Source organism: Ranitomeya imitator, chromosome 2 (genome assembly GCF_032444005.1).
Source record: "Ranitomeya imitator isolate aRanImi1 chromosome 2, aRanImi1.pri, whole genome shotgun sequence".
Lineage (NCBI taxonomy): Eukaryota > Metazoa > Chordata > Amphibia > Anura > Dendrobatidae > Ranitomeya > Ranitomeya imitator.
This window is the reverse complement of record NC_091283.1, coordinates 261,950,754-262,239,111: the sequence shown is the minus strand read 5'-3', so window position 1 is coordinate 262,239,111 and position 288,358 is coordinate 261,950,754. Positions and strand designations below refer to the sequence as shown.

Sequence of the window (288,358 nt, the reverse complement as noted above, 5' to 3'; positions counted from 1 at the left end):
AAAAAGGTACAAGAGACAAGAATGTCTACAGAAAGGAATGCAGTGAAGTACACAGTGCCAAGTCTCACAAATCACAATTACAGCTCCTGGAAATTCAAGGTAAAGATGTTACTTATAAGAGAGGGTACATGGAAATGTATTGAACAGCCTGTGCCTGACCCAGTACCGGGTGATTGGCTAGAGACTGATCAGAAAGCACAAAGCACTATTTCCCTCAGCATAGATGATAACCAGATTGTACATGTATGCAAATGTGATACTGCAAAGAAAATGTGGGAAGAATTACAGAAAGTGCATGAAAGGTCAAATCTCAGCAATAAGCTATATCTTATGAGAAAGCTGTATCAGTCTAAATTAAGTGATGGCCAGCATATGCAGGACTATATCAGAAACACCCTAGAGATTGTGGAGCGCCTAAGGGGTATTGGTGAAGAAATTAAAGATTTTCATGTTGCTGCATTACTATTAAGTGGTCTTCCAGAAAGTTATGACACGCTTGTGACTGCATTAGATGCCAGACCAGATGATGAACTCACACTAGAATATGTGAAAGGGAAACTTGCAGATGAATACAAGAGAAAGTCAGAGACTATTAGCAATAATATATGCAAAGCAGAAGCAGCATTAAAGACACAGTACTTTTCTAAAGCTCAGAGTCATTTAAAGGAAACTCGTGAATGTTTTGTCTGTAAAAAGCCTGGTCACCTTAAAGCAGACTGCAGAGTGTGGAAAGCAAGAATGAATCAGTTTAAAAAGCAGGACAGTCATCAAAAGGTTAAAACAGCTGTAAAGAAGGAAGATGCATGTATTGCGACTGCATTTGGGGTCAGCACAAGCCCATATGCAAACCATGTTTGGTGTATTGACTCTGGAGCGACTGCTCACATGACACGTGATAAAGATTTCTTCATTAATCTAGATGAAAGCAAGTCTGAAAAGGTAATTTTAGCTAATGGTCACTATATGACATCAGAAGGAATAGGAGATGGTTATCTCCATTGTCAAGTTCAATCCTCAGCACAAGTCAGAAAAATCCCAGTTAAAGACGTGCTGTATGTTCCCAAACTTGAAAGTAACCTTTTATCTGTAAAGAAGCTTGCACAACAGGGAAATATAGTTACATTTAAGGATGACAGATGCATCATTTCAAAGAAGGGTCATACCCTTGCCGAAGGAAAAATCAAAGATGAACTTTATCAGCTGAAATGCAATGAAACTGTTTACAGTGCTAGACAAGATTTTCATAAGGACTGTATTCATGTGTGGCACAGACGCCTAGGCCACAGAGATCCAGAAGCAGTAAAGAAACTAGCTCAACTTGCAAATGGTATTGCAATCAACCAGTGTAATCAAACAATGAAGTGCACAAGTTGCCTAAAAGGGAAAATGTCCAGAAAATCGTTTCCTAAAGTAAGCACTACTAAATCTGCACAGATACTGGATTTGATACATACAGATGTGTGTGGTCCAATGAGTGTTCTTACTCCCAGCAAGAAGAGATATTTTCTCACATTCATTGATGATTATTCCAGATATACTGTTACTTACCTACTTCAAAGTAAAGATGAAGTTCCACAGAAACTTGAAGAATATCTTGCTGCAGTTCTTAACAAATTTGGAAGAATACCAAAGGTACTGCGAGCAGATAATGGAACTGAATATACAAGTGGTAAAGTGCAAACCATCCTGAAAAAGAATGGAATCGTGTTCCAGACAACCGTTCCATACAACCCAGAGCAGAATGGCACAGCAGAGAGAAAGAACCGAACTCTTTGTGAAAGTGGAAGAAGTATGCTATTTGATGGAAACCTACCTACAACATATTGGGGAGAAGCCATCATGACTGCTACCTATCTTCAAAATCGACTGCCAAGTAAAGCTACAAGTAAAACTCCATATGAGCTATGGAACTGTGAGAAGCCCAACCTGAAGCATCTCAGGATATTCGGAAGCAAAACTTTTGTGCATGTTCCCAAAGAAAAACGTTCTAAGTGGGAATCTCATGCAAAGGAAGGAGTTCTTGTGGGGTACAGTGAAACTCAGAAAGGATACAGAATCCTGCACCCACAGACCAACACAGTAACAATCAGCAGAGATGTAGTGATTGATGAAAACTCAGTATCGCTCAAATTTCATGAGGTTACGCAAATAATTCAACCTAAGGAACAAGAATTTCAGTCAGTGATTCCAGACATTGAAGAGAATCTCAAAGAAAATACTGAAGTCTGGATATGCTCTGAAAGTACTGAAAAAGAAACAGAAGAACCAAGCCAACCTCAGGAGATCAGAAGATCAGGAAGATCAAATAAAGGAATTCCAGCTAAACGCCTTTCTTATATGGTCAGATCAATTCCAGAAGAAGAGCCACAGTCATGGCAGGAAATGCAAAAACTGCCTATTCATAAGAAGCAAAAATGGATAAAAGCTGCTGATGAAGAAATGGAATCCCTTCATAAGCTCAAAACATGGGAGCTCACAGAGCTACCTCAAGGCAAGAAAGCAATTGGATGTAAGTGGGTCTTTAAGAACAAATATGACTCCGAAGGTAATGTTCACCGTTTTAAAGCAAGATTGGTCGCAAAAGGATATTCACAAAAATATGGTGAAGATTATGATGCTACTTTTGCTCCAGTTGCCAAGCAAACTACATTCAGAACTTTATTATCCATAGCTGCTGTTCAGCAGATGAAAGTAAGACATTTTGACATCAAAACAGCCTTTCTACATGGAGACATTGAAGAAGAGCTGTACATGACTCAACCAGAAGGCTATGTTAAAAGGGGTAAAGAGAACCTTGTTTGCAGAATGCAAAAATCTCTCTACGGCCTTAAGCAATCAGCAAGAGCATGGAACACTAAGATGAACAAAGTGTTAATCGACGAAGGATTTAAAAGGTCTCAAGCGGATCCATGTTTGTATACAAAAGGTGTATCACAAGATTGGATGTATGTTATTCTATATGTGGATGATGTAATAATAGCGCATCAAGAAGAGAGAGAAATTTCAAAACTAGGTCAAATTCTGAACAAGCATTTCGAGACCAAGGACCTTGGAGATGTGACATACTATTTGGGAATCCAAATCCAGAGAGAGGAAGATGGAAGTTTTCTTCTTAATCAAAATTCTAAAATCTCCACAGTTCTAAACCAGTTTGGAATGTCAGAAGCCAAAGGCATATCAACTCCAATGGATCCATCTTACCTAAAATTGGAAGGAGAAGAAGATCTGCTACCCACAAATGACAGTTACAGACAAGCAGTGGGGGCACTTCTATACATAGCAACCACAACCCGTCCAGATATCTCAGCCACAGTGGGAATTCTCTGCCGACGTGTAAGCAAGCCACGCCAAAGAGATTGGAATGCAATTAAGAGACTTCTTCAGTATCTTAAGGCAACCCAAGAGTTAAGTCTAAAGATTTCTGCATCAGGAGATCTAATTCTCAGAGGATATGTAGATGCAGATTGGGCTGGAGACTCAAGTGATCGAAGATCAACAAGTGGTTACTTGTTCAAGTTAGGACACACTTCAATCTCATGGTCCAGTAGAAAACAAGTGTCAGTTGCATTGTCTTCTACAGAAGCAGAATATACATCAGCTGCTCATGCAAGTCAAGAGTTAATTTGGTTGAAGCAACTTTTGGAAGAATTCGGCAAACCACTAGCTGAACCAACTGTTATCTATGAGGACAACCAAGGATGTATCAAGCTCGCCAGCAGTGAAAGGATAAGTGCAAGAACAAAGCACATTGATGTTAAACATCATCACTTGCGTGACTTAGTAGAGCGTGAAGTTCTAAAGTTTGTTTACTGTGAATCTGACAAGATGTTAGCAGATGTTTTGACAAAGCCATTGTCAAGAGCCAAGTTTGAAGAATTCAGAACTGCAATGGGACTAACAGGATAAGCAGTTGTTGAGTGGGGGTGTTGGAATAAGTTTAAATGCAACAACTCCATTCCTGTTGTAGTCTGCATTGAATGTCTATGAGTGTTCATTTGTCAGCTATGCTGTGATTGTTAAAGTTTGTACAAAAAGGTCAGAGGACTCTCACTGATTGCATCATTCTGCTGCTGTTTCCTTCACAGAGAGACATGTGTTACATGGACTAGATTATATCGGTAGTTACTGTCAAAGCTTTCTTATTTTGTTCCAGTTCAAGCTGCATATATTAAACACAGTTTGCCTTACGTTGGATTCTGCTGCTTATATGAAGTAACACGCGCTGCTGTGGTAATACTCCGGCTAACACAACAGGAAATTAAGAACCCTCCTCAGAAATTCACTGGGGCTATGGAGAACAATATTGGAAGTCAACTCGACATCTAGCACAAGTGACCATCAAATGCGGCATATAACAAGGTGGTGCACTGTCCCCATTGCTGTTCTGCATAGGCTTGAACCCCCTAATTCAGATAATTACAGAGTCTGGATATGGATACAAGTTCAAGAGTGGAAGCACCATCAGCCACCTCCTCTACATAGATGACATCAAGCTGTATGCGAAAAACTAACGAGACATCAATTACTGATCCTCATGTCAAGGATCTACAGTGAAGACATCGGGATGTCCTTCAGACTGGAGAAGTGTGGCTAGTTGGTAATAAAGAGAGGCAAGGTAGTCAAGACTGATGGAGTGGAATTACCAGCAGGGCATATAGCAGATGTACAGACATGATACAGGAACTTTGCTATCCCATAGGAATATGGTAACCACGATGAGGAGGCAAGGAAAGCAGCAACATCCAAATACTGTCTGTAACCGGGTCTACTAAGCTGGGGTACCTCTTTCAGTACCACCCCGTGTTTCAGGAGGTCCACTCTGCTTTTGCTGGATTCTGAATGAAGGACGCTGGCTGGAATTTCTTGATTACATGAGAGCATATAAAAGCTGACTGCTACTTCACGTATTTCCAGTCTAAAAAGAACACACTTTATTCACAGAACACAGAATATATAACATATACACAGGGCAGGCCAATAGGAAAACAGCCGGCCAGACATACATTACAATAGCCGCAGGGGGCCGGAGCCTGCTGATATTTACTGTAGAGATTACAAAGGTGAGGGAGGTTAGAAGCAGAATATCTTGTCCCCTCTGCCCAGGGGCGCAGCCTGTGGACTGATGCATGAAACCTATTATACATAATATATACTGCATGACATATTCTTGGTGCTGGGGGTCCTGTAACACGGCTCCCCTTTTCAGCGACGCGATCGGCATACACAGTCTGATCCTTAACGGATCGGTTTGGGGATGACCGAAGTTTATGGGGTTGGTACAAGTTCCGTTTGTCGACTTAGTCCATCGGCATTACTGTTTTGTTTGCCGGGTCTGTAGTGGATGGTGAAGTCCAGAGGTTGTAGGGCTAAACTCCACCGCAGTAATCTGGCGTTGTCTCCGGAGACCCGATTAAGCCAGACTAGGGGATTATGGTCTGTTAGGAGGGAAAACTGTCGTCCATACAAATATGGTTGTAACTTTTTGAGTGCCCATACTATTGCCAGGCACTCCTTCTCGATGGCCGCATAGCTCACTTCACGGGGCAGTAGTTTCTGACTCAGGTAAGCTACCGGGTGTTCTTGGCCGTCCGGCCCGACTTGGCTTATTACTGCCCCCAATCCAAACATAGAAGCGTCTGTGTGAACAAGGAACCGTTTAGTTGGATCGGGTGCGGCCAATACAGAGGTACTGGTGAGGGCGTCCTTTAGCTGGCGGAAGGCTTCCTCACACTCTGAGGTCCAGGTTACCTGGCGGGGTTGGTTTTTACGGGTCAGATCAGTGAGGGGCTTGGCCACGCTGCTGTAATTAGGAACAAATTTCCTGTAATACCCCACTGTCCCTAGAAACGCCATGACCTGGGTTTTACATAGTAACATAGTTAGTAAGGCCGAAAAAAGACATTTGTCCATGCAGTTCAGCCTATATTCCATCATAATTAATCCCCAGATCTACGTCCTTCTACAGAACCTAATAATTGTATGATACAATATTGTTCTGCTCCAGGAAGACATCCAGTCCTCTCTTGAACCCCTCTACTGAGTTCGCCATCACCACCTCCTCAGGCAAGCAATTCCAGATTCTCACTGCCCTAACAGTAAAGAATCCTCTTCTATGTTGGTGGAAAAACCTTCTCTCCTCCAGACGCAAAGAATGTCCCCTTGTGCCCGTCACTTTCCTTGGTATAAACAGATCCTCAGAGAGATATTTGTATTGTCCCCTAATATACTTATACATGGTTATTAGATCGCCCCTCAGACATCTTTTTTCTAGACTAAATAATCCTAATTTCGCTAATCTATCTGGGTATTGTAGTTCTCCCATCCCCTTTATTAATTTTGTTGCCCTCCTTTGTACTCTCTCTAGTTCCATTATATCCTTCCTGAGCACCGGTGCCCAAAACTGGACACAGTACTCCATGTGCGGTCTAACTAGGGATTTGTACAGAGGCAGTATAATGCTCTCATCATGTGTATCCAGACCTCTTTTAATGCACCCCATGATCCTGTTTGCCTTGGCAGCTGCTGCCTGGCACTGGCTGCTCCAGGTAAGTTTATCATTAACTAGGATCCCCAAGTCCTTCTCCCTGTCAGATTTACCCAGTGGTTTCCCGTTCAGTGTGTAATGGTGATATTGATTCCTTCTTCCCATGTGTATAACCTTACATTTATCATTGTTAAACCTCATCTGCCACCTTTCAGCCCAAGTTTCCAACTTATCCAGATCCATCTGTAGCAGAATACTATCTTCTCTTGTATTAACTGCTTTACATAGTTTTGTATCCTCTGCAAATATCAATATTTTACTGTGTAAACCGTCTACCAGATCATTAATGAATATGTTGAAGAGAACAGGTCCCAATATCGACCCCTGCGGTACCCCACTGGTCACAGCGACCCAGTTAGAGACTATACCATTTATAACCACCCTCTGCTTTCTATCACTAAGCCAGTTACTAACCCATTTACACACATTTTCCCTCAGACCAAGCATTCTCATTTTGTGTACCAACCTCTTGTGCGGCACGGTATCAAACGCTTTGGAAAAATCGAGATATACCACGTCCAATGACTCACCGTGGTCCAGCCTATAGCTTACCTCTTCATAAAAACTGATTAGATTGGTTTGACAGGAGCGATTTCTCATAAACCCATGCTGATATGGAGTTAAACAGTTATTCTCATTGAGATAATCCAGAATAACATCCTTCAGAAACCCTTCAAATATTTTACCAACAATAGAGGTTAGACTTACTGGCCTATAATTTCCAGGTTCACTTTTAGAGCTCTTTTTGAATATTGGCACCACATTTGCTATGCACCAGTCCTGCGGAACAGACCCCGTTTTAGTGCGTGGGGTGGGCCATTTGGCTGTTGCCTCAATCTTGGCTGGTTCTGGTCTGTTTCCCACTTCCCACCCAATGCCCTAAATACTGAACCTCTGCTTTGCCCACGTGACACTTGTTTGGGTTCAGGGTGAGTCCGGCCTTGTGGATCCTGTCTAATACTGCCTCTAGGTGATTTAGATGCTCTTCCCATGTCGCGCTGTAGATGGCGATGTCATCCAGGTAGGCACACGCATAGTCCTGGAGACCATCCAGAAGCCGATCAGCCAGCCTCTGGAAGGTCGCTGGGGCAGTCTTCATCCCGAATAGCATAACTCGAAACTGGAATAAGCCAAACGGGGTGACAAATGCCGACTTGGGAATAGCATCAGGACTAAGGGGAATCTGCCAGTAGCCTTTGCCTAGATCGATGGTGGTCAAATACTTTGCCCCTGCCAGCCGGTCTAACAAGTCATCCACCCACGGCATGGGATACGTATCCGTCACTGTTTTTTCATTGAGCTTACGATAGTCTACACAAAACCGTGTAGTCCCATCCTTCTTGGGCACTAACACTATGGGGGATGCCCAGGGACTATCTGACTCTTCAATGACCCCTAAACGCAACATCTCTTGTATCTCTTGTCGCATCCCTTTTCGTACAGACTCAGGGACGAGGAAGGGGGGTTGTCGCAGGGGGGTCTGATCCTGGGTCTCAACCTTGTGTTGTGCCAGGTGAGTGTACCCGGGTTTCCCCGAAAACATCCTCTGTCGCTGTCTCAAAAACTCCTCGGCCTGCTGTCTCTCCCGGGGACCTAAGACTTCACCCCAGTGTACCTGGTCCCATGTTTTAGACTGAGTCCTCTCACCTAAGACATCAGGCAAGGGAAGTCCGGCTAAATCCTCTGCTTCAGGTGCACAGATGGCCACTACCTCTTCAGGGCGCTCCCGATAGGGCTTCAGCATATTCAAGTGGAACATGCGGATAACCCTGGGGTCGTCACAATCGGTGACATTATAGGTGGTGCCGGCTATTTTCCCCACTACCTGGTAGGGCCCCTGCCATGCAGCTTGGAACTTGTTCTGCCTAGTGGGCTCTAACACCAGGACCTTCTGCCCTATTTCCAAGGTGCGCTCTCTGGCCCTCCGATCGTACCATACGCGCTGGCGCCGCTGGGCCACCTGCATGTTCCCACGTACAGCCTGGATCAGCTCCTGTAGGCGGTCCCGGAATTCCAGCACATAGGGTACAATAGGTACCCCTTCTATGATGCCCTCCCCTTCCCAGTGTTCTAGCACTAAGTCTAGAGGTCCCCTTACCCGTCTCCCGTATACCAGTTCGAATGGGGAGAACCCCGTGGATTCTTGGGGCACCTCTCGATAGGCAAACAGGAGGTGAGGCAAGAATATCTCCCAGTCCCTGTAGGTCCTGGTAAAAGTCCCAATGAGTTGTTTTAACGTCCCGTTAAAGCGTTCACACAACCCATTGGTTTGCGGGTGGTACGGGGCGCTTCTAATGGACTTTACGCCGCACAGGTTCCACAGTTGGTTGGTCACCTCTGCTGTAAACTGGGTACCCTGGTCTGAGATAATCTCCCGGGGAAATCCAACCAGTGAGAAAACCTGGAGCAGGGCAGCCGCCACCGTCTCTGCCAGTATGTTAGGTAACGCAACCGCATCTGGATACCGTGTGGCATAATCTACCACTGTCAATATATACCTTTTCCCTGATGGACTGGGTTTGGCTAACTGCCCTATCAGATCGACCGCTACTCGGCTAAATGGTTCCTCCACAATGGGGAGGGGGCGTAATTTGGCCTTGCATCGATCTGCCCTCTTGCCAATGCACTGGCAACTGTCACAGGTCTGGCAGTATTGACGAACATCATAGGTTACCCCCGGCCAAAAGAAGTTTTGTGTCAGACAATGCCTGGGGCGACTGACGCCGAAGTGCCCGGCCAAGGGTATGTCATGAGAGATTTGCAGTAACTCCTGCCTATACTTCTTGGGAACTACCAGCTGTCGTTTTATTTTGGGGCTCGTCCCTGTGTGGTGCTGCTCTGTCATCCGGTAGAGGAGTCCCTGCTTCCATATAAACTGTTCCCCTTCCAGTACCCCTCTCCCCTCCTGTGCCTTCCCACGATATCTGTTATGATTAGGTGGCCTTGGAGCAGCATGAAAACCTTCACTGGAGTAGGTGGTGACTATACTGACCGCAAACCCTGATCTTATCACCGCAACTAGAAGTAGCCGTGGGGTGTGCCTAACAAAACCTAGACACCTCGACACGGCCGGAGGACTAAATACCCCTAAAGATGGAAATAGGAAAACTATCTTGCCTCAGAGTAGACCCCCAAAGGATAGGCAGCCCCCCCACAAATAATGACTGTGAGTAGGAGAGGAAAAGACACACGCAGGCAGAAAACAGGCTTTAGCAAAGGAGGCCACTTCTAGCTAAATAGAAAAGGACAGGACAGGATACTAAGCGGTCAGCATAAAAAATACTACAAAAATATCCACAGCAGAAAATACAAAACTCCACCACCTAACTAAAGATGTGGAGAGTATATCTGCAACTCCAGAGAATCCAACCAGACTGAGAAAAACAACTGACACAGTCTAAGCTGGACAAATAGAAACAAAAGATCAGCACTGAAAATAAGCACACAGCATGTGTGCCTCAGAAAAAGAAACAGACGCTTATCTTTGCTGAATTGGCAGCTAAGCAGGAGAGGCCAGGCAGAGATTCAACACTTCCAAAGAAACATTGACTACTGGCATGGACTAATGAGTCCTGCAAAGCTAAATAGCCCAGTCAGAATTGCAATTAGCAGATACACATGTCCAAGACTGCAGCCCAGGGACAACTGCATTACCATCTACAACCACCGGAGGGAGCCCAAAAGCAGAATTCACAACAGATATCCCTCCAATGAAGGATCCTCAAGTAACTCCCTCTTAAATTCATCTGGGGCGGCCCAAGAAATGTGTCTGGCTATGGGAATACGTGTAGGGCTGGGATGTCTTACCAGGGCCTCCTCTGAGTGTGATTCTGCCTCCGCAGCTCGAGTTTGTCTCCGGGTGGTCACAGGATATGTCTCAGCCAGAGGGGCAACCGAGAAGGCAGACAACATGGGCCCCAAGTCATTTCCCAGCAAAACGTCTGCAGGCAAATCCTCCATCAAGCCGACCTCCACAAGGCCATCCCCAACTCCCCAGTTCAGGTGAATCCTGGCAGTGAGCAGTCGATGTATGGCTCCCCGTGCTACACGGACTGCCACTGTCCGGTCTGTCTTCTCTTGGTCCCGGACGAGATGAGGCTTCACAAGGGTCAAAGTTGCTTCGGAATCTCTTAGTCCCTGCATGCGTTTCCCATTAACCCACACGACCTGTCAATGCTGTTGTCGATTATCTGCCCGGGCTGCCTGCACGCGGTCTACTTCTTGCAGCACTTCCTCCATGTCTTCCACCCCTTGGTTAGTTGTAGCCCCACATGCCGGGTCAGCTTCGCCTTGGTAGCAGTGTACAGCGGCCCGGCGGAAGGTAGCTGTTCCCGCCTTTGGCCACTGGGTATGCAGAGTCCGGTTGGGACATTGTCTTTGCAGGTGGCCCAGCTGACGGCAGGTGTGGCATCGCTCCCCAGGGGAAATGTGGTAGGCCGGGTTTCTAGCTGGTCCCCCTACAATCTTCGGTGGTTTGGGGCCCTCCAGGTCCATGGGCGGACCCCTAGTGACCATGTTTGATCCGGACAACTGAGGCCTCCTGGCGTCATGATGTTCAGCGGCCAGACGAGCGGCTTCCTCAAGAGTCATTGGCCGCCTGTCCCGAAGCCATTCCTGTGTCTCAGGGTTTAGTCCATTAAAGAATCGTTCTAACAAGAAGAGCTGGAGGACGTCCTCCTTAGTGGTCGCTTAGCTACCTTGTACCCACTGTAGCAGTGACCGCCGTAATTTACAGGCCCATTCAGCGTGGGTATCGGTTACTCGTTTTATAAGTCCGCGGAACTTTTGGCGGTATGCCTCTGGTGTCAGCGCATACCGGGCCAAGATCACTTCTTTGATCCGCTCATAGTCCATACAGTCCTCATCAGGTACCGTGCGGTAGGCGTCCGCTGCCCGGCCTGTCAGCTTGCTGGCCAGAATCTGAACCCGTTCCTCCGGCTTCACTTGATGAAGGGCACACTGCCGCTCAAAGTCCTGCAGAAAGCCATCAATGTCTTCCTCTGCCTCCCCCAACTGTCGGAAGGCATTACACTGGATCTTTTTGTGGCTTACTGTTGAAGGTACCTGGGCGGAGGCCAGAGCTCCCCTTGCTCGCTGACTCTCCTCTCTCCGCTCTGCCATCTCCATCTTTGCCAGCTCCACTTTGGTCCGCTCTGCCATCTCCATCTTGGTTAGCTCTATCCTGGTCCGCTCGGCCATCTCCTCCTGCAGATCGGTACGCACAGCAGCCATCACCTCTCGTATGATCTCTACTGCAGGGTTTGGGCCATAGAACGCCAGTCTGTTCTTTACCTCCCTCTGGAATTCAGTCTCCTTCACGTTCACATTGGGGGGCGCTGCACTGTCGTGTTCCATGATGGCTGCTATCAAATCCGCTTTTGTTTTGTTGCTGGCGATCAACCCTCGGGCTTCCACCAGATCTTTTAATGCAGTCCTCTTTAACTTCTGGTAGTTGTCTTCCATTCATTCCTTTCCTCCTGTAGAAGGGGTATCAGATCCCGCTGTCTGCCACCAGTGTAACGGGGTCTACCAAGCTGAGGTACCTCTTTCAGTACCACCCCGTGTTTCAGGAGGTCCACTCTGCTTTTCCTGGATTCTGAATGAAGGACGCTGGCTGGAATTTCTTGATTACATGAGTGCATATAAAAGCTGACTGCTACTTCACGTATTTCCAGTCTAAAAAGAACACACTTTATTCACAGAACACAGAATATATAACACAGATACACAGGGCAGGCCAATAGGAAAACAGCCGGCCAGACATACATTACAATAGCCACAGGGGGCCGGAGCTGTTGTGAATTCTGTGGCAGAGCTCCCTCCTGTGGTCACAAGTGGTACTTCGGCTGACTCTCTCTGGGGGCTTCCGTTTGTGGAGGAAACTGGTACTGCTGCTTCTGAGTTTCCTCCCTCAGGTGATCTGGTGAGGTCGTTAGGTGCTTCTCTACTTAACCCCTCCTAATGCTTTGATTCATGCTTCCTGTCAATGTTCCAGTGTTGGACTTGTGTTTCTCTGGATCATTCCTGTGGCCTGCTGCTCTGCATAGCTAAGTGCTTCTTTGCTATTTGTTGCTATTTTTTCTGTCCAGCTTGTCTATTTGTTTTGCTGGAAGCTCTGGGACGCAAAGGGTGTACCTCCGTGCCGTTAGTTCGGTCCGGAGGGTCTTTTTGCCCCTTTTGCGTGGTTTTCTTTAGGGTTTTGTGTAGACCGCAAAGTTATCTTTCCTATCCTCGTTCTGTCTAGAATATCGGGCCTCACTTTGCTGAATCTATTTCATCCCTACGTTTGTCTTTTCATCTTACTCACAGTCATTATATGTGGGGGGCTGCCTTTTCCTTTGGGGTATTTCTCTGAGGCAAGGTAGGCTTATTTTTCTATCTTCAGGCTAGTTAGTTTCTCAGGCTGTGCCGAGTTGCATAGGGAGCGTTAGGCGCAATCCACGGCTGCCTCTAGTTGTGTTTGGAGAGGATCAGGGATTGCGGTCTGCAGAGTTCCCACGTCTCAGAGCTCGTTCTGTTATTTTGGGTTATTGTCAGATCACTGTGTGTGCTCTGACCTCCATGTCCATTGTGATACTGAATTGCCTATCATAACACGGAGCCTGCTGATATTTACTGTGGAGATTACAAAGGTGGGGGAGGTTAGAAGCAGAATATCTTGTCCCCTCTGCCCAGGGGCGCAGCCTGTGGACTGATGCATTTCACATGGAACCTATTATACATAATATATACTGCATAACATATTCTTGGTGCTGGGGGTCCTGTAACACCATCAAAAGGTAAGACAGGTCCTGAAGAACCAGCTCAATGGGAAAAATAAAATCCACCACATCAATATATATATATATATATATGTATATATATATATATATACCCTGCCAGTTACCAGATACCCTGCTGGCATAGTGTGCTGGCCAAATGAAGAGATGGAAGCTGCAGATGTGAAAACATGAAAGCTCCTCACAATGCATGGAGGTCTCCACCCTAAGTCTAACACGCAAAGATTGTATACCAACAGAAAAGAGAGTGGTCGAGGCTTGATAAGCATCCAGGCCACCATCACGGATGAAACAAGGAGTATCCCGGAATACATCAGAAAAATGGCACCAAAAGATGAGATGCTGAGAGAAAGCCTAAGGCAGCAACAACAGATCTGGAAGGAAGAAAAGGAACATGAACCGCCATGAAAAGACAAGCCGCTGCATGGGATGTATCATCGACAGATAATGGAGCTGGCTGACATGGAGAAATTTTACCAATGACTGGATGTACAAAAACCAATTGTATTGTGGTACCGTGTTAGCCAGAAAAATCGTTGTGAATACTTTTCTGCCCAATGATAACAGAAGTATTCTAGGAGTGATACCTTTATTGGCTAACCAGAAAATGTTTGCAAGCTTTCAGAGCACAGTGGCTCCTTCTTCAGGCAAGATTACAAATCGATTTATAAGAAAAAAGCACAATATTTAAAGAAGAGTACTGCAGGACAGAATCCAACAAAGTATACCTACAATACCCATGTTTCACAGAAACTTTGCTACAGATCATCTGAGAGACTGCGGAATCATCTAATTGGATTTTTCTACCACAAGAAGAGGACCATCCATAAAGAGATAAATTACCTACAGGACCGACTACAAGGACTGGGTTCTTGTCTAATCAAAGAGACATTGCAGAATTTCTACAACAATTTACAACATCACCTCATTATCAATAAGAAATAGAAACTCGACAGACTCAGGAAGAAAGCAGGTCTCAATGTAGCTGAAGGTAAGCCCAATTTACAGAATCATTTTAATACATTGTCCTCTGTTGTAAACCTCTCACAATATGAGCCAAGCACAGGAGAAATGCATGTTCTATCAAAGGGACTAACCTTCTGTCCTACCAAACAGCTGGATAGGGCTCAGTTTTGTAGTGATATCGAGGAATTCTTCCGCAGATTGCGACTCTAAGAATTCTTTCATAACCATGCAGATATCACATCACAAGACAATGTAACCGACACAGCAAAAAAGAAAAACCGGACAAACTGGACCCCCCTGTCATGAAATCCACACCTCTGCCACAGAACATGTCATAGTCATAACAGACCCAGCATTCATCTCGTATTAACGTTGGCATTCTAATGAGACCAAATATGTCCTATTGGTGATACATAATTACAGAGAAATCCAAACTCTTTACCTGATGGAGTTAGAAGCCCGTGTTTAGAGTGATGGATAGATCCACCGAGGGAGATTAAGAATATATATTTTCCTGTTCCTATCTTACATGGTTGGCTAATATCTTACAATAATGGAACAAAAGACTTCCATGATTCTGGACGTTTCCATACCTGTTATAGCTGGACAAGAGTTAAGTCTTCCAAAGCGATCGTAAAAATTCCTTTGGGAGGGGTATGAGGGATTTGGGAGCTGAAAGTCAGGAATTTCCCCTCATTAACAAGACAAGCTAAACACAGAGTGAAGGGGAGTCAACGCCCACCCTATGTGTGCTGGCAAAGAAACTAAACTTATATGATATTTCATACCATATCGTGACACCCCCAACCTGGGCACAACCAAACGCTGGATCACTACATTGACTGTTTCCGTAAAAAAGTTAAATCTGACATTTTGGACAGACACCATAAAGTGCCACAAACTATCACTATGGAGGAAAGAAAAGCCATATAATCCTTAAGAGACAATAACAATATCATCATCAAACCAGGAGACAAAGGAGGAGCTGCAGTCATAATGAATATGACAGATTACATCCAGGAAGCAAACCGACAACTCTTGGATATAAAATACTATAATCCACTTCAGGGAGATCCGACCAAAAAATATACAGAGGAACTAACACATATCATCAATGGATTTGATTCCACTTCATCCTCACTGCTGTAACTAATACCAGACAATCCCCAAACAGGTACCTTCTACATGTTGCCTAAAATACATAAAGAAGGTAATCCTGGGAGGCCTATCATCTCTGGTATTGGGACGTTAACTGAGAATATCTCAGGTTGGGTGGAGAACATTCTGAAACCCTTGGTGAGGCGCACACCCAGCTATATCCAGGACACCACGGATATTCTTTGCAAATTGTCAGCGCTGGGCCCACTTCCAGAGGACACTCTACTAGCCACCATGGATGTAGAGTCTCTCTTTTCCAACATTCCTCATGAGGATGGAATTGCAGCATGTAAATATTTCCTTCAAAAGAACAATCTAGCAACAGAACAAACACTGCAATTTATCAGGTTTGTGCTCCATCACAACTATTTTTCTTTTGGGAACAATTTATACCAACAGTGTATGGGCAGCGCCATGGGAAGCAAAATGTCCCCACAACATGCTAAGCTATTTATGGCGAAACTAGAGGAAGATTTTTTGTCATCTTGTTCTGTTAAACCTTTTGCATACTTTCGCTACATTGATGATCTGCTAATAATATGGACAGGCTCAAAAGATGATCTACTCACCTTCCACAATAACTTCAACAAGTTCCACCCAACCATCAAGCTCACCCTCCAACTTTTCAAAGACCCAAATACATTTTCTGGACATGACCATATACATCAAGGACAATGCCATACAGACATCCATTTACCACAAGCCCACCGGACGTCCAGCTTATCTTAGATGGAACAGCTTTCATCCAAGACACAAAAACATCCATCATCTACAGTAAAGCTCTGAGGTATATTCGGACCTGTTCAGACAGCAAAGATCGGGAGCTACAGCTGCGTTCACTGAGGAACACATTCCTACTACAAGGATACCATCCACTGGTAATAGATGAGCAGATCCACAGGGCTACAAGGTTCCCAAGAAACAGCCTCCTGGATTGCGAACTGAGAGAGGATAACAACAGGGCACCTCCACATACAACCCCCACATGAGCATCCTAAGGAAAATTGGTGCGGATCTCCAACCCATATTCCACAGAGACCACAAATTGAAAGACATATTCCCAGAACTACCAAGAACTACCACTTCTCTCCTATAAACAGCCCCCTAACTTAAGGAATCTGCTTGTCAGAAGTGTCCTCTCATCACCATCAGTGACTGGCACATTCCCCTGTAACAATAAAAAATGCAAAACTTGTCCCCACATATTATCAACAAATAGTCTGTGTACCAAACACAAATCAGGACTATAAGGTCATGGGTTCCTTTTCATGTCCATCCTCCAACGTGGTGTACATGATACAGTGTACGAGGTGCCTTGGAAGTATCTATATTGGGGAAACTATGGAAAGACTACAAACTAGGATGAATCTACACAGACACACAATCAGGAATGAAATGGACACACCGGTGGGAAAACATTTCTCTGGACCTGGACACAGTATGACAGATTTAAAAGTCTTAATACTAAAAGGTAATTTTAAGGACCACAGGGAAAGAAAAATTTGGGAATACAAACTAATGAAGATGTTTAATTCGTTGACACTAGGACTCAAATTAACACCTGGATTTATGAGTCAATACATGGACACAATTCACACCTCCACCAGATGGACTCCAGAAAACTAAGAACATTATTCCCACTGCCTCTCCATTTGTAAGAAAATGCCTAATTTGATTACCTTATGTATGGACTCATCACACTTCCCACCCCCTCACAAATGTCCTGCTGTACTATTCTTTAAATATTGTGCTTTTTTCTTATTAATCTACTTGTAATCTTGCCTGAAGAAGGAGCCACTGTGCTCTGAAAGCTGCAAACATACTATTTTCTGGTTAGCCAATAAAGGTATCACTCCTAGAATACTTCTGTCATCATTGGGCAGAAAAGTATTCACATCGATTTTTCTGGCTAACACAGTACCACAATACAATTTGTTATTGTACATCGTGTCATGATGTACCACCGTGTCATGAAGTAGTTATTTCTCATGTCGCGTGGACCCGTTGAAGCACACTCCGTGCGAAACGGCCGTCGTCCACTCTCCACTACCGCACCCTCCCGTGAACCTGATATCCTGATGGATATATGAACTTTCATAAAGCTTTGTTCCAATAAAGAGCACGATTACACAGCAATACAAGGGTGAGTGCCGCAGACTTCTTTCTTATTGATGATTATTCAGCTACACGCTTGAACTGCAGAGCACCATAGACCCACAGTTTTCGTGACAACTGCATATCAGTCCACATTGAGTACAAGTCCTAAGGAGAACGTATTCCTCTTGTGCTGTTCATTTCTTGCTCTCTTTTATACCTAGAATACTTCTGTCATCATTGGGCAGAAAAGTATTCACACAAATGACTGGAGAAAGCTGGACTCCGAGACAGCACAGAGGCACTAATCATAGCGGCACAAGAGCAAGCACTAAGTACCAGATCCATAGAAGCAGGAATCTACTACACAACACAAGACCCAAGGTGCAGACTATGCAAAGAAACCTCAGAAACCATCTATCGCATAGTGGCAGGATGCAAAATGCAAGCAGGAACAGCGTATACAGAACGCCACAACCAAGTAGCGGGAGTTGTATACAGGAACATCTGCACAGCATATGGGCTAATTCCCCCTAAGTCCAGGTGGGAGACCCCAGAAAAAGTGGTGGAGAATGAAAGTGCTAAAATCCTGGGGGACTTCAAGATCCAGACGGATAAGCAGGTGTTGGCTAACTAACCAGACATTGTGATAGTAGACAAGGATCAGAAGACAGCAGTGATAATAGATGTGGCAGGGCCAAGTGACAGCAACATCAGAAAGAAGGAATATGAGAAGCTGGAGAAATACCAGGACCTCAAAGGAGAACTGGAGAAGATGTGGAAGGTGAAGGCAACAGTGATTCCAGTGGTGATAGGAGCACTTGGAGCAGTGAGCCCTAAGTTGGAAGAATGGCTACAACAGATCCCAGGAGCAACATCTGAGATCTGAGGTCTCTGTCCAGAAAAGCACAATGCTGGGAACAACTAAGTTCCTGCGCAGAACCCTCAAACTCCCAGGCCTCTGGGACCCGAGAATGAGAAAGGACAACAAAGACCACCCCCATTGGAGGTGAGAAGGAAGTTGTTTTTTTTTGTTTTTTTTTAGATGTCAGTGACACAGTGTGTGTGTGTGTATATGTATGTATATGTGTATATATATATATATATATATATTTTTTTTTTACCTAGATAGATAGAAGAAAAGCCGGTAATTCAGCAGCCGCGGTAGTGTAAAATCACTGCTGGATAGAAGACATGGATTACATACAGTAAATACAAATAGAATAGGTAGATTTATAGATATCTGTGACATATACAATTAGCACAGTGTGTGTGCGGCTTACTGTACATGTATTTAATAAAAGATAATTTTTCTGAAAAACATGGCATGGGCTCTGTTAGATCCCCGCTAGCATCATGAAGAAGTCACACGGTGCAGAGGCGAGTTCACCGGATTTCACTGCGGTGGATTTCAACTCGTCTCTGCACTATGCGACTTTCTCATGGTGCTAGCGGGGATCTCACTGAGGTCACCGCAGTTCAGCCCGGCTGGGAACGCAGCCTCAGTGACGTCACCGCGAGTCACTGATGCGTTCCCAGCAGCTCATTCACCGGTGGTTCTCAGCGTGCACGGTCACATCTTGGCACCATCCAGGTTGAAAATTATTTCTCCCCCAGACATGGATTACAGCGTGGGACAGAATGACAGGCAGGTATGGTATATTGTTGATTTTTTATTTTAGTCTTAGTACAGGAGATCGAGGGCTTTGGTGGAATTAGGCGAGGTCGTAAGTATGGTTTAATTGAGATTATTAAAGGAGTCTGTCATTTTTTTCAATTCACTTTATTCTTGCTGTGTCTTTATTTACCATATAATTATAGGATTAGTAATGGATCGGTGTCTTACTCTCTATTACTGAGCCGTGGGCTTGATGTCACCTGACAATACAAAGGTAACATCAACTGCACAAATTTGAACCCCACTTGCCACCGCTATAGGGCAAGTGGGAAGAGCTGGGCAAAGCACCAGATTTGGCTCATCTAATAGATGTGCCTTTTCTGGGCAGCTGCGGTCTGCTATTGTTAGGCTGAGGGGTCAATATCCATGGCCCCTTAGCAGCCTGAGAATACCAGCCCCAGCTGTCAGCTTTAGAAAGGCTGGTTGTTAAAAAAAATGAGGTGGACCCCACGCCATTTTTTAAAAATGATTTATTTAAATAATTAAACAAAGAGCGAGGGGACCCCTTTATTCTTGATAACTAGCCTTGCTGAAGCTGACAGCTGAGGGTTGCAGCCCCCAGCTGTGAGTTTTGCCTGGCTTATTATCAAAATTAGGGGGGAAGCCACGCCTTTTTTTAATTATTTATTTACAGCACAAGGGCAGCTTATGATTAACTCCCATCATCTACTCCTTCTCTCACGGGTATGTTCACACTGGGCGTTTTTGCTGCGTTTTTATATGCTTATTTTCAGCTGCTTTTTCCATTACCAGCAAAGTCTATGAGATTTCTGAAATCTCATACACACACATTGGTTTTTTTGTCATCAGGATTTTGTGCTTTGCAGCGTGCTTTTGACGTAGAGCATGTCACTTCTTTCAGCGATTTTGCAGTGTTTTTAACCCATTGACTTGAATGGTTGTAAAAATATGCGGCAAATACGCAGGTTGACCTTTTTTTGCAGCGTATTTGCAGCAGAAAAGTCAAGGACAGCCGGATGTGACCTCACACTCGGCTCTGCTACCTCTACATGGCAGGCTGCATGATGCATCTATACAGCCTGTCATTGAGCAGAGTGGACCCGAACCTCATTCACTTGAATGAGGGACCCGGCAATACAGTGTTGGACATTCTGTCATATGCATGACAGCGCAGCACACACCGCTTCTAAAAGGAGGTGAAATCATCCCTGCCGGTCAGAGAGCCGTAGTTCCCCCACTGTCAAAATACAACGGGGAGCGCTCAGCTGTGATCGGAGGTGTATAGGTTACTTCCAGTCACTGGTGTCAGCTGATGGGACAACTGCTCCCATCATCCGACACCTGCTAATAACAGTGAGAGCAGGAGCGGATGATAGGAGTATTCATCAGCTGCTTCTGTGCTGTAAATATATAATTAAAACAAAAACCTGCTTGGGTTCCCCCTAGTTTGGATAACAAGCCAGGCAAAACTCAGTGCTGGGGGCTGCAACCTTCAACTGTCAGCTTCAGCAAGGCTAGTTATCAAGAATAGAGGGGTCCCCACACTGTATTTTAGAATAATTCTCCCAGTGAACTCGCCTCTGTACCGTGCGACTTTCTTACGGTGCTAGCGGGGTTTCTCACCGAGGTCACCGCAGTTCAGCCCGGCTGGGAACGGAGCATCAGTGATGTCACCGCCAGACACTGAGGCTGCGCTCGCAGCAGCTCATTCACCAGTGGTTCTCAGCCTGTACGGTCACATCTTGGCATCGTCCAGTTTGGAAACTATTTCTCGCCCATACATGGATTACGGCGTGGGGCTGATTGATGGAGAGGTGAGGGATATTGTTGTTTTATTAATTTTGGTTTATTACAGGAGATTGAGGCCTTCGGTAGAATTAGGCAAAGTCATAAGTATGGTATAATTGAGATTATTAAAGGAGTCTGTGTCATTCTTTCAATTAAAGGACTTTTTTCTGGATGTCTTATGTTTTCTTACAAATTGACTATGGGGTTAGCAATGGAAGCTTCTTATTGATGCCTCTCCATTACTAACCTCGGGGCTTGATGTCACTGGACAATACAAAGGTGACAACAATCCTCCCAACCTTTACCCCACTTGCCACCGCTAAAGGGCAAGTGGGAAGAGAGAGGCTAAGTGCCAGAATTGGTCATCTTAGAGATGTGCCTTTTCCGGGGTGGCTGAGAGCTGCTGTTTTTAGCCTGGGGGGGGCAGTATCCATGGCCTCTTCCTAGGCTATTAATATCATCCTGCAGCTGTCTGCATAGTCTTTGCTGGTTATTAAATACAGGGGGACCCTACGTCACTTTTTTGGGGGGTCCCCAATTTTAATAGCCACTAAAGGCTAAGTATACAATTGTGAGGTGGTATTAATAGCCTCGGAAGCTCCATGGGTATTACCCCCTTCCTAGGCTATAAACAAACTTCTGTGAGCGAATCAGACCTGAGATCTAACGTGATAGAAGATTACAGTGCGGGGAAGACAGGAAACCTTCATATAGACGGCCGGTGGTGATGGAGTCAGTGACCGACTCTGGCCAAATATGTTTCTAGAGCCGTAGTAGAAGATGAAGATGTCGTCCTCATCATGAAGTAGTTATTTGTCATGTCGTGTGTAATGAATATCTCCTGCAGTATTGCTAATGCCGATTCCAAGGTCGGTAAATGAGACGAGAATTAGCGTTATGGAAGATGAGTCTATGAGAAACTTATTCAACTGCCGATTCCGAGGAACAAACTGCTTGTTGTCTGTGGCCTAAATATACAGTATAGGTTTTATTAGTAGATGTAAAGAAATAAATAAATACTGTAAAATAATAAATCTCCTCATATGTTTCCCTTATTATCTCCAGTAATTGTATTATTACACAGGATTCTTATGATGTTACATCGGCTCATCTTCTCATTCAGGTCTCTACAATATCGGATCCTCTCAGTGAAGATCTTCTACAAAAGAGAATTTTCCTGATTTACCCATCAAAGATGGATATGGACAGAGACAAGATGGCGGAGAGGATATTACACCTCACCCTAGAGATCCTCTTCCGGCTTACTGGAGAGGTGAGAGATTCTGATGATGTCACATTACATCATTCTTATCTATGGGAATAACAGATGGACAGAACTGGAGAGGTGAGGACCCTGGAAATGTCTGTAGTGAGATTTATTAATGTGTCTCTCCATTACCAGGATTACACAGTGGTGAAGAAGACCTCTAGTGATCGCTGTCAGGACCCTGTGTCTGAGGGATGGGGAAGACCCCTGAGCCCAATCACGGGGCCTCCACCTCACCCCCTGATCCATGAGGACATCAATGACCAGAAGATCCTTGAACTCATCTACAAAATGATTGAGCTGCTGACTGGAGAGGTGACACTGCTGGGAATGCTGGGACATTATACAGTAACACTATGAAGGGATCGGGGGATGACGGTATCATTGTATGTGTCAGGTTCCTATAAGGTGTCAGGATATCGCTGTTTATTTCTCCATGGAGGAGTGGGAGTATTTAGAAGGACACAGAGATCTGTACAAGAACGTCATAATGGAGGTTCCCCGGCCCCTCACATCTCCAGGTAATAGACAGGACTAAATACACACGGCCTATAATTATCTGTATGTAAAGAATGAATTCACTCCCTGTATGTGTTTCCTCCAGATCTATCCAGTAAGAGGACAACACCAGAGAGATGTCCCCGTCCTCTTCTTCCACAACACTGTAACCAAGAAGATCCCAATGCTCCTCAGGACCATCAGGTAGATGGAGAGAAGGTGTCAGGAGATCTCCCCTATGATGTGTAGACACCGGTGAAGGTCTTGTGCTCAGTCTTGTTTTATCCACCAGTATTATATGTTTTATACTTGTGTAATGAGAACGGTGGAGATGGCAGGATTAGAGCTGATCATAGATGTGACTTCTCTATCTGTCGGTGACTTTTACAATATTTGTTTCAGGGTGAAGATCTGACCCATATTAATACTACAGAGACATATGTGAGGGGGGATGAGTGGTGTAAAGAGGAGATTCCTACATATGGCTTCCCAGGTGAGTAGTAATATACGGGCTCTTGTATTTTTTTAATTCATTCTTAGTTTTCCACTGTGTCCCACTATAGGACAATCATTTTGTGCAGGCTGATCGCTTCTATACACTGACCTGAGAGACTTCCTGATCATCACTGCGCATGACAGGAAGCTTCTCAGGTCTGGAGAGCTGGATGTCATCATGATGACATCGGCTTTCCATGGCAGCGATCTGGACCCTACGTCATGCCACAGGGTCTCTTATCCAAAGGCAGAGGGGCTGTCAGCCCCTGTACTGAGGGATCAGTGACCTGTCATAAGCCAATACAGATGGATATGTAATCAGAGCACCACATAAAGCCCCGCCCACAGCCCCGCCCAGAGCACCACATAAAGCCCCGCCCACAGCCCCACCCCAGAGCACGAGAATCTCATTAACTGAAAACTGCAAATACAGATTAAACAACAACCACAAGACGTATTTCATCACCAGGTATCGGTGTAATCAGTATAACGGCACCGACCTGACAGTGTCTGTAGTCACTGAGCACAATCGTGCTGACAGGTTCCCTTTAAGACATCTCCGCTCTGCACTATTATACACAGTTCTCTTTAAATGTGTAATATTTCTTCTTGAAACTCATCTGACAGAAAATATTGGAGCTTCCGATAGTTTAGATTGTGAAGTCACCGAGCCCCGTGCTCTAATTACCCCAGAGAGGTTTCACCACTAGCTGCTCATTTATTACTGATGGAGACTGTTCAGTTTGAGCATTTCAGTAGATGTTATTGTCTATAGTCAGGTTTTGATTACAGTAGTGTCCAGAATCCTCTGATTTAACCCCTTCCTGCAGCCAGTTTTGTGTTCTTAATCAGACCCCATTTTTACAATCTGACGTGTGTCACTTTATGTGGTGATAACTTTGGAATTATTCACAAAGTATAATAGAAAACAAATGGATCTTACAAATTATTTTCCAGCTTCTCACAATACCCTACATACGATTGTACACTACTCTCTGGGCACATGGCCGTGTTCAGAAGGGAAGGAGCGCCATTTAGCTGTTTGACTGCAGATCTAGCTGGAATAGTTTGCAGACACAATGTATTGGGAGCAATGTTCGTGGTCAACTGGCAGCTCAAAAGATCTCCACCATGAACATGCTTGGCACTATCTTCTCTGCTTTCCATATCCCAAGGATTGCCTTGCTCATCGCCCTTTATCACCATTACATGGATCTGGACTTACACTGGGACCCCTAGGCTTGGACCATGGTGTTACCTGCTATTCTGTGGTATTAGATGGCAAGAAGAATAGTCAGGTAGCTGGGTCAGAACCAGAAGGGCAGAATACAGAAGACACGAGAGTAGTCAGTAAACGGGCCACGGTCACAACAGGAAACAAATACACAAGCCACAAGCTGAGCACAGAGGACAGAACCAGAGGAGAACAACGCTGTTTCTGGTAGATTCCGGCCATGTTCTTTGAGCTTTAGTAGGGTGTGGTACTTTCCAATTGGCTGAAGTAGGGAGCAGATTACTCCAGCTGGACAGCATGAACAGATCCCAGATGAGATTGGACACACCATATGCAGAAGCCCTAATATGACTAAATGACAGAAAACCAGAATAGTCGAAATCGCCATAAAGTGATTCCATATTATAAATTCACTGAGGGTTATAATCTATACATATGTGGTCAAAATTGTTGGTACCCCTCGTGTAATGACAGAAAAAACCACAATGGTCACAGAAATAACTTGAATCTGACAAAAGTAATAATAAATAAAAGATGTATGAAAATGAACAAATGAAAGTCAGACATTGCTTTTCAACCAAGCTTCCACAGAATCTAAAAAGATAAAACTCATGAAATTGGCCTGGAAAGAAATGATGTTACCCCTGAAAATAATGTGACAAATGGACATGTTAAATCGCGGTGTTTCCAGTAACTAGGGGTCTACAATCTTGGAATCAGTGAGTGGCCTGTACATAGGGCTATGGATACTCACTGTGCTGTTTGGTGACATGTTGTGTATCACACTCAACATGGACCAGAGGAAGCGAAGGAAAGAGTTGTCTCAGGAGATCAGAAAGAAAATTATAGACAAACATGTTAAAGGTCAAAGTTATACGACATCTCCAAGCAGCTTGATGTTCCTGTCACTACAGTTGCACATATTATTCAGAAATGTAAGATCCATGGGACTCTAGCCAACCTCCCTGGACGTGGCCGCAGGAGGAAAATTGATGGCAAATCAAAGAGATGGTTAATACAAACGGTAACAAAAGAGACCAGAAAAACATCTTAACAGATTAAACGTGAACTTCAAGCTCAGTGGCAGATCGCACCATCCGTCCTTGTATGAGCCAAAGTGGACTTCATGGGAGATGACCAAGGAGGACACCATTGTTGAAAAAAAATCATAAAAAAAGCCAGACTGGAATTTGCCAAACTATATGTTGACAAGCCACAAAGCTTCTGGGAGAATGTCCTATGGACATATGGTACAAAAATTAAACTTTTTGGCAAGGCACATCAGCTCTATGTTCACGGAGGGAAAAATGAAGCAAGAAAAGAAAAGAACACTGTCCTACTGTAAAACATGGAGGAGGCTCTGTTATGTTCTGGGGCTGCTTTGCTGCATCTGGCACAAGATGTCTAGAATCTGTGCAGGGTACAATGAAATGTCAAGACTATCAAGGGATTCTAGAGAGAAATTTGCTGCTCAGTGTCAGAAAGCTTGGTCTCAGTCGCAGGTCATGGGTCTTGCAACAGGATAATGACTAAAGACTCCCAAGAATGGCTAAGAGGGAAACTTTGGACTATTCTGAAGTGGCCTTCTATGAGCCCTTGCCTAAATCCTATTGACTATTGAGCATCTTTGGAAAGAGCTGAAGCATGCTGTCTGGAAAAGGCAACCTCTAACCACGAGATAACTGGAGTAGTTTGCTCTTGAGGAGCGGCCAAAATACCTGTCAAGTGGTGCAGAAGTCTCATTGATAGTTACATGAATCGTTTGATTGCAGTAATTGCCTCAAAAGGTTGTGCAGCAAAATATTAACCTTTTGGCGCCAGAGTCCTGTTTTTGCCGTCGTGACCGGGCCAATTTTTTCAATTCTGACCAGTGTTTATTTATGAGGTCATAACTCTAACGCTTCAATGAATCCTTGTGATTCTGAGATTATTTTCTTGTGACACATTGTACTTTATGATAGTGGTAAAATTTCTTTGATATAACTTGCGTTTATTTGTTAAAAAAAAATGGAAATTTGGCGAAAATGTTTGCAATTTTCAAAATTTTAATTTTTATGCTCTTAAATCAGAGTCATATCACACAAAATAGTTAATAAATAACATTTCTCACATGTCTACTTTACATCAGCACAATATTGGAAACACATTTTTTTTTTTGTTAGGAAGCTATAAGGGTTAAAATTTGACTAGCAATTTCTCATTTTTACAACAAAATTTGCAAAACCATTTTTTAGGGACCACCTCATCACATTTGAGGTGAGTTTGGGGGGGTCGATATGATAGAAAACACCCAAAAGTGACACCATTCTAAAATCTGCACCTCTTGAATGTGGTTTTGAGCACCTTGAGAAGTTCATTAACCCTTCAGTGCTTCACAGGAATGAATGGAATGTGGAAGGAAAAAATGAACATTTTACTTTTCTTTTACAAATTTTCCTTTAGACCTAATTTTTTTTACTTTCGTAAGGGTAACAGGAGAAAATGGACAATACATTTTGTTTTGCAATTTCTCCTTAGCATGCCGATACCCCATATGTGGTGGAAATCTACTGTTTGGGCGCACGGCAGAGCACGGAAGGGAAGGAGCGGCATTTGACTTTTGAATGTAAAATATGTTGGAATAATTAGCGTTTGCCATGTCGCGTTTGGAGAGCCCCTGATGTGCCTAAACAGTGGAAACTCCCCACGAGTGACACTATTTTGGAAACTGTACCCGTTAGGGAACTTATCTGGATGTTTTGCGTATTGAGCACCTTGAACCCACAGGTGCTTCACAGAAGTTTATAATGTAGAGCCGTGGAAATAATAAAACATTTCCACAAATCATTTTAGGTCCATATTTTGCATTTTCATAATGGTAACAGGAGAAATTGCTGCATACAATTTGTTGTGCAATTTCTCCTTAGCACGCTGATACCCCATATGTGGGGGAATACTACTGTTTGGGCACATTGCAGGGCTCGGAAGGGAAGGAGCATCATATTGGAGAGCAGATTTTGCTTGAATTGTTTGTCACCTTGTTAGAGCCCCTGACGTGTCTAGACAGTGGAAACCCCCAACAAGTGACATCATTTTGGGAACTAGACCCTCATGGAACTTATCTAGATGTGTGATGGGCACTTTGAACCCCCAAGTCCTTCTCATAAGTTAATTACGTAAAGCTGTGAAAATAAAAAAAATCATATTTTTTCACAAAAAATGATCTTTTTTGCCCTTAATTTTTTTCCAAAGGATAACAGGAGAAATTGGATGCCAAAAGTTGTTGTGCAATTTGTCCTGAGTATGCTGACATCCCATATGTGGGGGTAAACCACTGTTTGGGCGCATGGCAGAGCTCAAAAGGGAAGGAGCCCATATTGGAGAGCAGATTTTGCTGGAATTGTTTTTGGATGATATGTGACATTGTGAGAGCCCCTGAGGTGCCAGAACAGCATAAGCCCCTAAAAGTGACTGCATTTTGCAAAATACTTCCCTGAATGAATTCTTCTAGTGGTGCAGTGAGCAAACTGACACCACAGCTATTCCATAGAAAATTAATAACATTTTTAAAATTAAAATGTTGTTTTAACCCCATAATTTACATTGGAAAATAGGTAGATGGGTAAATGGTCACTACACCCATAGGTGAATTCTCAGAGGGGTGTCATTTCTAATTCCCAGAGGGGTGTCGTTTCCAAAATGGGGTCACTTCAGGGGAATTCTGCTGTTATGGCACTTTGGAGAGCCGCTAAGTGCCAGAACAACAGAATCCCCCCTGAAGTGACCCCATTTTGGAAATGACACCCCTCTGGTTATTCATCTGTGGATATAGTGACCATTTTGACTATACGGATGATTTCCAGAAACAAGTAGCGGAAGTTTTAGAGCAAAAATTGCAAAAATGTTGTAATGCCCAATATACAAGCTGGCTGTGTCTCTGGGGCCATCCCCCACCTACCCCCGGAAATTGTAAGTCAGCTCTACTCAGATGTGTCTGTCACTAAATAAACCAAATGCTTGAATGTCAAAACAGTTTAAAAACGTGGTTCTGTGTGGAAGATTGTAAATCAGTCATGGAGGCATAAGGCCGGCAATGATGGGCTTTGTGGGCAATAATAACGGGTATCATGCCATTGTAGATTTTGCTTTATGTTTGGGATCCTTGTCTTGTTGGAAGACAAATCTCCGTCCCAGTCTCAGGTCTTTTGCAGACTCCCAACAGGTTTTCTTCAAGAATGGTCGTGTATTTGGCTCCATCCATCTTCCCATCAATTTTAACCATCTTCCCAGTCCTTGCTGAAGAACAGCAGGCCCAAACCATGATGCTGCCACCACCATGTTTGACAGTGGGGATGGTGTGTTCAGGGTGATGAGCTGTGTTGCCTTTATGCCGAACATATCGTTTGCGCTTTGTTGCCAAAAAGTTCGATTTTGGTTTCGTCTGACCAGAGCACCTTCTTCCACATGTTTGGTGTCTCCCTGATGGCTTGTTGCAAACTTTAAAAAACAATTTTAATGGATATATTTGAGAAATACCTTTATTCTTGCCACTCTTCTATAAAAGCCAGATTTGTGCAATGTACGACTGATTGTTGTCCTATGGACAGACTGTCCCACCTCAGCTGTAGATCTCTGCAGTTCATCCAGTGTGATCATGGGCCTCTTGACTGCATCTCTGATCAGTCTTCTCCTTGTTTGAGATGAAAGTTTAGATGGGCGGCCGGGTCTTGGTAGATTTGCAGTGGTATGATACTCCTTCCATTTTAATATGATCGCTTGCACAGTGCTCCTTGGGATGTTTAAAGTTTTGGAAATCATTTTGTATCCAAATCTGGCTTTAAACTTCTCCACAACAGTATCACGGACCTGCCTGTTGTGTTCCTTGGTCTTCATGATGCTCTTTGTGCTTCAAACAGAACCCTGAGACTATCACAGAGCAGGTGCATTTATACGGAGACTTGATTACACACAGGTGGATTTATATTTATCATCATTAGGCATTTAGGACAACATTGGATCATTCAGAGATCTACAATGAACTTCTGCACTGAAAATAAAGGGCCCGAATAATATTGCACACCCCACTTTTAAGATTTTGAATTTCCACAAAAATTTAAAATAACCAATACATTTTGTGTGACTTCACAATTGTGTTCCACTTGTTGTTGATTCTTCACAAAAAATTTACATTGGTATCTTTGTGTGAAGTATGATATGTGGGAAAAGGTTGAAAAGTTCCAAGGAGCCAAATACTTTCGCAAGACACAGTACATACAAAATACAACATACAGTATATACAACATATAACATATAGTACATACAACATATAACATACAGTACATACAACATACATATAGACATACAGTACAAACATATAGACATACAGTACATCCAACATAGAGTTCATACTCACCAATCACCTTGATCCCGAAGCCATTGCTCACCTGTAAAAAAAATATTAAAATAATAAACCAATAATATACTCCCTGATCCGCAGATATCCAATTAATACGAGTGTCCCACGATGATCTCCCTTGGAAAGCTGCCATATTAGCTGATATGACTGCTCTCCAGGGGCCCCGGTGATACAATGACGGAAGGTATCCCTCCGCTGCTGTGTGAAATAGTCTCTATTCTCACTTGCGGCACTGCTGTGTGGTAAAAATTCCCACGCAGCTTTGCCATAAAGTGAGAGCCTGAACTAAGGTAACCTCTTCAGTGATGCACTGCAGGAGCCATTGTCTCCTGTCAGTGTGTCACTGGAGGCCCTAAAGAGCGGTGACATCACCTTATGTCACGGTTCTATAGGGGAGATCGTCGTGGGACACTTGTTGTTAATTGGACTATGGTGGAAAGGGAGTATAAGGTTGGTTTATTAGTTTTAATTTTTTGCAGGCGATCGAGGGCGTCGCAGGAATTAGGCGTATTTGTAGGTATGGTAAAATAAATAATATTAAAATACTTTTTTCTGTCTTTTTTTTTTTTTTAACTCTTTCAGTACTGTAGGATTAGTAATGGATAGGCGTCTTATTGATGCCTCTCCATTATTAACCGGGCTTAATGTCCCCTTACAATAGCAAGGTGACATTAACCCCTTATTAGCCCATATCCCACCGCTACACGGAAGTGCCATACATATATATCCATCCATACATATATATCTATCCATACATATATCTATAGATCTATCTATATGTAGATCTATCTATATATCTATATCCTTCCTTCTGTCTAACTATAGATAGAAGGACTGGGATAGATAGAAATGGGATAGATATATGAATAGATATATCTATCTCATTCCTTCTATCTATAGATATATCTATGGATAGATGTAGATAGATATATGGATAGTTAGAGAGATATATGGATAGATACATAGATATATCTATCTCATTCCTTCTATCTATCCTTCTATCTAGATGATAGATTTAATAGATAGAAGGAATGAGATATATACCGTATATACTCGAGTATAAGCCGACCCGAGTATAAGCCAACCCCCCTAATTTTGGCACAAAAAACTGGGAAAACGTATTGACTCGAGTATAAGCCTAGGGTGGAAATGCAGCATTTACCGGTGAATTTCAAAAATAAAAATAGATCATTATTTCCCCATAGCTGTGCCATATAGTGCTCTGCACCGTTCATATTTCCCCATAGCTGTGCCATATAGTGCTCTGCACCGTTCATATTCCCCCATAGCTGTGCCATATAGTGCTCTGCACCATTCATATTTCCCCATAGCTGCCATATAGTGCTCTGCACCGTTCATATTTCCCCATAGCTGTGCCATATAGTGCTCTGCACCGTTCATATTTCCCCATAGCTGCCATATAGTGCTCTGCACCGTTCATATTGCCCCATAGCTGTGCCCCATATAGTGCTCTGCACCGTTCATATTTCCTCATAGCTGTGCCCCATATAGTGCTCTGCGCCATTCATATTGTCCCATAGCTGTGTCCCATATAGTGCTCTGCACCGTTCATATTGCCCCATAGCTGCCATGTAGTGCTCTGCACCGTTCATATTGCCCCATAGCTGTGCCCCATATAGTGCTCTGCACCGTTCATATTGCCCCATAGCTGTGCCCCATATAGTGCTCTGCACCGTTCATTTTGTCCCATAGTTGTGCCCCATACAGTGCTCTGCACCGTTCATTTTGTCCCATAGCTGTGCCCCATACAGTGCTCTGCACCGTTCATTTTGTCCCATAGTTGTGCCCCATACAGTGCTCTGCACTGTTCATTTTGTGCCATAGTTGTGCCCCATATAGTGCTCTGCACCGTTCATACTGCCCCATAGCTGCCATATAGTGCTCTGCACCGTTCATTTTGTCTCATAGCTGTGCCCCATACAGTGCTCTGCAGCGTTCATTTTGTCCCATAGCTGCCATATAGTGCTCTGCACCGTTCATTTTGTCCCATAGCTGTGCCCCATATAGTGCTCTGCACCGTTCATACTGCCCCATAGCTGCCATATAGTGCTCTGCACCGTTCATATTGCCCCATAGCTGTGCCCCATATAGTGCTCTGCACCGTTCATATTTCCCCATAGCTGTGCCCCATATAGTGCTCTGCGCCATTCATATTGTCCCATAGCTGTGCCCCATATAGTGCTCTGCACCGTTCATATTGCCCCACAGCTGCCATGTAGTGCTCTGCACCGTTCATATTGCCCCATAGCTGTGCCCCATATAGTGCTCTGCACCGTTCATATTGCCCCATAGCTGTGCCCCATATAGTGCTCTGCACCGTTCATTTTGTCCCATAGTTGTGCCCCATACAGTGCTCTGCACCGTTCATTTTGTCCCATAGCTGTGCCCCATACAGTGCTCTGCACCGTTCATTTTGTCCCATAGCTGCCATATAGTGCTGTGCACCGTTCATTTTGCCCCATAGTTGTGCCCCATACAGTGCTCTGCACCGTTCATTTTGTCCCATAGTTGTGCCCCATATAGTGCTCTGCACCGTTCATACTGCCCCATAGCTGCCATATAGTGCTCTGCACCGTTCATTTTGTCCCATAGCTGTGCCCCATACAGTGCTCTGCAGCGTTCATTTTGTCCCATAGCTGTGCCCCATATAGTGTTCTGCACCGTTCATTTTGTCCCATAGCTGTGCCCCATATAGTGCTCTGCACCGTTCATTTTGTCCCATAGCTGTGCCCCATATAGTGTTCTGCACCGTTCATTTTGTCCCATAGCTGTGCCCCATATAGTGCTCTGCACCGTTCATTTTGTCCCATAGTTGTGCCCCATACAGTGCTCTGCACCGTTCATTTTGTCCCATAGATGCTCTGTATAAATCTGTGCCGCTGCTGCTGCAATAAAAAAAAAAAAAGCCATACTCACCTCTCTTACTTGCAGCTTCCAGCGTCTTGTCCCGGCGTCTCTCCGCTCTGACTGATCAGGCAGAGGGCGCCGCGCACACTGTATGCGTCATCGCGCCCTCTGACCTGCACAGTCAGAGCGCAGACACCGGGAAGATGGAGCGGCGCCCGGCAGCTGGAATGCGGACAGGTGAATATTACATACTTACCTGGTCCCAGCGATCCTGACGCTCCCTCTGCCTGTCACAGCTGTCTTCGGTGCCGCAGCCTCTTTCTCTATCAGCGGTCACCGGCACCGCTGATTAGAGAAATGAATAGGCGGCTCCACCCCTATGGGAGGTGGAGCCACCTATTCATTTTTCTAATGAGCGGTCCCACGTGACCGCTGAAGAGGGGAAGAGCTGCAGCACCGAAGACAGCTGTGACATGCAGAGGGAGCGTCAGGATCGCTGGGACTAGGTAAGTATGCCTCAGCGCCCTCACCCCCTCACCTGCCGACCCTGCCACCCACCTTGACTCGAGTATAAGCCGAGAGGGGCACTTTCAGCCCAAAAAATTGGGCTGAAAATCTCGGCTTATACTCGAGTATATACGGTAGATATGATAGAATAGATAGAAGGAGTGAGATAGATCTATTGATAGATAATTTCTATCGATCTATGTATATTGATCTATGTGAATCCGATAAAAAAATGTACGCAAGAACAAAGTATAAAAAATACAAATTTTATTAAAGAAAAAACACAAAAAGCAATAACATAAAAAACAACAAAATACTAAACCTGGTAGGTGTCAAAGAGTGGGAAACCGAAAAACGGCGCAGGAACCCACCATACTAGATAAAGAGGCACTACGCAAAAATCTAAGTGGACCAATATGGTGCACATGGTAGGTCTATAAACATGGTACAAAAAGAATCACTAATCATAGAGGACCTCCAAGAGCAGTTACCTATGTCAATGTGTAAGTAGATACCTCCGGTGGGTGCCGACGCCTGCCCCTACGCACGTTTCGGCAATCAGCCTTCTTCTGGGGGTGGCATCACACCAGTAGGACCAAGGTTTTATAGTTTAAAACAGCCAATCATAAAAGCCATAACACACAAACTTGAAGAAAGGGGCTCTCTCTATGGCCAAAAGACCGCCGGAACTTAATACACAGGGGCACTATATCTATACGCACCAATCATGGAGCTGTATGGCTCCACATAGCCTATTGTGATCGGGTGTCCACCCATCTAATTTAAATATTTGTAATACAACTACAATAAAAAGGGTTACACCCAATATAACAAGTGACCAATCAAAAGGACTTAAGAAGGTGTGTCTTACGATGACAATCATCCAGAAAAAAAGTGCCCTGTGTAAAAAAGTACACATTGTGTTGCAGGAGAACTGGACATGGAAAAGCAAACTGCAGATCTTGACGGCGCACGTCGCCCCGCCCGATGGGGAGAGAGGCATCAGAGAGCGCGTCAGAATCGACGGTCCGGCCGCGCGCCAGACCCCGCCCACCGGGCCAGGGTCAGGTCACATGACCGGAGCGCCGAGTCGAAAAGACACGCCCAGCAATGCTCAAATACCACATCGGCAGAGGCGCGTGCGCACATCTGCACGCTGAAGACCAGGCACATCACTACAGGGGAAAGACAACATTTTTTCTGTTTGCTATATATTGATCTATGTATAGATCTATCATCTATCCGTCTCATTCCTTCTATCTATCTATTATCTATCATCTATCTGTCTATCTGTGTGTGTAATGGAGTGTGGGTTGGACAAATGTAAAAGAGGAGGTTGGACAAGAAATTACATCACAAATCTTTTTCTCTAGGAACCTTCCACGTCAGCATAGGAGGATGTCTCCTTTTCCTAACGAGAGGTTAAAAGCCCCTCCTCCCTCCAAATCGCCAGTGTCTTTCCTGTCCCCCATGGGGCATGGAGAGTTCCTGGTATGCTGCGTGGCCGGCGACTGTGGCGTACCGGTAGTTTTCTCAAAATATGCCGGGCAGTAGTGGTCGGGGCTCTGTCTTCCTTCGCTGTTACTGCTCCCGTCTCCCTTGGACTCGGGACCTTCCTGGCCCACCTGCGCCTCTGCGGAGGTAAAACGGCCCAGTGATCCCCCAGCGGTGGCCTCCATGAGCTCACCACTTTGTCCTCCTCTCCTGTGCGGCGTTCCGGAAGTGACGTCATGGTCGCGCGACGCGTCACTTCCGGTCCTGCGCTCTCTGCTGGAACGCACGCTGGAGCGCATCGATTTCCTGGTCTGGCCTCCTAGCGCCCCCAGGACTACCGACGCCGCACAGAGCACATCTTTCCTTGTGGAGGCCTGCTCCAGGACCCGGGGAGGAGGAGGGGAACTTGTTTCACCTGCGCTGGGGGCTGGGTTTATTTCTATATAAACCAGCCTGAATACACCTCCGGGTAAGACTGATCCCTGTCATAATGGATGGTACATCCTGCCCTGCATCTGCAGAGCCCAGCGCTACCCCTGCTCCAGTAAGTCCATTGCGGGGTGGGTCTGAGGCTAGGGTTAGTGGGGCTCTTGAGATCCTTACACCACTCTCCCTCTCTTTGCAGGGAGACAAGTCTGCGCAGAAAATCCCGGCCAAAAAATTGCCTAAATGTGCAATCTGCAATGCAAAGCTTCCCTCTCTATGGGAGAAGAAGCTGTGTCAGGGGTGCACACGGATAAAGTTGTCAGAGCCGAACAACCTTCCCTCCTTGATGAAATCCGGGCCCTAGTCAAGCATGAAGTCCAAACTTCTCTAGCTGCCTTCAATCCTCCTCCTCCACAGCCGCAGGGTCCTTCTCCTTCTAAAAAGAGAAAAATACAATTTGACGATTCGGCCTCTGAGTCCGATCACTATTTTTCATCCTTCTCTGAAAAATGGGGTGAATCTTCGTCTCCTAAATTTTCGGAGGCAAGAAAATATTTTTTTCTCCTCTGATTATACTGAGGAATTGGTTATGGCTGTACGTAACACGATGGGGTTACATGAGGAATCTATCCCGCAATACATACAGGATGAAATGTTTGGAGGATTGAGGGCAGAGACAAATAGGGTTTCCGGTTCATAAAAACGTCTTGGATTTAATTTCTCAGGAGTGGGAACTCCCCGAGAAACGCTTATCCACACCCTCTGAAATGAAGCACAGGTTTCCCTTAGAGGCAGGTTCCCCCTCATGGGACATACCCTAAGTGGACATGCAGGTGGCAAAGAAAACCTCTCTACCCTTCTTACAATTGAGAGATCCGCTAGACAGAAAGATGGAAAGTCTGTTAAAAAAGTATTGGGAAACATCTACCTCGGGGTTAAAATGTAACATTGCTGCCACCTGTGTTGCTAGAGCCCTGTCCCGTTGGATAGACGAGCTAGAGAAACACATTTCTCAAGGTACCTCCAGAGGGGAACTACTGGACTCCCTTCCCATGCTCCAAAAAGCCTCAGCTTTTTTAGCGGACGCATCCATGGAGTAAATCAGAATCGCGGAAAGATCCTTAGTTCAGTCTGATTCCGCCCGCAGGGCCCTCTGGCTTAAAATGTGGAGTGGTGACGTTACCTCCAAGATAAAACTGTGTTGAATTCCCTTTAAAGGTAATTATCTTTTCGGGCCTGCCCTGGATGAAATCCTGGAAAAGGCCACTGATAGAAAAAAGGCCCTTACAGAACAGAAGCCGGTCAGAAGACGTTTTTTTCGTGCCCCCCAGTCTAATACCCCTCAAACAAGAGGTAAACGGAAGACGGGACGATGTAGTTATGTTAAGGGCAAAGGGAAGAATATCCCCAGCAGCAGCACCAACAACAGCAGGATAAATGACTCTGTTCCGGTGGGGGGGAGGCTCGGAAATTTCATCCATCATTGGTGGGCCATTACCAACTGTCAGTGGGTTCTCAATGTTATTCAGGAGGGCCTTCTCATAGAATTCATATCTTCCCCCCCTCGGAATCTGAGGTTTACTTCCCCGACCTCTCAGGCGCATTCAGTGATGATGACAGGCCTTGGGGATCTCCTAACATCAAATGCGATCTCCCCAGTACCCCCTGAAGAATGGGGTTCAGGCCACTACTCTCGTCTCTTCCCGGTAAAAAAAACATCAGGCGAGGCGCGATTCATAATAAACTTAAAAGATCTCAACCGTCATATTCTATACCGCCATTTCAAGATGGAATCGGTAAAGTCAGCTATCCCCCTGATAGGTCAAAATTATTTCATGGTTACCATCGACCTAAAGTACGCCTACTTTCATGTGCCAATCCATCCCCGGCACAGAAAGTACCTCAGATTTGCAATACAGTTCAACCAACAAGTGAATCATTTTCAGTTCAATATACTCCCTTTCGGCATTTCCTCAGCGCCGAGAGTGTTCTCCAGGATAATGGCGGAGGCAGTGTCTCACATCCGGAGTCAGGGAGTCTGTATTGTCCCATACCTGGACGATCTGCTGCTTATAGCCCCCTTAGCTCAGTTCCTCAACAGTCATGTCGCAAAGACCCTCGACATCCTCAAAACCTTGGGGTGGCTCCCAAATCTGAGAAAGTCCCAGCTACAACCTTCCCAATCAAGGAGGTTTCTGGGAGTACTGTTGCACTCGGTAAAACAGAAATTGTTTCCCCCAGAAGATCATCGTCGAGTGTTAATAGACAAGATTGTGGATCTCAGAGAGGACAGGTCTCCGACTCTATGGAAGAGTATGTCGGTCCTAGGCTCTATGACGGCATCTATTGTCGGTTTCCTGGGCTCAGGCCCATTCAAGAACCCTTCAAGCTCACATCCTTGCAAACTGGGACGGAAATCCGGGTTCCCTGAATAAAAGGGTACATTCCCCAGGGCGTGTAAAAGCATCACTAGTTTGGTGGTTGAACCCCAAAAACATGTGTGTGAGCTGGTAATAATCCCCCTTGTAACCATTACAACCGACGCCAGCAAGCGGGGCTGGGGAGCAGTAGTCTCGCACACTACCTTCCAGGGATGCTGGAATCAAGCAACAAGCGCCAAATCCTCCAATTTCAGGGAGTTGAAAGCAGTGTCCTCCACTGCTCAGCCCTCCTAGCTGCAAGCGGCCTAATAGCGGGGAGTAATGTAAAAATTTACTCAGACAACACGACAGCTGTTGCTCACCTCCGACATCAGGGCAGCTCAAAGTTCAACAGTTTAAAAAACATCTCAAACCGAATATTCTAATAAGGCAGAAAAACACCTTCTCTCTCTTACAGCAGTCCACTTGAAGGGGTCCTCCAACCTGCAGGCGGATTTCCTGAGTCGCTAGGAGAGTGGAGCCTAAACAGAAGAATATTCAGGATGTTGATACACAGATGGGGTCTACCAGAGGTAGATGTATTTGCTTCACACCAAATTCACAGGTCAGAGCCTTTTTTTCCCTAGACCCCAGGGACAATTCCATAGGAGTGGATGCTCTGGTCCAGGCATGGAACTTCCGATTGGCTTATACCTTCCCGCCAATCCCAATACTGGCAAAAACCCTCCGAAAAATTCGAGAGGAACAGGTGTCAACCATCCTAGTTGCTCCGGTATGGCCAAAGAGGAGCTGGTAACATAGTAACATAGTAACATAGTTAGTAAGGCCGAAAAAAGACATTTGTCCATCCAGTTCAGCCTATATTCCATCATAATAAATCCCCAGATCTACGTCCTTCTACAGAACCTAATGGTACAATCTCATTATCGAGCTACAGACAGACTGTCCAGTTCACCTGCTGGTAGATGCCGATCTTCTCCTCCAGGGACCCTTCCAGCACCAGAATCCCCAAAGATTGAACTTAGCGGCTTGGTTACTGAGGCCCAGGTCCTAAAAGCTAGAGGGCTGTCGGATGCTGTGATCTCTACTTTGCAAAAGTCCAGGAAACCTGTCACTAATGCAATTTATGCCAAAGTATGGAAGACTTTCTCGACTTTCTGTCTGCCTAGTAAACCGGACCCAATCCATCCAAACGTGTCTCAAATTTTGGACTTCCTTCAGTGTGGGTTACAGTTGGGCCTTAGACCCAGCACTCTAAAGGTTCAGGTTTCCGCTATCAGTGTTGTCTGTGACCAGGATCTGGCCAATCACCGCTGGATCAGAAGATTTATGGTATCAGCCGTAAGATCGCAGTCTAGGAAACAACCCATGATACCCTCATAGGACTTGAATATAGTACTCAGAGGGCTCACACAACCTCCTTTTGAGCCTTTAACTTCCTGTTCTCCTCAACACCTATCATACAAGGCCAATTTCCTGGTAGAGTTTTCTCAGTCTGGTTGGATTCTCTGGAGTTGCAGATATACGCTGCATACCTTAGTTAGGTGGTGGAGTTTTTAATTTTTAATTCTGACCGCTTAGTATCCTGTCCTATCCTTTCCTATTTAGCTAGAATTGTCCTCTTTTGCTAATCCTGTTTTCTGCCTGCGTGTGTCTTTTCCTCCACAACTCACAGTCATTATTTGTGGGAGGGTGCCTATTCTTTGGGGTTCTGCTCTGAGGCAAGATAGTATTCCTATTTCCATCTTTAGGGGTATTTAGTCCTCCGGCTGTGTCGAGGTGTCTAGGTTTTGTTAGGCACACCTCACGGCTACTTCTAGTTGCGGTGATAAGATCAGGGTTTGCGGTCAGTATAGTTACCACCTACTCCAGTAGAAGTTTTCATGTTGCTCCAAGGTCATCTGATTATAACAGTACTACTGGCCAATAATGAGTTAAATGCATCTCAGAAGAAGGGAAGAAAGGTCTTGAGCCATTTTTTTTTCTTCAGTCTGCTTTGTCTTCTCCTCCCTCTTTATTTCTGGGTGGCTGAGGAGCCTTGTGCTAGCATGAATGTTCAGGAATTAGCTTCTCGTGTAGACCAGCTTGCTGCTAGGGTACAGGATATTTCTGATTATATTGTTCAGACTCCTGTTTTAGAACTGAAGATTCCTACTCCTGATTTGTTTTTTGGTGACAGGTCCAAATTTTTGAGTTTTAAAAACAACTGTAAACTGTTTTTTGCTTTGAGACCTCGATCCTCCAGTGATTCCATTCAGCAGGTTAAAATCGTCATCTCCCTGCTGCGTGGTGATCCACAGGGTTGGGCATTTTCCCTGGAATCTGGGAATCCGGCTTTGCTTAATGTGGAATCCTTTTTTCAGGCGTAAGGATTATTGTATGATGAGCCTAATTCTGTGGATCAAGCTGAGAAAACCTTGTTGGCCCTGTCTCGGGGTCAAGAGGCAACTGAATTGTATTGTCAGAAATTCAGAAAATGGTCTGTGTTGACTAAATGGAATAATGATGCTTTGGCGGCAATATTCAGAAAGGGTCTTTCTGAATCCGTTAAAGATGTTATGGTGGGGTGTCTCACGCCCTCCGGTCTGAGTGATTCTATGTCTCTGGCTATTCAGATTGACCGGCGCTTGCGGGAGCGCAGAACTGTGCGTGCTGTGGCGTTGTCCACAGAGCAAATTCCTGAGCCTATGCAGTGTGATAGGATTCTGTCTAAAACGGAACAACAAGGTTGTGTTATTATTGTGGCGACGCCTCTCATGTCATTTCTGTCTGCCCTAAGTGGACAAAGAGGATTGCCAGTTCATTTAACATCAGTACTGTACAACCTAAATTTCTGTTATCTGTGTCCTTGATCTGCTCATTGTCATCATTTTCTGTCATGGCATTTGAGGATTCAGGCGCCGCCTTGAATTTAATGGACTTTGAGTTTGCTAGGCGTTGTGGTTTTCCCTTGCAGCCTTTGCAGAACCCTATTCCTTTAAGGGGCATTGATGCTACACCTTTGGCTAAAAATAAGCCCCAGTTTTGGACACAGGTGACCATGCGCATGGCGCCAGCCCATCAGGAAGATTGTCGATTTCTGGTGTTGCATAATTTGCATGATGCTATCGTGCTGGGTTTTCCGTGGTTACAGGTACATAATCCTGTTTTGGATTGGAAGTCCATGTCTGTGACTAGTTGGGGTTGTCAGGGGGTTCATAATGATGTTCCTTTGATGTCAATTTCCTCCTCTTCTTCTTCTGAAATTCCTGAGTTTTTGTCTGATTTTCAGGATGTATTCGATGAGCCTAAGTCCAGTTCCCTTCCACCGCACAGGGACTGCGATTGTGCTGTTGACTTGATTCCAGGCTGTAAGTTTCCTAAGGGTCGACTTTTCAACCTGTCTGTACCTGAACATACCGCCATGCGGAGCTATATTAAGGAGCCTTTAGAGAAAGGACATATTCGGCCATCTTCTTCACCATTGGGAGCAGGGTTCTTTTTTGTTGCTAAAAAAGATGGTTCCTTAAGACCCTGTATTGATGATCGCCTCTTGAATAAGATCACGGTCAAGTTTCAATATCCTTTACCTTTGCTTTCCGATTTGTTTGCTAGGATTAAGGGAGCTAGTTGGTTTATGAAGATTGACCTTCGGGGGGCTTATAATCTTGTTCGTATTAAGCAGGGTGATGAATGGAAAACTGCGTTTAACACGCCCGAGGGCCATTTTGAATACCTTGTGATGCCATTCGGACTCTCTAATGCTCCATCTGTTTTTCAGTCCTTCATGCATGTTATCTTCCGGAATTATCTTGATAAATTCTTGATTGTATATTTGGACGATATTTAGATTTTTTCCAATGATTGGGAGTCTCATGTGCAGCAGGTCAGGATGGTATTTCAGATCCTTCGTGACAATGCCTTGTTTGTGAAAGGGTCTAAGTGTCTTTTTGGGGTGCAGAAGGTTTCCTTTTTGGGCTTTATTTTTTCTCCCTCGTCTATAGAGATGGATCCGGTTAAGGTTCAGGCCATTCATGATTGGAATCAGCCCACATCCGTGAAGAGCCTTCAGAAATTTGGGGGTTTTGCTAATTTTTATCGCCGTTTCATTGCTAATTTTTCCAGCGTGGTTAAACCCTTGACCGATTTGACGAAGAAAGGCGCTGATGTGGCGAATTGGTCCTCTGCGGCTGTCTCTGCCTTTCAGGAGCTTAAACGTTGATTTACTTCTGCTCCGGTGTTGCGCCAACCAGATGTTTCTCTTCCATTTCAGGTTGAGGTTGACGCTTCTGAGATCGGGGCAGGGGCCGTTTTGTCTCAGAGGGATCCGGTTGGTTCCTTGATGAAACCGTGTGCCTTCTTTTCCCGTAAGTTTTCGCTTGCTGAACGCAATTATGATGTCGGCAATCGGGAGTTGTTGGCTATGAAGTGGGCGTTTGAGGAGTGGCGACATTGGCTTGAGGGAGCTAAGCACCGTATTGTGGTCTTGACCGATCATAAGAATTTGATTTACCTCGAGTCTGCCAAACAGCTGAATCCTAGACAGGCTCAATCGTCCTTGTTTTTTTTCCGTTTTGATTTTGTGGTCTCGTACCTTCTGGGTTCTAAGAATATTAAGGCTGATGCCCTCTCTCGGAGTTTTTTGCCTGATTCTCCTGAGGTCTTGGAACCGGTCGGTATTCTGAAAGAAGGGGTGGTCCTTTCTGCCATTTCTCCTGATTTACGACAAGTTCTTCAGGAATTTCAGGCTGACAAACCTGACCGCTGTCCTGTGGGGAAACTGTTTGTTCCTGACAGATGGACTAGTAGAGTGATTTCTGAGGTTCACTGTTCCGTGTTGGCTGGTCATCCTGGCATTTTTGGTACCAGAGACTTGGTTGATAGGTCCTTTTGGTGGCCTTCTTTGTCACGTGATGTGCGTTCTTTTGTGCAGTCCTGTGGAACTTGTGCGCGGGCCAAGCTTTGTTGCTCCCGTGCTAGTGGGTTGCTTTTGCCATTGCCGGTCCCATGCCCTGGACGCATATTTCTATGAATTTTGTTTCCGAGCTTCCTGTTTCCCAGAGGATGTCAGTTATCTGGGTTGTTTGTGACCGATTCTCTAAGATGGTTCATTTGGTGCCTTTGACTAAATTACCTTCCTCTTCAGATTTGGTTCCGTTGTTTTTTCAGCATGTGGTCTGTTCACATGGTATTCCAGAGAATATTGTGTTCGACAGAGGTTCCCAGTTTGTTTCTAGGTTTTGGCAGGCCTTTTGTGCCAAGCTGGGCATTGATTTGTCTTTTTCTTCTGCATTTCATCCTCAGACAAATGGCCAGACAGAGCGAACTAATCAGACTTTGGAGACTTATTTGAGATGCTTTGTGTCTGCTGATCAGGATGATTGGGTGGCTTTTTTGCCATTGGCCGAGTTTGCCCTTAACACTAGGACTACTGGTATAGTCATTTTGACTACTTACTTGCAGTAGTTCTAGTCAGGGTTCACGAGTCCAGTAGTCCTAGTGTTAATAATCGGGCTAGTTCGGCTACTTTGGTTTCGCCTTTCTTTTGTAATTTTGGTTTTCATCCTCGTTTTTCTTCTGGGCAGGTTGAGCCGTCTGACTGTCCTGGTGTGGATTCTGTGGTTGACAGGTTGCAGCAGATTTGGGCTCATGTGGTGGACAAATTGGTGTTGTATCAGGAGGAGGCTCAACGTTTTGCTAACCGTCGTCGGTGTGTTGGTTCCCGGCTTCGGGTTGGGGATCTGGTCTGGTTGTCTTCCCGTTATGTTTCTATGAAAGATTCTTCTCCTAAGTTTAAGCCTCGGTTTATTGGTCCTTATAGGATTTCTGAGATTATTAATCCGGTGTCTTTTCGACTGGCGCTTCCGGCCTCTTTTGCGATCCATAATGTCTTCCATAGATCTTTATTGCGGAAATATGTGGAGCCCGTTGTTCCCTCTGTTGATCCTCCGGCCCCTGTGTTGGTTGATGGGGAGTTGGAATATGTTGTTGAGAAGATTTTGGATTCCCATTTTTCGAGGCAGAAGCTTCAGTACCTTGTCAAATGGAAGGGTTATAGCCAGGAGGATAATTCTTGGGTTTTTGCCTCTGATGTCCATGCCGCTGATTTGGTTCGTACCTTTCATCTGGCTCATCCTGATCGGCCTGGGGGCTCTGGTGAGGTTTCGGTGACCCCTCCTCAAGGGGGGGGGGTACTGTTGTGAATTCTGCTTTTGGGCTCCCTCCGGTGGTTGTAGATGGTAATGCAGTTGTCCCTGGGCTGCAGTCTTGGACAGGTATCTACTGATTGCAATTCTGACTGGGGTATTTAGGTTTGCTGAACTCATTAGTCCTTGCCAGTAGTCAATGTTTCTTTGGAAGTGTTGGATCTCTGCCTGGTCTCTCCTGCTTAGCTGCCAATTTAGCAAAGATAAGTGTCTGTTTCTTTTTCTGAGGCACACATGCTGTGTGCTTATATTTTGTGCTATTCATTTGTTTTCTTTTGCCCAGCTTAGACTGTGTCAGAGTTTTCTCAGTCTGGTTGGATTCTCTGGAGTTGCAGATATACGCTCCACACCTTAGTTAGGTGGTGGAGTTTTTGTATTTTCTGCGGTGGATATTTTTGGAAGGATTTTAATTCTGACCGCTTAGTATCCTGTCCTATCCTTTCCTATTTAGCAAGAATTGGCCTCTTTTGCTAGTCCTGTTTTCTGCCTGCGTGTTTCTTTTCCTCTACAACTCAGTCATTATTTGTGGGGGGCTGCCTATTTTTTTGGGTTCTGCTCTGAGGCAAGATAATATTCCTATTTCCATCTTTAGGGGTATTTAGTCCTCCGGCTGTGTCGAGGTGTCTAGGTTTTGTTAGGCACACCCCACGGCTACTTCTAGTTGCGGTGATAAGATCAGGGTTTGCGGTCAGTATAGTTACCACCTACTCCAGTAGAAGTTTTCATGTTGCTCCAAGGTCATCTGATTATAACAGATTTGACTCATTGGCTGGTGTGACGCTGACATCATCAGGAGCTGAACCAATCAGGTCTCGAGGTCGGGGGTCACAGTAAGTGTACGTGTCCACCTTCAGGATGGCCGGCGGTTTAGTCGGAGCGGCAAACCCGCTGTGTGCTAAGCTCCGCCCCCTTCTGGGACGCGATGATGCCGGATGTGTTCATAGCACACATCCGGGATCATCGCACCCCACGCATATGGCCCTGTGTTATATCTTGCGGTGTCGCAGCGTCGCCGCAAGATATATGGACATGCTGTGATCTGAAAAGACGTGCCGCATGTCCGGAGTTGCAGGGCCGCCGCGTGCGTGTTACCACGCATAGTGGAGACGGGATTTCATTAAATCCCCTCCACTGTGCTGTAACATCTGGACGCTGCGTGTTTGACGCTGCGTCTCTATGCAGCGTCAAACACGCAGCGTTTACTGCACGTGGACACATACCTTATGCGTTGTGCGCCAGGATCCCCTCGTTACAGGTAGCGCCAGGGCCAGACTGGCCATTGGGCAGTTCTGGCAAATGCCAGAAGGGCCAGTGGCAGTAGTGGGCCGCTTGAGTGTGCCGCTGTTGGCACACCCTCCCCGCTGTCGGCACACTCCCGGCCCCGCATTCAACTATACCGGCGTCATAGACGCCGGTACAGTTGAATGCAATGATGGAGGAGAGAGAGCGTCTGCTGTCGCTCCCTGTCCCATCATTCCCCGCTCTGCCTGCCGCTGACACTGCGGGTGCGCGATGACGTCATATCATCGCGCACCTGCTGTGTGACCAGGCGGGCAGACTGCAGCTGCTGAGACTGGAGCCAGGAGCAGTGTGGGGCAAGAGGAAAGGTAAGTAGAGTGTTTTTTTTAATTATTATTATATATCAATGAGTGGTAACTGGATTATGGGGCTATTGGGGGGGGAACTGCATTACATTCTATGGGGCTGGGCTGCATTACATTCTATGGGGGCTGTGCTGCATTACATTCTATGGAGGCTGTGCTGCATTACATCCTATGGGAACTGGCTGCATTACATTCTATGGGGGCTGTGCTGCATTACATCCTATGGGAACTGGCTGCATTACATTCTATGGGGGCTGTGCTGTATTACATTCTATGGGGGCTGTGCTGTATTACATCCTAAGGGAAGTGGCTGCATTACTTTCTATGGAGGCTGTGCTGCATTACATTCTATGGGGGCTGTGCTGTATTACATTCTATGGGGGCTGGCTGCATTACATTCTATGGGGGCTGGCTGCATTACATTCTATGGGGTCTGTGCTGCATTACATTCTATGGGGTCTGTGCTGCATTACATTCTATGGGGTCTGCTGCATTACATTCTATGGGGGCTGGCTGCATTACATTCTATGGGGGCTGGCTGCATTACATTCTATGGGGCTGTGCTGCATTACATTCTATGGGGCTGTGCTGCATTACATTCTATGGGGACTGGCTGCATTACATTCTATGGGGTCTGTGCTGCATTACATTCTATGGGGTCTGTGCTGCATTACATTCTATGGGGTCTGTGCTGTATTACATTCTATGGGGGCTGTGCTGCATTACATTCTATGGGGACTGGCTGCATTACATTCTATGGGGGCTGTGCTGCATTACATTCTATGGGGGCTGTGCTGCATTACATTCTATGGAGGCTGTGCTGCATTACATTCTATGGGGGCTGTGCTGCATTACATTCTATGGGGGCTGGCTGCATTACATTCTATGGGGCTGGCTGCATTACATTCTATGGGGCTGTGCTGCATTACATTCTATGGGGACTGGCTGCATTACTTTCTATGGGTCTTTTCTGCATTACATTCTATGGGGGCTGTGCTGTTTTACATTCTATGGGGGCTGTGCTGTATTACATTCTATGGGGGCTGTGCTGCATTACATTCTATGGGGACTGGCTGCATTACATTCTATGGGGCTGTGCTGCATTACATTCTATGGGGGCTGGCTGCATTACATTCTATGGGGGCTGGCTGCATTACATTCTATGGGGGCTGTGCTGTATTACATTCTATGGGGACTGTGCTGCATTACATTCTATGGGGGCTGTGCTGCATTACATTCTATGGGGGCTGTGCTGCATTACATTCTATGGGGGCTGGCTGCATTACATTCTATGGGGGCTGGCTGCATTACTTTCTATGGGTCTTTTCTGCATTACATTCTATGGGGGCTGTGCTGTATTACATTCTATGGGGGCTGTGCTGCATTACATTCTATGGGGACTGGCTGCATTACATTCTATGGGGCTGTGCTGCATTACATTCTATGGGGGCTGGCTGCATTACATTCTATGGGGGCTGGCTGCATTACATTCTATGGGGGCTGTGCTGTATTACATTCTATGGGGACTGTGCTGCATTACATTCTATGGGGGCTGTGCTGCATTACATTCTATGGGGGCTGGCTGCATTACATTCTATGGGGCTGGCTGCTGTTGTGAATTCTGTGGCAGAGCTCCCTCTTGTGGTCACAAGTGGTACTTCGGCTGATTCTCTCTGTGATCTTCCGTTGGTGGAGAAAAGTGGTACTGCGGCTTCTGAGTTTCCTTCCTCAGGTCATATGGTGAAGTCGTTAAGTGCTACCCTATTTAACTCCACCTGGTGCTTGGATCCTTGCTTCCAGTCAATGTTCTAGTGTTGGACCTGTTTCCTCCTGGAGTGTTCCTGTGGCCTGCTGATCTGCATAGCTAAGTTCCTCTTTGCTATTTGTTTGCTGTTTTTTCTATTCCAGCTTGTCAATTTGTTTTTTCTGCTAGCTGGAAGCTCTGGGACGCAGAGGGTGTACCTCCGTGCCGTTAGTTCGGTACGGAGGGTCTTTTTGCCCCCTTTGCGTGGATTTTGTAGGGTTATGTGTTGACCGCAAAGTTGCCTTTTCTATCCTCGCTCTGTTCAGGAAGTTGGGCCTCACTTTGCTAAATCTATTTCATCTCTACGTTTGTCTTTTCATCTTAACTCACAGTCATTATATGTGGAGGCTGCCTTTTCCTTTGGGGTATTTCTCTGAGGCAAGGTAGGCTTATTTTCCATCTTCAGGCTAGCTAGTTTCTCAGGCCGTGCCGAGTTGCATAGGCAGCGTTAGGCGCAATCCACGGCTGCCTCTAGTTGTGTTGGAGAGGATTAGGGATTGCGGTCAACAGAGTTCCCACATCTCAGAGCTCGTTCTTATTTTTTGGGTTATTGCCAGGTCACTGTATGTGCACTGACCTCTATGTCCATTGTGGTACTCAATTACCAGCCATAACAGTACTGGAAGCCAAAAGTACTAATGATTCTCAATAGAGGGAAAAAAGAAGTTCTGAGACCATTTTTTTTTCTTTGCACTGTGTTTTTTTTTTTTTTTCCCCTAGACATTTGGGTGGTTCAGGACACAGGTGTAGCAATGGACATTAAAGGTCTGTCATCATGTGTGGATCAGCTCACGGCAAGAGTACAAAGTATTCAAGACTTTGTGGTTCAGAATTCTATGTTAGAACCGAGAATTCCTATTCCTGATTTGTTTTTTGGAGATAGAACCAAATTTCTGAGTTTCAAAAATAATTGCAAACTATTTCTGGCTATGAAACCTCGTTCCTCTGGTGACCCAGGTCAACAAGTTAGGATCGTTATTTCTTTTTTGCGTGGCGACCCTCAGGACTGGGCATTTTCTCTTGCGTCAGGAGATCCTGCATTGGGTAATGTCGATGCGTTTTTCCTGGCGCTCGGATTGCTGTACGATGAGCCTAATTCTGTGGATCAGGCAGAGAAGAATTTGCTGGCTCTGTGTCAGGGTCAGGATGAAATAGAGGTATACTGTCAGAAATTTAGAAAGCGGTCCGTACTCACTCAGTGGAATGAAGGTGCGCTCGCAGCTATTTTCAGAAGAGGTCTCTCTGAAGTCCTTAAGGATGTCATGGTGGGATTTCCTATGCCTGCTGGTCTGAATGAGTCTATGTCTTTGGCCATTCAGATCGGTCGACGCTTGCGCGAGCGTAAATCTGTGCACCATTTGGCGGTAGTACCTGAGCTTAGACCTGAGCCTATGCAGTGCGACAGGACTTTGACCAGAGTTGAACGGCAAGAACACAGACGTCTGAATGGGCTGTGTTTCTACTGTGGTGATTCCACTCATGCTATCTCTGATTGTCCTAAGCGCACTAAGCGGTTCGCTAGGTCTGCCACCATTGGTACGTACAGTCAAAATTTCTTCTGTCCGTTACCTTGATCTGCTCTTTGTCATCGTATTCTGTCATGGCATTTGTGGACTCAGGCGCTGCTTTGAATTTGATGGACTTGGAGTATGCTAGGCGTTGTGGGTTTGTCTTGGAGCCCTTGCAGTGTCCTATTCCATTGAGAGGAATTGATGCTACGCCTTTGGCCAAGAATAAGCCTCAGTACTGGACCCAGCTGACCATGTGCATGGCTCCTGCACATCAGGAGGTTATTTGCTTTCTGGTGTTGCATAATCTGCATGATGTGGTCGTGTTGGGGTTGCCATGGCTACAAGTCCATAATCCAGTATTAGATTGGAAATCCATGTCTGTGTCCAGCTGGGGTTGTCAGGGGGTACATGGTGATGTCCCATTTCTGACTATTTCGTCATCCACCCCTTCCGAGGTTCCTGAGTTTTTGTCTGATTACCGGGATCTATTTGATGAGCCCAAGTCCGATACCCTACCTCCGCATAGGGATTGTGATTGTGCTATCGATTTGATTCCTGGTAGTAAATTCCCAAAAGGTCGACTGTTTAATTTATCTGTGCCTGAGCACGCCGCTATGCGGAGTTATGTGAAGGAGTCTTTGGAGAAGGGGCATATTCGCCCGTCATCGTCGCCATTGGGAGCAGGGTTCTTTTTTGTAGCCAAGAAGGATGGTTCACTGAGACCTTGTATAGATTACCGCCTTCTGAATAAGATCACGGTTAAATTTCAGTACCCCTTGCCATTGTTTTCTGATTTGTTTGCTCGGATTAAGGGGGCTAGTTGGTTCACCAAGATAGATCTTCGTTGTGCGTATAATCTTGTGCGTATTAAGCAAGGCGATGAGTGGAAAACTGCATTTAATACGCCCGAGGGCCATTTTGAGTATCTAGTAATGCCATTCGGACTTGCCAATGCTCCATCAGTGTTTCAGTCCTTTATGCATGACATCTTCCGAGAGTACCTGGATAAATTCCTGATCTTGTACTTAGATGACATTTTGATCTTCTCGGATGATTGGGAGTCTCATGTGATGCAGGTCAGAACGGTGTTTCAGGTCCTGCGTGCTAATTCTTTGTTTGTAAAGGGATCAAAGTGTCTCTTTGGTGTTCAGAAGGTTTCATTTTTGGGGTTCATTTTTTCCCCTTCTACTATCGAGATGGACCCTGTTAAGGTCCAAGCCATCCATAATTGGACTCAGCCGACATCTCTGAAAAGTCTGCAAAAGTTCCTGGGCTTTGCTAATTTTTATCGTCGCTTCATCTGCAATTTTTCTAGTATTGCTAAACCATTGACCGATTTGACCAAGAAAGGTGCTGATGTGGTCAATTGGTCTTCTGCTGCTGTGGAAGCTTTTCAAGAGTTGAAGCGTCGTTTTTCTTCTGCCCCTGTGTTGTGTCAGCCAGATGTTTCGCTTCCGTTCCAGGTCGAGGTTGATGCTTCTGAGATTGGAGCAGGGGCTGTTTTGTCGCAGAGAAGTTCTGATTGCTCGGTGATGAAACCATGTGCCTTCTTTTCCAGGAAGTTTTCGCCTGCTGAGCGAAATTATGATGTGGGCAATCGAGAGTTGCTGGCCATGAAGTGGGCATTCGAGGAGTGGCGTCATTGGCTTGAAGGAGCTAAGCATCGCATGGTGGTCTTGACTGATCATAAGAACTTGACTTATCTCGAGTCCGCCAAGCGGTTGAATCCTAGACAAGCTCGTTGGTCGTTGTTTTTTGCCCGTTTTGACTTTATTTCATACCTTCCGGGCTCTAAAAATGTGAAGGCGGATGCTCTGTCTAGGAGTTTTGTGCCCGACTCTCCGGGTGTATCTGAGCCGGCGGGTATCCTCAAAGAGGGAGTAATTGTGTCTGCCATCTCCACTGATTTGCGGCGGGTGCTGCAGAAATTTCAGGCTAATAAACCTGATCGTTGCCCAGCGGAGAGACTGTTTGTCCCTGATAGGTGGACGAATAAAGTCATCTCTGAGGTTCATTGTTCGGTGTTGGCTGGTCATCCTGGAATCTTTGGTACCAGAGAGTTAGTGGCTAGATTCTTTTGGTGGCCATCTCTGTCGCTGGATGTGCGTACTTTTGTGCAGTCCTGTGGGATTTGTGCTCGGGCTAAGCCCTGCTGTTCCCGTGCCAGTGGGTTGCTTTTACCCTTGCCGGTCCCGAAGAGGCCTTGGACACATATCTCTATGGATTTTATTTCAGATCTTCCCGTCTCTCAAAAGATGTCAGTCATTTGGGTGGTCTGTGATCGCTTCTCTAAGATGGTCCATTTGGTACCCTTGTCTAAATTGCCTTCCTCCTCTCATTTGGTGCCATTGTTTTTCCAGCATGTGGTTCGTTTACATGGCATTCCAGAGAATATCGTTTCTGACAGAGGTTCCCAGTTTGTTTCGAGGTTTTGGCGAGCCTTTTGTGGTAGGATGGGCATTGACTTGTCTTTTTCCTCGGCTTTCCATCCTCAGACTAATGGCCAGACCGAACGAACCAATCAGACCTTGGAGACATATCTGAGATGCTTTGTTTCTGCTGATCAGGATGACTGGGTGTCCTTTTTGCCTTTGGCTGAGTTCGCCCTTAATAATCGGGCCAGCTCGGCTACCTTGGTTTCACCATTTTTCTGCAACTCTGGGTTCCATCCTCGTTTCTCTTCAGGGCAGGTTGAGTCTTCAGACTGTCCTGGTGTGGATACTGTGGTGGACAGGTTGCAGCAGATTTGGACTCATGTAGTGGACAATTTGACCTTGTCCCAGGAGAAGGCTCAACGTTTCGCTAATCGCAGATGCTGTGTGGGTCCCCGACTTCGGGTTGGGGACTTGGTTTGGTTATCTTCTCATCATATTCCTATGAAGGTCTCCTCGTTTTATTGGTCCGTATAGGATTTCTGAGGTCCTTAATCCTGTGTCTTTTCGTCTGACCCTTCCAGATTCTTTTTCCATACATAACGTATTCCATAGGTCATTGTTGCGGAGATACGTGGCACCCGTGATTCCATCTGTTGATCCTCCTGCCCCGGTTTTGGTGGAGGGGGAGTTGGAGTATATTGTGGAGAAGATTTTGGATTCTCGTGTTTCTAGACGGAAACTCCAGTATCTGGTTAAGTGGAAGGGTTATGCTCAGGAAGATAATTCCTGGGTCTTTGCCTCTGATGTCCATGCTCCCGATCTTGTTCGTGCCTTTCATATGGCTCATCCTGGTCGTCCTGTTAGCTCTGGTGAGGGTTCGGTGACCCCTCCTCAAGGGGGGGTACTGTTGTGAATTCTGTGGTACTTCGGCTGATTCTCTCTGTGATCTTCCGTTGGTGGAGAAAAGTGGTACTGCGGCTTCTGAGTTTCCTTCCTCAGGTCATATGGTGAAGTCGTTAAGTGCTACCCTATTTAACTCCACCTGGTGCTTGGATCCTTGCTTCCAGTCAATGTTCTAGTGTTGGACCTGTTTCCTCCTGGAGTGTTCCTGTGGCCTGCTGATCTGCATAGCTAAGTTCCTCTTTGCTATTTGTTTGCTGTTTTTTCTATTCCAGCTTGTCAATTTGTTTTTTCTGCTAGCTGGAAGCTCTGGGACGCAGAGGGTGTACCTCCGTGCCGTTAGTTCGGTACGGAGGGTCTTTTTGCCCCCTTTGCGTGGATTTTGTAGGGTTTTGTGTTGACCGCAAAGTTGCCTTTTCTATCCTCGCTCTGTTCAGGAAGTTGGGCCTCACTTTGCTAAATCTATTTCATCTCTACGTTTGTCTTTTCATCTTAACTCACAGTCATTATATGTGGGGGCTGCCTTTTCCTTTGGGGTATTTCTCTGAGGCAAGGTAGGCTTATTTTCCATCTTCAGGCTAGCTAGTTTCTCAGGCCGTGCCGAGTTGCATAGGCAGCGTTAGGCGCAATCCACGGCTGCCTCTAGTTGTGTTGGAGAGGATTAGGGATTGCTGTCAACAGAGTTCCAACGTCTCAGAGCTCGTTCTTATTTTTTGGGTTATTGCCAGGTCACTGTATGTGCACTGACCTCTATGTCCATTGTGGTACTGAATTACCAGCCATAACAGGCTGCATTACATTCTATGGGGCTGTGCTGCATTACATTCTATGGGGACTGGCTGCATTACTTTCTATGGGTCTTTTCTGCTTTACATTCTATGGGGGCTGTGCTGTATTACATTCTATGGGGGCTGTGCTGTATTACATTCTATGGGGACTGGCTGCATTACATTCTATGGGGGCTGTGCTGCATTACATTCTATGGGGCCTGTGATGTATTACATTCTATGGGGGCTGGCTGCATTACATTTTATGGGGGCTGTGCTGCATTACATTCTATGGCGTCTGTGCTGCATTACATTCTATGGGGCTGTGCTGCATTACATTCCATGGGGGCTGTGCTGCATTACATTCCATGGGGGCTGGGCTGCATTACATTCCATGGGGGCTGGGCTGCATTACATTCTATGGGGGCTGTGCTGCATTACATTCTATGGGGGCTGTGCTGCATTACATTCTATGGGGACTGGCTGCATTCCATTCTATGGGGCCTGTGCTGTATTTCATTCTATGGGGACTGAGCTGCAATGCTGGATACAGCTGTAATTATATGTTATATAGTCGTGTTACACTCCCCTCACTTCTTGTAACCTACAAGTGTACAAAGATATTATACAGTCACCGTGTGACAAGTGGGCCTGTGTAACTTCAAATGCCAGGGCTGAATTTTAGTCGCAGTCCGGCCCTGGCTAGCGCTGATGTTTATCTACCTTTGGCGGCCACGAAGTGGTTAAATTAAGGGTACCATCATTTCTGTCCAGGTCTATTTCATGAGTTTGTTTTTTTTTTTGCTTTTTTTTAATTCTGTGGAAGCATGGTGGAAAAGCAATGTCTGACTTTCATTTGTTCATTCTCATAGATTTTTGATTTATTACTACTTTTGTCAGATTCAAGTTATTTCTGTGACCATTGTGGGTTTTTCTGTCATTAAATGAGGGGGACCAACAATTTAGACCACGTATATAGGAGGAATGAATAATTTGACTCCACAGCCACTTTCTGGAAATTAACACGCAGTGAATGTTGGAGAGTGAAAATTACACATTTGCCATTTTATTACCCAGCACATAATGCCCAGATTGTGCTCCAGGAGACACACACCGCAAATTAAGTGGATTCTTCTCACTATAATATGGCTAAATACAGGGATCCTAAATGTTGACTGAGCACACTGCAAGACCCAGAAGTGAGAGCGGATTTTCCAGGATTGGTTTATAGAAACTCTGTTGCTTTTCAACAGCCTTTGAGCCACAAATAGTGTGGGATCCTCTGTTTTTCCATTGATAGATGATGGACCTGAGTGGGGACTTGGCTTTTTTGTGAGATGAGAATTGGTATTATTTTCGCCTACATAACGTTGATTGGTTTCTTTTTATTCGATATTTGGGAGGCAGAATGAACAAACAGTTGAACACCACACACTACTGGTTCATGCAACAAGGTTTTCTGTTAGACTGTGAACTGTCATTGTCTTGGTAAATAAAGTTTTTTTACATAGCTTGCCATTTTTATGGACCGTTTAAGTAGAAATGTTCAAAAATATAAAACGCAAGGATATTTTATAAACAGAAAAAAAAAGGTTTTTTTATCTTAGCAGATGACTGTACCAGGAGATCAGAGGGACAGCTGACATCTTCAATTTTTAAATCTGATGATCTTGATATCGTACAAGATACAACTGAAGTGAATGCCATTACTCCAGATATATCATCATCCATTCACAGCAAAGATCTGTCATCTGATCCTATGAAACAGGTCCCATCTGCTGATTCATTACTGACTACTAAGGAAAATCAAAGTCACAAAAGACGCATTAAAAAACAAACTGCTCCTAAAGCAAAGAAGTCATTTTCATGTTCAGAATGTGGGAAATGTTTTAAATATAAATCAGATTTGGTTATTCACCAGAGAACTCACACAGGGGAGAAGCCTTTTTCATGTTCAGAATGTAGGAAATGTTTTAAATATAAATCAGATTTTGTTACACACCAAATAACTCACACAGGAGAGAAGCCTTTTTCATGTTCAGAATGTGGGAAATGTTTTATCCAAAAAGGGAGTCTTGTTACACACCAAAGAACTCACACAGGGGAGAAGCCTTTTTCCTGTTCAGAATGTGAGAAATGTTTTAACCAGAAAGGGAGTCTTGTTGCACACCAAATAACTCACACAGGGGAGAAGCCTTTTTCATGTTCAGAATGTTGGAAATGTTTTACCTACAAAGGGAGTCTTCATGAACACCAAAGAACTCACACAGGGGAGAAGCCTTTTTCCTGTTCAGAATGTGGGAAATGTTTTAAATGGAAAGTGCTTCTTGATAGACATCAGAGCAGTCACACAGGGGAGAAGCCTTTTTCCTGTTCAAATGTGGGAAATGTTTTAACCAGAAATCACATCTTGTTCAACACCAAATAACTCACACAGGGGAGAAGCCTTTTTCATGTTCAGAATGTGGGAAATGTTTTACCTGGAAAGGGAATCTTCATGAACACCAAAGAACTCACACAGGGGAGAAGCCTTTTTCCTGTTCAGATTGTGGGAAATGTTTTAAATGGAAAGTGCTTCTTATTAAACATCAGAGCAGTCACACAGGGAAGAAGCCTTTTTCCTGTTCAGAATGTGGGAAATGTTTTAGCAAGAAATCGCTTTTTGTTAGACATCAGAGCAGTCACACAGGGTAGAAGCCTTTTTCTTGTTCAGAATGTGGGAAATGTTTTAACCAGAAAGGGAATCTTGTTGGTCACCAGAGAAACCACACAGGAGAGAAGCCTTATTCCTGTTCAGAATGTGGGAAATGTTTTAACCGGAAAGTGCTTCTTGTTAGACATCAGAGCAGTCACACAGAAGAGGAGCCTTTTTCCTGTTCAGAATGTGGGAAATATGAAATAAAGACAAGAGTGGCGCTGAATACTATAGGGTTAATTAGAACTGCAGTGACTACAACAATCACCACCTTGGATTGTGTTACTTAAAACAGAACAATATATATATATATATATACATATATATATATATATATGCAAAATAGCATATGAAAGTAGTCGCGCTGATTCTAACCCTTATGTAGGGGGATAACTGTAATGTGCCAGTAAAATGAAATAAATCCCGAGGGTTTTTTGCTTCTTTACCCCCCTGAGTCCAATGAACTGCACAGCAAGAAGTAAGGAGACTCGTACTATATGTAAAAAAAAAAGTCTTACTTGTTTTCTGCCCTGAAGTCCATACAGGCAGATCTGCTGAAGGAAGATCCAGTATCCAAATGTCACCCAATAGCTGCCCCGGCCGGTGGCAGCATATCGCTCTCTGTACACTACTTGCAGCGGCGTTCCGGTCAGCCGGCGTCCCGCCCAATGTGTAAGTAATGAGAGCGGCGCTCGAAAAGGACCTGTGAGCCGGAGTGAGCAATGTGACCGCGCACGTGAGGCAGAGTCTGAATTACGGATGGCGATAGGGACCAAACTACCGACGCGTTTCGGAAAATGTCTGTCTCCTTCTTCAGGGTTGGCCCCTACCCCCAAATGGCAGTCCCTATATACGCCATCTGCAAATTATTTTCAATGCCTACAATTTCCAAATCTTGAATCTTTCCATTGTGTTGTTCAATGAAATGTTTGGACAGGGGTGACCAAGAAACTTTTTTTTGATATTTCGTATGTGCTCCCCAATTCTCATTCGTAGGGGTCTTTTGGTGCGCCCCACATACACCTTTTGGCATGGGCAGCTTATAGTATAGATCACCCCTGTCGTAGAACAAGTAATGAATTCTTTGATTGGAAACTCAGTGTCATCTTTCATGATCTTTGTTTCTTTACTGGTCTTAGCCTGTTGGCACATACTGCATTTCTGGCATGGAAAAAAACCTTTTAAAATATCCTGCGATAGTGTGGTTTGTATTGGGCAGGATTTATTTTGAACGGTAGGGGCAATTAAATTGCCCAAATTGCGGCTTTTTCTTTACACAAAACGGGGATTTTCCGGCATTATTTCCCCCAGAACCTTGTCATCCTTCGGTACATGTCAGTATTTTTTTACTATTATGCGTAGAATGTTTGCGTTAGCGTTATATTGTGTTATAATTGGAATAGAATCAAAATTATCCTTTACTTTAACTGGCGGATTGACAAGCTCCTGGTGGGATTTTGAGAAGGCAGTTCTCCTAGCTCCCCCCAAGAATTCTTCATCGTACCCTTTTTCCAAAATTTTTTTTGTTAGTATATCCGCCTCTCTATCTAAATCTTGGGGTCTAGAACAGTTTCTATGCAGTCTTGTGAATTGGCTTTTGGGGATATTTAATAACCAGTGAGGAAGATGGCAACTATCTAGAGGAATAAAACTGTTGGTGTCAGTGGGTTTATTAAAAGTACATGTTTGGATCGTCTCTTCAATAAAAAATTTTAAATCTAAAAAATGAATTTCACAGGTGCTGGTCGTGTCATTAAAATTTAAGAAGAATTCGTTTTTATTTAAATCATTTAAAAATTGGTTCAAAGATTCTTGGCCACCTGACCAGATAAAAACAACATCATCAATGAAGAGTTGCCAGAGGACCAGGTTCGCGCGTAGGGAGCCCTCAGGATATATGAAGGTTTCTTCCCATTTTCGCATGTAGGGAGCCCTCAGGATATATGAAGGTTTCTTCTCCAGCATAAGAAAGGATGTGAGGCGGCCAAATATTTTTTGAACAAATACTCCAGAGTTCCCAGTGAACAGATTGATTTTTGGGGGGAATGCATGCACTTCATTTTAACACACAACTATTTTATGTACAAGGAGGACTACTACTCCCAGCAGTGGGGCACCGCTATGGGGACCAGGTTCGCGCCGAGTTATGCAAATCTCTACGTAGAAAAATGGGAATTAACCTTCATATATCCTGAGGGCTCCCTACGCGCAAACCTGGTCCTCTGGCAACGCTTCATTGATGATGTTGTTTTTATCTGGTCAGGTGGCCAAGAATCTTTGAACCAATTTTTAAATGATTTAAATAAAAACTAATTTATTTTACATTTTAATGCCATGACCAGCACCTGTGAAATTAATTTTTTAGATTTAAAAATTTTTATTGAAGAAGAGACGATCCAAACATGTACTTTTAATAAACCCACTGACACCAACAGTTTTATTCCTCTAGATAGTTGCCATCTTCCTCACTGGTTATTAAATATCCCCAAAAGCCAATTCATAAGACTGCATAGAAACTGTTCTAGACCCCAAGATTTAGATAGAGAGGCAGATATACTAACAAAAAAATGTTTGGAAAAATGGTACGTTGAAGAATTCTTGGGGGGAGCTTGGAGAACTGCCTTCTCCAAATCCCGCCAGGAGCTTGTCAATCCGCCAGTTAAAGTAAAGGATAATTTTGATTCTATTCCAATTATAACACAACTAGATTGTGGCCCGATTCTAACGCATCGGGTATTCTAGAATATGCATGTCCCCGTAGTATATGGACAATGATGATTCCAGAATTCGCGGCAGACTGTGCCCGTCGCTGATTGGTCGAGGCAACCTTTATGACATCATCATCGCCATGGCAGCCATTATGACATCTACGTCGATACTGTGCCCGTCGCTGAATCAGAAACGTGAGATGTCTACGTCCTTTATGACATCATCGTCGCTGTGCCCGGCCTGGGGCCTCGACCAATCAGAGAGCCGGGATTTCCAGGACAGACAGACAGACGGAAAAACCCTTAGACAATTATATATATAGATATAACGCTAACGCGAACATTCTGCGCAAAATAATAAAAAAATACTGACATGTACCGAAGGATGACAAGGTTCTGGGGGAAATAATGCCGGAAAATCCCCGTTTTGTGTACAGAAAAAGCCTCAATTTGGGCAATTTAATTGCCCCTACCGTTCAAAATAAATCCTGCCCAATACAAACCACACTATCGCAGGATATTTTAAAAGGTTTTTTTCCATGCCAGAAATGCAGTATGTGCCAACAGGCTAAGACCAGTAAAGAAACAAAGATCATGAAAGATGACACTGAGTTTCCAATCAAAGAATTCATTACTTGTTCTACGACAGGGGTGATCTATACTATAAGCTGCACATGCCAAAAGGTGTATGTGGGGCGCACCAAAAGACCCCTACGAATGAGAATTGGAGAGCACATACAAAATATAAAAAAAAAGTTTCTTGGTCACCCTGTTATGATGCGGTGGTTTAGGAGCAACATGGAACGAGCTCTGAAGGAAGTGGTATCTGTACTGACCGCAGTCCCTAAGCTCAACACAACACTAGACGTAGCCGTGGGATGCTCCTAACTCTCCCTAGGCACCTCGTCACAGCCTAAGAGCTAACTACCCCTAAAGATAGAAGCAGGAAAACTATCTTGCCTCAGAGAAAATCCCCAAAGGATAGATTAGCCCCCACAAATAATGACTGTGAGTGGAGAGGGAAAAGACATGCACAGAATGAAACCAGGATGAGCACATGAGGCCAGTCTAGCTAGATAGGACAGGATGGAATACTGTGCGGTCAGTATAAAACACTACAAAAATCCACGCAGAGATTACAAAAATCTCCACACCTGACTAAAGGTGTGGAGGGTAAATCTGCTTCCCAGAGCTTCCAGCAAGACAGAATTAATTCATACTGATAAGCTGGACAAACATAGAAAGCACAGAACGGATAAGTCCACAATCTGAGGACAGAAAAGAGCAAGCAAGAACTTAGCTTTGCAGAACTGGTCAGGATAACAGGGAAATCCAAAGAGATGTGAATCCAACCAGAAACCATTTACAAGTGGCACTGGCTGAAGGACATAGCCAGACATAAATAGCCGAGAGAAAAGACAATCAGTGAAAGCAGCTGCCGACAGCTAAATCCAAGGAGCAACCATACCACTTGAAACCACAAGAGGGAGCCCAAGACCAGAACTCACAAAAGTGCCACTTACAACCACCGGAGGGAGCCCAAGAGCGGAATTCACAAAATCACCCCCTGTCCAAACATTTCATTGAACAACACAATGGAAAGATTCAAGATTTGGAAATTGTAGGCATTGAAAAGAAATATCCACATTGGAGAGGAGGCAATTTTATTAAATCAATGTCAAGGGCAGAGACTAAGTGGTTTTTTATGTTGGACACTGTTATACCCAGAGGACTTAATAGCGGTATTGAATTATTTGGTTTCCAATAATCTAATTATTCAATTTGCGGATGGCGTATATAGGGACTGCCATTTGGGGGTAGGGGCCAACCCTGAAGAAGGAGACAGACGTCTCCGAAACGCGTCGGTAGTTTGGTCCCTATCGCCATCCGTACTTCAGACTCTGCATCACGTGCGCGGTCACATTGCTCACTCCAGCTCACAGGTCCTTCACGAGCGCCGCTCTCATTACTTACACATTGGGCGGGACGCCGGCTGACCGGAACACCGCTGCAAGTGGTGTACAGAGAGCGATATGCTGCCACCGGCCGGGGCAGCTATCGCGTGACATTTGGATACTGGATCTTCCTTCAGCAGATCTGCCTGTATGGACTTCAGGGCAGAAAACAAGTAAGACTTTTTTTACATATAGTACGAGTTTCCTTACTTCTTGCTGTGCAGTTCATTGGACTCAGGGGGCTAAAGAAGAAAAAAACTGTTGGGATTTATTTCATTTTACTGGCACATTAGTTATCCCCCTACATAAGGGTTAGAATCAGCGCGACTACTTTCATATGCTATTTCGCATATATATAGAATGTGGGAAATGTTTTAACCGGAAATGGCATCTTGTTAGACATCAGAGCAGTCACACAGGAGAGAATCCATTTTCCTGTTCAGAATGTGGGAAATGTTTTAAATGTTAAGTGCTTCTTGTTAGACATCAGTGCAGTCACACAGAGGAGAAGCCTTTTTTGCATTTTGTTAATGCGGGAAATATTTTACTTGGAAATCAACTGTTAATAAACATCAGATACGTCACATAGGGGAGAAACCTTTTTTATGTTCATAATGTTGGAATGGTTTTAACCAAAATAGAATCTTCTTGTATGCATTGTCTCTTCTCATTCCTCATGTTTGCTGTTAAAAGGATAAAGCTAAACTTTATTAATTTCAAATGTAAAACTATACCCATACTTCACCCCCTGAAGGTTATTCAGTAGGTGACAAATACAAAAAAACATATTTCCCACAGTTCACTATATAGGGTGAGGTGATGTATACACGCTCACTCTCCAAGCCTCTCATTTATACGGGTTTCGTTGTCCTCACCAAAGGCGACTCATCAGGAGACTATTTAATATTGACCTATATTCAAGTGAGACTAGACAAAAAAAACCTAAACTCATGTATCATGTTATCCGAAACAGTCAGAAAACCAGCCACATATTGGCAGATCCCAGACCTCAAACTATATACTTCATAAGTTTATAAGCCACTCCAGTGTCAGGAATAGATAGTATGTGACAATAAAGTATAATTCTTGTGTTTTCCTACTATAGGGACTGCCCTAGTTTGGTATTGTAACAGCTGTTAATTAGTAGTGCAGACAAATTGTCCTAGACTAAACTCCGTTTTCAGACGGCCCAATATGTACCACTCAGGGAAAACTTACCTGCTCCAAAGATCAATAGCAGCTTCTAACTAATGGCCATGCTGCGGTCTGTCAAGGAATGAGTGCAATATCGTTATAAAGACTAGGGATGTGTGCAATCATAATGTCTGGAGGATCTGTGCCATTATTTAGTATGAATATGGAGATTATCTCTGAAAGTTAAGTGTTCCCTGAGCGGTATATACTGTATTTTTACATACTATCTATTCCTGACACTGGAGTGGCTTATAAACTTACAAAGTACAGTATATAGTTTGAGGTCTGGGATCTGCCAATATGTGGCTAGTTTTCTCTGTTTCGGGTAACATGATACATGATTTTAGGGTTTTCTTCGTCTAGTCTCGCTTGAATATAGTTCAATATTAAATAGTCTCCTGATGAATGAATCCAATGAATATTCATTTCTCTTAAGTATCGGCACACGTGACCGCCAGCAGCAGCAGGAAGCCGGTGGCTGACACTGCTCACTACTGGGCGCATAGTCCCGGCGAGTACTCCGGCAGCTGTTCTCTGCTTGTGACGTCCCTCCATGTGCTGCTTACAAGCATAAAGCAGTTGCTGGCATCAGAGCAGGACGCTGCGAGGGAGCGCCGGGTAGGTAAGTGTTTTCTGATGGGGCCATGCAGATCAGGATGGGGGCCAGTTATAGGACTGGACCATGCATACCAGGATCAGGATGGGAGTCAATCATACCAGAATAGGGATGGTGCCCTGCATACTGTGACGAGATGGGGCCCTGCATACTAGTATAGGGATGAGGGTGATCATTCCTGCTAGGATAGGGATGAGGGGGCCATGTGTATCAGGATGGGGATGATGGGGCCATGTGTATTGGGATAGAGATGAGGGGGCCATGTGTATCGGGATGGGGGTTGGGGCCATGGGTATCAGGATGGGGGTGAGGGGGCCATGGGTATCGGGATGGGGTGAGGGGGCCATGGGTATCGGGATAGGGGTGAGGGGGCCATGGGTGTCAGGATGGGGGTGAGGGAACCATGTGTATGATGATGATGGGGCCATGGGTATTAGGATGGGGGTGAGGGGACCATATATACCAGGATAGGGGATATTAAGTACAGAGTTGACCACATTTTTTGCTTCAATTTTTTTTCCTAATTTCCTCCTCTAAAACCTAGGTGCATCTTGTAGTCCAAAAAAAACGGTATATATATCTTTTCTTTTCCAGTGAACTGATTCCTCATGTTTGGCCTCATTAAAATAAAAGCACTCATACTCCTCTGGCGGCCGGCTCCACTTCAGCGGTGTCGAGACTCACTGTCCTGGGGTTTATGTGAGGTTGTTACATCACACGAGCCCTGCACCCGATCAGCGGCAGCTTCACTGCTCCTTCCTTCGGATGTATTGAACATGAACAGGAAACCAGGGCCGCGGCTGCTCTCTGCCTCATGATGCTTGATTTGTCCGAAGGTGGGGACAGTGACGTCAGCGCTGATTGGGCACAGGGCTCACATGATGTAACAACCTCAAAAGAGCCCCAAGAACGCAAGCGCCAACACCAGTGAAACGGCGCCACCATCGGAGGTTTGTATGAGGATTTTTATTTTAACAGGACCAAATATGAGGAATGAGAAGGGCTTGTCCAACTAGTTGTCAACCTTTATAAACTTCAAAAATCCCACACAGGGAAAAGCCATTACCTAGAGGGTGAGAAATCAATTACAGGAAAATCGTATTTTGTTGACCTTCACAAATAACTCAGAGGGGGAGAACCTCTATATATTATTGACAAATTGTACAAAAACATGATGCGTGCGGTGTGCGTTCAAGGTGAGAATATTATATGGGAGTTTTATAGGATAAACCAAATACCAACAGAAAATAAACGACCCAAAATAAACATTTATCAGTAAAAATAACTCCTCTTTATTAGGTAAGATAGGGGGCAACAGTACAAAAGGAAGACAAACAGGTAATCCACAGTGTTTCTTACACCAGCTGATTGTCAACTATCGCACGCAATGGCAACAACACAAAATAGTCAGAATTAGAGTTGAGCGACCTTGACCTTTTTAGAGTCGAGCCGGGTTTCGCGAAACCCGACTATCTCAAAAGTCGGGTCGAGTGAAATCGGCCGATTATGACGTAAAGTCGGGATCGACCGAAACACGAAACCCAATGCAAGTCAATGGGGCAGCATAGTCGGCAGTGAGTGGGGGCCAGGAAAACACCTAGAGTGCCCATTTTAATGTCAAAACCATCCATTCTTCTTAATGAAGCTTGTCAAGCGTAATTTACCTTATAATAATTGGAAGGCATTTGAAATTGGGGGTCATTTGGCTAAAGTTGTGGTGGGTAGGGCTGGTTCAAGTAATTAGTGGGCCCAGGAAAACTGGACCACGTCACGGCAGTGGAGCAGGGAGAGGTAAGTATTTCAACTTTGCAAGTGCTGTGAACCTGAGCAAGCAGGGGGGGCCCACTCGTTGGCATTGGCACTGGCACAGGGCCCCTCAAAGTACAGCGGTGTGTTTGCACGGCGGGGGCGCCTCCCACCGGCAGCAACACTTTTGCGTACCATGAGAGGCCCTGTGCCAGTGACGTCGCTAACTAGTATTCCTCCCCCCACCTGATGAAGGAACCTGCACTTTCATCTGCACCTTCCTGTTTGTCCCCGTGTAAGGTGGTATGGTATGCGGGAAGGGGGACCTGACTTTCAGCAGGGTCACAATCTTGCAGTGTAGCGTGCACGGGAAATGTTGCGTTATGGGTCAATGTACCAGCAGACTCATCTATCACTGGCTGGGCAATGGGCAGGATGAGGAGGAAACACAGATATAGGCCCAAAGAAGAAAGTGGGTTAAATGCAGTTCAAAATTGGTAACACAGGACTAATCAGGGGGCATTGCAGTGGAGGACAACTGGAATGAGAGGCTGACACAGAGAGTAGGCCCAAATCAGTAAGTAGTCGAAATGCAGTTCAAAATTGGCAACAGTAGTAAACAGGCGGCACAGCTTTGTTCAGTGGAGGAGAACAGCAAGGAGTGGCAGACACCGATAGTAGGCCCCAACCCAACTAGTAGGCCAAATGCAGTCTAACATTAACAACTACTTAACGAGCGCCTGAAAACGGAATTTCAGGACAGGAAACCAGGAGAACAGCAAGGAGCGGCAGACACCGATAGTAGGCCCCAAACCAACTAGTACGCCAAATGCAGTTGTTCCGTTTAACCACAATTTAATGAGAGCCTGAAGATAGAAGTTCAGGAAAGGCAACCTGGAGAACACCTTGGAGTGGAACACACCATCTCTCTGCACCCGATACCCAATTTGTAGGCCTAATGCAGCGTAGTTTCCAACAACTACTAAACGAGAGCATGATGATCGAAGCATTGGCGAGGAAACCTGGGGAACACCTTGGAGTGGAACACACCATCTCTCTACAGTGGAACACACCATCTCTCTACACCCCATACCCAATTTGTAGGCCTAATGCAGCGTAGTTTCCAACAACTACTAAACGAGAGCCGGAAGATCGAAGCAATGGAGAGGAAACCTGGGGAACACCTTGGAGTGTAACACACCATCTCTCTACACCCCATACCCAATTTGTAGGCCTAATGCAGCGTAGTTTCCAACAACTACTAAACGAGAGCCGGAAGATCGAAGCAATGGAGAGGAAACCTGGGGAACACCTTGGAGTGTAACACACCATCTCTCTACAGTGAAACACACCATCTCTCTACACCCCATACCCAATTTGTAGGCCTAATGCAGCGTAGTTTCCAACAACTACTAAACGAGAGCCGGAAGATCGAAGCAATGGAGAGGAAACCTGGGGAACACCTTGGAGTGGAACACACCATCTCTCTACAGTGGAACACACCATCTCTCTACACCCCATACCCAATTTGTAGGCCTAATGCAGCGTAGTTTCCAACAACTACTAAACGAGAGCCGGAAGATCGAAGCTCAGGAAAGGCAACCTGGGGAACACCTTGGAGTGGAACACACCATCTCTCTACACCCCATACCCAATTTGTAGGCCCAATGCAGCGTAGTTTCCAACAACTACTAAACGAGAGCCGGAAGATCGAAGCTCAGGAAAGGCAACCTGGGGAACACCTTGGAGTGTAACAAACCCTCTCTCTACACCACGGAAGGGCTGATTCTTAGGAAGGAAGGCTGTCGGAAAGAAGCAGGGCGCGTCCAAGGGTGATTATATTCTTATTAGGTATATACTCACCCTCGGACGCGCCCTGCTTCTTTATTTGTAATGAATGTTTATTTGCAAAGTGGTTTTGACTTACTCTATTTTTTTGGTAAATAATGATTTTATTATTTTCATTGTTTTGCATCTTCTTGGCAATAATATAAAGAAGACGCGACAGGACAACACTCGGTGGATGCCATATCTGTGTTTAAAATTGAAAAAACCTTTCAGTTAACTACTTGCAGGAGAAAGTTATTGTAGCTGGTGGCCATTTTTAGTACTGTACCAGATTTTTGTTGTATGTGTTTGTTTTTAATGTTAAAATGTCTGCATTTGATATCTCTCCAGTATTTTCTTTTTTATAAGCAAAATACTTATTTTTATATTTTCTGATGTTGGTTCCAGGGGTACATGGGCAGCAGTGGTGTGGTCAGTGGAGGCCTAGTGGAAGGAGTGACCGCAGACAGGCATCGAAGGCCTAAAATAATAACACATGGCTGTAGGCAATTTTAAATTGGTTCCAGGGGTACACGGGCAGCAGTGGTGTGGTCAGTGGAGGCCTAGTGGAAGGAGTGACCGCAGACAGGCATCGAAGGCCTAAAATAATAACACATGGCTGTAGGCAATTTTAAATTGGTTCCAGGGGTACACGGGCAGCAGTGGTGTGGTCAGTGGAGGCCTAGTGGAAGGAGTCACCGCAGACAGGCATCGAAGGCCTAAAATAATAACACATGGCTGTAGGCAATTTTAAATTGGTTACAGGGGTACACGGGCAGCAGTGGTGTGGTCAGTGGAGGCCTAGTGGAAGGAGTGACCGCAGACAGGCATCGAAGGCCTAAAATAATAACACATGGCTGTAGGCAATTTTAAATTGGTTACAGGGGTACACGGGCAGCAGTGGTGTGGTCAGTGGAGGCCTAGTGGAAGGAGTGACCGCAGACAGGCATCGAAGGCCTAAAATAATAACACATGGCTGTAGGCAATTTTAAATTGGTTCCAGGGGTACACGGGCAGCAGTGGTGTGGTCAGTGGAGGCCTAGTGGAAGGAGTGACCGCAGACAGGCATCGAAGGCCTAAAATAATAACACATGGCTGTAGGCAATTTTAAATTGGTTCCAGGGGTACACGGGCAGCAGTGGTGTGGTCAGTGGAGGCCTAGTGGAAGGAGTGACCGCAGACAGGCATCGAAGGCCTAAAATAATAACACATGGCTGTAGGCAATTTTCAATTGGTTCCAGGGGTACACGGGCAGCAGTGGTGTGGTCAGTGGAGGCCTAGTGGAAGGAGTGACCGCAGACAGGCATCGAAGGCCTAAAATAATAACAGATGGCTGTAGGCAATTTTAAATTGGTTCCAGGGGTACACGGGCAGCAGTGGTGTGGTCAGTGGAGGCCTAGTGGAAGGAGTCACCGCAGACAGGCATCGAAGGCCTAAAATAATAACACATGGCTGTAGGCAATTTTAAATTGGTTACAGGGGTACACGGGCAGCAGTGGTGTGGTCAGTGGAGGCCTAGTGGAAGGAGTGACCGCAGACAGGCATCGAAGGCCTAAAATAATAACACATGGCTGTAGGCAATTTTAAATTGGTTCCAGGGGTACACGGGCAGCAGTGGTGTGGTCAGTGGAGGCCTAGTGGAAGGAGTGACCGCAGACAGGCATCGAAGGCCTAAAATAATAACACATGGCTGTAGGCAATTTTCAATTGGTTCCAGGGGTACACGGGCAGCAGTGGTGTGGTCAGTGGAGGCCTAGTGGAAGGAGTGACCTCAGACAGGCATCGAAGGCCTAAAATAATAACACATGGCTGTAGGCAATTTTAAATTGGTTCCAGGGGTACACGGGCAGCAGTGGTGTGGTCAGTGGAGGCCTAGTGGAAGGAGTGACCGCAGACAGGCATCGAAGGCCTAAAATAATAACACATGGCTGTAGGCAATTTTAAATTGGTTACAGGGGTACACGGGCAGCAGTGGTGTGGTCAGTGGAGGCCTAGTGGAAGGAGTGACCGCAGACAGGCATCGAAGGCCTAAAATAATAACACATGGCTGTAGGCAATTTTAAATTGGTTACAGGGGTACACGGGCAGCAGTGGTGTGGTCAGTGGAGGCCTAGTGGAAGGAGTGACCGCAGACAGGCATCGAAGGCCTAAAATAATAACACATGGCTGTAGGCAATTTTAAATTGGTTACAGGGGTACACGGGCAGCAGTGGTGTGGTCAGTGGAGGCCTAGTGGAAGGAGTGACCGCAGACAGGCATCGAAGGCCTAAAATAATAACACATGGCTGTAGGCAATTTTAAATTGGTTCCAGGGGTACACGGGCAGCAGTGGTGTGGTCAGTGGAGGCCTAGTGGAAGGAGTGACCGCAGACAGGCATCGAAGGCCTAAAATAATAACACATGGCTGTAGGCAATTTTAAATTGGTTACAGGGGTACACGGGCAGCAGTGGTGTGGTCAGTGGAGGCCTAGTGGAAGGAGTGACCACAGACAGGCATCGAAGGCCTAACATAACAAAAATGTCAATACAATGGTATTGTCAGTGGCAGGCATTGAAGGATGTCAGCGCATAGACTAAACATTGGTGGAGCTGTGAGATAATTTTGCAAGTGGTAGAGCACTGTTTGAGCTGGGGTGGGGGGAAACTGTCTTGTGGCCGGCGGTACAGGCCCAGGGCCCCTCATATTACAATGGTGTGTCTGACGTTGGGTGCGCACCACCACCGCCAGAGACACTTTATTGTACTAGGAGGGACCCAGTGGCAGTGCCGTCGACCAAAAGCGGGCTCACCCACCTCTTCAGACAAACTGCACTCTCACGGGTGCTGTCGCCAAGTGTCGATACCACGGCCCCGTGTGGGGAGTTTGGCCATTTAGTGAGGTGTAAACATGTCGTATGCTGGACAATCAGGTGCAGAAAATTACGAGATTGGAAAAGGCATTCAGAATAGTCCACAGGCAAGACCTTTTCATAGGAAAGCTAGGTGTCAGCCGGGCAAGGTGGGGCAAAAGATTTCGAAATCCAGTTGTGGTTCATTTTAATGAAGGTTAGATCATCTACATTTTGGGTAGCCAGACGAGTCCTTTTTTCTGTTAGTATTGAACCTGCAGCACTGAATACTCTTTCTGATAGGACACTAGCTGCCGGGCAAGCAAGCTCCTGCAATGCATATTCTGCCAATTCTGGCCAGGTGTCTAATTTTGATGCCCAGTAATCAAATGGGAATGACGGTTGAGGGAGAACATCGATAAGGGATGAAAAATAGTTTGTAACGATACTGGACAAATGTTGTCTCCTGTCACTTTGAATTGATGCTGCAGTACCTGTCCTGTCTGCGGTCATAGCAAAATCACTCCACAACCTGGTCAGAAAACCCCTCTGGCCAACGCCACTTCTGATTTCTGCCCCTCTAACTCCTCTGGTCTGCTGGTCCCTGCAGCTCGTGTGAGAACGATCACGGGCGCTGTGTGCAGGGAATGCCAGAAGCAAACGGTCAACAAGAGTTGATTGTTTGGTTGCTAATATTAGTTCCCAGTTCTCATGTGGCATTATATTTTGCAATTTGCCTTTATAGCGAGGATCAAGGAGGCAGGCCAACCAGTAATCGTCATCATTCATCATTTTAGTTATGCGTGTGTCCCTTTTGAGGATACGTAAGGCATAATCCGCCATGTGGGCCAAAGTTCCAGTTCTCAAATCTGCGGTTGTGCTTGGTTGAGGGGCAGTTTCAGGCAAATCCACGTCACTTGTGTCCCTCAAAAAACCAGAACCCGGCCTTGCCGCGCCACCAATTTCCAGTGGCCCCGGAAAAGCTTCCTCATTAAAAATATAATCCCCATCATCCTCCTCGTCCTCCTCCTCCTCTTCGCCCGCTACCTCGTCCTGTACACTGCCCTGGCCAGACAATGGCTGACTGTCATCAAGGCTTTCCTCTTCCTCAGCTGCAGATGCCTGATCCTTTATGTGCGTCAAACTTTGCATCAGCAGACGCATTAGGGGGATGCTCATGCTTATTATGGCGTTGTCTGCACTAACCAGCCGTGTGCATTCCTCAAAACACTGAAGGACTTGACACATGTCTTGAATCTTCGACCACTGCACACCTGACAACTCCATGTCTGCCATCCTACTGCCTGCCCGTGTATGTGTATCCTCCCACAAAAACATAACAGCCCGCCTCTGTTCACACAGTCTCTGAAGCATGTGCAGTGTTGAGTTCCACCTTGTTGCAACGTCTATGATTAGGCGATGCTGGGGAAGGTTCAAAGAACGCTGATAGGTCTGCATACGGCTGGAGTGTACGGGCGAACGGCGGATATGTGAGCAAAGTCCACGCACTTTGAGGAGCAGGTCGGATAACCCCGGATAACTTTTCAGGAAGCACTGCACCACCAGGTTTAAGGTGTGAGCCAGGCAAGGAATGTGTTTCAGTTGGGAAAGGGAGATGGCAGCCATGAAATTCCTTCCGTTATCACTCACTACCTTGCCTGCCTCAAGATCTACAGTGCCCAGCCACGACTGCGTTTCTTTCTGCAAGAACTCGGACAGAACTTCCGCGGTGTGTCTGTTGTCGCCCAAACACTTCATAGCCAATACAGCCTGCTGACGTTTGCCAGTAGCTGCCCCATAATGGGAGACCTGGTGTGCAACAGTGGCAGCTGCGGATGGAGTGGTTGTGCGACTGCGGTCTGTGGACGAGCTCTCGCTTCTGCAGGAGGACGAAGAGGAGGAGGAGGGGGTGCGAACGGCTACAGCCAATTGTTTCCTAGACCGTGGGCTAGGCAGAACTGTCCCAAACTTGCTGTCCCCTGTGGACCCTGCATCCACCACATTTACCCAGTGTGCCGTGATGGACACGTAACGTCCCTGGCCATGCCTACTGGTCCATGCATCTGTTGTCAGGTGCACCTTTGTGCTCACAGATTGCCTGAGTGCATGGACGATGCGCTCTTTAACATGCTGGTGGAGGGCTGGGATGGCTTTTCTGGAAAAAAAGTGTCGACTGGGTAGCTCGTAGCGTGGTACAGCGTAGTCCATCAGGGCTTTGAAAGCTTCGCTTTCAACTAACCGGTAGGGCATCATCTCTAACGAGATTAGTCTAGCTATGTGTGCGTTCAAACCCTGTGTACGCGGATGCGAGGCTAAGTACTTCCTTTTTCTAACCATAGTCTCATGTAGGGTGAGCTGGACTGGAGAGCTGGAGATCGTGGAACTAGCGGGGGTGCCGGTGGACATGGCAGACTGAGAGACGGTGGGAGATGGTAATGTTGCCACCGGTGCCCTAGATGCAGTGTTTCCTACTACGAAACTGGTGATTCGCTGACCCTGACTGCTTTGGCTTGGCAAAGAAACCTGCACAGATACTGCAGGTGGTGCGGAAAATGGTGGCCCTACACTGCCGGAAGGGATGTTGCGTTGCTGACTAGCTTCATTGGCCGAGGGTGCTACAACCTTAAGGGACGTTTGGTAGTTAGTCCAGGCTTGCAAATGCATGGTGGTTAAATGTCTATGCATGCAACTTGTATTGAGACTTTTCAGATTCTGTCCTCTGCTTAAGGTAGTTGAACATTTTTGACAGATGACTTTGCGCTGATCAATTGGATGTTGTTTAAAAAAATGCCAGACTGCACTCTTTCTAGCATCGGATACCTTTTCAGGCATTGCAGACTGAGCTTTAACCGGATGGCCACGCTGTCCTCCAACAGGTTTTGGCTTTGCCACGCGTTTTGGGCAAGATACGGGCCCGGCAGATGGAACCTGTTGCGATGTTGATGCCTGTTGCGGCCCCTCCTCCTCCGCTTCAGAACTGCTGCCGCCTGCACCCTGTTCCCCCAATGGCTGCCAATCGGGGTCAAGAACTGGGTCATCTATTACCTCTTCTTGTAGCTCGTGTGCAACTTCGTCTGTGTCACCGTGTCGGTCGGTGGTATAGCGTTCGTGATGGGGCAACATAGTCTCATCAGGGTCTGATTCTTGATCAGCACCCTGCGAGGGCAATGTTGTGGTCTGAGTCAAAGGACCAGCATAGTAGTCTGGCTGTGGCTGTGCATCAGTGCACTCCATGTCAGATTCAACTTGTAATGGGCATGGACTTCACTTTCTAAGCCAGGGACGGTATGTGTAAAGAGCTCCATGGAGTAACCCGTTGTGTCGCCTGCTGCATTCTTCTCTGTTGTTGTTTTTGCTGAAGAGGACAAGGAAGCGACTTGTCCCTGACCGTGAACATCCACTAACGACGCGCTGCTTTGACATTTACCAGTTTCACGAGAGGAGGCAAAAGAGCTAGAGGCTGAGTCAGCAAGATAAGCCAAAACTTGCTCTTGCTGCTCCGGCTTTAAAAGCGGTTTTCCTACTCCCAGAAAAGGGAGCGTTCGAGGCCTTGAGTAGCCAGACGACGAACCTGGCTCCACAGCTCCAGACTTAGGTGCAATATTTTTTTTCCCACGACCAGCTGATGCTCCACCACTACCACTACCCTCATTACCAGCTGACAATGAACGCCCCCGGCCACGACCTCTTCCACCATACTTCCTCATTGTTTTAAAAACGTAAACAAACTAACGGTATTTGTTGCTGTCACACAAATTACACGGTGAGCTATAACTTCAGTATGATTTAGCTACCCCTTTACAGGTGAGTGAGACCACAACGAAAATCAGGCACAATGTTACACACTCTGTTGTTGGTGGCAACAAATGAGAGAGATGCCACACACGCAGGACTGTCACTGAAGCACAAATGTAAATATTAATCTCCCACTGATTTGATTTTTTTTTTTTTTTAAGGGAGACTTTAGGAAAAAAAAATAATAGAATAAAATGATTTTTTCAGGAAGAATTTAGAAACCAAATAAAATAAAATGATTTTTTCAGGGAGAATTTAGAAAACAAATAAAACAAAAAAAGGCTTTCTATGGCCCACTGAGTGAGAGATGACGCACACAGGAGTCAGGAGTGGCACACAAGCCCAGAGGCCAATATTTATCTCCCACTGATTGATGTAGTGATTTTTTCAGGTAGATTTTGGAACCCAAATCAAGCTAAAAAAATAATAGGCTTTCTATGGCCCACAATTGGAGAGAGAGAGAGAGATGGCACACCCAGGAGTCAAGACTGGCACACAAGCAGAAAGGGCAATATTAATCTCCCACTGATTTGTTTTTTTTTGTTTTTTTTTTCAGGGAGACTTTAGGAAAAAAAAAATAGAATAAAATGATTTTTTCAGGAAGAATTTAGAAACCAAAGAAAATAAAATGATTTTTTCAGGGAGAATTTAGAAAACAAATAAAACAAAAAAAGGCTTTCTATGGCCCACTGAGTGAGAGATGACGCACACAGGAGTCAGGAGTGGCACACAAGCCCAGAGGCCAATATTTATCTCCCACTTTTTTTTTTTTTGTTCCAGGGAAAATTTATAAACCCAATAAAAAAAATAATAAATAGGCTTTCTATGGCCCACTATCTGAGAGACAGAGAGAGATGGCACGCTTAGGACTGGCACACAAGCCCAAAGGCCAATATTAATCTCCCACTGATTGATTTATTGATTTTTTCAGGTAGAATTTAGAACCCAAATAAAGCAAAAAAAAAAAAATGGGCTTTCTATGGCCCACTGAGTGAGTGATGATGCACACAGGAGTCAGGAGTGGCACACAAGCCCTGAGGCCAATATTTTTCTCCCACTGATTGATGTAGTGATTTTTTCAGGTAGATTTTAGAACCAAAATCAAGCAAAAAAATAAATAGGCTTTCTATGGCCCACTGAGTGAGTGATGATGCACACAGGAGTCAAGAGTGGCACACAAGCCCTGAGGCCAATATTTTTCTCCCACTGATTGATGTAGTGATTTTTTCAGGTAGATTTTATAACCCAAATCAAGCAAAAAAATAAATAGGCTTTCTATGGCCCACTGAGTGAGAGATGACACAGACAGGGATGGCACTCTAGCAGAAATGTCAATCTTAATCTCCCACAAAAAAAAAAAAAACAGGGAGTGTCCTTCAATTACTATCTCCCTGCAGTAATCTCAGCCAGGTATGGCAGGCAGCAATAAGGAGTGGACTGATGCACAAATTAAATAAAAAGTGTGTACAAACCAAAAAGATAGCTGTGCAGAAAGGAAGGAACAAGAGGATTTGTGCTTTGAAAAAAGCAGTTGGTTTGCACAGCGGCGTACACACAGCAATGCAGCTATCAGGGAGCCTTCTAGGGCAGCCCAATGAGCTACAGCGCTGAGGGGGAAAAAAAAAATGTAGCTTCCACTGTCCCTGCACACCGAAGGTGGTGTTGGGCAGTGGAAATCGCTACAGCACAAGCGGTTTGGTGGTTAATGGACCCTGCCTAACGCTATCCCTGCTTCTGACGAAGCGGCAGCAACCTCTCCCTAAGCTCAGATCAGCAGCAGTAACATGGCGGTCGGCGGGAACTCCCCTTTATAGCCCCTGTGACGCCGCAGACAGCAAGCCAATCACTGCAATGCCCTTCTCTAAGATGGTGGGGACCAGGACCTATGTCATCACGCTGCCCTCACTCTGCCTTTACCTTCATTGGCTGAGAAATGGCGCTTTTCGCGTCATTGAAACGCGACTTTGGCGCGAAAGTCGCGTACCGCATGGCCGACCTTGCACAGGGGTCGGATCGGGTTTCATGAAACCCGACTTTGCCAAAAGTCGGCGACTTTTGAAAACGACCCGTTTCGCTCAACCCTAGTCAGAATTTCAGATTAAGTCATACAGGGGGTGTTAATTTAAGGTAGAGAATGAAAGAATATATATCTGCTTAAGCGCAGACATGTGATTAAACCCCTAATACTATGCTTGGACATCTTCCCCAAGTGCTTCATGCCCCGTCTCATCAGGGTGACAAACGCAAGGCCTGATTTAGTTGCGTGTTCGGATCTAGATCTATCCACGGGTTCCATATCTTAAAGAAGGAGTCCTACATGTCAGTTCTGGTGGCTTCAATACCCACATACAGCAGGATGATAGCATTCATCCTCTTACCAGAGATATAGAGTGAAGGGGACTTCCACTTCGCCACTATGTTGATTTTGGCAACCATAAATAGAAAATTTACCAATATGTGAAAGTCATTAGTGAATCTCGGAGGTTTTGCCCCAGGAGAAAGATAGAGGGGTCTATTTGGACTGTCCCACCAAACGTTTGTTCAACGAGAAGTTTCACTTCACTTCAGGTCTGATACCGCTGGGCAAGTCCACCAAATATGTTTCATATCTCCTAGTAAATTGCATCCCCTGAAACATTTGTCTGAATCATTTGGGTAAATGCTATGAAGTTTTGCTGTGACATGATACGTTCTGTGGACACCTTACAGAGAAGTCTCCACAAGAGACATCTCGTGGCTACCTCTTGATCGCAGCATCGCTTCCATCTATCCACAGACATAGCGAAGCCCAAATACTCCTCCCTTTGTACCATATATTTGTTTTTTCTTGTCATGTGGAGGATTGATGGTTGAGTAGACTAAAGATATTGTTCCCCTTCCCAGAAAAGTTTGTTTGGCAAAGTGAAGAATCTGGTTTACACGTATGGCTTCTCTGGTTAGGGGGTTATATTTCTGAATAAATTCTTGCCTATTAAGCAATGTGTTAAATGGAGAGCAAAGGTGTTTTAATATGGAGATCCCTTTTTGCTTCCACCATGAAAAGAGATGAGGTTCAAGGCCAGGCCGAAACATTGGGTTATTAAATAATGAGATTAGCGGGGAAGGGTTGAACTGGAGTTTAAATTTGAATCTTACTTTCCTCCAGAGTATTAGGGAGTGGGCTGTGAAAGGCGCTGTGATGGTCAAACCCTGTGGAAGCTTTTCTGTAGTCTATATGACACCTGGTAACGAGAATGGCTTTGTGAGAAATGACTCCAAGAGAACCCATCTAGGTTTGCTGGTAGGTGTACATGTGTTAGTTAGTTGAGCTATTTGGGCTGACTTGAAATATAGTGCGAAGTTGGGTAAAGATAATCCTCCCTCTCCGGTGGTGAAACAATTTTTTGTGAGATTCTAGGTCTCTTTCCTTGCCACACAAACTTAGAAATCATAGTATGTATATTGAGGAACGTTTTAGTTGGTACTGCAATCGGGAGGGATCGGAATACATATAGAAAGCGAGGTAATGATACAACTTTACCACATGTGGTCTACTAAGCCAGCAAAGTGTCGAGGGGGACCAACTAGCTGTCAGCCTGAAGGTTCTGTATAAGTGGGGTGTAGTTCCATTTAAACACTGTTAACTTATTTAAAACACGGCCAGGAGAACAGATGAAGAAGTGTGTGATCTAGTGCTGATGGCGGCCGTTTCACACTCAACAGTGCTTCTACGGGTCAACGTGTCAGAGGATGTGACGGTGGGAGAAATTTTCTGGCCCAAGTATACCCCTCCCCCGTGTGCTCCTCCCACCATGAAATAAAACGCATAAAAAGGTTGAAAACACTTATGTGTCACATATATACAAATCCCTCTTCTTCCTAATCTCCAAGGCATATAAGGGAATCCATTCTTATTAAAGAGATATTAGAAATACACTATTATAACACTGGTCTACAAAAAAAAAAAAAAATTTGGCATGGACTTTAAGAACAGTTTTAGACTAATTTGAGGGTGCTGAATTCAAATCTGATCTTATAATTTCTCTATCACATCACGTTTTTGCGGTATAGGTTTATAGCCCATTTTCATGAATTCCATGATAAATATAAGTAGTGTATGAAAAGTGCCGGTTTTTACGGTTCACTAAGGTAAGTTTAGTTTTCATTTAGTCTCCCAATAAATGTGAGAATATCTTTGTTTTCTTTGAACATGCATAATTCCCATTTGTGATAAGAAAGTAAACAATTTTCATCGTACACAATAGTGGTGTGCAGGTACTGTTTTATTTATTGACATTTTCAATGAATTTTGATATTTATTGTTTTTATCCTGCTGTTTTTCTGTTTTTTTGTTTGTGAACCAATACCTAAGGTGTGTGTGTGTGGGGGGGGGGGGACAGAAATTCAATGAACACTCGGGTAGCTAACAGCTTTTTATCTTGCATTTCTCTGCTGATCTAACAATGGCCTCTACATCTCGCAGAAGACAGTACTCAAATGATCCAAATATTTTTTGTTACATCTGTGGAAACTTTACTGTGAAGACTCAGAGGCGCAACATTACTGACTTTGCTAAGAGAGTGAATTTTGCGTACTTCAAAGTAAAACTTGGAGACCAAGACAAGCATTGCGCCCCTCACAAAGTGTGCAAAACCTGTATTGAGAGCTTGAGATCATGGTCTCAAGGAAAGAATGCTTGTTACAGAACCCCCAGCACCAAGAATATGTTATGCAGTATATGTATGTATAATAGTTTCCATGTGAAATGCATCAGTCCACAGGCTGCGCCCCTGGACAAGATATTCTCTTTCTGACCTCCCCCACCTTTGTAATTCCCAAAGTAAATATTGGCAGGCTCCGGCCCCCTGCGGCTATTGTAATGTAGGTCTGGCCTGCCTGTGTATCTATGTTATATATTCTGTGTGTTGTGAATAAAGGGTGTTCTTTTAGACTGGAAATACGTGGAGAAGCAGTCAGCTTTTATATGCTCTCATGTAATCAAGCAATTCCAGCCAGCATCCTTCATTCAGACTCCAGCCAAAGCAGAGTGGACCTCCTGAAACACGGGGTGGTACTGAAAGAGGTACCCCAGCTTGGTAGACCCCGTTAAACTGGTGGCAGACAGCGGGATGTGATATCCCTTCTACAGGAGGAAAGGAATGAATGGAAAGCAACTACCAGAAGTTAAAGAGGACTACATTAAAAGATCTGGTGGAAGCCCGAGGGTTGATCGCCAGCAACAAAACAAAAATGGATTTGATAGCAGCCATCATGGAACACGACAGTGCAGCGCCCCCCAATGTGAACGTGGAGGAGACTGAATTCCAGAGGGAGGTAAAGAACAGACTGGCGTTCTATGGCCCAAACCCTGCAGTAGAGATCATACGAGAGGTGATGGCTGATGTGCGTACTGATCTGAAGGAAAAGATGGCCGAGCGGACCAGGATAGAGCTAGCCAAGATGGAGATGGCAGAGCGGAGAGAGGAGAGTCAGCGAGCAAAGGGAGCTCTGGCCTCCGCCCAGGTACCTTCAACAGTAAGCCACAAAAAGATCCAGTATAATGCCTTCCGACAGTTGGGGGAGGCAGAGGAAGACATTGATGGCTTTCTGCAGGACTTTGAGCGGCAGTGTGCCCTTCATCAAGTGAAGCCGGAGGAACGGGTTCAGATTCTGGCCAGCAAGCTGACAGGCCGGGCAGCGGAAGCCTATCGCACGGTACTGGATGAGGACTGTATGGACTATGAGCGGATCAAAGAAGTGATCTTGGCCCGGTATGCGCTGACACCAGAGGCATACCGCCAAAAGTTCCGCGGACTTATAAAACGAGTAACCGATACCCACGCTGAATGGGCCTGTAAATTATGGCGGTCACTGCTACAGTGGGTACAAGGGAGCCAAGCAACCACTAAGGAGGACATCCTCCAGCTCTACTTGTTAGAATGATTCTTTAATGGACTAAACGCCGAGACACAGGAATGGCTTCGGGACAGGCGGCCAATGACTCTTGAGGAAGCCGCTCGTCAAGCCGATGAGCATCATGACGCCAGGAGGCCTCAATTGTCCAGATCAAAGATGGTCACTAGGGGTCCGCCCATGGACTTGGAGGGCCCCAAACCACCGAAGATTGTAGAGGGACCAGCTAGAAACCCGGCCTACCACAGTTCCCCTGGGGCGCGATGCCACACCTGCCGTCAGCTGGGCCACCTGCAAAGACAATGTCCCAACCGGACTCAGCATACCCAGTGGCCAAAGGCGGGAACAGCTACCTTCCGCCGGGCCGCTGTACACTGCTACCAAGGCGAAGCTGACCCGGCATTGGGGGCTACAACTAACCAAGGGGTGGAAGACATGGAGGAAGTGCTGCATGAAGTAGACCCCGTTCAGCCAGCCCGGGCAGATAATCGACAACAGCATCGACAGGTCGTGTGGGGTAATGGGAAACGCATGCAGGGACTAAGAGATTCCGGAGCAACTTTGACCCTTGTGAAGCCTCATCTCGTCCAGGACCAAGAGAAGACGGACCGGACAGTGGCAGTCCGTGTAGCAGGGGGAGCCATACATCGACTGCCCACTGCCAGGATTCACCTGAACTGGGGAGTTGGGGATGGCCGTGTTGAGGTCGGCTTGATGGAGGATTTGCCTGCAGACGTTTTGCTGGGAAATGACTTGGGGCCCATGTTGTCTGCCTTCTCGGTTGCCCCTCTGGCTGAGACATATCCTGTGACCACCCAGAGACAAGCTCGAGCTGCAGAGGCAGAATCACACTCAGAGGAGGCCCAGGTAAGACATCCCAGCCCTACACGTATTCCCATAGCCAGACACATTTCTTGGGCCACCCCAGATGAATTTAAGAGGGAGTTACTTGAGGATCCTTCATTGGAGGGATATCGTGGGAAGGCACAGGAGGGGAGAGGGGTACTGGAAGGGGAACAGTTTATATGGAAGCAGGGACTCCTCTACCGGATCACAGAGCAGCACCACACAGGGATGAGCCCCACTATAAAACGACAGCTGGTAGTTCCCAAGAAGTATAGGCAGGAGTTACTGCGAATCTCATGACATACCCTTGGCCGGGCACTTCGGCGTCAGTCGTACCAGGCATCGTCTGACACAAAACTTCTTTTGGCCGGGGGTAACCTATGATGTTCGTCAATACTGCCAGACCTGTGACAGTTGCCAGTGCATTGGCAAGAGGGGAGATCGATGCAAGGCCAAATTACGCCCCCTCCCCATTGTGGAGGAACCATTTAGCCGAGTAGCGGTCGATCTGATAGGGCCGTTAGCCAAACCCAGTCCATCAGGGAAAAGGTATATATTGACAGTGGTAGATTATGCCACACGGTATCCAGAGGCGGTTGCATTACCTAACATACTGGCAGAGACGGTGGCGGCTGCCCTGCTCCAGGTTTTCTCACGGGTTGGATTTCCCCGGGAGGTTATCTCAGACCAGGGTACCCAGTTTACAGCAGAGGTGACCAACCAACTGTGGAAGCTGTGCGGCATAAAGTCCATTAGAAGCACCCCGTACCACCCGCAAACCAATGGGTTGTGTGAACGCTTTAACGGGACGTTAAAACAACTAATTGGGACTTTTACCAGGACCTACAGGGACTGGGAGAAATTCTTGCCTCACCTCCTGTTTGCCTATCGAGAGGTGCCCCAAGAATCCACGGGGTTCTCCCCATTCGAACTGGTATACGGGAGACGGGTAAGGGGACCCCTAGACTTAGTGCTAGAACACTGGGAAGGGGAGGGCATCATAGAAGGGGTACCTATTGTACCCTATGTGCTGGAATTCCGGGACCGCCTACAGGAGCTGACCCAGGCTGTACGTGGGAACATGCAGGTGGCCCAGTGGCGCCAGCGCGTATGATACGATCGGAGGGCCAGAGAGCGCACCTTGGAAATAGGGCAGAAGGTCCTGGTGTTAGAGCCCACTAGGCAGAACAAGTTCCAAGCTGCATGGCAGGGGCCCTACCAGGTAGTGGGGAAAATAGCCGACACCACCTATAATGTCACCGATTGTGACGACCCCAGGGTTATCCGCATGTTCCACGTGAATATGCTGAAGCCCTATCGGGAGCGCCCTGAAGAGGTAGTGGCCATCTGTGCACCTGAAGCAGAGGATTTAGCCGGACTTCCCTTGCCTGATGTCTTAGGGGAGAGGACTCAGTCTAAAACATGGGACCAGGTACACTGGGGTGAAGACTTAGGTCCCCGGGAGACACAGCAGGCAGAGGAGTTGTTGAGGCAGCGACAGAGGATGTTTTCGGGGAAACCCGGGTACACTCACCTGGCACAACACAAGGTTGAGATCCAGGATCAGACCCCCCTGCGACAACCCCCCTTCCGCGTCCCTGAGTCTGTACGAGAAGGGATGCGACAAGAGATACAAGAGATGTTGTGTTTAGGGGTCATTGAAGAGTCAGATAGTCCCTGGGCATCCCCCGTAGTGTTAGTGCCCAAGAAGGATGGGACTACACGGATTTGTGTAGACTATCGTAAGCTCAATGAGAAAACAGTGACGGATGCGTATCCCATGCCGCGTGTGGATGACTTGTTAGACCGGCTGGCAGGGGCAAAGTATTTGACCACCATCGATCTATGCAAAGGCTACTGGCAGATTCCCCTTAGTCCTGCTGCTATTCCCAAGTCGGCATTTGTCACCCCGTTTGGCTTATTCCAGTTTCGAGTTATGCCATTCGGGATGAAGACTGCCCCGGCGACCTTCCAGAGGCTGGCTGATCGGCTTCTGGATGGTCTCCAGGACTATGCGTGTGCCTACCTGGATGACATCGCCATCTACAGCGCAACATGGGAAGAGCATCTAAATCACCTAGAGACAGTATTAGACAGGATCCACAAGGCCGGAATCACCCTGAACCCAAACAAGTGCCACGTGGGCAAAGCAGAGGTTCAGTATTTAGGGCATTGGGTGGGAAGTGGGAAACAGAGACCAAAACCAGCCAAGATTGAGGCCATAGCCAAATGGCCCACCCCACGCACTAAAACCCAGGTCATGGCGTTTCTAGGGACAGCGGGGTATTACAGGAAATTTGTTCCCAATTACAGCAGCGTAGCCAAGCCCCTCACTGATCTGACCCGTAAGAACCAACCCCGCCAGGTAACCTGGACCCCAGAGTGTGAGGAAGCCTTCCGCCAGCTAAAGGACGCCCTCACCAATACCCCTGTATTGGCCGCACCCGATCAAACTAAACGTTTCCTGGTTCACACAGACGCTTCTATGTTTGGATTGGGGGCAGTAGCAAGCCAAGTCGGGCCGGACGGCCAAGAACACCCGGTAGCTTACCTGAGTTGGAAACTACTGCCCCGTGAAGTGAGCTATGCGGCCATCGAGAAGGAGTGCCTGGCAATAGTATGGGCACTCAAAAAGTTACAACCATATTTGTATGGACAACAGTTTTCCCTCCTAACGGACCATAATCCCCTAGTCTGGCTTAATCGGGTCTCCGGAGACAACGCCAGATTACTGCGGTGGAGTTTAGCCCTACAACCTCTGGACGCCGATGGACTAAGTCGACAAACGGAACTCGTACCAACCCTATAAACTTCGGTCATCCCCAAACCGATCCGTTAAGGATCAGACTGTGTATGCCGATCGCATCGCTGAAAAGGGGAGCCGTGTTACAGAACCCCCCAGCACCAAGAATATGTTATGCAGTATATTTATGTATAATAGTTTCCATGCGAAATGCATCAGTCCACAGGCTGCGCCCCTGGACAAGATATTCTCTTTCTGACCTCCCCCACCTTTGTAATTCCCAAAGTAAATATTGGCAGGCTCCGGCCCCCTGCGGCTATTGTAATGTAGGTCTGGCTTGCCCTGTGTATCTGTGTTATATATTCTGTGTGCTGTGAATAAAGGGTGTTCTTTTAGACTGGAAATACGTAGAGAAGCAGTCAGCTTTTATATGCTCTCATGTAATCCAGCAATTCCAGCCAGCGTCCTTCATTCAGACTCCAGCCAAAGCAGAGTGGACCTCCTGAAACACGGGGTGGTACTGAAAGAGATACCCCAGCTTGGTAGACCCCGTTACAATGCTAAACTTCAGTTTGGAGTTCCTATGGTTTGGAGAGAACCAAGCAATCATTTAGAAGACTGCTATTTCTGCCTTGTCGATGTAAAAGGTTTCAATAAGAAAATCAAGCAATATTTGCAATACCCGAGTATCCCTTCAGCTATTCGACCAGTTGACCATAGTGAAGACATACCTGTTCCAAAATTTACTGCGCTTCCAGAAAATGTTGACACAGAACTCCTCACATTATTATACTGATGAAGAAGACAGTCCAGATATTTTTCAGCCATGTGATGAAGATTGTGAGAAACCAATTCTGTTTACCCAGTCTGCTTTGAATGATCTGGTTAGAGATCTTTATCTACCAAAAGAGTCTGCTGAACTATTGGCTTCGAGACTACAAGAGAATCGAATGTTGAAACCCGGTACAAGTATCTCATTTTATAGTAACAGGGAAGCAGAACTGCGTCAGTCCTTCCATTCAGTTGGCCAACTTGTCTATTGTACTGATGTTGAAGAGCTACTTCTCTTTATGGGACTTCCAGCATATGATTGAAGGGATTGGAGGATTTTTATTGATAGTTCCAAAAGAAGTTCTGTTACACAATGGAAATAAGTATGGCTCTGTACCAATAGGTCATTCTGTAAAATTTAAAGAAGAATATAAAAACATCAAGATTGTTCTAGAGAGGTTACAATATAATGTCCATGTTAATTTGTGTTGATTGGAAAATGGTTAACTTTATTTTGGGTCTGCAAGGAGGGTACACAAAACCCCCTGGTTTTCTGTGCTACGGGGACAGTAGAGCTACAGCAGAGCATTGGGTGAAAACTGAATGGCCTCAGCGACAGAGTTTGGCATCTGGCGATAAGAATGTCATCCATGATCCTCTAGTGGATAGGAAGGACATTGTCTTTCCTCCCTTACACATAAAACTTGGATTGATGAAGCAGTTCGTCAAAGCTCTCAATCACAGTGGAGAATGATTTAACTATATATGTTCAACTTTTCCTGGTCTCAGTGAAGAGAAGAAAAAGGCTGGAATATTTGATGGACCTCAAATAAGAACACTTATGAGAGACCCAAATGTTATCACATCAATGAATGAGACAGAAGAAAGAGCTTGGAATGGATTTTGTAATGTGGTGTGGAATTTTCTAGGGAATAAGAAAGCAGACAACTATGACGAGATTGTGGAAGAGCAACTAATGAGTCTGCGAAATCTTGGATGTAGAATGAGTATCAAGATTCACTATTTACACAGCCATTAGGACTTTTTTCCAGAGAACCTTGGGGATGTGAGCGAGGAACAAGGGGAGCGTTTTCATCAGGACATTAAAACAATGGAAGAACGGTATCAAGGCCGGTGGGACTCACATATGATGGCTGACTATTGCTGGAGCTTGATGAGAGACAACCCAGAAGCTGTACATCACAGATCAGCCAAGAAAAGAAAGTTCACATAACTGCCATTTGTCATTCATCTGTGTGCCATATATATGTGTTTTTAGATTTTGTAGTTTAATTCTGTAAGTATATTTGATTTGCTGTACATAGACTTTGTAATCTTTTTTTTTTATTCCTTGATTTAAAAATACAAAATACAAAATGTAGTACCGAAAATCATGTGTTTTTATCATAAAACATTAGATGGGAGTAGTTTTCATCAAAAATTGAAAATATCTCTAAATCCTGATGTGATAGCCAAAAACGGAGTTCATATTCGTAATCAGCAACCAAAATTGACTTACAATATGTTTTAAAACCTTTTGCCAGAAAAATTGCGCTGACCAGTGTAATCAATCTGCACGGCAGTTACATGCGGATCACGTTGCTTAGATCACACCTTACTTCATTCTACAAAAAGATGGACATATCTACTGTCATTCAGTCCAGTGGGACCTACCACACCTGAACACATGATCCACCTTGCCTCCTGTCTCAGCAGTGATTTGTGTCGATCACCCCCTATGGGGGTAAGATGACTTTTTCTATACCTGCAAGAGTCATGACATCGGGATCTCCTCCATGTTCGTCTCTGATGTGACTAATTAATCGCAGCGCTCCTTTACCTGACAGAATAGATTTATAATGCTCCTTAAATCTTACATACAAGGGCCGTATTGTCTTGCTGATATAAAAAAAATCTACACGGGCTAAAAACTACGTAAACCACACAATCTGTTTTACAAGATATAAACTGTGAAACTACATGACTTACTGCACCCATACGGATAATCCGATCCGTCAGGTGGAACCTACAGAATGGGCAATGTCCGCATCTGTGATTGCCCTTTGGTATCCCTGTTTCCAGCCAATTGCTACTTTCTTAATACGATTTTGGACTAATACTTCCCTTAATCTAGTACTATGCCTACACGAAATAAGTGGCTCCCTTGCTACAATGTCTGCTAGTCCTTTATCCCTTCCCAAAATATGCCAATTCTTCCTAATTACCGAGCGTATGTGCCTGTCCATAGGACTATACTGGAAGCAAAAAGTCAGTCTTTTTTCTTTCTTCTTCTTAGCCATTACCTTTCTCTCCATCTGATTCATCATTCCCCCTTCTACTTTATCTATAGCTGCTTGCAATACCGTCTTAGGGTATCCTCTGTCTAAACCTATCAAACAGGTCGGCAGATTGTTCCACAAAGCCCTTCTGTGTATTATTAACTCTTTGAACTCGCAGGAACTGGCTGTAAGGCAGCGATTGCTTGGTGTCTGTCGGATGGAAACTATTATAGTGCATCGTAGAATTCGTTGCTGTGGGTTTGCGATACACTGATGTAATAATTGACCCCTCTGATACCACCACCAAAACGTCAATAATACTCAGGTCCAGAAACCACAAATTGGTCCTGTCAGGATCACCCAGAACCAATTGGGATAGTACCCTGAGATACTTCCTATTGTATACCCACCTCAAGAAATTAAGTATAACAACTCAAAAACTCACAATAACAAGATATATTTATTAAACACTAGACACACAAAATATGATCCAATAGTATTCCAATGATATAATCATGCAGAGTTGTTTGAATATTAGCGTGTTCTTTTGGTGCACCTTTACCTAAGTGTCGCATCATGAAGGAGAGAAAGGCATAAGTTCCAACAAGACTGAATCTCAGGAGTCACTAATTGTAACAACATAAAGTGCCAGTGCTCAAAAAACTACCCAAGCCACTACAGGGATCTATTACTGCATAAATATACCAAGGATAAATCCCATGGTCCAGTGACCCAAAGTTTTGCACATGCAGTAAGGACCATTAGTCCCATAGTGAAGTCTTACCCTTCTCCATTAATGCTGACACACGCCCCTATGCGCGTTTCGCCCACAGCTTCCTCGGGGGGCCCGCATGGTGTAACTATCTCCAACATCCTGTCTTTATAGTCCTCTGTGCTGCCAATCAGCGGCGCATGTCTCTGACAACGAACGGGGCATATAAGTAGAAGGAACACCCCCCATGAAGGGAGCAATAGTATCAGATTCACCTGACATTACCTCTGTTTGCGTCTCAGTTAAACTAAGTAATAATCTCGCATCATCCCATTACCTGATAATGCTTGAGTCCCGGCCATGAAGCCTAAGGGGCCAATTACACACGGGTGCTCTCTTTCCAATGCTGGATTAGTAATTGACTTAGAGATAAATGTTTTATATAAATGAATCTTTCTGACTGCCTTAAATAAATCGAATTTAAAGTCAGTTAAATTAAACTCCTCCAGGATACAGTAACCCAAACCTTTTGATAACAAAGAACAATGTGCAGATGTCAATGTATGTTCGGTTAAATTGAATTGACAATCGATTCCTCTGGGGACACTATCAGTGCTTCTGTCTCCATGAGACGTGTCTTCTCTTGCGGTTCCAGCGGTTTCAATGGTAAGTTTTACCACCAGCTCATGGGGAGCCCCTGTGACCCCACTTATGCTAATCTGCTCCTGGGCTGGTGGGAGGACACCATTGTGTTTCGGGACGATGATGTCACATGGTGCCCCAGAATTTTATTCTGGGGGTGCTACATTTATGACATCCTCATCCTTTGGTCAGGTGATGGCCCTTCCTTTGAGAACTTTGTGATGAATCTGAATAACAATGATTTTGGACTTAGGTTTACATGTGAAATAGGAGGGGACAACATTCCCTTCCTGGAAGTTTACATCTCAAGATGTCCTGATGGGCACCTCGAGACGTCTATTTTCCACAAACCAACAGCATCTAACAGTTTGCTGAGATGGGAGAGTCACCATCCGTTTAACCTAAAAAAGGGGATCTCAAAAGGGCAATTCCTAAGACTGAGAAGAAATTGCTCATCATTGAGAGATTTTTAGTCCAAATCCAACAACCTCAAGAAAAGATTTAGAGACCGTGAATACCCTGGACAGATTGTGAATGAGGGCTATAGACTAGAGATGAGCCACCTCCCTAGTGTTCGGGTTCGGTTCGTCGAACAAGGACATATTCGAAGAACTGTTCGTCGAACATCAGCGAACCCCATTGAAACCAAGGGCAGGCAAACACAAACACATACAAACACATTGAAAACACATAGAAAACACCTTAAAAGGTGTCCAAAAGCTGACAAACTGCTCAGAAGACACAACAAAGAAATGGAAAAGTCACAACTACATATAGTCATGCGAAAAGAAAAGAGGTGGAGGAGTAAAAGGAGGAGGAGACACAGATATAGGCATGTCATGCCCTTCTAAAATCAAGAAAGGCTGGAGTAAAAAATCTAAACTCACTCTACCAACACCCAGATGTCTTGACAAAAAAAAAAAAATATATATATAGGTCCATTCAGAACACTTTTCTTAGAAGACTTAGTGGTACCCCCGTTGGGAGTTGTGCAAAAAATGAACCCAATACATTCAGACTAATGCCGCTAGCCTCCTCTGACTTCCGGAGGCGCCGACCCTCATGACCGCAGTGCGTTCCACTGCGTGTCATGGTGCGCCGGTCCGGAAGTCCCCTTGGCCTCAGGGGGAGCGGCACTGCTGACGCGCGCAACCTAAAAGTTCTACGGACCTCCCCCTCCTTTACCCATAGGATAAAAACACCGCCACCATCCACCTAGGCATCCACGCCCCATTTTGAAGAAGCTACACAGTGAAATGGCGCTTGTTGGGCATGGGCTGCATCCACACCACTCTACTTTGATCCTTACCCGGGCGCACAGATTCTGGATACTGAGACCTCAGGTAACCACTTGGCCTTTGAACTGTGATTAGGTGCAATATGATATAACCTCTTGGCATACATAGTGATATCCTCACTCCCCAGATTTATTGCTTTAGCGGACTCGCATGCTTTTACTCTAGGGGCTTTTTTTGCCTTCCCTCTTTCGGTTACTATATACCCTTCCTCCAGTTCTATATACCATTACTCTGCATATATCTCTGTGCGCTGTTCTTTATTATCATCATTCTTTTTACATCTGGGATCTTTTCAGCCTTGTTCTCTAATATTTTACGAACATGTGAGAGATTGATTTAGCTGTTAGTTATTTTTTGGATTCCCAGTTCATATTCTAGTGTTGTGGTGTGCCTCCCAGGTATTTGGAGGTTTCCGTTCCCCCCCTCTATGTCTACATTTATTTTATGTGTTATACACTTTTAGAAGAAGTTCTAAATAAACTTATTGGTTTTAATAATATCCTCATCTTCACTTCTTTTTTCTCCTGGTACCCACCATGTGGAAATGTGTTTATACATTATGTTGAAGTGACTCTAGCCTTTGCTTAATATAGGACTATGGAAATAATCCACCATTTGTCATGGGCACAAATATAGAAGGTGGGGTGGCGGTGGCATGGGGGGTGGGGTTAGAACAGTTAATAATTTAAGAAAGAATAGAGGTACAGAGAGGAACATCAAGTGCATGTATACTAATGCCAGAAGCCTCGCCAACAAAATGGACGAATTAGAACTAATGTTGTTGGAGTATAATGATGACATGGTGGGGATATCTGAGACGTGGCTGGATGAGAGCCATGACTTGGCTGTTAACTTGCAGGGCTATAGCCTGTTCAGAAATGACCGTACAGATAAGCGAGGGGGTGGGGTGTGTCTATATGTAAAATCGTCCTTAAAACCCATCCTGCGTGATAATATAGGTGAATTTAATGAAAATGTAGAATCCCTGTGGGTGGAGATATGGGGAGGGGGAAAACATAATAAATTACTGATAGGGGTTTGTTATAAATCTCCAAAAATAATGGAAGCAATGGAGAATATCCTCGTAAAGCAAATAGATGAAGCTGCGACTCAAGGAGAAGTCATTATTATGGGGGACTTCAACTACCCTGAAATAGATTGGGGAACAGAAACCTGCAGTTCCAGCAAAGGTGATCGGGGTCTGACAATTATGAGAGACAATTACCTCTGACAACTGGTTCAGGACGCAACAAGAAGGGGGGCACTGCTAGACCGAATAATAACCAACAGGCCACACCGCATAGCAAATATAAGGGTTGGGGGTCACTTGGGGAATAGTGATCACAAAATAATAAGTTTCCATGTATCCTTTAAAAATGTGTAGTAGAGGCGTTACAAGAACACTAAACTTCAGGAGGGCAAATTTCCAACGGATGAGAGAGGATCTTGGTGCAATTAACTGGGACGATATCCTGAGACATAAAAATACACAAAGAAAATGGGAGACGTTTATTAGCATCCTGGATAGGACCTGTGCACAGTATATACCGTATGGGAATAAACATACTAGAAATAGGAGGAAACCAATATGGCTAAAGCTGTAAGGGGCGCAATAAGTGACAAAAAGAAAGCATTTAGAGAATTAAAGGAAGTAGGTAGTGAGGGGGCATTAAATAAATACAGAAAATTTAATAAATTCTGTAAAAAGCAAATCAAGGCAGCAAAGATTGAGACAGAGAGACTCATTGCCAGAGAGAGTAAACATAATCCCAAAATATTCTATATAAATAGTAAGAAACTAAAAAATGATATTTTTAGAAACCCCATCGCTGACATTGAAAAGGTCTTGTTTTGGGCGAGATTTATCGATGACATTCTTATGATTTGGCAGGGCACGGAAGAAGAACGACTGTCATTTGTCAATGTACTTAATAATAATGACATCAATATGAAATTGACGTGTAAATATAGCCAAACCAAAATTGAGTTCTTGGATATACTCATTCGAAGGGGAGAGTCCAATATCTTGGAAACAGATGTATTCCGTAAAGAAACCGCTGTAAACGCGCTTCTTCATGCCTCATCCTCCCATCCTAAGCCAGTGGTGAATGCTATCCCTACGGGACAATTCCTGCGGGTTAAAAGAATTTGCTCCAGTGACTCCCTATTTAACCAACAAGCAGATGAGCTGGCGGAGAGATTTAGAAGTCGTGGCTATTCTAACAGGAGTATTAAGAAGGGTTGGAGACGGGCTGCAGCAGAAAATCGAACCTGCCTTCTACAGCCGAAAGAAAAGAAAAAAGAGCAAGATCCAATGATCAGATTCATCTCCACGTATAATGAGAAATGGAAGGACATGAAATATGCCCTTGATAAATACTGGGCTATATTGAAAAGTGACCAGACCTTAACTAGACACATTAGCAATACCTCCTCCATCACCTATAGGAGATCCAAAAATCTAAAGGACATTTTAGTCCACAGCTACTACCCTGGAGAGGATCCAAATAAGGCGTTTGGGTCTAAGGGACCAAAATGGGGCTTTTTCCCATGTAATGATTGCATTGCATGTCCTAATATGCAGAAGGCATCTGGGTTTGAATCCAGTGATGGAACCAAAAACTTTTCCATCACTCAACACATAACATGTAACTCGTTTGGCGTGATTTATTACGCAAAATGTCCGTGCGGCAAAATCTATGTAGGCTTAACCTCGAGACCACTGAGACTACGAGTAAGAGAGCATGTCAGGGATATTGTAAATGCACGGGAAGTAAATGACATGACGGAATTGAAACCGATACCCCGACACTTTAAACAAATACATGACTGCAATGCAAAATCATTAAAAGTGTCGGGAATCGACAAAGTCTTCATTAATCAAAGAGGTGGTGACTGGAAAAAGACCCTCGCACAATTAAAAACGAGGTGGATTAAGAAGATTGACTGCGTTTATCCGAAAGGTTTAAATGAAAAATTGAGTTATGCCCCCTTTCTTTAACTTTTATTTTCGTGTGGTTTTATGGGTTTTAACATATCTGCTTTACTGTATTCTTTACTAGTTTTTAACCAGTTCTTTCTCTCAGTTTTTTCCTTAGAATATATATACTTACCTTTGTCCATTGGTGATTTGTGGCAGTTGTTGTGGAGGTCAGGGATATCCGGTGATAAGCTATGGATCAGGAGCGGAGAGCCTGGAGTGGATTCGTACCCTTGAAAGACACTACAAAAATAAAAGGAAAGCAAGTTAAATTAGAAGAATCTGCGTCAGAAGTCAGAGAATTCTGTAAATTTTACTATGTATATGTATAATCTTGTTGAGCCCAGCATTCATAGGTTAATATGCACTATATGCACTTTATTACTATCATGTCTTTTTATGCAACGTTATAAGAATGAGTAGATTCATTACATATTTGATGTATGCTTTATTGCTGACATTCAGCAATTCACTGCACTAGTCACTTCTATGGAATAAATATGGTTTATGTGCTACACCTTGTTCTATGAATATATAATCAATACCTTATTTAGAGATATATACACAGCACGTATATATAATTTATATATATATATATATATATATATATTTCAATATATACTTTTTTCAGTATAGGTTATATTTATTTATATATATATATATATATATATATATATATTTTTTATATGGTGGGTAATAGATGTTTTTTATATGTAGTCACGAGTGGTGGATGCTGCAGGGCTTGCACGTGCTGTCTTTGGACCTTATACGCTCATATACCCCGAGTAGAGTCTGACCACCCCCTCCCCTGAATCCCCTCCTTTTGTCCTGGTACATATCTGGTTAGCTACACCACTATATACATCTCCTTTTGGTGGGATATAGCTTAATCCTCTTCGTCGACCTATTTTCATTCCCATGTATTCTTGATTATACCTGTCATAAGATCGCTTCACCATTACCAGGGCTCTCACTATACTGCGCTTTGTATGATACTTGTATGCCAGTATTTGCATCTCTTTCCCTCCCCCTGATGCCTGGTTACCATTGCATTGTGCCAACATTTACTCCTCCCTCCCTCCCCCTGTTACTTAGTTACCACCGCGTCTTCACGCTCTCGTCATATATGCGACGTGAGCGCTCCATCGTTGTCCGGGTTACTGCTCGGCTTCGGTGACGCGTCCGGAGCGCTGCTGTCCCCGCCCCCCGTCTTGACGCGTCAGACGGGGAAGCGGGACAGTGACGTAGGACGCCGATCTGGGCATGCGCTGTGACCCGGGTCAGCGATGAGAGCGCCAATACAACGCCGCTGTCACCAATGTAAGACAGGGCTATAAATAGCCCAAACATGTATCGGACCACACATACACTCCCCCGGAAGAAGCAATACGCGAAACGTGCGTTGGGGCTCTCAGGACTGCACGTGCAGGTGATGTATTGCATCCACACTCCTTATTGATTTGTTGTATCATGCTGTGGGTATTTACCCTTTAAGCACTGGCGGATTTGTGTATGAGCATGCTGTAATGGTTGCTGTGTGTGGTAGTTTATAAGGCACTGCCTGCACTTTTATCAGTATAACCACCACAGCGTAAACAGATAACCATTCAACTTGTTCATATAATAGCTATCACCATCTATTTTGGACATTGTGTCCTTATGATATGTATTATATATGGTTTGATGTCAACATTGCATGTAACAATAACCACCAGCTTACTATGTTGATAGTGATATCTATGATATCTGTGATGGAGATTTAGTTGGGTGTGTACATGGCTCTGTACTTGTAGTCTTATATTGCATGTGTATCCCACCGAGGACAGTATATATATGTTTTACCTCTTTAGATGTTATGTTTGGTAAATCTTGTTTTTGTATTAAATAAAGATCTTGTTTGATTTTATATACTTTGACGTTTGCTTCCTAAAATTTCTCTTTTTGGTTTGGTCTGTATTTATGGGAAGAGTCAATCTAATAGGCCAGGTTCATTATATATGATTAAAAAATGATAGTGTTGGCCCCTTAAAAATAGTCTGGGTGAAATGGTGGATGAGGATGAGGAAAAGGCCAATATGCTAAATGACTTTTTTTCATCAGTATTTACACAAGAAAATCCCATGGCGGACAAAATGACTAGTGATAAAAATTCCCCATTAAATGTCACCTGCTTAACCCAGCAGGAAGTGCGGCGGCATCTAAAAATCACTAAAATTGACAAATCTCCGGGCCCGGATGGGATCCAACCCCGAGTACTGCAGGAATTAAGTACAGTCATTGATAGACCATTATTTTTAATCTTTAAAGAGTCCATAATAGCAGGGTCTGTACCACAGGACTGGCGTATAGCAAATGTGGTGTCAATATTCAAAAAGGGAACAAAAACTGAACTCGGAAATTATAGGCCAGAAAGCTTCACCTCTACTGTGGGTAAAATCCTGGAGGGCATTCTAAGGGATGCTATGCTGGAGTATCTGAAGAGGAATAACCTCATGACCCAATACCAACATGGGTTTACTAGGGACCATTCATGTCAGACTAATCTGATCAGCTTCTGTGAAGGGGTAAGTTCCGGACTGGACCAAGGGAACCCAGTGGACGTAGTGTATATGGACTTTTCAAAAGCTTTTGATACGGTGCCACACAAAAGGTTGATACATAAAATGAGAATAATGGGGATAGGGGAAAATATGTGTAAGTAGGTTAAGAGCTGGCTCAGGGATAGGAAACAAAGGGTGGTTATTAATGGAGCACACTTGGACTGGGTAGCGGTTAGCAGTGGGGTACCACAGGGGTCAGTATTGGGCCCTCTTCTTTTTAACATATTTATTAATGACCTCCCTGCAGACTGTGAGCCCTCGCGGGCAGGGTCCTCCCTCCTTATGTACTCGTGTGCCTTGTTATCTGCTCATGTTTAATGTATTTGTCTATATTTGCCCCGTATTCACATGTAAAGCGCCATGGAATAAATGGCGCTATAAAAATGTATAATAATAATAATAATAATAATGACCTTGTAGGGGGCATTCAGAGCAGAATTTCAATATTTGCAGATGACACTAAACTCTGCAGGGTAATCAATACAGGGGAGGACATTTTTATATTACAGGATGATTTATGTAAACTAGAAGCTTGGGCTGATAAATGGCAAATGAGCTTTAATGGGGATAAATGTAAGGTCATGCACTTGGGTAGAAGTAATAAGATGTATAATTATGTGCTTAATTCTAAAACTCTGGGCAAAACAGTCAATGAAAAAGACCTGGGTGTGTGGGTGGATGACAAACTCATATTCAGTGGCCAGTGTCAGGCAGCTGCTACAAAGGCAAATAAAATAATGGGATGCATTAAAAGAGGCATAGATGCTCATGAGGAGAACATAATTTTACCTCTATACAAGTCACTGGTTCGACCACACTTAGAATACTGTGCACAGTTCTGGTCTCCGGTGTGTAAGAAAGACATAGCTAAACTGGAGCAGATGCAGAGAAGAGTGACCAAGGTTATTAGATGACTGGGGTGTCTGCAATACCAAGATAGGTTATTACACTTGGGGCTATTTAGTTTGGAAAAACGAAGACTAAGGAGTGATCTTATTTTAATGTATAAATATATAAGGGGACAGTACAAAGACCTTTCTGATGATCTTTTTAATCATAGACCTGAAACAGGGACAAGGGGGCATCCTCTACGTCTGGAGGAAAGAAGGTTTAAGCATAATAACAGATGCGGGTTCTTTACTGTAAGAGTAGTGAGACTATGGAACTCTCTGCCGTATGATGTTGTAATGAGTGATTCATTACTCTAATTTAAGAGGGGACTGCATGCCTTTCTGGAAAAGTATAATGTTACAGGGTATATATACTAGATTCCTTGATAGGGCGTTGATCCAGGTAACTAGTCTGATTGCCGTATGTGGAGTCGGGAAGGAATTGTTTTCCCCAAAGTGGAGCTTACTATTTGCCACATGTTTTTTTTTTGCCTTCCTCTGGATCAACATGTTAGGGCATGTTAGGTTAGGCTATGGGTTGAACTAGATGGACTTAAAGTCTTCCTTCAACATTAATAACTATGTTACTATGTTACTATGTCTCTGGCATCCAGAGTGCTCCTCCAATGGATCCTCCATTCTGTATCCTGAGTCATCAGCCGACGCTCTTTGTATCGCATTATTCACCTCATCATCACCGCCCTCATTTTCCCTTACTCCCATTCACTACACATTCTATCAGCTTCCACCATAGTAGCTTGACCCCGATACATGCTCACTAGGTTTATGTCTCCTGTCACCAGAAAAGCCGCGATCAGGAACCAACACGCGCTCTTCGAATAGACAGCCGTCACATACAAGATCCAATCACATTCTTGTGTTGTCAGCACTTCCATTTCTCACTATGTAACACCCCAGGCTGACATTCATTCTTATTACTTATTAACCATTGGGTTACGTTACATATTTATTCAGTCTTTTAGGTGACCTCACTTAATTCATAAGTACTTTTTAATATAATTAATGTATGTAAATGGGTTTTTTTTGTTTTTTTTTCATGAACCATAATTTATCTTTGTTTGACGGAATTTCTCATGAACTTTAACATATCGTGCTTTTTTTGGCTTTTTTTCCCCCCAAAAGACTGCATATAAGGGTACCGTCTCACAGTCAAACTTTTGTCGCTACGACAGTACGATTCGTGACGTTCCAGCGATATCCATACGATATCGCTGTGTCTGACACGCAGCAGCGATCAGGGATCCTGCTGAGAATCGTACGTCGTAGTAGATCGTTTGGAACTTTCTTTCGTCGCTGGATCTCCCGCTGTCATCGCTGGATCGGTGTGTGTGACACTGATCCAGCGATGCGTTCGCTGGTAACCAGGGTAAACATCGGGTTACTAAGCGCAGGGCCGCGCTTAATAACCCGATGTTTACCCTGGTTACCAGCGTAAAAAAAAACAAACAGTACATACTTACATTCCGGTGTCCGTCAGGTCCCTTGCCGTCTGCTTCCCGTAGTCACTGACTGCCGGCCGTAAAGTGAAAGCACAGCACAGCGGTGACTCACCGCTGTGCTTTCACTTTACGGCCGGCAGTCAGTGAGTGCGGGAAGCAGACGGCAAGGGACCTGACGGACACCGGAATGTAAGTATGTACTGTTTGTTTTTTTTTACGCTGGTAACCAGGGTAAACATCGGGTTACTAAGCGCGGCCCTGCGCTTAGTAACCCGATGTTTACCCTGGTTACCTGGGGACCTCGGCATCGTTGGTCGCTGGAGAGCTGTCTGTGTGACAGCTCTCCAGCGACCACACAACGACTTACCAACGATCACGGCCAGGTCGTATCGCTGGTCGTGATCGTTGGTAAATCGTATAGTGTGACGGTACCCTAAAACGTTCCAAGCTTGACATGTTCCTTCGCTATCAGGTTTGTCCTGAGGAAGAGGTCCTGCGTGACTCTGAAATGCGTTTGACTTTGAAAACCTATTTGAATAAACGTTTTTAAGGAAATCTCCATATCTGATAGTCTTCATCAGCAGTGCAGGTACAGACACATTATACCCGGATCAGCTATTCTGCTCGGTCTTTGGCCCCGTGTCCGGCAGCAGCTGATTTATGCATTGAACATGTTGCTGAGGTGCCGCTCTATCAGGTGAGTGTAATATTCCTCTATTCTCATTATATCTTGTTATCAGATAAGACCCTATTTTTCACTTGTTTGTTTCTCAGTATCTCGACTATAAGAAATCTCTAACGCTTTCAGGTTACTTGGTTAGAAGCAATCAAGGACTGCTTGGACTTTAACAGGGTCCATCTGAAACCCCAATGCAGAAGCCAATGTCCTGAGAACTGGACCTGCTGTACCACAAATTTACATTTTTCCAGGTTAGCAAATAAATAGTTAAGTAAATAAGGCAGCACACTGCAGTGCTAGAACATACAAACTTGAAAAACTAAATTTGAACTGCATTGCTGCACTAGAAATATGAAAAATGAGAGCTTTTAGCGCATAAAAATGGCCAATTTTATGTGTACCTGGTAGCCCCGTTACGGCATCTCTCTTATACCAGGTCCTAAACTTGCCTTACCTCGCTGAGAATAAACGTCTCCATCTGAATGGGTACATGTGAAAACCTCTTACTAGACCAAAATTCTCTCTCTCTGTGGAGGGGTATTGGACCTGCTGTAATTAAAACACTTAACTATATACGAGTTGGCGACTCTAGGTTCAGCACCTGTTCACACTGAGTCTATGTTTGGATGTGCCGGTCAGGTTTTTAAAAAGCAAATAAATAGTTGTCACGTAGAACCTGGAGAACCTGTCTGACATGCTCACCATGCTCCTCCAGAGTACGTGAGAAACTCAATACATCATCCAGGAAAATTACCACAAATCTACCAATCAGTGAGAAAAAAATATAATTAATGACTAGGGTTGAGCGACTTTTAGTTTTTTAGGGTCGAGTCGGGTTTCGCGAAACCCGACTATCTCAAAAGTCGAGTCGAGTGGAATCGGCCGATTATCGCGAAAAGTCGGGGATCGACCGAAACACGAAACCCAATGCAAGTCAATGGGGGAGCATAGTCGGCAGTGAGTGGAGGCCAGGAAAACATGTACAGTGCCCATTTTAATGGCAAAAAACATACATTCTTGTTCCTGAAGCTTGTCAATCTAAATTTACCTTATAATAATAGTAAGGCATTGGAAAGTGGGGGTCATTTGGCTAAAGTTGTGGGGGGTAGGGCTGGTTCAAGTATTTAGTGGGCCCAGGAAATCTGGACCACGTCACGGCAGTGGAGCAGGGAGAGGTAAGTATTTCAACTTTGCAAGTGCTGTGATCCTGAGCAAGCAGGGGGGGCCCACTCGTTGGCATTGGCACTGGCACAGGACCCCTCAAAGTACGGCGGTGTGTTTGCACGGCGGGGGCGCCTCCCACCGGCAGCGACACTTTTGCGTACTATGAGGGGCCCTGTGCCAGTGACGTCGCCAACGAGTATTCCTACCCCCACCTGATGAAGGAACCTGCACTTTCATCTGCACCTTCCTCTTTGTCCCCGTGTAAGGTGGTATGGTATGCGGGAAGGGGAACCTGACTTTCAGCAGGGTCACAATCTTGCTGTGTAGCGTGCACGGGGAATGTTGCATTATGGGTCAATGTACCAGCAGACTCATCTATCACTGGCTGGGCAATGGTCAGGATGAGGAGGAAACACAGATAGGCCCAAAGAATAAAGTGGGCTAAATGCAGTTCAAAATTGGTAACAGGACTAACCAGGGGGCATTGCTTTGTTCAGTGGAGGACAACTGTAATGAGAGGCTGACACAGAGAGTAGGCCCAAATCAGTAAGTAGTCTAAATGCAGTTCAAAATTGGCAACAGTAGTAAACAGGCGGCACAGCTTTGTTCAGTGGAGGAGAACAGCAAGGAGCGGCAGACACCGATAGTAGGCCCCAACCCAACTAGTAGGCCAAATGCAGTTGTTCCATTTAACAACTATTTAACAAGAGCCTGAAGATAGAAGCTCAGGATAGGCAACTAGGAGAACACCTTTGTTGTGAATTCCGCTCTTGGGCTCCCTCCGGTGGTTGTAAGTAGTATTTTTGTGAGTTCTGCTCTTGGGCTCCCTCCTGTCGTTTTAAGTGGTATGGCTGCTTCTTGGATTTAGCTTCTGCAGCTGTTTTCACTGATCGTCTTTTGGGCTCGGCTATATTAGTCTGGCCTTAGCCCTCATTCAATGCCAGTTGTCAATTGTTCCAGCCTGGAGTCTTTGCTCTTTGGATTTTCCTGACACTCTGACCAAGTTCTGCTAAGCTAAGTCCTTCCATGTCCTTTGCAGTTCACTTATTGTGGACTTGTTGTTACCACAAATACCACTAAAGACCACAGGAGGAGCCCAAGAGCAGAACTCACAAAAATACTACTTGCAACCAAGAACGGAATTCACAACAGTACCCCCCCTTGAGGAGGGGTCACCGAACCCTCACCAGAGCACCTAGGCCGATCAGGATGAGCCAAATGAAAAGCACGAACCAACTCGGCAGCATGAACATCGGAGGCAACAACCCAAGAATTATCTTCCTGGCCATAACCCTTCCACTTGACAAGATACTGAAGCTTCCGCCTTGAAAAACGAGAATCCAAAATTTTCTCAACCACATATTCCAACTCCCCATCAACCAACACCGGGGCAGGAGGATCAACAGATGGAACAACGGGCTTCACATATCTCCGCAACAAAGATCTATGGAAAACATTGTGGATGGAAAAAGAAGCTGGAAGGGCCAAACGAAAAGACACAGGATTGATAATCTCAGAAATCTTATAAGGACCAATAAACCGAGGCTTGAACTTAAGGGAAGAAACCGGTTAGCAAAACGCTGAGCCCTTTCCTGGGACAATGTTAAATTGTCCACCACATGAGCCCAAATCAGGTGCAACCTGTCCACCACAGAATCCACACCAGGACAATCAGAAGGCTCAACCTGCCCTGAAGAAAAACGAGGATGGAAACCAAAATTACAAAAGAAAGGCGAAACAAAAGTAGCCGAACTGGCCCGATTATTAAGGGCAAACTCGGCCAACGGCAAAAAAGTCACCCAATCATCCTGATCAGCAGACACAAAGCATCTCAAATAGGTTTCCAAGGTTTGATTAGTTCGCTCAGTTTGGCCATTTGTCTGAGGATGGAACGCCGAAGAAAAAGACAAATCAATACCCATCCTAGCACAAAAGGCCCGCCAAAACCTGGAAACAAACTGGGAACCTCTATCAGACACAATATTCTCCGGAATGCCATGCAAACAAACCACATGTTGAAAAAACAATGGAACCAAATCAGAGGAGGAAGGCAATTTAGGCAAAGGTACCAAATGGACCATTTTAGAGAACCGGTCACAAACCATCCAGATTACAGACATCCTCTGGGACACAGGAAGATCTGAAATAAAATCCATGGAAATATGTGTCCAAGGCCTCTCCGGAATGGGCAAAGGTGTAAGCAACCCACTAGCACGAGAACAGCAAGGCTTAGCCCGGGCACAGGTCCCACAGGACTGCACAAAAGCACGCACATCCCGCGACAAGGAAGGCCACCAAAAGGACCTAGCAACCAAATCTCTGGTACCAAAAATTCCAGGATGACCGGCCAACACAGAACAATGGACCTCAGAAATTACCTTACTTGTCCATCTATCAGGGACAAACAACTTCCCCACAGGACAGCGGTCAGGCTTATCAGCCTGAAACTCCTGAAGCGCCCACCGTAAATCAGGGGAGATGGCAGATAGAATCACCCCTTCCCTAAGAATGCCAACCGGCTCAAGGACTCCAGGGGAATCAGGCAAAAAACTCCTAGAGAGGGCATCCGCCTTAACATTCTTAGATCCCGGAAGATATGAGACCACAAAATCAAAACGGGAGAAAAACAGGGACCACCGAGCCTGTCTACGGTTCAGCCGCTTGGCCGACTCAAGGTAAATCAGATTCTTATGATCAGTCAAGACCACAATGCGGTGCTTGGCTCCCTCAAGCCAATGACGCCACTCCTCAAATGCCCACTTCATAGCCAACAACTGCCAATTGCCGACATCATAATTGCGTTCCGCAGGCGAAAACTTCCAAGAAAAGAAGGCACATGGCTTCATCAAGGAACCATCGGAATTCCTCTGTGACAAAACGGCCCCTGCCCCAATCTCAGAAGCGTCAACCTCAACCTGAAAAGGAAGAGACACATCCGGCTGACGCAAGACAGGGGCAGAAGTAAATCGGCGTTTAAGTTCCTGAAAAGCCTCACCAGCCTCAGAGGACCAGTTAGTCACATCAGCGCCTTTCTTAGTCAAATCGGTCAGGGGTTTAACCACACTAGAGAAGTTAGCAATGAAACGGCGATAAAAATTAGCAAAGCCCAAAAATTTCTGAAGGCTCTTCACAGATGTTGGTTGAATCCAGTCATGAATGGCTTGGACCTTAACAGGATCCATTTCAATAGACGAAGGGGAAAAAATAAACCCCCAAAAAGAAACCTTCTGAACTCCAAATAGGCACTTAGACCCCTTCACAAATAGAGCATTATCACGAAGGATCTGGAACACCATCCTGACCTGCTTCACATGAGACTCCCAATCATTAGAAAAAATCAAAATATCATCCAAATACACAATCAAGAATTTGTCGAGATAATTGCGGAAAATATCATGCATAAAGGACTGAAAAACAGAAGGAGCATTAGAAAGCCCGAAAGGCATCACCATATATTCGAAATGGCCTTCGGGCGTATTGAATGCAGTTTTCCATTCATCACCCTTTCTAATACGAACAAGATTATATGCCCCTCGAAGGTCAATCTTGGTAAACCAACTAGCCCCCTTAATCCTAGCAAACAAATCAGAGAGCAAAGGTAAAGGGTATTGGAATTTGACCGTGATCTTATTAAGAAGGCGATAATCAATACAGGGTCTTAAGGAGCCATCCTTCTTGGCAACAAAAAAAAATCCCGCTCCCAATGGTGACGAAGACGGCCGAATATGCCCCTTCTCTAAAGACTCCTTGACATAGCTCCGCATGGCAGCATGCTCTGGCACAGACAGATTGAAAAGTCGGCCCTTAGGGTACTTACAGCCAGGAATTAAGTCAATATCACAATCACAGTCCCTATGTGGAGGAAGGGAACTGGACTTGGGCTCATCAAATACATCCTGGAAATCTGACAAAAACTCAGGGACCTCAGAAGAGGGGGAAGAGGAAATTGACATTAAAGGAACGTCACTATGTACCCCTTGACAACCCCAACTAGTCACAGACATTGATTTCCAATCCAGCACTGGGTTGTGTACTTGTAACCATGGAAAACCCAGTACAACATCATCATGTAAATTATGCAACACCAGAAAACGGCAATCTTCCTGATGTGCAGGAGCCATGCACATAGTCAGCTGAGTCCAATACTGAGGTTTATTCTTGGCCAATGGTGTAGCATCAATACCCCTCAAGGGTATGGGACTCTGCAAAGGCTGCAAAGAAAAACCACAGCGCCTAGCGAATTCTAAGTCCATTAAGTTCAGAGCAGCGCCTGAATCCACAGATGCCATGACAGAAAAAGATGACAATGAGCAAATCAGGGTCACAGACAGGAGAAATTTAGGGTGCACAGTACCAATGGTAACAGATCTGGCGACTCTCTTAATACGCTTAGGGCAATCAGAAATAGCATGGGCCGAATCACCACAGTAAAAACACAACCCATTCTGACGTCTGTATCCCCTCTGTTCCGCTCCAGTCAAATTCCTATCACATTGCATGGACTCAGGACTCTGCCCAGAGGACACTGCCATATGGTGCACCACCCTGCGTTCACGCAGGCGCCGATCAATCTGAATGGCTAAAGACATAGATTCGCTCAAACCAATAGGCGTGGGAAACCCCACCATAACATCTTTAAGGGCTTCAGAAAGACCCTTCCTGAAAATGGCTGCCAGAGCGTCCTCATTCCATCCAGTGAGCACAGACCATTTTCTAAATTTCTGGCAGTATAGCTCTGCTGCTTCCTGACCCTGAAACAGGGCCAACAGTGTTTTCTCAGCATGCTCTACTGAGTTAGGTTCGTCATACAATAATCCGAGCAATTGAAAAAATGCATCTACATTAAACAATGCCGGATTTCCTGACTCAAGAGAGAATGCCCAGTCCTGAGGATCGCCACGTAGCAGAGAAATAACAATTTTTACTTGCTGAATGGGATCACCAGAGGAATGGGGTTTCAGAGCAAAAAACAATTTGCAATTATTTTTAAAGTTCAGAAACTTAGATCTATCCCCGTTAAACAAATCCGGAGTAGGAATTCTAGGCTCTAAGTCCGGAGTCTGAACAACAAAATCTTGAATATTTTGTACTCTTGCACCAAGCTGATCCACATGAGAAAATAACCCTTGAACATCCATGCCTGCATCCAAATCCAGAATCACCCAGAAATCAAGAGAAAAAAGAAAGACAAAACAACCCAAAGAAAAAAAAATGACTCAAAACTCCTTTTCTTTTCCTTCTTTTGAGAGGCATTCAGTTCAATTTTGGCCAGTTGTACTGTTATGGTCTGGTGATTATGGAGCGACATGAGACTAGCTCTGAGCAGGTGGTATCTATACTGACCGCAGACCCTAAGCTCAAAACACAACTAGAAGCAGCCGTGGATTGCTCCTAACGCTCCCTATGCAACTCGTCACAGCCTAAGAGCTAACTACCCCTAAAGATAGTAGCAGGAAAACTATCTTGCCTCAGAGAAAATCCCCAAAGGAAAGACAGCCCCCCACATGTAATGACGGTGAGAGGAGAAGGAAATGACATACGTAGTATGAAACAAGATTGAGCACAGGAGGCCACTTCTAGCTAGAAAGGAAAGTACAGAAAAGAGCTCTGTGCGGTCAGTAGAAAAAAGTAGAAAAAGTCCACCGCAGAGATATGCAAAAATCTCCACACCTAACTAAAGGTGTGGAGGGCAAACTCTGCTGCCCAGAGCTTCCAGTAGCTAAATAGATCCATACTGATAAACTGGACAAATGAGCAAAAACAAGACAGTACAAAACAACAAGTCCACAATAAGTGAACTGCAAAGGACATGGAAGGACTTAGCTTAGCAGAACTTGGTCAGAGTGTCAGAAAAGTCCAAAGAGCAATGACTCCAGGCAGAGACAATTGACAACTGGCATTGACTGAGGGCTAAGGCCAGACTAATATAGCCGAGCCCAAAAGACAATCAATGGAAACAGCTGAGAAGCTAAATCCAAGAAGCAGCAATACCACTAAAGACCACAGGAGGAGCCCAAGAGCAGAACTCACAAAAATACTACTTACAACCAAGAACGGAATTCACAACAACAACTGCCCAAAAATGAGCTGAATGCATCTCAAAAGAAGGAAAAGAAAAGGAGTTCTGAGCCATTTTTTTTTCTTTGGTTTGTTTTGTCTTTTTTTCTTCCCCTTAATCTCTGGGTGATTCTGGATTTGGATGCAGGCATGGATGTTCAGGGGTTATTTTCTCGTGTGGATCAGCTTGCTGCAAGAGTACAGAGTATTCAAGATTATGTTGTTCAGACTCCGGCCTTAGAGCCTAGAATTCCTACTCCGGATTTGTTTTACGGGGATAGATCTAAGTTTTTGAACTTTAAAAATAACTGCAAATTGTTTTTTGCTCTGAAACCCCGTTCCTCTGGTGATCCCATTCAGCAAGTAAAGATAGTTATTTCTCTGCTGCGTGGCGACCCTCAGGACTGGGCATTCTCTCTTGAGTCAGGGGATCTGGCATTGCTTAATGTAGATGCATTTTTTCAATCGCTCGGATTATTGTATGACGAACCTAACTCTGTAGAGCATGCTGAGAAAACACTGTTGGCCCTGTGTCAGAGTCAGGAAGCGGCAGAATTATACTGCCAGAAATTTAGAAAATGGTCTGTGCTCACTAGATGGAATGAGGACGCTCTGGCAGCCATTTTCAGAAAGGGTCTTTCTGAAGCCCTTAAAGATGTTATGGTGGGGTTTCCCACGCCTGTTGGTTTGAGCGAATCTATGTCTCTGGCCATTCAGATTGATCGGCGCCTGCGCGAACGCAAAGTGGTGCACCATATGGCAGTGTCCTCTAAGCAGAGTCCTGAGTCCATGCAATGTGATAGGATTTTGACTAGAGCGGAACAGAGGGGATACAGACATCAGAATGGGCTGTGTTTTTACTGTGGTGATTCTGCTCATGCTATTTCTGATTGCCCTAAGCGTATTAAGAGGGTTGCTAGATCTGTTACCATTAGTACTGTGCAGCCTAAGTTTCTCCTGTCTGTGACCCTGATTTGCTCATTGTCATCTTTTTCTGTCATGGCATTTGTGGATTCAGGCACTGCTCTGAACTTAATGGACTTAGAATTCGCTAGGCGCTGTGGTTTTTCTTTGCAGCCTTTGCAGAGTCCCATACCCTTGAGGGGTATTGATGCTGCACCATTGGCCAAGAATAAACCTCAGTATTGGACTCAGCTGACTATGTGCATGGCTCCTGCACATCAGGAAGATTGCCGTTTTCTGGTGTTGCATAATTTACATGATGTTGTTGTACTGGGTTTTCCATGGTTACAAGTACACAATCCAGTGCTGGATTGGAAATCAATGTCTGTGACTAGTTGGGGGTGTCAAGGGGTACATAGTGACGTTCCTTTAATGTCAATTTCCTCTTCCCCCTCTTCTGATGTTCCTGAAATTTTGTCAGATTTTCAGGATGTATTCGATGAGCCCAAGTCCAGTTCCCTTCCTCCACATAGGGACTGTGATTGTGCTATTGAATTGATTCCTGGCTGTAAGTTTCCTAAGGGCCGACTTTTCAATCTGTCTGTGCCAGAGCATGCCGCCATGCGGAGCTATGTTAAGGAGTCTTTAGAGAAGGGGCATATTCGGCCGTCTTCGTCACCATTGGGAGCGGGATTTTTTTTGTTGCCAAGAAGGATGGCTCCTTAAGACCCTGTATTGATTATCGCCTTCTTAATAAGATCACGGTCAAATTCCAATACCCTTTACCTTTGCTGTCTGATTTGTTTGCTAGGATTAAGGGGGCTAGTTGGTTTACCAAGATTGACCTTCGAGGGGCATATAATCTTGTTCGTATTAAACAGGGTGACGAATGGAAAACTGCATTTAATACGCCCGAAGGCCATTTTGAATACCTGGTGATGCCCTTCGGGCTTTCTAATGCTCCTTCTATATTTCAGTCCTTTATGCATGATATTTTCCGCAATTATCTTGACAAATTCTTGATTGTGTATTTGGATGATATTTTGATTTTTTCCAATGATTGGGAGTCTCATGTGAAGCAGGTCAGGATGGTATTCCAGATCCTTCATGATAATGCTCTATTTGTGAAGGGGTCTAAGTGCCTATTTGGAGTTCAGAAGGTCTCTTTTTTGGGGTTTATTTTTTCTCCTTCGTCTATAGAAATGGATCCTGTTAAGGTGCAAGCCATTCATGACTGGATTCAACCCACATCTGTGAAGAGCCTTCAGAAATTTTTGGGCTTTGCTAATTTTTATCGCCGTTTCATAGCCAACTTCTCTAGTGTGGTTAAACCCCTGACCGATTTGACGAAGAAAGGTGCTGATGTGACTAATTAGTCCTCTGAGGCTGTTGAGGCCTTTCGGGAACTTAAACGCCGATTTACTTCTGCCCCTGTCTTGCGTCAGCCGGATGTTTCTCTTCCTTTTCAGGTTGAGGTTGACGCTTCTGAGATTGGGGCAGGGGCCGTTTTGTCACAGAGGAATTCTGATGGTTCCTTGATGAAGCCATGTGCCTTCTTTTCCCGAAAGTTTTCACCTGCGGAACGCAATTATGATGTCGGCAATCGGGAGTTGTTGGCTATGAAGTGGGCATTTGAGGAGTGGCGACATTGGCTTGAGGGAGCCAAGCACCGCATTGTGGTCTTGACCGATCATAAGAATCTGATTTACCTTGAGTCGGCCAAGCGGCTGAACCCTAGACAGGCTCGGTGGTCCCTGTTTTTCTCCCGTTTTGATTTTGTGGTCTCATATCTTCCGGGATCTAAGAATGTTAAGGCGGATGCCCTCTCTAGGAGTTTTTTGCCTGATTCCCCTGGAGTCCTTGAGCCGGTTGGCATTCTTAGGGAAGGGGTGATTCTATCTGCCATCTCCCCTGATTTGCGGCGGGCGCTTCAGGAATTTCAGGCTGATAAGCCTGACCGCTGTCCTGTAGGGAAGCTGTTTGTTCCTGATAGATGGACAAGTAAGGTAATTTCTGAGTTCCATTGTTCTGTGTTGGCCGGTCATCCTGGGATTTTTGGTACCAGAGATTTGGTTGCTAGGTCCTTTTTGTGCCCTTCCTTGTCGCGGGATGTGCGTTCTTTTGTGCAGTCCTGTGGGACCTGTGCCCGGGTTAAGCCTTGCTGTTCCCGTGCTAGTGGGTTGCTTTTGCCTTTGCCCATTCCGGAGAGGCCTTGGACGCATATTTCCATGGATTTTATTTCGGATCTTCCTGTGTCCCAGAGGATGTCTGTTATCTGGGTGGTTTGTGACCGGTTCTCTAAAATGGTCCATTTGGTACCTTTGCCTAAATTGCCTTCCTCCTCTGATTTGGTTCCATTGTTCTTTCAACATGTGGTTTGTTTGCATGGCATTCCGGAGAATATTGTGTCTGATAGAGGTTCCCAGTTTGTTTCCAGGTTTTGGCGGGCCTTTTGTGCTAGGATGGGTATTGATTTGTCTTTTTCTTCGGTGTTCCATCCTCAGACAAATGGCCAAACTGAGCGAACTAATTAAACCTTGGAAACCTATTTGAGATGCTTTGTGTCTGCTGATCAGGATGATTGGGTGACTTTTTTACCGTTGGCCGAGTTTGCCCTTAATAATCGGGCCAGTTCGGCTACTTTGGTTTCACCTTTCTTTTGTAATTTTGGTTTCCATCCTCGTTTTTCTTCAGGGCTGGTTGAGCCTTCTGATTGTCCTGGTGTGGATTCTGTGGTGGACAGGTTGCAGCGGATTTGGGCTCATGTGGTGGACAATTTGACGTTGTCCCAGGAAAGGGCTCAGCGTTTTGCTAACCGCCGTCGGTGTGTTGGTCCTCGGCTTCGTGTGGGGGATTTGGTCTGGTTGTCCTCTCGTCATGTCCCTATGAAGGTTTCTTCCCCTAAGTTCAAGCCTCGGTTTATTGGTCCTTATAAGATTTCTGAGATTATCAATCCTGTGTCTTTTTGTTTGGCCCTTCTAGCTTCTTTTGCCATCCACAATGTTTTCCATAGATCTTTGTTGCGGAGATATGTGGTGCCCGTTGTTCCATCTGTTGATCCTCCTGCCCCGGTGTTGGTTGAAGGGGAGTTGGAATATGTGGTTGAGAAAATTTTGGATTCTCGTTTTTCAAGGCGGAAGCTTCAGTATCTTGTCAAGTGGAAGGGTTATGGCCAGGAGGATAATTCTTGGGTGGTTGCCTCCGATGTTCATGCCGCCGATTTGGTTCGTGCTTTTCATTTGGCTCGTCCTGATCGGCCTGGGGGCTCTGGTGAGGGTTCGGTGACCCCTCCTCAAGGGGGTGGGGTACTGTTGTGAATTCCGCTCTTGGGCTCCCTCCGGTGGTTGTAAGTAGTATTTTTGTGAGTTCTGCTCTGGGGCTCCCTCCTGTGGTTTTGAGTGGTATGGCTGCTTATTGGATTTAGCTTCTGCAGCTGTTTTCACTGATCGTCTTTTGTGCCCGGCTATATTAGTCTGGCCTTAGCCCTCATTCAATGCCAGTTGTCAATTGTTCCAGCCTGGAGTCTTTGCTCTTTGGATTTTCCTGACACTCTGACCAGTTCTGCAAAAAAAAGTTCTAAGTCCTTGCTTGTCCTTTGCAGTTCACTTATTGTGGACTTTGTTGTTCAGTACGGTCTTTGTTTTTGCTCATTTGTCCAGCTTGTCAATATGGATCTATTCAGCTAAGCTGGAAGCTCTGGGCAGCAGAGTTTGCCCTCCACACCTTTAGTCAGGTGTGGAGATTTTTGCATTTCTCTGCGGTGGACTTTTTCTAGTTTTTATTACTGACCGCACAGCGTTCTGTCCTGTACTATTTCTATCTAGCTAGATAGAAATAGAAATCTTGTTTCATACTACGTATGTCATTTCCTTCTCCTCTCACAGTCATTACATGTGGGGGGCTATCTATCCTCTGGGGATTTTCTCTGAGGCAAGATAGTTTTCCTGCTTCTATCTTTAGGGGTAGTTAGCTCTTAGGCTGTGACGAGGTGCCTAGGGAGTGTTAGGAGCATCCCACGGCTATTTCTAGTGTTGTGTTGAGCTTAGGGACTGCGGTCAGTATAGTTCCCACCTGCTCAGAGCTAGTCACATGTCGCTCCTTAATCACCAGACCATAACAACCTTGGAGCGGCAGACACTGTTAGTAGGCCCCAACCAAACTAGTAGGCCCACTGCAGTTTTAAAATTCCGATAGGCTGAAAACCTGATAATTGCAGGTCATTTTTTTTAAAGAGGACAGCTGTATTGAGTGGCGCAGCCAGACACTACAAGTAAGCCTTACACCACAAAGTTGGCTCGACGCAGGTTTAAAAAAGGTTACATGGGTGCACGGTCTGCATTGTGTGCTCAGTGGAGAACAATTGGAAGGAGGGACCACAGAAAGACTTAGTAGGCCTAAAATAACAAAATAGGCTCTATGCAGCTTCGATTACCTGGAGAACACCTTGGGGCGGCAGACACCGTCTCTACGACCCAGACCCAACTTGTAGGCCTAATGCAGTGTTGATTCAACAACTACTTAACGAGAGCATGAAGATTGAAGCTATGGAGAGGCAACCTGGAGAACACCTTGGTGTGGCAGACACCGTCTCTACGACCCAGACCCAACTTGTAGGCCTAATGCAGTGTTGTTTCAACAACTACTTAACGAGAGCTAGAAGATAGAAGCTATGGAGAGGCAACCTGGAGAACACCTTGGAGCGGCAGACACGGTCTCTACAACCCAGACCCAACTTGCAGGCCTAATGCAGTGTTGTTTCAACAACTACTTAATGAGAGCATGAAGATTGAAGCTCAGGAAAGTAAACCAGGAGAACACCTTGGAGCGACAGACAATCCTAGTAGGCCCCAACCAAACTAGTAGCCCCACTGCAGTTGTTCGATTAAAAAACTATTTAAGACGAGCCTGAAGATTGAAGCTCAGGAAAGTAAACCAGGAGGACACCTTGGAGCGACAGACAATCTTAGTAGGCCCCAACCAAACTAGTAGCCCCACTGCAGTTGTTCGATTAAAAAACTAAGACGAGCCTGAAGATTGAAGCTCAGGAAAGTAAACCAGGAGAACACCTTGGAGCGACAGACAATCTTAGTAGGCCCCAAACAAACTAGTAGCCCCACTGCAGTTGTTCGATTAAAAAACTATTTAAGACGAGCCTGGAGATTGAAGCTCAGGAAAGTAAACCAGGAGAACACCTTGGAGTGACAGACAATCTTAGTAGGCCCCAACCAAACTAGTAGCCCCACTGCAGTTGTTTGATTAAAAAACTAATTAAGACGAGCCTGAAGATTGAAGCTCAGGAAAGTAAACCAGGAGAACACCTTGGAGCGACAGACAATCTTAGTAGGCCCCAACCAAACTAGTAGCCCCACTGCAGTTGTTTGATTAAAAAACTAATTAAGACGAGCCTGAAGATTGAAGCTCAGGAAAGTAAACCAGGAGAACACCTTGGAGCGACAGACAATCTTAGTAGGCCTCAACCAAACTAGTAGCCCCACTGCAGTTGTTTGATTAAAAAACTAATTAAGACGAGCCTGAAGATTGAAGCTCAGGAAAGGCAACCAGGAGAACACCTTGGAGCGACAGACAATCTTAGTAGGCCCCAACCAAACTAGTAGCCCCACTGCAGTTGTTTGATTAAAAAACTAATTAAGACGAGCCTGAAGATTGAAGCTCAGGAAAGTAAACCAGAAGAACACCTTGGAGCGACAGACAATCTTAGTAGGCCCCAACCAAACTAGTAGCCCCACTGCAGTTGTTTGATTAAAAAACTAATTAAGACGAGCCTGAAGATTGAAGCTCAGGAAAGTAAACCAGGAGAACTCCTTGGAGCGACAGACAATCTTAGTAGGCCCCAACCAAACTAGTAGCCCCACTGCAGTTGTTCGATTAAAAAACTAATTAAGACGAGCCTGAAGATTGAAGCTCAGGAAAGTAAACCAGGAGAACACCTTGGAGCGACAGACATTCTTAGTAGGCCCCAACCAAACTAGTAGCCCCACTGCAGTTGTTTGATTAAAAAACTAATTAAGACGAGCCTGAAGATTGAAGCTCAGGAAAGTAAACCAGGAGAACACCTTGGAGCGACAGACAATCTTAGTAGGCCCCAACAAAACTAGTAGCCCCACTGCAGTTGTTCGATTAAAAAACTAATTAAGACGAGCCTGAAGATTGAAGCTCAGGAAAGTAAACCAGGAGAACACCTTGGAGCGACAGACAATCTTAGTAGGCCCCAACCAAACTAGTAGCCCCACTGCAGTTGTTTGATTAAAAAACTAATTAAGACGAGCCTGAAGATTGAAGCTCAGGAAAGTAAACCAGGAGAACACCTTGGAGCGACAGACAATCTTAGTAGGCCCCAACCAAACTAGTAGCCCCACTGCAGTTGTTTGATTAAAAAACTAATTAAGACGAGCCTGAAGATTGAAGCTCAGGAAAGTAAACCAGGAGAACACCTTGGAGCGACAGACAATCTTAGTAGGCCCCAACCAAACTAGTAGCCCCACTGCAGTTGTTTGATTAAAAAACTAATTAAGACGAGCCTGAAGATTGAAGCTCAGGAAAGGCAACCAGGAGAACACCTTGGAGCGTCAGACACCGTCTCTACAACCCAGACCAAACGTGTAGGCCTAATGCAGTGTTGTTTCAACAACTACTTAACAAGAGCTTCAAGCTAGAAGCGAGGGAGAGGCAACAGAGAGAACACCTTGGAGCGGAAGACTCAGTTTATAGACCACGATGAAACTTGTGGCCCCAATGCAGTTTTATAATTCTGACAAGCTGAAAATCCGCCTTTTTTTTTTTTTTTTTTTAGAGGAGGACAGCTGTATTAAGTGGCGCAGACAGACACGGCTAGTTGGCCTTACACCACAAAGTTGCCTCACTGCAGGATGACAAAAAGTTATATGGGTACACGGTCGGCATTGGTGTGCTCAGCGGAGGACAAATGGAAGGAGGGACCGCAGACAGACTTAGTATGCCTAAAATAAAAAAATTAGGCTCAAAGCAGTTTGAATTATCTTGCAGAGGTACACAGGCAGCATTGGTGTGTTCAGCGGAGGACAATTGGAAGGAGGAACCGCAGAAAGACTTAGTAGGCCTAAAATTTAAAAAAATAGGCTCAAAGCTGTTTGAATTATCTTGCAGAGGTACACAGGCAGCATTGGTGTGGTCAGCGGAGGACGATTGGAAGGAGTGTCTGACACAGTTAGTACTCCCCAAAAATAAATAGATGTTAATGTCTCGCAAAACAACAAAACCAAAAAACAAAAGGGTGGCATACTTAGATACAGGGGTGGGCTCCTCTGCTCAGTTTCAAACATAGTAATTTGGCGCTAAGTATTTACTGGTGTCAATATAGGACACTGACCCTGACTATTTTAACTAGCATCATACATGTCAACAAATTGGTATTGTCAGTGCCAGGCATTGAAGGATGTCGGCGCATAGACTAAACATTGGTGGAGCTGTGAGAGATAATTTTGCAAGTGGTAGAGCACTGTTTGAGCTGGGGGGGGAACTCTCTTGTGGCCGGCGGTACAGGCCCTGGGCCCCTCATGTTACAATGGTGTGTCTGACGTTGGGTGCGCACCACCACCACCAGAGACACTTTATTGTACTATGAGGGAACCAGTTGCAGTGCCGTCGACCAAAAGCGGGCACACCCACCTCTTCAGACAAATGGCACTCTCACGGGTGCTTGCGCCAAGTGGCACGACCACGGCCCCGTGGGGGGAATTAGCCCATTTAGGGAGGTGTCAACATGTTGTATGCTGGACAAACAGCTGCTGCTAATTAAGAGATAGGAACAGTCAGTAAGACGAGTCCACAAGCAAGACCTTTTTATAGGAAAGCTAGGTGTCAGCCGGGAAAGGTGGGGCAAAATAATTCGAAATCCATGAGTGGTTAATTTTAATGAAGGTTAGATCATCAACATTTTGGGTAGCCAGACGATTCCTTTTTTCGGTCAATATTGAACCAGCAGCACTGAATACTCTTTCTGATAGCACACTAGCTGCTGGGCAAGCAAGCTCCTGCAATGCATATTCTGCCAATTCAGGCCAGGTGTCTATTTTGGATGCCCAGTAATCAAATGGGAATGACGGTTGAGGGAGAACATCGATAAGGGATGAAAAATAGTTAGTAACCATGCTGGACAAATGTTGTCTCCTGTCACTCTGAATTGATGCTGCAGTAACTGTCCTGTCTTCGGTCATTGCGAAATCACTCCACAACCTGGTCAGAAAACCCCTCTGTGCAACGCCACTTCTGATTTGTGCAACTCTAAACACCTCTGCCCTGTTGCTCCCTGCAGCTCGTGTGAGAACCATCACCGGCGCTGTGTGCTGGGAATGCCTGAATCAAACGGTCTACAAGAGTTGCTTGTTTGGTTGCTAATATTTGTTCGAGGTTCTCATGTGGCATGATATTTTGCAATCTGCCTTTATAGCGAGGATCAAGGAGGCAGGCCAACCAGTAATCGTCATTACTCATCATTTTAATAATGCGTGGGTCCCTTTTGAGGATACGTAAGGCATAATCCGCCATGTGGGCCAAAGTTCCAGTTGTCAAATCTGCGGTTGTGCTGGGTTGAGGGGCAGTTTCAGGCAAATCTACGTCACTTGTCTCCCTAAAAAAAACAGAACCCGGCCTTGCAACGCCACCAGTTGCTATTGGCCCCGGAGAAGCTTCCTCATTCAAAAAATACTCATCCCCATCATCCCCCTCGTCCTCCTCCTCTTCGCCCGCTACCTCGTCCTGTAGACTGCCCTGACCAGACAATGGTGACTGTCATCAAGGCTTCCCTCTTCCTCGGCTGCAGACGCCTGCTCCTTTATGTGCGTCAAACTTTGCATCAGCAGACGCATTAGGGGGATGCTCATGCTTATTATGGCATTGTCTGCACTAACCAGCCATGTGCATTCCTCAAAACACTGAAGGACTTGACACAGGTCTTGTAGCTTCGACCACTGCACACCTGACAACTCCATGTCTGCCATCCAACTGCCTGCCCGTGTATGTGTATCCTCCCACAAATACATAATAGCACGCCTCTGTTCGTACAGTCTCTGAAGCATGTGCAGTGTGGAGTTCCACCTTGTTGCAACGTCGATGATTAGGCGATGCTGGGGAAGGTTCAAAGACCGCTGATGGCTCTGCAAACGGCTGGAGTGCACGGGCGAACGGCGGATATGCGAGCAAAGTCTGCGCACTTGGAGGAGCAGGTCGGGTACCCCCGGATAACTTTTCAGGAAGCACTGCACCACCAGGTTTAAGGTGTGAGCCAGGCAAGGAATGTGTTTCAGTTGTGAAAGGGCTATGGCAGCCATAAAATTCCTTCCGTTATCACTCACTACCTTGCCTGCCTCAAGATTTACAGTGCCCAGCCATGACTGAGTTTCTTTCTGAAAGAACTTGGACAGAACTTCCGCGGTGTGTCTGTTGTCGCCCAAACACTTCATTGCCAATACAGCCTGCTGACGCTTGCCACTAGGTGTCCCATAATGGCACACCTCGTGTGCAACAGTGGCAGCTGCAGATGGAGTGCTCGTGCGACTGCGGTCTGTGGACGAGCTCTCGCTTCTGCAGGAGGACGTGGAGGAGGAGAAGGGGGGGTGAACGCCTACAGCCAACTGTTTCCTAGACCGTGGGCTAGGCAGAACTGTCCCAATATTGCTGTCCCCTGTGGACCCTGCATCCACCACATTAACCCAGTGAGCCGTGATGGACATGTAACGTCCGTGGCCATGCCTACTGGTCCATACATCTGTTGTCAGGTGCACCTTTGTACTCACAGATTGCCTGAGTGCATGGACGATGCGGTCTTTTACATGCTGGTGGAGGGCTGGGATGGCTTTTCTCGAAAAGAAGTGTCGACTGGGTAGCTCATAGCGTGGTTCAGCGTAGTCCATCAGGGCTTTGAAAGCTTCGCTTTCAACTAACCGGTAGGGCATCATCTCTAATGAGATTAGTCTTGCAATATGGGCGTTGAAACCCTGTGTACGCGGATGTGAGGATGAGTACTTCCTTTTCCTAACGAGAGTCTCATGTAGGGTGAGCTGGACTGGAGAGCTGCAGATCGTGGAACTAGCGGGGGTGCCGGTGGACATGGCAGACTGAGAGAGGGTTGGAGATGGTATTCTTGCTGGTGCCCTACATGCAGTGTTTCCTACTACGAAACTGGTGATTCTCTGACTGCTTTGGCCTGGCGATGAAATCTGCACATTTGCTGCAGGTGGTGCGGGAAATGGTGGGCTTACAGTGAGGGAAGGGATGTAGCGTTGCTGACTAGCTTCATTGGCCGAGGGTGCTACAACCTTAAGGGACGTTTGGTAGTTAGTCCAGGCTTGCAAATGCATGGTGGTTAAATGTCTACGCATGCAACTTGTATTTAGACTTTTAAGATTCTGACCTCTGCTTAAGGTAGTTGAACATTTTTGACAGATGACTTTGCGCTGATCATTTGGATGTTGTTTAAAAAAATGCCAGACTGCACTCTTTCTACTATCGGATACCTTTTCAGGCATTGCAGACTGAGCTTCTTTAAACGTATGTCCACGCTGTCCTACAACTGGTTTTGCAACGCGTTTTTGGCCAGATACGGGCGTGGCAGATGGAACCTGTTGCGATATTGATGCCGTCTGCGGTTCCTCCTCCTCTGCTTCAGAGCTACTGCCGCCTGCACCCTGTTCCCCCAATGGCTGCCAATCAGGGTCAACAACTGGGTCATCTATGACCTCCTCTTCTATCTCGTGTGCAACTTCGTCTGTGTCACCGTGTAAGCCGGTGGTATATCGTTCGTGACGGGGCACCATAGTCTCATCAGGGTCTGCTTCTGGATCAGTACACCGCGAGGGCAATGTTGTGGTCTGAGTCAAAGGAACAGCATAGTAATCTGGCTGTGCATCTGTGCACTCCATGTCCGATTCAACTTGTAATGGGCATGGCCTGTTAACTGTTTCACTTTCTAACCCAGGAACGGTATGTGTAAAGAGCTCCATGGAGTAACCGGTGTGTCGCCTGACGCATCCTTCTCTGTTGTTCTTGGTGAAGAAGACAAGGAAGCGACTTGTCCCTGACCGTGAACATCCACTACCGACGCGCTGCTTTTACATTTAGCAGTTTCAGAAGAGGAGGCGAAAGAGCGAGAGGCTGAGTCAGCAAGGAAAGCCAAAACTTGTTCTTGCTGCTCCGGCTTTAAAAGCGGTTTTCCTACTCCCAGAAAAGGGAGCGTTCGAGGCCTTGTGTAGCCAGACGACGAACCTGGCTCAACAACTCGAGACTTAGGTGCTATATTGCTTTTCCCACGACCACCTGATGCTCCCCCACCACTACCATCATTACCAGCTGGCAATGACCGCCCACGGCCACGACCTCTTCCACCAGACTTCCTCATTGTTTGAAAAACGTGAGCAAACTAACTGTATTTGCTACTGTAAAACCAGTTACAAGGTGAACTCAAACTTCTGTTGGATTTATATATCCCTTTATAGGTGGGTCAGACTGCAGGGAAAACCAGGCCCAATGTATAACAGTACACAGCTTCAGTGGCAGACAGATATGCCACTAACAGGACTGACGCAGATGTAGACACTAACAATTCAAATCTCCCCTTTTTATTTTTTCTGGGAGAATATTGAAGAAATGTGGCCCACTCTCATACAGTATATGTTCTGTGGCACAAAATTTGAGACAGGTGGCGCACACGCAGTAGTGGCACTGAAGCGGAAATGCCAATCTTAATCTCCCACAATTTTTTATTTTCAGAGAGAATTGAAAAGAAATCTGACCCAGTATTACACACTAGGTTTAATGTGGCACACAATTTGAGACAGGTGGCACACACTGGAGTGGCACTGAAGCAGAAATGCCAATTTTAATCTCCCACAATTTTTTTTTTCAGGGAGAATTTAAAAGAAATCTGACCCAGTATTACACACTAGGTTTAATGTGGTACACAATTTGACACAGGTGGCACACACTGGAGTGGCACTGAAGCTGAAATGCCAATCTTAATCTCCCACTATTTTTTTTTTTTCAGGGAGAATTTAAAAGAAATCTGACCCAGTATTACACACTGGGTTTAATGTGGCACACAATTTGAGACAGGTGGCACACACAGGAGTGGCACTGAAGCGGAAATGCCAATCTTAATCTCCCACTATTTTTTTTTTCAGGGAGAATTTAAAAGAAATCTGACCCAGTATTACACACTGGGTTTAATGTGGCACACAATTTGAGACAGGTGGCACACAGAGGAGTGGCACTGAAGCGGAAATGCCAATCTTAATCTCCCACTATTTTTTTTTTCAGGGAGAATTTAAAAGAAATCTGACCCAGTATTACACACTGGATTTAATGTGGCACACAATTTGAGACAGGTGGCACACACTGGAGTGGCACTGAAGCGGAAATGCCAATCTTAATCTCCCACTATTTTTAATTATGGGAGAATTGGCAAGAAATCAGGCCCACTGTTAGACTGTATGTTTTCTGTGGCAGAAAATGAGACACAGATGCCACACACAGGACTGCCACTGATACAGATTTGCCAATTTTAATCTGCACCCTTTTTTTTTCTTCAGGGAGACTAGTGAATAAATCTCGCCCACTGTATGAGAGTCTATTTTCTGTGGCAGAAAGTGGCTTGAAGAGATATAACAAAACAAACAAAAAAAAAGGACTGTCTTACAATTACTATCTCCCTGCAGTAATCTCAGCAATGTATGGCAGCCAGCAATAAAAAGGAGTGGACTGCTGCACAAAAAAAAGTCAACAGTGTGGACAAACAAACAAGAAAGCTGTGCAGAAAGGAAGGAACAAGAGGATTTGTGCTTTGAAAAAAGCAGTTGGTTTGCACAGCGGTGTACACACAGCAATGCAGCTATCAGGGAGCCTTCTAGGGCAGCCCAATGAGCTACAGCGCTGAGGAAAAAAAATGTAGCCTCCACTGTCCCTGCCAACAAAAGGTGGTGTTGGACAGTGGAAATCGCTACAGCACAAGCGGTTTGGGGGTTAATGGACCCTGCCTAACGCTATCCCTGCTTCTGACGAAGCGGCAGCAACCTCTCCCTATGCTCAGATCAGCAGCAGTAAGATGGCGGTCGGCGGGAACGCCCCTTTATAGCCCCTGTGACGCTGCAGAAAGCAAGCCAATCACTGCAATGCCCTTCTCTAAGATGGTGGGGACTGAGACCTATGTCATCATGCTGCCCACACTCTGCGTCCACCTTCATTGACTGAGAAATGGCGTTTTTCGCGCCATTGAAACGTGACTTTGGCGCGAAAGTCGCATACCGCATGGCATGACAGGGATCGGGTCGGGTTTCATGAAACCCGACTTTGCCAAAAGTCGGCGACTTATGAAAATGACCGATCCATTTTGCTCAACCCTATTAATGACATTTTCAAAGACTGCCGAAGCATTGGTTACCCCGAATGGCAGCATTAACTTTTCAATCTGCCCCTCAGGTGTATTGTGTGCGGTCTTCCATACGTCACCATGGCGATACGTGTAAGGTTATATGCCCCTCTCACGTTAAGTCTGTAAAACCATTTATCTCCAGGTAATTGGCTAAACAGGTCAGGTGTAAGGAGTAAAGGATCGGGAAGGTGAGCTGTGATTTTATTACTCTCTCTGAAGTCCAAGCATGGACGCCGCCCTCCATCCTATTAACAAAAACCCCACAGCGACTGGAGAGGAGCATGGCCGTATATGACCCTTAGCCGGACACTGGAAGGGGGTAAATAGGCGAGATTTTGGCATTTTAGCTCCCGGTGTTGAGGCGACAGCACAATCATATGCCGCCATATACTAGACGTCCGGTAACCGGTAATAATTCCCTCATGTGTGGGGTCTATTTGTCTCCAGAGAAATCACACGTTACATTCCACACATAACATTGTGTAGAAAAGGCGACGCGAGGTAATTGTGCCAGTAGCGAGGGCGAATAATGGCGGAAATGTCACTGACTGAGGAGAAGTCTCCATGTAGCGTCTTCACTGCGGATCACGTGACCCCTGACTCCTCCCTCCTGTGACCTCATCACAGGTCCTGTGCGCACAGAGCAGCCATATATGTGGAGTGCGGCTCTGCAGGTGGAGGTATGTGGAGATTCCCCATTACTGAGCGCGGGGACATTAACCCCTTCTGCACTGAGACTCTTTTTGGGTTGTTGTCGCCATTTTATAAGAATCATAACGTTGTTGTTCTGTTTCCTGTAATAGATACATACAAGCCAACTATGGAGGACAGGAAGTGAGGGAGCGGATTGTTCTCCTAGTACAGGGCCCCTTTCTTGGCCAGCTAACATAGAAATACTAAAAAAAAAACACAACATGAAGACCAGACTCACCAAAACCTTGTTAAATGACAAATGCAGCAGGCCCCTGATAATAAATGCTAAAGCAGCACAGGTGCAAGCTACTGATGAGAGCAACCACCCACTCACCCAAACATTAGAGGGGTTGGTTGCCTAGTAGCAAAAATGCACACAAGTAAGGCTTGAATAAGACACTATTCACACAGATAAATGTGATGCACAGTGCCTGGACAACCTATTGATCACGCCCATAGTATTAGCCGTCCAGCACTATATATATATATACATGCAACACACAAGGAAGAATATAAAGGGGCCCTGCCGCACCCTGCAAAAAAAATGATAAAAAGTGCAAAAAAGATGAAAAATTAAATAATGTATATAATACATTAGATGAGCCATTAGTTACAATATCGGCCAAAATGGATAAGCTTGCAACCCAACGTCAAAAGTCCTCATCAACTTGCAAGTCCTAATCTAATATCAAAAACAGCCAACATAGAAAAACTAAAAAAAAAAGCACAACATGAAGAGCTTGCAAGTTGATGAGGACCCTTGACGTTGCAATCCAATACTGGAGGAACATATGGGAGAAGGAAAAAACACAACACCAGTGCAATGTGGCTGAAATATCTGAGAATGAAACACAGCAACCACCTAGTGCAAGAACCTGTCACCATTACAGAAGCAGACATCCAACAGTGGATCAAGAACATGAAGTGCTGGACAGCACCTGGACCAGACATGATCCTCACCTACTGGCTAAAGAAATTCACAGTGGTACATGAAAGCATGACAAAGCAGATGAACCAACTGCTAGAAGCAGGCCACCACCCAGCTTGGCTAACACAAGGAAGAACAGTGCTGATCATGAAGGATTCTCACACAGGAACAGTTCCATCCAACTACCACCCAATAACCTGCCTTACAACAACATGAAAACTTCTGTCAGGCATCATAGCCACCAAGCTACAGAACCATATGAACCAGTACATGAATACAGCTCAGAAAGGCATTGGGACTGACACCAGAGGCTCTAAGCACCAGCTTCTAGTAGATAGAGCAGTCGCTCAAGACTCAAGATCCAGACAGACCAATCTCAGCACAGCCTGGATTGACTACAGGAAAGCATATGACTCAATGCCACACACAAGGAACTGTGAATGCTTGGCTCTGTACAATGTCAACAGGAACTTAAGAACCTTCTTCAGAAACTCAATGGGTCTATGGAGAACAACATTGGAAGTCAACTTAAGACAACTAGCACAAGAGACCATTAAATGTATCATATGCCAAGGTGGTGCACTGTCCCCATTGCTTTTCTGCATAGTCTTGAACCCCCTCAGTCAGATAATTACAGAGTCCTGTGGGACTTCAAGATCCAGATGGATAAGCAGGTGTTGTTTAACCAACCAGACATTGTGATAGTAGACAAGGATCAGAAGACAGCAATGATAATAGATGTGGCAGTGCTAAGTGACAGCAACATCAGAAAGAAGGAATATGAGAAGCTGGAGAAATACCAGGGCCTCAAAGGAGAACTGGAGAAGATGTGGAAGGTGAAGGCAACAGTGATTCCAGTGGTGATAGAAGCACTTGGAGCAGTGAGCCCAATGTTAAAGAATGGCTATAACAGATCCCAGGAGCAACATCTGAGCTCTCTGTCTAGTAAAGCGCAATGCTAGGAACAACTAAGATCCTGCGCAACAACCCTCGTACTCCAAGGCCTCTGGTAGAGGACCCGAGAATGAGTAAGAACAAAAAAGACCACCCCCATTGGGGGTGAGAAGGAAGTTTTTTTTATAGATTTTAGTGACAGTGTATAAATATATTACATAGAATAAGAAAAGTCTGTAATTCTGAGGCCACGGTAGTGTAAAATCACAACAGGAGGTGACAGGATAGAAGACATGGATTACATACAGTGAATACAAATAGAATAGGTAGATATATAGATGTCAGTGACAAATACAATTAGTACAGTGTGTGCAACTTACTGTACATGTATTTAATTAATAAACGATAATTTTTCTTTAAAAAAAATGGCGTGGGCTTTGTGAGATCCCCGCTAGCACCGTGAGGAAGTCGCACGATGCAGAGGCGAGTTCACGGGAAAATTTCAATGCAGTGAATTTCAATTCGCCTCTGCACTGTGCGACTTTCTCATGGTGCTAGCGGGGATCTCACTGAGGTCACTGCAGTTCAGCCCAGCTGGGAACGCAGCCTCAGTGACGTCACCCCTTGGGGTGAGCGACTTTTCTTTTTACCCCTCGGGCAACTAAGCAGCGCCGTATGGTTCATTTTTAGACTTCTTCAGAAACTCAATGGGTCTATGGAGAACAACATTGGAAGTCAACTTAAGACAACTAGCACAAGAGACCATTAAATGTATCATATACCAAGGTGGTGCACTGTCCCCATTGCTGTTCTGTATAGGCTTGAACCTCCTCAGTCAGATAATTACAGAGTCTGGCTATGGATACAAGTTCAAGAGTGGAAACACCATCAGCCACCTCCTCTACATGGATGACATCAAGCTGTATGCGAAAAACGAATGAGACATCAATTCACTGATCCACCTGACAAGGATCTACAGTGAAGACATCGGGATGACCTTCGAAATGGAGAAGTTTGGCTAGTTGGTAATAAAGAGAGGCAAGGTAGTCAAAACTGATGGAGTGGAATTACCAGTAGGGCACATAGCAGATGTACAGACATGATACAGGAACCTCGGCATCCCACAGGGATATGGTAACTACGATGAGGACGCAAGGAAAGCAGCAACATCCAAATACCATCAAAGGTAAGACAGGTCCTGAGGAACCAGCTCAATGGGAAGAATATAATCCACATCAATATATATATGCCCTGCCAGTTATCAGATACCCTGCTGGCATAGTGTGCTGGCCAAAAGAAGAGATGGAAGCTGCAGATATGAAAACACAAAAGCTCCTCACAATGCATGGAGGTCTCCACCCTAAGTCTAAAACCCAAGGATTGTATTCCAACAGAAAGGAAAGTGGTCGAGGCTTGATAAGCATCCTGGCCACCATCACGGATGAAACGAGGAGTATCCAGGAAAACATCAGAAAAATGGCACCAAAAGATGAGATGCTGAGAGAAAGCCTAAGGCAACAACAACAGGTCTGGAAGGAAGAACAGGAACATGAACCGCCATGGGAAGACAAGCCGCTGCATGGGCTGTACCATCGACTGATAATGGAGGTGGCTGACATGGAGAAATCCTACCAATGGCTGGAGAAAGCTGGACTCCGAGACTGCACAGAGGCACTAATCATAGTAGCACAAGAGCAAATACTAAGTACCTGATCCATAGAAGCAGGAATCTACCACACAACACAAGACCCAAGGTGCAGACTATGCAAAGAAACCTCAGAAACCATCTAACGCATAGTGGCAGCCGGCAGGATGCAAAATGCAAGCAGGAACAGCGTATACAGAACGCCACAACCAAGTAGCGGGAATTGTATACAGGAACATCTGCACAGCATATGGGCTAATTCCCCCAAAGTCCAGGTGGGAGAAACCAGAAAAAGTGGTGGAGAATAAAAGAGCTAAAATCCTGTGGGACTTCAAGATCCAGATGGATAAGCAGGTGTTGTTTAACCAACCAGACATTGTGATAGTAGACAAGGATCAGAAGACAGCAGTGATAATAGATGTGGCAGTGCTAAGTGACAGCAACATCAGAAAGAAGGAATATGAGAAGCTGGAGAAATACCAGGGCCTCAAAGGAGAACTGGAGAAGATGTGGAAGGTGAAGGCAACAGTGATTCCAGTGGTGATAGAAGCACTTGGAGCAGTGAGCCCTATGTTAAAGAATGGCTATAACAGATCCCAGGAGCAACATCTGAGCTCTCTGTCTAGTAAAGCGCAATGCTAGGAACAACTAAGATCCTGCGCAACAACCCTCGTACTCCAAGGCCTCTGGTAGAGGACCCGAGAATGAGCAAGAACAAAAAAGACCACCCCCATTGGGGGTGAGAAGGAAGTTTTTTTTATAGATTTTAGTGACACTGTATAAATATATTACATAGAAAAAGAAAAGTCTGTAATTCTGAGGCCACGGTAGTGTAAAATCACAACAGGAGGTGACAGGATAGAAGACATGGATTACATACAGTGAATACAAATAGAATAGGTAGATATATAGATGTCAGTGACAAATACAATTAGTACAGTGTGTGCAACTTACTGTACATGTATTTAATTAATAAACAATAATTTTTCTTTAAAAAAAATGGCGTGGGCTTTGTGAGATCCCCGCTAGCACCGTGAGGAAGTCGCACGATGCAGAGGCGAGTTCACGGGAAAATTTCAATGCGGTGAATTTCAATTCGCCTCTGCACTGTGCGACTTTCTCATGGTGCTAGCGGGGATCTCCATGAGGTCACCGCAGTTCAGCCCAGCTGGGAACGCAGCCTCAGTGACGTCACCCCTAGGGTTGAGCGACTTTTCTTTTTATAGGATCGGGTCGGGTTTCACGAAACCCGACTTTTTCAAAAGTCGGGTCGAGTGAAATCGGCTGATCCTATAGAAAAGTTTGGGTCGGGGTCGGCCGAAACACGAAACCCAATGCAGTTCATTGGGTTTCTAATGGTTCCCAGGGTCTGAAGGAGAGGAAACTCTCCTTCAGGCCCTGGGATCCATATTTAAGTGTAAAATAAAGAATCAAAATAAAAAATATTGATATACTTACCCTCGGACGCACCCTAGTTCTCACCGGCAGCCTTCCTTCCTAAGAATGAGCGCCTGAAGCACCTTCGATGACGTCGCGGCTTGTGATTGGTTGCGTGAGCGGTCACATGGGCGTCACGCGACCAATCACAAGCCGCGACGTCATCTAAGGTCCTTTAGGCACTGATTCTTAGGAAGGAAGGCTGCGGGTTAGAACCAGGGCATGTCCGAGGGTGAGTATATACCTATTAGGAATATACTCACCCTCGGACGTGCCCTCGGATGCTTCCTTGCTAAGAATCAGCACCTGAAGGACCTTAGATGACGTCGCGGCTTGTGATTGGTCGCGTGACCACCCATGTGACTGCTCATGCGACCAATCACAAGCCGCGACGTCATCAAAGGCCCTTCAGGCGCTCATTCTTAGGAAGGAAGGCTGCCGGTGAGAACCAGGGCACGTCCGAGGGTGAGTATATCAATATTTTTTTATTTTTATTCTTTATTTTACATTTAAATATGAATTCTGATACCGATTCCCGATATCTTAAACATATCGGAACTCGGTATCAGAATTCCGATTCCAGATCAGAAGATCGGCGACCTCATGGCCGACCTCACATAGGGGTCGGGTCGGGTTTCATGAAACCCGACTTTGCCAAAAGTCGGCGACTTCTGAATCTGGCCGACCCGTTTCACTCAACCCTAGTCACCACTAGTCACTGACGCTGTGTTCCCAGCAGCTCATTCAGCAGTGGTTCTCAGCCTGGAGGGCCACATCTTGGCACCGTCCAGGTTGAAAACGATTTCTCCCCAGACATGGATTACGGCGTGGGACAGAACCACAGACAGGTATGGTATGTTGTTGTTTTTTTTTATTTTAGTTTTAGTACAGGAGATCGAGGGCTTTGGTGGAATTAGGCAAGGTCATAAGTATGGTTTAATTGAGATTAAAGGAGTCTGTGTCATTTTTTTCAATTCACTTTATTCTTGCTGTGTCTTTATTTACCATATAACTATAGGATTAGTAATGGATCGGTGTCTTACTGTCTATTACTAAGCCGTGGGCTTGATGTTACCTGACAATACAAAGGTGACATCAACCCCCCAACTATTACTCCACTTGCCACTGCTAAAGGGCAAGTGAGAAGAGAGAGGCTAAGTGCCAGAATTGGTACATCTTAGAGATGTGCCTTTTCTGAGGTGGCTGAGAGCTAATGTTTTTAGCCTGAGGGGGGCAGTATCCATGGCCCCTTCTTAGGCTATTAATATCAACCGGCAGCTGTCTGCATAGCCTTTGCTGGTTATTAAATATAGGGGAACCCTACGTCACTTTTTTGGGGGGTCCCCCATTTTAATAGCCACTAAATGCTAAGTATACAGTTGTGAGCTGATAATAATAGCCTGGGATGCTCCATGGGTATTACCCCCTTCCTAATCTATAAACAAACTACTGTGTGTGAATCAGACCTGAGATCTAACATGATAGAAGATTACAGGAAGACGGGAAACCTTCATATAGACGGCCGTTGGTGATGGAGTCAGTGACCAACTCTGTCCAAATATGTTTCTAGAGCCGTAGTTGAAGATGGAGATGTCATCTGTTATGATGAGGTAATTCAGTACCACAATGGACATAGAAGTCAGAGCACATACAGTGATCTGACAATAACCCAAAAACATAGAACGAGCTCTGAGACGTGTGAACTCTGCTGACCGCAATCCGTAATCCTCTCCAACCACACTAGAGGCAGCCGTGGATTGCCCCTAATGCTCCCTATGCAACTCGGCACAGCCTGAGAAACTAGCTAGCCTGAAGATAGAAAATAAGCCTACCTTGCCTCAGAGAAATACCCCAAAGGAAAAGGCAGCCCCCACATGTAATGACTGTGAGTTAAGATGAAAAGACAAACGTAGAGATGAAATAGATTTAGCAAAGTGAGGCCCGACTTTCTGAACAGAGCGAGGATAGGAAAGGTAACTTTGCGGTCAACACAAAACCCTACAAAAACCACGCAAAGGGGCAAAAAGACCCTCCGTACCGAACTAACGGCACGGAGGTACACCCTCTGCGTCCCAGAGCTTCCAGCAAGCAGAAAAAAACAAATAGACAAGCTGGACAGAAAAAAACAGCAAACAAAATAGCAAAGCGGAACTTAGCTATGCAGAGCAGCAGGCCACAGGAACGATCCAGGAGGAAACAGGTCCAATACTAGAACATTGACTGGAGGCCAGGATCAAGGCACTAGGTGGAGTTAAATAGAGCAGCACCTAACGACTTCACCACATCACCTGAGGAAGGAAACTCAGAAGCCGCAGTACCACTTTCCTCCACCAACGGAAGCTCACAGAGAGAATCAGCCGAAGTACCACTTGTGACCACAGGAGGGAGCTCTGCCACAGAATTCACAACAGTACCCCCCCCTTAAGGAGGGGTCACCGAACCTTCACCAGAGCCCCCAGGACGACCAGGATGAGCCACATGAAAGGCACGAACAAGATCAGGGGCATGGACATCAGAGGCAAAAATCCAGGAATTATCTTCCTGAGCATAACCCTTCCACTTAACCAGATACTGGAGTTTCCGTCTTGAAACACGAGAATCCAAAATCTTCTCCACAATATACTCCAACTCCCCCTCCACCAAAACCGGGGCAGGAGGATCAACAGATGGAACCATAGGTGCCACGTATCTCCGCAACAATGACCTATGGAATACGTTATGTATGGAAAAAGAATCTGGAAGGGTCAGACGAAAAGACACAGGATTAAGAACCTCAGAAATCCTATACGGACCAATGAAACGAGGTTTAAACTTAGGAGAGGAAACCTTCATAGGAATATGACGAGAAGATAACCAAACCAAATCCCCAACACGAAGTCGGGGACCCACACAGCGTCTGCGATTAGCGAAATGTTGAGCCTTCTCCTGGGACAAGGTCAAATTGTCCACTACATGAGTCCGAATCTGCTGCAACCTGTCCACCACAGTATCCACACCAGGACAGTCCGAAGACTCAACCTGCCCTGAAGAGAAACGAGGATGGAACCCAGAGTTGCAGAAAAACGGCGAAACCAAGGTAGCCGAGCTGGCCCGATTATTAAGGGCGAACTCAGCCAAAGGCAAAAAGGACACCCAGTCACTTTTAATAAATATTGAGTAAAAATACCCATACAAGCGGGTCGGGAGACAGTAACACCTTACTCTATCTTAACACAAATAATAAAAGGATAGAGACTAAACGGTGGGGGGGGCGTGATCTTTCCCTCACTCGCCCTTCCTCACAGCGGAGGTTGGCACCCTAAAGTCGATGTGGCGCCCCCACTCGTCGACGGCTCTCCCTAGTGACCCTACAGGATCTTAACAAAATGAAACTACCACCACACCATAACTAAACATAAAGTGCAAAAAAATACTTATAAGGTGCAAAGAAAGATCTAATGTGGAAAAATTTCCACAAGAAGGGGTCATATAACCAGTTACCCTTCTGATCAGAGAGGTGCACAAAGTGTCTAATTAAGAGACAAGATAAGTAATTGCGATATACAGCAATAATAAACCTGTTTTTTGCATAATATAAGACACTTATAGTATACCCTTATTAGTTAATACAGTGTAATAGCTCAAAAAGCCAGGGTATACACCTATGCAAACAACATATTATATTTAAACAAAATCACATGTCAATATGTCATACAGTTGCACCTCTCAAATAATAAATATGAAAAAGATGGTCAAAAAAAAGGATGTACTCATCCTAATACTGCTGCCCATCCCGACGCGTTTCCCCCTAGGATAATGCACCAGGGTTCATCAGGGGAAGGAGTGGGGCTTCTAATGGACCGAGGAAGCTATAATAAGCTTCATCTCAAGGTAACCATTCAGCAAATCCGAGGAAGCTGTAATGCGCTGCGTCCCGGAGTGACCGCTCTCAGTGAAGGGCTGCACGTGTCTTGCCGATTTGTGATATTTATTCACCTCCACGCCGGAGCGCCCAACAAACCGGAAATGTCGCTCAGAAAATGACGTTAGAGCATTTCCGGTAAGTGGAACTCACAGCGCTCCACGCTGGGAAACCAAACAGATAGGAAGCGGTACCTAGCGTCACACTAACCTGCTAGAATAGTGATCATGTGATGACGCTTATCTGTATAATCCACACAGGGAAACCAAACAGATAAGAGGCGGTACCTAGCGTCACACTAGCCAGCCAGAATAGTGATCATATGATGACGCTTATCTGTATAATCCGTACCACAATGAATACCAATATCATAAAAGAGTAACAATCCCCTAAAAAAAGGGGGGGAGGTTTTTATCTTTGAAAAAAAAAAAAAAAAAAAAAATGAACGTGCAGCCTAAATACATCAGAGAGAGTGTCCAAAAAAGACCATCACACAGGGTAAGTTAGATTCCATTAAGTAAAACCCATTAGTAATGTCCACACCCTTAGGTAATGAACAAATTGGTGGTCATCAAAAAGACCTATACCCAATAACAGTTTTTATCCTATAAACCAATGTGAACACTATTTAAATGAAACTAGTAAAGCTAAGTTGCTCATTCAGTCCCAGAGGGGACATGGATTCTAGGAGGTAGATCCACCTTGTCTCTCGCTGCAAAATCTTGCGATCCCAATCACCCAGCCTGACAGATTGGGGGACGGTCTCTATAACTTGAAAAGAAAAGGATGCAAGGTCACAGTTGTGATTCTCTACCATGTGACGTGCCAGCGGGGTATCCCTCTTATGTTTAATGTCCCCTATGTGTTCACTTATCCTTATTTTCAGCTGCCTCTTTGTCTTTCCCACATAGTTTAACGGACAGCTGCATGTACACAGGTAGACTACCCCTGCCGTTACACAACTAGCAAAATCCCTATTTCTGAAAACTCGTCCAGTTGTCACACTAGTAAAGGTATTTGACTGATTAACAAATTGACACACTTTACAACCTCTACATTTAAAAGTACCTATACCCCTCTTGTCTAGCCATGTGCCACCTACTTTTTGGGGTTGGAGATGGCTATGAACGACACGGTCCCGTATCGACTTGCCTCTCCTATAAGTAACCGAAGGGGTACTGGGGATATGATCTACTATATCTGGGTCTGCCCTTAAAACATTCCAATATTTTTTAAGTATACCCATCATTTTAAAATTCTGATCATCATAGGTTGCAATCAAACGAGTAACATTATCCCCTTCTTTCTTCAATCTAGGTGTAAGTAATTGCAAGCGATTAGAATTCCTAGCAATCTCGTACCCTTTATCTATAACATGCTCAGGGTACCCCCTGTCCCTAAATCTCCTCTTAAGAATCTCAGCCTGATAATCAAAGTCCTGTAGTGAGGAGCAGTTACGACGAAGTCTGAAAAACTGCCCCTTTGGGATCCCTTTCTTTAAACTAGTGGGATGGTAGCTCTCCCAACGGAGGAGACTATTTGTAGCCGTTTGTTTACGAAAAATGGTACTATTGATGGTACCCAAGTCACCTTTCCACAGCCTTACATCCAAAAAGGAGATACAATCACCCCCTATTTCATGAGTGAACCTGAGGCCCACATCATTGACATTCAAATGTGCCACAAATTCCTTAAAGGATCCACCATCACCAGACCAGATAACCAAAATATCATCGATAAAGCGTCCCCAAAAAATAATGCGGGGACACCACTTATCATCATCCTCCCTGAATACCATCGTCTCCTCCCACCAGCCCAGGAGCAAATTAGCGTAAGTTGGGGCACATGGACTCCCCATCGCTGTGCCCCTGAGCTGGTGGATGACCCTCCCATCAAAAAGAAAAAAGTTATGCGTCAATACATATTTAAGCAGTCTCAGCAGGAAGTCATTATGCCGGAGGCAATGATTACCCCTCGCTCTAAGATAATATTCAACAGCTTCCAAGCCTTTATTATGTGGTATGCTGCTATATAAGTTTTCGACGTCAATAGATGCCATAATAGTGTTAGGGTCAAGATTAATACCATCCAACTTAGTAAGCAAGTCAGAGGTATCTCTAATGAACGATGGTAGAGAATACACAAAGGGACGTAAGATCTGGTCGAGATACACACTTGAATTTTGACACAATGCATCAATGCCTGCGACAATTGGACGCCCCTTCAATGGGTCCAGACCCTTATGGGTCTTGGGCAGGGAATAAAAAGTTGCCAATGTGGGACATTTTGGGTACATATAATCAAACTCACTCCTAGATAAGAGACCGTCTCCCAATGCTCCTGTCAGCAACGTTTTTAATTCTGCTTGGTAGGGCAATGTGGGGTCCTTCTTTAATGCCTCATAAGTTGTCAAATCTGATAGGATATTATTACACATAGTTAGATACTGTGACCTATCAAGGACCACCACATTGCCCCCCTTGTCAGACGGCTTAACCACAATGTTATTAGCCTTTTCCAAGGTAGCAAGTGCCTCCCATTCGTGTACCTCCAAATTGGGTTCTGGCGTACCAAACCTTGGTTTAATTTTCTTAATTTCATCAGTGACCAAAGTCAAAAATATATCCATATTGCCATAATTACCAATAGGAGGTGCTTTTTTACTCTTAGGTTTGAGCTCAGAGTATGGACCCTCTCCACTCCGCCGTCCACCTTCATCTGCCAATCCTGCCAACAATCTAACATCCTCTAATGAGTCCGCTGATATACCTAGTTGTTGGCACTGTAATCTGTCCTTTTGGGAAAAGAATTTTTTCCACTTCAACTTTCTTATAAACAGATTAAGATCTTTTATCCATATAAACGGATCAAATTTAGTGGTAGGAACAAATGATAGACCATGGCTCAATACCATTTTTTCTGAGGAAGACAGGGAATAGGAAGAAAGGTTAATAATACGTTCAGCTCCTCCACCCTCAGGATTTATATTTATCTTCTCTGGTTTTGAGAAAACCGTGTGCGTAAGTCGTATGGGGGCATTTCTCTCCGCTCTAAAAAAGAGGAAGACGTAGAGGAAGAGGAAGCTGAGCTGTTTGATGGACCAGCTCCCGGGGCCATCTGTTGGTACTGCCCTGGTCTCCCCTTCTGACCCCCTCTTGACCATTTTCTATACGCTCCTTTCCTGTTAGACTGCCCCCTACCACAACTACTACCTTGATGGTATTGTTGTCTTGTCTCAGTATCTGATAAGTCAATATCTGAAGATGAAATATCTTCAATGGGGGCAGTATTACCCTCTAAAAATGCATAGGCCTGCTTTTCTTTAAAGTCTGTAAGATCTCTTATAAACCGTTTATGTTTCCTCTCTTTGAGAGTATTTTGATACCTTTCCACTGTTGTTTTTAAAGTGGATTCTTTATTAGCAAAGTCAGGCTCTGATTTAAATTTGAGGGCTTCCCCTATCAATTCCTCGAGCCTCCTGGTCGTGTGTACCAATGTGAGTTTTTCCTCCTCTAGCAACAAATTCATAAATCGTATTGAGGAGGCTATAGACTCTTTTTCCCACTTTGTTAACAATGTGGGTGTTTGGCATCTAATTGCAGGGACTAGTGAGATCCTAAGACCCCTTGGTACAATATTCTGTTTAATGTAATGCTCTATTGACTGCACCTCCCACCAGGATTTAATGTTATTTTTATAGGCTAGCGAAAGATCAGAAAAGACAGATTTGATAGTCGGTTTATCCGTAATCAAATTGGCTGAAGGGACTTCAGAAAAAACCTCCTGTGCATCACTTAGCCATTGTGTAGTGTTCACTGGTCCGGACAAAAAACTGGCCATATCAATTCAAAAAATAACCAAAAAATATTATATACAGGGTATAAATAATGTATATGACCTTAAGACTGAAAAAACCCTTATACAGATAAGCGTCATCATATGATCACTATTCTGGCTGGCTAGTGTGACGCTAGGTACCGCCTCCTATCTGTTTGGTTTCCCTGTGTGGATTATACAGATAAGCGTCATCACATGATCACTATTCTAGCAGGTTAGTGTGACGCTAGGTACCGCTTCCTATCTGTTTGGTTTCCCAGCGTGGAGCGCTGTGAGTTCCACTTACCGGAAATGCTCTAACGTCATTTTCTGAGCGACATTTCCGGTTTGTTGGGCGCTCCGGCGTGGAGGTGAATAAATATCACAAATCGGCAAGACACGTGCAGCCCTTCACTGAGAGCGGTCACTCCGGGACGCAGCGCATTACAGCTTCCTCGGATTTGCTGAATGGTTACCTTGAGATGAAGCTTATTATAGCTTCCTCGGTCCATTAGAAGCCCCACTCCTTCCCCTGATGAACCCTGGTGCATTATCCTAGGGGGAAACGCGTCGGGATGGGCAGCAGTATTAGGATGAGTACATCCTTTTTTTTGACCATCTTTTTCATATTTATTATTTGAGAGGTGCAACTGTATGACATATTGACATGTGATTTTGTTTAAATATAATATGTTGTTTGCATAGGTGTATACCCTGGCTTTTTGAGCTATTACACTGTATTAACTAATAAGGGTATACTATAAGTGTCTTATATTATGCAAAAAACAGGTTTATTATTGCTGTATATCGCAATTACTTATCTTGTCTCTTAATTAGACACTTTGTGCACCTCTCTGATCAGAAGGGTAACTGGTTATATGACCCCTTCTTGTGGAAATTTTTCCACATTAGATCTTTCTTTGCACCTTATAAGTATTTTTTTGCACTTTATGTTTAGTTATGGTGTGGTGGTAGTTTCATTTTGTTAAGATCCTGTAGGGTCACTAGGGAGAGCCGTCGACGAGTGGGGGCGCCACATCGACTTTAGGGTGCCAACCTCCGCTGTGAGGAAGGGCGAGTGAGGGAAAGATCACGCCCCCCCCCACCGTTTAGTCTCTATCCTTTTATTATTTGTGTTAAGATAGAGTAAGGTGTTACTGTCTCCCGACCCGCTTGTATGGGTATTTTTACTCAATATTTATTAAAAGTTACATTTTAAAAGGGTTTTTTCAGTCTTAAGGTCATATACATTATTTATACCCTGTATATAATATTTTTTGGTTATTTTAAGGACACCCAGTCATCCTGATCAGCAGAAACAAAGCATCTCAGATATGTTTCCAAGGTCTGATTGGTTCGTTCGGTCTGGCCATTAGTCTGAGGATGGAAAGCCGAGGAAAAAGACAAGTCAATGCCCATCCTACCACAAAAGGCTCGCCAAAACCTCGAACCAAACTGGGAACCTCTGTCAGAAACGATATTCTCTGGAATGCCATGTAAACGAACCACATGCTGGAAGAACAATGGCACCAAATCAGAGGAGGAAGGCAATTTAGACAAGGGTACCAAATGGACCATCTTAGAGAAGCGATCACAGACCACCCAAATGACTGACATCTTTTGAGAGACGGGAAGATCTGAAATAAAATCCATAGAGATATGTGTCCAAGGCCTCTTCGGGACCGGCAAGGGCAAAAGCAACCCACTAGCACGAGAACAGCAAGGCTTAGCCCGAGCACAAATCCCACAGGACTGCACAAAAGAACGCACATCCCGCGACAGAGATGGCCACCAAAAGGATCTAGCCACCAACTCTCTGGACCAAAGATTCCAGGATGACCAGCCAACACCGAACAATGAACCTCAGAGATAACTTTATTCGTCCACCTATCAGGGACAAACAGTTTCTCCGCTGGGCAACGATCAGGTTTATTAGCCTGAAATTTTTGCAGTACCCGCCGCAAATCAGGGGAGATGGCAGACACAATTACTCCCTCTTTGAGGATACCCGCCGGCTCAGATAAACCCGGAGAGTCGGGCACAAAACTCCTAGACAGAGCATCCGCCTTCACATTTTTAGAGCCCGGAAGGTACGAAATCACAAAGTCAAAACGGGCAAAAAACAGCGACCAACGAGCCTGTCTAGGATTCAACCGCTTGGCAGTCTCGAGATAAGTCAAGTTCTTATGATCAGTCAAGACCACCACGCGATGCTTAGCTCCTTCAAGCCAATGACGCCACTCCTCGAATGCCCACTTCATGGCCAGCAACTCTCGATTGCCCACATCATAATTTCGCTCAGCAGGCGAAAACTTCCTGGAAAAGAAGGCGCATGGTTTCATCACCGAGCAATCAGAACTTCTCTGCGACAAAACAGCCCCTGCTCCAATCTCAGAAGCATCAATCTCGACCTGGAATGGAAGCGAAACATCTGGTTGACACAACACAGGGGCAGAAGAAAAACGACGCTTCAACTCTTGAAAAGCTTCCACAGCAGCAGAAGACCAATTGACCACATCAGCACCCTTCTTGGTCAAATCGGTCAATGGTTTAGCAATACTAGAAAAATTGCAGATGAAGCGACGATAAAAATTAGCAAAGCCCAGGAACTTTTGCAGACTTTTCAGAGATGTCGGCTGAGTCCAATCATGGATGGCTTGGACCTTAACAGGGTCCATCTCGATAGTAGAAGGGGAAAAGATGAACCCCAAAAATGAAACCTTCTGAACACCAAAGAGACACTTTGATCCCTTCACAAACAAATAATTAGCACGCAGGACCTGAAACACCGTTCTGACCTGCTTCACATGAGACTCCCAATCATCCGAGAAGATCAAAATGTCATCCAAGTACACAATCAGGAATTTATCCAGGTACTCTCGGAAGATGTCATGCATAAAGGACTGAAACACTGATGGAGCATTGGCAAGTCCGAATGGCATTACTAGATACTCAAAATGGCCCTCGGGCGTATTAAATGCAGTTTTCCATTCATCGCCTCGCTTAATACGCACAAGATTATACGCACCACGAAGATCTATCTTGGTGAACCAACTGGCCCCCTTAATCCGAGCAAACAAATCAGATAACAACGGCAAGGGGTACTGAAATTTAACCGTGATCTTATTTAGAAGGCGGTAATCTATACAAGGTCTCAGCGAACCATCCTTCTTGGCTACGAAAAAGAACCCTGCTCCTAATGGCGACGATGATGGGCGAATATGCCCCTTCTCCAAGGACTCCTTCACATAACTCCGCATAGCGGCGTGCTCAGGCACAGACAAATTAAACAGTCGACCTTTTGGGAATTTACTACCAGGAATCAAATCGATAGCACAATCACAATCCCTATGCGGAGTTAGGGTATCGGACTTGGGCTCATCAAATACATCCCGGTAATCAGACAAGAACTCTGGAACCTCAGAAGGGGTGGATGATGAAATAGTCAGAAATGGGACATCACCATGTACCCCCTTACAACCCCAGCTGGACACAGACATGGATTTCCAATCTAATACTGGATTATGGACTTGTAGCCATGGCAACCCCAACACGACCACATCATGCAGATTATGCAGATTATGCAACACCAGAAAGCGAATAACCTCCTGATGTGCAGGAGCCATGCACATGGTCAGCTGGGTCCAGTACTGAGGCTTATTCTTGGCCAAAGGCGTAGCATCAATTCCTCTCAATGGAATAGGACACTGCAAGGGCTCCAAGAAAAACCCACAACGCCTAGCATACTCCAAGTCCATCAAATTCAGGGCAGCGCCTGAATCCACAAATGCCATGACAGAATACGATGACAAAGAGCAGATCAAGGTAACGGACAAAAGAAATTTTGACTGTACCGTACCAATGGTGGCAGACCTAGCGAACCGCTTAGTGCGCTTAGGACAATCAGAGATAGCAAGAGTGGAATCACCACAGTAGAAACACAGCCCATTCAGACGTCTGTGTTCTTGCCGTTCAACTCTGGTCAAAGTCCTATCGCACAAATGGTGCACAGATGTACGCTCACGCAAGCGTCGACTGATCTGAATGGCCAAAGACATAGACTCATTCAGACCAGCAGGCATAGGAAATCCCACCATGACATCTTTAAGGGCTTCAGAGACCCTTTCTGAAAATAGCTGCGAGCGCACCTTCATTCCATTGAGTGAGTACGGACCACTTTCTAAATTTCTGACAATATACCTCTATCTCATCCTGACCCTGACACAGAGCCAGCAAATTTTTCTCTGCCTGATCCACTGAATTAGGCTCATCGTACAGCAATCCGAGTGCCAGGAAAAATGCATCGATATTACTTAATGCAGGATCTCCTGGCGCAAGAGAAAATGCCCAGTCCTGAGGGTCACCACGCAAAAAAGAAATAATAATTCTCACTTGTTGAACTGGGTCACCAGAGGAGCGAGGTTTCAAGGCCAGAAACAGTTTGCAATTATTTTTGAAATTCACAAACTTGGCTCTATCACCATAAAACAAATCAGGAATAGGAATTCTTGGCTCTAACATAGGCTTCTGAACCACCAAATCTTGAAACTTGTGTACATTTATAACAAGATTATCCATTGAAGAGCACAGACCCTGAATGTCCATGTCCACACCTGTGTCCTGAACCACCCAAATTTCTAGGGGAAAAAAAAGGCAAAACACAGTGCAAAGAAAAAAAAATGGTCTCAGATCTTCTTTTTTCCCTCTATTGGGAATCATTAGTACTTTGGGCCTCCAGTACTGTTATGATGAGGTAATTCAGTACCACAATGGACATAGAAGTCAGAGCACATACAGTGATCTGACAATAACCCAAAAACATAGAACGAGCTCTGAGACGTGGGAACTCTGCTGACCGCAATCCCTAATCCTCTCCAACCACACTAGAGGCAGCCGTGGATTGCGCCTAACGCTTCCTATGCAACTCGGCACAGCCTGAGAAACTAGCTAGCCTGAAGATAGAAAATAAGCCTACCTTGCCTCAGAGAAATACCCCAAAGGAAAAGGCAGCCCCCACATGTAATGACTGTGAGTTAAGATGAAAAGACAAACGTAGAGATGAAATAGATTTAGCAAAGTGAGGCCCGACTTTCTGAACAGAGCGAGGATAGGAAAGGTAACTTTGCGGTCAACACAAAACCCTACAAAAACCACGCAAAGGGGGCAAAAAGACCCTCCGTACCGAACTAACGGCACGGAGGTACACCCTCTGCGTCCCAGAGCTTCCAGCAAGCAGAAAAAAACAAATAGACAAGCTGGACAGAAAAAAACAGCAAACAAAATAGCAAAGCGGAACTTAGCTATGCAGAGCAGCAGGCCACAGGAACGATCCAGGAGGAAACAGGTCCAATACTAGAACATTGACTGGAGGCCAGGATCAAGGCACTAGGTGGAGTTAAATAGAGCAGCACCTAACGACTTCACCACATCACCTGAGGAAGGAAACTCAGAAGCCGCAGTACCACTTTCCTCCACCAACGGAAGCTCACAGAGAGAATCAGCCGAAGTACCACTTGTGACCACAGGAGGGAGCTCTGCCACAGAATTCACAACAGTCGTCCTCATCATGAAGTAGTTATTTCTCATGTCACGTGTAATGAATATCTCCTGCAGTATTGCTAATGCCGATTCCAGGGTCGGTAAATGAGACGAGAATTAGCGTTATGGAAGATGACTCTATGAGAAACGTATTCAGCTGCCGACTCCGAGGAAGAAACTGCTTGTTGTCTGTGGCCTAAATATATAGGTTTTATTAGTAGATGTAAAGAAGGAAACTAAATACTGTAAAATAATAAATCTCCTCATATGTTTCCCTTATTATCTCCAGTAATTGTATTTCTACACAGGATTCTTATGATGTTACATCGGCTCATCTTCTCATTCAGGTCTCTACAATATCGGATTCACCCAGTGAAGATCTTCTACAAAAGAAAATTTTCCTGACTTACCCATCACAGATGGATATGGACAGAGACAAGATGGCGGAGAGGTGAGAGATTCTGATGACGTCACATTACATCATTCTTATCTATGGGAATAACAGATGGACAGAACTGGATAGGTGAGGACTCTGGAAATGTCTGTAGTAGGTGGTAACTTATACTGACCGCAAACCCTGATCCTATCACCACAACTAGAAGTAGCCGTGGGGTGTACCTAACAAAACCTAGACACCTCGACACAGCCTGAGGACTAAATACCCCTAAAGATGAAATAGGAAAACTGTCTTGCCTCATAGTAGACCCCCAAAGGATAGGCAGCCCCCCACAAATATTGACTGTGAGTTGGAGAGGAAAAGACACACGCAGGCAGAAAACAGGCTTAGCAAAGGAGGCCACTTCTAACTAAATAGAAAAGGACAGGACAGAGTTCTGTGCGGTCAGTAACAAAACTCTTCCAAAATATCCACAGCAGAAAATACAAAAACTCCACCATCTAACTAAAGATGTGGAGAGTATAGCTGCAACTCCAGAGAATCCAACCAGACTGAGAAAAACCGCTGACACAGTCTAAGCTGGACAAATAGAAACAAAAGATCAGCACTGAAAATAAGCACACAGCAAGTGTGCTTCAGAAAAAGAAACAGGGACTTATCTTTGCTGAACTGGCAGCTAAGCAGGTGGGGCCAGGCAGAGATCCAATACTTCCAAAGAAACATTGACAACTGGCAAGGGCTAATGAATCCTGCACACTTAAATATCCAAGTCAGAACAGCAATTAGCTGATACGCCTGGCCAGTGCTGTGACTCAGAGACAACTGCATTCCCACCTACAACCACTGGAGGGAACCCAAGAGCAGAATTCACAACAGGTCTCTGTGCCCGACGTCCACAGATGGAGGTTGTGCTCACAGCCCAACACCGTGCTTGGAATTTGCCACAGAACACCAGGATTGGCAAATTCGCCACTGGTGCCCTGTGCTCTTCACAGATGAAAGCAGGTTCACACTGAGCACATGTGACAGAGTCTGGAAGTGCCATTGAGAGTGCTCTGCTACCTGCAACATCCTTCAGCATGACCGGTTTGGCAGTGGGTCAGTAATGGTGTGGGGTGGCATTTCTTTGGAGGGCCACACAGCCCTCCATATTCTCGCCAGAGGTAGCCTGTTTGCCATTAGGTACCAAGATGAGATCCTCAGACCCCTTGTGAGACCATATGCTGGTGCGGTTGGCCCTGGGTTCATCCTAATACAGGGCAATGCCAAACCTCATGTGGCTGGAGTGTGTCAGCAGTTCCTGCAAGATGAAGGTATTGAAGCTATGGACTGGCCCGCCGGTTCCTTAGACCTGAATCTGATTGAACACATCTGGGACATCATGTCTCGCACCAATGTCACGTTGCACCACAGACTGTCCAGGAGTTGGCAGATGCTATAGTCCAGGTCTGGGAGGAGATACCTCAGGAGACCATCCGCCGCCTCATTAGGAGCATGCCCAGGCATTGTAGGGAGGTCATACAGGTACGTGGAGGCCACACACACTACTGAGCATCATTTCCTTGTTTTGAGGCATTTCCACTTAAGTTGGATCAGCCTGTAATTTGATTTTCCACTTTGATTTTGAGAATCATTCCAAATCCAGGCCTCCATTGGTTTATAAATTGAATTCCATTCGTGATTTTTGTGTGATTTTGTTGTCATCACATTCAACTTTGTACAAAACAAAGTATTTAATGATAATATATAATTCATTCAGATCTAGGATGTGTTATTTGAGTGTTCCCTTTTTTTTGAGCAGTGTACATACAGCCTATAACTATCTGTATGTAAAGAATGAATTCACTCCCTGTATGTGTTTCCTCCAGATCTATCTAGTAAGACAACACCTGAGAGATGTCCCCATCCTCTTCTTCCACAAGACTGCAAGCAAGAAGATCCCAATGCTCCTCAAGATAATCAGGTAGATGGAGAGAAGGTGTCAGGAGCTGTCCCCTGTGTGCCCCATATATTAATAATGTCCCCTGTGTGCCCCATATATTACTACTGGCCCCTATGTGCCACCATATATTAGTACTGGCCCCTGTGTGCCGCCATATATTCCTAATTTCCCCTATGTGCCCACATAAATTTGAATATTAGTAATGTCCCCTGTGTGCCCCAATATGTTAGTAATGTCCCCTGTGTGTCCCAATATATTAGTAATGTCACCTCTGTGCCCCCATATATTAGTAATGTCTAATGATGAGCAAGTATACTCGTTGCTCGGGTTTTCCCAAGCAGGCTCGGGTGGTCTCCGAGTATTTATGACTGCTCAGAGATTTAGTTTTCCTTGCCGCAGATGGATGATTTACGGCTACTAGCCAGCCTGAGTAAATGTGGGAGTTGCATGGTTGCTACGGAATCCCCACATGTAATCAAGCTGTCTAGTAGCCGCAAATCATCCAGCTGCGGCTAGGAAAACAAAATCTCTGAGCAGTCATAAATACTCGGAGACCAACCGAGCGTGCTCGGGAAAACCCGAGCAACGTGTATACTCGCTCATCACTGGTAATGTCCCCTATGTGCCCCCGTATATCAGTACTCTCCCCTATGTGTCCCTATATATTAGTAAACTCCCCTATGTGCCCCAAATATTGGTAATGTCCACAATGTGCCCCATATATTAGTAATGTCACCTGTGTGCCACATATATCACACATGATATTTATGATGTTACATTGGCTCATCTTCTCATTCAGGTCTCTACAATATCGGTTCCTCTCAGTGAAGATCTACAAAAGAACATTTTCCTGATTTACCCATCAAAGATGGATATGGACAGAGACAAGATGGCGGAGAGGATATTACACCTCACCCTAGAGATTCTCTTCCGGTTTACTGGAGAGGTGAGAGATTCTGATGACGTCACATTACATCATTCTTATCTATGGGAATAACAGATGGACAGAACTGGAGAGGTGAGGACTCTGGAAATGTCTGTAGTGAGATTTATTAATGTGTCTCTCCATTACCAGGATTACACAGTGGTGAAGAAGACCTCTAGTGATCGCTGTCATGACCCTGTGTCTGAGGGATGGGGAAGACCCCTGAGCCCAATCACGGGGCCTCCATCTCACCCCCTGATCCATGAGGACATCAATGACCAGAAGATCCTAGAACTCATCTACAAGATGATTGAGCTGTTGACTGGAGAGGTGACACTGCTGGGAATGCTGGGACATTATACAGTAACACTATGAAGGGATCAGGGGATGACGGTATCATTGTATGTGTCAGGTTCCTATAAGGTGTCAGGATGTCGCTGTCTATTTCTCCATGGAGGAGTGGGAGTATTTAGAAGGACACAGAGATCTGTACAAGAACGTCATAATGGAGGTTCCCCAGCCCCTCACATCTCCAGGTAATAGGACTAAATACACACGGCCTATAATTATCTGTATGTAAAGAATGAATTCAGTCCCTGTATGTGTTTCCTCCAGATCTATCCAGTAAGAGGACAACACCAGAGAGATGTCCCCGTCCTCTTCTTCCACAGGACTGTAACCAAGAAGATCCCAATGCTCCTCAGGATCATCAGGTAGATGAAGAGAAGGTGTCAGGAGATCTCCCCTATGATGTGTAGACACCGGTGAAGGTCTTGTGCTCACTCTTGTTTTATCCACCAGTATTATATGTTTTATACTTGTGTAATGAGAACGGTGGAGATGGCAGGATTAGAGCTGATCATAGATGTGACTTCTCCATCTGTCGGTGACTTTTGCAATATTTGTTTCAGGGTGAAGATCTGACCCATATTAATACTACAGAGACATATGTCAGGGGGGATGAGTGGTGTAAAGAGGAGATTCCTACATATGACTACCCAGGTGAGTAGTAACCACTAAATGCAGAGAAGTCACAGATTCTTCTCATCACCAGCTGTGGCTGCTTTATCGGTGGTGTAGTCCGGCCGTATTACCATGATCACCATTTTGCCTCTAGACCACAACATTCTCCTCCACCCAAAACTGTTCTAATGACTTTGGTCATTGAAAGCCCTTTTCTATAGAACTTACAACCTGGTAGATCCACCTACCTCATGGGTTTAGGAGACGCTGTTACCTGCCCAGATCTGTAAACTACAAAGCCAAATGACAGCGTACGTAGAATGTGCTGACAAGATAGAAAATCACTTGGAGAAAAATATGATGATGGGCCTGTAAGAGAAAGCGGAGGGTAATGATGCTGTTGGCTTCCTAGATCCCTGAGATCTTATCGGATGAATCTCCCTTCTCTCCCTTTTGTGCTGCTGAATGTGATCATATGGTCCCTACAAGACCAGGTCCCGTCTTTCTGGCCAAACTTCACTTTTATGATCGGCAACATTAAATGTGCAGTGAGGCCAAGTGTGAATTTCTGGACAATAACAGAGTTTCCCTTTATCCTGACTTTTCAATTTGTATTAAAACCGACTAACTTCCAGGAGGATTGTGATAATCTACATAAACCCATCACACCGGTGCCATGATATATCTCTGAGCTGTGCGTGGCTGATAGCTGGAATGTACATTTATTCCCGCCTGCAGGAGATGTGTTGGCTCCAGCCCTGGTTTCATGGATTCACTCCACGTCATAAATTACATTGTTTCTGATCCTAAGAAATTCAGATTACTGCACAATCTCTCCTGAAATGGGGAGCAATATTATTTCCTCTAATCTTCTGGTCAGGATTCATAGTAGCTCCAATGGTCCACCATAAATGAGTACAACTCTGGTTTACTGTTGTGTAATCTGTATTTGTAGTTTTCAGTTAATGAGATTCTCGTCCTCTAGGGTGTGTCTGCAGGGGGGCTTTATGTGGTGCTCTGGGGCAGGGCTGTGGGTGGTGCTCTGGGGTGGAGCTGTGGGCGGGGCTTTATGTGATGCTCTGATTACATATTCATCTGTATTGGCTTATGACAGGTCGCTGATCCCTCACTGACCTGCCCCCATTTTTACATAATGCATTTAATAGTGTTGATATTATTTTTGATAATGCCTATAATATTGTGGCTATTGTGAGGCTTAGAAAAAAAAGTTACATCCAGCAAAATGACACCAGCAGCGCCTGTCCAGTAGCATCTATCACTTACTTATAGTTACTACTGCGCAGGCGTCGCCATCACCTGTAACATTTTGCTGGATGTAATTTTTTTTCTAAGCCTCACAATAGTCACAATATTAGTCACTGCAGCCAGTTTTGTGTTTCTAATCAGGCCCCATTTTTACAATCTGACATGTGTCACTTTATGTGGTGATAACTTTGGAGTTTTTCACAAAGGATAATAGAAAACAAATGGATCTTTCAAATTATTTTCCAGCTTCTCACAATACCCTACATACGATTGTACACTACTCTCTGGGCACATGGCCGTGTTCAGAAGGGAAGGAGCGCCATTTAGCTGTTTGACTGCAGATCTAGCTGGAATAGTTTGCAGACACAATGTATTGGGAGCAATGTTCGTGGTCAACTGGCAGCTCAAAAGATCTCCACCATGAACATGCTTGGCACTATCTTCTCTGCTTTCCATATACCAAGGATTGCCTTGCTCATCGCCCTTTAGCACCATTACATGGATCTGGACTTACACTGGGACCCCTAGGCTTGGACCATGGTGTTACCTGCTATTCTGTGGTATTAGATGGCTAGAAGAATAGTCAAGTAGCTGGGTCAGAACCGGAAGGACAGAATACAGAATCAGAAGACACAAGAGTAGTCAGTAAACGGGCCACGGTCACAACATGAAACAAATACACAAGCTGCAAGCTGAGCACAGAGGACTGAACCAGAGGAGGACAACGCTGTTTCTGGCAGATTCCGGCCATGTGCTTTGAGCTTTAGTAGGGTGTGGTACTTCCAAATTGGATGAAGTAAGGAGCAGATTACTCCAGCTGGACAGCAGGAACAGATCCCAGATGAGATTGGATGAACCATATGAAGAAGCCCTAATATGACTAAATGACAGAAAACCAGATTAGTCAAAATCCCGATAAAGTGATAAATTAATTCACTGAGGGTTATAATCTCTAAATATGTGGTCAAAATTGTTGGTACCCCTCATTTAATGACAGAAAAACCCACAATTGTGACAGAAATAACTTGAATCTGACAAAAGTAATAAGAAATAAATAAAAAAATCTATGAAAATGAACAAATGAAAGTCAGACATTGCTTTTCAACCATGCTTCCACAGAATTTCAAAAAAACTAATACTCATGAAATAGCCCTGGACTGAAATGATGGTACCACTGAAAATGTGACAAAAGGGACATGTTAAATCTCGGTGTGTCCACTAACTAGCATCACAGGTGTCTACAATCTTGGAATCAGTGAGTGGCCTGTATATAGGGCTACAGATACTCACTGTGCTGTTTGGAGACATGGTGTGTATCACACTCAACATGGACCAGAGGAAGCAAAGGAAAGAGTTGTCTCAGGAGATTAGAAAGAAAATTATAGACAAACATGTTAAAGGAATTGCTTTGTGCAGGCATGTACTATGGAGGACAGAGAATGAATTTCAATCCAATATTGCAGCCAGCATGCAGCCAGCGGGTAAGGAAAGGGTGAATCAAACACCCAAAAACTCCGCCCATATGACCCAAAACCAGTCCCGCCAAATTCAGGTGACAGATTCCCTTTAAGGTAGTTGAACATTTTTGACAGATGACTTTGCGCTGATCAATTGGATGTTGTTTAAAAAAATGCCAGACTGCACTCTTTCTAGCATCGGATACCTTTTCAGGCATTGCAGACTGAGCTGTAACCGGATGGCCACGCTGTCCTCCAACAGGTTTTGACTTTGCCACGCGTTTTGGGCAAGATACGGGCCCGGCAGATGGAACCTGTTGCGATGTTGATGCCTGCTGCGGCCCCTCCTCCTCCGCTTCAGAACTGCTGCCGCCTGCACCCTGTTCCCCCAATGGCTGCCAATCGGGGTCAAGAACTGGGTCATCTATTACCTCTTCTTGTAGCTCGTGTGCAACTTCGTCTGTGTCACCGTGTCGGTCGGTGGTATAGCGTTCGTGATGGGGCAACATAGTCTCATCAGGGTCTGATTCTTGATCAGCACCCTGCGAGGGCAATGTTGTGGTCTGAGTCAAAGGACCAGCATAGTAGTCTGGCTGTGGCTGTGCATCAGTGCACTCCATGTCAGATTCAACTTGTAATGGGCATGGACTGTTAACTGCTTCACTTTCTAAGCCAGGGACGGTATGTGTAAAGAGCTCCATGGAGTAACCCGTTGTGTCGCCTGCTGCATTCTTCTCTGTTGTTGTTTTTGCTGAAGAGGACAAGGAAGCGACTTGTCCCTGACCGTGAACATCCACTAACGACGCGCTGCTTTTACTTTTACCAGTTTCACGAGAGGAGGCAAAAGAGCTAGAGGCTGAGTCAGCAAGATAAGCCAAAACTTGCTCTTGCTGCTCCGGCTTTAAAAGCGGTTTTCCTACTCCCAGAAAAGGGAGCGTTCGAGGCCTTGTGTAGCCAGACGACGAACCTGGCTCCACAGCTCCAGACTTAGGTGCAATATTTTTTTTCCCACGACCACCTGATGCTCCACCACTACCACTACCCTCATTACCAGCTGACAATGAACGCCCCCGGCCACGACCTCTTCCACCAGACTTCCTTATTGTTTTAAAAACGTTACCAAACTAACGGTATTTGTTGCTGTCACACAACTTACACGGTGAGCTATAACTTCAGTATGATTTAGCTACCCCTTTACAGGTGGGTGAGACCACAACGAAAATCAGGCACAATGTTACACACTCTGTTGTTGGTGGCAACAAATGAGAGAGATGCCACACACGCAGGACTGTCACTGAAGCGCAAATGTAAATATTAATCTCCCACTGATTTGTTTTTGTTTTTTTCAAAAGGGAGACTTTAGAAAAAAAAAATAATAAAAAAAAATGATTTTTTAAGGAAGAATTTATAAACCAAATAAAATGAAATGATTGTTTCAGGGAGAATTTAGAAAACAAATAAAAAAAAAATAGGCTTTCTATGGCCCACTGAGTGAGAGAGGACGCACACAGGAGTCAGGAGTGGCACACAAGCCCAGAGGCCAATATTTATCTCCCACTGATTGATTTAGTGATTTTTTCAGGTAGATTTTGGAACCCAAATCAAGCAAAAAAATTAATAGGCTTTCTATGGCCCACAATTGGAGAGAGAGAGAGATGGCACACCCAGGAGTCAAGACTGGCACACAAGCAGAAAGGGCAATATTAATCTCCCACTGATTTGATTTTTTTTTTTTTTTTCAGGGAGACTTTAGAAAAAAAAAATACAAAAAAATGAATTTTTCAGGAAGAATTTAGAAACAAAATAAAATAAAATGATTGTTTCAGGGAGAATTTAGAAAACAAATAAAAAAAAAATAGGCTTTGTAGGGCCCACTGAGTGATAGAGGACGCACACAGGAGTCAGGAGTGGCACACAAGCCCAGAGGCCAATATTTATCTCCCACTGATTGATTTAGTGATTTTTTTCAGGTAGATTTTGGAACCCAAATCAAGCAAAAAAATTAATAGGCTTTCTATGGCCCACAATTGGAGAGAGAGAGAGAGATGGCACACCCAGGAGTCAAGACTGGCACACAAGCAGAAAGGGCAATATTAATCTCCCACTGATTTTTTTTTTTTTTTTTTTTTCAGGGAGACTTTAGAAAAAAAAAATACAAAAAAATGAATTTTTCAGGAAGAATTTAGAAACAAAATAAAATAAAATGATTGTTTCAGGGAGAATTTAGAAAACAAATAAAACAAAAATAGGCTTTGTAGGGCCCACTGAGTGAGAGAGGACGCACACAGGAGTCAGGAGTGGCACACAAGCCCAGAGGCCAATATTTATCTCCCACTGATTGATTTAGTGATTTTTTCAGGTAGATTTTGGAACCCAAATCAAGCAAAAAAATTAATAGGCTTTCTATGGCCCACAATTGGAGAGAGAGAGAGATGGCACACCCAGGAGTCAAGACTGGCACACAAGCAGAAAGGGCAATATTAATCTCCCACTGATTTGATTTTTTTTTTTTTTTTCAGGGAGACTTTAGAAAAAAAAAATACAAAAAAAATGATTTTTTCAGGAATAATTTAGAAACCAAATAAAATAAAATGATTTTTTCAGGGAGAATTTAGAAAACAAATAAAACAAAAAATAGGCTTTCTAGGGCCCACTGAGTGAGAGATGACGCACACAGGAGTCAGGAGTGGCACACAAGCCCAGAGGCCAATATTTATCTCCCACTGATTGATTTATTGATTTTTTCAGGTAGAATTTAGAACCCAAATCAACCAAAAACATAAATAGGCTTTCTATGGCCCACTATTTGTGAGAGAGATGGCACGCTCAGGACTGGCACACAAGCCCAGAGGCCAATATTAATCTCCCACTTTTTTTTTTTTTTTTCCAGGGAAAATTTATAAACCCAATAAAAAAAATAATAAATAGGCTTTCTATGGCCCACTATCTGAGAGAGAGAGATGGCATGCTTAGGACTGGCACACAAGCCCAAAGGCCAATATTAATCTCCCACTGATTGATTTATTGATTTTTTCAGGTAGAATTTAGAACCCAAATCAAGCAAAAAAATTAATAGGCTTTCTATGGCCCACTGACTGAGAGATGGCACACACAGGAGTCAGGAGTGGCACACAAGCCCTGAGGCCAATATTTTTCTCCCACTGATTGATGTTGTGATTTTTTCAAGTAGATTTTGGAACCCAAATCAAGCAAAAAAATAAATAGGCTTTCTATGGCCCACTGAGTGAGAGATGGCACACACAGGAGTAAGGAGTGGCACACAAGCCCTGAGGCCAATATTTTTCTCCCACTGATTGATGTAGTGATTTTTTCAGGTAGATTTTAGAACCCAAATCAAGCAAAAAAATAAATAGGCTTTCTATGGCCCACTGAGTAAGAGATGACACAGACAGGGATGGCACTCTAGCAGAAATGCCAATCTTAATCTCCCACAAAAAAAAAAAAAAAAAAGGAACTGTCCTTCAATTACTATCTCCCTGCAGTAATCTCAGCCAGGTATGGCAGGCAGCAATAAGGAGTGGACTGATGCACAAATTAAATAAAAAGTGTGGACAAACAAACAAGATAGCTGTGCAGAAAGGAAGGAACAAGAGGATTTGTGCTTTGAAAAAAGCAGTTTGTTTGCACAGCGGCGTACACACAGCAATGCAGCTATCAGGGAGCCTTCTAGGGCAGCCCAATGAGCTACAGCGCTGAGGAAAAAAAAAAATGTAGCTTCCACTGTCCCTGCACACCGAAGGTGGTGTTGGGCTGTGGAAATCGCTACAGCACAAGCGGTTTGGTGGTTAATGGACCCTGCCTAACGCTATCCCTGCTTCTGACGAAGCGGCAGCAACCTCTCCCTAAGCTCAGATCAGCAGCAGTAACATGGCGGTCGGCGGGAACGCCCCTTTATAGCCCCTGTGACGCCGCGGACAGCAAGCCAATCACTGCAATGCCCTTCTCTAAGATGGTGGGGACCAGGACCTATGTCATCACGCTGCCCACACTCTGCGTTTACCTTCATTGGCTGAGAAATGGCGCTTTTCGCGTCATTGAAACGCGACTTTGGCGCGAAAGTCGCGTACCGCATGGCCGACCCCGCACAGGGGTCGGATCGGGTTTCATGAAACCCAACTTTGCCAAAAGTCAGCGACTTTTGAAAATGAACGACCCGTTTCGCTCAACCCTACTCTTGAGTAGTGGGCCAAAATATCTGTCGAGAGGAGCAGAAGTCTCATTGACAGTTACAGGAATTGTATGATTGCAGTGATTGCCTCAAAAGGTTGTGCAACAAAATATTAACCCTTTCTCGCCAGAGCCTGTTTTTGCCTTCGTGACCGGGCCAATTTTTGCAATTCTGACCAATGTCACTTTATGAGGTCATAACTCTAACACTTCAATGAATCCTGGTCATTCCGAGATGGTTTTCTTGTGATATATTGTACTTTATGATGGTGGTAAAATTTCTCTGATATAACTTGCGTTTATTTGTTAAAAAAATTGAAATTTGGTGAAAACTTTGAAAATTTTGCAATTTTCAAATTTTAATTTTCATGCTCTTAAATCAGGGAGTCATATCACACAAAATAGTTAATAAATAACATTTCCCACATGTCTACTTTACATCAGCACAATTTTGGAAATTTATTTTTTTTGTTAGGAAGTTATAAGGGTTAAAAGTTGACCAGCGATTTCTCATTTTTACAAAATTTACAAAACCATTTTGTTTAACCCCTTAGTAATTTGGTACTTAATGACCGAGCCAATGTTTGCAATTCTGACCACTGTCACTTTATGAGGTTATGACTCTGGAACGCTTCAACGGATCCCGCTGATTCTGAGATTTTTTTTCGTTACATATTGTACTTCATGTTAGTGGTAACATTTCTTCGATATTACTTGCGATTATTTATAAAAAAAACGGAAATATGGCAAAAAAATTTAAAATTTTGCAATTTTCAAACTTTGTATTTTTATGCCATTAAATCAGAGAGATATGTCACGAAAAATAGTTAATAAATAACATTTCCCACATGTCTACTTTACATGAGCACAATTTTGGAAACAAAATTTTTTTTGTTAGGGAGTTATAAGGGTTAAAGGTTGACCAGCAATTTCTCATTTTTACAACACCTTTTTTTTTTAGGGACCACATCACATTTGAAGTCATTTTGAGGAATCTATATGATAGAAAATAACAAAGTGTGACACCATTCTAAAAACTACACCCCTCAAGGTGCTCAAAACCACATTCTAGAAGTTTATTAACCCTTTACGTGCTTCACAGGAACTGAAACAATGTGGAAGGAAATAATGAACATTTAACTTTTTTTTGCAAACATTTTAATTCAGAACCATTTTTTTTTATTTTCACAAGTGTAAAAACAGAAATATAACCATAAATTTTGTTATGCAATTTCTCCTGAATACTTCAATACCCCATATGTGGGGGTAAACCACTGTTTGGGCGCACCGCAGAACTTGGAAATGAAGGAGCGCCGTTTGACTTTTTCAATGCAGAATTGGCTGGAATTGAGATCGGACGCCATGTCACGTTTAGAGAGCCCGTGATGTGCCTAAACAGTGGAAACCCCCCACAAGTGACACCATTTTGTAAACTAGACCCCTTAAGGAACTTATCTAGATGTGTGGTGAGCACTTTGAACCCCCAAGAGCTTCACAGAAGTTTATATCGTAGAGCCGTGAATATAAAAAATCGCATTTGTTTACACAAAAATGATATTTCCGCCCACAAATTCTTATTTTCACAAGGGTAACAGGAGAAATTAGACCACAAAAGTTGTTGTGCGATTTCTCCTGAATACGCCAATACCCCATATGTGGGGGTAAACCACTGTTTGGGCGCACCGCAGAGCTTGGAAGAGGAAGAGCGCCGTTTTACTTTTTCAAGGTAGAATTGGCAGTAATTGAGATTGGACGCCATGTCGCGTTTGGAGAGCCCCTGATGTGCCTAAACAGTGGAAACCCCCCACAAGTGACACCATTTTGGAAACTAGTCCCCTTAAGGAACTTATCTAGATGTGTGGTGAGCACTTTGAACCCCCATGTGCTTCACAGAAGTTTATAACGTTGAGCCGTGAAAATAAAAAAATCGCATTTTTTCTACAAAAATGATATTTTTGCCCCCAAACTTTTATTTTCACAAGGGTAACAGGAGAAATTAGACCACAAAAGTTGTAGTGCAATTTCTCCTGAGTACGTCGATACCCAATATGTGGGGGTAAACCACTGTTTGGGCGCACCGCAGAGCTTGGAAGAGAAGGAGTGCCGTTTTACTTTTTCAATGTAGAATTGTCTGGAATTGAGATCGGACGCTGTTGTGAATTCTGTGGCCAAGCTCCCTCCTGTGGTCGTGAGTGGTACTGCGGCTGGTTCTGTCTATAAGCTTCCTTTGGTGGATGAGAGTGGTACTGCGGCTTCTGAGTTTCCTTCCTCAGGTGATGAGGTTAAGTCGTTAGGTGCTGCTCTATTTAACTCCACCTGGTGCTTTGATCCTGGCTTCCAGTCAATGTTCTAGTATTGGTCTTGCTTCCTCCTGGATCGTTCCTGTGGCCTCTCTATCCTGCATAAGCTAAGTTCTGCTTGTGTTATTTTTGTTTGCTATATTTTCTGTCCAGCTTGCTATATTGGTTTTTCTTGCTTGCTGGAAGCTCTGAGACGCAGAGGGAGCACCTCCGTACCGTTAGTCGGTGCGAAGGGTCTTTTTGCCCCTCTGCGTGGTTGTTTGTAGGTTTTTGTGTTGACCGCAAAGCTATCTTTCCTATCCTCGGTCGATTCAGTAAGTCGGGCCTCACTTTGCTAAATCTATTTCATCTCTGTGTTTGTATTTCATCTTAACTCACAGTCATTATATGTGGGGGGCTGCCTTTTCCTTTGGGGAATTTCTCTGAGGCAAGGTAGGCTTATTTTTCTATCTTCAGTGCTAGTTAGTTTCTCAGGCTGTGCCGAGTTGCATAGGGAGCGTTAGGTGCAATCCACGGCTACCTCTAGTGTGGTGTGTTAGGATTAGGGATTGCGGTCAGCAGAGTTTCCACATCTCAGAGCTCGTCCTATGTTTTTGGTAAATGTCAGGTCACCTTGTGTGCTCTGAACTTCAACGTCCATTGTGGTTCTGAATTACCTGTTCATAACAGGATGCCATGTCGCGTTTGGAGAGCCCCTGATGTGCCTAAAAAGTGGAAACCCCCCACAAGTGACCCCATTTTGGAAACTAGACCCCCCATGGAACTTATCTAGATGTGTGGTGAGAACTTTGAATGCCCAAGTGCTTCACAGAAGAAAATATGAAAATAAAAAATATTTTTTTTCCACAAAAAAGATTTTTTAGCCCCCAAGTTTTTATTTTCACAAGGGTAACAAGAGAAATCGGACCCCAAAAGTTGTTGTCCAATTTGTCCTGAGTATGCTTGTACCCTATAGGTGGGGGTAAACCACTGTTTGAGCGCACGGCAGAGCTCGGAAGGGAAGGAGTGCCATTTTGGAATGCAGACTTAGATAGAATGGTCTGTGGGCGTTATGTTGCGTTTGCAGAGCCCCTGATGTACCTAAACAGTAGTAACCCCCACAAGTGACCCCGTTTTGGAAACTAGACCCCCCAAGGAACTTATTTAGATGTGTGGTGAGAACTTTGAATGCCCAAGTGCTTCACAGAAGTTTAGAATGCAGAGTCGTGAAAATAAAAAAATATTTTTTTTTTCCACAAAAAAGATTTTGTAGCCCAAGTTTTTATTTTCACAAGGGTAACAGGAGAAATTGGACCCCAAAAGTTGTTGTCCAATTTATCCCGAGTACGCTGATGCCCCATATGTGGGGGTAACCCACTGTTTGGGCGCACGGCAGAGCTCAGAAGGGAGGGAGCACCATTTGACTTTTTGAGCGCAAAATTGGCTGTCGTGTTTGGAGACCCCCTGATGTACCTAAACAGTGGAAACCCCCCAATTCTAGCTCCAACCCTAACCCCAACACACCCCTAACCCTAAGCCCAACCCGATCCATAATCCTAATCACTAACCCTAACGATAATCACAACCCTTACCCCAAAACAACCCTAATGTCAACCCTAACCATAACCCTAATCAAAACCCTAAATCCAACACACCCCTACTCCTAATCTCAACCCTAACCTCAAACCTAACCCCAATCCCAATACACCCCTAATCACAACCCTAACCTTAACCCTAATCCCAAACCTAACCCTAATCCCAAGCATAACCCTAATGCCAACCCTAACCCTAATACCAACCCTAATCCAAACCCTAACCCTAATCCCAACTCTAACCCTAACTTTAGCCCCAACCCTAGCCCTAACTTTAGCCCCAACCCTAATCCTAGCCCTAAGGCTACTTTCACACTTGCGTCGTTTGGCATCTGTCGCAATCCATCGTTTTGGACAAAAAACGGATCCTGCAAATGTGCCCTCAGGATGCGTTTTTTGCCCATAGACTTGTATTGCCGACGGATCGTGACGGATGGCCACACGTCGCGTCCGTCGTGCACTGGATCAGTTGTGTTTTGGCGGACCATCGGAACAAAAAACTGTTATGACCTGGTGGTTAGGACAATAATGGACCTGGTGGTTAAGAGCACACGGAAAGACCTGATAGTTACAATAATACAGGGCAAGCTCTGGGAAGTGGAAACTCTGCTGACCGCAATCCCTAATCCTATCACACACACTAGAAATAGCCGTGGATTGCTCCTAACGCTCCCTATGCAACTCGTCACAGCCTCAGAACTAGCTAGCCCTAAAGATAGAAAAATAAAGCCTACCTTGCCTCAGAGAAATTCCCCAAAGGAAAAGGCAGCCCCCCACATATAATGACTGTGAGTTAAGATGAAAATCACAAACACAGAGATGAAATAGATTTTAGCAAAGAGAGGCCCGACTTACTGAACAGACAGAGGATAGGAAAGGTAACTTTGCGGTCAGCACAAAAACTACAAAAAAAACCACGCAGAGTGCGCAAAAAGACCCTCCGCACCGACTCACGGTGCGGAGGCTCCACCCTGCATCCCAGAGCTTCCAGCAAGCAAGACAAAAATCAAAATAGCAAGCTGGACAGAAAAATAGCAAACAAGAGAAAAACAAGCAGGAACTTAGCTTCTGCTGGAGAAGACAGGTCACCAGAACGATCCAGGAGCGAACTAGACCAATACTAGAACATTGACAGGTGGCATGGAGCAATGATCTAAGTGGAGTTAAATAGAGCAGCCAGCTAACGAATTAACCTCGTCACCTGTGGAAGGAAACTCAGAAGCCGCAGCCCCACTCACAGCCACCAGAGGAAGCCCATGGACAGAACCAGCCGAAGTACCATTCATGACCACAGGAGGGAGCTTGACAACAGAATTCACAACAAAAAACGTTCAATGTAACAGTTTTTTGTACGTCGCGTCCGCCATTTCTGACCGCGCATGCTAATGTTAATGTTAATTAACGGCGCTGTGGTTTAAGTACCCTTAGCGGCCGCCGTTAAAAGGCGTCTTGGCGGTCGTTAAGGGGTTAAGGACCACATCACATTTGAAGTGAGTTTGGGGGGTCAATATGACAGAAAATACTTAAAAGTAACACCATTCTAAAAACTGCACCCCTCAAGGTGCTCAAAACCTCATTCAGGAAGTTTATTTACCCTTCAGGTGCTTCATAGGAATGAATGGAATGTAGAAGGAAAAAATAAACATGTAGTTTTCTTTCACAAAAATTTTCATTTAGACCTAATTTTATTTTACTTTCACAAGGGTAAAAGGAGAAAATGGACTATATATTTTGTTTTGCAATTTCTCCTGAGCACGCCGATACCCCATATGTGGGGGAATGCTACTGTTTGTACTGTTTGAGCGAACGGCAGAGCTCAAAGGGAAAGAGCACCATATTGGAGAACAGATTTTGCTGGAATTGTTTGTGGGTGACATGTCACATTGTCAGAGCCCCTGAGGTGCCAGAACAGCATAAGCCCCCAACCAGTCACCTCATTTTATGACCTAGACCCCAATGAACTTATCTAGATGTGTGGTGGGCACTTTGAAACCCCAAGTGCTTCACAGAAGTTAATTACATAGAGCTGTGACAATAAAAAATCATATTTTTTCCACAAAAAATGATCTTTTTGCTCTCAATTTTTTTCCAAAGGGTAACAGGAGAAATTGGACCCCAAAAGTTGTTGTGCAATTTGTGCAGAGTATGCTGACATCCCAAATGTGGGGGTAAATCACTGTTTGGGCGCATGGCAGACATCGGAAGGGAAGGAGCGCCCTATTGGAGATCATATTTTACTGGAGTTGTTTGTGGGTGACATGTCACATTGTCAGAGCCCCTGAGGTGCCAAAACAGTATAAGCCCCCAAAAGTGACTGCATTTTACAAAATACTTCCCTGAATGAATTCTTCTAGAGGTGCAGTGAGCATACTGACACCACAGCTGTTCCATAGAAAATTATACCATTGGGCAGTGAAGAAAAAATAACATTTTTACCACTAAAATGTTGTTTTAACACCAGGTTTTACATTGGAAAATAGGTAGATAGGTAAATGGTCACTACACCCATAGATGAATTCGTAGAACAGCACAGCACTGGCACCCAGTGTAGCTGGCTATTTATAGCTGCTCCAGCCACAAGCAGAGGGATTAATCTCCTATTAGTACATCAGTCTATGAAATACTCTAAGAGAGGTACTTTGATGAAGGTCTAACCTAAGGCCGAAACGTCAATATTGTATGTACTCTCTTTCAATTAAATCTCACTTTCATTTGACCACGTGTGTGCCAAGTTTATCTACAACATAAGTACGGTTTGGGCACCTACTTGTGAACCACAACTTATTGTAGTGCCTACGGCTATCTTCCACATTTTCAAAATGGAGTCACTTCAGGGGGGATTCTGCTGTTATGGCACTTTGGAGAGCTGATAAGTGCCAGAACAACACAATCTCCCCTGAAGTGACCCCATTTTGGAAATGACACCCCTCTGGTTATTCATCTATGGATATAGTGACCATTATCACTACATGGATGATTTCCAGAAACACGTAGTGGAAGTTTTAGAGCAAAAATTGCAAAAATGTCATTGTTGTGACCAATATATTGTGCCCAGCTTGTGTCTCTGGAGACATCCCCCCACCTACCCCCGGAAATTGTTAAGTCAGCTCTACTCAGATGTGTCTGTCACTAAATAAACCAAATGTTTGAATGTCAAATCAGTTTAAAAACGTGGTTCAGTGTGGAAGATTATAAATCAGTCATGGAGGCATAAGGCCGGCAATGATGGTCATTGTGGCCAATAATAGCGGGTATCATGCCTCATTCCTCTCTTGGAACATACACGACATCTTCTCTGGGTTCTTACTTGTTTCAGCTGCTGTAATGAGTGCAATAAAATGTCGCTCAGTGAGTCTTCTGACATCTTCAGATTCTAAAGTATTGGCAGGACAACATTTTCAAAAACAAGATTTTCAGTTACCTTTTCCTGATAATCAAGGAAAGTATCTGCATTTCCGGCTTTTTTGTATAACACAAAAGAAATATATGTGGCCACCTGAAACAAATAAATGACTAACTTTTTATACCAGGTATATGATTGTCATGATACCTGGTATGGCTGTAGAACCTGGTCTGCAAGGTCCACACCCTCCATATATTTGTTGTAGTCAATGACAGACACAAGTTTTGGAGTAGTGGATCCCTGTTGGTCTGCAGTGGCCCTTGTGGCATCTGTGTAGATTGAGCTCATGATAAAATATCTTTGTTATTCTTATATTTAAGGGCAAGCAGCTCTCCATTGCATAAAGCCCCTGACTGCACCTTTCGGAACTTTTTGTTTACCAATGATTGTGGAAACCCTGACGGTTTTTGCGAATGGTCCCACAAGCCCCATATTATATTCAACCAGACTTTTAAATAGGGGTATGCTGGTGTAGTACTTGTCAATATACAGATTGTAGCCTTTTTGTAATAATGGAGTTATCAGCTTCCAAACAGTTTTTCCAGATGTCCCCAGATAAGTAGGGCATCCTGATGGGTTTAGTTGGCTATCTTTCACCTCATAAATGTGAAAAGCTGATTTGTATCCGGTTGAACTCTCGCACATTTTATAGAGCTTTATTCCGAACCTTGCCCTCTTAGAAGGAATAATTTGCTTGAGGTGTAGTCTTCCTTTGAATTTTACAAGAGACTCATCAATGGAAATGTTTTCTGCTGGGGTGTAAAGCTTTAAGAACTTTTCTGTCAAGTCTTCGATGATGGGTCTGATTTTGAATATTCATTTCTGGGCAGGCATTGACTCTTGTCGTTAAAATGCCAAAATCTCATGAGCATTTCATAACAGGTCCTAGGAAGAGCGGCAGAAAACATTGGGGTGGCTTGAACAGGGCGGTTGGACCAATAGGACCGAATGATCATTTTTTTTAACAAGCCCCATAGCGGATGTAAATCCTAAAAAAAAATTTATTTCTAGGACAATAGTTGGTGTCCATAAATTTGACCTAGCATAATAGGATTGTGGATTGTGGATTCTGGCTGATGAATTTGGTTGCTTATAAATTTGTTTGTAGGACAATATGCTCTAGCAAGCTGTCAGAAACAAATTAAAAAAATTAACTGGTCCAAAATTTTCCACCTCCACATTTATACCAGGAATGGCATTAAAATTAGGGATGACTGGAGTAGCAAAATCTGGGAAATGCTACATCAAGAGGCAAAGCCCCTTGGACATTGGTGTTCGCCAATTCACGAGCACTAGGGACAGCGCTAGTACTGGGCATTGTTCCCTGAGTTGGAGACATTTCTCCATTAGCGCTATTTGTCCTTCTTGTTGTACTGGTCCTTGTGTGTGAGGATGGACCAGAATCACTGCTCATTTCTGAGCTATCACTGTCCTTGCTACGGAAGCCCTCGAAATCCACATCGCCATCTTGCACTGCACTTTCTTCGCTGTCAGAACATATAAGTGCATAAGCCTCCTCTGCACTATAATACTGACAGGAAATAGAAAACTCTGACGTGACTGACTGAGGTGACCAAATTATTGGGGAGACAATTGAGAAAAGCCTAATTCTTTAGCCTAAGGCCTCTTTCACATTTCCGTCGGTATGGGGCCGTCTAAGCGTCGGCCCGACGTACCGACGGACAATGTGCAAATTCTGCACAACGTGGGCAGCAGACGCAGTGTTTCAACGCATCTGCTGCCCACTGTAAAGTCCCAGGGAGGAGGGGGCGGAGTTCCGGCTGTACATGCGCGGTCGGAAATGCAGGACCCGATGTGTGAAAAAACATTCCCTTGAACGTTTTTTCGCAATGACGGGCCACCAAATACTGACGCATCCAGTGCACGACGTATGGAACGTGTGTCCATACGTCGGTAATACAAGTCTATGTGCAAAAACCGCATCGTGCAAGCAACTTTGCAGGATGCGTTTTTTGCACAGACCGACGCATTGCGACGGCCTCTAAATGATGCAAGTGTGAAAGAAGCCTAACCCTAACTTTAGCCTAACAGTTTTAGGGCACACGGGATGCGCATGTTCTCATCTTAATTGTCTGCTGCCGGCCGTAAAGGAGAGCGGTGACGTCACCGCCGTGCTCTGCTTTACGGCCGGCCGGCGCTAACACAGTGCAGGGAAGCTGACGCCGGGGGACGCGACAGACACCGGAATGTAAGTATGTAGTGGTTTGTTTTTTTACATTTACAATGGTAACCAGGGTAAATATCGGGTTACTAAGCGCAGCCCTGTGCTTAGTAACCCGATATTTACACTGTTTACAAGTGAACACATCGCTGGATCGGCATCACACACGCCGATTCAGCGATGTCAGCGGGTGATCCAGCGATAAAATTAAGTTCTGGACTTTCAGCGATGACCAGCGATGTCACAGCAGGATCCTGATCGCTGCTGCGTGTCAAACACAACGATATTGCTATCCAGGACGCTGCAACGTCACGGATCGCTATCGTTATCATTCTAAACTTGCTCAGTGTCACGGTACCTTAAGGCCACCAGCATCAGGGGCTTATCTACAGCATCCTGTAATGGTGTAGATAAGCCCCCAATGTATCCTGAAAGATAAGAAAAACTGGTTATATTATACTCCCGCTGCGGTTCGGGTCCGATGTGCTTCGCGGTCCGGGTCCAGCAACGCCCATCGGACCGGACCGCAGCGGGACTGCCCCTGGGTGAGTATAATATAACCTGTTTTTCTTCTCTTTCAGGATACATTGGGGGCTTATCTACAGCATTGCAGAATGCTGTAGATAAGCCCCTGATGTCAGTGACCTTAGTTTGTAGGCCAATTTTGGGGTGACAGATTCCCTTTAAGGGTTCCATCATTTCTATCCAGGCCTATTTCATGAGTTTTTTTTTTTTTTTTTTAAATTCTGTGAAAGTATAGTTGAAAAGCAATGTCTGACTTTCATTTGTTAATTTTCATACATTTTTTATTATTACTTTTGTCAGATTCAAGTTATTTCTGTGACCATTGTGGGTTTTTGTGTCATTAAACGAGGGGTACCAACAATTTTGACCACATGCATAGGAGGCGTGAATATTTTGACTCCTCAGCTACCTTCCGGAAACTAACAGGCAGTGGATGTTGGAGATTGTGAAAATTAAAAATTTGCCATTTTATTACCCAGCACATAGAGCCCAGATTGTGCTCCAGTAGACACACAGCACAGATTAACTGGATTCTTCACACTATATAATATTGCTAAATCCAGGGGTCCTAAATGTTGTTTGAGCACACTGCAAGACTCAGAAGTGAGAGCGGATTTTGCTGGATTGGTTTGTAGAAACCCTGTTGCTTTTCATCAGCATTTGAGCCACTAATAGTGTGGGAACCTGTGTTTTTCCATTGACAGATGATGAACCTGTTTGGGGACTTGTTTTTGTGAGATGAGAATTAGTATCATTTTCACCTACATAACATTGATTGGTTTCCTTTTATTCAATATTTGGGAGGCAGAATGAACAAACAGTTGAACACCACGCACTACTGGCTCATCCAACAAGGTTTTCTATTAGACTGTGAACAGTCATTGTCTTGGAAAATAATTAAAGTTTTTTACATAGCTTGCCATTTTTATGGACTGTTTAAGTAGAAACGTTAAAAAATATAAAACTTAAGGATATTTTATTAAAAAAAATAGTTTTTTATCTTAGCAGAGGGACTGTTGACATCTTCAGTTTTTAAATATGATGATCTTGAGATCCTACAAGATACAACTGAAGTGAATGCCATTACTCCAGATATATCATCATCCATTCACAGCAAAAATCTGTCATCTGATCCTATGAAACAGGTCCCATCTTCTGATTCAGTACTGACTACTAAGGAAAATCAAAGTCACAAAAGAGGCATTAAAAATCAAACTGCTCCTAAAGCAAAGAAGTCATTTTCATGTACAGAATGTGGGAAATGTTTTAACAAGAAATGGCATCTTGCTAGTCACCATAGAACTCACACAGGAGAGAAGCCTTTTTCCTGTTCAGAATATGGGAAATATTTTAACTGGAAAATAAATCTTGATCGCCATCAAAGAACCCACACAGGGGAGAAGCCTTTTTCCTGTTCAGAATGTGGGAAATGTTTTATCCAGAAATCAGATTTGGTTAATCACCATAGAACTCACACGGGGGAGAAGCCTTTTTCCTGTTCAGAATGTGGGAAATGTTTTAAATGGAAAAATAATCTTGATAGCCATCAAGGAACCCACACAGGGGAGAAGCCTTTTTCCTGTTCAGATTGTTGGAAATGTTTTAAATGGAAAATAGATTTGGTTAATCACCATAGAACTCACACAGGGGAGAAGCCTTTTTGCTGTTCAGAATGTGGGAAATGTTTTAACCACAAAGGGCATCTTGTTTGTCACCAGAGAACTCACAAAGAGGAGAAGCCTTTTTCCTGTTCAGAATGTGGGAAATGTTTTAACCAGAAATGGCATCTTGTTTGTCACCAGAGAACTCACAAAGAGGAGAAGCCTTTTTCCTGTTCAGAATGTGGGAAATGTTTTATCCGGAAATCAGATTTGGTTAGGCACCACAGAACTCATACAGGGGAGAAGCCTTTTTCCTGTTTAGAATGTTGGAAATGTTTTAGCCAGAAATCGCATCTTGTTTGTCACCAGAGAACTCACAAAGAGGAGAAGCCTTTTTCCTGTTCAGAATGTGGGAAATGTTTTATCCGGAAATCAAATTTGGTTAGGCACCATAGAACTCACACAGAGGAGAAGCCTTTTTCATTTTCTTAATGTGGGAAATATTTTACTTGGAAATCAACTGTTAATAAACATCAGAGACGTCACATAGGGGAGAGACCTTTTTTATGTTCATAATGTTGGAATAGTTTTAACCAAAATTGGATCTTCTTAAATGGGTTGTCTCTTTTCATTCCTCATGTTTGCTGACAAAAGGATAAAACTAAACTTTATTAATTCCAAATGTAAAACTATACCCATAATTCACCCCATGAAGGTTAGTCAGTAGGTGACTAATAGAAAAAGCATGAACCCCACAGTTCAGTATATAGGGTGAGGTGACGTATACACTCTCACTCTCCAAGCCTCTCACTTCTACGGGTTTCATCGTCCTCACCAAAGGCGACTCATCAGGAGACTATTTAATATTGACCTATATTCAAGCGAGACTAGACAAAAAAACTAAAATTATGTTATCCGAAACAGTCAGAAAACCGGCCACATATTGGCAGACCCCAGACTTCAAACTACAGTGGGGCAAAAGAGTATTTAGTCAGTCAGCAATAGTGCAAGTTCCACCACTTAAAAAGATGAGAGGCGTCTGTAATTTACATCATAGGTAGACCTCAACTATGGGAGACAAACTGAGAAAAAAAAATCCAGAAAATCACATTGTCTGTTTTTTTAACATTTTATTTGCATATTATGGTGGAAAATAAGTATTTGGTCAGAAACAAAATTTCATCTCAATACTTTGTAATATATCCTTTGTTGGCAATGACAGAGGTCAAACGTTTTCTGTAAGTCTTCACAAGGTTGCCACACACTGTTGTTGGTATGTTGGCCCATTCCTCCATGCAGATCTCCTCTAGAGCAGTGATGTTTTTGGCTTTTCGCTTGGCAACACAGACTTTCAACTCCCTCCAAAGGTTTTCTATAGGGTTGAGATCTGGAGACTGGCAAGGCCACTCCAGGACCTTGAAATGCTTCTTACGAAGCCACTCCTTCGTTGCCCTGGCGGTGTGCTTTGGATCATTGTCATGTTGAAAGACCCAGCCACATTTCATCTTCAATGCCCTTGCTGATGGAAGGAGGTTTGCACTCAAAATCTCACGATAGATGGCCCCATTCATTATTTTATGTACCCGGATCAGTCGTCCTGGCCCCTTTGCAGAGAAACAGCCCCAAAGCGTGATGTTTCCACCACCATGCTTTACAGTAGGTATGGTGTTTGATGGATGCAACTCAGTATTCTTTTTCCTCCAAACACGACAAGTTGTGTTTCTACCAAACAGTTCCAGTTTGGTTTCATCAGACCATAGGACATTCTCCCAAAACTCCTCTGGATCATCCAAATGCTCTCTAGCAAACTTCAGACGGGCCCGGACATGTACTGGCTTAAGCAGTGGGACACGTCTGGCACTGCAGGATCTGAGTCCATGGTGGCGTAGTGTGTTACTTATGGTAGGCCTTGTTACATTGGTCCCAGCTCTCTGCAGTTCATTCACTAGGTCCCCCCGCGTGGTTCTGGGATTTTTGCTCACCGTTTTTGTGATCATTCTGACCCCACGGGGTGGGATTTTGCGTGGAGCCCCAGATCGAGGGAGATTATCAGTGGTCTTGTATGTCTTCCATTTTCTAATTATTGCTCCCACTGTTGATTTCTTCACTCCAAGCTGGTTGGCTATTGCAGATTCAGTCTTCCCAGCCTGGTGCAGGGCTACAATTTTGTTTCTGGTGTCCTTTGACAGCTCTTTGGTCTTCAACATAGTGGAGTTTGGAGTCAGACTGCTTGAGGGTGTGCACAGGTGTCTTTTTATACTGATAACAAGTTTAAACAGGTGCCATTACTACAGGTAATGAGTGGAGGAAAGAGGAGACTCTTAAAGAAGAAGTTACAGGTCTGTGAGAGCCAAAAATCTTGATTGTTTGTTTCTGACCAAATACTTATTTTCCACCATAATATGCAAATAAAATGATAAAAAAAATAGACAATGTGATTTTCTGGGTTTTTTTTTTCTCAGTTTATCTCCCATAGTTGAGGTCTACCTATGATGTAAATTACAGACGCCTCTCATCTTTTTAAGTGGTGGAACTTGCACTATTGCTGACTGACTAAATACTTTTTTGCCCCACTGTATATACTTTGTAAGTTTATAAGCCACTCCAGTGTCAGGAATAGATAGTGTTAAGGACTGGCGGAATGCACCAAGTACAAGATGAAATGGAACTAGGTGCGTTCGCAGTCCGAGGTCCACCGTGCAGGTAAAAATCCTGCTGCTAGTAAGACGGACTATATGGCGGTACTATAAGTATACACGCACGAGTTAACTTCACCCTGCGTGAAGGAAGTGATCCTGTTGCGTCACAGGACCGCGGTACCACACATAGAGCGCGAGCAAGAAGTCAGCGAATTCAACCCCAACTAGGATTGAAATCCGATTAGACACTTGCTGGCACAACACCGCAACTGGGTGTGTAAGGAAACTAAATAATAATATAAAGGCACGAGAGTGCGTGCGGTGCCGCACTGACGGACGCCACTAACCACCCAGGCTTGGGTCAGGAAAGCGCAGAGCAAGCGCACGGCGCCATACAGGCGGACACAGCAATTGGTAGCTGTAATGTGTGTTACGTGCTGTTGGATAAGTCGGGCGCTAGATAGCAAACATACACCTTCCGCGAACAATCATTCAATAGGGAGGGTTATTTAAAGAGCGACTTTCACTCACAACACACACACATATTTACAAGACAATACTAGCGCATGGCCGTGCGGTCATGCGCAGTTTATATAGCTGCAGCACAGGAAACAGCTACAGAAGTTTTGCCCTTTCAGGACCTGCCAAAAGGACCAATGGGATGTGCTGCCGTACCTGAGCATGTGACCCTCGATCTCCAACGGGAGATCCTGCCCTGGGCATGCTCAGACAGAGAAAAGCAGGACTTAGATCCAGAAACGTCCACTCGCCGCTGCCCAGCACTGGCTTCAATGGCAGAAGCAGGAAAAGCAGCAGTAACTCTTCGCACAGAGTCAGACTGAGCGAGACGCTGGGACCGACGTCCCTGCTGAGCAGACTCCACTGTGGCTGGAGAAGAATGGGAGACCGCAGCGGAGACGGACCGAGATTCCCCCTGTGCAGCAGAGGAAACTCGACTCCTAACATTACCCCCCCTCCTTGGGCCTCGCTACGTTCGAAGGCAGCAATGAGCTGCGGGGCCCGAATGTGCTCAACAGGCTCCCAGGACCTGTCCTCAGGGCCATAACCCTTCCAGTCTACCAAATAAAATTTTTTGCCACGTACCACCTTGAACCCCAAAATAGCGTTCAACTCATAATCGTCCGTAGACGAACCCGATGTCCCAGCAGATGACTCGGAAAACCGGGACATATACACGGGTTTCAAGAGGGACACATGAAAGGTGTCGGTGATACCCAGGCGTGGCGGAAGGGCCAGACGGTAGACCACAGGGTTAACCTGTTCGACGACCTTGAAGGGACCCAAGTAGCGAGGTGCAAACTTAGTGGACTCTACACGCAGCCTGATGTTACGGGCGGAGAGCCACACTAAATCGCCAGGAGCAAAGGTCGGGGCAGGGCGCCGATGTGCATCGGCGGAGGACCTCATTCTCTCCTTCGAATGGCATCCTGAGTGCGGTCCCAAATGTCCCGTGCCTCCACTGCCCAGTCTGCCACCCTGGAGTCAGCAGAGGACACGGGCATAGGCACAGGAACCCGCGGATGCTGGCCGTAATTAAAGGGACTCTGTCACCTGAATTTGGAGGGAACAATCTTCAGCCATAGAGGCGGGGTTTTCGGGTGTTTGATGCACCCTTTCCTTACCCGCCGGCTGCATGCTGGCTGCAATATTGGATTGAAGTTCATTCTCTGTCCTCTATAGTACACGCCTGCGCAAGGCAAGATTGCTTTGTGCAGGCATGTACTATGGAGGACAGAGAATGAATTTCAATCCAATATTGCAACCAGCATGCAGCCGGCGAGTAAGGAAGGGGTGAATCAAACACCCGAAAATCCCGCCTCCATGGCTAAAGATTGTTCCCTCCAAATTCAGGTGACAGTGTCCCTTTAAGGAGGAAAGGAGTCTGACCGGTGGAGTCAGCTACAGCGTTATTAAGGGCGAACTCTGCCCATGGTAATAAAGATGCCCAGTCATCCTGCCTGGCAGAAACAAAATGTCGCAGATATGTGACCAGAGTCTGATTGGCCCTCTCCACCAACCCATTCATCTCGGGATGATATGCGGAAGAGAGATTTAACTCAATGCTGAGAAGACGACAAAGCTCTCTCCAAAACCGAGACGCAAACTGGGGACCCCGGTCACTAACAATTTTGTCTGGCATGCCGTGTAGGCGGAAGACGTGTCTTATGAACAACGCTGCCAAGGCCCGTGCAGAAGGTAACCGTGGGAGCGGCACCAAATGCACCATTTTCGAGAAATGATTGGTAACGACCCAAATGACGGTACAGCCGCGAGACTTGGGCAAACCCACCACAAAGTCCATCCCGACCATCTCCCAGGGCCTGTCTGCGACCGGCAAGGGATAGAGTAACCCAGACGGCCGTTGTCGAGGACACTTATTTTTGGCGCATGAGACACACGCCAGAACGTAATCTCTGACATCTCGGAGCATATGTGGCCACCAGTACGTCCTCGCCAGCAGCTCAGATGTCCTTTTTGTCCCAAAGTGTCCACCCACCCTGGAGGAATGAGCCCAAGAGAGAACCTCCGGTCGCAAATTTATGGGCACAAAAGTCTTGCCCGGAGGCACAGACTCAAGCGACATCGGAGCCACGGTTCTCATGCTCTCAGAAGGAACAATAAGCCGAGGCTCTCCTTCCTCCTCCTCAGATGACACAACAGAGCGAGAAAGAGCATCAGCTCGAATGTTCTTCTCCCCAGCGAGATAATGGAGGGTGAAGTGGAATCGGGAGAAGAATAAGGACCATCTGGCCTGGCAAGAATTTAGCCGCTGGGCTGTTTGCAAATATAGCAAATTTTTGTGGTCAGTAAAAACTTGAAAGGGAAAAGGAGCCCCCTCCAAGAGATGTCTCCACTCTGAGAAAGCCAATTTCATCGCTAGCAACTCCCTGTCCCCGATGGAATAATTCCTCTCCGCTGGTGTGAAGGTCTTGGAGAAGAAGAAGCACGGATGCTTCCGACCTTGAGCATCCTTTTGGAAGAGGACTGCTCCAGCACCAACGGAAGAGGCATCCACCTCCATTATAAACGGCTTATCGACATCGGGATGATGTAGGATGGAAGCGCTAGCAAAATGAGACTTAGTAGAAGAAAAGGCCCTGGAGACCTCTTCAGACCACACTTTGGGATTTGCTCCCTTCTTGGTGAGGGCTACCAAGGGAACTACCAAAGTTGAGAAATGGGGAATGAACTGGCGGTAATAATTAATGAACCCCATAAAGCGCTGCACCGCTTTAAGTGAATGGGGTTCTTGCCAGTCCATCACAGCCTGTAGTTTGGCAGGATCCATAGCCAATCCCTGGGCGGAGATGATATAGCCCAGGAAAGGTAAGTAGGAGGTCGAAGACTCTGCCAACATCTCTCCGGTGGGAGTCAATATCTGGAGAAAAGATGAGAATATCATCCAGATAGACTACAACCGAGGTGGAAAGCATATCCCGGAAGATGTCGTTGACAAAGTCTTGGAAAACGGCTGGGGCATTACAGAGCCCGAAGGGCATCACCAGATACTCATAGTGCCCATCTCTGGTGTTAAATGCCGTTTTCCATTCGTCCCCCTCACGGATGCGAATCAGGTTATAAGCACCCCGCAGATCTAGTTTAGTAAACACTCTAGCTCCCGGAAGCCTATCGAAAAGCTCAGATATCAAAGGCAAAGGGTACTTGTTCTTAACTGTGATAGCATTAAGACCCCTGTAGTCTATGCATGGACGTAGTTCTCCATTCTTCTTCTGCACGAAAAAGAACCCTGCCCCAGCAGGTGACACTGACTTCCTGATGAACCCTCTTGCCAGATTCTCTTGAATGTACTGAGACATTGCCTCCGTTTCCGGGAGAGATAATGGATAGACTCGACCCCGGGGAGGCTCAGCACCAGGCAAGAGATCAATAGGACAGTCATAGGGGCGATGGGGCGGAAGGGTCTCCGCTGCCTTTTTGGAGAACACATCTGCATAAGACCAATATTGCTTGGAGAGAGAGGAAAGATCTGCGGGTACCTCTGTAGTAGCAACCTGAACGCACTCTCGATGACACCTGTTCCCACAAGATTCACTCCATCCCAGAATTCTGCCTGAGGACCACTCGATGTGAGGAGAGTGGTACCGTAACCAAGGTATCCCCAAGAGAACCTCATCAATTCCCTCAGGAATGACGAGTAGAGATATAATCTCCTGATGAGATGGTGACATGGACAGAGTAAAAGGGATAGTTTGATGTGTAATCTGTGTGGGCAGTGTTGACCCATTCACCACTCGTACCGTTACTGGTTGAGATAGCATAACCAGAGGAATTGCGTGACGTTGGGCGAAGGCTGAAGACATAAAATTGTCCTCCGCCCCAGAATCCACGCAGAGTTCTACCGAGTGAGAGGATGAGCCCAATGTTATTGTCCCCTTAAAGGACAATTTGGAGGCAAACGTCGCCGTGTCTAGTGCACCTCCACCTACTACCACTAGACGCTGACGTTTCCTCGACCGCTGGTGACATCTGGTGGCTAGATGTCCTGACTGTTGGCAAATATGGCAAACCTGGAGTGCACGAGCGGTCCGGGACTTAGATCCCGCTCGTGACACTACCTTAGGTTCATGAGACTCAGGAGCCTGGGCTGGAGATTCCAAAGGTTTGGCGAAGGTGGGAGCCAGCCGAAACCTCTGCCTACACTGGGCTCGCTCTAACCTCCGCTCGTGAAAACGGAGGTCAATACGAGTAGATACTGTTATTAATTCTTCCAGTGTGGCGGGAATCTCCCTAGTGGCCAGGGCGTCCTTAACGTGGTCAGCCAGCCCCCTCCAAAATATGGGAATAAGGGCTTTATCTGACCACTCCAGCTCAGATGCTAGAGTGCGGAAGTGGACGGCAAAATGGCTGACCAAGGACGAGCCCTGAGTCAATGCCAACAGTTGGAGCGCCGTATCATGGGTGACACGAGGTCCCAAAAAGACCTGTTTCAGAGTGCTCAGGAATAACGGAGCACTCTGCACCACATGATCGCCACGCTCCCACAGCGGCGTAGCCCACTGCAACGCCCTGTCCGACAATAAAGATATGATAAAGCCCACCTTAGCCCGCTCTGTAGGGAAACGAGAGGCCAGAAGCTCGAGATGTATTGAGCACTGACTCACAAAACCCCTACAGGACTTACTGTCACCAGAAAATTTCTCTGGTAGCGGGAGGCAAGATAGCGTCGGTATAGGGGCGGCAGTGGACAAGGTAGCTGCAGCCACACTTGCAGCCTGAACAGCGACAGCAGTAACATCCACAGCTGAGGTTGAACGCTCAAGAGCCGCCAACCTTCCCTCCAGCTGCTGGATGTACCACTGTAAACGCTGATCGTCCGTCATTACTAGCCAGACCTTGGCGCTAGTATTATGTTAAGGACTGGCGGAATGCACCAAGTACAAGATGAAATGGAACTAGGTGCGTTCGCAGTCCGAGGTCCACCGTGCAGGTAAAAATCCTGCTGCTAGTAAGACGGACTATATGGCTGTACTATAAGTATACACGCACGAGTTAACTTCACCCTGCGTGAAGAAAGCGATCCTGTTGCGTCACAGGACCGCGGTACCGCACATAGAGCGCGAGCAAGAAGTCAGCGAATTCAACCCCAACTAGGATTGAAATCCGATTAGACACTTGCTGGCACAACACCGCAACTGGGTGTGTAAGGAAACTAAATAATAATATAAAGGCACGAGAGTGCGTGCGGTGCCGCACTGACGGACGCCACTAATCACCCAGGCTTGGGTCAGGAAAGCGCAGAACAAGCGCACGGCGCCATACAGGCGGACACAGCAATTGGTAGCTGTAATGTGTGTTACGTGCTGTTGGATAAGTCGGGCGCTAGATAGCAAACATACACCTTCCGCGAACAATCATTCAATAGGGAGGGTTATTTAAAGAGCGACTTTCACTCACAACACACACACATATTTACAAGACAATACTAGCGCATGGCCGTGCGGTCATGCGCAGTTTATATAGCTGCAGCACAGGAAACAGCTACAGAAGTTTTGCCCTTTCAGGACCTGCCAAAAGGACCAATGGGATGTGCTGCCGTACCTGAGCATGTGACCCTCGATCTCCAACGGGAGATCCTGCCCTGGGCATGCTCAGACAGAGAAAAGCAGGACTTAGATCCAGCACCACTCGCCGATGCCCAGCACTGGCTTCAATGGCAGAAGCAGGAAAAGCAGCAGTAACTCTTCGCACAGAGTCAGACTGAGCGAGACGCTGGGATCGACGTCCCTGCTGAGCAGACTCCACTGCGGCTGGAGAAGAATGGGAGACCGCAGCAGAGACGGACCGAGATTCCACCTGTGCAGCAGAGGAAACTCGACTCCTAACCGATAGTATGTGAAAATACAGTATAATGCTTGTGTTTTTTCTCCTATAGTGACTGCCCTAGTTTGGTATTGTAACAGCTGTTAATTAGTAGTGCAGACAAATTGTCCTAGACTAAACTCCGTTTTCAGACCGCCCAATATGTACCACTCAGGGAAAACTTACCTGCTCCAAAGATCAGTAGCAGCTTCTAACTAATGGCCATGCTACGGTCTGTCAAGGAATGAGTGCAATATCGTTATAAAGACTAGGGATGTGTGCAATCATAATGTCTGGAAGATCTGTGCCATTATTTAGTAAGAATATGGCACGGAGTGACTGGTCCAGTGTGACATGACCCAGCGATTGGTCGGTCACCAAAAAATTCAGCAACCCAACGCCGATGGAATAGAGGAGAGGAAGGCCCTGACAATAGGGAACCAGGGACGGTCATTTCCTGAGCTCCAACCTGAGCCTGTCCCTGATCTCATCTAACTCCCTATGCAGGTCCTTACCCCTCCTGACGTCAGGATACCTCGTCCCTAAACTGTCACCTTAAACTGCCCTTGCTAGTGCACTGGCCAGCTCAGGACGCTAGCCTAGCCACTACAGCTAAAAACACAAGGGGAGAGGAACAGACACAGAGGTGATAAGGTACCAAAATACAGCACTTAGCTTTCTGCTGCAAAGCTCCACACTGCAGGGTGAAGTCACCAGATCAATTTTAATAGCTGAAGCACCACTGCACCCAGGAAGCTCCAGTCTCCAGCTTGGGTTGGTCTCCAGAATTTATTATTATTAGGGTCTAAGGGGAATCGCTTCTCCTTGTGGAGAGTGACATACCATCTCTGGCTTGTCAAGGTAAGGAGGCTTATTCGCCATGCAATGCTCTTCTGGGAAATTAAATATGCAAATTGCATCTTCTGAGAAAAAGAGGACTTAAACTCTATAGCGCCACCTGTTGGAAATAGCGATCCTACAAGTCACAATCAACTCTTTAACAAGTCGTGCAATATGACTTAGGATTAAAGCCAAATCAGTATCTCAATTCGCAGACACGGTGTTTCGGGCTGTTGGCCCTCGTCAGTGCGAAGCATGAGAACTGATTTGGCTAGGTGAGAGGCTCTGGACTGGGGTCTAAGGGGTATCGTTTCTCCTTGTGGAGAGTGACATACCATCTCTGGCTTGTCAAGGTAAGGAGGCTTATTCGCCATGCAGTGCTCCTCTGGGAAATTAAATATGCAAATTGCCTCTTCTGAGAAAAAGAGGACTTAAACTCTATAGCGCCACCTGTTGGAAGTAGCATTAATATTATTATACATTTTTATAGCACCATTTATTCCACGGTGCTTTACACGTGAAAGGGGCAAATATTATTATTATTATTTATTGTTATAGCGCCATTTATTCCATGGCGCTTTACATGTGAGGAGGGGTATACATAATAAAAACAAGTACAATAATCTTAAACAATACAAGTCATAACTGGTACAGGAGGAGTGAGGACCCTGCCCACGAAGGCTCACAATCTACATGGGATGGGTGAGAATACAGTAGGTGAGGATAGAGCTGGTCATGCAGCGATTTGGTCGATCAGTGGTTACTGCAGGTTGTAGGCTTGTCGGAAGAGCTGGGTCTTCAGGTTCTTTTTGAAGGTTTCGATGGTAGGCGAGAGTCTAATGTGTTGTGGTAGAGTGTTCCAGAGTAGGGGTGATACGCGAGAGAAATCTTGTATACGATTGTGGGAAGAGGAGATAAGAGGGGAGTTGAGAAGGAGATCTTGTGAGGATCGGAGGTTGCGTGTAGGTAAGTACCGGGAGACGAGGTCACAGATGTATGGAGGAGACAGGTTGTGGATGGCTTTGTACGTCATGGTTAGGGTTTTGTAGTGGAGTCTCTGGGCAATGGGGAGCCAGTGAAGGGATTGACAGAGGGGAGAGGCCGGGGAATAGCGTGGGGACAGGTGGATTAGACGGGCAGCAGAGTTTAGAATAGATTGGAGGGGTGCGAGAGTGTTAGAGGGGAGGCCACAGAGCAGGAGGTTGCAGTAGTCAAGGCGAGAGATGATGAGGGCATGGACTAGGGTTTTTGCAGATTCTTATATAGACAAGACAAGTACAAGAGACTTGAGGAAAACAAGGCACACACAGGGCCTACAGGGGATGGGTGAGTATACACTAGGAGAGAGTAGAACTAGTCATGCGGCGTTTCAGCAGACTAAAGATCACTGCAGGTTGTAGGCTTGTTGAAAAAGGTGAGTCTTCAGATCCTTTTTGAAGGTTTCTGTGGTAGGCGACAGCCTGATGTCTTGGGGTAGAGAGTTCCAGAGTATGGGGGAAGCACAGGAGAAATCTTGTATACAGTTGTAGGAAGAAGAGATAAGAGGGGAGTAGAGAAGGAGATCTTGAGAGGATCGAAGGTTGCGTGTGGGTAAGTACCGGGATACCATGTCACAGATGTATGGAGGAGACAGGTTGTGGATGGCTTTGTATGTCAGTTAGGGTTTTGAACTGGAGCCTCTGGACAATAGGAAGCAAGTGAAGGGCTTGGTAGAGAGGAGAGGCTGGGGAAAAATGGGGAGACAGGTGGATTAGTTAGGCAGCAGAGTGTAGGATAGATTAGAGGCAGGCCAGAGAGTAGGAGGGTGCAGTAGTCGAGGCGGGAGATGATAAGGTCATGCACTAGCATTTTTGTGGTTTCATGGTCAAGGTATGCAAGGGCTTGGATATGAGGCTTGAAAGAGAAGCAGAGTCGAGGATCACCCCGAGGCACCGAGCATGCGAGACTGGGGAAAGTAAGCAGCCATTGACATTGATGGATAGGTCTGGTGGAGGGGTAGAGTGAGATGGGGAAAGATGATGAATTCTGTTTTGTCCATGTTCAGTTTTAGAAAGCGAGCAGAAAAGAAAGCAGAGACACATTGTGGGATTTTGGTCAGCAAGGAGGTGAGGTCGGGTGCAGATAGGTAGATATGTGTGTCATCAGCGTAGAGATGATACTGCAAACCGTGGGATTCTATGAGCTGTCCCAGGCTGAAGGTGTAGATGGAGAAGAGTAGGGGCCCTAGGACTGAGCCTTGGGGAACACCGGCTGACAGGGAGCGAGGTGAGGAGGAGGTGATGTGGCAGAGGGAGACACCGAATGTTCGGCCGGTTAGATATGACAAGATCCAGGACTGGGCCAAGTCTGTAATGCCAAGAGATGAGAAAATCTGTAGCAGGAGGGAATGGTCCACAGTGTTGAAGGCAGAAGATAGGTCCAGGAGAAAGAGGACATAGTAATGTCGCTTGCTCTTGGCAGTAAGTTGTTGGTAACTTTAGTTAGGGCAGTTTCAGTCCAGTGATGCAGAATCACCTGTATCACCAACAGTCAGCTGATGCATCAGGTGACCTTTTAAAGGATGGTGGGAGTGGTCACCACAGACATCAACAAACCAGCAGCTCTGCAATTACACCAGCAGGCCACTGGGGAATAAACTGTCATTAACCCACAATGGCCTGAAAGGAAAAAAGTTAATCAGAGAAGCAGATCTGCCACAGGTCCAAAAATGGATCGTGACATAATATGGAAATTATCTCTGAAAGTTAAGTGTTCCCTGAGCAGTATATGCTGTATATTCACATACTATCTATTCCTGACACTTGAGTGGCGTATAAACTTACAAAGTATATAGTTTGAGATCTGGAGTCTGCTAATATGTGGCTGGTTTTCTGACTGCTTCGGATAACATGATACGCGATTTTAGGGTTTTCTTCGTCTAGTCCTGCTTGAATATAGGTCAATACTAAATAGTCTCCTGATGAATGAATCCAATGAATATTCATTTCTCTTAAGTAGCGGCACACGTGACCGCCGGCAGCAGTAGGAAGCCGGTGGCTGACACTGCGCACTACTGAAGAGCAATGAATACTCGCTCCTCTCTGTGCGTACAGTCCTGGCGAGTACTCCAGCAGCTGTGCTCTGCTTGTGACGTCCCTGCCATGTGCTGCTTACAAGCCTAAAACAGCTGCTGGCATCGGAGCAGGATGCTGTGAGGGAGCGCCGGGTAGGTAAGTGTAGTGTTTTTTTTTTGGTGCACATACAATCTTTTGATCGCCCGTTATTGCATTTTAATACAATGTTGCAGCAATCAAAAAAATGTTATTCTGGCATTTGACTTTTTCTCGATACGCCGTTTAGCGATCAGGTTAATTCTTTTTTTAAATTGATAGATCAAGTGATTCTGAACGAGGTGATACCAAATATTTATATGTTTGATTTTTTTATTGTTTTATTTTGAATGGGGTGAAAGGGAGTGATTTGAACTTTCATTTTTTTTAATTTTTTTTTGCAATAAAAACTGTTTGTTTTTACTTTTGGTATTGTGAAGACATACAACATTCTATCTTAATTAACCAGATGACTATTTCTAGCAAACGAAGAATAATAGAATGTTATCTGTATGTTGGCTTTCAAATTTAAGTGTTGATTTCTGGTTGGTCAAGAAAACAGACTTATTTGTGTAAGCCTGTAATATTGACTTTTATTATGGCTTATCCTTGATCACTAGTAATGTTTGCTGTTATGCTAATTATGCATTGTGTTATGGAGCCAGTTTGTTGACTTCTAAAGCAGAGAGGAAAAACTATGCAAATAGTTTAAATAATCAAGTAATGCTATTTGATATCCTCTCCATTCTTACCCTTTACACCATGTTGCAAATTACTATGCAAATTGGATTTAAGTGTCAAAGATTTAATTGTTTTGTTTTTCAAATAAACTCGTGGTGGTATTGTGTCTCAGGGCTCAATGGTTCACTGAAATCAATATTAAACACATGTGATAATTAGTTTTCCAGGTGATTCTAATTAAAGACATAAAGAAAAGAAGAGCACTCACCATCCGTGCAAAAAGTCCATTCTTTATTTAAGGCTTCATAATAAAATAGCAGGACATGGCAGGGAGAAACAGTGGAGATGGACGATGGCGGCCGTTTCGCGCTCCTGCGCTTCTACGGGTCCAAAGCACAGGAGCGCGAAACGGCCACCAGCATCCATCTCCACTGTTTCTCCCTGCCATGTCCTGCTATTTTATTATGAAACCTTAAATAAAGAACAGACTTTTTGCACGGATGGTGAGTGCTCTTCTTTTCTTTATGTTTTTCATAATTGGTACGGTTTTTTCTGAATGAGCACCCGTAGTTCGATGTGGCTTCAGAATGCAATTCAGCATAATGGAAGAGTAACGGATATATTGGGCTGATTGTGTGCACCTCTGTTCTCTTTTATATTTTGTCTACATGATTCTAATTAAAGGAAAACTATGCAAAAATTCCACATTAATAAGGCTAGGTTCACATTATGTTTAGGCAGTCTGTTAGACGGACTGGGTTATACCACAAATTAACGCGGTGTAACACAGTCCGTTAACGCCGCCATTAAGCCCTATGTCGTGGTCGTGCGCTGGCGATGTGCCGTCATTGAGTGACAGATCCTGGGACGTGGGCTGCAGTATTTCTGGGTCCATCACCGCTAGAGCAGATAGATAGCGCAGATAGCTCTATCTGCGCTAGCGCGATCACATTTCGGCACTTGCGTTAACGCAGCCCGATTAATGCATGTGTTGAACGGGCTGCTTTAACGCAATGTGAACCTAACCTAAGCAGGCCACAGTTTTCAAGTAACATGGGAAAGAAAAAAGATCTCTCTGCTGCAAAAAGCATCAAATAGTGCAATGCATTGGTCAAGGGATGAAAACATTAGATATTTCCCGAAAACTTAAGAGTGATCATCGTACTGTTAAGAGATTTGTGGCTGAATCTGAGCACAGACGTGTTCGTGCTGATAAAGGCAGAATGAGGAAGGTTTCTGCCAGGCAAGTTCATTGGATTAAGAGAGCAGCTGCTAAAATGCCATTACAAACCAGCAAACAGATATTTGAAGCTGCGAGTGCCTCTGGAGTTCCTCGAACCTCAAGGTGTAGGATCCTTCAAAGGCTTGCTGTGGTGCATAAACCTACTATTTGGCCACCCTTAAACAGTGTTCACAAGCAGAAACGGTTGCAGTGGGCCCAGACATACCTGAAGACCAATTTTCAAACAGTCTTGTTAACTGATGAGTGTCGAGCAACCCTGGATGGTCCAGATGGATGGAGTAGTGGATGGTTGGTGGATGGCCACCATGCCCCAACAAGGCTGCGACGTCAGCAAGGAGGTGGAGAAGTCATGTTTTGGTCCGGAATCATGGGGAAACAGCTGGTAGGGCCCTTTAACCCCTTTCTGACCTCGGACAGGATAGTACGTCCGAGGTCAGAAGCCCCGCTTTGATGCGGGCTCCGGCAGTGAGCCAGCATCAAAGCCGGGACATGTCAGCTGTTTTGAACAGCTGACATGTGCCCGTAATAGGCGCGGGCAGAATCGCGATCTGCCCGCACCTATTAACTAGTTAAATGCCGCTGTCAAACGCAGACACCGGCATTTAACTACCGCTTCCGGCCGGGCGGCCGGAAATGACGTCATCGCCGACTCCCGTCACATGATCGGGGGTCGGCGATGCATCAGGATGGTAACAATAGAGGTCCTAGAAACCTCTTTGGTTACTGATCACCGGTGGCTGTGAGCGCCACCTTGTGGTCGGCGCTCACAGCACACCTCCATTTCTGCTACATAGCAGCGATCAGCAGATCGCTGCTATGTAGCAGAGGCGATCGTGCTGTGCCTGCTTCTAGCCTCCCATGGAGGCTATTGAAGCATGGCAAAAGTTAAAAAAAAAAGTTAAAAAAAATGTGAAAAAAATAAAAAAATATAAAAGTTTAAATCACCCCCCTTTCGCCCCAATCAAAATAAATCAATAAAAAAAATCAAGTCTACACATATTTGGTATCGCCGCGCTCAGAATCGCCCGATCTATCAATTAAAAAAAAGCATTAACCTGATCGCCAAACGGCGTAGTGAGAAAAAAATTCGAAACGCCAGAATTACGTTTTTTAGGTCGCCGCGACATTGCTTTAAAATGCAATAATGGGCGATCAAAAGAACGTATCTGCACCAAAATGCTATCATTAAAAATGTCATCTCGGCATGCAAAAAATAAGCCCTCAACCGACCCCAGATCACGAAAAATGGAGACGCTACGAGTATCGGAAAATGGCGCAATTTTTTTTTAATTTTTTTTAGAAAAGTTTGGAATTTTTTCTCACCACTTAGATAAAAAATAACCTAGTCATATTAGGTGTCTATGAACTCGTACTGACCTGGAGAATCATAATGGCAGGTCAGTTTTAGCATTTAGTGAACCTAGCAAAAAAGCCAAACAAAAAACAAGTGTGGGATTGCACTTTTTTTGCAATTTCACCGCACTTGGAATTTTTTTCCCGTTTTCTAGTACACGACATGCTAAAACCAATGATGTCGTTCAAAAGTACAACTCATCCCGCAAAAAATAAGCCCTCACATGGCCAAATTGACGGAAAAATAAAAAAGTTATGGCTCTGGGAAGGAGGGGAGTGAAAAACGAACACGGAAAAACGAAAAATCCCAAGGTCATGAAGGGGTTAAGGTTCCTGAAGGTGTGAAAAATGACCACTGCAAAGTATATAGAGTTTCTGACTGACAACTTTCTTCCATGGTATAAAAAGCAGAAACGTGCCTTCAGGAGCAAAATCATCTTCATGCATGACAATGCACCATCTCATGCTGCAAAGAATTCCTCTGAGTCATTGGCTGCTATGGGCATAAAAGGAGATAAACTCATGGTGTGGCCACCATCTTCCCCTGACCTCAACCCTATAGTGAACCTTTGGGGTATAATCAAGGAAAAGATCTATGAGGGTGGGAGGCAGTTCACATCAAAACAGCAGCTCTGGGAGGCTATTCTGACTTCATGCAAAGAAATACAAGCAGAAACTCTCCAAAAACTCACAATTTCAATGGATGCAAGAATTGTGAAGGTGATATCAAAGAAGGGTCCTATGTTAACATGTAACTTGGCCTGTTAGGATGTTTTGGAGTTAATAGCTGTTTTGTTCAGTGAATGTGACCTCCTAATGCTGCAAATTCCACAAATGAGCATTTTCAGTTCTTTAAAACATCAAATGTTTAGAAATTCTACTGTGCCTAATAATTTGGAACAGTGCATTTTGAGGTTTTATTCTTTTTGGAGATTATACTGTTATCATTGGGAGGTGTCTTCAATAAAATTCGATGTATAATCTAATGGGTGATGACTTTTATTAGACTGACTGTCATTTCCACCGACCATTTAGGAAAATCTGAGAAAAATATTTGCATAATAATTTGGAACAAACTTTCCTTCCTCGCCATCACCGAAACCTGGCTCACCCCTTCTGACACAGCCTCTCCTGCTGCACTTTCGTAGGGTGGATTACACCTTTCCCATCACCCCGCCCCAGCAGCAAGCATGGTGCAACAGTTCGTTTTCTCCTGTCAGATAACTGCTCCTTCACCCCAATCCAATTACCACCCTCTGTAACCCTCCCTTCCTTTGAGGTGCACTCTGTGCACATCTACTCCCCCTCCAACTGGCTGTCATTTACTGCCCCCCCAGGGCCAGCCACCACCTTCTTTGACCACTTCATCACCTGGCTACCTCACTTCCTCTCCGCTGACATCCCCACTATCATCTTGGGTGACTTCAACATCCCCATTGACACTTCCCTCTCAGCTGCCACTAAGCTTCTATCTCTCACTTCCTCCTTCGGCCTCACTCAATGGTCTTCCACAGCCACCCACAAAGATGGCCACACACTGGACCTCATCTTCACCCGCCTCTGCTCCCTATCTAACCTCTCTAACTCACTGCTTCCTCTTTCTGACCACAACCTTCTCACATTCTCTTCCCTCTCCACTCCTTGTCTACAATCCCCATCCCACAAACTTTCACACCCTCGCAGAAATCTTAAACACCTCGATCTACACTCGCTTTCTGAATCCCTTCTCCCTGTTACAGAAATAACTTCCCTACACAATGTGGATGCCGCTGCCACGCTACATAACACCACAATAGCTGTAGCTTTAGAATCAGTTGCCCCTCTCACACATACCAAAGCTCACAAAATGAACAGACATCCCTGGCACACCAGCCTGACCAAGAACTGAGGCGAGCTTCCAGGGCTGCTGAGCGGAGATGGAAAAGATCCCACTCAACACCTTCATTTCTCTCCTCCGTCCTCCAGCACCTCCTCCCTCCCCACTCATCTCAGCTGAAGAATTTTCCTCATTTTTCAAGCAGAAGATTGATAACATCAGAGACCGTTTTGGTCGACAACCCGCAGAGCCCTTCCTCCCAACTGCCCAGCCCTCCACCTCCAAATCCAACTTCTCCACCATTACAGAAGATCGACTCTCCACTCTACTTTCAAGATCACATCTCACCACCAGTGCTCTTGGCCCAATCCCATCCCACTTCATCCCAAACCTAACCACAGTCTTTATCCCAACCTGAACCTATCTCTTCAACCTATCACTAACAACTGGTGTTCTGCCCTCAAGGTTTAAACATGCCTCAATCACACCTATCCTCAAAAAGTCCTCTCTTGACCCATCCTCTGTATCTATCTATCACCCTATATCACTTCTCCCCTATGCCGCAAAACTACTGGAACAACACGGCCATCTTGAACTGTCTTCCCATCTCTCTTCCTGCTCCCTCTTTGACCACTTACAATCTAGTTCCGGTCACACCACTCCACTGGAACTGCCCTAACTAATGTCACCAATGACCTATTAACCACCAATAGCAAGCGACACTACTCTGTCCTCCTCCTCATGGACCTGTCCTCTGCCTTTGACACAGTGGACCATTCCCTATTACCACAGACCCTCTCATCCCTTGGCATCACAGACTTGGCCCTATCCTGGATTTTGTCATACTTAACAGACCGGATTTTCAGCGTCTCCATCTCACACACCACCTCCTCACCTTGCCCCCTATCTGTCGGGGTGTTCCGCAAGGTTCAGTCCTAGGGCCCTTCCTCTTCTCCATTTACACCTTTGGCCTGGGACAGCTCATAGAATCTCACGGCTTTCAATATAACCTCTATGCTGATGACACACAGATCTACATCTCTGGACCAGATATTACCAACCTACTAACCAGAATCCCTCAATGTCTGTCCGCTATTTCATCCTTCTCCGCTAGATTTCTAAAACTTAACATGGAGAAAACCGAATTAATTATTCCTCCATCTAACGCGACCCCCACAATGAACCTATCCATTGAGGTAAACGGCTGCCCACTCTCTCCAGTCCCACAAGCTCGCTGCCTCAGGGTAACCCTTGACACTGATCTCTCCTTAAAACCAAGCCCTTTCCACTTCCTGCCGACTTCAACTCAAAAATATTTCACGGATCCGTACATTCCTAAACCAAGAATCTGCAAAAACCCTAGTCCATGCCCTCATCATCTCCCGCCTTGACTACTGCAACCTCCTGCTCTGTGGTCTCCCCTCGAACACTCTCGCACCCTTCCAATCTATTCTAAACTCTGCTGCCCGACTAATCCACCTGTCCCTCCGCTATTCCCTGGCCTTTCCCCTCTGTCAATCCCTTCACTGACTCCCCATTGCCCAGAGACTCCAGTACAAAACACTAAACATGACATAGAAAGCCATCCACAACCTGTCTCCTCCATACATCTGTGACCTTGTCTCCCGATACTTACCTACACGCAACCTCCGATCCTCACAAGATCTCCTTTTCTACTCCCCTCTTATCTCCTCTTCCCACAATCGCATACAAGATTTCTCTCATGCATCACCCCTACTCTGGAACTCTCTACCATAACATATCAGACTCTTGCCTACCATTGAAACCTTCGAAAAGAACCTAAAGACCTATCTCTTCTGACAAACCTACAACCTGTAGTAACCACCGATCGACCAAACAGCTGAACCCATCCCTTTTAGATTGTGAGCCCTCGCGGGCAGAGTCCTCCCTCCTCCTGTACCAGTCGTAACTTGTATTGTTTAAGATTATTGTACTTGTTTTTATTATGTATATCCCTCCTCAGATGTAAAGCGCCATGGAATAAATGGCGCTATAATAATACATCATAATAATAATAATAATGGTGTATGTAAATACTGAATGAGGGACATTTGTTAAGTCTAAAAATAGATTACGTGCCTCTGTATAAAGATACTGAGAGAAACAGCCAGAAAGATTCTGCCAAGAGATCCATACATCTCAAAAGGACAATTAACAGAACAGTAGCCATTTTACATCATGGCTCAATTACGAGGGACACAGATCTATCATTCTATAGGAAACAACCTAGAGGATTTCAGCCTCGGTCAAAAGAATACAAATCTGCTCCATTGACCATCGCTGAACCATGGATACGTTTGGAGACTCCAGGTTGTGATCCTCAGATCAACTGGCCTCGTACCTTGTATGGACTCAATGAACTGTCATCTTCCCTCACTTGTTACCTCCTCTCTGTGTGTGTGCCACAGGTGGAGTAACTGACCCTAGAATATGAAGCCAGGTTGTTATCCTCGGATCAACTGGCCTTGTATGGACTGTCATGTTCCTACACTTGTCATTACCTCCTCTCTGTGCACGTGCCAAAGGTGGAGTAACTGACCCTGGAATATGAAGCCAGGTTGTGATCCTCGAATCAATTGGCCTTGTATGGACTGTTATCTCCCTACGCTTGTCGTTACCTTATCTCTGTGTGCGTGCCACAGGTGAGGTAGCAACCCTGGAATATCTGTAGTCACAGCTGCTATTATCCCGGCGAGTCAGTGGAAGGGCGAGACTCTAATGTGCACCATCTTGAGTACTGTGCTGTGACTGTTCTATCTGCCTGTTTTGTTTTGTGGTACAATAAAGCTTTGTCACACTGTTTTACCCTCATCCTGTGTTGCCTGACTAGCGTTTTGCCCATGTTAAAGGGAGAGCGGGAGTTTGGTGAGACGATCTTTGGTCCATGCGTTTTCGGCTAGCGGGCGGCGCTCATAGCAATCGGTCAGTGACAACCATAGACTTCTATATCACACTAAAACTCACCACAAACCTACAGATGCAAATAATTACATCTCCCTTGAAAGTTGCCATCTCCCTAGTTGGCTATTGAACGTTCCTAGAAGCCAATTCATTCGGGCACATAGAAACTGTTCAAAACCACAAGATTTTAACTATGAAGTAGAAATTCTTACTAGCAAATTTGCATGTAAGGGATACTCTAAGAGCTCATTATCCACAGTTAAAAAAATAGTTGAAAGGCTACCTAGAACACAACTATTTCAAAATAAAGAGAAATGTGAGAATCAAATATCATCGGAATCAGTCCCTATTATCACACAATTTAACGCTAATGCATATCTTCTTAGGAAGATTGTAAATAAACATTGGGACATTTTAAAGGAGGACAAAATTGTTGGGGACAAGTTACCGGATCGTCCTCTATTCATCTATAGAAAGGCTAACAACTTGGGTTGTAAAATTGCTCCCACAGTCCCAAATTCATACAGTGACACTCCGCATTCCCTGCAACAAAAATGCTCTGTTTTTTTCCCATGTCAAAAATGCAAACCATGCAAACTGCTACATACAAGAAAACAGTCTTTATTATCTAATGGAATGAACAAGTGGTCAATCAAAGACTTTATCACATGTAAATCAGAGGGGGTTATTTATTCGATTAAATGTGCATGTGATAAACTATATATAGGTAGAAATACCAAAAACAAACCTTCACAAAGCAAACCCAAAAATGAAACAAGAATATAAAAATATATATTTTATTGAATAAATACAAATATGGAATAAAAACAGGGCAGTAGCCACCAGTGCAGCAGCAATGGTGAGACTCACTCAGGGACAACCTCATAAACGTGCATAGCAAGTAATGTGAAAATAGCAGATATAATGGTGCCCAGCTGTACATAAATTGAAGATAAATACACGTGGAATATACAATGTAGTAAGAAGTCAATAAGGATAAATAGTGCAATATAGATGCTAATATATAATAACGATCCACAGTATAAATATCAAAATAAATACACTAAAATAACCGGCTGACACACCACATATGTAAACATAGCACTAGTGAAAGGTATAGTTACCATGAGGAAGACCCCGGGGACCCACCACACCCGATGCGCGTTTCGCAATGAAATGCTTCATCCAGGGGTGGTTGGGTACTGGCCAGATAGGGGTTATAACATGGTCATGACCAATAGGAGCGGAGATGCAAATGAAGACTAAAGTACTGACACCTGTATATGCCGGATCCTGATAGGAAGGCGTCCTGATGCGGCGCCCTAAGTATAACAAAATAGCATTCAATGCCATGTGAAAGCGCCGAAATGAAAGTGAAACAAGCCCGGAACAGGAAGTGACAGTGTAAGATGTGCGCAACGTGAACAAAGGGCAACCTTGCTACAACAGCACAGGAGCCAATAGCGGCAGAGGATAGAGCGTGGCTAGAAGAAGTGCAGCAGGGCGCATGCGCAAGTAACAACTTACCAGCTACCAGAGATGAATGAGACTGAAGGAGAATAAGGCAGCGCAGGCGCATAAGATCTACCAACATAGCCACAAATGCGCAAGCGTACAACAAAGGTAATCATAGTTACAGCCAACCAAACCAAATACTGGCAGCAGAAAGGGAGGTACGGCAGAATGAAAAACACACAGCGCAGGCGCATATTGGACTGATGATAATTGCCAGAAAGGCATAAGTAAGAGATAGAATGAACCAGCCCGCACTAATACCCGATAGTAAACAAAACGCCGCCAGTGGAGCGGACCGAAAACAGTGCCACATACATAAATAAGTACATTGCAAGAATGTGAACAGAGAGGACACATAGCAGCATAGCAGGGCTAGGAGAAGTGCTGCAGGGCGCATGCGCAAGTAACAACTTACCAGCTACCAGAGATGAATGAGACTGAGGGAGAATAAGGCAGCGCAGGCGCATGAAATCTACCAACATGGCCACAAATGTGCAAGCGTACAAGAAAGGTAACCATAGTTACAGCCAACCAAATCAAAAACTGGCAGCAGGAAGGGAGGTACGGCAGAATGAAAAACACACAGCGCAGGCGCATATTGGACTGATGATAATTGCCAAAAAGGCATAAGTAAGAGATAGAATGAAACAGCCCGCACTAATGCCCGATAGTAAACAAAACGCCGCCAGTGGAGCGGACCAAAAACAGTGCCACATACATAAATAAGTACATTGCAAGAATGTGAACAGAGAGGACACATAGCAGCATAGCAGGGGTGTCCAAAAAACGGAAATACCGAAATAAAAAAACCTGAAAAGGAAATGTGAAGTGAGTGCAGTTATGAAAGCTACATATACATGAAGTGTAATTGAATAAACAACTATATATGAGAATGTGTGAACAAAAATATAAATGGGCAAGTCGAAACCTGCCACACAGAAAATTATGGACAAACAGTGAAAAAATATAAAAAAAATCAAACATGTGAAGACTATAATATATTATGACAAATAACACAAAGGAAAAAACAGTTGGCTTGATTGCTGAGTGTCAAAGTACTTCCAAGTAACTGCACCGAAGTCCAACATATAAACGATCCCAAAAAGGAAAATGGCCCAGGAGATAAGTCCATATGATGAAAATTGATGGAATATGACTGGATAAAAACACATGGTAACCCCTATCAATAAATAAAATAAGGTAAGACACACGAGACATATTTAATAAGAAAAGCCAGTTAAAAGCAAAAAGCATTCAGAAAACAGCATATAATAGAAGATAACTACTGATCGTACACACTAAGGTAATTAAGTAGGTAAAAAGGGAACAAAGCTGTTGTGGTCGTTAAGACCATATGGTACAATTGTATTCAAACGGTGTATCCACCTCGTCTCCCTTTGGGCTAAAAGTCTCTTCCAATTGCCACCACGGGAGCCGATGAAAATGTGATCAATACCCATTACTGACAGCCCCGTAGGATCACAGTTATGTAAGGACTTAAAATGTCGAGGTATTGGCTTTAGTTTACGAAAGTCCTCTTCGGTGGCTGCATTTTCAATGTCCAAGACATGTTCCCGCACTCTGCGGCGGAATTCCTGTGTGGTCATGCCCACATAAATAAGGCCACAAGGGCACGTGGCATGATAGACCACCGCTTTGGTGGTGCAAGTGATTGTATGGGTGATAACAAAAGACTTATCATAGGTGGAGTTGGAGAATTCAGTGGATTCACAAATATTTTTACAAGCTACGCACTTGCCGCAGCGAGTACATCCCCACTTTGGGCCTTTGGAACCAAAAATATATTTCTGTCGTGGGCCACTATGGTAACTATGAACCAGTTGATCTCTAAGATTTTGTGATCTCCTGAACGTGACCGCTGGAGTATTAGTGATGAATTTGGAAATAACATCATCCAATTGGAGGATATGCCAGTGTTTGGTAATGATGTCCTTAATATCTCTACTCCTGGAATTGTAATCCAAAATACATCGTACCTGGTCCTGTTGTTCCATGGGCCTCTTGTGTTGTAATAATTCGGTCCTCTGGCTCCGAAAAGAGCGCTGATATGAACGACAGATGGTCCTTTTACCGTACCCCCTCTCCTTGAACCGCTTGGAGAGATCCGATGCCTGTTTTTCAAAAAGGAGATTGTTTGAGCAGATCCTTCTGGCACGTAGATACTGTCCTGTTGGAATATTATTAATAAGATGTTGAGGATGCTGTGAGGAAGCGTGTAATAAAGAGTTGACTGACGTACTTTTACGATAGAGGTCGGTTTGTAAAAAACCACCCCCATCCACAAAAATGGAGATATCCAAGAACTCAATAGAGCTAGTACTGCATTTGTATGTTAGTTTAATGTTCTTAGAGTTGTCATTAAAAACCGCAAAAAAAGAATCAAGCTCCTCCCGAGTACCTTGCCAAATCATGAGCACATCATCAATATACCTCCACCAGGAGACAACTCTGGTGCTCAACTGGTGTGGACAGGTCTGAAAAATCTCACGCTCCCAAAGTCCTAAAAAAAGGTTCGCATATGAGGGCGCACAGGACGCCCCCATAGCGGTACCTTGTACCTGAAGAAAAAAAGTGTCACGGTAAATAAAAAAGTTATGTGTCAAAATAAACCTCAGAGCTTGAATAAGGAAAACACACAGATGTTCATGAAGACCACTGTGACTAAGAAAAAAGGTGACTGCTGACAAGCCGTCCGTGTGATGGATGGATGTATACAACGACTCAACGTCGCACGTCACTAGGATCATATTAGGTTCCAATTGAATCCCATCAAGTTTCTTAAGAGTGTCGGTGGTGTCCTTTAAAAATGAAGGTAAGAGTTCCACCAGAGGTTTCAAATGGAAATCAACAAATTTTGAAATTGGGTCAGAAATATTGTTGGTCCCAGAAACTATAGGCCTACCTGGAGGCGTGAGGGGGTCTTTGTGGATCTTTGGGAGTAGGTAAATGCTTGCTATTGTAGGATCCTCAATCCAAAGACCCTCCATCTGTTTGGCCGTCAGGACACCATTATCCAACGCATCCTGTAGCAAAACCCGCAGCTCATCTCTATATTTGGATAAAGGGTTGAAAGTAAGTTTCTGATAACAAGATGTATTTTTCAACTGTCTCATCATCTCCTTCTCATAAGCGGAAGCTGACCAAACCACCACATTGCCACCTTTATCAGATGGTTTAATGACCACCCCCTGTAGTTGCCTCAGTTCTCTGAGAGCTATTCTCTCTTCTTTATTGAGATTATCACCTCGAATAGTTTCAGGAACCAAACTCACCTCTTTCATAACTGATCTTACAAATAGATCCAGGACAGGTACAGTATTGATTTGAGGAAACTTTTTGGACTTCGGGAGAAGATGTCTTGGAAACTTCCTTGTAGTACCACCCTCAGTCTCCTCTGCCAGTCCAGCTAGAATCTGGATAGTCTCTGCCTCGGTTTCTATGGAAGACAAATTATCTTGGGTATCATGAAAAAACAGTCTCTTAAAGAACAACCTTCGTGTGAACAGTTGCAAATCCTTAAGGACCGAAAATCGGTCAGGAGCTGAAGATGGAGCAAAAGTAAGGCCCTTCCCAAGAAGGGACAATATTCCATATTTGTATTTATTCAATAAAATATATATTTTTATATTCTTGTTTCATTTTTGGGTTTGCTTTGTGAAGGTTTGTTTTTGGTATTTGTATTTTGTTTCCTTCATGACCCTGGTAGGGATATTATTTGGTGTTTTTTATATATAGGTAGAACCAAACACCCTCTATATGTAAGAATTAACGAACATCTACGAAACATAAACAAAAAGTTTCAAGGCCACCCACTATCAAAACATTTTTTGGAGGTCCGTGGAGGATCAATAAAGGGGGTCATTATCACAGGCTTAAAGCTTGTTCATAGGAGTTGGAGAATGGGTGACTTCATTAAACAAATGTCAAGGGAGGAAAGTAAAATGATTTTTGAGCTGGACACTATGTTTCCAAAGGGGCTCAATAGCGAACTTGAACTGTTTGCATTTAATTCCTGAGGAGGACATGTGACTGCCGTTGCGCATAAAAGCTATAGACTTTTCCTATACGGACCATCCCTGAAGAAGGAACACGGTTGATCTGAAACGCGTAGGAATAGAATTGGTCCACCGCGCTTCTCTTAGCCAGTCACATGATTAATCACGTAACCGTGACGTCACGTAAGGTCCTGTATGCACAGTGTACCGAGCGGCTGTAGAGCGCAACATGCACCTCTCACATGCGGACATAACTTCAGTGGCACCCTGCCACCGGCCGGGGCAGTTATCTAGTGCCATTCCCTGAAGGACCCACACCGGACCTCTTTAACTACAGGATAATCCTTACGGACAAACAGCCTTCAAGAGCATTTCATCATGGGATATAATTGAGCACATCAGGTAAACCCTGTCTATCTGCATCTTGAGCTGTTGTCCTATTACATATACCTGTTAATTTTAAGACTATATAATATACTAGGGGGTATCGCTCCTGCATTTCCTACTACAGAAATATTTATATTTTTTCTTTTTGCTTTTATTTAATAGCGGTATCATATTTTTTTTTCTTCCTTGGCCCATACAATAAAGTAAGGAGTGTTTCTAGCGCAGATATAAATTGTTTTCAGCACTATAGATCCATACGCAGTAGAGTGGCACTGCGCTACTATCTGCTGCAGTAACATTGGTGTTGTGAGCGCCACTGGAACTTCATATCTTTTAATGTAGTAGAGATGTGTCTGCTGCTAGAACTCTGTGTGGCATTGACCTGGTCTCTAATCTGAGCTGCTGTTAACCTGCGATTTCTGAGGCTAGTGACTTGGATACACTTATCCTCAGAAGCAGAGGTGACTCTTGGTCTTCCTTTCCTGGGGTGGTCCTCATGTGAGCCAGTTTCTTTGTAGCGCTTGATGGTTTTTGCAACTGTACTTGGGGACACTTTCAAAGTTTGCCCAATTTTTCAGACTGACTGACCTTCATTTCTTAAAGTAATGATGGCCACTCGTTTTTCTAAATTCTAATCGTCTATTCGGTAGGACTATCAGCTGTGTATCCACCAGACTTCTGCTCCACACAACTGATGGTCCCAACCCCATTTATAAGGCAAGAAATCACACTTCTTAAACCTGACAGGGCACACCTGTGAAGTGAAAACCATTTCCCGTGACTACCTCTTGAAGCTCATCAAGAGAATGCCAAGAGTGTGCAAAGCAGTCATCAAAGCAAAAGGTGGATACTTTAAAGAACCTAGAATATAAGACAAATTTTCAGTTGTTTCACACTTTTTTGTTAAGTATATAATTCCACATGTGTTAATTCATAGTTTTGATGCCTTCAGTGTGAATTTACAATTTTCAGAGTCATGAAAGTACAGACAAATCTTTAAATGATAAGGTGTGTCCAAACTTTTGGTCTGTACTATATGACCAGCCAAATTCTTTAAATAGTGCTCTAAATCATAGCAACTCAGACAAGTACATCACATGTATGGCCCAAATTATAGTAACACATCTAGGAATTAGTTGGCCCCATAGAACATTGCCATGCACAAAAATACTCTAAGTATTAGAAAAGACCACCATCAAGAAAGTCTCATGGATCATGCCCAGAGGGTGTGCAAACCAAATAAGAGGTCCGAGGGGGGGTCAAAGACCCGAAGTGTGTCGCCACACCAGTGGCTTCATCAGGGGTATGAGTGGTGTGGAGAAATGGACTCAAAGTAAGCATTTAAACTTTACCCAAATGATAAGATCTCAAACAGCTGCAGAGGCGCATGGTGTGAGCATAATGCCGGGATCGCCACACCAGAAGTCTGCAAAGGTGCACAAAGCCATATCCGTGAATAGTAAGATGGTGGAATAGAGTAAAGCAGCGCATGCGCAAAGAGTGCTGCACCAGAAGTAAAACACATATCCACATTAAATGAGTTTGCCGAGACTGTGATAGACCGCCAATACCTTACCAATACCATTTTATTTCCCATTGCAAAAAGAAAAATTAAAAACACAACAAAAAACTTAAAACAAATGGGTATATAAAAAAAACAAAAAAGAAAAAAGAAAGGAACACTTCCAAAAATTGGTGCAAGAAAGCGAAACCAAAAGGAAAGAAAACCATCAAAAACCCTTGGTGCACGACCAAAAAGACCTTAAGATTTTGATACAAAAGTAAAAACCTTTTCTTTTTTTTTTTTCCAAAAGAAAAACAAAGAGATAGAAAGGAAAACTTTTGGAAACTTAAAAAAAACTCCAAAAGACTTTAAAATGTAATTAAAAAAGACAGAAAGAAAACTTTAAAAAGAGCACAAAAAGCTCCAAAAGACTTTAAAATGTATTCCCCTTTTTTTTTTCCTTCTGTGCTCAAACACAGTTAGACACACACACTTCCCCTTTTCTTATGCTGCTATATCGAAAGACACCAAAATCATGTATCCAAAACAAATATGTCACGTCAAAAATGATAGATACCATTTAGTTTCGCTTCTTCAAAAATGGCTACACTTTAGCACTATTCAGAATGTAGGGACAGGGAATCTTAAGAAAAAGAAAAAAAACAGGTGACAGTGTGGTTTATAATAGATATATCTTTGTAGTAGCAGAAAAGAGGAAGTTCGAGGAAGGAAAAGAAAAAACTTTCCTTTTCAATTGTATGCTCTGTTATCATTTAAAGCAGCAATACATGACAAGGACAAAAAACAGATACAGACATCCAGGAGACTCAATATGCCCTCTTTATTACTCTGTGAAACTTGCAGGCCGTTCTGGGAACAGACAACTATCAATCGCACTGGGCGCACATATGCCCGGGAAATTCTACCACCCTCCGCTCCGGTCGTCCTGACTGGCCCGCCGGCTACGGGAATCTGTGGCAGCCCTCTAAGCTATCACCATCCGAGCCTGGAACATGGGACTACCTATCCCGGGACTACCTGTCCCTCCTGCTGCACGGGAATCTGTGATAGCTTATTGAGCAATTTGACCTCCTGCCGTCTCTTACCCAGCAACCACAAACAAAACAGTCACTGTTCCAGCTTTTCTCCTGGATCTCACACAAACACAGAACACATACATGGCACACAACAGACACCTTGATCCCAGGGTTTTGGATACGGGCTTGGACTTTTTACACTACCTGGGAATGCGGCGGTGACCACACCTGACCGGCAAGAGGTATAGACCCGGACTGGGCACAGGGGACTTTCAGGTAAGATGATAACATTTTCTTACCTTACTTATGGAGCTGCGCAGTCTCCGTCCCGTGAACCAAGGCCGTGGCCTACACCTCCGTCTCTCCGGTCAGCGGGGTCACCGTGTGTTTCGTCCACTCCTCGCGGTTGGGCACCATTTGATATGGAAATTTGGTTTGGATAAATTTATCCCTGTGTGTGCTGCAGCCGTTCCCAATAAGATTGAGTATTTTGAGCGCTCATCAAGAATGGACTGTACACCATTGTGACAGAAAAGCATTCCATCGATACTGACTCTTTATTGTACATACATAGTTTTATAATTGCATATAGAAAGGAGTGGTTAGGGGTGGTTAGTTAATTACCATATTGTCTAGCTCCTCTGTTATTGGTTATCTGAATATATGTGGAATATTGTGATTAATGCACATATGATTGCTGATTAAGCAACTAAAATGTAGCTCTCGGCATTTAGGACAAAGTTGAGACATCTGATCAGCACTCAATACATCTGGCACTGTTGATCTGCCATTTCAGCAAGATTTAGCGATATTCTAGACATTACTTCAGGACATCTGGCCTAAGTTCCTGTTTTTGCTTGGAAAACCCCATACAGTTTGTCTGGCTTATATCAGTTTATGTCAGCCATTTTAAGCCATTGATTATAATGTATATATTAGCTGTGGATATATGAGTATATATAATTATAGAAGAGTATACATGCAAGTGAGATCTATATGATCTATATATTTCTATCACAAGTACGGTGGGTCAGACTGTTGCAATTCCCCCACTCTTCGCTACATCTGGGTCAGTTTCTCTTGCACGTTGACAAGGGACCGCTGCAAGTCTTGCACCACCTAGACCAGCACCTCCTGATGGTTTGGGTCCCCTCTGATATTGGCGCCCTGGACACGCATCACCCCAGACGCATAGCTCTCTTCTTTACTTTGGGCCTCTGTTTCCACCAGGATTTGACGAAACGTAAGAGCCGAATCTGCCCGGACCTGTTCTGACAGTGCTCGCCTCTAGGACGTGCTGTGCAGTCCCAGAATGAATTGCTCCTGGAATATGCGGTCTTTAGAGCCCATGCCGCCAAATCCATCCGCCTCCTTTCTCTGCACCTCTGCTAACACTTCTTGCAGTGCTGTTGCATACTGAGAAATTCCTTCTTGTTCCCACTGCAGCCTAGAGAAAAATTTGGTGTAAAGGTGTCAGGCGCTAGCAGTCTCGCCGTAGATCTCTTCCAGGAATTTCACTAGCTCCTTCATGGTACTGCGGGTGAGTTCTGGTTGTAGGCAGACTTTTCTACGAGCTTCTCCCTCTAGGGCAGTTAACGCAATGTCCACTTCAAGCTCTGGGCTGATGTTATAAATCTTCAGGGTGCTTTGCAGCTGGGACACCCAGTCGGACAGTGGCATATTCTTGCCGTCAAACTTTGGTAGCAGACTAAATATGGTGCCCATAGGGAGTGTCGTTGCAGGGGTTCCACCAATGCCCACAGCATCTCCATTAACATTAGCATTCCTGCCATTGCTGTCTGCTGCCTCCATCTTGGTGACAGTACCCTGCTCGCAGCGCCACTTGAAGCGATCGCTGGGGTGCAGGGTTGAGTATGTCACCACGGAACAGACAGACCAACTGTTGAGGGGAATTTATTAACAGGAGTAAGATTCTCCTTGCAGGGAGTAAACAGGGGGTTAATAGAGATAAAGCAAACAGTAAACAGCTAAGCGGAATCGCAAACGATTAACGAATGTTCTGGTAACTTATCAATCCAGGGAGGTCCTGACTTGAGGGTCCTTATTCCAACGTGGATACAGTCACCAGCAGCACTTGAAGATCCTGAAATCTCTTCAGTGTCTCCTAGGAACTGGAGACTCCGGAGTTAATCCTCTGCAGCGTTTTCTCCCTGTGCAGCTGGAAGCAGGAAGTCACACAGCCACTCTGCTGCGGGTCTCTGTATATTGGGCTGACAGTCTCTCTCTGAAGCAAGAATACACACACACTGAGCAGTTTCCTTAGACACACTCAGGGGTCCTGGCTTGTCAGTGTGGTCACAGGGGCTGCGCGCTCAGGTCACTGTAAGGGGATACGTCGTTTCGGATTATGGAGGCTTCCAAGTCCACACTCTCACTCCAGCCTTCACTACGGTTGGTATGTTAGCCTCAGTGACCTCACGGGGAGCACTCTGTCATGGAGAGCACGGCGCTGCAGCCTGCTTTCTCTCTGGTGCGCTGTCCACTCTGTCTCACGCACTCTGCTCTCCCGCTCTTTTCTGACCACAACCCCCTTTCTTCCTCTCTGCTCCCAGCCGTCACATGGTCCCTTTTGTCCAGGGCAGAAAGTCTTCCCCCCCGACAACCCAGCTGTCTGACTAAGTGGTTCCAGGTAAGGAGCAGGGAAAGCAACCTCCTTACAGGGGGACCACCATGGTGCAGGAAGACTAGTGTACACAAGATGAGGTGCAAACAACAAAGGGTAGATTTATTGGAAGGCGAGGAATGAAGGGAATGAGGAAGATGCAAACAGGGGTTTACAATGGCAAAAGACAATTTACAAGAGTAATAAACTTTATCTTTTCCGTAAAATAGCACTGTGCTCCAGCTATTACAGACTCAAAATATGTCTAACAAGCAAATGTAAACAATAAACAAGTGATGATGCTATGCTACATATAACCTAATATCATAACATGAGCAGGAAAAGAATGCAGCACTCACCCACGGTCTTCATGAAACAAAAGTGTGTCCTTTATTCAGTGATAACAGTTTTACAGGACATAACGCGGCATCGGCAGGAGAGTGTTAGGGAGCGGGAGTGAGGAGAGACCGGACGACGGCCGTTTCACGCTACGGCGCTTCTACGGGTCCATGTGAGTAAAACAGGTGATGTCATTTCCTTATAAAGGATTAGACTCACCTGATACTATTAAATACAATGTGTGGTTAAAAACAAAACAGTCTCTTAATACAGAACAATACATTACAAGGAAATTAAATAAACACTGCTGTGGGAGCCATGCTGCTCCAGGTATATACGGCATGGAGAGGGGCATGATGGGCACTGTAGCTGTGGCGGTGTCCGGCAGGCTTGTTGGGGCTGCGGGCCCTGTGGGGCCAGGTAGCAGTATGGGGCCTGCGGCTGCATCCACCACGGGGTCTGGGGGCACTATGGGGCCTGTGGTTGTGACCACCGCCAGGTCAGACACGGCTCTTCCCCCTCGCTAACCTGGTAGAAGCCGGGTCTCCTTTCGGGAATCTGTAGCGGTTCCTCCGGTGCTCTGCTCGGCACTTTGCAGCATCCTCACTTCTGGCTTCGCTGTACGACGTCTTCACTTCCGGCATTCCTCTCAGCAGCGCGGCACCCGTTTCTCCTCTTTGCGCTCTTCTCGGCTGGCCCCGCCCATGAAGGTATGTCTCCTCCTTCCCCTCATGCTCCACGCGGCACGGCAATGGCGGATTTTGGCGGCAAAGTGTCACGGTCACTGGCATACAGTACCTGGCGATGCCAGACCACGAAATCCTGTTCGTGACACCAAAAAGGTTAACGTGCCCCCAGGGCTGTGGGGTACTCGGTACCGGGTCTTCTCTTAAGGGGGATGTCACGGTGGCGATCCGGTCCGTGGCCCTGGGCATCAAAGTTAAATGGAAAGGTCATTAAAGGGATAAAGTTTGTCGTGCCACCACCTGTGGATTTCGGTCAGCGATGGGACCGGCGCTGCACTAAAGGGGGTCCCTGGAGGATGTTGCGGAAGCCCAGATGTTATACTTCTCACAGGTGAAGCGGGGTCCCTTGGGGTCCTATGGTGTGTGGCGTAGATGGTGTGGCCGGTGAATAAAATGGAGAAGACAAGTTGTAAGTCTTTTATCTGGTTTACTTATGGTTGGCAGGCCACAGTCCAGGGCACCTGCAACAGGTCCAATTAGAAGTCCGGGTAGTCCAGAGACAAGTGGAATCCCTTGGGTAGGTCAGGTAGGAGCCTTCCACTCTGCGTTCTTTGTCTTTGAAGTCCCTGCTGCCACTAAGTGTCTCACACAAGGTCCTTATTCGTTCCCCTATCCTGGGACAGGTACCTGTATGGCAGGCAGCTTGAGCCATGTCTACTGGGGTCCTTTCACAGTGACTCCAGGCTCCAAGATGCTGCTGTGCCACAGGTAAATACGGGCAAAGTCTATGTAGTACAATGCCCTCTGGTTCTGCTCTGTGTTGTACTCCACCCCAACTTACCTAATAAAGATGAGCTATTTTTACTGATGTTTGTTTTAGGTCATTTATTTTCTGTTAATTTGTCAATAATATATATAGGTTCTCCCCATCTGAGTTATTTTTGAAGGTCAACAAAATACGATTTTCTTGTAATTCATTTCTCACACTCTAGGTATAATAATGGCTTTTCCCTGTGTGGGATTTTTGATGTTTATAAAGGTTGTCAACTAGATGGACAACCCCTTCTCATTCCTCATGTTTGGTCCTGTTAAAATAAAAATCCTCATACAAACCTCCCATGGTGGCACCGTTTCACTGGTGTTGGCGCTTGTGTTCTTGGGGCTCTTTTGAGGTTTTTACGTCATGTGAGCCCTGTGCCCAATCACGCTGACGTCACTGTCCCCACTTTCGGACAAATCAAGCATCATGAGTCAGAGAGCAGCCGCGGCCCTGGCTTCCTGTTCATGTTTAATACGTCCAGGCTATGTGCACAAGCTGCGGAATGGTGTGCGTATTTTTCCGCACTGATTTTGTTAACTCCGCAGGTAAACCGCACTGCGGATTTATGGCAGATTTACGGGAGAATTACCACGTTTTTTGTGCGGATTCCACATGCGGTTTTACACCTGCGGATTCCTATTAAGGAGCAGGTGTAAAACGCTGTGGAATCCGCACAAAGAATTGACATGCTGCGGAATATAAACCGCTGTGTTTCCGCATTTTTTCCGCAGCATCTGCACAGCGGATTTTGTTTTCCATAGGTTTACATGGTACTGTAAACCTGATGGAAAACTGCTGCAGATCCGCAGCGTCGAATCCGCTGCGGATCCGCAGCAAAATCCACAGCGTGTACACATAGCCTGAAGCTACCGCTGATCGGGTGCAGGGCTTGTGTGATGTAACAACCTCACATAAACCCCGGGACAGTGAGTCTCGACACCACTAAAGTGGAGCCGGCGCGCCAGTAGAGTATGAGTGTTTTTATTTTAATGAGGCCAAAAATGAGGAATGAGTTCACTAAGAGAAAAAAAAGCTATATATACTGTATTTTTGGACTATAAAAGACGCACCTAGGTTTTAGAGGAGGAAATTATGAAAAATAAAATTGAAGCAAAAAATGTGGTCAATTCAGTACTTAACCCCTTCATGACCAGGGGATTTTTCGTTTTTCCGTGTTCGTTTTTCGCTCCCCTCCTTCCCAGAGCCATAACTTTTTTATTTTTCCGTCAATTTGGCCATGTGAGGGCTTATTTTTTGCGGGACGAGTTGTACTTTTGAACGACATCCTTGGTTTTAGCATGTCGTGTACTAGAAAACGGGAAAAAAATTCCAAGTGCGGTGAAATTGCAAAAAAAGTGCAATCCCACATTGGTTTTTTGTTTGGCTTTTTTGCTAGGTTCACTAAATGCTAAAAATGACCTGCCATTATGATTCTCCAGGTCATTACGAGTTCATAGACACCAAACATGACTAGGTTATTTTTTATCTAAGTGGTGAAAAAAAATTCCAAACTTTGCTAAAAAAAAAAAAAAAAAAATTGCGCCATTTTCCGATACTCGTAGCGTCTCCATTTTTCGTGATCTGGGGCCGGTTGAGGGCTTATTTTTTGCGTGCCGAGATGACGTTTTTAATGATAGCATTTCGGTGCAGATACGTTCTTTTGATCGCCCGTTATTGCATTTTAATGCAATGTCGCGGCGACCAAAAAAACGTAATTCTGGCGTTTCGAGTTTTTTTCCCGCTATGCTGTTTAGCGATCAGGTTAATACTTTTCTTTATTTGATAGATCGGGCAATTCTGAGCGCGGCGATACCAAATATGCGTAGATTTGATATTTTTTTTATTGATTTATTTTGATTGGGGCGAAAGGGGGGTGATTTAAACTTTTATGTTTTTTTTATTTTTTTCACATTTTTTTAAACTTTTTTTTTTAACTTTTGCCATGCTTCAATAACCTCCATGGGAGGCTAGAAGCAGGGACAGCACGATCGGCTCTGCTACATAGCAGCGATCTGCTGATCGCTGCTATGTAGCAGAATTGCACGTGTGCTGTGAGCGCCGACCACAGGGTGGCGCTCACAGCGACGGGCAATCAGTAACCATAGAGGTCTCAAGGACCTCTATGGCTACAATGAAGACGCATCGCCGACCCCCGGATATGTGACGGGGGTCGGCGATGACGTCATTTCCGGCCGCCCGGCCGGAAGCGGTAGTTAAATGCCGCTGTCTGCGTTTGACAGCGGCATTTAACTAGTTAATAGGTGCGGGCAGATCGCGATTCTGCCCGCGCCTATTACGGGCACATGTCAGCTGTTCAAAACAGCTGACATGTCCCGGCTTTGGTGCGGGCTCACCGCGGAGCCCTGCATCAAAGCAGGGGAGCCGGCATCGGACGGTATAGTACGTCCGATGCCGGTAAGGGGTTAATATTTCCTATCCTGGTATATATGGTCTCCTCATCCCTATGCTGATACACATGGCCCCTCACCCCTAGCCTTATATGCATGGATCTCTTATCTCTATCCTGGTATGCATGGATCCCTCATCCCTATACTAGTATGCATGGCCCCATCATAATACTGATATGTAGGGTTGAGCGAAACGGGTCGGTCATTTTCATAAGTCGCCAACTTTTGGCAATTCGGGTTTCATGAAACCCGACCCGATCCCTGTGTGGGGTCGGCCATGCGGTCGGCGATTTTGGCGCCAAAGTCGCGTTTCGTATGACGTGTTTAGCGCCATTTTTTCAGCCAATGAAGGAGCGTGGGCAGAGTGATGACATAGGTGTCAGGGGCGTGCACATCTATCGGCATTTTTTTGGCTTGTGCGCTGTAGCGATTTGCAATGTGTAAACCCAGCTTTTCTGTGTAGGGACGGGAGAGAGAGAGAGAGAGGGAGAGAGAGAGAGAGAGAGAGAAAGAGAGAGAGAGAGAAAAAAAACAAAACACTGACTTTGCATTGGGTTTCGTGTTTCGGTCAATCCCCGACTTTTTGCGATAATCGGCCGATTCCACTCGACTCGACTTTTGAGATAGGCGGGTTTCGCAAAACCCGACTCGACCCTAAAAAAGTAAGGTCGCTCAACCCTACTGATTTGCAGGGTCCCCATCTCGTCATAGTATGCATGACACCATCCCTATTCTGGTATGATTGGCCCCTCATCCTGGTCCTGGTATGCATGGCCCCATCGGAAAACATTAAAAACAAAACCCATTACACTTACCTACCCGGCGCTTCCTCGCAGCGTCCTACTTTGATGCCAGCAGCTGCTTTATGCTTGTAAGCAGCACATGGCAGGTACGTCACAAGCAGAGCACAGCTGCCGGAGTACTCGCCGGGACTGTGCGCGCAGAGAGCGGTCAGTATTCATTGCTCTTCAGTAGTGCGCAGTATCAACCACCGACTGCTTTGGGTGCTCACGTGTGCCGCTACTTAAGAGAAATTAATATTCATTGGATTCATTCATCAGGAGACTATTTAATATTGAACTATATTCAAGCGGGACTAGACAAAGAAGACCCTAAAATCATGTATCATGTTATCCGAAACAGTCAGAAAACCAGCCACATATTGGCGGATCCCAGACCTCAAACTATATACTTTTTAAGTTTATAAGCCACTCCAGTGTCAGGAATGGATAGTATGTGAAAATACAGTATATACCACTCAGGGAACACTTAACTTCCAGAGATAATCTCCATATTCATACTAAATAATGACACAGATCTCCCATACATTATGGTTGCACACATCCCTAGTCTTTATAACGATACTAGCTGAAGAGCCCGGCGTTGCCTGGGCATAGTAAATATCTGTGGTTAGTTATAGCGCCTCACTTCTCTTATTTTCCCATCACGTCTCTCATTTTCCCAATCACATTTTTCATTTTCCAACCTCACATCTCTCATTTTCTCCCTCACACCTCTCATTTTCTCCCTCACTCCTCTCATTCCCCCCTAACACTTGTCATTTCGACCTCACATCTGTCATTTTCCGATCACTCCACTATTTCCCCTCACTCCTCTCATTTTGCACTCACACCTTTTCATTTTCACCTCACACCTCTCATTTTCACCACAGTATATACATGTTTGTCATCTCCCTTATATATAGTATACACCTGTATGTCATCTCCTGTATATAATATATACCTGTATGTCATCTCCCCTGTATATAGTATATACCTGCTGTGTGTCATCTCCCCTGTATATAGTATATACCTGTATGTCATCTCCTTCTATATATAGTATATTCCTGTAGGTCATCTCCTTCTATATATAGTATATACCTGTATGTCATCTCCTCCTGTATATAGTATATACCTGTGTGTCATCTCCCCTGTATATAGTATATATCTGTGTGTCATCTCCTCCTTTATATAGTATACTAGATTATGGCCCGATTCTAACGCATCGGGTATTCTAGAATATGCATGTCCCCGTAGTATATGGACAATGATGATTCCAGAATTCGCGGCAGATTGTGCCCGTCGCTGATTGGTCGAGGCAACCTTTATTACATCATCGTCGCCATGGCAACCATTATGACATCTAAGTCGATACTGTGCCCGTCGCTGAATCAGAAACGTGGGATTTCTACGTCCTTTATGACATCATCGTCGCTTTGCCCGTCGCCACAGCGCCTGGCGGCCTCGACCAATCAGAGACGTGGGTTTCTACGTCGATACTGTGCCCGTCGCTGATTGGTCGAGGCCTGGCGGCCTCGACCAATCAGAGACGCGGGATTTCCAGGACAGACAGACAGACAGACGGAAAAACCCTTAGACAATTATATATATAGATACCTGTATGTCATCTTCTATATATAGCATATACCTATAGTATATACCTGTAGGTCATCTGCTCCTGTATATAGTATATACCTGTGTGTCATCTCCTCCTGTATATAGTAAATACCTGTATGTCATGTCCTCCTGTATATAGTATGTACCTGTATGTCATCTCCTCCTCTATATAGTATATACCTGTGTGTCATCTCTCCTGTATATAGTATATATCTGTGTGTCATCTCCCCTGTATATAGTATATACCTGTGTGTCATCTCCTCCTGTATTAGACCTCATTCACACATTATTTGCTCAGTATTTTTACCTCAGTATTTGTAAGCTAAATTGGCAGCCTGATAAATCCCCAGCCAACAGGAAGCCCTCCCCCTGGCAGTATATATTAGCTCACACATACACATAATAGACAGGTCATGTGACTGACAGCTGCCGTATTTCCTATACGGTACATTTGATGCTCTTGTAGTTTGTCTGCTTATTAATCAGATTTTTATTTTTGAAGGATAATACCAGACTTGTGTGTGTTTTAGGGCGAGTTTTGTTTGTCAAGTTGTGTGTGTTGAGTTGCGTGTGGCGACATGCATGTAGCGACTTTTGTGAGATGAGTTTTGTGTGGCAACATGCGTGTAGCAACTTTTTGTGTGTCGAGTTGCATGTGACAGGTTAGTGTAGCAAGTTGTGTGCAGCAAGTTTTGCGCATGGCGAGTTTTGCGCGTGGTGAGTTTTATTTTATAGGCTGAACTGGATGGACAAATGTCTTTTTTCGGCCTTACTAACTATGTTACTATGTGTGGTGCGTTTTGAGTATGTGCAAGTTTTGTGTGAGGCAACTTTTGCATGTGTTGCAACTTTTGTGCATGTGGCAATTTTTCTACGTGTGCAAGTTTTGCGTGTGGTGAGTTTTCCATGAGATGAGTTTTGCACTTGTGGCGAGTTTTGCGTGAGCCTAGTTTTTGCATGTGGCGAGTTTTGCGTGTGGCGAGGTTTGAGCGGAGACTTTTGTGTTTCGACTTTTATGTGGCGAGGTTGGTGTATGTGTGGTGAAATGTGTGCTGAGGGTAATATGTGTTCAAGCACGTGGTAGTGTGTGGCGCATTTTGTGTGTGTGTTCATATCCCCGTGTGTGGTGAGTGTCCCATGTCGGGGCCCCACCTTAGCAACTGTACGGTATATACTCTTTGGCGCCATCGCTCTCTCTCTTTAAGTCCCCCTTGTTCACATCTGGCAGCTGTCAATTTGCCTCCAACACTTTTCCTTTCACTTTTCCCCATTATGTAGATAGGGGCAAAATTGTTTGGTGAATTGGAAAGCGCGGGGTTAAAATTTCACCTCACAACATAGCCTATGATGCTCTCAGGGTCCAGACGTGTGACTGTGCAAAATTTTGTGGCTGTAGTTGCGACGCCTCCAACACTTTTCCTTTCACTTTTCCCCATTATGTAGATAGGGGCAAAAGTGTTTGGTGAATTGGAACGCGCGGGGTTAAAATTTCGCCTCACAACATAGCCTATGGCGCTCTCGGGGTCCAGACGTGTGACTGTGCAAAATTTTGTGGCTGTAGCTGCGACGGTGCAGATGCCAATCCTGGACATACACACACACACACACACATACACACATTCAGCTTTATATATTAGATTGCACTCATCCCTTGACAGAACACAGCTTGGCCATTAGTTAGAAGCTGCTATTGATCTTTCAAGCAGGTAAGTTTTCCCTGAGTGGTTCATATTGGGCCATCTGAAAACAGAGTTTAGTCTAGGACAATTTGTCTGCACTACTAATTAACAGCTGTTACAATACCAAACTAGGGCAGTCCCTACAGGAGAAAAAAACACAAGAATTATACTGTATTTTCACATACTATGTACTGTATTCCGGACACTGGAGTGGCTTATAAACTGACAAAGTATATAGTTTGAGGTCTGGGACCTGCCAATATGTGGCTGGTTTTCTGATTGTTTCGGATAACATGATACCTGATTTTCAATATTAAATAGTCTCCTGATGAGTCGCCTTTGGTGAGGACAATGAAACCTGTAGAAATGAGAGGCTTGGAGAGTGAGTGTATATGTCACCTCACTCTGTATACTGAACTGTGGGGTACGTGTTTCTTCTATTAGTCACCTACTGACTAACCTTCAGGGGGTAAATTATTGGTATAGTTTTACATTTGGAATTAATAAAGTTTAGTTTTATCTTTTTTTCAGCAAACATGAGGAATGACAAGAGACAACCCATTTAAGAAGATTCAATTTTGGTTAAAACTATTCCAACATTATGAACATAAAACAGGATTCTCCCCTATGTGACGTCTCTGGTGTTTATTAACAGGTGATTTCCAAGTAAAATATTTCCCACATTAAGAAAATGAAAGAGGCTTCTCCTCTGTGTGACTGCACTGATGACTAACAAGATGCGCTTTCCGGTTAAAACATTTCCCACATTCTGAACAGGAAAAAGGCTTCTCCCCTGTGTGAGCTCTTTGGTGTTCATCAAGACTCCCTTTGCAGGTAAAACATTTCCCACATTCTGAACAGGAAAAAGGCTTCTCCCCTGTGTGAGTTCTATGGTGATTAACAAGACTCCCTTTCTGGTTAAAACATTTCCCACATTCTGAACAGGAAAAAGGCTTCTCCCCTGTGTGAGTTCTATGGTGATTAACAAGACTCCCTTTCTGGGTAAAACATTTCCCACATTCTGGACAGGAAAAAGGCTTCTCCCCTGTGTGAGTTATTTGGTGTATAACAAGACTCACTTTTTGGGTAAAACATTTCCCACATTCTGAACAGGAAAAAGGCTTCTCTCCTGTGTGAGTTATTTGGTGTCTAAGAAGATTGTCTTTGTGGGTAAAACATTTCCCACATTCTGGACAGGAAAAAGGCTTCTCCCCCGTGTGAATTCTATGGTGATTAACCAAATCTGATTTCTGGTTAAAACATTTCCCACATTCTGAACAGTATAAAGGCTTCTCCCCTGTGTGATTTCTATGGTGTGTAACAAGCCGTGATTTACGTGCAAAACATTTCCCACATTCTGAACAGAAAAAAGGCTTCTCCTCTGTATGAATTCTTTGGTGATTAACAAGATGCCCTTTCTGGTTAAAACCTTTCCCACATTCTGAACAGGAAAAAGGCTTCTCCCCTGTGTGGAGTCTTTGGTGTCTAACAAAATATGATTTCTTGTTAAAACATTTCCCACATTCTGAACATGAAAATGACTTCTTTGCTTTAGGAGCAGTTTGTTTTTTAATGCCTTTTTTGTGACTTTGATTTTCCTTAGTAGTCAGTAATGAATCAGAAGATGGGACCTGTTTCATAGGATCAGATGACAGGTCTTTTCTGTGAATGGATGATGATATATCTGGAGTAATGGCATTCATTTCAGCTGTATCCTGTAGGATCTCAAGATCATCAGATTTAAAAACTGAAGATGTCAGCTGTCCCTCTGCTCTCTTGGTACAGTCATCTGTTAAGATAAAAAACAATTTTTTTTAAATAAAATGTCCTTGAGTGTTATATTTTTGAACATTTCTACTTACATTGTCCATAAAAATGGCAAGCTATGTAAAAAACTTTAATTATTCACCAAGACAATGACAGTTCACAGTTTAACAGAAAACCTTGTTGGATGAACCAGTAGTGTGTGGTGATCAACTGTTTGTTCATTTTGCCTCCCAAATATCAAATAAAAAGAAACCAATCAATGTTATGTAGGTGAAAATAATACCAATTCTCATCTCACAAAAAAACAAGTCCCCACTCAGGTCCATCATCTGTCAATGGAAAAACAGAGGTTCCCACACTATTAGTGGCTCAAAGACTGTTGAAAAGCAAGAGCGTTTCTATAAACCAATCCAGCAAAATCCGCTCTCACTTCTGAGTCTTGCAGTGTGCTCAAACAACATTTAGGATCCCTGTATTTAGCAATATTATAGTGAGAAGAATCCACTTAATTTGCGGTGTTTGTCTCCTGGAGCACAATCTGGGCCCTATGTGCTGGGTAATAAAATGGCAAATGTGTAATTTCCCCTCTCCAACATCCACTTTGTGCTAATTTCCAGAAAGTGGCTGTGGAGTCAAAATATTCATTCCTCCTACACACGTGGTCTAAATTGTTGGTACCCCTCGTTTAATGACAGAAAAACCCACAATGGTCACAGAAATAAATTGAATCTGACAAAAATAATAATAAATCAAAAATCTATGAAAATTAACAAATAAAAGTCAGACATTGCTTTTCAACCAGGCTTCCACCGAATTTAAAAAAAAAAACCTCATGATAGGCCTAGGCAGAAATGATGGTACCCTTAACCCTTTTCTGTCATTGGACGTACTATTCCGTCCATGTGGCGTGGGCCCTACTTCCCATGGATGGAATAGTACGTCATAGGCGATCGGCTCCGAGGGTCTCCTACCTCCTCCCTGCAGGCCCTGATCCAAAATGGCCACGGGGGGCCTTCCGGGTCCTGCAGGGAGGTGGCTTTCAAGAGCCTGCTCAGAGCAGGCGTCGGGAAGCCTCCCTGCAGTGCCTGTGTGATCACTGATCTGACAGTGCAATGCAAAGTGTCAGATCAGCGATCTGTCACTAAAATATGATGTCCCCCCTTGGGGCAATGTTATAAAGTAAAAAATATATATATATATTAACATGTGCAAAAAAAAAAAATTCCTAAATCAAAGAAAAAAAATATTGTTCCAATAAATACATTTTTGTCTAAATAAAAAAAAACAAAACAATAAAAGTACACGTTTAGTATCGCCACGTCCGTAACGACCAGACCTATAAAACTGTCCCACTAGTTAACCCCTTCAGTGAACACCGTAAAAAAAAATTAAAGAGGCCAAAAATTATGCTTTATTCTCATACTACCAAACAAAAAGTGGAATAACACGCAATCAAAAAGCCGGATATAAATAACCATGGTGCCCCTGAAAACGTCATCTTGTCCCACAAAAAATGAGCTGCCATACAGCATCATCAACGAAAAAATTATAAGTCCTCAGAATAAAGCGATACAAAAATAATTATTTTTTATGTAAAATAGTTTTTATCGTATAAAAGCGCCAAAACATAAAAAAACATATAAATGAGGCATCGCTGTAATCGTACTGACCCTGTGAAGGAACAAATTAAGAAAGATTTTCCATTTTGTGCTTTTCAACTCCATTTTCTTGTTGTTTAAAGATAAATTCTGTTATTTAATTAGGTAAACGGTTGTAGCTGTCATGAAGTAACTATCTTGTTGTTCACAAGTCTGTTATTCAACTAGGCTATGGTTCATAATTGATATAAAGACCTTGAGCCAGATAAGAGACTCGGGGGTGCATCGCTATACAAATCTCTGAGGCACCTGTTGGTATGCTTTTTCTATGCCAAGAAGACACGACCATATCTGTAGTTCCCGGTTTTTCTGTATCCTCATGGGTTAAGTTTTTCCTGCATTCTTATAGGTTAAGAACCATGAGCGTTTTCTTATGCTGATTGGTTGAAGTATAATTTCTATGATTATAAAAAGTGATGCACAATAAACGGGGGCCAGAGATCTGCTCGATCCCCCATACAGAGACACACGTCTCTGTCTGGTCATTTTCAGTTGCAGGCAACGCCCTGTAGATTAATTTGGAAATCACTGAGTCAACCGTGAAGGATCAATTTAGATCCTCCCTCAACAGTTGGCGCCCAACGTGGGGCCCCAAACAGGAATGCCTCTGCCCCCCGGAGGAAAACAGGACAAAAGGACCCTCGGACCAGACACAGGCACTGGAAAATTGGGACTGATCATCCCCCACAACAACCACGGTAAGTTGGCAGTTATACTGTCCAGACTGTTTGGTGTGGTTTTGCTGTGTTTGTGCTGCAAAGAGGATCTGAGGTTTGTCCCCGATGGTGGGGTGATTCTTGGGTGGAATCATATAGAGGTGCAGTTCCGTTGGGAGCCCAGTGCTCAAACCGTACCTCATAAGGGACGGACACCCTGGATTGACCAGTGATGTAATTATCTTTATAGTCAAAATATCCTGAAATCCTGATCACTGTTAGAATTAGGCGCGGTGAGGTGATCGAAGATGGGTAGGATACGTAACTCAGGAATATATAGGATATATATGTATATGTCCAGGGGTATCTGGAGGGAAAGTCTGAGACACCCTCCTCCTTTCACTGAGTACTGCGTTTTTGGGTTGTCCCAGCGGGGGACAGAGAGACCCAGTGGAACAAACCATATGGTAGCTCAGTATTGTGCACGACTAAAGTTAGGATATTTAGCTCTAAAGGAGAATCAGTTTCCGTGGTAGAATAAGAAGACTTTGAATTTGTGTGATGAATCTGATACCGTTAGCCCAGAGATGGGGAAAGAAATCTGTCAGGAATGCAGGAAAAATATTCTCAATCATGGGTTTTTCTAAGGTGGTTTGGCACATGAATTGTGTGATGAACGTTTTGTAGAAATTAATTAAGTCTGAGAACTGCTGTATTCTGTTTCTGTGTGAAATCTCTAAAATACCTGATGGGAGGGGGGAATCAAACAGCTGCGCCATTGCCTTCTCCTTTCTGTGTTGAAGAATGCTGTGAATTCTTATCTCTGCTGTGTCTCTGGTATGGAGGGGGCACGTAGCTGCGTTCTAGGTTCTCTATATTTTCTGTCCTTGGTGTAGTACGCGTTGGGAGATCTGTGTTTTGTTTAAAGCAACAGAATTGTATTGCAGTAGAAAGAAATATTGTAAGTTGAAAGTGAAATATGGTGCCTAGTTTTAGAAGGAAACTTGTAAGTGATTGTTTGGTTATCAGTGTGATTGAAAGATTGGTAAAAGATTCACCTGCTTCAAATTGAGTGGTTGATATATAGCAAATTGAGGATCAACAGAGGAAGTGAATTCTGATTTGTTTTTGTTATGTTGAAAAAGGAAATTTGTCTATTACTATAACAAAAAAAACTGGATGTTTCGTGGTACAAGAAGAAACTGAGAAAGTGACTGAGATTAATGTGTCGGGAAAGCAAACAATAATAAATAATAATAATAATTTTATTTATATAGCTCCAACATATTCCGCAGTGCTTTACAAATTATAGAGGGAACTTGTACAGACAATAGACATTACAGCATAACAAAAAACACAGTTTAAAACAGATACCAAGAGGAGTGAGGGCCCTGCTCGCAAGCTTACAAACTATGAGGAAGAGGGGAGACACGAGAGGTGGATGGTAACAATTGCTTTAGTTAGTCGGATCAGCCAATTTAGGACAGGGGGTCTCCCTGATAGATAATATGGTCTCTCCCCAGGAAATAAAGCCTCTACTCCCGACTGTAAGCACTATGCCCCTTAATCTCAAGGCACCAATAGATCCTGGACTGCTGAGAAGTTCTATGGGCGTCTTATGGTAGTATTTAAAGATCTGGGATTCTCATTGTAAAATAAAGCCCATACACACCTTTTTGTAGTAGCTTTAATGTCTGGCCTTAAATCTGAATTGAAAGAGGCAATAATGTCAGTCAGACCCGATATTGAGACTTCCATTCCGGATGATGCATTGAAAAAAGTAGTACAAAGTTTTTAGAAGAATTTAACATGCTCTGCATCAATAGGGAAATTAAAGGTTAAATCAATGGCCACAGCAATTCCTGCTCCAAACCTCAGCCCCCACCGCAGCTACAAGGACACAGCTCCGTTCCTTATCAGTGGCCCACGCAACAGATCCAGCTCCAGCCCTCCCCACCGTACACAAATCCAGTCCCATACTCCAATATCCCTTTTAACCCTATGTCTGGGAATCTCACTCTTCAGCCCCGTCATGTCAATTCTCAGACCAAGAGCTTGTTTTAATCGGTGTAGATGGCAGACCCAATAAATATACTTTTACAAAACCCATCCCTGTGGGACCTTTCCCTAAGGTTACTGCTCAGTTCCTTATCTCTCCCATATGTCCGGTAAGTTTACTGGGGGCAGATTTATTATCACAGTTCTGCTCCAGAATACCATTCCAAGATGATGGTCAGATGGTCCTTACGTTATATAACCCCTATGCAGATGAACACAATGAGGAGATCTGGATCCTACATGCCCTTCCCACGGTTATGATGGCCCTGATAGGCCCAGATCCACCCCCAATAATGCCTGTAGAACCAGTAAAAGTGTTTCTCAAACAATCCTTTGAAACATGATCAGGAGCGGGGCCTCAAGGAGCAAACACAAACGTTACTCGTTAATGGTGCCCCGGTACCCTGTGTTTCCCCATGTAACACGCCTTGTTTCCCGTTAAGAAAAAGACCCCACCTTGCCAACCACCTGTGTACTGGCTGGTACAAGATCTACGGGCAGTTAATGCAGCTACTCTTCTAGAAACTCAGGTGGTGCCTAAGCCACATACTCTTTTGTCCCAGATATCTCAGGATGCTGCTTGGTTCACAGTCACCGACCTTGCCAATGCCTTCTTCAGCATTCCTTTACACCCAAATTGCCAGTTTCTGTTTGCATTGATTTATCAGAGACGACAATTAACGTAGACAGTTATGCCACAAGGGGCCCAAAATAGTCCCAATCAATTTGCAAAAAATATGGGCCAATGTATTTTACCCTGGCAGTTAAATCACCCCTATGTCACGTCACACTGCTTCAGTATGTGGATGATCTTTTGTTGTGTGCGCGAACAGAGCAGGAAGCCATTGCTGCCACTGTTAGCCTCCACAAGTATCTGGCAGATCTGAACTGTCGGGTTTCCACCTCAAAACTTCAGTTCTGCCTTGGTCAAGTGATATTTTTGGGTCACGGTCTCCTTCAGGGTGTCAGACACCTCACAAAAAAAAAAAGAAAAATAGCCGTCAGCTCCCTTCCTTTTCTGAAAGATGAGACTGAACTCCAGCATTTTTTGGGATTATGTACTTATTGTCGTCAGTGGATACCGGACGCATCCCGCATAATGCAACCTCTCTACAGTCATGGCCAAAATTTTTGAGAATGACACCAAGATTATATTTTCACATGATCTGCTGCCCTCTGGTTTTTATTAGTGTTTGTCTGATGTTTATATCACATACAGAAATATAATGGCAATCAAATTATGAGTACCAATAGGTTATATTGACAGTTAGAATGAGTTAATGCAGCAAGTCAATATTTGTAGTGCTGACCCTTCTTCTTCATGACCTCTGCAATTCTCCCTGGCATGCTCTCAATCAACTTCTGGACCAAATCCTGACTGATAGCAGTCCATTCTTGCATAATCAATGCTTGCATTTTGCCAGAATTTGTTGGTTTTTGTTTGTCCACCTGTCTCTTGATGATTGACCACAAGTTCTCAATGGGATTAAGATCTGGGGAGTTTCCAGGCCATGGACCCAAAATCTCTATGTTTTGTTCCATGATCCATTTAGTTATCACCTTTGCTTTATGGCAAGGTGCTCCATCATGCTGGAAAAGGCATTGTTGGGTGCCAAACTGCTCTTGGACGGTTGGGAGAAGTTGCTCTTGGAGGACATTCTGGTACCATTCTTTATTCATGGCTGTGTTTTTAGGCAAGACTGTGAGTGAGCCGATTCCCTTAGCTGAGAAGCAACCCCACACATGAATGGTTTCAGGATGCTTTACAGTTGGCATGAGACAAGACTGGTGGTAGCGCTCACCTCTTCTTCTCCGAATAAGCTGTTTTCCAGACGTCCCAAACAATCGAAAAGGGGATTCATCAGAGAAAATGACTTTGTCCCAGTCCTCAGCAGTCCACTCCCTGTACCTTTTGCAGAATATCAGTCGGTCCCTGATGTTTTTTCTGGAGAGAAGTGGCTTCTTTGCTGCCCTCCTTGAAACCAGGCCTTGCTCAAAGAGTCTCCGCCTCACAGTGCGTGCAGAAGCACTCACACCAGCCTGCTGCCATTCCTGAGCAAGCTCGGCACTGCTGGTAGTCCGATCCCACAGCTGAAACAGTTTTAAGATACGGTCCTGGCACTTGCTGGTCTTTCTTGGGCGCCCTGGAGCCTTTTTGACAACAATGGAAGCTTTCTCCTTGAAGTTCTTGATGATGCGATAGATTATTGACTGAGGTGCAATCTTTGTATAATAAAGAGAAAAAAACGGCAAAAAGCCGTAGCCAGCTCACCAACCAGACCATAGATGATTGAGCACGGAGATGCGTCCAGACCGAGACGCCGAGCAGCAGCAATATACGAAAACGTGGAAACTCCAGCTCAAAAAATGGTGAAAATCTTTATTAGTCCATCTTCATTTAAAAGGACATCCTTACAGGTTACTGAGGACACCGGTGGTTACATGAATGTAGGCAATGCGTTTCGATCACGCAGGATCTTATTCATGCCCATATACATTCCACGTTTGGTCTTGCTTATATATATACTATGGACCTATCACATATTCCATTGAGATCACATGACAAATAGACAGGTCCTGCAGGTCACTGCTGCATAAATTCTATCGCAAGACACAGCGGAAAATAGCAAAAAACATATACAAATAGTGAGTACTCATATAAAATATTAACAATAATAATATAAAATGTCATTCCTTCTATTTTGACCCCAAAAAGAGAAATGAAAAACAGAATTTCAGCCACTATACCAGAGTCACATGATGGTACATAAGGTCCTAAAGACCGCAGTCAATTGAGTTTAAATGCAGGAGACATGTATAGAAATAGCATCAGAAAAATTCTTATAATAAAGATATTAACAGTAATGATACAAAATTTCATTTCTTTTATTAAGACCTGCAGGGGAACGGGTGTTTAAATTATACATCCAAAAGCCTTCTCTGGTAAGTAGCCGCCTTTTAGTGTCACCTCCACGTCTATGTGAGTGAACTTTTTCAATACCCTGAACTTTTAACGTTTTAATATCTCCCCTATGTACTGTGTTGAAATGTTTGGAAACCATGGATACATTCCTGGTGGTAAAATTGGAGATATTAGCGTCTCTGATATGTTCCGTAATGCGCGTTTTAAGTTTACGTGTTGTACAGCCTATATATGCTAATTGACAGGCTGTGCACTCCACTTTATATACTACATTTTTTGTATGGCAATTAATATAGTTATTTATTTTATAACTCTTATTTTTTTCTGAGTTCATAAATGTATTCCCAGTTATAGAGTGTGCACACGTTGTTATGGCTGGCAATCAGGCAACACAGCGTGCAGTAATCAGCGCACATACAGAGATCTGGCAATAACCAAAAACAATAGGACGAGCTCTGAGACGTGGAATCTCTGTAGACTGCAGTACCTGATCTATCCTCACACAACTATAAGCAGCAGTGGATTGCGCCTATAACTACCTATGCAACTCGGCACTGCCTGAGGAGCTGACTAGCCTGAAGATAGAAATACAAGCCTGACTTACCTCAGAGAAATACCCCAAAGGAATAGGCAGCCCCCCACATATAATGACTGTTAGCAAGATGAAAAGACAAACGTAGGAATGAAATAGATTCAGCAAAGTGAGGCCCGATATTCTAGACAGAGCGAGGATAGCAAAGAGAACTATGCAGTCTACAAAAAACCCTAAAACGAAAACCACGCAAAGGGGCAAAAAGACCCACCGTGCCGAACTAACAGCACGGCGGTGCACCCCTTTGCTTCTCAGAGCTTCCAGCAAAAGTTAATAGCAAGCTGGACAGAAAAAACAGAAAACAAACTAGAAGCACTTATCTAGCAGAGCAGCAGGCCCAAGGAAAGATGCAGTAGCTCAGATCCAACACTGGAACATTGACAAGGAGCAAGGAAGACAGACTCAGGTGGAGCTAAATAGCAAGGCAGCCAACGAGCTCACCAAAACACCTGAGGGAGGAAGCCCAGAGACTGCAATACCACTTGTGACCACAGAAGTGAACTCAGCCACAGAATTCACAACAGTACCCCCCCCTTGAGGAGGGGTCACCGAACCCTCACCAGAACCCCCAGGCCGACCAGGATGAGCCACATGAAAGGCACGAACAAGATCTGGGGCATGGACATCAGAGGCAAAAACCCAGGAATTATCTTCCTGAGCATAACCCCTCCATTTGACCAGATACTGGAGTTTCCGTCTAGAGTCACGAGAATCCAAAATCTTCTCCACAATATACTCCAATTCCCCCTCCACCAAAACAGGGGCAGGAGGCTCCACAGATGGAACCATAGGTGCCACGTATCTCCTCAACAACGACCTATGGAATACATTATGTATGGAAAAGGAGTCTGGGAGGGTCAGACGAAAAGACACCGGATTGAGAATCTCAGAAATCCTATACGGACCAATAAAACGAGGTTTAAATTTAGGAGAGGAAACCTTCATAGGAATATGACGAGAAGATAACCAAACCAGATCCCCAACACGAAGTCGGGGTCCCACACGGCGTCTGCGATTAGCGAAAAGCTGAGCCTTCTCCTGGGACAAGGTCAAATTGTCCACCACCTGAGTCCAGATCTGCTGCAACCTGTCCACCACAGAATCCACACCAGGACAGTCCGAAGACTCAACCTGTCCTGAAGAGAAACGAGGATGGAACCCAGAATTGCAGAAAAATGGAGAGACCAAGGTAGCCGAGCTGGCCCGATTATTAAGGGCGAACTCAGCCAACGGCAAAAATGACACCCAATCATCCTGGTCAGCGGAAACAAAACATCTCAGATATGTTTCCAAGGTCTGATTGGTTCGTTCGGTCTGGCCATTAGTCTGAGGATGGAAGGCCGAGGAGAAAGATAGGTCAATGCCCATCCTACCACAAAAGGCTCGCCAGAACCTCGAGACAAACTGGGAACCTCTGTCAGAAACAATATTCTCAGGAATGCCATGTAAACGAACCACATGCTGGAAGAACAAAGGCACCAAATCAGAGGAGGAAGGCAATTTAACCAAGGGTACCAGATGGACCATTTTAGAAAAGCGATCACAGACCACCCAAATGACCGACATTTTTTGAGAAACGGGAAGGTCAGAAATGAAATCCATCGAAATATGTGTCCAAGGCCTCTTCGGGACCGGCAAGGGCAAAAGCAACCCACTGGCACGTGAACAGCAGGGCTTAGCCCTAGCACAAATTCCACAGGACTGCACAAAAGCACGCACATCCCGTGACAGAGATGGCCACCAGAAGGATCTAGCAACCAACTCCCTGGTACCAAAGATTCCTGGATGACCGGCCAGCACCGAACAATGAAGTTCAGAGATAACTTTACTAGTCCACCTATCAGGGACGAACAGTTTCTCGGCCGGACAACGATCAGGTTTATTAGCCTGAAATTTCTGCAACACTCTCCGCAAATCAGGGGAGATGGCAGACACAATGACTCCTTCCTTGAGGATACTCGCCGGCTCAGATAACCCCGGAGAGTCGGGCACAAAACTCCTAGACAGAGCATCCGCCTTCACATTTTTAGAGCCCGGAAGGTATGAAATCACAAAATCAAAACGAGCAAAAAATAACGACCAACGGGCCTGTCTAGGATTCAAGCGCTTGGCAGACTCAAGATAAGTAAGGTTCTTATGATCAGTCAAAACCACCACGCGATGCTTAGCACCCTCAAGCCAATGACGCCACTCCTCGAATGCCCACTTCATGGCCAGCAACTCTCGGTTGCCCACATCATAATTACGCTCAGCAGCAGAAAATTTCCTGGAAAAGAAAGCACATGGTTTGCTGGGCCCAGTACTGAGGCTTATTCTTGGCCAAAGGTGTAGCATCAATTCCTCTCAACGGAATAGGACACCGCAAAGGCTCCAAGAAAAATCCACAACGTTTAGCATAATCCAAATCCATCAGATTCAGGGCAGCGCCTGAATCCACAAACGCCATGACAGAATACGATGACAAAGAGCACATTAAGGTAATGGACAAAAGGAATTTGGACTGTACAGTACCAATAACGGCAGAGCTATCGAACCGCCTAGTGCGTTTAGGACAATTAGAAATAGCATGAGTAGAATCACCACAATAGAAACACAGTCTGTTCAGACGTCTGTGTTCTTGCCGTTCTACTTTAGTCATAGTCCTGTCGCACTGCATAGGCTCAGGTTTACTCTCAGACAATACCGCCAGATGGTGCACAGATTTACGCTCGCGCAAGCGACGACCGATCTGAATGGCCAAGGACATAGACTCATTCAAACCAGCAGGCATAGGAAATCCCACCATTACATCCTTAAGAGCTTCAGAGAGACCCTTTCTGAACAAAGCCGCTAGTGCAGATTCATTCCACAGAGTGAGTACTGACCACTTTCTAAATTTCTGACAATATACTTCTACATCATCCTGACCCTGGCATAAAGCCAGCAGATTTTTCTCAGCCTGATCCACTGAATTAGGCTCATCGTAAAGCAATCCCAGCGCCTGGAAAAATGCATCAACATTACTCAATGCAGAATCTCCTGGTGCAAGAGAAAACGCCCAGTCCTGTGGGTCGCCGCGCAAAAAAGAAATAATAATCAAAACCTGTTGAATAGGATTACCAGAAGAATGAGGTTTCAAGGCCAAAAATAGCTTACAATTATTTCTGAAGCTCAGGAACTTAGTTCTGTCACCAAAAAACAAATCAGGAATCGGAATTCTTGGTTCTAGCATCGATTTCTGATCAATAGTATCTTGAATCTTTTGTACATTTACAACGAGATTATCCATTGAGGAGCACAGAGCCTGAATATCCATGTCCACAGCTGTGTCCTGAAGCACTCTAATGTCTAGGGGAAAAAAAAGACTGAAGACAGAGCTAAGAAAAAAAAATGATGTCAGGATTTCTTTTTTCCCTCTATTGGGAATCATTGGTGTGGCTCCTTGTACTGTTATGGCTGGCAATCAGGCAACACAGCGTGCAGTAATCAGCGCACATACAGAGATCTGGCAATAACCAAAAACAATAGGACGAGCTCTGAGACATGGAATCTCTGTAGACTGCAGTACCTGATCTATCCTCACACAACTATAAGCAGCAGTGGATTGCGCCTATAACTACCTATGCAACTCGGCACTGCCTGAGGAGCTGACTAGCCTGAAGATAGAAATACAAGCCTGACTTACCTCAGAGAAATACCCCAAAGGAATAGGCAGCCCCCCACATATAATGACTGTTAGCAAGATGAAAAGACAAACGTAGGAATGAAATAGATTCAGCAAAGTGAGGCCCGATATTCTAGACAGAGCGAGGATAGCAAAGAGAACTATGCAGTCTACAAAAAACCCTAAAACGAAAACCACGCAAAGGGGCAAAAAGACCCACCGTGCCGAACTAACAGCACGGCGGTGCACCCCTTTGCTTCTCAGAGCTTCCAGCAAAAGTTAATAGCAAGCTGGACAGAAAAAACAGAAAACAAACTAGAAGCACTTATCTAGCAGAGCAGCAGGCCCAAGGAAAGATGCAGTAGCTCAGATCCAACACTGGAACATTGACAAGGAGCAAGGAAGACAGACTCAGGTGGAGCTAAATAGCAAGGCAGCCAACGAGCTCACCAAAACACCTGAGGGAGGAAGCCCAGAGACTGCAATACCACTTGTGACCACAGAAGTGAACTCAGCCACAGAATTCACAACAACACGTACTACATGCTGTTGTGCCGCATTTAAAGAAACCTTTGTACTCCAACCATGTGCTCCCTTCAGGTTTACTTGTAATTGTATTTGGAGCAACAATATCCCCTATAGTTTGGGCTTTTCTTGCAACCACGTTAACTCCTTCCTTCAGGATATCCATAAGAATGTGATCCTCATACAGGATGGGTAATCTATTGTTAATAATATTCTTAATCTGTTCAAATTGGGGGCTGTACTGAAGACATACATGGGGCTTATTATTATAATTTTGTCTCGCAGATAGGTTATTTTTATTTGATGTTAATAAATCATCCCTACATTTCTTGTTCACTATTTCTTTGGCCCTATCAAGCGACCAATATGGATATTTACGGTCACTGAATTTTTTCTTTAAATCCCCATATTCCTTAAGTCTGTCTTCCTCCCTACTACAATTACGTTTAGCTCTGGTGAATTCAGCTTTGATTGTGTGAGCAGGGTGACTGCTGGCAGCATGCAAGATAGTATTCCCACTTACCGATTTAATGTGCGTCTTACTTACAATGAATTCACCATTTATACCGCACAGGTCAAGATCCAAAAATGTGATACTGCAAGGATCCCAGACATGAGTAAACCTTATACCGAAGTTATTATTATTTATATATTCTACAAATCCCGGTATGGCAGACACATCGCCCCCCCAAATAATGAGGGTGTCATCGATGTATCTGCCATACCAGGAGATGCAATCAATGAATGGATTACTGGCTGAGTAAATATACTCCTGTTCCCATAAAGCCATGGTTAGATTAGCCAAAGATGGGGAGTATTTCACTCCCATTGGAACTCCTGATGTCTGCACATATATCTCATCCCCAAATGTGAACACATTATGTTTCATAAGAAAAGATATAACCTGTAAACAAAAATCAATTAAATTTTGAGAGTAATCTCCACATTCGGTGAGGTGAAATTGTAAGGCTCTTATTGCCACATCATGTGGTATACTTGTATACAAAGATACAACATCACAACTGAGCCATGTGTAACTCTGTTCCCATTTTTTGTGTTTAAGGATTTTCAATACTTCTCGTGAGTCCTTAATGTACCCTGGCATTCTCAATACCAAGGGCTGAAGCAAAGAGTCTACCCATTCACATAGATGTTCCAGACCAGATTCAATACCCGAAACTATAGGACGCATTGATGGAAAGCCATCCCTTTTGTGCACCTTTGGGAGGCCATACATAACAGGAAGTTTTGGGTATTGTACGTAAATATAATCTGCTTGTTTTTTGTCTAGCACTGCCAAACTAACACCTTCAGCAATTAAATTGGCTGTTTGCTCATTGATTTTTTTAGTTGGATTTTCTTTCAATTTTTTGTACGTGGCAGTGTCAGACAAAAGTTCAGTCATTTTTTCTTTATAATCCCCTGTGTCCATAATTACAATAAGTCCCCCTTTGTCACTCTTTTTTATAACAATATCCTTCATATTTTTTAACTCCTCCAATGCTTTACGTTGTTTATGTGACAAATTATTCTTATGGGTTCTAATAGGGCTTGAATCATGTAGATTCTTCAGATCCTTTTCAATTAATTCCTGGAATCTATCCATACATTCAGCTCTTGATTGAATCGGGTAAAAGTAAGGATTTTTTGTTTTGAAAGTTCTTGAAAAATTCTCAGGTCCCTCTACCGATGTTGCTTGTTGTTCTTTCGATAATTTCAGTAAACAATTCAGAGCAACCTGTTCCCTAAAATCTAGACTCTCAAATTCATTAATTCTTGGATTCCCAATATCCTCCGATACTACTTCATGGTCTGAGAAAAAATGTTTCTTTATTGTCAAATTCCTAATAAATTTATTAATATCCAAAATTGTTAAAAATAAGTTGAAATCAGCATCAGGAACAAAGTTGAGACCCAAGGCCAGTACATCCAAATGATCCTGAGTAAACTCATGTGACGATAGGTTCAATACATTATTTTTTCTTTCTATTGTCTGTATTTCCTCCTGTGACGTGTCGTTACCCCTAGATGTTCTTTTGTGTTTCCTTCCGCCACGTCTTTTCCATTTTTTGACACCTTATAATTTCCCTTTCTTCTTTCATGCGTATTACTGGTTGTAGCCAGATCCGATATACTAGCATTAGTGTCTGATGACTCGGGCTCAGTAGAGGAGAAATACACCTGAGGTCTATTGGTTGGTCTCTGGCGTGCTCGACTATTCTTCAGGATGGATTTGGGTGATTTGTATTTATTTTCCCATTTCCCCCATTCATAAACATTGTCAGTTGAATAGTCGTTCAGATCTCTTTCAAATTTGCGTTTTTTACGATCTGTAATTTCATCCTCAAAGGCACACACATTATCCTGCATTTGTTTAATTGACAAATCATACTGCAGCTGTGTTTTCTATTCTTCCAGGGTTTTTTTCATATCGCTCACATTTTTCTGGACTTCCTCCAGCCTCGTTTCCTCATTTTTAATGATTAATTTCATTAAATTTATAGAGCAATTGGTGAGAATTTGGTTCCATTCCTTTTTAAAATCATCTGAATAAATGATAGTGGATACCTTTTTAATTCTCAACCCCCTTGGAATCATTTCTTTTGCCACATAGTTTTGCAAAGTTGTGTAATTCCACCATATTTTAGTTTCCATTTTCATGAGTTTTTCGACTTCATTTAAATGTATGGTGAAATCAACATTTTTTGTGGGGTCAGAACCCATATTACCAAACACCTGTGCCGCTTTCGCCAATCTGTCCTGGGATAGCATAGTGGCCATATGGAGCACAAAGGAAAAACTAAAAGAAACAAGTAACACACCCGAAAGTCCAATAGTCCACTTGCAATAATATGTAGGATATAGTTGAGAGATCTCGGCAAAGTCAAATAATATATAATAAAGAGAAAAAAACGGCAAAAAGCCGTAGCCAGCTCACCAACCAGACCATAGATGATTGAGCACGGAGATGCGTCCAGACCGAGACGCCGAGCAGCAGCAATATACGAAAACGTGGAAACTCCAGCTCAAAAAATGGTGAAAATCTTTATTAGTCCATCTTCATTTAAAAGGACATCCTTACAGGTTACTGAGGACACCGGTGGTTACATGAATGTAGGCAACGCGTTTCGATCACGCAGGATCTTATTCATGCCCATATACATTCCACGTTTGGTCTTGCTTATATATATACTATGGACCTATCACATATTCCATTGAGATCACATGACAAATAGACAGGTCCTGCAGGTCACTGCTGCATAAATTCTATCGCAAGACACAGCGGAAAATAGCAAAAAACATATACAAATAGTGAGTACTCATATAAAATATTAACAATAATAATATAAAATGTCATTCCTTCTATTTTGACCCCAAAAAGAGAAATGAAAAACAGAATTTCAGCCACTATACCAGAGTCACATGATGGTACATAAGGTCCTAAAGACCGCAGTCAATTGAGTTTAAATGCAGGAGACATGTATAGAAATAGCATCAGAAAAATTCTTATAATAAAGATATTAACAGTAATGATACAAAATTTCATTTCTTTTATTAAGACCTGCAGGGGAACGGGTGTTTAAATTATACATCCAAAAGGCTTCTCTGGTAAGTAGCCGCCTTTTAGTGTCACCTCCACGTCTATGTGAGTGAACTTTTTCAATACCCTGAACTTTTAACGTTTTAATATCTCCCCTATGTACTGTGTTGAAATGTTTGGAAACCATGGATACATTCCTGGTGGTAAAATTGGAGATATTAGCGTCTCTGATATGTTCCGTAATGCGCGTTTTAAGTTTACGTGTTGTACAGCCTATATATGCTAATTGACAGGCTGTGCACTCCACTTTATATACTACATTTTTTGTATGGCAATTAATATAGTTATTTATTTTATAACTCTTATTTTTTTCTGAGTTCATAAATGTATTCCCAGTTATAGAGTGTGCACACGTACTACATGCTGTTGTGCCGCATTTAAAGAAACTTTTGTACTCCAACCATGTGCTCTCTTCAGGTTTACTTGTAATTGTATTTGGAGCAACAATATCCCCTATAGTTTGGGCTTTTCTTGCAACCACGTTAACTCCTTCCTTCAGGATATCCATAAGAATGTGATCCTCATACAGGATGGGTAATCTATTGTTAATAATATTCTTAATCTGTTCAAATTGGGGGCTGTACTGAAGACATACATGGGGCTTATTATTATAATTTTGTCTCGCAGATAGGTTATTTTTATTTGATGTTAATAAATCATCCCTACATTTCTTGTTCACTATTTCTTTGGCCCAATCAAGCGACCAATATGGATATTTACGGTCACTGAATTTTTTCTTTAAATCCCCATATTCCTTAAGTCTGTCTTCCTCCCTACTACAATTACATTTAGCTCTGGTGAATTCACCAACCGGTATAGCATTGATTGTGTGAGCAGGGTGACTGCTGGCAGCATGCAAGATAGTATTCCCACTTACCGATTTAATGTGCGTCTTACTTACAATGAATTCACCATTTATACCGCACAGGTCAAGATCCAAAAATGTGATACTGCAAGGATCCCAGACATGAGTAAACCTTATACCGAAGTTATTATTATTTATATATTCTACAAGTCCCGGTATGGCAGACACATTGCCCCCCCCAAATAATGAGGGTGTCATCGATGTATCTGCCATACCAGGAGATGCAATCAATGAATGGATTACTGGCTGAGTAAATATACTCCTGTTCCCATAAAGCCATGGTTAGATTAGCCAAAGATGGGGAGTATTTTGCTCCCATTGGAACTCCTGATGTCTGCACATATATCTCATCCCCAAATGTGAACACATTATGTTTCATAAGAAAAGATATAACCTGTAAACAAAAATCAATTAAATTCTGAGAGTAATCTCCACATTCGGTGAGGTGAAATTGTAAGGCTCTTATTGCCACCTCATGTGGTATACTTGTATACAAAGATACAACATCACAACTGAGCCATGTGTAACTCTGTTCCTATTTTTTGTGTTTAAGGATTTTCAATACTTCTCGTGAGTCCTTAATGTACCCTGGCATTCTCAATACCAAGGGCTGAAGCAAAGAGTCCACCCATTCACATAGATGTTCCAGACCAGATCCAATACCCGAAACTATAGGACGCATTGATGGAAAGCCATCCCTTTTGTGCACCTTTGGGAGGCCATACATAACAGGAAGTTTTGGGTATTGTACGTAAATATAATCTGCTTGTTTTTTGTCTAGCACTGCCAAACTAACACCTTCAGCAATTAAATTGGCTGTTTGCTCATTGATTTTTTTAGTTGGATTTTCTTTCAATTTTTTGTACGTGGCAGTGTCAGACAAAAGTTCAGTCATTTTTTCTTTATAATCCCCTGTGTCCATAATTACAATAAGTCCCCCTTTGTCACTCTTTTTTATAACAATATCCTTCATATTTTTTAACTCCTCCAATGCTTTACGTTGTTTATGTGACAAATTATTCTTATGGGTTCTAATAGGGCTTGAATCATGTAGATTCTTCAGATCCTTTTCAATTAATTCCTGGAATCTATCCATACATTCAGCTCTTGATTGAATCAGGTAAAAGTAAGGATTTTTTGTTTTGAAAGTTCTTGAAAAATTCTCAGGTCCCTCTACCGATGTTGCTTGTTGTTCTTTCGATAATTTCAGTAAACAATTCAGGGCAACTTGTTCCCTAAAATCTAGACTCTCAAATTCATTAATTCTTGGATTCCCAATATCCTCCGATACTACTTCATGGTCTGAGAAAAAATGTTTCTTTATTGTCAAATTCCTAATAAATTTATTAATATCCAAAATTGTTAAAAATAAGTTGAAATCAGCATCAGGAATAAAGTGGAGTGCACAGCCTGTCAATTAGCATATATAGGCTGTACAACACGTAAACTTAAAACGCGCATTACGGAACATATCAGAGACGCTAATATCTCCAATTTTACCACCAGGAATGTATCCATGGTTTCCAAACATTTCAACACAGTACATAGGGGAGATATTAAAACGTTAAAAGTTCAGGGTATTGAAAAAGTTCACTCACATAGACGTGGAGGTGACACTAAAAGGCGGCTACTTACCAGAGAAGCCTTTTGGATGTATAATTTAAACACCCGTTCCCCTGCAGGTCTTAATAAAAGAAATGAAATTTTGTATCATTACTGTTAATATCTTTATTATAAGAATTTTTCTGATGCTATTTCTATACATGTCTCCTGCATTTAAACTCAATTGACTGCGGTCTTTAGGACCTTATGTACCATCATGTGACTCTGGTATAGTGGCTGAAATTCTGTTTTTCATTTCTCTTTTTGGGGTCAAAATAGAAGGAATGACATTTTATATTATTATTGTTAATATTTTATATGAGTACTCACTATTTGTATATGTTTTTTGCTATTTTCCGCTGTGTCTTGCGATAGAATTTATGCAGCAGTGACCTGCAGGACCTGTCTATTTGTCATGTGATCTCAATGGAATATGTGATAGGTCCATAGTATATATATAAGCAAGACCAAACGTGGAATGTATATGGGCATGAATAAGATCCTGCGTGATCGAAACGCGTTGCCTACATTCATGTAACCACCGGTGTCCTCAGTAACCTGTAAGGATGTCCTTTTAAATGAAGATGGACTAATAAAGATTTTCACCATTTTTTGAGCTGGAGTTTCCACGTTTTCGTATATTGCTGCAATCTTTGTAGCTGCGATACTTTTCCCTGTTAGGCCATTTTTGTGCAGTGCAATGATGGCTGCACGTGTTTCTTTAGAGATAACCATGGTTAACTGAAGAGAAACAATGATACCAAGCACCAGCATCCTTTTAAAGTGTCCAGTGATGTCATTCTTACTTAATCATGACTGATTGATCGCCAGCCCTGTCCTCATCAACACCCAAACCTGTGTTAATGGATCAATCACTAAAACGATGTTAGCTGCTCCTTTTAAGGCAGGACTGCAATGATGTTGAAATGTGTTTTGGGGGTTAAAGTTCATTTTCTGGGCAAATATTGACTTTGCAAGTACAGTAATTGCTGTTAAGCTGATCACTCTGACATTCAGGAGTATATGCAAATTGCCATTAGAAAAAATGAAGCAGTAGACTTTGGAAAAATTAATATTTGTCTCATTCTCAAAATTTTTGTCCATGACTGTACAATGCCCTGAAAGACGGTATAATGAACTATAAGGAAAGATCACCGGTTTGTATGGAAAGCCTTTATCGTGCCTTCTCTGAATTAAAGCGGCTTATTGCCTCCACCCCTGCCTTGGGCTTATACTCAACCGTTCCATTTGTATGTGTCTGAGAATGAAGGACACGCTGCAGGGGTACTTACACAATCACATGGCAACAGGCAACAACCAGTGGGCTATTATTCGGCCCGCCTCGACCCCGTGGCCCAAGCATCACCAAGTTGTATGAGGGCAGTTCACGCCACTCACTGGTTGCTTGACAAGATTGCAGACATAATTCTTGCACATGAGATGCACATTTTTGCCGTGCATGATATTGCGGCAATATGCATCATAGAAAAATTAGTTGGCGCACCACAATGATATCAAATAAATAAATATATATTGGGGGTGCAAAACAATGGCTAATACGCAGAACAGATAATAAACAAGAAAAGAAAAGCCTCTATAATGTATGCTCACCACCAAAAGTTGTAATAAGTCACACAAGCTTTATTGGTAACATATAAAAACAATTAAAACCATACACACAAAACTCCCTCCATATACGTGTGCCCAACACACAATACTTCCATATAGTAGTGGAAAACATGCATCAAATATGGCAGATAATGAAATAGTATACACAAATAATTACTGGCAGCCGCCCTGTCCTGATCAGCAAAAGATATATCTGTCAATAGCAAAACCCTGTCAGGCTGCAGCTTACCCACAGCAAATAGTCCTCCTGTTATGTAATGAGTAGGGCACATGCAAATATGGCCAAATAATTACCCCAAATAGGAAGAAGGAGCACGGCTGTCACCTGTCCTGAGCATAAGAGGGGAACATGCTGCGGCAGCTAGAAGGTGATCCAGACAGAAGGCTCACAAAATATAGAGACCATATAGCAAGGACTGGGCAGCCAGCAAGTGAAGGGCAACGGAGGGATATTGCGGCAATACTGACACTCCAACAGCCAAGACATCTGACTGTACAACGACACTTGCGGCTGCAGTGTTCACTCCTTTTGCCTGACTATGTCAAGTTGCATTGCTGTACTACAATCAACCCTGCTACTTTACTGCCGGTCCCCAAGAAGGATGGCAGTGATGAGGATTACCTCCAATATGACTGTTCCCAACTCCTGACTGAAGAGACAGCTACTCGATCAAATGTCAGCGAAAATCCACGTCCAAATCCTGATCTGGTGTTATACACGGATGGTTCAAGATATGCCGATGAGTTTGGCAGATTCCACACTGGATACGCTGTTACTACGGAAGACACTGTAGTGCTCGGAGCTGCACTCCCTCCCTCACTGTCAGCACAAGAAGTAGAACCTCAGGCCCTGTCTACTGCATGTGTTCTGGCCAAAGACAGGTGGGCTAATATATACACGGACTCCCAGTATGCATTTGGCATTGCTCATGATTTCGGAGCCCTATGGGCCAATCGAGGATTTGTTACTACCGCCGGGACTCCAGTGGAGAATGCTGAAGCTGTTAAAACCCTCATGCACTCAATCAAATTACCCACCCAGGTGGCCATTATCAAAGTTAAGGCGAATGGTCCTAGGAACAGTCCAGACTGTTGGTAACGCCTTTGCGGATATGCAAGCAAAAGCTGTTGCTCTTCTACCCGTTGAACTGACCATACCAGTTATGGTGACCACACGCTCTCAGCGTAAACAGTTACAAGAAACACTGACTCTACAGGAACCTGATGATCTACGACAGACTGAGGTTTTCTGCTGGACCCCGCAAGACCGCTTAATGATGATGCAGAGAATGTCCCCAAAGGAAAAGGTGAAGCAGTGGAAGGCTGATGGAGCACGTATGGACAATGGTCTCTGGAAAAAGGACCAACTTGTGTGTCTCCCTAAGTGGATGTACCCTGCTATTGCCATGTGGGCACAAGGGCCACACATCGAAGAAAAAACAGGCCCTAGCCCTGGTACAAAAAATCTACTGGGCTCCAGGTGGACCATATCACGTTGCCTAAGTCTGGAAGGTATGCATATTGTCTGGTGGTTGTCGACACGTTCTCCAGTTGCCCAGAAGCATTCCCCGTTACCAACATGACTGCAAAGACCACAGCAAAGAAGCTGGTGATGGAAGTTATATGCAGATATAGTGTTCCAGAAGTTGTCGAAAGTGACCAAGGCCTGGCCTTTTCTTCTCATGTGTATCAGGAGGTTCTGACAATGCTTAGATCCACTGTAGCCCTCGATACTTCGTACTATCCACAATCCAGTGGGAAAGTTGAGAGGCTGAACGGCACACTGAAGGGACAATTGACCAAAATGCTGCAGGAGACTACGGCTCCATGGCCAGAGCTCCTACCCATTGTACTGTACCACATTCGTACTACCCCTATTGCAAAACATGGCCTGTCCCCATATGAGATATTATTTGGTGCTAGGTTCTCAGTTGCAAATTTCCAGTCTCAGTAGTTATCAGAAGAAACTGACCGTACTGTTCATTGTGTTATTTAGCTTAGTAAATGTTGGCCTAATGCATATTGATCTGCATGTATTGCAACAACTATTGTTTGTTTAATATGATGTGATTTATATATCTGCATGCATATTGTTCATAGTAACATAGTAACATAGTTAGTAAGGCCGAAAAAAGACATTTGTCCATCCAGTTCAGCCTATATTCCATCATAATAAATCCCCAGATCTACGTCCTTCTACGGAACCTAATAATTGTATGATACAATATTGTTCTGCTCCAGGAAGACATCCAGACCTCTCTTGAACCCCTCGACTGAGTTCGCCATCACCACCTCCTCAGGCAAGCAATTCCAGATTCTCACTGCCCTAACAGTAAAGAATCCTCTTCTATGTTGGTGGAAAAACCTTCTCTCCTCCAGACGCAAAGAATGCCCCTTGTGCCCGTCACCTTCCTTGGTATAAACAGATCCTCAGCGAGATATTTGTATTGTCCCCTTATATACTTATGCATGGTTATTAGATCGCCCCTCAGTCATCTTTTTTCTAGACTAAATAATCCTAATTTCGCTAATCTATCTGGGTATTGTAGTTCTCCCATCCCCTTTATTAATTTTGTTGCCCTCCTTTGTACTCTCTCTAGTTCCATTATATCCTTCCTGAGTACCGGTGCCCAAAACTGGACACAGTACTCCATGTGCGGTCTAACTAGGGATTTGTACAGAGGCAGTATAATGCTCTCATCATGTGTATCCAGACCTCTTTTAATGCACCCCATGATCCTGTTTGCCTTGGCAGCTGCTGCCTGGCACTGGCTGCTCCAGGTAAGTTTATCATTAACTAGGATCCCCAAGTCCTTCTCCCTGTCAGATTTACCCAGTGGTTTCCCATTCAGTGTGTAATGGTGATATTGATTCCTTCTTCCCATGTGTATAACCTTACATTTATCATTGTTAAACCTCATCTGCCACCTTTCAGCCCAAGTTTCCAACTTATCCAGATCCATCTGTAGCAGAATACTATCTTCTCTTGTATTAACTGATTTACATAGTTTTGTATCATCTGCAAATATCGATATTTTACTGTGTAAACCTTCTACCAGATCATTAATGAATATGTTGAAGAGAACAGGTCCCAATACTGACCCCTGCGGTACCCCACTGGTCACAGCGACCCAGTTAGAGACTATACCATTTATAACCACCCTCTGCTTTCTATCACTAAGCCAGTTACTAACCCATTTACACACATTTTCCCCCAGACCAAGCATTCTCATTTTGTGTACCAACCTCTTGTGCGGCACGGTATCAAACGCTTTGGAAAAATCGAGATAGACCACGTCCAATGACTCACCGTGGTCCAGCCTATAGCTTACCTCATATGTCAACAAAGTTAAAAAAAAAAGGAGTCCTCGTTTACAGACAGGATGTTCCTCCTCCCCCTTCCCTGTGAGCACATTTCTTGTGTGTGCAGCTGAAGCTTCTCTCTCTCTCTCAGAAACCAGATTGATCCTGTTCTCATGTTGTAATGCTGGATGTTCTTAATTCTTAATAAATGAACATTCTCTGTTGCTCGTTGTGGACATCACGCTGATTAACCCGCTGCTAACAGGTTATGGGCCCAGAAGTCAAAGCAATCCCAAACCTCCAGTGCACAGAGATAGAAAGACAACAGCAAACTGAGAAGAAGTAAAATGGCCACCAGCAGCAATTCAACAAAGTTTAAAGTGCCAAGCCTGAATAACCAGAACTACCAATCCTGGAAATTCAAGTTGAAGATGCTGCTGATAAGAGAAGGTACGTGGAAATACACTCAGGACCCTAAGCCGGACCCAGTACCACAGGAATGGCTAAAAATGGATCAGAAAGCACAGAGCACCATATCACTCAGTATAGAGGATGATCAGATTGTGCATGTGTGTAAGTGTGAATCTGCAAAGGAAATGTGGGAGCAGTTGCAGAAAGTACATGAGAGAACAAAATTTAAGTAATAAACTATTTAATGAGAAAGCTGTATCAGTCTAAGTTACACAATGACCAGGACATGCAGGACTACATTAGAAATACTCTGGAGACCATAGAGCGCCTGCAGGGCATTGGGAAAGATATGAAGGACTTCCATGTAGCAGCACTATTACTTAGTGGTCTCCCAGAAAGCTATGACACGCTGGTAAGTGCACTAGATGCACGCCCAGATGATGAGCTGGCATTGGAATACGTCAGATGAAAGCTTGTAGATGAATATAAGAGAAAGGCAGAAAATGTGAGCAGCAAGATATGTAACAAGGAAACTGCTTTACAAACACATGATGTGCCCACCAGCAGAAACCACCCTAAAGAGACACGTGAATGTTTTGTATGCAAGAAGCCAGGTCATTTAAAAGCTGAATGCAGAGTCTGGAAAGCTAAAATGAGTCAGTTGAAAAAGCAAAACAGCCAACAGAGAGTTAAGAGTGCTGTATCTGGAAACAATGATTCGGCAAATACTGAAGCTGCATTCACATCAGTCAATGCATTTAAATCAAAGCATGCGTGGTGTATGGATTCTGGTGCAACCAGTCACATGACCAATGACAGAGACTTCTTTATTAAGCTTAACCAAAATAAGTCAGAGAAAGTGATAATGGCAAACGGTCAGTGCATGAACTCAGAAGGCATAGAAGACGGTTGTATTGATTGTAACATCTCTGCAACACAAAGTAGAAGGATCCATGTAAAAGATGTACTATATGTGCCTAGTCTTGAAAGTAATCTATTATCTGTGAAAAAGCTCACAAAACAAGGTAATGAAGTTACATTTAAGGAAGATAGCTGCATCATCTCAAAGGAGGGTCACACATTAGCAAAAGGAAAAATCAGAGATGAACTGTATCAGTTGAAATGTAAAGTGTGTATGCACAGCTAAGCAAGAACTGCACAAGAACTGTATTCATGTATGGCACAGGCGGCTTGCGCATAGAGACCCAGAAGCAATAAGAAAGTTATTTCAAGAATATTACAATTGATTCATGTAATCAGACAATGAGGTGTTCCAGCTGTATCAAAGGGAAAATGTCCAGAAAGGCCTTTCCTAAGAAAAGTACTACAAGAACAGAACAACCACTAGATTTAGTACACACGGATATCTGTGGTCCAATGCGTACTCAGACCCCTGGAAAGAAGAGATATTTTCTTACATTTATTGATGACAATTCAAGATATACAGTTGTCTATTTACTTCACAGCAAAAATGAAGTTCCAGAGAAACTTGGAATATATCTAGCTGAAGTACACAACAAGTTTGGAAGAATGCCAAAAACCTTACGTGCAGATAATGGAACTGAGTATACAAGTAATGAAACACAGAGCATTTTAAAGAAAAATGGAATCATATTTCAAACTACTGTACCATACAACCCTGAGCAAAATGGTGTAGCAGAAAGAAGGAACCGGACACTCTGTGAAAGCGCAAGGAGTATGTTATTTGATGCTAATTTGCCTACAGTATATTGGGGCGAAGCTATTACGGCTTGTAATCTTCAGAACAGACTACCAAGTAAAGCGACAGAGAAAACTCCATTTGAACAATGGAATGGTACAAAATCAAAACTACAACACATAAGGATTTTCGGAAGTAAAGCATTTGCACATGTTCCCAAAGAAAAACGAACTAAGTGGGAATCTCATGCCAAGGAAGGCATCCTGGCAGGCTACAGTGAAACCCAGAAAGGTTATAGAATTTTACACCCAGAGACAAACAAGGTCACAATAAGTAAAGATGTAGCGTTTGATGAAAACTTCATGTCACCCAAGTTTTATGACATTATGCCAGTAGTCCAGATGAAGCAACAACAACAATCTCAATCACAATTACAAGACAACGAAGAAAAGAATGTAGAAGTCTGGCTGGACTCTTCAACCACTGAAGGAACAACAAAAGGCCTAAGTGAACCTGAAATTAGACGGTCATCAAGATCAAACAAAGGAATACCAGCTAAACGTTTATCCTACATTGTGAAGACACTGCCTGAGTCAGAACCACAGTCATGGGATGAAATGCAGAAACTACCCGCCCATGAAAGAACAAAGTGGATCAATGCCGCGAATGAAGAATGTTGTGAATTCTGCTTTTGGGCTCCCTCCGGTGGTTGTAGATGGTAATGCAGTTGGGCCTGGGCTGCAGGATTGGACAGGTGTATCTGCTAATTGCAAAGCTGACTGGGGTATTTAGCTTTGTAGGACTCATTAGTCCCTGCCAGTTGTCAATGTTCTATTCCCAGTAATGGTTCTCTGCCTGGCCTCTCCTGCCTGCTGCCATTTCAGCTAAAGATAAGTGTCTGATTCTTTTTCTTAGGCTCACAGGCTGTGTGTCTATTTTTTCGTGTTGTTCATAGTTTCTATTTTGTTCCAGCTTCGACAGTCCTGTTGTTTTCTCAGTCTGGTTGGATTCGCTGGAGTTGCAGATATACTCTCCACACCTTTAGTTAGGTGGTGGAGTTTTTGTATTTTTCTGCTGTGGATATTTTGTAGATTTTGTGCTGACCACTCAGTATCCTGCACTATACTTCCCTATCTAGGTAGAAGTGGCCTCCTTTGCTAAATCTGTTTTCCGCCTGCATGTGTCTTTTCCTCTCCTACTCACCGTCATTATTTGTGGGGGGGCTGCCTATACTTTGGGGGTCTACTCTGAGGCAAGTCAGTTTTCCTATTTTCCATCTTTAGGGATATTTAGTCCTCCGGCTGTGTCGAGGTGTCTAGGTCTGGATAGGTACACCCCACGGTTACATCTAGTGTCTGTGATAAGTTCAGGGTTAGCGGTCTGTATAGTTACTACTACTCCAGCAAAGGTTTTTTCATGTTGTTCCAAGGCCGCCTGATCATAACAGTACAACTGGCCAACAATGAGTTAATTGCGTCTCAGAAGAAGGGAGGAAAGGTTTTGAGCCATTTTTTTTTCCTCAGCCTGTTTTGTCTTCTCCTCCCTCTTAATCTCTGGGTGGCTGAGGAACTTAGTACTAACATGAATGTTCAGGAATTAGCTTCTCGTGTGGATCAGCTTGCTGCTAGGGTACAGGGTATTTCAGATTATATTGTTCAGACTCCTGCTTTAGAACCTAAGATTCCCACTCCTGATTTATTTTTTGGTGACAGATCCAAATTTTTGAGTTTCAAAAATAACTGTAAACTGTTTTTTGCATTGAGACCCCGGTCCTCTGGTGATCCCATTCAGCAGGTTAAAATCATCATATCCCTGCTGCTTGGTGACCCACAGGATTGGGCATTTTCCCTGGAATCTGGCAATCCTGCTTTGCTTAATGTTGATTCTTTCTTTCAAGCATTGGGGTTATTGTATGATGAGCCTAATTCTGTGGATCAAGCTGAGAAGACCTTGTTGGCCCTATCTCAGGGGCAAGAGGCGGCTGAATTGTATTGTCAGAAATTCAGAAAATGGTCTGTGCTGACTAAATGGAATGATGATGCTTTGGCGGCAATTTTCAGAAAGGGTCTTTCTGAATCCGTTAAGGATGTTATGGTGGGGTTTCCCACACCCTCCAATCTGAGTGATTCTATGTCTCTGGCCATTCAGATTGACCGGCGCTTGCGGGAGTGCGGAACTGTGCGTGCTATGGTGTTATCCTCAGAGCAAGTTCCTGAGTCTATGCAGTGTGATAGGATTCTGTCTAAAACGGAACGACAAGATTTCAGACGTCTCAACAGGTTGTGTTTTATTGTGGCGACGCTTCTCATGTCATTTCTATCTGCCCTCAGCGGACAAAAAGGATCGCCAGTTCATGTACCATCAGTACTGTACAACCTAAATTTCTGTTATCTGTGTCCTTGATCTGCTCATTGTCGTCATTTTCTGTCATGGCGTTTGTGGATTCAGGCGCCGCCTTGAATTTGATGGACTTTGACTTTGCTACGCGTTGTGGTTTTCCCTTGCAGCCTTTGCAGAATCCTATTCCTTTAAGGGGCATTGATGCTACACCCTTGGCTAAAAATAAGCCCCAGTTTTGGATACAGGTGACCATGCGCATGGCGCCAGCCCACCAGCAAGATTGTCGATTTCTAGTGTTGCATAATTTACATGATGCTGTCGTGCTGGGTTTCCCGTGGTTGCAGGTACATAATCCTGTTATGGATTGGAAGTCCATGTCTGTGACTAGTTGGGGTTGTCAGGGGGTTCATAATGATGTTCCTCTGATGTCAATCGCTCCTTCTCCCTCTTCTGAAATTCCGGAGTTTTTGTCTGATTTTCAGGATGTATTCGATGAGCCTAAGTCCAGTTTCCTTCCATCGCATAGGGACTGCGATTGTGCTATTGATTTGATTCCAGGCTGTAAGTTTCCTAAGGGTCGACTTTTCAACCTTTCTGTACCTGAACATACTGCCATGCGGAGTTATATTAAGGAGTCTTTGGAGAAGGGGCATATTCGTCCATCTTCTTCACCGTTGGGAGCGGGGTTCTTTTTGTTGCTAAAAAAGATGGTTCTTTGAGACCCTGTATTGATTATCGCCTCTTAAATAAGATCACGGTCAAGTTTCAATACCCCTTGCCTTTGCTTTCTGATTTGTTTGCTAGGATTAAGGGAGCTAGTTGGTTTACTAAGATTGACCTTCGGGGGGCTTATAATCTTGTTCGTATAAAACAAGGTGATGAATGGAAAACTGCGTTTAACACGCCCGAAGGCCATTTTGAATACCTTGTGATGCCATTCGGACTCTCTAATGCTCCATCTGTTTTTCAGTCCTTCATGCATGATATCTTCCGGATTTATCTTGATAAATTGTTGATCATATATTTGGACGATATTTTGATTTTTTCCGATGATTGGGAGTCTCATGTGCAGCAGGTCAGGATGGTATTTCAGATCCTTCGTGACAATGCCCTGTTTGTGAAAGGGTGCAAGTGTCTTTTTGGGGTGCAGAAGGTTTCCTTTTTGGGCTTTATTTTTTCTCCCTCATCTATAGAGATGGATCCGGTTAAGGTTCAGGCCATTCATGATTGGATTCAGCCCACATCCGTGAAGAGCCTTCAGAAATTTTTGGGTTTCGCTAATTTTTATCGCCGTTTCATTGCTAATTTTTCTAGCGTGGTTAAACCCTTGACTGATTTAACTAAGAAGGGCGCTGATGTGGCGAATTGGCCCTCTGCGTCTGTCTCTGCCTTTCAAGAACTTAAACGTCGTTTTTCTTCTGCTCCAGTGTTGCGCCAGCCGGATGTTTCTCTTCCGTTTCAGGTTGAGGTTGACGCTTCTGAGATTGGGGCAGGGGCCGTTTTGTCTCAGAGGGATCCTGTTGGTTCCTTGATGAAACCGTGTGCCTTCTTTTCCCGTAAATTTTCGCCTGCGGAACGCAATTATGACGTCGGCAATCGGGAGTTGTTGGCTATGAAGTGGGCGTTTGTGGAGTGGCGACATTGGCTTGAGGGAGCTAAGCACCGTATTGTGGTCTTGACCGACCATAAGAATTTGATTTACCTCGAGTCTGCCAAACGGTTGAATCCTAGACAGGCTCGATGGTCCTTGTTTTTTTCTCGTTTTGATTTTGTGGTCTCGTACCTTCCTGGTACTAAGAATGTTAAGACTGATGCCCTCTCTACGAGTTTTTTGCCTGATTCTTCTGAGGTCTTGGAACCAGTCGGTATTTTGAAGGAAGGGGTGGTCCTTTCTGCCATTTCCCCTGATTTACGACGGGTTCTTCAGAAATTTCAGGCTGACAAACCTGACCGTTGTCCTGTGGGGAAACTGTTTGTTCCTGACAGATGGACTAGTAGAGTGATTTCTGAGGTTCACTGCTCTGTGTTGGCTGGTCATCCTGGTATTTTTGGTACCAGAGACTTGGTTGGTAGGTCCTTTTGGTGGCCTTCTTTGTCGCGTGATGTGCGGTCTTTTGTGCAGTCCTGTGGGACTTGTGCGTGGGCCAAGCCTTGTTGCTCCCGTGCTAGTGGGTTGCTTTTGCCTTTGCCGGTCCCTGAGAGGCCCTGGATGCATATTTCTATGGATTTTATTTCCGATCTTCCTGTTTCCCAAAGGATGTCGGTTATTTGGGTTGTTTGTGACCGATTCTCTAAGATGGTTCATTTGGTGCCTTTGCCTAAATTGCCTTCTTCTGATTTGGTTCCGTTGTTTTTTCAGCATGTGGTTCGTTTGCATGGTATTCCGGAGAATATTGTGTCCGACAGAGGTTCCCAGTTTGTTTCTAGGTTTTGGCGGGCCTTTTGTGCCAAGCTGGGCATTGATTTCTCTTTTTCTTCTGCATTTCATCCTCAGACAAATGGCCAGACTGAGCGAACTAATCAGACCTTGGAGACCTATTTGAGATGCTTTGTGTCTGCTGATCAGGATGATTGGGTGGCTTTTTTGCCATTGGCCGAGTTTGCCCTTAATAATCGGGCTAGTTCGGCTACTTTGGTTTCGCCTTTTTTTTGTAATTTTGGTTTTCATCCTCGTTTTTCTTCTGGGCAGGTTGAGCCTTCTGACCTTCCTGGTGTGGATTCTGTGGTCGACAGGTTGCAGCAGATTTGGGCTCATGTGGTGGACAATTTGGTACTGTCTCAGGAGGAGGCTCAACGTTTTGCTAACCGTCGTCGGTGTGTTGGTTCCCGGCTTCGGGTTGGGGATCTGGTTTGGTTATCTTCCCGTCATGTTCCTATGAAGGTTTCTTCCCCTAAGTTTAAGACTCGGTTTATTGGTCCTTATAGGATTTCTGAGATGATTAATCCGGTGTCCTTTCGCCTGGCGCTTCCGGCCTCTTTTCCTATTCATAATGTCTTCCATAGATCTTTGTTGCGGAAATATGTGGAGCCCGTTGTTCCCTCTGTTGATCCTTCGGCCCCTGTGTTGGTTGATGGGGAGTTGGAATATGTTGTTGAGAAGATTTTGGATTCTCGTTTTTCGAGGCGGAAGCTTCAGTACCTTGTCAAATGGAAGGGTTATGGCCAGGAGGATAATTCTTGGGTTTCTGCCTCTGATGTCCATGCCGCTGATTTGGTTCGTACCTTTCATCGGGCTCATCCTGATCGGCCTGGGGGCTCTGGTGAGGGTTCGGTGACCCCTCCTCATGGTAATGCAGTTGGGCCTGGACTGCAGGATTGGACAGGTGTATCTGCTAATTGCAAAGCTGACTGGGGTATTTAGCTTTGCAGGACTCAGTCCCTGCCAGTTGTCAATGTTCTATTGCCAGTAATGGCTCTCTGCCTGGCCTCTCCTGCCTGCTGCCATTTCAGCTAAAGATAAGTGTCTGATTCTTTTTCTTAGGCTCACAGGCTGTGTGTCTATTTTTTCGTGCTGTTCATAGTTTCTATTTTGTTCCAGCTTCGACAGTCCTGTTGTTTTCTCAGTCTGGTTGGATTCGCTGGAGTTGCAGATATACTCTCCACACCTTTAGTTAGGTGGTGGAGTTTTTGTATTTTTCTGCTGTGGATATTTTGTAGATTTTGTGCTGACCGCTCAGTATCCTGTACTATACTTCCCTATCTAGGTAGAAGTGGCCTCCTTTGCTAAATCTGTTTTCCGCCTGCGTGTGTCTTTTCCTCTCCTACTCACCGTCATTATTTGTGGGGGGCTGCCTATACTTTGGGGGTCTACTCTGAGGCAAGTCAGTTTTCCTATTTTCCATCTTTAGGGATATTTAGTCCTCCGGCTGTGTCGAGGTGTCTAGGTCTGGATAGGTACACCCCACGGCTACATCTAGTGTCTGTGATAAGTTCAGGGTTAGCGGTCTGTATAGTTACCGCTACTCCAGCGAAGGTTTTTTCATGTTGTTCCAAGGCCGCCTGATCATAACAGAAGAAATGAACTCGCTTCATCAACTTCAAACTTGGAAACTCACTGAGTTACCACAGGATAAAAAGGCAATTAAGTGCAAATGGGTATTTAAAACCAAATATGATTCTGAAGGTAAAGTCAACAGATTTAAAGCGAGGTTGGTCGCAAAAGGATATTCTCAAAAATATGGCGAAGACTATGATGCTACTTTTTCCCCGGTCGCTAAGCAGACAACATTTAGAGCATTGTTGGCGGTAGCTGCAGTACAAAGGATGTTTGTCAGACATTTGGATATCAAAACTGCATTTTTAAATGGTAACATTGAGGAGGACTTATACATGACTCAACCTGAAGGTTATGTAAAGGAAGGTGAACAGAATCTTGTTTGCAAACTACAAAAATCTCTTTATGGTCTTAAGCAATCGGCGAGAGCATGGAACACTAAAATGAACAAAGTCTTGTTAGAAGAAGGATTTAAAAGAGGTCAAGCGGATCCATGCCTGTACACGAGATATACAGATGGAAAATGGATGTATATTCTCTTATAGGTGGACGATGTAATTGTAGTTCATCAAGAAGAAGCTGAAATTGGGAAAATTACTAAAATTTTGAACCAGCATTTTGAAACGAAAGACCTAGGAAATGTGACATATTATCTAGGAATCCACATCCAGAGAGAGGAAGATGGAAGTTTTCTTTTAAATCAAAGTGCAAAGATTAATTCGTTTTTGGATCAATTCGGAATGACGGAGGCCAAAGGTGTATCAACGCCAATGGAATCATCCTACCTGAAACTGGAAGAAGGTGACCTGTTGCCTAACAACGAGAAATATCGACAGGCAGTGGGGGCACTTCTATATATATCAACTACGACTCGACCGGATATTGCAACAGCAGTTGGAATATTGTGCAGATATGTGGAGAAACCGCGCCAAAAGGACTGGAATGCCATTAAAAGAGTTCTCCGATATTTAAAAGGGACACAAGGTGTAAATTTAAAAATATCTGCAGCAGGAAATCTAAAACTCACCGGCTATGTTGACTCGGATTGGGCTGGTGATTCGCAAGATCGTAAATCCACAAGCGGATACGTATTTAAACTTGGAGAAAGTTCAATCTCCTGGTCTAGTAGAAAACAAGTATCTGTTGCTTTGTCATCTACAGAAGCTGAGTATGTATCCACAGCCTATGCAAGTCACGAGATCATTTGGCTAAGACAACAGATGGACGATCTTGGTAAACCGTTAACTCAGCCAATGGTGACATATGAGGACAACCAAGGATGCATTAAACTTGCATGCAGTGAAAAAATCAGTGCTAGAACTAAGCACATCGACGTCAGATGTCATCATCTACATGATTTAATAGATCGTGGCGTAATTCAATTTGTTTATTGTTAAACTGATAAAATGTTAGCTGATATTTTGACCAAGCCATTGCCACGACCTAGGTTCCAAGATTTGAGAACCACTATGGGACTGACAGAATAAGTAGTTGTTGAGTGGGGGTGTTGGCCTAATGCATATTGATCTGTATGTATTGCAACAACTATTGTTTGTTTAATATGATGTGATTTATATATCTGCATGCATATTGTTCACATGTCAACAAAGTTAAAAAAAAAAAAAGGAGTCCTCATTTACAGACAGGATGTTCCTCCTCCCCCTTCCCTGTGAGCACATTCTTGTGTGTGCAGCTGAAGCTGAAGCTTCTCTCTCTCTCTCAGAAACCAGATTGATCCTGTTCTCATGTTGTAAGCTGGATGTTCTTAATTCTTAATAAATGAACATTCTCTGTTGCTCGTTGTGGACATCACGCTGATTAACCCGCTGTTAACAGTAAAAATTTTGCTAACACCCATGATTTAGTTTTTTTCTTCCCTTCCAGATTCAGCAGAAACCGACACTTGTCACAAATTGAAGCCTGGTGATTTTGTAGTCATGAAAAGGCATGTCAGAAAACACGGACTAAAACCCTTGTATGACGGTCCCTACAAAGTCCTCCTCATTACTCCTATGTCAGTAAAGCTGGAAGGAAGGCCGACGTGGATCCACGTATCACACTGCAAGCTGGTCAAACAGACTAGTAGCAAATAAGGGGACATAATGTTTTGGTTTTTCGTATTTCCATATAATAATATTGATAACCGCATGGGACAGCCTAAATTCCCCAATATCCTTGAATAATAAGTTTGTACAATATCATGAAGGATTAGTAGTACAGATGGGTATAGCCAATAAAATTGTCAGTTCTATTTTCATTTACCCTATGATTACACAAATGTGGGATAAATTGGTTAGGGCCACAGATTATCTGGATGATCAAATTTGGGATATATTGGATATACTTAATACTACTGTTGCTGTCCAAAACCAACTTATCATAGTCACTAATCAACATACTGTAGTACTGGATTATTTAACAGCAGCACAGGGTGGTAAGTGTCAGGTTATTGGACCCGCATGCTGTCATTTTACAGATCCTAATAGCACTATGAAGTTAAAGTTAGAAGATATTCAAAGACTCAGAAATTAATATGATAAAGACCATGACCTTAATAAGGACAGTTGGTGGGCAGATACCATCTCCTTTTTAATCCAGCCAATTGATTTAAGGGACTTGGGGGGCTGGATAGCTGGAATCTTGCAAAGTTTTGTTACACATCGCTGCCTTTATCCTTGTTATGTATGTAATACTAAAACTTGTTCTTTGGTGTATTTCTGCATGTATTAGGAAATTCTGCACTAAGACAACTAATGATGAAACCAAAAGTGTTGCCACCCCTGCTCTTCTCTACACCGATTTCACAAAGTTACCTGATGAAGATGTTGAAGCCAAGCGCATGGCTATCTTCAAAAGATCCCCACTACTGTCATCAATAATTGTTATTCGTAAATTCTAATATACAGGAGGGACGGGTGCGCCGCAACAGCCATGGCTGGTAACATGGCACCAGTCATGTGAAGACCAGTACTCCTCGAGCTTATAGCTTGGGATAGTACCTCTGATGCTGGACATTAATTAACAAAATTTATCTAGGGGGGAATGTGAAGGAACAAATTAAGAAAGATTCTCTATTTTGTGCTTTTCGACTCCATTTTCTTGTTGTTTAAAGATAAATTCTGTTATTTAATTAGGTAAACGGTTGTAGCTGTCATGAAGTAACTGTATCTTGTTGTTCACAAGTCTGTTATTCAACTAGGCTATGGTTCATAATTGATATAAAGACCTTGAGTGTTCTAACTCGAGCCAGATAAGAGACTCGGGGGTATATCGCTATACAAATCTCTGAGGCACCTGTTGGTATGCTTTTTCTATGCCAAGAAGACACGACCATATCTGTAGTACCCGGTTTTTCTGTATCCTCATTGGTTAAGTTTTTCCTGCATTCTTGTAGGTTAAGAACCGTGAGCGTGTTCTTATGCTGATTGGTTGAAGTATAATTTCTATGATTATAAATAGTGATGCACAATAAATGGGGACCAGAGATCTGCTCGATCCCCCATACAGAGACACACGTCTCCGTCTGGTCAGTTTCAGTTGCCGGCAACGCCCTGTAGATTAATTTGGAAATCACTGAGTCATCCGTGAAGGATCAATTTAGATCCTCCCTCAACAACCTGAAGAATAAAACTCTTTCATCAATTTTATCAAACCTGCATTGACTACTAGATTTATTTGCGTCCTATAGATACCCCACTTGGTATTAAATAAATAAACATAATCTTCTCAGTATATGCTTCCCATATCCACTGTTCATATATTTATGTTCTGGTGTTTTTGTTCTCATTTTGCACTCTCATGTCCTCTAGCCTTTTATCTATGTAGTGGATTATGTAATCACTTTTTGATTCATATTTTTTGTAAAAAAAAAAAAAGTATCATTATTTGGACCTGTACTCCAATTCTCTTGTTTTCATGTATCTAATGGAGTGTCCTGAGTTTATTTGGCCGGTTTAGACAATATGTCTTAGTAGTGTTCCCAATTATATGGTTGCGGTACCATGTTTTTTGCTTTAGTATTATTGTTTCTATATGGGATATGTCTGCCTGAGATTGAGGACACCTTGGCCAATCAGAATTGGACTTCAAAAGCACCACACCTTACTAAAGCTTAAAGCATATTGCCAGATACAACCTTGATCTCCTATAGTTCAGTCCTATGTGCTCAGCTCCAGGCTTGTGTATTTGTTTCCTGTTGTGACCTCGGCCTGCTTACGGACTACTCTTATGTCTCCTGAGTTAGTATTTTCTCTGGCCTCTTGGTTCTCACATGCTAATCTGTCTATTCTTCTTCCCATCTTAAGGTACCGTCACACTAAGCGACGCCGCAGCGATACCGACAACGATCCGGATCGCTGCAGCGTCGCTGTTTGGTCGCTGGAGAGCTGTCACACAGACAGCTCTCCAGCGACCAACGATGCCGGTAACCAGGGTAAACATCGGGTTACTAAGCGCAAGGCCGCGCTTAGTAACCCGATGATTACCCTGGTTACCATCGTTAAAGTAAAAAAAAACAACCACTACATACTTACCTACCGCTGTCTGTCCCCGGCGCTGTGCTTCTCTGCTCTGGCTGTGAGCGCCGGGCAGCCGGAAAGCAGAGTGGTGACGTCACCGCTCTGCTTTCCGGCCGCTGTGCTCACAGCCAGAGCAGAGAAGCACAGCGCCGGGGACAGACAGCGGTAGGTAAGTATGTAGTGGTTGTTTTTTTTACTTTAACGATGGTAACCAGGGTAAACATCGGGTTACTAAGCGCGGCCCTGCGCTTAGTAACCCGATGTTTACCCTGGTTACCAGCGAAGACATCGCTGAATCGGCGTCACACACACCGATTCAGCGATGTCAGCGGGAGATCCAGCGACGAAACAAAGTTCTGGACTTTCTTCCCCGACCAGCGATATCACAGCAGGATTCTGATCGCTGCTGCCTGTCACACTGGACGATATCGCTAGCCAGGACGCTGCAACGTCACGGATCGCTAGCGATATCGTCTAGTGTGACGGTACCTTTACTCCACAGAACAGCAGGTAACACTGTGCCCCAAGCCTAGGGGTCTCTGTGTAAGTCTAAATCCATGTAGAGGGGTTAAAGAAATTAAAGGGTAATGGGCAAAACTGTGATTACAGACAATAACACATTTACGGAAATGATCAAGTTGAACAGTCATCCTCAGGGAAAAAAAATGAGTAGTGGTGAAGCTTCTCTAGAGTAATTGGAGTATGGGACTCGGTGGCTCTAAGCAATATAAACTAACGGTATGGGACTCTGTGGCTCTAAGCAATATAAACTATCATAAGGACCAATATTTTCTGTCAGATGAATGTCAAGAAGAAATATTAACCCCTTCACCCTGAAGCCTGTTTTCAATTTCCTGACCAGGCCATTTTTTTCAATTCTGACCACTGTCACTTTATGAGGTCATAACTCTGAAATACTTCAATGGATCCTGGTGATTCTGAGAATGTTTTCTCGTGACATATTGTACTTTCTGATAGTGGTAAAATTTCCACATTCAAAAAGTTTATTAACCCTTCAGGTGCTTCACAGGTATTTTTGGAATGTTTAAAAAAAAATGAACCTTTAACTTTTTTCACAAAATTTTTACTTCAGATCCAATTTGTTTTATTTTACCAAGGGCAACAGGAGAAATAGGACCACAAGTGTCGTTGTACAATTTGTCATGAGTAAACGATACCCCATATGTGGGGGTAAACCACTGTTTGGGCGCATAGCAGAGCTCGGAAGGGAAGGAACGACATTTGACTTTTCAATGTAAAATTTGCTGGAATTGAGATTGGACGCCATGTCGCGTTTGGAGAGCCCCTGATGTGCCTAAACAGTAGAAACCCCCAACAAGTGACACCATTTTGGAAGTAGACCCCCTAAGGAACTTATCTAGAAGTGTGGTGAGCACTTTGAACCTCCAAGTGCTTCACAGAAGTTTATAATGTAGAGCCGTAAAAAAATATATATATATTTTTTCACAAATAATGATCTTTTCGCCCAAAATTTTTTTATTTTCCCAAGGGTAACAGGACAAATTGGACCCCAAAAGTTGTTGTGCAAATTGTCCTGAGTACGCTGACACCCCATATATGGGGCTAAACCACTGTTTGAGTGCATGGCAGAGCTCAGAAGGGAAGGAACGCAATTTGACTTTTCAATGCAAAATTGGCTGGAATTGAGATCAGACGCCATGTCGCATTTGGAGAGCCCCTGATGTGCCTAAACAGTGGAAACCCCCAACAAATGACCCCATTGTGGAAAGAAGACCCCCTAAGGAACTTATCTAGATGAGTGGTGAGCACTTTTAACCCCCAATTGTTTTACTAAAGTTTATAATGCAAAGCCGTGAAAAGCATTAAGCTACTTACCGGTAGCGGCATTTTTCGGAGGCCCATGACAGCACTACGAGAGAGGGGATCCGCCCTTCAGGACGCCGCGCATCTGTTGTCGTTATGGCAGCGCCCCTTCACTTCCGGAGCATTCAGCATTATGCACTTCCGGGGTATTCCTTTTTAAGACACATTGCGGTGTACACTCAATGCCCCCTGACGAATGTTCTCTACCAAAACGCGCGTTGGGGTGGAGACGTGTGCCAGGAGTGTCTTCTCTCATTGCGGTGGGTAATTATATGTTATGCGCTCTGTCTCTTTGTATTATCTTCTGTGGCGCTGTGCCTCTGTTTAATTATTCAGCAGCTGATTACGATATTTTATGTGGGTGCAGCGCCCAGTATTTGCACAGAGTATATTGGAAGATGTCTGTGAGCCCAGTACTGTGTGTGGTTATTGTGTGAGTCACACCGTCTATTTATCCCACCAGCTTATATTGACTATCTGACCTCCTGTCACAAGTCTCCTGCCATTGTTTGGGCAGCACTGCTTTTAGACCCCTGCGTGTATCTTACCGCTTCACACTTGGTGTTATTTAAATAATAAAGTTTTTTGTTGTTTTCTACTATCTGATTAATTATCATCTCTTTTCAGATATATGTATGTTATATGATGATAGGTCATGTCATTGTCCTATTCTTTGGTACTAATTACTCATTAGGATCTATGTACCATGCAGCTTAATACTATAAGTAGGTATTTATGTGTTGCTGTGTTTTGCACAGTGTTTCTTATAGATATGGACTTTAAAGCCAAGGAAATTGCCTGGCTGTCTCACATTGACCAGGTATTTGGAGGTGAGGGGACCACCTCGCAACAGACCAGTGACCGCAAGTGGGAAGATCAAGTGCTAACCCTGCAAAACATGATTGTGAAAAGGACTAAGTTATGGTGGAATTGCACCTTCTTAGATAAATATCTGGCCAGAAACATGATACCGAGAGGTTTACGTGTCCGTGTTGTTCCCACCTTTCCCGTTGAGGATGCTATTCTGATAGCCGGATGGGAGGAGGCATGCAATATATGTTCCCATCAATCAAAATGTCAAACCACAATACACCCCTCAAAGGATAACCCAGGGTGCCAGGAAATACGTAAGTGGTAAAGTGCCACAATACATAAAAACCAAAGCGAAGAAATAGGAGTTTACATTATTATTTGTTTACTACCTTAGTCTGTGTGCTTGCTGCACTTTTCTCTGTATGAGGCTTCCCTTCTGGCACTTATTATACCGCACATCCATTGGTGCACTATGCTAATATGTGGATGTATTGTTACTTGAGCTCCCTTTCCGATTGCACTTTTTGCAGCACCAGTACGGGTTTTACTACCTTATTTTCATTTTTTCATCTATTGATTATATGGTTGCCTGTTGGGTACTTCGTTGTCATCCTTTTAGGTGTGATTTCTTGTCATTTCCCTGTATTTCTCTATTTTATCTAGATTTATATGTCTTTTCTGTAATAAAGTTTATATATTTATATGATTTTTTGGTTTTTCGGTGCTATTTCTTCGCTTTGGTTTTTATATGTTCCCATCAGTTCACTGACACTGACTTGATGCAACTGGAGAAGGGTCTATCTTTTTCCCCGGCGGCACCTTTCGATGTCTTTGGTGCGGTGAAGGATCTCCATTTATTTGCCAGAACCCTAGTTTTCAAAAAACATTTTTTTGATGGTAATATGGCTGCATTGTTCCCCACAGAGGAAGAGCAGATAGCCCTACGTACTCTGGAGGAGCTTGCTACCGAACATAGTACCCCTGAAGGAGGTATGATCCCCATGTCTATCCACCCTAGATCTAAAAAGTTTCCTCCCCTTGCTGCATGCCCGAATGTCGAATTATTTGTGCAATTGGTGACCAAAGATTTTCTAGACATCCCACGACACATCTATAGAGACAACCTTACCAGGGAGGAAAGGGGGTGTCTGCATGTCCTACGGAACCTCCCTGACGTGGTATTTAAACCAGCGGACAAGGGGGGAAATGTTGTGATTTGGCCTAAAACCCTCTATGAGCAAGAGGCTTATTGCCAATTATATAATCACACCCGCTACAAAAAACTTATGTTTAACCCTTTGTCTGCTTATTCTTGTCAACTTAATGGTATTATTAAACACGCCAGGGAGGAGGGGACAATCACCAGTGAGCTAGCTTCAGCTCTGGTGACTACGGAACCTACGATTCCTACTTTTACCTTGTACCCAAAGTCCATAAGGACATGCAGACGCCTCCGGGTCGCCCCATTATATCAGGAAGGGGCAATTATTTGGAAAAGGTCAACCAGTGGATCGACTCTAAATTACAGCCCCTGGTGGAGAGTTTGCCTTCATTCCTTAGGGATACTGGAGATCTCCTTAGGCGAGTCGACACTATTCATCTGGAGGAGGACGAGATGCTGGTGACAGCTGATGTTGAATCGCTGTACACCAGCATCAGACATCACGATGGACTGCGAGCGGTGGATTTTTTTCTAGGTATGTCCAATTTACCCAGTGACTTAGTTACCTTGATCTACAGGTTATTAGAATTTTCTTTGACTCATAATTTTTTTGTTTTCAAGGGGTCCTTCTTCCTGCAGCTCCAAGGAACAGCCATGGGGGCTCCTTTTACCCCGGCATACGCCAATCTGTTCTTGGGGCTGTGGGAGAGGGACCTACCCCTGCCTGATCAGTTGTCGTCGGTGGGCCGCGTCCTCCTTTGGGTGCGGTACATCAACGACATCCTCATGATCTGGCAGGGCTCACCATTAGATCTTCAGAATTTTATGACCTTACTGAATACTAATGATCAGAATATTGTACTAACCTTTAGATCAGACAAGAACATCATTGGATTCCTTGATGTAATAATTAAAAGGGACCCTAGTGATGAATTGCAGACGGACATTTACCGTAAGCCTACATCCACGAACTCCTTACTGCATGCCTCCTCCTCGCATCCCGGTCATATTATACGGGCTATTCCCACCGGCCAGTTTCTTCGCCTCCGCAGAGTATGCTCCACTGATAGGGCATTTTTAGAACAAGCGGATGACCTAAGGGAGAGATTGTTGGCACGCGGACACAGCAAGCGTAACATTAAAAAGGCGTTTAATAGGGCTTGACATACCTCTAGACATACCCTCCTATACGAAACTAGACCAAGGCGGGACAGGGATATAGTTCGATTCGTTACAAATTACCATTCGCAATTTGCACTCATGAAAAAAATGTTGTCCAAATCATGGCATGTTCTGACGGCGGACCCTATAGTTGCACGGTACATCCCCAAAAATGTGAGTATTGCAGTGAGACGTGCTAAGAATCTGCAAGATATGCTGGTGCATAGTTACTATACGAGCACTCCGGTGCGCACCTTCCTAGACTCTGTAGCAGCAAGGGTGGGGTGTGGTCCCTGTGGCCGCTGCGTTGCTTGCCCTAACATTGAGCGTACTAGTGTCTTCTCCAATTCGGAGGGATCCCACCAATACACCATCCGCAAGAGAATTACCTGCACCAGCAAGAATGTTATCTATTATGCGGTTTGTCCGTGTAATAAAATTTATATTGGGATGACCACCAGACAGCTAAAGATACGTGTCAGAGAACATGTTTTGGGCATCAACGCAGCGGCCGATGTGACTGATATCTCCACTTTAAAGACACTACCGCGTCATTTTAGGAGATTCCATAATTGTGATGCCGGTCTCCTGAAAGTGAGGGGCATTGATTTATTGGAAGGGGGTATTCGGGGTGGTGGTACCTTCCAACAGCTTGCTCAGATTGAATCTAAATGGATTTGGACCCTAAATACGGTCCATCCAGCAGGGCTAAACAATAATATTAGTTATGCCCCATTTTTGTGAACACTGGTCCTGTTGTGCTCAGTCATGTGGTCTGAGATGTGCTGTATTAAGATTTTTGTTTTATGTTCGTTTTTAATTCTTATTTCTCGTTTTCCTAGTTTCGGTTTGCGCCTTACCCCGATATGTGTGATGCTGTTTAAGCTGCCTCCTTTCTCTGCATTCTGCCCCGGGTGGAAGAATTTGATGGCCTCTACTATGAACTATAGCTTCATCTCTATTGAAATCTAACTTCTTACGGGCTGCCTGAATATTTAATCTTTATATGTCCAACTATTTTTGTCTTTGTGATATAATTCGATTATTACTTACTATGGCATGTGTAATCTATTTATTTTGACTGTATATTATTCTGATGCCACCGATACACTACCCTCTATCCTAGAGGACTTTACATCTTTGATATTGCCCGTACTACACTGTGCCCATCACTATATGACATCAATTTAGAAGCCCGTTGTATCTCTCTCATTACAGGATATATAGTTACTATCAGTGTTCCAGCTATTGGTATTGTTTGTCTGTATTCTGTGTTACTCATATATTTTCTTGCCATTACATACTCTTGCGGTACCCGGTTTTTTCCTTAGTTATATGTGGCACTCTGTGGATATTAGCACTTTTATACAGTCCCCGCGGTAGCCTCGATTGGAAGCAATTTGTATTGCAGTTGCCAGCTCCTGTCCTTCAGGTTGTATGGCGCAGCTACGCATCATTAATTGTTTTATTTCCACTAGTATACCTACTGGCCCTTTTGCCTACCGCACTGCGCGTGTGCGCGGCCGGATCCTGGTTAGGTGCTGGTGATCACGTGGGGCCCCCGTGGTCTCCTCCCCTTGCCGTGGTATCTGTGCGCGCCGCACCTCTGTTGTCGTTATGGCAGCGCCCCTTCACTTCCGGAGCATTCAGCATTATGCACTTCCGGGGTATTCCTTTTTAAGACACATTGCGGCATACACTCAATGACCCCTGACGAAGGTTCTCTACCGAAACGCGCATTGGGGCGGAGACGTGTGCCAGGAGTGTCTTCTCTCATTGTGGTGGGTAATTATATGTTATGCGCTCTGTCTCTTTGTATTATCTTCTGTGGCGCTGTGCCTCTGTTTAATTATTCAGCAGCTGATTATGAGATTTTATGTGGGTGCAGCGCCCAGTATTTGCACAGAGTATATTGGAAGATGTCTGTGAGCCCAGTACTCTGTGTGGTTATTGTGTGAGTCACACCGTCTATTTATCCCACCAGCTTATATTGACTATCTGACCTCCTGTCACACGTCTCCTGCCATTGTTTGTGCAGCACTGCTTTTAGACCCCTGTGTGTATCTTACCGCTTCACACTTGGTGTTATTTAAATAATAAAGTTTTTTGTTGTTTTCTACTATCTGACTAATTATCATCTCTTTTCGGATATATGTATGTTATATGATAATGGGTCATGTCATTGTCCTATTCTTTGGTACTAATTACTCATTAGGATCTATGTACCATGCAGCTTAATACTATAAGTAGGAACAGGAACCCTACAGATACAAAAAGGCGGTACCTCTCCCATGCATCAGTTGTATTTCAGAGCCTGAGAGGACTACCGCGGTTAGTAGCACACAAATATACATTATATATAGTTTATATACAAACATATCCTATTGCATTATAACTAGATACCACATGTGAGATCTATATATCTCAATATATATATATATATACACACACATTTTAGGAAGTGCAACCCCCACATGAAAAGGGAGGGAAACAAGGGTGCTGTAATGGGCCTCTGAAAAATTCCGCTACCGGTAAGTAGCTTGATGCTTTATTCGGACTCCCATGACAGCACTACGAGAGATTTACAGATCTGTAAGACACCTTAGGGAGGGACTAAAGCCTGCAGCACCCTTAACCCGAAGGTGAGATCAGAGGAGAACCCCAAGTCCAACAGATAGTGCTTAAAAAAGGTGGAAGGGGATGACCACATAGCTGCCTTATATATCTGGTCGATTGAAACTCCAGATCTTTCCGCCCAGGATGATGCCATGGCCCGGGTGGAATGCGCCCTCAGATTCTGCGGTGCCGAACCCCCACCTGCTGTATAAGCCAGAGAGATAGCCTCCCTAATCCACTTTGCTAGTGTGTATTTCAATACTCTAAAGGTACCGTCACACTTAGCGACGCTGCAGCGATACCGACAACGATCCGGATCGCTGCAGCGTCGCTGTTTGGTCGCTGGAGAGCTGTCACACAGACCGCTCTCCAGCGACCAACGATGCTGGTAACCAGGGTAAACATCGGGTAACTAAGCGCAGGGCCGCGCTTAGTAACCCGATGTTTACCCTGGTTACCATCCTAAAAGTAAAAAAAAAAAACAGTACATACTTACCTACAGCTGTCTGTTCTCCAGCGCTGTGCTCTGCACTCCTCCTGTACTGGCTGTGTGAGCACAGCGGCCGGAAAGCAGAGCGGTGACGTCACCGCTCTGCTTTCCGGCTGACCGACGCTCACAGCCAGTACAGAGCACAGCGCTGGAGGACAGACAGCGGTAGGTAAGTATGTACTGTTTGTTTTTTTTACTTTTAGGATGGTAACCAGGGTAAACATCGGGTTACTAAGCGCGGCCCTGCGCTTAGTTACCCGATGTTTACCCTGGTTACCAGTGAAGACATCGCTGAATCGGTGTCACACACGCCGATCCAGCGATGTCTGCGGGGAGTCCAGCGACCAAATAAAGTTCTGGACTTTCTTCCCCGACCAGCGACAGCACAGCAGGGGCCTGATCGCTGCTGCCTGTCACACTGGACGATATCGCTAGCGAGGACGCTGCAACGTCACGGATCGCTAGCGATATCGTCTAGTGTGACGGTACCTTTAGCCCTTTCCTAGGACCTTGGAAGGACAAAAATAACGCTTTATCTCTCTTCCAAGCATTAGTGACTGAGATATATTCTCACAGGCATCTTTTAACATCCAATATATGGAGTATCTCTTCCTTAGGAGTTAGAAGGATTAGGGAGAAATGATGGTAGAACTATCTCCTGTGATCTGTGAAAATGTGATGCTACTTTTGGCAAATAAGCCAGGTCCGGCTTGAGGATTACTCTATCCTGTAAAAACTCTGTATAAGAGGAAAGTCTGGAAAGCGCCTGGATGTCCCCTACCCTATTAGCAGATGTTATTGCTACCAAAAAATCTGTTTTAATTTAATTTCTTGGACACTTGAATGGTATAAGTTGAATAGTGTCGGTCAGATTTAACTTTAGTCAGATGTGACATCATTTCAAGTGACATCTTTTAAGTGTATTGTCAGAAATATGCCACAAAGATAACCCATGGCATATTCTCCTTCACGCTATCATTGCCTGACCCATCTGTTTCCATTCACAGGTACGTTTGAACTGTCTGCTAACCTGGAATACCCACTGCACCCCTGAATCCATGCACCTCTCTCCCCCTATTCTACCTGGTCCGCTGCTACTTCTTTCCTGACTTTAATTCAATGAATCATACTTCTAATTTACAGCATGCTGACTGATACATCTATGCTTTTCACACCTAACACTCTCCTCCTATCTTATCCTATCTTTCTTCAGCTTTCATGGCAGTCAAATGTTCATTTAACTGCAATCTGCTAATTGTCCCCTGCTGTGACAATATCCCTACTGACACCCGCCAACCAGCAGCCTCCAAGCTCCTGGCCCTTACCTCATCCTTTGGAGTTACTCAGTGGTCCTCCACAGCCACCCACACAGATGGACATATGCTAGACCTCATCTTCACCCGCCTTTGTTCCTTATCTAATCTCACAACCTCTCCCTTGCCCTTATCTGACCACCATCTACTCACCTTCTCTTCCTTCTCCTCCTCACCTGCCCCCACGTCCAGCCAGTACCACATCCTCGCAGAAACCTTGCACACCTAGACATTCACAGACTCTCTGACTCTCTTCTACCCCTGTCCTCCATATTTTCACTCCACAACACGGATAGCGCCACCGCTTTCTATAACTCCACCCTCACATCAGCCATAGACTCAGTCGCCCCTCTCATGCATGGCAAAGTGCGACAAATCAATAGGCAACCCTGCCATAACAACCTCACCAAAAAACTCCGACAAGCATCCAGGGTCGCTGAGCAGCGCTGGAAAAAAAACACGCCTGCCAGACAACTTCACCACTTGCAATCAAGCTACACTTGCCTTCAAATTTGCCCTCACTTCTGCTAAACAGACCTATTTCACTAACCTTGTATCTTCACTATCCTACAAACGAAAACAACTGTTCAGCACATTTAACTCTCTCCTCCGCCCAGCACTGCCACCTCCAACTCCCCTAATCTCTTCTGAGGACTTTGCCACCTACTTCAAAAACAAGATCGACCAAACATGGCAAACCTTTACTGTTCCACCACCCCAGCCAATCCATATACCAGACCTCTGCCCTTCCCCAATAACTCCCCTCTCCAACATCACTGAAGGAGAACTTACTCGCCTCTTTTCCAAATCACACTTCACCACCTGTGCACTTGACCCCATTCCTTCCTACTTGCTGCCCAACCTCACTAACATGCTCATTCCAGCCCTAACCCATCTCTTCAACCTATCTCTATCTTCTGGTACTTTCCCCTCTGCCTTCAAACATGCCACCATCACACCCATCCTCAAAAAAGCTAACCTTGACCCAACTGCTATGCCCAGCTATTGAACCATTTCACTGCTCCCGTTTGCTTCCAAACTCCTTGAGCAGCATGTCCATGGTCAACTTTCCTCCCACCTCTCATCTAACTCTCTCCTTGACAACCTCCAATCTGGCTCCCGCCCCCACCACTCCACCGAAACTGCTCTGACCAAAATTACTAATGACTTACTCACAGCCAAAGCTAACAGACAGTTCTCCATCCTCCTCCTTCTCGATCTGTCCTCTGCTTTCGACAGTCGACCACCTCCTACTGCTACAGATTCTTTCTTCCCTTGGCATCAAAGGCCTTACCCTGTCCTGGATTGCCTCATACCTTTCTGACCCCACATTTAGCGTTTCCCACTCCCACACTACCTCCCACCCCGCTCTGTCCTAGGGCTCTGTCCTAGGGCCTCTACTTTTTTCCATCTATACGCTTGGCCTAGGACAACTCATAAAGTCCCATGGCTTCCAGTACCACCTTTATGTGGACGACACTCAGATCTACCTCTCTGGCTCAGATGTCGCCTCTCTTCTGTCCAGAATCCCGGAGTGTCTGTCAGACATATCCTCCTTCTTCAACTCTCGCTTCCTAAAACTCAATGTAAACAAAACCAAACTCATCATCTTTCCCCCATCTCGCGTATCCCCCCTACCTGAACTATCTATTATAGTATATGGCATCACGCTCTCTCCCGCACCCGAAATCCTCTGCCTTGGGTAACTCTCGATTCTGCCCTGTCCTTCAAACCACACGTCCAAACCCTTGCCACCTCCTGTCGCCTCCAACTCAAATATATTGCCAGAATCCGTCCCTTTCTCAGCCCACAATCTACTAAAACTCTTGTGCATGCCCTCATCATCTCCGGCCTCGATTACTGCAACACCCTCCTCTGTGGCCTCCCCACTAACTCCTTGGCACCACTCCAGTATGTCCTCAACTCTGCTGCTCGGCTAATCCACCTCTCTCTTCGCTACTCCCCTGCTTCACCCCTCTGCAAATCCCTCCACTGGCTCCCAATTCCCCAAGGAATCCAGTTCAAACTACTAACACTGATCTACAAAGCCATCCACAACCTGTCCCCTCCCTATATCTCTGAACTAATCTCCCACTATCTTCCCTTACGTAATGTTCGATCCTCCCAAGACCTCCCACTCTCCTCCACACTTATTCGTTCTTCACACAACCGCCTCCAAGATTTTTCCCGAATATTCCCCATCCTCTTGAATTCCACGCCTCAACACGTCCGATTATCCACCACCCTCGGATCCTTCAGACGGAACCTGAAAACCCATCTCTTCAGGAAAGCCTACAGCCTGTAATAACCATTCTGCCCCCTCACCAACCGCCCGAGCTGCCACCATGTCACCGACCACCCGAGCTGCCGCCATGTCACCGACCACCCGAGCTGCCGCCACGTCACCGACGACCCGAGCTGCCGCCACGACCACCTGAGCTGCCTCCTCAACACCAACAGTGCTGCAGCACACCAACCTCCTGTCTCTTCCCCATTATCCTGAAGAATGTAAGTCTGCAAGGACAGGGTCCTCTCCCCTCTGTACCAGTCTGTCCCTGTAAATTTGTTTACTGTTAGTGCTATATAAATAAATAATAATAATTGAGGCTGAATGGTTCCTTAGTCAAGGCTGAAAGGACTAGGTTGAGATCCCAAGGTACCGACCTATTCTTGTGTATGGGTCTAGCTCTACTAGATGCCTTAATAAACCTTGAGACCCAATAGTTATTAGCAATGTTACAAGAAAACAGGGCCCCTAGGGCTGAGACTTGTACTTTTAGCGTACTCGTGGATAGATTTAGCTCCAAACCCTTCTGCAGAAATTCTAAGATCTGATTTATGGGTATTCCTTCATCAATATTAAAATCTGAAGAGGCCAGGAACTTTTTCCAGGTTCTAGAGTAGATCTTTGTTATTATTTGTTTTCTACTCTTCAGAAGGGTGTCTGCTAAATTTGGGGAGAAACCTCTGTCTTTTAGCAAAGACCTCTCAAACTCCATGCCGTTAAATGGAGTCCCTTCACTTGTGGATGGCTGATTGGACCCTGGTAGAGTAAGTCCGGAATGTCTGGAAGCACCCAGGGGTCTTCTACCGACATGGTCCTGAGCCAAGTGAACCAGGCCCTTCTGGGCCAGAATGGGGCAATCAGTATGACTCTTGCCGATCCTCCCTGATTTTTCTGACCACTAGGGGCAACAGGGCCAATGGGGGTGGGACACGTAAGCCAACCGAAAATCCCATTCTATTAGGAAGGCGTCCACTGCCAGAGGATTCTCCCTGGGATTTAGGGAACAGAATTTTCTGGTTTTTCTGTTGTCCTTGGTAGCAAAGAGGTCCACCTCTGGATAACCACACTTGCGGACAATGTGGTTGAAGATGTCTCTGTTCAGAGACCATTCCCCTTGTCTTAAGGTATTGCGGCTTAGAAAGTCTGCCTTTATGTTTTCCTTCGCTCTGATATGCAGCACAGTTAAAGATAGAAAATACCTTTCTGCTGTGTGGAAAAGGCGATCCGCCACTTGCATCAGAGATTCCGAATGCGTTCCCCCTTGGTGATTTACGAATGCCGCCGCCACCTGCTTGTCCGAGAGGATCTTGACATGGTGACCCTGTAGATATACGAGGAGCTTCTTAACTGAAAGCTCAAGTGCCATTAACTCTCTGTGATTGGAAGAAACTGATGTTTGGGGGTCCCATAGACCCTGGACTACAACGTCACTCATGTGTGCTCCCCACCCCGCTGGGCTAGCGTCTGTGGTTATTACACGAGTGACATGTGTCACCCAGGGAACACTTGCCAATAATTTGTCCTCATTTAGCCACCATATAAGAGATGTAAGGGTTACTGGACTTAATATCATTTGACCCTGCAAGGACCCTTGTAAGGTCCTGTCATTAAACAGTACCTCAGATTGTAAAGGTCTGGTGTGAAATTAAGCTCAACGGACAGCGGGAATACATGAAGTCAGGGATCCTAACAGTGACATAGCTTGTCTAAGGGTCATGGAGGGTTTATTAATTGCCTTTGACACCTGTTGTTGAATATGCAATAACTTATCCGGTGGAAGACGACATTGTTGGGCCTCTGAATCTAATAGCAGCCCTAGGAATCTCTGAATTTTCAGGGGTTGTAAATCGGGATTTCTCATAATTTATAATCCAGCCTAAGTGTTCTAGTCTGGTCGTAGCCGTTCTTACTTGTGAAAGGCAATGGTCTGTTCAATTCCCAACTATAAGGAAATCATCTAGATAAGGAACAACGAGAATATTAGATTCTCGTAAGTGTGCCACAACCTCAGCAACTATTTTTGTAAACACCCTAGGCGCTGCTGATAGACCGAAGGGAAGAGCTCTGAACTGAAAATGGCAAACTATTCCTCCCATAAGAACCGCTACCCTTAGGAATCTTTGGAAGTCTTCATGGATAGGTACATGATAGTATGCATCCTTTAAATCTACAACTACCATTAAGCAGTGTTTGAACAACATCTTTATTGTTGAACTGATCGATTCCATCTTAAAGGTTTTATTAACCAGAAACTCATTAAGGGACTTAAGGTTTATAATAGTTCTAAACGATTTGTCATCTGATTTCTGAATCAGAAATAGAAGAGAGTAGAACCCTCTCCCCCTCTCTGATTCCGGAACTTCAATCAGGACTTTAAGGTACCGTCACATTTAGCGACGCTGCAGCGATCTAGACAACGATGCTGATCGCTGCAGCGTCGCTGTGTGGTCGCTGGAGAGCTGTCACACAGACAGCTCTCCAGCGACCAACGATGCCGAAGTCCCCGGGTAACCAGGGTAAACATCGGGTTACTAAGCGCAGGGCCGCGCTTAGTAACCCAATGTTTACCCTGGTTACCAGTGTAAATGTAAAAAAAAAAAAAACCACTACATACTTACATTCCGGTGTCTGTCGCGTCCCACGGCGTTCTGCTTCTCTGCACTGTGTAAGTGCCGGCCGTAAAGCAGAGCGGTGACATCACCGCTGTGCTATGCTTTACGGCCGGCAGGCGCTGACACAGTGCAGGGAAGCAGAACGCCAGGGGACGCGACAGACACCAGAATGTAAGTATGTAGTGTTTTTTTTTTACATTTACACTGGTAACCAGGGTAAATATCGGGTTACTAAGCCCGGCCCTGCGCTTAGTAACCTGATGTTTACCCTGGTAACCAGTGAAGACATCGCTGAATCGGCGTCACACACGCCGATTCAGCGATGTCTGCGGGAGATCCAACGACAAAATAAAGTTCTAGCCTTTATGCTCCGACCAATGATGTCACAGCCGGATCCTGATCGCTGCTGCGTGTCAAACACAACGATATCGCTATCCAGGACGCTGCAACGTCACGGATCGCCTGCGATATCGTTGTTAAGTTGTTCAGTGTGAAGGTACCTTTAAGGCATAAGCTTATGACCTCTGCTTCCAAAGCTGTTTGTTCAAGGGGGGAAGAACGCAAGGGAGTTAATTTAAACTTATCCCGAGGCAGGTGACTAAACTCAAGTTTCAGTCCATCCAGTATTATGCCCCGCACCCAATCACTATTTGTGATTTCTGACCATGCAGAAGAAAAAGCTGACAATCTCCCCCCACAGGGATTGCTAGTCATTGATCTGGTTTCTTATGTTCTTTTGAGGAACAACGGAACATATAGCCCATACCTCTCCTGCGTCTATCCTCCCATCTAAAATTGTCTCTAGAGGGTGATGATGCGCGCTTCCTTCCCCAACCAAATCTCCTTCTGTTGAAAGGACTACGGTAAGATGCTGATGATAAATTAGAGAATTTTTTCTTGTCATCCCCTGCTTTTTCCAGCAACTCATCAAGGGGGTCTTTGTTATGATGCGGTGGTTTAGGAGCAACATGGAACGAGCTCTGAAGGAAGTGGTATCTGTACTGACCGCAGTCCCTAATCTCAACACAACATTAGAAGTAGCCGTGGGATGCTCCTAACTCTTCCTAGGCACCTCGTCACAGCCTAAGAGCTAACTACCCCTAAAGATAGAAGCAGGAAAACTATCTTGCCTCAGAGAAAATCCCCAAAGGATAGATTAGCCCCCCACAAATAATGACTGTGAGTGGAGAGGGAAAACACATACACAGAATGAAACCAGGATGAGCACAGGAGGCCAGTCTAGCTAGATAGATAGGACAGGATGGAATACTGTGCGGTCAGTATAAAACACTACAAAAATCCACGCAGAGTTTACAGAAATCTCCACACCTGACTAAAGGTGTGGAGGGTAAATCTGCTTCCCAGAGCTTCCAGCAACACAGAATTAATTCATACTGATAAGCTGGACAAACATAGAAAACACAGAACGGATAAGTCCACAATCTGTGGACAGAAAAGAGCAAGCAAGAACTTAGCTTTGCTGGACTGGTCAGGATAACAGGGAAATCCAAAGAGATGTGAATCCAACCAGAAACCATTTACAAGTGGCACTGGCTGAAGGAAAGAGCCAGGCATAAATAGCCGAGCAGAAAAGACAATCAGTGCAGCAGCTGCTGACAGCTAAATCCAAGGAGCAGCCATACCACTTGAAACCACAAGAGGAAGCCCAAGAGCAGAACTCACAAAAGTGCCACTTACAACCACTGGAGGGAGCCCAAGAGCGGAATTCACAACAGTACCCCCCCCCTTGAGAAGGGGTCACCGAACCCTCACCAGACCCCCCCGGCCGATCAGGACGAGCCAAGTGAAAAGCACGAACCAAATCAGTGGCATGGACATCGGAGGCAACAACCCAAGAATTATCCTCCTGGCCATAACCCTTCCACTTGACAAGATACTGAAGCCTCAGCCTCAAAAAACGAGAATCCAAAATCTTATCAACCTCATATTCCAACTCTCCCTCAACCAACACCGGGGCAGGAGGGTCAACCGAGGGAACAACGGGCACCACATATCTCCGCAACAAGGATCTATGGAAAACATTATGAATGGCAAAAGAGACTGGAAGAGCCAAACGAAAAGACACCGGATTAATAATTTCAGAAATTTTATAAGGACCAATAAACCGAGGCTTAAACTTAGGGGAAGAAACCTTCATAGGAACATGACGAGAAGACAACCAAACCAAATCCCCCACACGAAGCCGGGGACCAACACACCAACGGCGGTTAGCAAAACGTTGAGCCCTTTCCTGAGACAACGTCAAATTGTCCACCACATGAGTCCAAATCTGCTGCAGCCTGTCCACCACAGAAACAACACCAGGACAATCAGAAGGCTCAACCTGCCCAGAAGAAAAACGAGGATGAAAACCAAAATTACAAAAGAAAGTTGAAATGTTATGTTTGCTAATGACAGGTGTTATGAAGGCAATCCGGAAACACAGTGTGCTTAGCGATCAGAGCGCACACAGTGATCTGACAAATACCCAAAAATACAAAACGAGCTCTGAGACGTGGAAACTCTGTAGACTGCACACCTGATCCTATCCTAAACACAACTAAAAGCGGCTGTGGATTGCGCCTAACAACTACCTAGGCAACTCGGCACAGCCTAAGAAACTAGCTAGCCTGAAGATAGAAAAATAGGCCTGACTTGCCCCAGAGAAATTCCCCAAAGGAAAAGGCAGCCCCCCACATATAATGACTGTGAGTAAGATGAAAAGACAAAACGTAGGGATGAAATAGATTCAGCAAAGTGGGGCCCGATATTCTAGGACAGAGCGAGGACAGTAAAGCGAACTTTGCAGTCTACAAAAAACCCTAAAGCAAAACCACGCAAAGGGGGCAAAAAAAACCCACCGTGCCGAACTAACGGCACGGCGGTACACCCTTTGCGTCTCAGAGCTTCCAGCAAAACCAAAGACAAGCTGGACAGAAAAAAAGCAACAAAAAAACAAAAAGCACTTAGCTATACAGAGCAGCAGGTCACAGGAACAATCAGGAGAAGCTCAGATCCAACACTGAAACATTGACAAGGAGCAAGGATAGCAGCATCAGGCGGAGTTAAGTAATGAAGCAGTTAACGAGCTCACCAGAACACCTGAGGGAGGAAGCTCAGAAGCTGCAGTACCACTTGTGACCACAGGAGTGAATTCAGCCACAGAATTCACAACAGTACCCCCCCCTTGAGGAGGGGTCACCGAACCCTCACCAGAGCCCCCAGGCTGACCAGGATGAGCCGCATGAAAGGCACGAACAAGATCGGAAGCATGAACATCAGAGGCAAAAACCCAGGAATTATCTTCCTGAGCATAACCCTTCCATTTAACCAGATACTGGAGTTTCCGTCTAGAAACACGAGAATCCAAAATCTTCTCCACAATATACTCCAATTCCCCCTCCACCAAAACCGGGGCAGGAGGCTCAACAGATGGAACCATAGGTGCCACGTATCTCCGCAACAACGACCTATGGAATACATTATGTATGGAAAAGGAGTCTGGGAGGGTCAAACGAAAAGACACAGGATTGAGAACCTCAGAAATCCTATACGGACCAATAAAACGAGGTTTAAATTTAGGAGAGGAAACCTTCATAGGAATATGACGAGAAGATAACCAAACCAGATCCCCAACACGAAGTCGGGGACCCACACGGCGTCTGCGATTAGCGAAAAGTTGAGCTTTCTCCTGGGACAAGATCAAATTGTCCACTACCTGAGTCCAGATCTGCTGCAACCTATCCACCACAGAATCCACACCAGGACAGTCCGAAGACTCAACCTGTCCTGAAGAGAAACGAGGATGGAACCCAGAATTGCAAAAAAAAGGAGAAACCAAGGTAGCCGAGCTGGCCCGATTATTAAGGGCGAACTCAGCCAACGGCAAAAAGGACACCCAATCATCCTGGTCTGCAGAAACAAAACATCTCAGATATGTTTCCAAGGTCTGATTGGTTCGTTCGGTCTGGCCATTAGTCTGAGGATGGAAAGCCGAGGAAAAGGATAGGTCAATGCCCATCCTACCACAAAAGGCTCGCCAGAAACTTGAAACAAACTGGGAACCTCTGTCAGAAACAATATTCTCAGGAATGCCATGCAACCGAACCACATGCTGAAAGAACAAAGGTACCAAATCAGAGGAGGAAGGCAATTTAGCCAAGGGCACCAGATGGACCATTTTAGAAAAGCGATCACAGACCACCCAAATGACTGACATCTTTTGAGAAACGGGAAGGTCAGAAATGAAATCCATCGAAATATGTGTCCAAGGCCTCTTTGGGACCGGCAAGGGCAAAAGCAACCCACTGGCACGAGAACAGCAGGGCTTAGCCCTAGCACAAATCCCACAGGACTGCACAAAAGTACGTACATCCCGTGACAGAGATGGCCACCAGAAGGATCTAGCCACTAACTCTCTGGTACCAAAGATTCCAGGATGACCAGCCAACACCGAACAATGAAGTTCAGAGATAAGTTTATTAGTCCACCTATCAGGGACGAACAGTTTCTCTGCTGGACAACGATCAGGTTTATTCGCCTGAAATTTTTGCAGCACCCGCCGCAAATCAGGGGAGATGGCAGACACAATGACTCCTTCCTTGAGGATACCCGCTGGCTCAGATAAACCCGGAGAGTCGGGCACAAAACTCCTAGACAGAGCATCCGCCTTCACATTTTTAGAGCCCGGAAGGTACGAAATCACAAAGTCGAAGCGGGCAAAAAATAACGACCAACGGGCCTGTCTAGGATTCAAGCGCTTGGCAGACTCGAGATAAGTCAAGTTCTTATGATCAGTCAATACCACCACGCGATGCTTAGCTCCTTCAAGCCAATGACGCCACTCCTCGAATGCCCACTTCATGGCCAGCAACTCTCGATTGCCCACATCATAATTACGCTCAGCGGGCGAAAACTTCCTGGAAAAGAAAGCACATGGTTTCATCACTGAGCAATCAGAACCTCTCTGTGACAAAACCGCCCCTGCTCCAATCTCAGAAGCATCAACCTCGACCTGGAACGGAAGAGAAACATCTGGCTGACACAACACAGGGGCAGAACAAAAACGACGCTTCAACTCCTGAAAAGCTTCCACAGCAGCAGAAGACCAATTAACCAAATCAGCACCCTTCTTGGTCAAATCGGTCAATGGTTTGGCAATGCTAGAAAAATTACAGATGAAGCGACGATAAAAATTAGCAAAGCCCAGGAACTTTTGCAGACTTTTCAGAGATGTCGGCTGAATCCAATCCTGGATGGCTTGGACCTTAACTGGATCCATCTCGATAGTAGAAGGGGTAAAGATGAACCCCAAAAATGAAACTTTCTGCACACCGAAGAGACACTTTGATCCCTTCACAAACAAAGAGTTAGCACGCAGGACCTGAAAAACCATTCTGACCTGCTTCACATGAGACTCCCAATCATCTGAGAAGATCAAAATGTCATCCAAGTAAACAATCAGGAATTTATCCAGATACTCACGGAAGATGTCATGCATAAAAGACTGAAACACAGATGGAGCATTGGCAAGTCCGAACGGCATCACTAGATACTCAAAATGACCCTCGGGCATATTGAATGCAGTTTTCCATTCATCTCCTTGCCTGATTCTCACCAGATTATACGCACCACGAAGATCATAGTAACATAGTAACATAGTAACATAGTTAGTAAGGCCGAAAAAAGACATTTGTCCATCCAGTTCAGCCTATATTCCATCATAATAAATACCCAGATCTACGTCCTTCTACAGAACCTAATAATTGTATGATACAATATTGTTCTGCTCCAGGAAGACATCCAGGCCTCTCTTGAACCCCTCGACTGAGTTCGCCATCACCACCTCCTCAGGCAAGCAATTCCAGATTCTCACTGCCCTAACAGTAAAGAATCCTCTTCTATGTTGGTGGAAAAACCTTCTCTCCTCCAGACGCAAAGAATGCCCCCTTGTGCCCGTCACCTTCCTTGGTATAAACAGATCCTCAGCGAGATATTTGTATTGTCCCCTTATATACTTATACATGGTTATTAGATCGCCCCTCATTCGTCTTTTTTCTAGACTAAATAATCCTAATTTCGCTAATCTATCTGGGTATTGTAGTTCTCCCATCCCCTTTATTAATTTTGTTGCCCTCCTTTGTACTCTCTCTAGTTCCATTATATCCTTCCTGAGCACCGGTGCCCAAAACTGGACACAGTACTCCATGTGCGGTCTAACTAGGGATTTGTACAGAGGCAGTATAATGCTCTCATCATGTGTATCCAGACCTCTTTTAATGCACCCCATGATCCTGTTTGCCTTGGCAGCTGCTGCCTGGCACTGGCTGCTCCAGGTAAGTTTATCATTAACTAGGATCCCCAAGTCCTTCTCCCTGTCAGATTTACCCAGTGGTTTCCCGTTCAGTGTGTAATGGTGATATTGATTCCCTCTTCCCATGTGTATAACCTTACATTTATCATTGTTAAACCTCATCTGCCACCTTTCAGCCCAAGTTTCCAACTTATCCAGATCCATCTGTAGCAGAATACTATCTTCTCTTGTATTAACTGCTTTACATAGTTTTGTATCATCTGCAAATATCGATATTTTACTGTGTAAACCTTCTACCAGATCATTAATGAATATGTTGAAGAGAACAGGTCCCAATACTGACCCCTGCGGTACCCCACTGGTCACAGCGACCCAGTTAGAGACTATACCATTTATAACCACCCTCTGCTTTCTATCACTAAGCCAGTTACTAACCCATTTACACACATTTTCCCCCAGACCAAGCATTCTCATTTTGTGTACCAACCTCTTGTGCGGCACGGTATCAAACGCTTTGGAAAAATCGAGATATACCACGTCCAATGACTCACCGTGGTCCAGCCTATAGCTTACCTCTTCATAAAAACTGATTAGATTGGTTTGACAGGAGCGATTTCTCATAAACCCATGATCTATCTTAGTGAACCAACTAGCCCCCTTAATCCGAGCAAACAAGTCAGATAACAATGGCAAGGGATACTGAAATTTAACAGTGATCTTATTAAGAAGGCGGTAATCAATACACGGTCTCAGCGAACCATCCTTCTTGGCTACAAAGAAGAACCCTGCTCCCAGTGGTGATGACGATGGGCGAATATGTCCCTTCTCCAGGGATTCCTTCACATAACTGCGCATAGCGGTGTGTTCGGGCACGGATAAATTAAATAATCGACCTTTAGGGAATTTACTACCAGGAATCAAATTGATAGCACAATCACAATCCCTATGCGGAGGTAGAGCATCGGACTTGGGCTCTTCAAATACATCCTGATAATCAGACAAGAACTCTGGGACCTCAGAAGGGGTGGATGACGAAATCGACAAAAATGGAACATCACCATGTACCCCCTGACAACCCCAGCTGGATACCGACATGGAATTCCAATCCAATACTGGATTATGGGTTTGTAGCCATGGCAACCCCAACACGACCACATCATGCAGATTATGCAACACCAGAAAGCGAATAACTTCCTGATGTGCAGGAGCCATGCACATGGTCAGCTGGGCCCAGTATTGAGGTTTATTCTTGGCCAAAGGTGTAGCATCAATTCCTCTCAATGGAATAGGACACCGCAAAGGCTCCAAGAAAAACCCACAACGTTTAGCATAATCCAAATCCATCAGATTCAGGGCAGCGCCCGAATCCATAAACGCCATGACAGAAAACGACGACAAAGAGCATATCAAGGTAATGGACAGAAGGAATTTGGACTGTACAGTACCAATGACGGCAGACCTAGCGGACCGCTTAGTGCGCTTAGGACAATCAGAAATAGCATGAGTGGAATCACCACAGTAGAAACACAGACCATTCAGACGTCTGTATTCCTGCCGTTCAACTCTAGTCATAGTCCTATCGCACTGCATAGGCTCAGGTTTAACCTCAGGCAGTACCGCCAAATGGTGCACAGATTTACGCTCGCGCAAGCGTCGACCGATCTGAATGGCCAAAGACAAAGACTCATTCAAACCAGCAGGCATAGGAAATCCCACCATGACATCCTTAAGAGCCTCAGAGAGACCCTTTCTGAACAAAGCTGCCAGCGCAGATTCATTCCACTGAGTGAGTACTGACCATTTCCTAAATTTCTGACAATATACTTCTATATCATCCTGACCCTGGCACAAAGCCAGCAAATTTTTCTCAGCCTGATCCACTGAATTAGGCTCATCGTACAGCAATCCGAGCGCCAGGAAAAACGCATCGACACTACTCAATGCAGGGTCTCCTGGCGCAAGAGAAAATGCCCAGTCTTGAGGGTCGCCGCGCAAAAAAGAAATAATAATCAAAACCTGTTGAATAGGATTACCAGAAGAATGAGGTTTCAAGGCCAGAAATAGCTTACAATTATTTTTGAAACTTAGAAACTTAGTTCTATCTCCAAAGAACAAATCAGGAATAGGAATTCTTGGTTCTAACATAGATTTCTGATCAATAGTATCTTGAATTTTTTGTACATTTATAACGAGATTATCCATTGAAGAGCACAGACCCTGAATATCCATGTCCACACCTGTGTCCAGAATCACCCAAATGTCTAGGGGAAAAAAAAAAATGAACACAGAGCAGAAAAAAAAAAAAAAAAAATGATGTCAGAACTTTTTCTTTCCCTCTATTGAGAATCATTAGTTTGGCTCCTTGTACTGTTATGTTTGCTAATGACAGGTGTTATGAAGGCAATCCGGAAACACAGTGTGCTTAGCGATCAGAGCGCACACAGTGATCTGACAAATACCCAAAAATACAAAACGAGCTCTGAGACGTGGAAACTCTGTAGACTGCACACCTGATCCTATCCTAAACACAACTAAAAGCGGCTGTGGATTGCGCCTAACAACTACCTAGGCAACTCGGCACAGCCTAAGAAACTAGCTAGCCTGAAGATAGAAAAATAGGCCTGACTTGCCCCAGAGAAATTCCCCAAAGGAAAAGGCAGCCCCCCACATATAATGACTGTGAGTAAGATGAAAAGACAAAACGTAGGGATGAAATAGATTCAGCAAAGTGGGGCCCGATATTCTAGGACAGAGCGAGGACAGTAAAGCGAACTTTGCAGTCTACAAAAAACCCTAAAGCAAAACCACGCAAAGGGGGCAAAAAAAACCCACCGTGCCGAACTAACGGCACGGCGGTACACCCTTTGCGTCTCAGAGCTTCCAGCAAAACCAAAGACAAGCTGGACAGAAAAAAAGCAACAAAAAAACAAAAAGCACTTAGCTATACAGAGCAGCAGGTCACAGGAACAATCAGGAGAAGCTCAGATCCAACACTGAAACATTGACAAGGAGCAAGGATAGCAGCATCAGGCGGAGTTAAGTAATGAAGCAGTTAACGAGCTCACCAGAACACCTGAGGGAGGAAGCTCAGAAGCTGCAGTACCACTTGTGACCACAGGAGTGAATTCAGCCACAGAATTCACAACAGTACCCCCCCCTTGAGGAGGGGTCACCGAACCCTCACCAGAGCCCCCAGGCCGACCAGGATGAGCCGCATGAAAGGCACGAACAAGATCGGAAGCATGAACATCAGAGGCAAAAACCCAGGAATTATCTTCCTGAGCATAACCCTTCCATTTAACCAGATACTGGAGTTTCCGTCTAGAAACACGAGAATCCAAAATCTTCTCCACAATATACTCCAATTCCCCCTCCACCAAAACCGGGGCAGGAGGCTCAACAGATGGAACCATAGGTGCCACGTATCTCCGCAACAACGACCTATGGAATACATTATGTATGGAAAAGGAGTCTGGGAGGGTCAAACGAAAAGACACAGGATTGAGAACCTCAGAAATCCTATACGGACCAATAAAACGAGGTTTAAATTTAGGAGAGGAAACCTTCATAGGAATATGACGAGAAGATAACCAAACCAGATCCCCAACACGAAGTCGGGGACCCACACGGCGTCTGCGATTAGCGAAAAGTTGAGCTTTCTCCTGGGACAAGATCAAATTGTCCACTACCTGAGTCCAGATCTGCTGCAACCTATCCACCACAGAATCCACACCAGGACAGTCCGAAGACTCAACCTGTCCTGAAGAGAAACGAGGATGGAACCCAGAATTGCAAAAAAATGGAGAAACCAAGGTAGCCGAGCTGGCCCGATTATTAAGGGCGAACTCAGCCAACGGCAAAAAGGACACCCAATCATCCTGGTCTGCAGAAACAAAACATCTCAGATATGTTTCCAAGGTCTGATTGGTTCGTTCGGTCTGGCCATTAGTCTGAGGATGGAAAGCCGAGGAAAAGGATAGGTCAATGCCCATCCTACCACAAAAGGCTCGCCAAAACCTTGAAACAAACTGGGAACCTCTGTCAGAAACAATATTCTCAGGAATGCCATGCAACCGAACCACATGCTGAAAGAACAAAGGTACCAAATCAGAGGAGGAAGGCAATTTAGCCAAGGGCACCAGATGGACCATTTTAGAAAAGCGATCACAGACCACCCAAATGACTGACATCTTTTGAGAAACGGGAAGGTCAGAAATGAAATCCATCGAAATATGTGTCCAAGGCCTCTTTGGGACCGGCAAGGGCAAAAGCAACCCACTGGCACGAGAACAGCAGGGCTTAGCCCTAGCACAAATCCCACAGGACTGCACAAAAGTACGTACATCCCGTGACAGAGATGGCCACCAGAAGGATCTAGCCACTAACTCTCTGGTACCAAAGATTCCAGGATGACCAGCCAACACCGAACAATGAAGTTCAGAGATAAGTTTATTAGTCCACCTATCAGGGACGAACAGTTTCTCTGCTGGACAACGATCAGGTTTATTCGCCTGAAATTTTTGCAGCACCCGCCGCAAATCAGGGGAGATGGCAGACACAATGACTCCTTCCTTGAGGATACCCGCTGGCTCAGATAAACCCGGAGAGTCGGGCACAAAACTCCTAGACAGAGCATCCGCCTTCACATTTTTAGAGCCCGGAAGGTACGAAATCACAAAGTCGAAGCGGGCAAAAAATAACGACCAACGGGCCTGTCTAGGATTCAAGCGCTTGGCAGACTCGAGATAAGTCAAGTTCTTATGATCAGTCAATACCACCACGCGATGCTTAGCTCCTTCAAGCCAATGACGCCACTCCTCGAATGCCCACTTCATGGCCAGCAACTCTCGATTGCCCACATCATAATTACGCTCAGCGGGCGAAAACTTCCTGGAAAAGAAAGCACATGGTTTCATCACTGAGCAATCAGAACCTCTCTGTGACAAAACCGCCCCTGCTCCAATCTCAGAAGCATCAACCTCGACCTGGAACGGAAGAGAAACATCTGGCTGACACAACACAGGGGCAGAACAAAAACGACGCTTCAACTCCTGAAAAGCTTCCACAGCAGCAGAAGACCAATTAACCAAATCAGCACCCTTCTTGGTCAAATCGGTCAATGGTTTGGCAATGCTAGAAAAATTACAGATGAAGCGACGATAAAAATTAGCAAAGCCCAGGAACTTTTGCAGACTTTTCAGAGATGTCGGCTGAATCCAATCCTGGATGGCTTGGACCTTAACTGGATCCATCTCGATAGTAGAAGGGGTAAAGATGAACCCCAAAAATGAAACTTTCTGCACACCGAAGAGACACTTTGATCCCTTCACAAACAAAGAGTTAGCACGCAGGACCTGAAAAACCATTCTGACCTGCTTCACATGAGACTCCCAATCATCTGAGAAGATCAAAATGTCATCCAAGTAAACAATCAGGAATTTATCCAGATACTCACGAAAGATGTCATGCATAAAAGACTGAAACACAGATGGAGCATTGGCAAGTCCGAACGGCATCACTAGATACTCAAAATGACCCTCGGGCGTATTGAATGCAGTTTTCCATTCATCTCCTTGCCTGATTCTCACCAGATTATACGCACCACGAAGATCTATCTTAGTGAACCAACTAGCCCCCTTAATCCGAGCAAACAAGTCAGATAACAATGGCAAGGGATACTGAAATTTAACAGTGATCTTATTAAGAAGGCGGTAATCAATACACGGTCTCAGCGAACCATCCTTCTTGGCTACAAAGAAGAACCCTGCTCCCAGTGGTGATGACGATGGGCGAATATGTCCCTTCTCCAGGGATTCCTTCACATAACTGCGCATAGCGGCGTGTTCGGGCACGGATAAATTAAATAATCGACCTTTAGGGAATTTACTACCAGGAATCAAATTGATAGCACAATCACAATCCCTATGCGGAGGTAGAGCATCGGACTTGGGCTCTTCAAATACATCCTGATAATCAGACAAGAACTCTGGGACCTCAGAAGGGGTGGATGACAAAATCGACAAAAATGGAACATCACCATGTACCCCCTGACAACCCCAGCTGGATACCGACATGGAATTCCAATCCAATACTGGATTATGGGTTTGTAGCCATGGCAACCCCAACACGACCACATCATGCAGATTATGCAACACCAGAAAGCGAATAACTTCCTGATGTGCAGGAGCCATGCACATGGTCAGCTGGGCCCAGTATTGAGGTTTATTCTTGGCCAAAGGTGTAGCATCAATTCCTCTCAATGGAATAGGACACCGCAAAGGCTCCAAGAAAAACCCACAACGTTTAGCATAATCCAAATCCATCAGATTCAGGGCAGCGCCCGAATCCACAAACGCCATGACAGAAAACGACGACAAAGAGCATATCAAGGTAATGGACAGAAGGAATTTGGACTGTACAGTACCAATGACGGCAGACCTAGCGGACCGCTTAGTGCGCTTAGGACAATCAGAAATAGCATGAGTGGAATCACCACAGTAGAAACACAGACCATTCAGACGTCTGTATTCCTGCCGTTCAACTCTAGTCATAGTCCTATCGCACTGCATAGGCTCAGGTTTAACCTCAGGCAGTACCGCCAAATGGTGCACAGATTTACGCTCGCGCAAGCGTCGACCGATCTGAATGGCCAAAGACAAAGACTCATTCAAACCAGCAGGCATAGGAAATCCCACCATGACATCCTTAAGAGCCTCAGAGAGACCCTTTCTGAACAAAGCTGCCAGCGCAGATTCATTCCACTGAGTGAGTACTGACCATTTCCTAAATTTCTGACAATATACTTCTATATCATCCTGACCCTGGCACAAAGCCAGCAAATTTTTCTCAGCCTGATCCACTGAATTAGGCTCATCGTACAGCAATCCGAGCGCCAGGAAAAACGCATCGACACTACTCAATGCAGGGTCTCCTGGCGCAAGAGAAAATGCCCAGTCTTGAGGGTCGCCGCGCAAAAAAGAAATAATAATCAAAACCTGTTGAATAGGATTACCAGAAGAATGAGGTTTCAAGGCCAGAAATAGCTAACAATTATTTTTGAAACTTAGAAACTTAGTTCTATCTCCAAAGAACAAATCAGGAATAGGAATTCTTGGTTCTAACATAGATTTCTGATCAATAGTATCTTGAATTTTTTGTACATTTATAACGAGATTATCCATTGAAGAGCACAGACCCTGAATATCCATGTCCACACCTGTGTCCAGAATCACCCAAATGTCTAGGGGAAAAAAAAAAATGAACACAGAGCAGAAAAAAAAAAAAAAAAATGATGTCAGAACTTTTTCTTTCCCTCTATTGAGAATCATTAGTTTGGCTCCTTGTACTGTTATGTTTGCTAATGACAGGTGTTATGAAGGCAATCCGGAAACACAGTGTGCTTAGCGATCAGAGCGCACACAGTGATCTGACAAATACCCAAAAATACAAAACGAGCTCTGAGACGTGGAAACTCTGTAGACTGCACACCTGATCCTATCCTAAACACAACTAAAAGCGGCTGTGGATTGCGCCTAACAACTACCTAGGCAACTCGGCACAGCCTAAGAAACTAGCTAGCCTGAAGATAGAAAAATAGGCCTGACTTGCCCCAGAGAAATTCCCCAAAGGAAAAGGCAGCCCCCCACATATAATGACTGTGAGTAAGATGAAAAGACAAAACGTAGGGATGAAATAGATTCAGCAAAGTGGGGCCCGATATTCTAGGACAGAGCGAGGACAGTAAAGCGAACTTTGCAGTCTACAAAAAACCCTAAAGCAAAACCACGCAAAGGGGGCAAAAAAAAACCACCGTGCCGAAATAACGGCACGGCGGTACACCCTTTGTGTCTCAGAGCTTCCAGCAAAACAAAAGACAAGCTGGACAGAAAAAAAGCAACAAAAAAACAAAAAGCACTTAGCTATACAGAGCAGCAGGTCACAGGAACAATCAGGAGAAGCTCAGATCCAACACTGAAACATTGACAAGGAGCAAGGATAGCAGCATCAGGCGGAGTTAAGTAATGAAGCAGTTAACGAGCTCACCAGAACACCTGAGGGAGGAAGCTCAGAAGCTGCAGTACCACTTGTGACCACAGGAGTGAATTCAGCCACAGAATTCACAACAGTGAAACCAAAGTAGCCGAACTAGCCCGATTATTAAGGGCAAACTTGGCCAACGGCAAGAAAGACACCAAATCATCCTGATCAGCAGACACAAAGCATCTCAAATAGGTCTCCAAGGTCTCATTAGTTCGCTCAGTTTGGCCATTAGTCTGAGGATGAAACGCCGAAGAAAAAGACAAATCAATGCCCATCTGTTATGAACTGGTGATTCAGAAACACAATGGACCTGGTGGTTAAGAGCACACAAGTGACCTGATAGTTACAAATAACATAGGACAAGCTCTGAGACGTGGGAACTCTGCTGACCGCAATCCCTAATCCTATCACACCACACTAGAGGTAGCCGTGGAGCGCTCCTGACCAGACCTAGGCGCCTCGGGCACAGCATGAGAAACTAGCTAGCCCTGAAGATAGAAAAATAAGCCTACCTTGCCTCAGAGAAATTCCCCAAAGGAAAAGGCAGCCCCCCACATATAATGACTGTGAGTAAAGATGAAAACACAAACACAGAGATGAAATAGGTTTTAGCAAAGTGAGGCCTGACTTACTGAATAGACCGAGGATAGGAAAGATAGCTTTGCGGTCAGCACAAAAACCTACAAACAACCACGCAGAGGGCGCAAAAAGACCCTCCGTACCGACTAACAGCACGGAGGTGCTCCCTCTGCGTCCCAGAGCTTCCAGCAAGCAAGAAAAACCAATATAGCAAGCTGGACAGAAAAAATAGCAAACAAAAGTAACACAAGCAGAACTTAGCTTATGCAGGGCAGACAGGCCACAAGAACGATCCAGGAGAGAGCAAGACCAATACTGGAACATTGACTGGAGGCCAGGAACAAAGAACTAGGTGGAGTTAAATAGAGCAGCACCTAACGACTTAACCTCGTCACCTGAGGAAGGAAACTCAGAAGCCGCAGCCCCACTCACATCCACCAGAGGAAGCTCATAGACAGAACCAGCCGAAGTACCACTCATGACCACAGGAGGGAGCTTGACCACAGAATTCACAACAGTACCCCCCCTTGAGGAGGGGTCACCGAACCCTCACCAGAGCCCCCAGGCCGACCAGGATGAGCCAAATGAAAGGCACGAACCAGATCGGCAGCATGAACATCATTGGCAAAGACCCAGGAATTATCTTCCTGACCATAACCCTTCCACTTAACCAGGTACTGGAGTTTCCGTCTCGAAATACGAGAATCCAAAATCTTCTCCACTATATACTCCAACTCCCCCTCAACCAAAACCGGGGCAGGAGGATCAACGGATGGAACCACAGGTGCCACGTATCTCCGCAACAATGACCTATGGAATACGTTATGGATGGAAAAAGAAGCTGGAAGGGTCAAACGAAAAGACACAGGATTAAGAACCTCAGAAATCCTATATGGACCAATGAAACGAGGCTTAAACTTAGGAGAGGAAACTTTCATAGGAATATAACGAGATGACAACCAAACCAAATCCCCAACACGAAGTCGAGGACCCACACAGCGCCTGCGGTTAGCGAAACGTTGAGCCTTCTCCTGAGACAATGTCAAATTGTCCACCACATGAGTCCAAATCTGCTGCAACCTATCCACCACAGTATCCACACCAGGACAGTCAGAAGACTCAACCTGCCCTGAAGAGAAACGAGGATGGAAACCAGAATTGCAGAAAAACGGCAAAACCAAAGTAGCTGAGCTGGCCCGATTATTAAGGGCGAACTCAGCCAAAGGCAAAAAGGACACCCAATCATCCTGATCGGCAGAAACAAAACATCTCAGATATGTTTCCAAGGTCTGATTGGTTCGTTCAGTCTGGCCATTTGTCTGAGGATGGAAAGCCGAGGAAAAAGACAAATCAATGCCCATCCTAGCACAAAAGGCTTGCCAAAACCTCGAAACAAACTGGGAACCTCTCTCAGAAACGATGTTCTCCGGAATGCCATGTAAACGAACCACATGCTGGAAGAACAATGGCACCAAATCAGAGGAGGAAGGCAATTTAGACAAGGGTACCAAATGGACCATCTTAGAAAAGCGATCATAAACAACCCAAATGACCGACATTTTTTGAGAGACGGGGAGATCCGAAATAAAATCCATAGAGATATGTGTCCAGGGCCTCTTCGGTACTGGCAAGGGCAAACGCAACCCACTGGCACGAGAACAGCAGGGCTTAGCCCAAGCACAAATCCCACAGGACTGCACAAACGAACGCACATCCCGCGACAGAGATGGCCACCAAAAGGATCTAGCCACCAAATCTCTGGTACCAAAGATTCCAGGATGACCAGCCAACACCGAACAATGAACCTCAGAGATAAATCTACTCGTCCATTTATCAGGGACAAACAGTCTCTCCGCTGGGCAACGGTCAGGTCTATTAGCCTGAAATTTTTGCAGCACCCGCCGCAAATCAGGGGAGATGGCAGACAAAATTACCCCCTCTTTGAGAATACCCGCTGGCTCAGACAAACCCGGAGAGTCGGGCACAAAACTCCTAGATAGGGCATCCGCCTTCACATTTTTAGAGCCCGGAAGGTACGAAACCACAAAGTCAAAACGGGAGAAAAACAGCGACCAACGAGCCTGTCTAGGATTCATCCGTTTGGCAGACTCGAGATAAGTCAAGTTCTTGTGATCAGTCAAGACCACCACGCGATGCTTAGCTCCTTCAAGCCAATGACGCCACTCCTCGAATGCCCACTTCATGGCCAGCAACTCTCGATTGCCAACATCATAATTACGCTCAGCAAGCGAAAACTTCCTGGAAAAGAAGGCGCATGGTTTCATCACCGAGCCATCAGAACTTCTTTGCAACAAAACAGCCCCTGCTCCAATCTCAGAAGCATCAACCTCGACCTGGAACGGAAGCGAAACATCTGGTTGGCACAACACAGGGGCAGAAGAAAAACGATGCTTCAACTCTTGAAAAGCTTCCACAGCAGCAGAAGACCAATTAACCACATCAGCACCCTTCTTGGTTAAATCAGTCAACGGTTTAGCAATACTAGAAAAATTATTGATGAAGCGACGATAAAAATTAGCAAAGCCCAGGAACTTTTGCAGACTCTTCAGAGATGTCGGCTGAGTCCAATCATAAATGGCCTGAACTTTAACAGGGTCCATCTCGATAGTAGAAGGGGAAAAAATGAAACCCAAAAATGAAACCTTCTGAACACCAAAGAGACACTTTGACCCCTTCACAAACAAAGAATTTGCACGCAGGACCTGGAACACCATTCTGACCTGCTTCACGTGAGACTCCCAATCATCCGAGAAGACCAAAATATCATCCAAGTATACAATCAGGAATTTATCCAGGTACTCTCGGAAGATGTCATGCATAAAGGACTGAAACACTGATGGAGCATTAGAAAGCCCGAATGGCATAACCAGGTACTCAAAATGGCCCTCGGGCGTATTAAATGCAGTTTTCCATTCATCGCCCTGTTTAATACGCACAAGATTATACGCACCACGAAGATCTATCTTGGTGAACCAACTAGCCCCCTTAATCCGAGCAAACAAATCAGACAGCAACGGCAAGGAGTACTGAAATTTGACCGTGATTTTATTTAGAAGGAGGTAATCAATACAAGGTCTCAGCGAACCATCTTTCTTGGCCACAAAAAAGAACGCTGCTCCCAATGGCGACGACGACGGGCGAATATGACCCTTCTCCAAGGATTCCTTTATATAACTCCGCATAGCGGCGTGCTCAGGCACAGACAAATTAAACAGTCGACCTTTAGGAAACTTACTACCAGGAATCAAATCGATGGCACAATCACAATCCCTATGCGGAAGTAGGGCACTGGACTTGGGCTCATCAAATACATCCCGGTAATCCGACAAGAACTCTGGGACCTCAGAAGGGGTGGATGATGAAATAGACAGAAATGGAACATCACCATGTACCCCCTGACAACCCCAGCTGGACACAGACATTGATTTCCAATCCAATACTGGGTTATGGACTTGTAGCCATGGCAACCCCAACACGACCACATCATGCAGATTATGCAACACCAAAAAGCGAATATCCTCCTGATGCGCAGGAGCCATGCACATGGTCAGCTGGGTCCAGTACTGAGGCTTATTCTTGGCCAAAGGCGTAGCATCAATTCCTCTCAATGGAATAGGATACTGCAAGGGCTCCAAGAAAAACCCACAGCGCCTAGCATACTCCAAGTCCATCAAATTCAGGGCAGCGCCTGAATCCACAAATGCCATGACGGAATAGGATGACAAAGAGCAGATCAAAGTAACGGACAAAAGAAATTTCAACTGTACCGTACCAATGGTGACAGACCTAGCGAACCGCTTAGTGCGCTTAGGACAATCGGAGATAGCATGAGTGGAATCACCACAGTAAAAACACAGTCCATTCTGACGTCTGTGTTCTTGCCGTTCAGCTCTGGTCAAAGTCCTATCGCACTGCATAGGCTCAGGTCCATGCTCAGATAATACCGCCAAATGGTGCACAGTTTTACGCTCACGCAAGCGTCGACCGATCTGAATGGCCAAAGACATAGACTCATTCAGACCAGCAGGCATAGGAAATCCCACCATGACATCCTTAAGGGCTTCAGAGAGACCTTTTCTGAAAATTGCTGCCAGCGCACATTCATTCCATTGAGTGAGCACAGACCACTTCCTAAACTTCTGACAATATATCTCTACCTCATCCTGACCCTGACACAGAGCCAGCAAATTTTTCTCTGCCTGATCCACTGAATTAGGTTCATCATACAGCAATCCGAGCGCCAGAAAAAACGCATCAATATTACATAATGCAGGATCTCCTGGCGCAAGGGAAAATGCCCAGTCTTGAGGGTCGCCACGTAATAAAGAAATAATGATCTTAACTTGTTGTACTGGGTCACCAGAGGAGCGGGGTTTCAAAGCCAGAAACAGTTTGCAATTATTTTTGAAATTCAGAAACTTAGCTCTATCTCCAGAAAATAACTCAGGAATAAGAATTCTAGGTTCTAACATAGATTTCTGAACCATAATGTCTTGAATTTTTTGTACTCTTGCAGTGAGATTATCCACACAAGAAGACAGACCTTTAATGTCCATCACTACACCTGTGTCCTGAACCACCCAAATGTCTAGGGGAAGAGAAAGACAAAACACAGTGCAAAGAAAAAAAAATGGTCTCAGAACTTCTCTTTTCCCTCTATTGAGAAGCATTAGTACTTTGGGCCTCCAGTACTGTTATGAACTGGTGATTCAGAAACACAATGGACCTGGTGGTTAAGAGCACACAAGTGACCTGATAGTTACAAATAACATAGGACAAGCTCTGAGACGTGGGAACTCTGCTGACCGCAATCCCTAATCCTATCACACCACACTAGAGGTAGCCGTGGAGCGCTCCTGACCAGACCTAGGCGCCTCGGGCACAGCCTGGGAAACTAGCTAGCCCTGAAGATAGAAAAATAAGCCTACCTTGCCTCAGAGAAATTCCCTAAAGGAAAAGGCAGCCCCCCACATATAATGACTGTGAGTAAAGATGAAAACACAAACACAGAGATGAAATAGGTTTTAACAAAGTGAGGCCCGACTTACTGAATAGACCGAGGATAGGAAAGATAGCTTTGCGGTCAGCACAAAAACCTACAAACAACCACGCAGAGGGCGCAAAAAGACCCTCCGTACCGACTAACGGCACGGAGGTGCTCCCTCTGCGTCCCAGAGCTTCCAGCAAGCAAGAAAAACCAATATAGCAAGCTGGACAGAAAAAATAGCAAACAAAAGTAACACAAGCAGAACTTAGCTTATGCAGGGCAGACAGGCCACAAGAACGATCCAGGAGAGAGCAAGACCAATACTGGAACATTGACTGGAGGCCAGGAACAAAGAACTAGGTGGAGTTAAATAGAGCAGCACCTAACGACTTAACCTCGTCACCTGAGGAAGGAAACTCAGAAGCCGCAGCCCCACTCACATCCACCAGAGGAAGCTCATAGACAGAACCAGCCAAAGTACCACTCATGACCACAGGAGGGAGCTTGACCACAGAATTCACAACACCCATCCTAGCACAAAAGGCTCGCCAAAACCTAGAGACAAACTGAGAACCTCTGTCAGACACAATATTCTCCGGAATGCCATGCAAACGAACCACATGCTGAAAAAACAATGGAACCAGATCTGAGGAGGAATGCAACTTAGGCAAAGGTACCAGATGGACCATTTTAGAGAACCGGTCACAAACAACCCAGATAACAGACATCTTCTGGGAAACAGGAAGATCCGAAATAAAATCCATGGAAATATGCGTCCAGGGCCTCTCAGGGACCGGCAAAGGCAAAAGCAACCCACTAGCGTGGGAACAGCAAGGCTTGGCTCGGGCGCAAGTCCCACAGGACTGCACAAAAGCACGGACATCGCGCGACAAGGAAGGCCACCAAAAGGACCTAGCAACCAAATCTCTGGTACCAAAAATCCCAGGATGACCAGCCAACACTGAACAATGAACCTCAGAAATCACCTTAGTTGTCCATCCATCAGGAACAAACAGCTTCCCCACAGGACAGAGGCCAGGCCTATCAGCCTTAAATTCCTGAAGCACCCGCCGCAAATCAGGGGAGATGGCAGAAAGAATCACCCCTTCCTTAAGAATGCCAACCGGCTCAAGGACTCCAGGAGAATCAGGCGAAAAACTCCTAGAGAGGGCATCAGCCTTAACATTCTTAGATCCCGGAAGATACGAGACTACAAAATCAAAACGGGAGAAAAACAGGGACCATCGAGCCTGTCTAGGATTCAGCCGCTTGGCCGACTCGAGGTAAATCAGATTCTTGTGATCGGTCAGGACCACAACGCGGTGCTTAGCTCCCTCAAGCCACTGTCGCCACTCTTCATAGCCAACAACTCCCAATTGCCGACATCATAATTGCGTTCCGCAGGCGAAAACTTTCTGGAAAAAAAAGCACACGGTTTCATCAAAGAACCATCAGACTCCCTCTGAGACAAAACGGCCCCCGCCCCAATCTCAGAAGCGTCGACCTCAACCTGAAAAGGAAGAGAAACATCCGGCTGACGCAACACAGGGGCAGAAGTAAATCGGCGTTTAAGCTCCTGAAAGGCCTCAACAGCCGCAGAGGACCAATTCGTCACATCAGCGCCTTTCTTCGTCAAATCAGTAAGGGGCTTAACCACACTGGAAAAGTTGGCAATGAAACAGCGATAGAAATTAGCGAAGCCCAAAAATTTTTGAAGGCCCTTCACAGATGTGGGTTGAATCCAGTCATGAATAGCTTGGACCTTAACAGGATCCATTTCTATAGACGAGGGAGAAAAAATAAAACCCAAAAAAGAGACCTTCTGAACTCCGAATAGGCACTTAGACCCCTTCACAAACAAAGCATTATCACGAAGGATCTGGAACACCATCCTGACCTGCTTCACATGAGACTCCCAATCATCGGAAAAATCAAAATATCGTCCAAATATACGACCATGAATTTATCAAGATAATTGCGGAAAATATCATGCATGAAGGACTGGAACACAGATGGAGCATTAGAGAGCCCAAATGGCATCACAAGGTATTCAAAATGGCCTTCGGGCGTATTAAATGCAGTTTTCCATTCGTCACCCTGTTTAATATGAACAAGATTATATGCCCCTCGGAGGTCAATCTTAGTAAACCACCTAGCCCCCTTAATCTGAGCAAACAAATCAGTAAGCAAAGGCAAGGGGTATTGGAATTTGACCGTGATCTTATTAAGAAGACGATAATCTATACATTCAAGAAAAGAGGAGGGGGGAGAGGGAAAGTTAGGAGCTTGACACGCCGAGATATGCATCTGTAAGCCGTTGCAAATGAATATAGCTGGTGGGTGCTGTACCTGCTGGTGATTTCAGCTGAAGTAGAAGAAAGGAAAAGGGAATATCCAGCACGTCCATCCAGTGTAAGTAAAATATCCAAAATTTATTGAAGCATTTTAAAAAACAATATTAACCCCTTTACCCCCAAGGGTGGTTTGCACGTCAATGACCAGGCCAATTTTTACAATTCTGACCACTGTCCCTTTATGAGGTTATAACTCCGAAACGCTTCAACGGATCCTGGTGATTCTGACATTGTTTTCTCGTGACATATTGTACTTCATGATAGTGGTAAAATTTCTTTGATTGTACCTGCGTTTATTTGTGAAAAAAACGGAAATTTGGCGAAAATTTTGAAAATTTCGCAATTTTCAAACTTTGAATTTTTATGCAATTAAATCACAGAGATATGTCACACAAAATACTTAATAAGTAACATTTCCCACATGTCTCCTTTACATCAGCATAATTTTGGAACCAATTTTTTTTTTGTTAGGGAGTTATAAGGGTTAAAAGTTGACCAGCAATTTCTCATTTTTACAACACCATTTTTTTTTAGGGACCACGTCTCATTTGAAGTCATTTTGAGGGGTCTATATGATAGAAAATGCCCAAGTGTGACACCATTCTAAAAACTGCACCCCTCAAGGTGCTCAAAACCACATTCAAGAAGTTTATTAACCCTTCAGGTGTTTAATAGGAATTTTTGGAATGTTTAAATAAAAATGAACATTTAACATTTTTACACAAAAAATTTACTTCAGCTCCAATTTGTTTTATTTTACCAAGGGTAACAGGAGAAATTGGACCCAAAAAGTTGTTGTCCAATTTGTCCTGAGTACGCTGATACCCCATATGTGGCAGTAAACCACTGTTTGGGCGCATGGGAGAGCTCGGAAGGGAAGGAGCGCTATTTGACTTTTCAATGCAAAATTGACAGGAATTGAGATGGGACGCCATGTTGCGTTTGGAGAGCCACTGATGTGCCTAAACATTGAAACCCCCCACAAGTGACACCATTTTGGAAAGTAGACCCCCTAAGGAACTTATCTAGAGGTGTGGTGAGCACTTTGACCCACCAAGTGCTTCACAGAAGTTTATAATGCAGAACCGTAAAAATAAAAAATCATATTTTTTCACAAAAATTATATTTTTGCCCCCAATTTTTTATTTTTCCAAGGGTAAGAGAAGAAATTGGACCTCAAAAGTTGTTGTCCAATTTGTCCTGAGTACGCTGATACCCCATATGTGGCAGTAAACCACTGTTTGGGCGCATGGGAGAGCTCGGAAGGGAAGGAGCGCCGTTTGACTTTTCAATGCAAAATTGACAGGAATTGAGATGGGACGCCATGTTGCGTTTGGAGAGCCACTGATGTGCCTAAACATTGAAACCCCCCACAAGTGACACCATTTTGGAAAGTAGACCCCCTAAGGAACTTATCTGGATGTGTGGTGAGCACTTTGACCCACCAAGGGCTTCACAGAAGTTTATAATGCAGAGCCATAAAAATAAAACAAAATTTTTTTCCCACAAAAATTATTTTTTAGCCCCCAGTTTTGTATTTTCCCTAGGGTAACAGGAGAAATTGGACCCCAAAAGTTGTTGTCCAATTTGTCCTGAGTACGCTGATACCCCATATGTGGGGGGGAACCACCGTTTGGGCGCATGGGAGGGCTCGGAAGGGAAGGAGCGCCATTTGGAATGCAGACTTAGATGGAATGGTCTGCAGGCGTCACATTGCGTTTGCAGAGCCCCTAATGTACCTAAACAGTAGAAACCCCCCACAAGTGACACCATTTTGGAAAGTAGACCCCCTAAGGAACTCATCTTGATGTATTGTGAGAGCTTTGAACCCCCAAGTATTTCACTACAGTTTATAACGCAGAGCCATGCAAATAAAAAATATTTTTTTTTCCACAAAAATTATATTTTAGCCCCCAGTTTTGTATTTTTCCAAGGTTAGCAGGAGAAATTGGACCCTAAATGTTGTTGTCCAATTTGTCCTGAGTACGCTGATACCCGATATGTGGGGGGGAACCACCGTTTGGGCGCATGGGAGGGCTCGGAAGGGAAGGAGCATCATTTGGAATGCAGACTTAGATGGATTGGTCTGCAGGCGTCACATTGCGTTTGCAGAGCCCCTAATGTACCTAAACAGTAGAAACCCCCCACAAGTGACCCCATATTGGAAACTAGACCCCTCAATGAACTTATCTAGATGTGTTGTGAGAACTTTGAACCCCCAAGTGTTTCACTACAGTTTATAACGCAGAGCCGTGAAAATAAAAAATCTTTTTGTTTTCCCACAAAAATTATTTTTTAGCCCCCAGTTTTGTATTTTCCCAAGGGTAACAGGAGAAATTGGTCCACAAAAGTTGTTGTCCAATTTGTCCTGAGTACGCTGATACCCCATATGTTGGGGTAAACCCCTGTTTGGGCACACAGGAGAGCTCGGAAGGGAAGGAGCACTGTTTTACTTTTTCAACGCAGAATTGGCTGGAATTGAGATCGGACGCCATGTCGTGTTTGGAGAGCCCCTGATGTGCCGAAACAGTGGAAACCCCCCAATTATAACTGAAACCCTAATCTAAACACACCCCTAACCCTAATTCCAACGGTAACCCTAACCACACCTCTAACCCTGACACACCCCTAACCCTAATCCCAACCCTATTCCCAACTGTAAATGTAATCTAAACCCTAACCCTAACTTTAGCCCCAACCCTAACTGTAGCCCCAACCCTAACCCTAACCCTAGCCCTAACCCTAGCCCTAACCCTAGCCCTAACCCTAACCCTAGCCCTAACCCTAGCCCTAGCCCTAGCCCTAGCCTTAACCCTAGCCCTAACCCTAACCCTAACCCTAGCCCTAACCCTAGCCCTAACCCTAGCCCTAGCCCTAACCCTAGCCCTAACCCTAGCCCTAACCCTAACCCTAGCCCTAGCCCTAACCCTAGCCCTAACCCTAGCCCTAGCCCTAACCCTAGCCCTAACCCTAGCCCTAACCCTAGCCCTAGCCCTAACCCTAGCCCTAACCCTAGCCCTAATGGGAAAATGGAAATAAATACATTTTTTTTTATTTTTCCCTAACTAAGGGGGTGATGAAGGGGGGTTTGATTTACTTTTATAGCGAGTTTTTTAGCGGATTTTTATGATTGGCAGCCGTCACACACTGAAAGACCCTTTTTATTGCAAAAAATATTTTTTGCAATACCACATTTTGAGAGCTATAATTTTTCCATATTTTGGTCCACAGAGTCATGTGAGGTCTTGTTTTTTGCGGGACGAGTTGACGTTTTTATTGAAAACATTTTTGGGCACGTGACATTTTTTGATCGCTTTTTATTCCGATTTTTGTGAGGAAGAATGACCAAAAGCCAGCTATTCATGAATTTCTATTGGGGGAGGCGTTTATACCGTTCCGCGTTTGGTAAAATTGATAAATCAGTTTTATTCTTCGGGTCAGTATGATTACAGCGATACCTCATTTATATCTTTTTTTATGGTTTGGCGCTTTTATACGATAAAAACTATTTTACAGAAAAAATAATTATTTTTGCATCGCTTTATTCTCAGGACTATAACTTTTTTATTTTTTTGCTGATGATGCTGTATGGTGGCTCTTTTTTTGTGGGACAATATGACGCTTTCAGCGGTACCATGGTTATTTATATCTGTCCTTTTGATCGCGTGTTATTCCACTTTTTGTTCGGCGGTATGATAATAAAGCGTTGTTTTTTGCCTCGTTTTTTTTTTTTTTCTTACGGTGTTTACTGAAGGGGTTAACTAGTGGGACAGATTTATAGGTTGGGTCGTTACGGACGCGGCGATACTAAATATGTGTACTTTTATTGGGTTTTTTTTTTTATTTAGATGAAGAAATGTATTTATGGGAATAATATTTTTTTTTTTTTCATTATTTTGGAATATTTTTTTTTATTTTTTTTACACATTTGGAAAATTTTTTTTTTACTTTTTTACTTTGTCCCAGGGGGGGACATCACAGATCAGTGATCTGACAGTTTGCACAGCACTCTGTCAGATCACTGATCTGACATGCAGTGCTGCAGGCTTCACAGTGCCTGCTCTGAGCAGGCTCTGTGAAGCCACCTCCCTCCCTGCAGGACCCGGATCCGCGGCCATCTTGGATCCGGGGCTGGAGGGAGCAGGGAGGGAGGTGAGACCCTCGCAGCAACGCGATCACATCGCGTTGCTCCGGGGGTCTCAGGGAAGCCCGCAGGGAGCCCCCTCCCTGCGCGGTGCTTCCCTGCACCGCCGGCACATCGCGATCATCTTTGATCGCGGTGTGCCAGGGGTTAATGTGCCGGGGGCGGTCCGTGACCGCTCCTGGCACATAGTGCCGGATGTCAGCTGCGATAAGCAGCTGACACCCGGCCGCGATCGGCCGCGCTCCCCCCATGAGCGCGGCCGATCGGCTATGACGTACTATCCCGTCCAGGGTCAGATAAGCCCAGGGCACCTAGACGGGATAGTACGTCTAAGGTCACAGAGGGGTTAAAAAAGAGAGAGGGAGACTCTCTCTGCCTGACGCGTTTCTGGCGCACCACGGCGCCCTTAGTCATAGGAACTAATACCATATAGATGAACAGGTTTATATATAGCAAGGAACCAATCACAGACATAGCAATCAATTGCATTGAAAAAAGCTGCAGCTAAACACACATAACAAGACTTTTTCTCCTATTTCAAATACATTGAAATTGCATAAATATATACTTTAAATTGCCGCAAGATCTATCTGTTAGTTCAATATATGTAAAAAAGGTAATTCCTGTAATTCATACTGTGTGGATGTTTAGTGTCTAAAGTCAGAATCCAAAAGGCTTCCCGCAGTGCTAATTGTTTCTTCCAATCTCCACCTCTAGGTGACTGACTAACCCTTTCTATGCCAAAAAATGAAAAATCTGATAGGTCTCCTTTGTGTACAGAAATAAAGTGTTTCGTAGCCCCAGAATAGCCTGAATTATTGTTATTTATATTTGCTATGTGTTCTGAAATTCTTTTTTTTATTTTCCTTGTGGTGTAACCTATATAGCAAATGTTGCAAGCCTTACATTTTATGCAGTATATGACGTGGTCAGAATCACAATTAATAAATGATTTTATATTATAAGTAACATTGTGATTCGAGGAAAAAGTAGTTCTTTTGTTGTCTGCAAATTGGCAGACATTACATCTGTTGCCAGAACATTTAAAAAAAACTTTTATTGATAGCCATGATGTGGGAGTTTTTTTCTGGCGCACCATACTGGGAGACAAAATATTCCCCAGTGTGCAACCTCTCCTAGCCACTACTCTGCATCCATTCTGAAGAATTGTGCACAAAGATTTGTCCTGATTGACTACAGGGAGATATTTAAGAATGATCTGTTTAATTTTATTGTACTGACTGCTATAAGCGGTAGAAAAAGTAATCTGTGTTTCAGGAGCGGCACTTGCATTTTCACTGTAAGAATACAATAAATCAGCACGTGGAATTTTGGAAACATGTCTGAATGCATGTCTTATATTAGATTGTTTATATCCCCTATCAAATAATCTATCAGAAATAAGATGACTTTCCTTGTGGAAACTTTCCTCACTAGAGCAAATTCTTCTCGCTCTCGTGAGCTCACCCCTAGGAATGGCATGAATGGTATGTCGAGGGTGTGCGCTTGAAGACATCAGGATTGTGTTTCCAGAATTGTCTTTTCTATAAAGAGAAGTATTAACCCTATGTGTTGTATTGCTGCCTGTAAGGAGCACATCCAAGAATGAAACCTCATCCGATGGAATGCCGCTGGTGAAACGCAGGTTACACTTGTTATTATTCAAATAGAGCATGAAATCAGAAAACTTAGCCACACCCCCTTGCCAAATTAGCAGAATATCATTCACAAATCTCCCATACCAATTAAGGTATGGGAGAAATGGATTATCATCTGTGAATATGTAGGTTTCTTCCCACCATGCCATAAATAAAACGGCTAAAGATGGGGAGAATTTAGACCCATAGGAGCACCCATGGTCTGGATGAAGTACTCATTTTGAAACATAAAAAAGTTATGCTTTAGTAAATAATGTAGAGACGCAAGAATGAACCATTTCAATGAATCTGAATAGCTACTATACTTACTTAGATGATGTTCAATTGCTGTCATAGCCAAAGAATGGGGAATGCATGAATATAAATTTGTGACATCGCAAGTTACAAAAGAATAATTATGACACCATTGAAAAGTATCAAAAACCTTTAAAACTGTTGAGGTGTCTTTAATAAATTTTGGATATTTTACTTACACTGGATGGACGTACTGGATATTCCCTTTTCCTTTCTTCTACTTCAGCTGAAATCACCAGCAGGTACAGCACCCACCAGCTATATTCATTTGCAACGGCTTACAGATGCATATCTCGGCGTGTCAAGCTCCTAACTTTCCCTCTCCCCCCTCCTCTTTTCTTGAATGTTCATGCAGTGATTTGGAGCTCCGCTGAAGTTTTTTGTTTAATGTTCATATTTGTTTATATATTTGCTTGATCATATGGATGGTGCCACAGTATAGACTATCATTCATTCCGTTGCAAAACTTTTATGTCTGGGAAACGCAGCAACTAGCACACAAGTGTGGTTTACGCATATATACTGTGCATTCTTTCACTCAATCATGGATTCCCGCATGGCTAAATTAGCCTCAGTGTTTGACAACACAGATGGTATCTCTGCACCACCTAGTGAGCTGAAAGATCTCCTTTCAAAATTAGAGAAATTTTCTCAGCAAGAAATACGCACCTGGTGGGACTATAATACGTTAAAGAAATATGTTGAAAAAGAAATTATTCCCAGGGGTTTGCGTATGAAAAAATCTCCTACTTATATTTTTTCAGATAAATTTCTCTCTGAATGGAATATGATTCTTTCACAATGCTCACTAAAACTTATCAGTTTGATCATATCATATGAAGAAATCAAACTTCACCAACTTAAGGTGGACATTGATAATACCAATAATGAACTTTCTAAATATACTGACCAGCCTGATTTTGATATGCTCTCCAAAAAAATGACTGATCATTTAAAAACTATGGAGGATTCCATCATAAAAATGAAAAAATCTAAGTTCAATAGAGACTCTTTTGATTATAAAAATGACAAAGTGTATTCATGGAGGAAACGGATTGATTATACACCCAAGCCTATACTCAGAAACCAACCTCATTGGTGTCAATGTGAATATGCACGTAGAAAATCTGTGTCTTTTTCTTCATCGGAGTATAATCTATCAGATTGTGAAACAGATGCGTCTTTCTCCAGTGCAGATGCCAGACATGTTCACAGCACTATGTCAAAAAACGCAGGAGGAAGAGGGGGGCAGGAGAGCCCGCAAGAGAGGAATGGAGAAGATATCCCAGGAGGGAAAGGAAACGCAGACATCAGTATTGAGTCAGCATCTGGACAGTGTTATAATTCTGACTCCCACCATTCTATCCTCTACACAAATTGAAACATTGGCTAAAGGTTTAAACTTTGGTCCCACTGGCAATTTCAATCTATTCGAGACTATCAAAGATGTCAATAAATTTACTCGTCTTCTTACTGTCAAAAGATATTTTTTTTCAGACAATCAAAATGACCTCAATTCTGGCAGAAAAAAATCGTATTGTACCAGGGAAAATAATGCGTCTCTTTCCTTTATGGAACAATGTACTTTACTCACTTTAACTTCTCTTCAGGAAGAAAATTTTGCCGAGAATAAAATAAAGGACGAGGATGTGCAGGTGCTTTCATCTAATCCGGCATATTATCCCCTCCAATCAAGGGTTCCTGCCTTAGACCTTTTTCAGACTCTGGTCGAACAAGATTTGAAAAAATTACATGCTGAAACCCGGAGTGCAAACCATCGAAGTAACCTGAGTAGAGACCAATCTCAGGCTGTTAGAGACTTACAACGTAATTACAACTTGACAGTCCGCCAGTCGGACAAAGGGGGCTGTATAGTAGTCATAGACACTGCTTTGTATTGTAAGTTGATAATGTCTATTATACGGGATACTAGCTCATATACTTCATTAAGATCTGACCCCACTTTATCCTTTAAATATGACATGACTGAAATACTCAATAAAGCACAGAGATTGGGGGTTATCAGCAATAAGATTAACAAATGGCTATTGCCTGAACATTCAATTACTCCCATTTTCCATGGGCTCCCAAAAACGCATAAAAACGTTTTCCCCCTACCGTTATGACCTATAATTTCTGGGATGGGTTCCCTTAATGAAAACCTCAGTCATTTGATTGACGAGTATCTCCAACCTTTGATCCCAAGAATTCCAGGGTACCTTAAAGACACCTCAACAGTTTTAAAGGTTTTTGATACTTTTCAATGGTGTCATAATTATTCTTTTGCAATTTGCGATGTCACAAATTTATATTCATGCATTCCCCATTCTTTGGCTATGACAGCAATTGAACATCATCTAAGTAAGTATAGTAGCTATTCAGATTCATTGAAATGGTTCATTTTTGCGTCTCTACATTATTTACTTAAGCATAAATTTTTTATGTTTCAAAATGAGTACTTCATCCAGACCATGGGTGCTCCTATGGGTCTAAATTCTCCCCATCTTTAGCCGTTTTATTTATGGCATGGTGGGAAGAAACCTACATATTCACAGATGATAATCCATTTCTCCCATACCTTAATTGGTATGGGAGATTTGTGGATGATATTCTGCTAATTTGGCAAGCGGGTATGACTAAGTTTTCTGATTTCATGCTCTATTTGAATAATAACAAGTGTAACCTGCGTTTTACCAGTGGCATTCCATCGGACGAGGTTTCATTCTTGGATGTGCTCCTTACAGGCAGCAATACAACACATAGGGTTAATACTTCTCTTTATAGAAAAGACAATTCTGGAAACACAATCCTGATGTCTTCAAGCGCACACCCTCGACATACCATTCATGCCATTCCTAGGGGTGAGCTCACGAGAGCGAGAAGAATTTGCTCTAGTGAGGAAAGTTTCCACAAGGAAAGTCATCTTATTTCTGATAGATTATTTGATAGGGGATATAAACAATCTAATATAAGACATGCATTCAGACATGTTTCCAAAATTCCACGTGCTGATTTATTGTATTCTTACAGTGAAAATGCAAGTGCCGCTCCTGAAACACAGATTACTTTTTCTACCGCTTATAGCAGTCAGTACAATAAAATTAAACAGATCATTCTTAAATATCTCCCTGTAGTCAATCAGGACAAATCTTTGTGCACAATTCTTCAGAATGGATGCAGAGTAGTGGCTAGGAGAGGTTGCACACTGGGGAATATTTTGTCTCCCAGTATGGTGCGCCAGAAAAAAACTCCCACATCATGGCTATCAATAAAAGGTTTTTTTAAATGTTCTGGCAACAGATGTAATGTCTGCCAATTTGCAGACAGCAAAAGAACTACTTTTTCCTCGAATCACAATGTTACTTATAATATAAAATCATTTATTAATTGTGATTCTGACCACGTCATATACTGCATAAAATGTAAGGCTTGCAACATTTGCTATATAGGTTACACCACAAGGAATATAAAAAAAAAAATTTCAGAACACATAGCAAATATAAATAACAATAATTCAGGCTATTCTGGGGCTACGAAACACTTTATTTCTGTACACAAAGGAGACCTAAATATATAAATGGAGTGCACTCGGTCAAAGTTGTGAGGTGCTGGTGTAATGGATCAAGTGATCCTAGATACTAGTAGATATGTTTACACCGCACACTCTGATGACAACGTGTGGATTGCTTTGCTTAGATATTTATTATTAAATAAATTCAAATAAGGGAGCGAAACAGAAATATAGTGCTGGAAGCGATATATACAACAGACGTTTCGGCTCACCCAGAGCCTTATTCATTGAATCGCTGGAAGAACAAAAGAGTCATGTATCACCAAATAACAAAATAACAAAGTAGTGAACATTAACAAAATAGTGTAGTGGCAGTACATAGTTCCGTGATCCTAGAAGTAAAAATAGCGTATCGTCAACTAACAAATATATACAAAAAATATATACAGTATTGAGATAACAAATACTCAAGTCCTAACGAGTATCTATATGGAGGATGTTACCTTTTCCACAATAAGAAGTAAGTTGAGGCGAATAGGGTAGAGATCCCTCAGTGCCAAGATAAGGCTGTAAAGAATAGCATCATGGTTAATAGAGAGGTCTAACTCCCTGAGATATAGAGAGAGGGAGGAATGTAAAGGTACCTATAGTTGTGTTGCTGGTCGTATGTCCAATACAGGCGGTGGCCCAATCGGTGTGTGATAGCCTATATAAAAAAAGGGGGGGGGAAGGGATGAGCCCACAAGGAGATATATGTATGGGGACAACTAGATAATGGACATGGCGCTAATGTGCCCCTCAGTGGTGTGTAGGCGCAAGTTACCTGCAAAGTGGTGGATTTATGCGGCGCTCCCGCGCCTTGCTCCTGTCAGCGGCGTACCTGTAGCCCCCATGTCACAGTGTTATAAGCGGCGAGGAGCGCCGAAACCGGAAGTCCCGGACCGGAAGTGACGTGGCGCTGTCAGTCAGGGTCGCACTGCGCAGGTGTGAGAGAGCCTGTGTACACCCTGTCGTCAGGGTAACAAAATAAAGAACAGTGGCGCTGTGATAGCGCTATGATATGGCCCCCGAGCGCTAATGTGTGCTGAAAAACTGCATGTCGAATGCCCTGCATGGACTAGTACCATAAGCAGGGGAAGAGGGGGAAAAAACAGGAGAAGGGAGGAGGGCTAGATGATTGCGCAGAGAAAATAACAGACTACTCTATAGTGGGTCAAACATGAGTAGGATAGTAGCCACGTAAGGACATACACTAATAGGGGATAGAGAGGGAATGTAGTGTGAGCTAAGGTAATATAATCCCTAGTAAATCTTGTGTAAGTAATGCCTAGTGGAAAAGGATGCCATACGGTGGAGAGAATTAATAGAAGTAGAAGGATTAAAGGAACAGGGAAAATAAAGAGACAGAAACCAGAGGGTAGGAGGGGGGGGGGGGGAATGGGGAAGGGAGGGGGAGGTGGGTTTGTGGGGTTATATGGGAAAGGAGAGAAAATGGGAAACTCACCTACGATGACAGTAGTTTAGCGGGTCTGCAAGGCAATGGAATACAGATTATTCATAGAAGCCAATCTATTTCTCTATTGAGCCCTTTAGGGGCTAGAGTATCTAATTTATGAATCCAATATGTTTCTCTCATTTTGAGGAGTTTTACATGATTACCACCCCTACGGGGGCGGGGGACGTGCTCTATTACCTGAAATCTGAGTTGTGCTACCAGAGTGTCCGGAATTAGAAAGATGTTCTGGTATGGGGAGCCAATTCTTTTTGCAACGGATAGTCGATTTATGGCTCGCGATATGATCCCTCACATGTTGGGTGGTCTCCCCCACATAGAGGAGACCACATGGACATTTCACTAGGTACACCACAAAATTGGAATTGCATGTGTGGAAGCCTTTAATAGGGAAGGATTTGCCTGTCCTTGGATGGGTTATATTGTCTGACCTGATGACGTTAGAACAAGCTGCACAATTGAGACAAGGGAATGTCCCCTGACGGCGGGTTGCCAGTGTCTTTTGTGTTGAAGTAGGCCTAGAACTCCCCACATCAGCTCTAACTAACTTGTCACGGATATTGGAGGGCCGTTTAGTACAGATCAGGGTTGGTGCCTTAAATGAGTCTATATCTGGGTATGCCTTAAATAGTAATGGCCAGTGTTTCTTTATGATAGAGTATACCCTAGGCATTGTAGGATGAAAGGTATGTACAAAGGGAATGCGTTCCCTGGGGTACATAGGAGGTTGAGGGGAAGGCGGGGTTAGGGCCCGGGTCTTTTCATCATCCAGTAATTTGGGTGGGTAGTGTCTCAGTTCGAATTTGTGGGCCGTAGTGTCCAGTCTTTCTTTGCGGATTTCAGGATTGGAGACAATACGTGATACCCTGTCGAATTGTGAGCGTGGCAGGCTATTTTTGGTGGTCCTGGGGTGGCAACTTGAATAGTGCAACAGACTATTGCTGTCGGTGGGCTTGCAGTAGAGGTCTGTGGAAAGGTTACCTTCGATGTCCTTTATTACCAGTGTGTCCAAGAATGGGACTGATTCCGTACTGTGGTGTAGTGTAAATTGTAACTCCGGGTAGACGGAATTAAGTTGTGAAAAAAATTCAAGCATAGAGTTGGATGTACCCGTCCAGATGAAAAAGATATCATTGATGTAGCGATGATATTCCAGGGCAAATTGTGAGAAGAGGTCATTGGGAAATACATGATTGGTTTCAAAAAAATTCATATAGGCATTAGCATAGGCTGGCGCTACATTCGCGCCCATCGCAGTGCCGCATCGCTGGACATAGAATGTGTCCTCAAAAAGGAAATAATTTTCCCGTAATACTATGTCTAGTAGGTCTAGGCAAAATTGTATCGAATCAATGGACATATCCGATGATTCTAGTAGGAATTTCGTAGCTTCGATCCCTTTGTCATGTGTAATTGAGGTGTAGAGGCTATTGATGTCTAAGGTCACTAAGATACTCTCTGTGGGTACTGTACCCAGATGTTGTATGATTCTTAAAAAATGTCCTGTATCTAGAAGGTAGGATTTAGTTTTCTTCACAAGAGGTGTCAGTATTTTTTCAAGGAAAACTGAAAGTGGAGATAAAACTGAGTCGGTGGAGGCGACAATCGGTCTACCTGGTGGATTATGGAGGGACTTATGGATTTTGGGTATGATATAGAAGACTGGTGTGATGGGGTGAGGGTTGATTCGATACAATTTTGCCTAGACCTACTAGACATAGTATTACGGGAAAATTATTTCCTTTTTGAGGACACATTCTATGTCCAGCGATGCGGCACTGCGATGGGCGCGAACGTAGCGCCAGCCTATGGTAATGCCTATATGAATTTTTTTTAAACCAATCATGTATTTCCCAATGACCTCTTCTCACAATTTGCCCTGGAATATCATCGCTACATCGATGATATCTTTTTCATCTGGACGGGTACATCCAACTCTATGCTTGAATTTTTTTCACAACTTAATTCCGTCTACCCGGATTTACAATTTACACTACACCACAGTTCGGAATCAGTCCCATTCTTGGACACACTGGTAATAAAGGACATCGAAGGTAACCTTTCCACAGCCCTCTACTGCAAGCCCACTGACAGCAATAGTCTGTTGCACTATTCAAGTTGCCACCCCAGGACCACCAAAAATAGCCTGCCACGCTCACAATTCGACAGGGTATCACGTATTGTCTCCAATCCTGAAATCCGCAAAGAAAGACTGGACACTATGGCCCACAAATTCGAACTGAGACACTACCCACCCAAATTACTGGATGATGAAAAGACCCGGGCCCTAACCCCACCTTCCCCTCAACCTCCTATGTACCCCAGGGAACGCATTCCGTTTGTACATACCTTTCATCCTACAATGCCTAGGGTATACTCTATCATAAAGAAACACTGGCCATTACTATCTAAGGCATACCCAGATAGACTCATTTAAGGCACCAACCCTGATCTGTACTAAATGGCCCTCCAATATCCGTGACAAGCTAGTTAGAGCTGATGTGGGGAGTTCTAGGCCTACTTCAACACAAAAGACACTGGCAACCCGCCGTCAGGGGACATTCCCTTGTCTCAATTGTGCAGCCTGTTCTAACATCATCAGGTCAGACAATATAACCCATCCAAGGACAGGCAAATCCTTCCCTATTAAAGGCTTCCACACATGCAATTCCAATTTTGTGGTGTACCTAGTGAAATGTCCATGTGGTCTCCTCTATGTGGGGGAGACCACCCAACATGTGAGGGATCGTATCGCGAGCCATAAATCGACTATCCGTTGCAAAAAGAATTGGCTCCCCATACCAGAACATTTTTCTAATTCCGGACACTCTGGTAGCACAACTCAGATTTCAGGTAATAGAGCACGTCCCCCGCCCCCGTAGGGGTGGTAATCATGTAAAACTCCTCAAAATGAGAGAAACATATTGGATTCATAAATTAGATACTCTAGCCCCTAAAGGGCTCAATAGAGAAATAGATTGGCTTCTATGAATAATCTGTACTCCATTGCCTTGCAGACCCGCTAAACTACTGTCATCGTAGGTGAGTTTCCCATTTTCTCTCCTTTCCCATATAACCCCACAAACCCCTCCCCCTCCCTACCCCATTCCCCCCCCCTCCCCCTCCTACCCTCTGGTTTCTGTCTCTTTATTTTCCCTGTTCCTTTAATCCTTCTACTTCTATTAATTCTCTCCACCGTATGGCATCCTTTTCCACTAGGCATTACTTACACAAGATTTACTAGGGATTATATTACCTTAGCTCACACTACATCCCCTCTCTATCCCCTATTAGTGTATGTCCTTACGTGGCTACTATCCTACTCATGTTTGACCCACTATAGAGTAGTCTGTTATTTTCTCTGCGCAATCATCTAGCCCTCCTCCCTTCTCCTGTTTTTTCCCCCTCTTCCCCTGCTTATGGTACTAGTCCATGCAGGGCATTCGACATGCAGTTTTTCGGCACACATTAGCGCTCGGGGGCCATATCATAGCGCCACTGTTCTTTATTTCGTTACCCTGACGACAGGGTGTACACAGGCTCTCTCACACCTGCGCAGTGCGACCCTGACTGACAGCGCCACGTCACTTCCGGTCTGGGACTTCCGGTTTCGGT

At 44.5% G+C, this 288,358-nt stretch overlaps 1 protein-coding gene across 7 annotated transcripts; it reads left to right on the top strand.

Moving 5' to 3' along the window:
• Positions 1–117,999: 117,999 nt before the first annotated feature.
• LOC138663015 (gastrula zinc finger protein XlCGF53.1-like) lies at positions 118,000–244,132 on the top strand. Of its 7 annotated transcripts, none has more exons than XM_069749060.1 (10): positions 118,005–118,059; positions 136,579–136,754; positions 138,497–138,591; positions 139,370–139,516; positions 139,646–139,825; positions 139,908–140,031; positions 140,111–140,208; positions 140,407–140,497; positions 240,613–240,678; positions 242,854–244,132. In XM_069749060.1, the coding sequence occupies exons 2-10, from the start codon at positions 136,724–136,726 to the stop codon at positions 242,883–242,885; spliced, it is 864 nt and encodes a 287-aa protein (XP_069605161.1). In that variant the 5' UTR covers positions 118,005–118,059; positions 136,579–136,723; the 3' UTR covers positions 242,886–244,132. The 7 variants fall into 7 exon arrangements, with proteins under 7 accessions (XP_069605164.1, XP_069605161.1, XP_069605166.1 ...); XM_069749065.1 differs by having other exon boundaries at positions 136,579–136,682; positions 242,854–244,129; XM_069749063.1 differs by lacking the exon at positions 240,613–240,678 and having other exon boundaries at positions 118,000–118,059.
• Positions 244,133–288,358: the final 44,226 nt, after the last annotated feature.

What these genes read in the sequence shown, in the direction of transcription:
- LOC138663015 (XM_069749058.1), top strand. Translation starts at nt 139,439, where the DNA reads ATGGATATGGACAGAGACAAGATGGCGGAGAGGATATTACACCTCACC. An exon ending in TCTTCCGGTTTACTGGAGAG is followed by an intron (nt 139,517 to 139,645) that starts GTGAGAGATTCT and finishes CTCCATTACCAG; the next exon opens with GATTACACAGTGGTGAAGAA. An exon ending in TCCTACATATGACTACCCAG is followed by an intron (nt 140,498 to 240,612) that starts GTGAGTAGTAAC and finishes TGTTCCCCACAG; the next exon opens with AGGAAGAGCAGATAGCCCTA.